This window comes from Lycorma delicatula, chromosome 4, assembly GCF_047948215.1.
Source record: "Lycorma delicatula isolate Av1 chromosome 4, ASM4794821v1, whole genome shotgun sequence".
Taxonomy (NCBI): Eukaryota; Metazoa; Arthropoda; class Insecta; order Hemiptera; family Fulgoridae; genus Lycorma; species Lycorma delicatula.
Window position 1 is genome coordinate 15,780,204 of NC_134458.1, and position 243,793 is coordinate 16,023,996.

At 31.6% G+C, this 243,793-nt stretch overlaps 2 protein-coding genes across 15 annotated transcripts in view; one reads left to right on the forward strand and one right to left on the reverse strand.

Moving 5' to 3' along the window:
- Positions 1 to 73,759, forward strand: part of LOC142323135 (ELAV-like protein 3) — a 257,843-nt gene extending 184,084 nt beyond the window's left edge. For 4 of the 12 annotated variants that reach the window (XM_075362385.1, XM_075362379.1, XM_075362383.1 and 1 more), the window contains 4 exons: positions 6,613 to 6,651; positions 18,947 to 19,178; positions 57,840 to 57,881; positions 72,506 to 73,759. In XM_075362385.1, coding sequence (XP_075218500.1) covers positions 6,613 to 6,651; positions 18,947 to 19,178; positions 57,840 to 57,881; positions 72,506 to 72,830 — 638 coding nt within the window. In that variant the 3' untranslated portion in view covers positions 72,831 to 73,759. Of the gene's footprint in view, positions 1 to 6,612; positions 6,652 to 18,946; positions 19,179 to 42,487; positions 42,627 to 57,839; positions 57,882 to 72,505 lie in introns of those variants that run through there. The other 8 variants (XM_075362380.1, XM_075362387.1, XM_075362382.1 and 5 more) reach the window with 5 other exon arrangements.
- Positions 73,760 to 119,799: 46,040 nt separating this feature from the next.
- LOC142323137 (TAF5-like RNA polymerase II p300/CBP-associated factor-associated factor 65 kDa subunit 5L) lies at positions 119,800 to 238,453 on the reverse strand. Of its 3 annotated transcripts, none has more exons than XM_075362393.1 (12): positions 238,255 to 238,453; positions 219,557 to 219,717; positions 215,258 to 215,509; positions 192,914 to 193,004; positions 192,035 to 192,121; positions 183,379 to 183,527; positions 174,077 to 174,238; positions 171,495 to 171,644; positions 152,539 to 152,686; positions 139,114 to 139,282; positions 133,148 to 133,328; positions 119,800 to 121,965 (listed from the first exon to the last, which is right to left on the reverse strand). In XM_075362393.1, exons 1-12 carry the CDS (start codon positions 238,345 to 238,347, stop codon positions 121,890 to 121,892), a joined length of 1,719 nt encoding a protein of 572 aa, XP_075218508.1. In that variant the 5' UTR covers positions 238,348 to 238,453; the 3' UTR covers positions 119,800 to 121,889. The 3 variants fall into 3 exon arrangements, with proteins under 3 accessions (XP_075218508.1, XP_075218507.1, XP_075218509.1); XM_075362392.1 differs by lacking the exon at positions 119,800 to 121,965 and adding an exon at positions 125,250 to 125,638; XM_075362394.1 differs by lacking the exons at positions 119,800 to 121,965; positions 215,258 to 215,509 and adding an exon at positions 125,250 to 125,638.
- Between the last annotated feature and the right edge of the window lie 5,340 nt (positions 238,454 to 243,793).

The window sequence follows — 243,793 nt, forward strand, 5'->3', positions numbered from 1 at the left end:
TTACTGCAAGATTATGTTATAAAATGGTAAGTGTCTTGAAGACATCAAAAGAACAGAGCAAAATTAGCTATTTTGACAGGTGGTTTTTTTCTACGATGAGGGATACAAAAATTGGTATGCTATTATTGCAGATTGCTGTGTAACTTTGGAAGTTAAATTTATGAAAAATATATTTTAAGATAACACTGAACAGATGATTTATTTTAAATAAATTAAAAAAAAAAATGTAGTAGTAATTATTTTTCAAATATGCCTTTTAATGTTATTATAGACAATTAACAGTTTTAAGGCAGTTCCTCTTTAACTAATTTAGTTTCATTTATTTATTTATCAGCTTATTTCGTACCCGTTATAGATTTGAAATTTAGTGAAACTTATTACCATTAGTAGTAGTGCCTACTGAAATATCTGTTTATGTAGGATAGCACTGACAAGAGATAAATGCATTTTCTACATACATACTTTCTTCTTTTAACTAAAAATATGGCAGGCATGTTATTGTAGAATCAAATTAAATATTTTGAATTCGTAATTCAGAGGGTGTTTGTGTGATAATTTGATGTGATACAGAAGTCAGGTTCTACTTGCATAACAATAAAAAAATATTGTTGATGAAAGAAAAATAAAGCTAAGTACAGATATGTTTAAAAACAAAGTTTATGCTTTTTGATAAAAATTGAATGAATGAAACTACCCAACATATAGAATACATAAAACCACTGTTCTACTAGTCCACTATAATAGACTACTATTTTAGTATACTACTACATTGCTGTAGCTGTATTTGAAAAATGTAAAAAATGAATATTTTGTTGTCTTATTTTTTTTAAAATCTTATTTATTCTTTAATTCATTTGGTGAGAATAATTTTAAATACTTTTATTAACAACTCTCTTATGTTATAACATTGTCTGAAGTCAGCTCAGAAGCGTTAAAAGGATTATGTTGTGTAAATTAATGTGTGCAATAAAAGAATATATATTAATTTTTTTTATTTATATAATTGATTCTATTGTAATTTTTACTACATTTAAAAATTATTTTCTTTATATTGTTTTATAAAGAAATTTTAGTGCATTTGGAATGTGGAATACAGAATTAGCTAGTGGAGTTACATCAGTTCATTAATATTTAATTTTTCTGAAAATTTTCATCATTTTAAATTCTGTCACCAGTTGTATCAAGTCTTTTTTTTTAGTTTTGAGATTCATAACTTTTTTGGTTCATCAACTCCTTCTATTTACTGTTGTATCAAATCATAAGTGAAACATTTAATGATAAATTGTTATTTCAATTTCTATCTTCTGAACATTAGGAAACTTATTTTGTTTTTTATCGTGTGTAATGTTAATATTCTTTATTTTTTGTTGATGTCCATTCTTTAAAATCTTTTTCATATTTCTTTAAAAGATATTCAGAAATTTAAAAAAAATGCATGAACTTTCACACCTGAACTTTATATTTATTGTATTCCTGGTTCTACGAGTACATTTCTGAAGCGAGTTTGTTGTAGTTTATTCTATTGTAAACAAAGACATGATATTCTTTAAATATTTTTTTTTTTTAATGTTTTAAATTATAATATATAACTATTTTAATCAGTATTTTTTTGCTACAAAATTTAATTATGTTGAATGAAATTTATTCATTTTTTTTTATGTTTAAAAAATTCATAGTTGCTATTGGCGAAAATTGCTATTCACAGCAAAACCTTGAAATTTGATCTGGACCGCATATTATTTTTAGGAACATTTTCTTATAGTTCTCTTATGTCTGAGAGTGTATAAGAGCAGGTTCTGGCATTTAATCTTTCCAACTGAATGAATTTCATCGAGTTTTACGATAACTTTTTTATTGAACTATAGTGTATGTATATTTGAAGTACTGTTATTTAATGGTAAACCAGTAAAACAAAGAAATATTATATATTTACGCTTGTTTATCTAATAATGCCTATTTTATTTTCACAATATCTTTCCGCTGTAAAGATTTGCTATAAATACATAGTAAAAATAATTTTGAAATAAAAAATGTTTCTTGACTTAATTTTCACGAGTGCAAAATACTTATGTTCAGCTTAAAAAAAGAAGTATACAAAATAAAGATAGGTTACAACATATTTTTGATTAGTAACGTTCCCAAAGTTGGTCTGTTGTAGGGTAAAAATTGGAAATGCATTTTATGCAACATAAAAAAAACTTACAAACCCAATTAATTAACCAAATTGATTTGATTTTTTGAAGTAAAAATATGTAGAAAAAAATAGAAATCAAGGAATGAATTAAATTTCTTTTTGATTACCTTTAATGAACAAAATCATACAGTTGAGCAAAAGAGTGAGCAAAGATGCTGAATCGATGGATCTTTACGCTTGACAGTGTATTTAAAAAATGTAATTGAACATTTTTTTTACTTCATAGTGAATTTGAAAAAAGATGTTCTTTGTTGTGCTCTAGTTGTAGTAAAGTATTATTTTTATTGTTAGCAATTATTAGATTCACTTACCTAAAAGAAAAATCAATTTGTGATTAGAATACATTAAAAAAAAAAATATATATATATATATATATCTATATATAATCATTGTGGCTCAAGAAGAGATACATAGAGATACAGCTTTACAATATGAAAATTTATATTTTTATTGCATAATTTTTTTTTTACATTGTTAAAATAATATGGTATTCTTGCCTACGGTTTAATATTTAACTGCTTTTTAACATTAGTTTGTAATTTTACAGTGTTATTCATTATTTTGTTTTTGTAAAAAATTATATTTTAACCCATGCTTTTTTCACTGATGATAAACATTGATAATTAAATAACCTTTTCAAAGTTTCTTTGCTGAGAAGTGTCAATTTATTATAACAATTCATTATATTTGCTTAATTTTGTTATATAAAAATGGTCTCTGTTATTTTGTTAGAAGTAGGTTTATTCCATGTCTATTTCTTTAGCCATAACTTTTGACTGACTGATTGGAATTTGTTAAAACTGCAGGTTTCCAATGAATCTTTGAAGGATGTAGTTTCATTGTAATAGAATATTTGCTAAATCTTTATCCCTATTTCATTATTTCATTTTGTACCCTTGAAACCATTTCAAGGTATTTTTTCGCAAACATTTCTGTAGATATCTGCTTATCATCAAAAGTTATCTTATTTAATCAAAGGTAATTCAAACCGTTGCTTCAACAGTCAAATTTATCATGTACTCTGAACTCAATAGAACTTTAGTACCAATGGAAGATATGTTTTTTTTAATTTTTATACTACACTATTATGTTAGCAAAATAGTTCTGCCACTGCTAGAAATTTAGAATTTTAGTTTTGTTAGGGATCATATATAAGCATCTTCATACAGTTTACATTAGTCAAATTTATGTACAATTTTTTCAAAGACTGTTAAAAATCAAGCTTGAAATGTTAAAGACCCAAAATTTCATAAAAATTAAATTTTGACCTATTGAAGTTAATCTTTTTTTCAGAAAGGTAAAATTTTCTGTTTGTAGGCTTATAGTAAATGAGAAATTATATTTCAAGTAAAATATATAAGTTCATTTACCTGGAAACTTTACTTATCTTCTTTACTATTATAACTGTTGACGATTCTTTAAAGCATGCAACAAAGGAAGCTTGCACGATAGAAATTATTAGTGTCTGAAAAATTGAATTGCAATCGTAATTATCTGCAGAAACTAGAACATGGCAGAAATAGTCTGTGAGTGTCTTAAGTTTCCAGGGACTCTGAACATTATTAATAGATGACTGTCAAGGAAGTAACTTCTATTATATTCCCACATGCCTTCCCATATATCTTTTATATATATATATATATATATATATATATAATATAATTATATAATTTAATTAAATATAAATTAATTAATTATAATTTATTAATATAATTATATATTTAATTTTTTTTGTGAACAAGGCGTTCGTTCAAAATGAAATCAAAAAATGAGTTTATCTAAAACCAATGTAACATTAAGCATTTAATAGTGTACTGAGTAAGATATGCTGTATAGTACTAGGAGAGTGGTATCGAAAACCAAATTTAAGCTTAGAGGTGAAAAAAAAGTATATAAAAAAGAGTTTATATGTTACTGCTTAGAGACAGAGTGGAAGTGATGAGTGGCAGGAGTGAAGGAAAGACTACATCTTTGGTTGATACACTAACCTCCACTGCCATTTATTTCCTTTATTCCTGTCTAGAAAGATAGCAGCTGTTAATTCTAAACAAAAATTTTATGAAAAATTTTGTCATGTATATCGTTCCTCCTAATCACGAGGAACCATATTATAAAATTTCATAAAAATGAGTAGCAAGTTGCAGAGACAAACTGCCAAATGATTGAACTGAGACAGAACAAAAAATTATAGTATTAAAGTTAGAATGGTACTGACAGTTGAACTGATGAATTGCTCCACCTTACACAAATTAATAGCAACCTTAAAATCTGTAAGCACTGTTCTTTGTAATCAACATTGTGTCTAGATATTTATGTTATTATAAAAAATGTATAAGATAAATGTGTGATGTGTTACCACAGTGTTAATTACCTGTATAATTCTACATAATTTATCTATTAATATTATGTTTTTTAGTACATTTTAAGATTATCCTTGAGATTTTGTTCATTATTGTTAATTCTATTATAGTTTTCCGGATTTTTTATTTGTTTTATATAACTGTTTACTTACCTTTCTATTACTTATAATACATTAGCAGATAACTGTAATTATTTATCAGTTTTTTTAAAAATATGTTCTATGTTTCATAGTTCTTAGTTACCATCTAATCTCTGTTGTCAATGACATTTTTATTTTAATGATATAGGAGTTGCCAGGCCTTGAAATACAAGTGTAAAATCCAATAATTATTATTTTCTTTAAATCCTCTATTTCTGCTTGTAAAAATGTACTGGTTTTTTCGGAATTGTTTAATGTTTAGAATACTAAAGAGATGAAGTAAAATTGTTTGTACTTAGTCCTGTAGTAAATGAGAGACTCTTTTTTAAACAAAAATTAAATTATAAATTATTTAGGGTATTTATATATATATATATTTTAATTGGGTTACTGAAACTTCTTTGAGGTTCAATATTTTGATGAACTGACAATCTTACCGTTAATCTCTATCATTAGTCTATAAAATTAAAAAAGATTTTTTAGCCAGTAAAATATGTTACTACATATAAAATAAATTTTCATTTTTCAATTTTGAGGAGAAAGTAACATGCCGGTCACATTAAACAGCAGGAGCTTTACATGTCAGATCATTGATTTCTTCAAAGATTATTGTTAACATTATCGTTACGTATTCTCAAATTTTAATGTGGTAAATTTGCTGCTCAAATATTGTATTCACAAGCAACAGTTATGGTACGTGAGTGATAACATTCTTGATGTATTCTTTTTATTGAACATTTTAATTTATAATAGTGATTTTTTTTTAAGATTCTTTGCTTGCCGATTGCTGTTCAGGTTATCCTGTTCATTCAATGATTGTTTCTTTACTAGTGGATATAGATCAGCACTAATTGAATTTTTTTTCATTTGTTACCACAATTTATAATTTATAAGATATTTATTTAAATGTTTTTATTTCAATTATTGTGATAATATCAGAAATTAACTTCTTTTTCATAAAAACAGTTTACCTTTAATAGAAAAATGAGGTCAAGTAGTTTGGTTCTATGAGATAAGCTTGCATCAGATTCAGTGTATTGTCTTGCAGTAGTAAGTTATGTCAGTCTCCGGTAGTCGGTAAGGTTTTACTGACACAGCTACTTATGTTTATATTTTTATAATAATTGTTTAATTAATAATAAGTACATTTTGGTGTAATATATTAGGTATGAATACTGTCATTAATTGTTTACATATAATTGTTTACAACTATCATAATTGTTTACATATATGTCTGCTTTTGTAAATACTGATTGCAGGGTGCCAATCCTCTTTTCATAACTGGGTTCCAGGGAATCATACGGTAGTACGTAATTTTGCAAGTGCTAGATGGTAAACGGTTATTAATTTTTCTGTATTTCTTTCAAGATGCTCTATTATTCTTCTCAGCTCCACTTTTATTTAATTGTTATGTTTTTATTGTTTTTTTATTCAAGCGATATTTTGGTTTCAGTTTTTTTTTATTTTTCTTTATTTTTTTTTTTAGTGATGTGATATTATCAACAATTATGCTGTACCGGCAAATTATAATTTATTTATATAGGGTGTTTTTTTTTTATTTACAATTTTTTTATAATGAAACACATACACATATATTAAAAAAAATCTTATTTTGCTGTTAACTTTTTCTTAATAATTTTGAATAGGAATAAATAAATCTCAAAAGTTCTTTGTGCTCTAAAAAAAGAATTTATATATTTTCTTTTGGTGCATTATTCTTGGATGTTAATCAACAATTAATTTTATAGTTATTTTCGGCATAGCCCTCGTATTCACATTTAGGTTTAATTATTATATTGGGATATGATTTTTGTTATATATTTTCTGTTATGTGTTTTGTTTTGTTGTTGTGGAAAAATTATTACTTAGCTTATTATGAAAAATATTATATTTGTTTTTTTTCTTTCTTTGTTTGCAGTTCGCCAATTCGTCGCGGGGACTGGCGACAATGTGCCATGTACGTGAGAGTTTCCTGTTATTTTTACAATTTAAGGACACACATACAACATTTACATACAAATAAATAATGCACAGCATATAATAAAAATAATACTAATTAAATAATAATTTAAACTACACAGTATGCATCTCACGTGTACATAGATTCTTTTTTAGCATCATTCCACTTCTTTATTTTTATGAAAGTTTTTGAGGTTTTTTAATCTTTTTTTTTTGAAAACTTTGTATTTATTTAGCAAGTGATAAGAATCTAATAAATGTAATAAGTTAGGGTAAAAATTAACACATAATCCATTGACTAAATTGTAGTTTTAATCCATCGTAATTTGATGATTACTAAACTACTATCTATAAAAAATAATAAACTAAATAAAATATTTTTAGTATAATCCATAATTTTTTATGAAATATATAAATTGTCCTTACACAAATACTGAACTCTCAAAAGATAAATATTGCCGGTCGCGCGTATCATTTTATTTCCTTTTGTTTGGTTTTTGATTTTATTTTAATTTCTGAACTGAATTGTGTTTTAAAAATTTTCTTCATTTATATATTATTATTTTGTTTTTAGAAATTAAATATATTATGTTATAAAGTTAGCAAATGTATTACTTAAGATTTTCAGAATCATTTTTATTTTTGAAGGTACTGTAAGAAATTGCATGTAGGTATATAGCACATTTCGTTCAGATGAACAGTTTTCCAAAAAAATATGAGTAAAATGAAGTACATTTTATTGTTTATTTTACCTTATTTTCACGCATTATAGAGCCCCTTCGTTCTTTATTTTTATGTGTACTGTGTAGGTTTATTAGTTCCTTTTTTTTATGTATTTCAATTAATTATTTACTAGCTCTAAATTTGTAATCAGATAACAGTTTAACTACGTATTACAGATTTTTTTAAATATTGTATATGTACTATATACAATGTTATTGTACTTTGTTGTATTTGTGTTAAGGTATGAGATTTTTTTATCAGGCACCCATCTTAGAGTTTATTTCTTTAATAGACTTTTTTTTGTTATTTTGATTTATTATTTTTATTTTCAGTTGTTTATTTTTTTCTTATTTTTAGTAACCATCGGTTTGTTATTTAAGCATGATTCTCTTTCCGTTTTATTTGTATATCTTTTTTTATATTTTTGTCAAACTATTTTTCTTGTTAAATTTGTAAAGTACATGTTTTACCTCATTGCTTATCCCCAGTCACCAGACTAAAATTCAAATAATTGAACGTTAACGTGATTTTATGTGTAGGTTGAGATACATTTTCATTATTGCACATATTCTAACTGTGTGTATGTGTGTAGGGGGGGGGTATGTGTGCGCACGTGTGTGCGGGGATTTATATATATATATATATATATATATATATATATATATATATATATATATAGACATATACAAGCATACTTATAACTAATTTAAACCAGTGGTGTTACTAATACTGTACAGTACTTTTATTTTATTTATTTTTGCTTTTTTAACATAATTTATTATTTGTTTGTTTGCTTATTTATTTATATATACATTTTCTTTTTATTGTTTTATTTTTTTCCAAAATTTGTGTTTTGTTTCTTTTAAATATATTTCTTTGGACTTTCTTCTTTTCTCTCTTGTTCTGTTTCCTTTATTTTACCTTTACTTTATGTTTTTCCCTTATATTAGTCCCCTATATCTTGGCTTTCATGATTATTTCAGTGGTCATTATTGTTTTAACTAAGGTTACATGGAACTGTTTGCACATTACTGTGCCTCTCTCTAACTTGCTGAACTCTCTTAATTGTGACTTCAGCATACTGGAAAATTTTATGTTTCCATGGTAGTAGTTATGAGCACACAACTAACTTTTGTTAAGAATAATGTTCTTTAAGTTTGAGTGTCCAGTTGTAATTGCTGTATATTTCTTTGTTCTCTTGTACAAAAATTACCTACTTGTAATCATCCATCATTTCGTGTACATTGTAAAATCATAGACAAATTCAACGATGGGAGAAGGGAAATTATTTTGCCGACTGACAACTTTTATATGTGTATGAGCAAACTTATTATATCTTATTGAGATTATTTGACAACAAAAAACTTTTAAAACTTTAAAACTTTAATTTGACAATAAAAAAACTTTTTTTATTTGACAACTGAAAATACTTTAACATTACTTGAGATTACTTAATGCCACCTGTGTTCCAAGGTTAGTGGTTGCAATAACCAAGGTAAGTGTGGCTATACATAATCACACTTACCTATAAAATATGGATGTAGATAACAGTCATCAGAAATTCTGTGATGCAAAACAGCTCTGTGTAACTCTGGCTTTAAGTAGAAATCTGCTTCTTTCTTTTATGTGGTTAAATGATTTCAAAAATATAATGCTGATAGAGCTTGTGTTTCAATAAATCTTCCCGTTTCAGTTACATTATTTGTATGAACTTTACATTCAAAGCTTGTATTCAAGTTCAGTTCTGTATATTTGTGTGTTATTACTAATTCAGCAACTTGTTTGTCAAGTAGTGCAGTATACATAGTGTAATTATTTGTTTTTTATTTCAGATAATTTTATCTTGATTTAAGAGTTTTTCTTTTGCAGTATGGTTCTGTAATATGTAATTACTTGATCGCATATAACTTGGGAGTAACCTTCAGTTTAAAATATCTATTCTTCTCTTTTTTACAGTTCCATTTCATTTCATAGTTAATCCATTTTATTCTTTCAGGCCCAGCTAAAGTGAATGTATAATTATCATTCGAGACATTAAGTACTAGCATCTGTTCTGCTGAATTTATGAGATATTTTTACATTAATTGCAATAATGTTGCTGTAAAATTTGTAATTTTTAGGATTGTATCTGTTAAATTCCATTTTATTGGAATTTTTCCAGTGTAATTAATTTTTCTTTATTTCTGTCACAATACAGGAGTTCTTATATTTTTGAATTATGTATGTTTTTGAAAGTTCTGGTTTTTACGTCTTATTATATATTGTTGTACTTGTCATTGAATAATTTCATACTTATTTATTTAATGAATATTATCTGTTAACGTTTTATATATTTATATATATATATATTTTTTTTTTTAATTTTGTGTAATACGAGGGCTGTGCGTGTTAATGTTTGTTAAATTTGACAGTTGATATCTGTTGCATGTAGTGTATCCTTCATTAAAAGACTTTTTTCTTCCATGTGCATAGTTTCAGATTTATTCAGTAATTTCATGTAATTCCTTTTATTTACATGTTTGTTCATCACAATTTACATCCACACTTTTACACCCACTAACACATACACACACACACACACACACATATATATATATATATACAAATACATATACATACAAACATGTTATTATTTTAAAATTGAATGCTTTTCTGTGCTTTATTATTTTCTGTTCATGGTTCTTTTGTCATGATCCTATGCAGTGAATAAATATATTCTTATAAAATGGGTCGTGAATTATTAATATTTAAAAACATAAAATATTATAAGTTAAATCTATATTATGCATATTTTATTTAATTCCATCTTTCCCTCATTGAGTGTTATAATTTGCAAGGTATACAATACACTATTTCATTGATTTCTTCTGTATGTTGGTCTGTTATAAGGTAATTATTAAGCATTATTTCATTGTATTTAATGTGAAGTTTATGCTTGTTTCATGAGGTAAATCTTGATAGTATTGGATTTTGAATTGTCTGAAAAGCTTTTTTGTGCCTGATTCTGATCAGCATTATTTCCGTATTGTGTATTCTGATATTGAAAGTATTGAAATGTTTGATTTAAACTGCATTAATGTTTACATTTCAGTTATAAATATGGTAATACTTAGTGTTTAATTTTTTAATCATTATTTTATTAAAGTTTGTCCACATTTTTTTATTTTTCTTAAATTTTTAAAAATATCAATATCAAATTTTGTTGGTGTATTTGATAATAAATTTTTATAGTACTTTTTATATTGATGTAAGAATTATTTTTTCTTATTTAACGTTCTAAATAACTTGGATATCATAATGCATTTATATTATATCTATATTTAAGAACAATAACCATTTTTCGTATAAAAAAATGTTAATGAATAATGAAAAAATAAATTTTTTACTTAACATTGCAATATTTTAGTTCAAAATTCTTAATGTTCAATTGATTTCAACTAAAGTTACAAATAAATATTTTTCCTATTTTTTAAAATCATATTTTATAGAATTTCTATCCGTTATAGTACAAGAAAGATAAGATTTCTTGTGTAGTAAATACGGAAAGGTACTGTTAATGATTATTATAAAAAGGGAACATTAAAATGATAAACATAACGTTAAAAACTTTTTCATTATTGTCTTGTGGATCTCCTTGCACAGCAGGCTCATAGTTGAACTCTTGTATTACCACTGAGAGAGATGCCTACTGGTGTCATTTGAGGTAAAGAAAGCGTTGAAAACGAAAGGTGGGTTTTCACAAAAGGTGGATTTTTCTTGCACTAATCATATTTTTCTTCTTTCATTAGTAGAAGGATGTGAACTAAGGATTAATATTAATGGTGTCAAAGACTTGATCGATAGACTGGATGTTTTCCTATTGCTCAATGAAATTAACAGACTATAAATGTAGTTTTCCTTCGGTTGAATTAAAAATCATGCTTTTGTTTGGTAAATAATGAATGCTGAAGTTTATGGAGTTTAATAGTGACAAAAAAATGAAGAGAAGTATTTTTGTAATGGTTTTATTAGAATTTTTTGTGCCTTGTGTTACCTTCTTTGGTAGTTGGGTAATTAAAAATGTAAGAATATATGTTTATAACTAAATTATAAAATTCTCTGATAGTATTACATCAATTACTTAATGACACTAGGCATATAGTTGTTTTACTTTAATACAGTAAATTTGCCTATAACCCACCGGATTGGTCTAGTGGTGAACGCGTCTTCGCAAATCAGCTGATTTGGAAGTCGAGAGTTCCAGCGTTCAAGTCCTAGTAAAGTCAGTTGTTTTTACACGGATTTGAGTATTAGATCGTGGATACCGGTGTTCCTTGGTGGTTGGGTTTCAATTAACCACACATCTCAGGAATGGTCGAACTGAGACTATACAAGTCTAGACTTCATTTACACTCATACATATCATCCTCATTCATCCTGAACGGTAATTACCAGAGCCTAAACAGGAAAAAGAAAGAAAATATATTTGCCTATTTGCTCCAGTAGTCTTGTTATGTTGGCATTATTATTTAGTTTGATTGTCAATATTCTCAATATGTTCTGAGTGAAAAAATATTTCTCATTCTCTTGAGTTTAGATGTTGTAAATTATATTTAGTATAATGATCAGATTCAGTAAAAATTATATTATTTAATGCTCTGATTTGGTAGTTTGAACAAAGTATTTGTTGTTTGATGAGAATTTTTTTATTTTATGATAAGCTGGATACTTTTAATTTTTATGGGTTATTTATCAAAAAAACTTTTACCTTTAAAAAAAAAAAACTGTAATTCTTGTTTTCTCCTTATTTAAAGTAGGTAATATTTGTATCTGTTTGGTGATATGTAAGTTTTGTTTTTTCCATTTATATGGCATTTAAAATCTGTTCGTATATATTCTTTGTAGCTCTTATATTTGTTTATTTTTGTACTACCTGTTAACAAGCATTCATATATTTTTCTTAAATAATACTCTGTTATTATTAGAACTTTCAGATATTGTAAAACTTTATTAGCTCATCACATTGCTAATGTGACTTCAAATTTACTGATTTTCTTTTTTTTTTAGTAATTGTAATTATTAGAACATGATGACGGTACAGAAATATTAAGTGTTATCGGTATGATATCTAAATCGGTGTATTGTTTGTTTCCCTTTAGTTAAAGTTTCATTCATTCTTACATGAATCTATGAAGAATGTAAGCATGTGAATAGTTGCTTTTTTACTAATTTGGTGATAATCATTGAACATAAAAAAAAGATGTAGGTGAGGTATGATGTATGATAAGTTCTTAAACATATTTCAATTTGAAGATTTGTACTCATGTTTATTATTGGCAGTTCTGATGTGACATCATTTAATTATTCTCTACTATGAGGTGCAGTAAGTGTATTGTTCATGTATTACTGTGATGTATAAGTACTAAACATTACGTGAATTCATGTGATTTTTGCTCATTTAAATACTAAATCATGTTTTGGATGTCGTAATATCCCAAACAGGACATACTATGTATCTCTTACAACATGTAGACAGTGTATATCTACAGTTCATGTGACAGCATAGTTCTGTTATAATTAATAGGATTGAATGAATGTGTGCATTTTTTGCCATGAGATATATTAATTTTGTAATTATGATTGACTAAATCTGCACCCTTTTATAAGACATACTTAGTGACATTGAATGTAAATTGAATGATAGGATTGGTTTCAGATTTAAAAGGGAAATTTAGAACTCTCTTGATAATAAATCATAGTGTAAGAGTGTAGTTGTTTTAACATTGTGTAACAAGTCGTGTAATTGTATTTTACTTCCAGATATATATTTTTATATCTATAATCAATATGCACTCTTGATAATAGGATATTATTCTGAAAGTGACCAATATACTTAATACATTCAAATAAATAGTATTTCAAAATAGTTTTGGGCTGTTATTTCTCTCCTATAAAAGTAATTGCTGCTATAATTAAGGGTAAATTCTAACACTGTATTTAAAAGCACAATAGTTAGCGACAATTTTTTTTCTTCAAATTGTTGTTTTTTTAACCAATCAAAGTTAGGGGTTGGCAGAGCAGCTATCAACACTACTGCTCTACTGACTTCCTTGACAGACCAGTGTATATCCCTTTTTTCCTGGGTTCTGAATTTGAATTTCAGTCAGGTTTGGCATTTTTTAGGCAGCACAAAGTTGAATACTTATTTGTAAAAAAAAATGTAGCTGATGGCTGTAATTGAGTTTAATTTTATAATGTCTAAATTAACTATATTTCAGTTGGTATCACTTATTATGCCTAAGAAATAATTAGTAAATTCATTTCACATAATAAATCGGAAAAAGATTTAAATGAATCAACATTAGTTGGAATATTTTATTATCATTCTAGAAAGCAGTTTAAAAAAATAATAAGAATTTTTGTGTGAATCATTTGAAACATCTCTACAGTTTAATGATTTATGTTAGATATTATAAAAAGAGTACTGAATGTAAATAAAAATAACTTTACAGAGCAGGAGAATGAAATGAGAATAAGTATTGATAACAACGCGTGTAAATTATCTGATACAGAAACTGGGTGACCACTATAACCCACCTTTAAAACTCATAAGCCCTAAAACATATAATTGCATTTATTATAAATCACTGTCAGACATTTCATTTTTTCAGCATTACATCATCAAAAAGATTTTAGCATGTGACATTATTATGACAAGATGAGGACTTATTTTTATTAGTGAGAGCTGTAAAATAAATCACAAGTTTTTTGTTATATATAAATTTTTTTTTTTATGAGATAACAAACCATATTAAAAAGATTGTTTAGTGAAAACAATTTAAATATTCTATAATGAAATTTTAAAAATGTATAAATTCAAGTATTTTTTAGTGTTTGATGCCTATTATGTATTTATATTGTATCATTACAAAATAGTAATATTATAGGTTTAAAATTCTCATAGTATTAAGATAAACATCAAGGTTTCTAAATTAGTTTAATTTTTTAGACTATAATAATTAGAGACCGGATTATATGCATTTGCATATTAAACCAATCCTCACCAGTTATTGCATATTTTCTTTAAAAATCTAGTGATGATGCATATTTTCGCTATATTTACAATATTTTTCGGTAGGGTACCTAGTTAATAAATGAAATCTTACGTTGTAGCCGGCCAAACTTATTAGCCACATGGCTCTTAGAGCACACTTAGCAGCTGCATGTCTATTGTTTTGGTAGGATGATATTATTATGAGGTCAAGTAAAACAAAGACTCATGTGAGACAAGGACGAACAAGAGCATTCTTGCGTCATGCACACCTACTGCAGCACCCACTAGGCAATTAAATTATGCATGTCATTGTTGATGCGCTCAATGCATCAGTTTAGTTTTTTATTTATTTGTGCAAAGTTTAATATGTACCATGCCTCCTGAAAAAAGTGTCTCTTCGTGGATAGCTGATGACTCTCTTGGAACATTTACATACGACGAAAATGTTTTATATTGTTGAGTTTGTGAGAAAAATATTTTGTGCACAAAAACGTTTCAAATAGACCAGCATGTCAAGACAAGTCTTCATATTGCAAGATTGCAAAAGAAAGGCCCACGACAACAACTTATAACAGCGACAAGTAGCAGTGATTTCACTTCCAAAGGTAAACAAAGAAACCACTTTAGCACATGGATTTAAGTGAAGCATTGCTTACAAGTAATATTCCTCTTCACAAACTTACAAATCCTACCTTCAAAGATTTTCTGCAAAAATATTTAAATAAAATGATTTCATCAAAGAAAGTGTTTCTTAAGGCACCTGCTCACAATAAGGCCTATAAATAAAAACTGCCAAATGTGCCTTTATCTCCCGAACCAGTGGTAACTCGATGGGAGACATGGATTGAAGCTGTACTGTTTTACAATGAACATTTTAAGGCCATCAAAGGTGTTAGTAAACGACTTTGATAGTGCAGAGGCTATGGCAGTTTGTCAGTCCAAGGAAGCATTTAACGATTCTAGTATAAAAAAACATAGTTGTGATTAGCACTGATTTTTCTCACATACCTGCAAGTATTAAAAAAGCTTGAAACTCAAGGTTTGGAGTTGACCGAATCTATTCAGTTAATGAGTAAAATCCGCCAGATGAACTCCGCATTGCCAGAGGTATTCCCGTGTAATCTTAAAGAAAAATTTGAAAACATTTTGAACAATAACCCAGGATTTGAACCTTTGTGTCAAATTGATAGTTTTATTAATGGATGGGTGAACTTTTACCAAAAACAATAAGTGCTAACCTAGCACCCAAATTCAAATACTGTCCAGTTACCTCAGTGGATGTAGAAGGATCCTTTTCCACTTGTACGAAGGCACAGTCTTAACTACTCAACATTTGGTCAGTACCTAGTTGTTTACATTTACAAAAATAACAAAATGTTAAATAATTGTTAATTATCAAATTTATTGATATGTTATTCAACTACTTAATAATTGTATGCTGATTTTGAAATAAAAAACTAAAAATTACTATTATTTTTATTTAAGTTGCATATTTTGACACTTTTCATGCATATTTTAAGCATTTTTCATGCATATTTCAAGCTTTTTATGTTGCATACAATCCGGTCTCTAGTAATGATTGAGAATTAGATTTTTGTTGTTTACTTATTAGAAATGGAATTAAACTATTTTGCTGGGCATTTTTTATGTGTTTCCTTGAATTCATGTTGTTGAAGTTGCGCAGGACTTGTTTATCACGTCAGTGGATGAGAGTGTAATATAAATTTTGAAGTATTACTGTAAATGCACAATAATTTTAATTATTAAAACATGATTTTACTCATTAAAAAACTAGAATGTTCATTTATTCTATGTTAATTTATTGTTGACTTTTGTCATATTCAATTATTGGTAGAATATTTTTAAAAATGTTAAAATGTTTTTGCCCATTTACAGTTATAGCATTTATATAAACTGTGCATTTGTTAGATCTTTGCCATAATAATTACATAGTACTCATATTTTCTTCATTTCTGGATTAATCTCAATAGTATTAGTGCTTGTTATTAATCTCTAAAATTTTAAATGAATTAACATACTTAACTGTAATAAAATTTGTTTAGTTACATGAGTTAGGCCAATCTTCTGCCTAAAGAGCATGACCGATTCAGTTCAGGAAAAATGACTTGTTTCACAACTATCATAGAATTCATTCCAGCTTATTCCTTCCATTAGTAATGAATCTTCTGGCGAGAATTAAATTTTTTTTTACCTGGACAATAACACAAGAAGATACTATTGTAATGAAATTTAAAATTTTTCAACTTGCATTTTAAAAATTAGCCTGTTATTGAAAATTTTTTCACTCCAAACTTTGCAATGATAAAATCATCTGAACCATTTTTCTGACATAAATATAATATGTTTACAAATAAATGAAACACTCATACATTCTACGATGATCTAAAGTTATAAATTATGTTTATTTCAAAATTAAATGTACAATTTTTTTATATTGTATATTAAATGTTTGTAATTATTATAGAGAAAGATGATTTTCACATAGAAATTGAGTTTCTCATCTGTTAGTCTATTTTTAAAACCAAATAAAATTAATTTAAATAAAATGTAGCCCATCATATTTTCACTTCCGCTCATTATTAAGGATTCTTGTAAAAGCAGTCCTCATTATTTTTTAATTATTTCTGAGTAATGTATCTTATTGTTAGTAGTCATAATTTGTACATTCTTAATTTTTTGTGTTAGATCCAGTTATTTTTGGCATGAGCTTACTGTTTTTTGTACCGCATAAGAAGTCTATTATTTTCCTATAATTTTTTGATTGACATTTTAATAGTAGTAGTACTCATCTGTTTCTGCTGTTTTTTAACAAGTACATATACATTCTTTCACACATCTTTGTTGTCGTATCAGTTGATTTCAGTAACATAATTTTTTTTAAATTATGCTTCTTACTTATATAACCAATTCAGGATGAATTTACTTATTTTAAGAAATAAATTAATCATGTAGATGTCGTTTTATTATCGCTTGTAACTTTTTCTTAATCAAACTACACCTGTTAAACAAGATTGAGATAAGTCTAAAAGAAAACTTCAAGAATTGTTATTTTTTGATGTTTGAAAAATCTATTATTCTCTGTATCATGAATCAATTATTAAGTCACCAGAAACTATTTTTCTGTTACTTGAACATATCTAGAAAATATTATTAAGTATCTTGAAACATGATGTAGTTGAGTACATACCAGTCAAATGTTTACAGACTGGTTATTGAGTTGTTATAGGCAAGCATTAACAAGATATAAATAAAATCTTGGTTGACAATAAGCCTGACTGTTTGTATTGCGTTGTATCATGTGAGAGTTGAATAAGTATTCTTCATAGAATTTATTGTTGTTCCATTTGTTATAAATCGGTTAACTAAGAACCATTTTTGGTTACAGAATATGCTTAGCATCATTTTCTATGTTCTCAGAATTTTCTTGACTTTCTACAGTTTTAAAGGAGTTCCTGAAATGATGCCACTCATTCTGTTGATTAGAATTTACTTTCAGTATTTTTATAACAGATCTGTTTCATCACCAGCAACTATATGATTAAGAAGTATACAGTGCTTATTATCCATTATTGCTTCTGTTTGTTTTTACTGAATTACAACTGATTGTTAGCATTGCAAATATTACAACTAATTTTTTTGTGTAATTTTTCTATTGTAAAAGGAATTCTTACATTATCATTTTCATAGTGAACATTTCATTTTCCGTTATTGAACATGATGCACTATTTTCTTATACTATTCATAATTAAATGCATGGCATACACTTCCCTTATTTTCCTATAAATTTCTTATGATGTGGTTTTATTTTTTACTTAAAAACTGGATTGCACTTTGAATTTCATACTCAGTGAGATATTTTTCATACATTTTAAGTGCTCAGGAAAACAATATATTTACCATCACAGTACTTGGCTCAGACATAGCTAATATAACTGGAAACTTACTGACTTAACATCATTTGAGGAGGTCATCTGTCTGAGCTCTGTACACTATGTATTTTTTATTTTGTGGATGGACCTCTTCTTATAACTTTTCTACGAAAAATATATAATCATATAATGTTTGTCTACATTTCTTAAAAGTGATTGAATAAATAAATAAATAAATATATATATATATATATATATATAAATGAACTGTCTGTAAATTTATGTAGACCTTCAGTATCATAAATTGCTTTTCTTCATCATATAAATAAATATTTATTTATTTTTGTGAGTTTTTCTGCATTGCTATATATTTTTCAGTTTATATTTATTTAAATTAAATTTACAAAGGAAGTTTGATGTTTATAGCAGTTAACATAAATCTTTCAAAGCAGGATGTTGAATAAACTAATGTAGCACATTTGTACATACTGAAAGTTGATAATATTTGTATGTGTTTTTCACATATTGGAAAATAATAGTAATGGAAATATGAATATTAGTCAACAATATATTTGTTGTTTTATTTTTTCTTACTTTATTTCATTGTGGATCTTTTATTTGTAATAAATTGTTTCATTTTGTTTCAGGTCTATCTAAAGGTGTGGGTTTTATTAGATTTGATCAACGAATTGAGGCTGAACGTGCAATCCAAGAGCTGAATGGGACCATACCAAAAGGATCTACTGAACCAATTACAGTGAAGTTTGCCAACAATCCAAGTAACAATAATAAGGCAATCCCACCACTAGCTGCTTACTTGGCTCCACAAGCAGCACGTCGATTTGGTGGCCCTATTCATCACCCCACGGGGCGCTTCAGGTACATTCCTCTGACACCATTCTCAAGGTAGGGCCTACTAAATATACATCAGTGCTGACTTAAGATGAGGTGATATGATGAAACCTGGTTATTAGCTGACAGTTACACATCTTTGCCTTTGTTCATTATTTGTAGCTTGTACCTCTTGAAAGCCAAATTGTTATAAATCTTGTTAGTTTATAAAAATGGCTTTATCATCTGTACCTTACTCTTTCTAATCTTTGTGTGTAAAGTGTTACGGTTACTCTATTAATTGTTAGTATTTTACCCTTATTTTAGATCCCTGTTATTCATAATTTGCTGTTCCCAAGGAATTTCTAGCTCTAGTGGAACCATAGAATTGCTTGTTGTTTACTCTCTTGACCAGGATACATATTCTGTTTCACTCATTACATTTTTTAATTTGTATTTTTGAACTGTGATCAGATATTTCTTGTGATTTGACACTACATGTCTTCTATCCCCTGTGTTTCCTGCATTGTATACAGGACAGGCATGTCAGTCAGGGCGTGGATCATATAGCAGGTTCTCTTTGTATTTGCTATTGTTCACTGCACAATCATTCATTTATCGTAGTCCTGTTTAAAATTGATTTTTTTTAGATTAAGTATGCTTAAATTTAATTACGAGGGGACTCAAAAGGTTATCTACCTAGGGTTGTTCCAAGTTACATATTGAGATGTGTTTGATACCTATATGTAGTCCATAATATGTGTGTGCTATGACTTAATTGTGATTGAATTTCTTTTACATGTGTTGATGCAGTAGTCCTCCGAAATTAGTCACCCGACTATAGCAATGGATATGCAGAAATTAGAGCATAGATCAGTCGTAAAGTTTCTCACCAGAGAAGGGAAATGTCCAAAGGGCATCCATAGTAAGATGGTGACTAGCCCAGCGGGCTGGTCTAGTGGTTAACTCATCATCACAAATCAGCTGATTTTGAAGTCCAGAGTTCTAAGGTTCAAATCCTAGTAAAAATAGTTACTTTTATTTGGATTTAAATACTAGATCGTGGATACTGGTGTTCTTTGGAGGTTAAGTTTCAATTAACCTCACTTCTCAGAAATGGTCGACATAAGACTGTACAAGACTACGCTTCATTCTCATTCATACATTTCATCCTCACTCATCCTCTGAAGTAATACCTTACAGTGGTTCCAGAGGCTAATCAGAAACAAAATGAGTAGGATGGTGATAATGCACCTTCACAATACCTAGTGAAATTCTGGTCCAAACAATTTAAGCGGGGCAGGGAATCCATCGAAGATGATCCTTGCAGCAGAAGACCTGTGGAAGCAATCACACCCAACATCTGCCAGAAAATGGACAGACTGGTTATGGAAGATAGGCGTGTTAGGGTTGCAATTCTTGCTGCAGAAGGTGGGCTGTCCGAAGGAACCATTATAACAATACTTCTTGACCATTTACACATTACAAAACTCAGTTCCCAATGGGTCCCACGAAACCTCACACCACATCAGAAGCAATTTTGTGCGCAGTTGAGTGCAGAGAAATTTGCAGCTCTATGAAAGGAACCTTACAGATTTTTTCAGCAGGTTGATGACTGGTGATGAAACATGGGTTCATTACTGGGATCCTGATACCAAATAAGAATCCACACAAGGAAACACAAAGGATCCTCAACACCCAAAAAAATTCATGACCCAGCCATCGCCTGGGAAGATCATGGCCACAATTTTTTGGGATAGCGAGGGAATTCTGTTGATTGAATACATGGAGCTCAAGCAGACTATCATTGGTAATGTCTACGTGGAGTATCTTCAGAAGCTACAGACAGCAATAAAGGAAAAACCTTGAGGTAAGGTGTTAACCAAAGGTGTCTTGCTTTTGCGTGACAATGCTCCAGTTTACTCATCACACGTTGCAAAGCAAACTTTGAGGGAGTGTGGATTTCAAGAACTTCCTCACCCTCCCTACAGTCTGAACCTGGCCCAGGAATTTTTTCCTGTTCACAAACCTCAAGAAAAACCTTTGTGGTAGACTTTTTCACGATGACGATGAATTCAAAGCAGCTGTTTCAGGGTATTTTGAGAAGCAAGATAAAAGTTTTTTTATTTTGGCATAACCTCTGTGCAGACTAAATGAAGCAAGTGTATGGAAGTGCAAGGGACCTATATTGAAAAATAAAAATGACACTACCTCTCCACCACCACTCTTTGTAAGGTAGGTAGATAACATTTTGAGTGCCCCTCATAAGAAGTAATTATCAAAAAAAGTTCATATATCAACTATATACCTCTAATGGATGTACTGCAGTATTACTGCTGAAAAATTGTACATTTTAGGTTACAATTATTTAGCAGTCGTGCTCATTTATCATTCTTACATCCATATATCTTTGATGTCAACTGTATTTTCTTTAATTCCTATCTTAAACTTCATAATTCTTGTTAAGGAAGTAATTTTATAAATAAGTTGGCTTTATAAATTTAAAAAAAATTAATTTGCTCTATTATAACTATAACATCATAATTTTATATATCCTTTCTATTTATTTATTGGTGCTCATGCACCTTTCTGTAAAGTGATGTGCTGATAGAGCCTTTTCTCTTTCTTCTTAAACTATGATCACTTTATTCTTGCCAAAATTTATCTTTTACCTTTGTCCAAACTCCTTTTTTTATGCTTATGAAACCTTCCATCATACAGAGTGAAAAATAATCCCGTATCATGCACAGTGAAAAAAGTCTTTGTTTGGGTTATACAGAAAATTGTAGCATATATAAAAGCTCAGAAACTATTTAATGTAATCTTATGTGCAGTTGTCAGTTTGTCCTCCCCAATCTCCTTTACAGCTGTTACCATTTGCAGTAGCATCGGAATAATGTCTAAAATAGATTGTTATTTGATTCCCAATTAGTTAACACACTCACAAAGATGAGCTAGTTAAAGTTGCTCAGAGATTTTCATTTCAGTCATGGATCATAGGATTTTCTACTGTATCCTGCAGACTAGACTCGTAATATTCTTCTATATTAAAACCAGGTGAACAAACATTATACCAGCTTCCATCACATCTTTAAACTCATTGCCATGAATCCAATAAATATACTAATGTATGTTGCTATCATTTACTAAGGTAAATTGTTCAGTATAAATCCTTAGTATCAGTATTTAACATGACCATTATATAGAATATTCTTAAAGTCAACTTATGTGTAACAATGAGTTTATTAACAGAGACTGATTTGATTATGTAATTAAATAAACTAAACAGGCAACAATTTAAAATTTAAGAAAATTTTTCACTTAAAGATTTTTCACTTTGGCATCTCACAAATGCCAAAAATATCCATTTTGAACATTAATGAAGATAACATCAGCTCATTTCTTCATGTTTGATGCAGCTTTCCATCAAATATTTGCACTGATACTGGATGGAGATGCTTTCTTCAATATATTTTTTCCTGTTTATTGTACTTAAAACTACTGTCTTTCAGACCCCTACAAATAATAAATATTTGGGAATGAGAAGTGTGAGGAAAGTGGAGAGTGCAGCCCATGAGAAATCATATTAGTCAAAAAAATATCATGCAAAAGCATCACTGTTAAATTGTCAGTTTGGCATGTGATGATCTTGTAAACAGAACATTCTTGTTCATAAGTTTTTAACAATGTTTCAAAATCATAATTTACATTGTAGCATCTTGGTGAAAAAAATTATTTTGAATATTCTTTATTGAGAAATTGCATACTAAGACACTGATTTTTCAGTGCAAATATTTTTTATGCAAATATGGGGATTTAAGGAGAATGTAACAACTGTGAAGTGTCATCATGTAAGACTAAAGGACAACCACTATATTTATGAGGGTCATTCAGTAATTAAACAGACAAATTTTTAGTGAAGGAAACGCTTAATGCAGGCAATTGAAACTTTTGTGAGTGTTAGTTGGCAACCTTGCGAAGTGTTAGTCAGCTGTGCAATTAATATTTACATAAACATAACTTCTAAAATCTTAGTTACGATGGTGTGTCTGCTAAAAGAAAGTACTTTTGAAGAACAGCGTTCTGTGATCCAAATTTTTACTTTTGGAAAGTGTACAACTGTCAGAAATATTCTCTCAGATGAGCAATATGGTAGTAGTTGCATGAACTGTGCAAGTTTTTAACACGTGGGTGGAAAAATTTAATAGTGGCCACAAAAGCGTGACTGACAAGCACGGCTCTGGGCATTTGATAACAGTATCGACCTCAGCATTAGATTCTCGTATTGATTCACTCATTGAAGATGACCAGTAATTTACAGTTGAACAAATTGCTGTAAAATATTGAATAAGTGTTGGCACAACTCATTCCATCATTCAAAACAAACTGAACTACTGTAAGATTTGTGGAAGGTGGGTTCCTAAAGAGCTTGCCATTCATCACAAAGCTGAGAGATTTCGCATTTGCACCGAACTCAAAAATTGTTTCAATAATGAAGGTGATGCATTTTTGACAGAATTTTTACCTATTTTGAAACTTGGATATATCATTTTGAGCTGCAGTCCAAGCATTAAAGCATGCAGTGGAAACACCCTGAATCGCCTGTTCGTAAGAAATTCAAAATACAACCATTGGTTAGTAAGGTCATGTTAACCATCTTTTAGAGTGCTCATGGTCTGATTTTCTGTGATTATTTAGAGCAGCAATGCACTATCGACAGCCTATATGATTTTTAGCCACGATTGAGAACAAAGTCAAGCCCACATTGAAGAGAAAATGTCTGGGGTGGTAGAGGAAAGGCATGCTTTTTCTCTATCAGAACACTCAACCTCATATGGCACAACTGGTGCTGGAAACTATTGTTAAGTGGGTTAGGAGCTCCTACCTCATCCTCCTTACAATCCTGACCTTACCCATTTGGATTTTTATCTGTTTGGTCTGATGAAAGAAGCTTTGCATGGCATCAAACTCATATGTCTGTTTAATTATTGATGACCTCAAGAATTATAATACTTTATTTTAATGTATTTGCCAGTATAATCAGAAAAGATAGCCTAAAAAAATCATTCTGGCATTCAGAATGTGAATGAACTGTCAAATAATATTATATTCTCTGATTGTAAATGTAACATTCTTAGTATAACACCATAAGAATACTAATTTGGAAGGAGTGATGATGTATCACATGATCGATATGATTAGACTTTCACTTGAACTATCGTAAACCTATCTTTGACTATAACCATGTTGCAAATGCATGACGAGTGTAAGTTTGGTGTTAGCTTTGCGTCACATGACTTCAAAATATTGTATAAATATTGCTTAAGATTGAGGATGTAGGCCCTATAGTAAATTATTGCTTTCTACTCTGTACGTGAATCTGTATACATATGTGTATAATATATAATTTTAAATATAAATATAAAATCAAGTATTTAAAAACATCTGTATACCGTATTTAAATAAAAATTTAACTTATACTATGATAAATATAAGTGAGTGCATTTACAAAAATATGCATTTAAAATATTTAGATATAAAAAATAATTTGTATGAAATAGTTTTCAGAATATATAAAAATTGTTTTAGATGTTTGATTGTATTTGGTGTTATTTGCTGTTCTGGTATCGTGTAATAGATTACTACATTTAAAATTATATACATGTATGTAAAGATGGTGGATTCAGTTTGTTTAATAATTTTACATATATAAGACAATTGCGTAAAACATTAATAAATGGTTTACTGTCTTATCCAGTTGAAAGCAGATATTTCTTACAGTACCTATTAAAACATAAAATTAAAAAAATTAACATGATTTCAGAATGCTTTTAAGATGGTGACTTGAAAGTTGTAATTAACTCGAATGAAATTTTACCTTTACAAGTTGTAGTTATTTTTTACATTTCTTATATCAGATATATTTCCATGAATATTTTATTTCTTTGATATTTAATTCATTAACTTTTCTCATTACACATAAATCAGTCATCCACTTCGGTATGTTTATTTTTATTTTCATTTGAATAGTTAAAAAATTGTTCCATCCATCCTACATTATTTCCTTTATTAACAATGTCTAAAGACACTCCACCTACAGCTGACCCATGGTCATTGAATTTTATGTTGAACTCCTGAAACCTTTCTCGTTAGATCTTCATAAACTTTAAATTGTTCTGTATTGTATCTCATATAGCTGCTTCATTCCTACCCATTCCATACTGACTTAATATTTTATTTTATCACTTTTTTTGGCCTTCATGAAATTGATTGCAAAAATATATTATTTTTTTTTTTTTTAAATACTACATTTATTCTGAAAGTTTTATTTGTTATACTAAAACAATATATACTATTGATCAAGTACTCTGTAAAGCTTTAAATTTTTAATATGATTATGATTGTAATGAAAGTTCTAGTTCTATTCCTAGCGGTTTTGAAATTGAATGTGAAGGGATGGGCCAAAATGATGCACTCCTATTAGGTGATTAGAAACATCCTAAACTATTTTGATGACATAGTCAAAGAATCAAATGCATTAAATTTTTTATAATTATTATTAAAGAACAGGACTTTTTTCATTATTTTTTATCAATATAAAAAGCAAACAATGGAAGAAGGAATGCAGAAATAGGAATAAGAAGTACAAATTGATATTTTTAAATTCCATACATTTTATGCACGAGAAAACATGTATAGTAACAATAAAATGGATTTTTAACATAATTTTGAGTATTTGCTGATAAAACATTAAGTAATTGTATTGATGTATGAGATTACCTGTAAATACTGAAAACTGTTATTGGTAGTAATAATTTAAATTATTCTATTTACTGCAGGCATAGAAATTAGTTGAAATTTATGTTCATTTAATTTTAATTACATACCTGTTGATTAATTTATAACCTGAAGGTAACTTTTTTTTATCTTATTGATTCATAAATAAATGCTAATGTTAAAGGAATTCTTTAAGTTTTCTGAGACATAATTCATATGTTTTTTAAGTTACAAATTTTCAACATTTCTCTCCTCTAAATTTTAAATATTTTTATAGTATCTAAATCTGTAATAATACTTCTGTAGTATAGTTTCTCAGACTGAAAGACAGTATTCAGCTAGATATGGAAGGTAGAATTATAGTTAAAATTTCAATTGATGGTAATGGATATTTTTTTATATTTGGATATTTATTTGGGGGAGGGTAGTAGTGTAGAGCAGGGTCATGATTTTCTCTGGCAGGGGGATTTTTTTGATGAATACTGTTTGAAAAAAAATTATTTTAATGAGAGATTGCAACACGCAAGTGGCAGCTGAGTACCATATTCCCAAGGAATTATATCAGAATAGTAATGTCAGTAATCTCTTTGAGTTAAGATCCTCAAAAGACAAAGTTATTGCCAAGGGGAGATCTGTGTTAAATTTATTTGTCCCTATTTACAATTATCTATTTATAATTAATGGGCAAATAAAGGGTAATGAAAAGGGTAAATTTACTTACATAGGACCTAAAGGATTCTCTGTTCTTGATTATTGTTGGTTTTCTTTGGAAGGTGTAAATTTAATAAAATTGTTTCAAGTTGGAATACAGATATTTTCTGATCACATGCCATTAGGTGAAGTTTGTGTGGCAGACTGCAAACAATTTATCTTGCCTACATTGAAGTGGAGTCATAGTTGGGAGACAGAATTCCAAGTAAAGTTACACAATAAAAGTGTAAATATTGATTTTCCTTTGGAGATAAACCATGCAAGTGCTTTTACTTAAGAACTTAATATATAATGCAGTAGGGTATAATGATAAATTAAGACACATTAATAAAACTTATAATAGTGTTTAATGGTGTTCCATGGTGATTAAGCTTGTTACTTTCAACTCCGTGCTAGTGTTTGTTTTTATGTTCTTTCAGTTTACTGTGCTTGTTTTTGTTTGTTATTGTTTTTTGTTGGATTGGTTTGAGTTCTGTTTTACGCTTTTGTTCCCTGTTTTTATTGTTTTATTAATTTAATTAAACTTTATTTACATCTGACTTGTTTACCATAGCAACGTAGTTTAACAGCGACTATTTCTGTTCTGTTTTTACCTCTTTATATTTTGTTGCGTTGGGTGTCATTTATTATTTGTTTATATTTATATTCATTATAGATTATATTATTCATATTTATATACATTTTGTAGTGTTTTAAGTCTACTTTACTTGGTAAAACTCTGTATTTACATAGTTCGTTTACAAAAACTGTTTGTTATTTCTTTACTGTTGGCGTTGGAAGATTATGCTCTTCGTTTCTTCTGATGTCCGATTTCGAAGATCCGAAAAGTGAAGAGGACTGCCGTTCGGTCTCGAGGGTAGCGGGAAGGCCGTTGCGGGGTTGTAGACCTCGCAAATGTTCGTCTGGTGACCCTGAGTCTGGTCTCCCAATGCGAGGCACTAGTTTACCTTCTAGGAAGGGTCACCGCTCGAGCCCGTTGAAGGTGGTATCGGAGGATACCAGTCGGATGACGCATTTTAAGTGGAAGGAAGATAGAATTGCTCAGTTGGAAACCCGCCGGATTCCCGTAGCGGAGAACGCTGGTTCAGACTCTTCTTCGGGAATGGCAGTCCCGATCTCACGGATCATTGTGTGGTTGAAATGTTAGAGTGTTTTGTGGTGGGAGGCAAATGTAGCCTTAAGCGACAGAAATTGCCGTCTCCGCCGACAACGTCCTCGTCTGCCATCAAGCGGAGATCGTGTACAGAGATGATAGTTCTATGACTTTGACTGCTGAGTCCGGTGGTGATTCTGGTCCTGATCTCCAGAACTGTAGGACTCAGGAGACGTGCCCGGAGCTGCTGACCACGGGATTTGCAACTGTCCTGGAAGATTGAAGAACTGTCCTATGTTCCTGAGCTGAGCTGTTGGATTCTCTCGTCAAACTGTGTTCTGAGGTTAAGCAGGATGTTAAGTTCACATCTGCAGCCCTGGTTGGCTTGGTGCAGTGAGTTAAGCCGATTATTTCAACTGGTTGGCTGGATGAACTACCTCGAAAGACCGAAGCGACCTCACAGACAGAGGGAGAATCAGATGTTATGTAGCGTTTGTAGAGTGGGAATAAGGCCAGGGTTTGATAAAGCCACTCAGACACTCAAAAAGATCGGAGCTGACGATATAATCAGGGAATTGGAGGAGGGCATTGATGACGAAGAGGTTCCTATAATTGTTGCCAAGCACTGGAGTGAGGAAATTTTCAAGATGATGAAAATGGCTGATACTTCATTCACAGACAAGGAAGGACGAGACGTTGTGTTAATACATGATTTGCGACCTACTGCAGCTAAACAGACGAGTAGGGCTTATCGGATGGCGCCAAGTGTCAGGAGATTGGAGGACAAGTCTGAGATTAAGAGAGGACTATTATTGGTTGACAGTCGTGGGGCCAAGGATGTATTTGGCGGTGAGGAAATTTGTGGTGGGAGGCAAATCTAGTCTTAAGCGACAGAAATCGCTGTCTCTTATGGCTATATTTCAACTGAGGTGATTTCAACTGATGTGGGAGCTACTATTTATACGATAGTAGTGAACTCAGAGGATGTATACGGGATGATAGCCGACTGCTTCAGGAGCATCAGGAAACTAGGAGATATGGGAGTGGACGCTCCTTTTGTGTTCCCGGCTGGTAGAGCTGGAGCCATCTTGAAAAGATTACTAAAGTGTGGTGATAGACGGGCTGGTAAAGAGCGGATGTTATACATTGATGAGTCTACTGGAGAGCGGAAGGCTACTTGACAGGGTTAGCCGTCACGTACAACGTCGATCAGAGCTGAGGGGCGGAGCTTCGCTGAACTGTTCAAATGTGTAAAGGAAGGAGTGGACAATAGCGTGGCTGAAGTGCTATCAGTTAAGAAAGGGAACGCCGACGAAGTACAAATACGTGTCAAGGCAAAGCAAGCGAGTCTGTTAGAGCAGTCCATCAAGCAAAATGTTGAGGGGGTTGTGGTCAAAGAGGCGGTTGACGAACTCGCCCTGTATACTATTATATAAAAGATTTAGAGCATGACGCGACAGCTGCTGAGGTGGTCAAGTCGGTGGCGGCATATGCTGGCTGCATGGAGGCGAATTTGAGAGTTAAATCCTTGCGGCCGGTTTACGGAGGATCGCAGAATGGCATGATAATGGTGCCTGAGTTTGTGGCGCGTAGGTTACCCGAAGTTAAAAGGATACAGATAAGCCGGATTAATTAGAGACCCTTGGAGCATTATGTATAGAGCCCTTGGACATAAGCGCAAGAAAGATGTCCTCCTGTCAGCTTTGTCAACCCGCGAGGGTATGGTAATTGATAAAGACCGTGTCCTTAATATTTTGCTGAATTATTTGCTCCCGGATGACACTATGGTGAGTGAGGTTTCATAACACCGGCGTGTCAGGCGGGAATTTGCGATTTTCGAGACCGACATACAATCTTCTGAGATCACTGAGGCAGAAGTGCGCCAGGTAATCTGTAGCATGGCACGGCACAAGGCCCCCGGATATGATTGTATCACAGTGGAGCTCCTCGTCCGAGCGCTTCCAGTGGTCCTTAGTCCTCTAACTAGAATATATAATAGGTTGCTTTTCGCCGGCCACTTTCCGGCGTGTTGGAAGCGTGGAGACTTGTTGTTGTTCAAAGGTGACGATATAGATGCTGCTGTTAGTTCTTCTTACCGTCCACTAACGCTCTTGCCCGTGATTGGCAAGATTTTTAGAAGGTCCTATATTTGCGTATTAATATTAGATTGGCCACTGATCATTTGCTAATGGACAACCAGTGTGGTTTCCGACCGGGCAAGAGCACTGAGGATGCCATACTAAAGGTGATAGATATAGCTTCCTCTAGTCCATGTAAATATGTATTAGGGGTTTTTTCTGGAAAAATCCGGAGCATTTAACAACTTATAGTGGTCCTCTGCCCTGTTTCAGATGCAGAAACGTAACTGTACACGAAATGAATGAGAAGTGCTCTCAAGTTATTTCAGCCATCGGGCCGTTTCCCTGCGCGATGGCGGCTCGGAGGTTCGTAAGACCTTAACTAAAGGATACCCTCAGGGCAGTGTTCTGAGTCCCCTTCTTTGGATCATAGAATTCGATTCGATGTTGCGTTTAAGGTTGCCATGTGGTTGTCGTGTCATCGCTTATGCTGACGACGCGCTGCTACTGATAAAAGGGGATTCGCTTAAGGAGGTAGAATTTCGAGCTGCTCGTGCTTGTGAGTCACTCCGACTGTGGAGTCTCCAATATAAGATGATTTTCTTAGATGTTGCTTAAGGGCCGATTGGCTGCTTCCCGATGAATCCGGGTTCGGATGGCTGGTCTCCCCCATTCGGTACGTTTCGACTCAAAAATACCTGAGTGTTATCCTTGATGAGAATTTTCGGTCCAAGAACATCTACGGTATGTAGCAAAAAAGGCCGCTGATGCTTTTTATGGAATCCGTAGAGTCATTCATCCCGATTGGGGGTTGAATTAGCGTACCATGTGTATCCTTTACAAAGTTGTCAGCGAAGCTATTATGCTGTATGCTGCGCCTGTCTGAGCTCACCGCATGGCTTTTAGAAATTGCGCGGACATTTTGCTGCGGGCCCAGCGACTCCTCTTGCTGGCTGTTATAGGCGGTTACAGAAGTCTTGCGGGAGGCAGTCTGTCTTATAGCCGGAGTCAGACCAATAGATATCTTGGCTAATGAGCGTAAGGAACGCTACATTTTCTAGGTAAATAACCTATTGACGTCAGAACGAAAGCAGGAGATTGAAGACCGGGGCAGGTCTTAGCAGGTCAGGTGGGATGAATCCCCCACAGGTCGCTCGGTACACGCATGGTATATTTCCTATAGTGTCTAATTTAGGTACGATTAGATGGGTCTCCCCCAATCGGTATATCACACAGTTTCTCTCCGGGCATGGTGCCTTTTGGGCGAGTTTGGCTAGGTTTTGTTTGGTGGATTCAAGTCAATGTCCGGATTGCAGGGCTGATGATACAGTAGACAACGTCCTCTACGTCTGTCCCCGATACGAGGTTGAACATTCACGAGCTGTTAGGGAACTTGAGAAACTTCATTTCTTTCTGGATCTCCGTACCAACTGGATGATCCGCGAGGAATGGTCTATAGTTGCGGGTTTTCTTAGCGCCCTTGCGATGTGTAGGTCTGCAGAGGGAGTTTGATCGAGGTACTCGGTCGTGGTAGGATCCCGGGTGGCTAGGGTTCCGGCTTAGGCACTGGATTGGTTGGAGGTAGGCGCATTGGCATCGTGCCACGGTTATATTGGTATTTTTTGTGATTGGATTTGGGGCTCCCGCTGGTATGGGTGGCTGCGTTGCCGGGGTATGGTAGCCCGTCGACCGGTGGCGTGAAGTCCCTCCACCGGTGACGGTTCTGATCGTGACTTGGTAATGCCACGCAAGACACCATGAAGTGACAGGGTGGTGGTGCGGGGTTTGTCTCCGGCTCCTACGCGGACCGGAATGAGGTTGCGTTCCCTCTGTTAGGTGACCTAAACTGGTCGTCTTATTTGGGCGTAGGTCTGAATTTCTACGTTGCGTAAAACACAATTTTGACTGGTATGAGTGTAGCACTGATTTAACTTTAAACTTATTCGTTTTCTGAGGCATTCATAATCACGAACAGTGTTGTCAAATCTATACTAGGCACGGGGTTCGCGCTTCCGCGGTTTCGGTTACTTAATTTGAGGGAATCATGTTAGGTTGGATGTGAAGATGTCCGTTTGAGGCCTACGTGAAGGCGGAATTTAATATGTATTTACTGATCCAAATGTCTGCCGAAGCATTTACATCGGTGGCATCCCGACCGAGGCCTGGCTGATGACTGTGAGATGTAATCAGTTAGAGGGTCTGAAGACGACCTCCGGTAAAGCCCCTCAGGACTTGAAACGGAGGGGGTGGTGTGGCGACCGGTAAGTCACAAGGTGGCTGTCTTCCCCCTACAGGGTTGGGATGAGGCTGGATTAATTGCCGAGTGTACCGGAGGGAGGAAACATTGAGGTGTTTCAGGTGCGGGGAGAATGGCCATATGGCTGCGAATTGCGGAGGGCCAGACCGGTCTAGATTATGTTTTAGATGTAATGGAGAGGGCTATAAGAGCAGTGGATGTCAACAGCGGCCAGTTAATTCAGAGATCAAAGGGAAACCACGTGTCGGAGGGGCTGGTGAGGGCTGCAGTGATGGGAAATCCGCATGCGAACAGAAGTAGCAGAGCTATGGAAGCCTGCTGGGAAATAGCTGTCCAACGGTGTTCTGAGATTATATTACTGATTGAGCCGGATCGAAGAACAATCGCCGATGATAGATGGGTAATGTTGGCTGATTCCGGCGCGGCTTTACTACTGTGGTACAGCAGCAGTACATAATAGGGCGCAGGGCCCGGCTATGTATGGGTGGAACTGGCGAGGGTAGTGATGTTTAGTGTGTATCTGTCGCCTAACACCGACGTTTTAGTTTATGCGGATATGGTTGATTTGGTAGAGGAAATTTCCAGCTAGAGGTCGAAAATCTTCGTGGTGGGCGGAGATTTCAACGTTAATGCAAGGAATTGGCAATCAGCCATCGATGATCGAAGAGACAGACTTCTTGAGGACGCTATGGCTTCAGTAGACCTTCAGTGCGTCAATCAAAGAGGCGAATGACGTTCGAGAGAGGAGGAGTGGGGTTCTCCGTCTCGGATCTAACATTTGTGAGCATGAGAGGCTTGCAGAGGTTGATGGTATGGGAGGTGTTGGTGGAGGAAATAGTGGCGGTGCCTGGTGTGGTATTGCGTGCAATGAATATGATGTTGGAGATGGAATGGATATCTGAACGGTGGAGGGGTACAAGGTTAGTGATGCTAAGGAAAAAATACTGGTCCTACGGGAGCACAGATATCGTTTTTACCACTTTGTTTATTGAATTGCTTTGCGAAGTTATTTGAAAGAATTGTTCTTCAAAGATTAAACGACGGTGTAGAGACGGCAGGAGGACTTCATGAGGACCAATTTGGTTTTCGGCCCGGACGCTCGGCGATTCATGCGATCGAGCGAGTGATGAATATAATTCGATCAGAGCTACGCAGGGAACACGGAGGACGACATAGATAGGAGCGGTCATGCTGTTATATATACGCAATGCGTTTAATGAGTTCCCATGGGAAGTTATATTTCGTGAACTAGAAATTTCCGGTAGAGAGGGGTATCCCTCAGGGTTCGGTGCTGGTTCCGGCCCTTTGGAGCATTGCTTTCGATAATGTTCTAAGGTAGTATTACCCGACAGGAGTCACCCCTGTGGCGTTTGCCGATGATTTGGCACTTGTGATTGTGCGCAAAACAGAAGAGGAACTGATGGCGGCCGGTGAAGAAGCGGCTGACGACATGGTTAGGAAGTGGCTAATAGCTCATGGTCTACGGCTCGCTGTAGACAGTTGGTTTGCTTGGTATTACTCTCGCCACCAACCCATTCGGTCGCCCTAAAGCATACGACCAAACGTCTGTGCCACAAACTACTACTGAGCCTCGAAACTGGTTAGCGACCAGTATCCTAAATAGCTCCTAGAGCTTGCCTAACAGCGTGAGCCGGCTAAGCGCGGTGCCATGCACCACCGACTTACGTGTCCTAACCTCTCACTTGTCATATATTTGCTAAAATGGGTAGGCGCACCCCGTCAACTACTAAAAATATATATGACATCCATAAATTAAAATTTACTTTGTCAAGACAACAATTCGCTGCCACGCGTAGGTCGCTGAATGCCAACAAGTATCTGTCCACCATATTAAAGCGTTTGGATTCCTAATTGGCTGGTGGTCAGTCATATATCTCAAGGTTAGCTTTCCGCAGCAGTGCGTTAGGAGTCTTTCCCTTAAGTAAACTACTGATGTCGGTTGAACATAGTAACCGCATCAAGAAACTCCCACACGGTCCGACAGTGCGGCTCTCGCCACATTGACTCGCCACTTGTGAGTGGCCAATTTTCCCCTTGACCTCTAAGTTTCAGGGTGGCCCGGTCTCTGGCCTACCAAGAGCAGGACAGTCAAACATCAGATGTACATTTGACTGGACTTCCGCACAGCTCATCAGCTGCCAGGCGTAACCGAAACAGATATTGATTTAAATTAACACGGTTGGTGAGCACCTGGGCACCCGTTGCCCTTAAATTCCTGTTATAAATTGTCCTGTATAAATTTATACAAGGATCTTCCCTTAGTCGTGGTGTGCCATTCCAGCTGCCATGCATCCATCGCGAGGCTCTACAGCCTCTTCCGCAGGCGAGAGATGGGCAACTGAACGAAATTTAGATCCGGTACATTGTGATCGCCGTTCCGCTTCGGTACTGGCCCGGCTCGAAACCGCATCCCAAATGTCTCGGCCTCCCGACCTCTTCGCAATTTCCGCATGGCTGCCTGAACTTTCACTACTAAATTGATTGGGAAAGCCTTTCCCAATACGGTGGTATCCCTGTAGGAGGCTCTTTTAAAAACACCAGTGCATACAATTAAAGTTCTACGCTGGGCACTCCTTAAATTTTGAACAAGTGCTCTATTCATATCCAACCTATGCGCCCAAACGGGCGCCGCGTAAGAATTCATGCTTTCAAAGACACCACGGTATACCATGTACATTTGACGACCCGACAACCCATAGTCGGGTCGTCAAATGTACATGGTGTACCGTGGTGTCTTTGAAAGCGTAGGAGGATTCTGAGCAATCCTCCTACGTTTGTGCATCACTGAGACGGCGTCCACCACTACTTGCTTAATTTGGTTGCTAAAAAGCAACTTCTCATCAAACAAAACACCTAGATACTTATGAACTTTAAGTTGACTGATTACACAGCCTTTATACTTAATGTGGAGGTTACGATTGTACGATAATTTGTCTGCACCCTTGAGAAGCACGTACTTCGTCTTAGGCACAGAAATCCTTAAATTTTGCATGTCCATCCAGCTCTCTGCGGTTGACAAAGCCGCCTGCGCTCAATATTCTAGCTGACGTCGTGAGTTACCGCGAACGAATAGGAATCATTCATCAGCGGAAGCCGGAGCTATGACTCCTTCTGGGAATGTCAGTCCCAGAAATCCGTCAAAGACCAGGTTCCACAGCAAGGGACCGAGAACGGAACCCTGCGGGCTTCCCTGGTGACGGATTTTTCCGCAACTAGGTGAGCATATTTAAACAGATCCGAGCAGTTAGACAAGTAGTCACGAACTACGGCCTGTAGGGCTACGGGAACATTGCGGCGGTCCAATTCACAGAGGACAGAACTCCAACACAAGGAAGGAAATGCTGCCTCTATGTCAATAAAAATTGTCAAAACATATTTACAGTCGGCGCTTTCCACCTCGGCAAGAGCATTTAAGATGCAATCCTCGGTGCCAACCACTTTCATGAAGTGAATGGCCTCGATTTAGAAAACAGTTCATATCAATGTCCTCCCAGAGCCGTTCCACAACCAGCCTTTCCAGCAACTTACCGATAACCGGCAAGAAGCTGATGGGTCGATAACTACTGACGTCACTAGGATTCTTTCCTGATTTTAAGAGCACCCTCACCAAAGCCATTTTCCAGCAAGCCGGAAAGCATCTCCCGCTTAGACACCCCAAGAACAGTTTGTCAAGCGGCTCTCTTATGACAGGCAGCAGATGATAGAAAATATCCGTTATATTCCGAGGAAAATATTCCTCGTTGAAGACAAAGTAGAAGTGATTGTTATGGCTGGGAGATGCAGATTACATCATCCATTAAATTTTAGAGTAAGACACACGGTAGTCCACCCTGGCCCAGCTGCGAAGTATTTAGGCGTGTGGTTGGACAAGCATCGCTCCTTTGCTATACATGTTGAGGAGGCGGCGAGAAAGGCCGAAAATGTGGTGCAGGCGCTCAGCAAAATCATGAAGAATAAGGGCGATCCTCAGACGGGGAAAAGGAAACTGTTGGCCGATGTGCACCCTTCGGTGGTATTATATGGAGTTCCTGTATGGCTGGGAGTGTTGTCGAGGGCCAGGAACGTGAGGCGTTGGGTTATGAAACATCGTAAGCTAAATATACGTATCATCACAGAGTATCGTACGATCAGCCCCGAGGCGGCATCGGTTATAGCTGGGGTACCGCCCATATACTTACAAGCGCACATGAGAGCTTTAATAGTGGCCGGATGGGACAGAAAAGAAGCAATTGACGTTTTCTACATGGCTTGGCGTGACAGATGGCGGGATTCGGACAAAGGAAGGTGGACCTATAAGCGACATCAGGAACTGGGTGGAGCAAAAGCATGGTAACACAGGCTACAAATTCACCCAGTTCCTGTCTGGACATGGATGTTTTCAGGACTATCTGTACAGGATGTGCAGATGCCATACAAGTCACTGCCATGATTGTGGCGGACTGGATACACCAGAGCATGTGGTGTTTTTTTTTGTTCTAAATGGTGCGACTTAAGAGTAGTGCTCGAGGATCTGGGTGTGGAGGGAGCCAGCAATATAATCGAGGTGATTCTCAGCAATATTGACAAATGGGAATGTACCTCAACTATGATCACTTCAATGATAGGAGAGAAGACCAGTGAAGAGAGGTGACGACAGGCTGAGCAGATGTGAGTCAATAGAGACATGGAGTTCGATGATGGGTGATCAAGATGAGCCAGCTTCTGGGGGTGAGCGGCAGGGGCTCCTCGAAGTCGTCGCTCATCAATCACCCCCTGGGAACACCTTCCGGTCATCCTGATTCGGATAGTAGAATGCCTGGGTGATCATGTTGGGGCTGTAATGGCTTAGATCCAGCCCCTGCATGATAAGAGGGGAGGTTCTTTAGAGAGTGAGAGCCTGACGGCAGCTGGCAGAGCTTTCTCCTCCCCATACGGAAACAAAAAAAAAATATATATATAATAGATAAAGCTGTAAGCAGATGTGGTCTGATGGTGATGTGATTTAGTCTGGTCCAAACTGTTTAAATTGCTAAATGTGTATAAAAGGAATGGAATTGTTATGAATATTTGTATGCACTTTGTTATAATAAAATATTATGTATAAAAAAAAGAAAGAATACTTTTATTAGGTAGTCAACAAATTTAAGAACATAGGGATACAAAAGAATTTTGGGAGTGTACTCACATTTTTAAAAATAATAAGATTAAATGTGATCCAAAAATAGAAATACAACAGCTGGGCTATTTTCTAAGTTTGCTTAATGTAAATATAGACCATGAAACAACATTCTATGCAGCCCCTTACTATGCTGATTGTCCGTTGGATGGTGATATACATCTTAGTGAACTAAAAGAGGTTTTAAAAAAGGGAAAGTAATGAAGCCCCAGGACTAAATCTAATTCCATAACAGTTTTATAGAGCAACATCTAGGGCCTTAATTTAATTGTTGGATTTTTTAATAGTGTTTATAATTGTAGAAAGGTACCAGAATCCTTATAGAATTTGTTTATATTTCCTTTAATAAAAAAGATTATGTTTTGGTGATAAGGAATTATAGGGATATTTCGTGTATGGATGGGATCACAAAATTATTTACAGGATTTTTATTAAGCAGATTAGAACAGTGTATATCTTTTAACAATATTTTTAATTTAGTAAGTATTTTTTGATTTGAACTTAAAAAATAAAGATAAAACGCATACTGTTTTTTTTGTAAATTTTATGACCACATTTGATAGTATATGTGGGAAGTATATGTGATAGTATTAGTTGTATAATTAGGATTATTGTTTAAGTTTATTATTATGTTAATGCATCTGTACAAAAGTACAATATCCCAGTTACGGGGTAATAAGGGTCTCGTCAGAATTTGAAACACGTAATAGAGTCAAACAAGGCCGTTTGGCATCTTCTTTGCTTTCTGCTCTATTTATTAATGGTATCCATGAGGAATTACGGGGTGGTTTGGAGATAAACCAGTTACTGCTTTGGGTGTTGCTGTATGCAAATGACACTGTGTTTTTAGTATCTAGTCTGGAAGCTTTGCAATGTACGATCAATAATTTGAATCAGTATTGTGATAAGTGGGAATTAAGGTTGAATTTAAACAAAATCATTGTATTTAGAAATTGTGGGAAATTAGGAAAAAATGAACTAAGGAAATGACTAATAAATGCATAGAATTAGTTAATAGATATAAATATTTAGGTATAACTATGACACCATTGTTGTTCTTCAGAACTCATGCAATGGATAGAGTTTCAACAGTTAAAATGGTATTACACAATGTTTGGTGTAATTTTTTGTCAAAAATAAGATTATGGTGTCTGCTAAGTGAGCAGTGTATAGTGCTGTCTGTAGATAAGTAATGGTATACAGGGTTTTTTGAATATAGAATTTAAAGTGTTCCTGAGATTTGCCATTAAAAAATCCTAGGGATGCCTTTTAGTTTTTCCTAATTATTATATCTTGTATCCGATATATGTCTTGGAACCAATGTGAATTTGTTGTCACAATTTTTTTTTTAAATTTACATATTAACTATATTGAAAATTTTTGAACTACCACTTCACAGATTGCCAAAAAAATTAGCTGAACTTACTGTAATGAAGGAAACGAGTTGGTTTAAGCAGTGGTAAGAATTGGCAAATAAATATGATTATCAGTTATTTAATAATAAAAAGGAATCAGCTGAATTTTGTAGAGGGAAAGATTATGAAGGACTTAAGGAGTAAGCAGATTGAAAGTGCACAACAAGCTGAATATAATGTCTTGTATAAAAATCTGATTTGAAATTTAGGGGATTAGTCATATATTTATTACAGATGCGAATACTAGGTCATTTATAAATGTAATATTTGGAGTTAGATGCGGCAACCTAGTTTAAACAACTGGCTGCATAGGGAAGAAGGGTGCTTGTGTTCAATAGGTAACCTACAGGAACTTGAATCTACAGTTAATTTTTTGGAAACTTGTCCAATTTTAAGAGATATTAGAAGAAAGCAGTTTGTTGTAAACGTGTTGGATATGAATGAGTTTATTAATTATTTGAATGATAAAGATTCGGAAGTATTAGTTAGGTATATTTTTAAAACAAGGAACTATAGAGGATGGGTACTTGTGGAATATAATTATTAGTTGTTTTTTTTTTTTTTGGAAGAAAAGAGAAAAGGGAAGGGTGGAGAAGAGAGGGAAAAAGGAAAAGAAAGGGGAAGGTGAGGGAAAAAAAAGGAAAAAAGAAAAAAATCTGTGTAAAATATTATGTGTAAGATGACGTAGTATGGACGTTAGCGCTCACTCAGACTACTGTGATCAGACGAAATTGAAAGTTTGGCTCTTGGAAGATTAGGACATCTGATAAAATCATTACATTACATTTTACATACAGAACAGGGATGAGGATATGTAAATAAATAATTAGCGGTTAAATAAATGATAAATAGATTGTTTAAAAATAATTTGAATAAATTAAATTAAAATTTTTATAATTAATTATCTATAATAAGCTTAAAATAAATAAGCAGATGGTTGAGGTGATAATTAATTTAAATTGGTAACTGTTGGAAGTTTTTTTACATTTATTGCATCATGTGTTTTGGAAAGGTTTTGTAATGAAGGAGTTAAATGGTAATAGGAAAATAAGGTACTGAATATTGCAGTGTGAAAAGATTATGTAATTGAACAATTTTTAAAACTAAAATGATGAGTGGAATAAGATTGTTAAATGTAAATCTTGTTATATTGCTGTTTTTAATAAATGTTGATTAGTTATGGATATGTTGAATTAATGCCGCTTCTGTTACTTTATTTCCTAAATAATTAATTTTTTTGTAATTATTTTATTAGTGATAAGATTCATTTAGGCCCAATTATTTTATTGTAATGATAAGGTACAAGTCTATAATTACAGTTTTTATTGTACCAAATGCTTCCGTACTGATAAGGGACCGGCACTTAATAATATCTATGATTAATGTATAAATGTTTTTAATAAAAATTATTAAAAAAACTTATTTTTGTTTGTATTTCAATTTTTATTTTTTTGGGAGGGGGGTTAAATATATTACTTTTTCTTTTTGAATTATTTGGAGTCACCAGTAACCAGAAAAATTTTATTTTTAAGAATCTGGCAGACAGCTTCGTGTGCTGAGGGTAGCCAATTTATGTGTGTAATTATGTATTTCTTGGTCTGATTTTTTTATTGTTATTATTGTATTATTTTCTTTTAGCATACTTTTATGTAAAATTTAGTTTTTTAATATATTTATTAAATTCTTTATATTATTGCCTAATCAAGTACACTTTATTATTATTAATTATTATTAATAGTAGTAGTTCCTCATATTATGATAGCATAAGTTAATAATCAACTGTTTTAATGTCTCTAATGTGGCCCAATTCCTTCAAAAATTAAATGACTTTGTTTAATTTAGGTTGTATTTACACACACTATCCATTTTAATGAATCTTGTAATTTATGCCCAAAGATAGCTTACTATTAGTTATTAGTATATTACCAATAATACTATTATTGGTGGTAATGCTGCAGGGGTTGTGAAAGAACTATTTTTTGTTTGGTTCTAGTATAATTCTTTTTTTTAAATAAGTTTTATATACAAGGGCTGTTCAAAAAGTAATGATAACAGTGACCCTGAAGGGAAAATGTGTTGCGAATGGTGACAGTACTGCATACCATCGTGTAGCCCATTCTTTTAACCATCTATAACAATTAGTTTCAAGTTGATTGGTGCAGTGAATATGTGACAGATCGCGTAACGTGTGTCAGATATTCGTCTACCAAGTCCAGCATGGATAAAAAGTTGATAATGGGAAATTTTTAATTAAACTCCAGAAGAACCGAAAAGAAGCGTATGAATTGTTAACTACAGTATGGTGTACTGTACAGTATGGTGAAGATATTATGAACCAGGTGACCTTCTACAAGTGGTATAAAGCGTTCGAGGAGGGTAGAGAGAGCATCACCGACAAGCCGAGCCGTGCAAGGGGCGCCCTTCATCATCTTGCACCGAGGTTGTAAAGAATATAGCTGCCACTATCATCTGCGGAGAACAACGAATTAACGTTAGGGAGCTCATCGCATGTCTAAACATTTCAGTTGGCAGTGCATTTTCAATTTTGCACGATGATTTGACCATGCTACACGTGTCTTGCAGATGAGTACCGCGCCTGCTCACACTGGAATAAATGCAGCATCGTCTCTCCGTGTGTCAAGGCCTATTTTCACAGTTTGGTCGGGAAGCAAACAAAGAAATGAATCTAATCATAACCGTAGATGAATTTTGGACATATCACTACAATCCAGAACTGAAACAACAAAGTTCTCAATGGAAAAGAGTGCAGTCGCCATCTCTGGAAAAAACAAAAATGAGTCGCAGCACTGGTAAGGTTATGATGATAATCTTCTTCAATTCTGAGCGTTTTTTGTACCAACATGCTATCCCTCAGGGCCAGACAGTCATGGCAGATTATTACAAATCGGTTTTGATCACGATGTTGTGTCACTTTAAGAAAAAATAGCTGCAGAATAACATTAACAAAATTTTACTGCATCATGACAATGTGCGGCCCCACGTTACTCACACTGTAGTTGATTTCTTGAATTCTCGCGGCTTTGCAATCGTACCCTACCCACTGTACAGACCAGATTCAGCCCCTTGCAACATCTGGCTGTTCCCCGTGGTCAAGTCTTTGCTCAGGGGACAGAAATTCAAGACTAATCACAGGCTCATCAAAGCTGTGGAGGCGCACTGCAAGGAGCTCGAGAAAGGTGATCTGGTTTTTGTGTTTAAAAAGTAGCAGGAACAGTGGGAAAAGTGTATTAGAACCATGGGGGTTACTTTGAAAAAAAGCATTAGATTTGGAAGACTGAATAAACATTTTTTTCTGTAGTGTTTTTATCATTAATTTTTGAACAGCCCCCATGCATATATATATATATTGGAAAATTTATAAAGAATACCAACCAAGATGCAATCAAAAATATGAGTTCACATACCAGCATTCATTAGTGTTTATGTAGATTTTCTAAATCATTAGTCCAACATTAAAATTTATGTGTAATTCATTTTAATTTTTATCAATATACTCTGTTGTTTTTACTGGATCTTGGTTTATTTATTTATCCTGATACAGTGGTGGTGTATTGCATTTTACTTTATAAATTTAATTATACAATCATACATAAAAGATACATAAATTTTATTATAAAATTCATAAATGCTTGCAAATTCATTTTACATTTATAGCTGTTAAAATACTTATAAGAATTTCTTACAAATACATATGATGTAAAATAAATATCAGCTTTTTCTAAACTTATTTAATTTTCAAAATATTTTAGTTGACTCAAACATTTCAAAAAACCAACTTTAATCATATCTGTGCATTGTAAAGATTATTTTCTTGTGTATGTTTCTGAAGGAAGAAGAAAATTAGCCGATATCCTGTAGTATTTGGTGTAGTTTACCTCATTAGAGCTGCGTAAGCTTTATATAATTGCTGGTAGTAATTGACAAGGATTAAAACAGCTTTGTGGTTAATAATTTGTGTAATTTTTTAATGCTCTTATAACTGAATTAAAATTTTAATTTATCAATTTCACATTTTATCTTTGATCACAAACAGTTTTAAGTTTCTTATTGTTTTTCACTATCTTACATTTTGATTTTTACTTTTTCTATCTTTTCTGTAACAGCTACATATAAAAGGTTTCATCATATGTATTAATGGTCTTTGTTATTACTGTAACCTACCCTACATCCTTTGTTTTAATATCATTTATTGTCCTACCTGAGATATTTCTGTGATCTATTCTCTTACAAATTTACGTCATATACTATAGATTCATGTGATTTATGAATTATATCCTTCTTTAGCGAACATTAATTCTAATCTGTTTTTTTTTCTAGCTGGATCTTGTGTTTTATCATTTATTTTAAATAACGTCCGTTTGCTTTAAGATGTTAATAAATAAATTTTTCAAATATTCTGATCGGTACATAATATTAAATTATATAGATCGTATCAGGAAAAAGTAGGTATTCCAATCCACAGATAAAAAAGGAACTTACCAAGCATTTGCTGGTTGGATCAAGAGAAACTGATAAAAACTTGATCAATGCATTTTACAAAACACATATTTAATTTCAAAACATAAAGTTAATTATATAAACTGAATTACAAGCGGTTGAAGTCTATACTATTAATTAAAAATATAAATAAATAAAATAATATCGATTTGAATTCATGAAGAAACTAATATATAAAATAACTGCAAAATAAATCCCAATTCGGTATGCATTAATAAAAATAATTTGTCTACATATTACGTGGAGGTTAAGTGAATTTCCAGAATTTCAATTTTTGTATTTAATTAATATTATTTTAAGAGTCAACCGAGTAATATCATTTCTGTTAAACAAAACTATTTTAAAATTGTCCAATCTTATTTTAGATAAATTTGAAAAAAAGTTTTTAAATGGTTCAGTAGTTTATTAAATATGACTACAGAAGCACAATAAAGTCCTTTCTTGTAAGCTGAAATATTTTGTTACATAAAAACAGTACTGTTGTCTGGTTTGATAGAGATGGATATTATTATTTTTTTAGGAATAAGTGATTATTCTTTTCTATGAAAGTTGCACATTCACAAGTATAAATGTTAATGTATTAAGCTAATGCTTTTAATTAACGAAATATTAGTCTGTGCAATTCATATTTATGAGCACAAAAAAATGATCTGACAGCCCGCTTTTTTCTTGAAAACTTGTTCTGACTTTAGTGGAGCCCAAGAGATGAAATTATAATTCAGACAGGAATATGTAAGAATAATAAATATTTAATAATAATGATAACCTTAGCATTTTATTATTAAGACACTTTAGAGTATGAGTGTAGTTTTATTTTGTTACAGAACGATATTAATTTGATTATCTCAAGAGAATTTATTTGTCATCGAATCAAATACCCAGAAATTTGTCACTGTGTGGAACAGAAATACTATCTTTATTATTAATTGGAACTCTATCCATGTGATTAGCATCTGTTTTATCTACATAAAAAAGCACAGCGCAGTAGTTTTATCCATATCTAAATGGTTATAATCCATCCAGCGAATAATTTTTTGAACTTTAACAGAATTTGCAAGCCCTTTTACATAACTGTTTTGCGGGTAGGGATAGTCGTCTCATCTGTGAAAACAATGAATGGTTTAGGATTTTGAGGCAGATCATTCTTAAACATTAAGAAGAAGACCAAGGAAAGACGCTTCCTGCAACACTTCACATTCTACATCTTGAAATAAGGAGCTGCATTTTATTTGTAGATTCTTATCAAAAGATTAAATTCAACTGGCTGTTTACGATCGGTAAGGTGTGACTTTAATCAATCGATACCAAGAGGTGTTCTTCTGATACCATAATAACTAAGTTTTTCATCAGTAAGAAATGTGGAACATTTATATTGAAAAAATAAAAAAGTGGAATCTTTTGGGAAACTGGGAAATGCCTGTGTCGATAGACAATTATGGTGAAAATACATGCTTTTCAATCTGTTATCATAGTAGGTAGACTGTATATAATATGAATTTAAGAATTATGGACTTATTTTTATAATAATTATGTACTTTGTGTACAAAACAAGTTTTGATCGAATGTTAGTTAGTATCAAGTCGGATACACCATAAAGTCATAGATTCTTTTTGCAGAAAAAAAGAATTCTCAAAGGGCTTTTTTGTGTTATCTTTCTACAATTACAGATGAAATTTTTTTCTATAAGCCAATGTTTTTTTATGCGTTGTCTGAAAATATTTCCCGATCGTTCAAAGTTATTTTAATCTTTACGTATAAATAATTACATATTTTATAACCATTAGTAGATTAAATTTTAACTAAATTACATTCCTTAATTGCTGTCTCAATTATTGAACTGTTTTTATAAAAGGCGGACAGGATATATATAATTTTTTTTGATAGTTCACATTTTATTTGATTTTTTTGCAAGGGTGGAGGGAAAAATACTTTTTATCATTAAATAATTTTTATCGTATATTTTAATATTATTGTACCTCATTTGTGGGCTGTGAATATCAAAGCATTTTATCTTCTCATCAATATCAAGCACACTCAATCATTCCTGGTTTGATAGTTACAATTTCTTTAAAAAAAAGAAGAAGAAGAAATTCTATCAGAGGTCGGAGCACATCTTATGACAGTGTAATTTTTTTTAAATATAAAAAAAATTTAGCCGTACAAGTTCTAGATATTATGAAAATTTAAGACATAGTCACCTTCAATTATATACACTTATTTTGAAACAGATGATGAGTTGAGAATTGAGAATGCATTGCTATTTGAAAAATTATTTGCTCATCTTTTTGTCTTTTCTGTTTTAAGTAATAAAAATTTTGGCTATGCAAATCAGTCTTGGGTCAGCCCATTTGAAGTGACTCAAGGGTGGTTGCTTGACCAATTCAAAAAAAATTGAAACTTACCCACTTGTTTCCTACATGTTTCAGGACCTTAATACTATTTTTTTTTTATGTAGTAGAATTTTTTATTTATGCAGTTTACCTGTGTTGGCCATTTTTGTTATGGTGCACACACCTATTTTTGTGATTGTAAGGGTTTATGGAAAAATAAAAAAATATTGGTTCTGGAAGGATGAAACAAAAAGCAATTTAATCATATTTTCTCAGGGTAAAAGATCAGTCTAGTGGTTTATTTACCTATTTCTCTTCTTTCTATGAGAAAATTACCAATAAAGTTGAACATGATAAACGGTGAAAATTCACTTTTGGTAATTTTTTCAAGAGGCAGGCATGGCATGCATAGTTTGAATTTTTTTTTATATGTAGGTATATGTTAATAGTTTTACCATAAATAATATTATTGGTGATATATGTACCCATAGTTTTTTATATATTTTTGAAAACTAATTTTTTTTTAAAAATTCAAATTTTGGCTTCAAATAACTCTGATGAGGCTGATGATAAAAATCTCAAATTTGCACAACTTGCAGTGTTTTAGATTTTTATGGAAAATATAAAAGTTTCTTGTGTATTTCACTAATAAAAAAGTTATAACCTCTCAAAAATCATGAAAAACCTGTTAATAGCGATACCATTTTGACTCTATAAATAACTGCTCCAAGGGGGTTTGTTGTCTTCTTGGCACTTTAATATTTTTATACTTATTACTATAGTTGAAATGGATTTGTCTGAACCATTCAACTGCAGAATTCATGTTATAACAAGCGCTTCAAGTCATTTCCAGTCATCAAGAAAATTCATGTTGCAACGTGCTCATTTATGCTTGTTGCATCATTTAGCTTTGCAGTTACAGACTGGTCAGTCTGACATTACTCAGTGACCTGTTCACATCTTTACCAAGTGTCTCAAGTCTCATCCTGTGTTTGGAAATGTTTATTAAATAAATATGTTTTACTTAATAATATTATATTTTCAAATTTTAAAATTAGTTAAATTTTTACATTTTTTCAAGTAATTTCACATAAAACAATGGAAGAACAATGTCCCATAGGAATTTATGTGAATGAAAAGTGTCATAAAATAGTGTATGGTACAGTACCAAAAGAACTCATTAAAAGTTGTGAATTTAGTGATGAAAACCAACAACTTATTTTTTTTTTTGTGTGTTAATTCAGATGTCACTGGTATTTGTAAATATGAAAAAACGTTTTTACAAAATTCAGTCACCTGTATGGACAGTTCTGTTGTGACCCTTTGAGAACTCATAAAAAACAGTTAAGAAAAACCTAAGACAAATAACATTAGAGCAAGATCTTAAAGAACACGTTTTTCCAAATTTACACATCACATTATTGAACAATTGGGTGCTACTTGTAGCATTTTGGATGTATCATTTCCAAAACAGTGACAGGTTGTTCTCACACAATTTCAAGAAAATTATCAGAAGAGATATCACAGCTGTTGGTTAACCACACTAAATAATTAACATTCATTGCCAAAAAGCGGCTATTTCATTGAAGAATAATTAAAATTTTGTCTCAATTTATTTTCTCTTCGATAGTGTTTACAAAAGTAAACCAATACAAAAATAAAAATAAATTCTTGAAAAAAGATGTAGGCTACTCATTGAAATCTCAGTTTGGGTACATTTTACAAGCATTTTTGAATCAAAATTGTATTAGATTACTGGTATTGGTTAAGTTATTAAATTACAACCTATCATTAATAGTTTAAAAAAACTATTTTAAAAATATTGAAAACTTCAACTTCAACTTCAACAACATAGGGGCTGAATATAAAAACTTTTAAGTGCAAAGAAGACAAGAAATCCCTTTGGAGCACTTATTTAGTGAGTCAAAATGGTATCGTTTTTAACAGGTTTTTCATGATTTTTGAGAGGTTATAACAATTTTATTAGCAAAATACACAAGAAACTTTTTTATTTGCCATAAACATTTACAAAAACACTGCAAGTTGTGAAAATTTGAGATTTTATCACCAGCCCGATCAGAGTTATTGAAGTCAAAATTTGAATTTTTAAAAAAAAAATTAGTTTTAAAAAATTCATAAAAGTTTAGGAATAAGTATGTCACCAATAATATTATTTATGGTAAAACTACTAACATATACCTACATACAAAACAATAATTCAAACTGTGTGTGCCATCCCTGCCTCTTAAAACAATTACCAAAAGTGAATTTTCACCATTTTTCATGTTCAACTTTATTGGTAATTTTCTCATAGAATGAAGAGAGATAAGTAAATAAACCACTGGACCAATCTTTTACCTTGAGAAGATGTGATTTAGTTGCTTTTTGTTTCATCCTTCCTGGACCAATAGTGTTTTAGTTATTTTTTCCGTAAACCCTTACAATCACAAAAATTAGGTGTGCACACTGTAAAAAAATGGCCAGCACAGGTAAACTGCTTAAACAAGGAATTAAAAAAAATAGTTTAAGGTCCTGAAACAAGTGGGTAAGTTTCAATTTTTTTTTGAATTGGTCAAGCAACCAGCTTATGTTTTTTTGTTACACTTCAAATGGATTGACCCTCCTATAATATTATAATACAAGTTGTCCTGTATATCTTATTCGAGAATTTATTTGGCTATTACTTACTAATTGGAAAATTTTGTAGCCATCGCGTCGATCAATGAATTTATTTTATACATTAGGTCATTTAGTTATTACCTAATCGTATTACTGACTTCTCTACCTAGTAGAAATGTTCAATTTCATTGATTTATTTAATATAAAAAGAAAAAATATTGTAAATAAATTATCTTCTGTTTTAATTTCCTGCCTAATCTGTAGTTTATATGCGTGTAATCATATGATCATTTTATCATAAAAATTACAAAAATTGTTCAGTTGTTTACTGAGCAGTCTTGTACGCTTTTTACAGCCTTGAATTTTGGTAATGAAAATTATATAAAACTATAAACCAATCCTTATTTTATAAATTTAATACTTTTGATAATTTAATTCAGATCATTTTAATTTGCTCTTGTAGACATCTTTGGTGATTAGTGCTGCTATTTTCACTCAGCAGACGACCGCTCATTAACAAACTCCTACATAAAAAAAATAAAAGCATAGATAAAAACAAAACAAAAAATACATTGCATTACCATAAATAAAGAATCTGAGAAAATGGCTTAAAATTAAAAAAAACTCGACCTTTAGAATAACAAATAAAGCAAATCATGCGTGAAACGCAGACACAGTACTCCTTTTCTTTCTTTTCCTGTTTAGCCTCCGGTAACTACCATTTAGATAATTCTTCAGAGGATGAATGAGGATGATATGTATGAGTGTAGTCTTGTACATTCTCAGTTCGACCATTCCTGAGATGTGTGGTTAATTGAAACCCAACCGCCAAAGAACACCGGTATCCACGATCTAGTATTCAAATCTGTGTAAAAATAACTGGCTTTACTAGGACTTGAATGCTGGAACTCTCGACTTCCAAATCAGCTGATTTGGGAAGACGCGTTCACCACTAGACCAACCCGGTGGGTTAAAAACAGTACTCCTGGAATACTTAAACTAAACTGTTCCAACTGTACAGTGTTATCTGTTGGTAAAATGAGATGCAACTTTAAAGATAGAACAAACATTTAAAAGCCCTCTATAACGACAGAGTCAATATTATTAGGCATCTCATCTTATCGATGCAGATTATAAAAATCTACCAACTTAATACAGCCTTGACATTCTACAGATACACAAAAAGATAGCGTTGTAATACATACGATAATTGTAAAACAAAAAATACAGGACAACAGTATAGTACATGAACAGACATAATTCAATCCAACACGCTTTTCAACCATATTTTAATACATGTCTGCTAAGAAAAAATAAAAACACCATCGATAACATCCCCTTAACATCAGGGTGAGTACTCATTGAAGGCAGTCACTAGAGTAGCTGAAAATGTTTTGAAGTAAGTTGTTTAAAATGTTGCATTTATAAAATTTGGTTAGGTTTATTTCAAAAGTATATTCTTTTAAATACTTATACTTTCCGTATAACTCTTCCATAACTCTTCTCTTCCTTCTGTAACTCTTGAATTTTATATCCACTTTTCATTAATTTTTTATCTTAAACAAATAAGTATATGAAATTTATTATTAGTTTCCCTTGTGTAACTTTTATTTTTTTAATATTTTGTAATAGCTTTCAAATATTTGTTATATTAATGTTAGTAGCTCACTTTATTTAATGTAACTGATGAGAAGAGTTATTTTTTTTTTTAGTTATTTAATTTTTACTGTAAACATCAGTAAGAATAATGAATTTTGCTACTTTTTTGTACTAAGTATTACTAAAAATCTAAAAATTTGTGTTTGAAAACGACCAATAATTTTATTATTCACAGTTTTTATTCATTTTGCATAAGCTGTTTGACATAGTGGCTTATAATTTACTATGATTTTTTTTTTTTTAAGTATGCCTGACTTACTTTTCAGCAGGTTATATTTTTTGTGACTGCAAATTTACTTATGTGTAACAAAAAAGAAGGAAATTGACTTGCAGTAAATAGAAAAAGATAATAAAAATCATAAATTTTTGTCTAAATTGTGTTTCAGAATCCTACACTGTTTAATAAAATTATGAAGTGTTATTAAATATTCATTTACCTATCTTAAAAATATTTAAAAAAGAAAGATCTCTTTTGAAATATATTTCTCCTATTAAAAAAAAATATGTTTCTGTATAATGCTTGCTGAACATTTTTAGTGAATTATGTAAAAGAAATTAATAAGTCATTTATGGAATATGTGTTTTATTAAATTAAAAATTATTTACGTCATATTCACATAACTTTATTTCTGTGGTTTTCATTATTAAAATATTGATTTTATAGCTTTGTGTTTTTTTCTGTTTAGCATGGCTTTAAACCGAGCTTTTCATCAATGCTTAATATTAACTCAATCTTTGCTTCAACTTATTTTTTAATTTCTATAAGTCAATAAACCTTAATTCGTTTTATACCACTAAGGCAGTCAGTTTTAAGTTTAAATTAAAAATTAGATGTTAGCATTGCCTTGACTCATAATAAATATTATGTTTGGTTTTTATGGTAATGGAGATATCTGGAAAGCTGGTTCGATAACCTTAACATTTTCCGATTTAAAAACAACATACTAAGCCGATTATACTTATTTTTTTAAATTTTATTTATTTAATATATCACAGAACCCTAAAGGCTTGTATTGAAGTATTACGATACAGATTGCACTGTTGTTGTACAAGGAACTATAACAGTCCTGGCATCCTCAGCATGAAGAACATATTAAGGTCAGACAGCACCTTCTGAACCAATAATGGAGAAGGTTTTTAAATATAGGAGGAAAAAAATAATTTGTGGTGAAAAAGAATGAGCTCTACCCATCTGGGTAGTTTGGGATTGTTTGACTCTGATATAAATTTCCTCAGTAAGTAAACCTATTTACAGTATACCAGTCGATGCTGATGATATTTTTTACCAAGAAAGTGGTACCACTTCATTTTTTGTTGATGGTGTTGCAAAATATGAATTATGGTAGTCTGTTGATGAGAGCTTTTTGCTGAGTACAAACAGAAACAGCTAGATGTAGTGGTAATCACATCCTACAAACTCTATACATCTGGAGATTTATTTATGGGGATAAAGCAAGAAAATTATAAAACATTGAATCATTAAAAATTCTCTCAACAGTTGAAATAGTGAATTGCAAATGCTGTTGATATAATCATTGCTGATATTCTTGGTTATGCATAGGAGTTACTGTACTAACCAGATGTTTACAGCGCTACCAACACAAAGTGCATTAAATTTCAGTGATTGAAAAGTAAAGAAAAACATGTTCTTTACTTCGATATTTCTATAAGGTTTTCCCAGTTTGGCTTGAAACTCATCTGAGGATTGTTTATTTTAGTACTTGTGTAATGTTCCATGAGGAATTGCTATTAGGTAACATCTATAACTATTATCTTTTTATGTCCTATTAAATAATAAAATAATGTTTTCCTGATTTATGATTTCCAACAGTTTAGTTCCCCATTAAAGTATGTTTGATTTTAATCCCTATATTTGCACATAAAACTGTATGTTGGGAATAATTCATTCAACTTGTAACATAATTTTAAACATTATTGCCCGTTAAAGTTTTTTACATCATATTATTCCTTTTTTTATATGAATTATTTATTTCATTACATATAACTTAATTTGAATAGTTAATTTCAACTGCCTTTTTTCAAGTGTAGATGTTTTTATGGTTTATATAAAATTTTATATTTTGTTTTAGAATATATATTCATTTATGTATATTTTATTCCATATTTTTCACTTTAAAATTTTTAATGGGCATTCTATTTGTATAGTTCAGGATATATCATTTGTCTTATCATCGTGATTATAACTAAACTGTGTGAATTTTAACCAATAATCATAATATTTATGTACAGCAAAACATAAATTTTATGTGTAATTTCAGATTTTATGCACTGCAGCCGTGTTGAATTATCAGAAAGGAAAATTTTATTTTTGGTAGTATCAGATAAAACAACTAATACTACAATGATACACACACACACACACACACACACACACACACACACACACATACACAGAGAGAGAGAGAGAGAGAGAGAGAATGACACACACATACATACATACTATTTACTGTGTCTTATGATGAGTTTTATGATTTTAATTGGCAGTAAGTGTTTTTATTTATTGACCAATTCTACTGAAATTTCAATCAGTCATCAGAACAAGCCACAAAAATTAAAACATATAATATCAGCTTTTTTTTTTTGTTGTATATAATCAAATGGCAACCTTTCAAAATTAAACTCCAGTTTTCTATAGTTAAGGAAATTTATTTACAGCAGAACAGTTACTTGCTGAAATTACAATAAACTGAAATTTTCGTATAATTGTAAAAAAAGATCACGGTAAGAAAACTGAAACAAAGTCCGTTTTCAGATATACATTGTTAATGCCTAAAAAATTATGTTTAATAGCCTGAAAAAAAATTATTGTGGTAGGAAGACCTTCTTTACCAGATTTCTTTAAATTTTGATCAATATTGTTGGACTACTTATGTTTATACAGCCACCCCCAAAATAAAATAAAACTGCCATTTGAATCAAGCAATTTTGTCGGCTGATACAAAAGTTCACTATTCCAATTGATCTAATGACAAGTTATTTTACAGTGATAGCAGTTTTACAATGTTTACATAATGAACTGAAGCTCATTTTTTAGAAAATATAGAATTCATCTCTAGATCATTAAGGCATAAAATAACATGATGATTTAACATATATAACTTACTTATTATTAGCCATTGTGGTTTTGTTGAATACATCATATAAAAAAATACTGTAAGTAGTATAACAGCAGTTAAAATTCTAAACCCTTTTGATTTAAGAATTTACTGCTTTGTGAGGATCTATAGCATTATAATAATGAGAGTTACGATTACTTTATTGTTTGATAAAAAATGACAATTCTGAAAACAAAACACGTGCCATACCGGGTTGGGCTCATTAGCTGATCATTAACTCAAGAACAAAAATCTGTTCATCTATCCAGATCCCTCTTCAAGAAGGTTGTAGATCACATACCTCTTGTAAAGGTTGATTTTGTGTTTACTAAAATCCTCGTATAGTAGAGTTTGATACACCAGTATTAAGGGATATTCTCTTAATGTATTTGATTTATCTGAAGATTGCAGCAAAGAAGTTCTCATAATTTATTTTTTTCCAAATCAAAAGTCCAGCTGTAATTTTTAAAACTGCTGATTTTTTACAGCAGTCTTCCATTTTTGTAGTTGATGTTTTCGATGAAGGATCAGTATCCCTGTAAGGTAATTATAGAACATCTTATTTCCTCTTGAAATACCTTCAAGTGTTATCACCAGAGGATTACACCTCACCTTTTGCTTAGATGGCAGCCATATTTTTTTTTTGAAAATAATATTATATAAGTTAATGAAATTGTAGATTGTTAGGCTTTACTTTTTTGGAAGCATAGAACAATTGTTCAATAAGCTGGATAGCTATAACCTGGATCATATATGGCATCCCATTAAAAACGGATATAATCTTACAGAAAAAAAATTTTTTTTTTTGGCAACTGAAAGAGGTTTATGTTTTTTGTAAGTTGTTTTTGGCCAGCTTACCAGCTTTAGCTGGTATGAAGCTTTATTCCAACTTCATAATGAGTATACTTTTAAAGAAGTACACATACTAGTGTGTACACATACTGTGTATACTGTACTCTCTGGTTCACATACGCATTCTATCTCTCTTATGTTCCTCTAGTACAGTATTTCTCAACCTGGGGGTTACGAAATTAACCTACAAACTTTACAATAATCATGAAATCATTTTATGAGAAAAAAAATCATTTGTTATAAACATTTTATTTACATTTTCAAGTATACATGTGAAGAAAATAAATAAATGAGATGGTTGCATTTGTTCTTTATTTAAAATTTTCTCCATACGTGGATCTGTATTAGAAACACATAAAAGCAAATTATTTTCAAGTAAAAAAAAGAGATGATTCCTATATTTAATTTTTAGTGCAACTATAGAAGAAAAATCCTTTTCACAGAGGTAAGACATGGCAAAAAGGATTAATATTTTCAATGGTTCTGTGACTAAATTTCCATATTCACTTTGACAAGCAAGCCAAAATGTATCTCAATCTTCAGATGTGAATTGTAGTTGTAACGTTTTATTGGCAAACATTTCGATGAGCTGGTTGTAAATCTCAGCCAGCTGCAACAATGTTTTCACTATATGGATTCAGTATCCACCTCTTCAAGAAATCATTTTTATCTTCTAGGAAATACTCTGCCGACTCAATTTTAGCTCACGCAAATGAATCTTCATCCTACCCAAACTTTGGTTAATGTAGTGTTTTCTTCATCCAAATTTTTCTCAGTATAATCGGAAACATTTCAAAATTTTTGCTTTGAAGGCGAATAATCCAGATATCAAGCTTCTTAATGGAAGCATGAACTTTGTCATTTGTAAAATGTTTATATCACATCCTTGTAAATTCACATTCAAGTCGTTTAAATGCAAAAATAAAATATATTAGCTAAGTAAACTAACAGCAACATATACTCATTATTCTGTAAAAACATTGAAAATGGCATTTGTTTATCCTGGAAAGATATTAATTTATCCCGCAATCCCAATAATCAGGTTAACACTTTCCTCTGCAGTAACCATCTGACTTCTATGAAGAAAAGAAGAGATTTTCACTTTTCACCCACTTCATCGCTTAGTTTAGTTAACGGCCTATTTTGTAATGGTCTACTTTTAATAAAATTAATCATTTTTACAGCTTTACAAAGAGTTTGTTAGACATTTTCCAACATATTTTTTTACAGTAGGAGCACGTTTGTGAAGGAAACAGCATCTATTGTGACCTTGGTTTAAGACAATCTTTTAATATTTTCAGAAATCCATTGTTCTTTGCAGTTATTGCCTTTGCACCATCAAAACATACTGCAATATATTTTGTCCAATCTATGTTATAGTTTTTAGTAGCTTTGTAGAGAACATCAAAAAGACTGTCATGTTGCATGACCAGGTATTGATTTGCAAAACAACATATTTTCTTTGATTGATCTGTCTCTACCGCATTCATATCTCACAAAACATAAAAACTGAGAAATTTTTCCCACATCTGTTGATTTATCAAATTGAATACTAAAAAATTCACTTTACCCGCTTGTTGAATTATCTGATCGTGAACATTGGCAGCCATGTCATTGATACATCTTGATACTTTGTTGTTAGAAAATGGAATTTTTTTCAATTTTTTTGCTTCATCCATGCTTATTAAAGCACTGTCCATATCAATTGCAGCAGGCAATATGTGGCTTTCTGCGATTATATGGAGTTTGGACATCTTGCTACTCTTAATGCTACGAAATAAGATGCTTCAAGTGTACTTTTACCAGTATGGCTTGATTTACAAATAGAAGATTGTTGATTTCTTAAAGTACATAATTTTCTTTCAAAATATTCCAAGGATTTGCTTTTACAATCTGGATGTTTAGTTTCAAAGTGTCAAATTAATTCTGATGGCTTTATACTTTCATCAGAGAGGACTTGAAAGAAAATAATGCACTGTGGCTATCCACCCAGTGAGGTAAAACCGTAATTTAAATTACTTTCATTGTACAATTTTTTTTTTTACCAGTTGGTTCACTGGTTGTAGATTGCTTACTTTGTTTTTCACAAATTTATCCATTTTGCATAAGAATGTAATTGAAAAAAAAGTTACATTGTTTGACTGCACACTAAAAAACCAAAACCTCAATTATTATTATTATTATTATTATTATTATTTTCAATGAAGCTACGCTTTTAAAAACTTAAATAAAGGCACCAGATGCTCGCTTCACATCTGAAACTAAACTGACATTCTGCAGGCTCTTATGCTTCTTTTATACTGCTGAGAGCACTGACTGAGTGTTCTTTCCTACTGCTGAGTATTCTTAGTTTTCAAATGTATCATATGCATGTTCGAACATGACACTCTCATAGCAAACATTATGCAAGCAGACCAAATTACAAGGAGTACATAAGTGGTAACCTGTAAATTGCTCATGTGTGTACACTTCATACATCCATGTTCATACCCATCGCTATCAATGCAGCTAAACAGTTTTAAATAGGTTTCATTGGGTTGGGTTGGGTTGGGGAGAGGTCACAAAACATTAATTTTATACTTTTTTTTACTTTTTTGGGGGTTATGGAGCTAAAAAGGTTGAGAATCACTGCTCTAGTATGTACTGCTTAAGTGCTTATATGTATTTTCTTTTATTAAGTCATAAAAAAAGGCTGACAGTAATACTTGATATCTTTTCTTTTTTATTCACGAGTAAAAGTTTTGGTTGAAAATTTTACAAAAAAATAGCAACGTTTTTCAACTTTTGTGTATTAACTCTGTGAGAAGGTTTCATATTAATAAATTTGCAGTTTCCTAGAGTTTATACTTTGTGGAAACTCTTCTTTCAAATTGTCTGTATTTTGTACCAACATTATATTATTGGACATGACCTGGGTGTACTTATATCATTTTATTTCATTTTTAGGATGCTTTCATGTATAATGTATATCAATTTCAGATTACAGCACACAGTGCACGTGTATTCACAATGTCACTCATAAAATAGTATATGAAGACACTTTTTCTAAAGTAATTGTCTGGAATAACATCTTCATTTTTTTTTGTTACCTTATTTTTCTTTCTGCAGCATCATTTTTATGTTTAAGAATAAGAAATATAAAGACTAGCATTACTTCAAGCTGTTATTTAGACATCAGTGTGTTTCAAAATAATATGGTTTAGCCTTAAAGACCTCAACTCATGTATTCTTTAATTTTTTTCTTGCTATTTTCACTGACTATCATCTTATTTTCAACTATTTTACTATCGGTAACTGTTTTATTTTTCATGTGAATCTGACCATTTCCTTTTTTTCAGTTGAGTTTTTACTTTCTATATTAAATTAGATATTTCAGTAATGATTTTTCCTTAGAAATTTATAATAACAGCTTTGATTTGCATATGATCTCATTTACTTAAGATTTGAACTATTAATTTTCTATACATTGTACAGATGATTTGTCAGCAAACGAAGAATAACCAGCAAGATCCAGTCCTAGTTATAAATAGTCATGTCCTTTTTTTAAAGCTATATTTTTTAACTTATTGACAAATATTGATATTTTAGATATATTTCCTATTTGAAATATGATTATAATATTTTAAGAAAATAAAACTTTGATTGATGACTATTCTGATTACTGAGACAGTACTAAGTTTAAAAGTTTGAAAATATTGAATTTATGTACACTGTAATGTATATGATATCTTCTGTATATGTATTTATTTTTTTTTGTATACTTGGAAATAATTTTGAATTTTGCTTACTTTATTACTAAGATATAAATAAACACTTAGTGTAACAATTGTTTATAACTTATTATTATATGTTGGTTTTTTTTTGAGGGGTGCTTACTATGAACCATTTTGTGACTGCTTGTTTGTTTATTCTTATACATAGTCAACTTTTGTACTTATGGATGTTTTTTCTTCAGCAATAAATAAATAATATCTTCTGATAATAAAATTACAGTTATGATAGTTTCTTACTTTTAGATTGGTTAATCTTTTCTGGTTGTACTGTTCTGTTTTTTTATTTTATCATTCTATTTAATTTTCTTATGTTTCTTTTTTGTACTTTGTTCTAGCACGGGCAAGACCTTGCTAGCCATAAACAAAGGCTTACAGAGGTCAGTATTTAAGGTTTTAGTGCATTTGTGTGTGTCATTAGCATGTTTTTTTTAATATTAAAAAACTATTGTTTGCCTTTTTTTTTATTATTTGTGTATGTGAGGAACTGAGTTTATTTTTGTCTAAAACAATTTTTAGAAGTATTTTTTTTACAGCTGTTGTTTCTTTTAAAATGTTTTTATTCTTTATATTTACTATGGAAAGTGTAGAGTTCATTTGAGTGAAAATGAAAAAACATAATACTGCATGTTATAATTATAATCTCAATTGGGTATGTCATTTTATTTTTTTTTGTGTGTTCTGTTATATTTTGAATTCCTTGAGAAAAGGGTTTTTTGTCACTATACTAATTTTTACACTACTTTCTTGTCCAGTCTGAAATATTATATATAAAAAAGTTGAAAGTGTCTGGTACCAAATGAATAAAAGTTATGTGATAACATTTTTTACTTTAAGTTTGTAAAGTTAGCTTGAATGTTTTCTGGAAGCATAATTCCCAGTATTTCGAAAGCAAGATTTCTTATATTTTAAGATTAAAAAAAAATCAAAAAATCTCTAAATCACTTGTTTTTAAAAGACTATGTTTTATAATATTGTTGGACACTTAAATAATCACTGTCATCTTTTATTTCTTTATTTTATTATTTCTCTAAATAATGTTTATTTCCCTTACATTATTGTCTCTATTTCTTCTCAATTGTATTGTACACTATTTTTATGGATATTTTTTCTTTATATTTTCATAAAACTGTCAAAGTTGCTTTAAATGTCATCATTGGTATTCAGTATCCAGGCTAATTATTTTGAAATATATGACAGTTACTAACATTGAAAATGTAGTTTACTCTTATAAACTTTTTTTCTTAAAGTGATATAATAGAACAGGAAAGTAATATTTTTTACTATTTAATTATGTTTGCTACTATAACTGAAAAGTTGGTGATTTTACATGAAACCAATTTCTTCCCAAAAATGCATAGCTACACCTTGAGGCATTCTGTGTCTAGCTTACCAATAAAGGTGAGGATTGAAGTGATTTCCTATAGCCATCTTCTTGGAGCCCTGTAAACCCTGCAGGTAGCAGCCATCGTGCTCTATTTGCAACTGGAGCTGACTGCATTATGAACACTATTTCTCTCAAAGGTAGTTAATGCCTCTTATCCCTGAGGTTCTGTACATGTGTCACAGCTGTATGGATTGTATATAAATGTTAACAAATCCCTTTCTGTTCTGAAGCAATATACACAATGTACAAAAAAGAAAATTAGGGTATTAACTTGTTATAAATCTCTTTGATATAGTGTAGAGTGTTGATTTAAGGCTATATTGACAGTGTTGATTTATTCAAAGAACAGTTTTAGGTGCATGCTTGGCTATAGATTGATCCCTATCGTTCTGCTTGATAGTGCCACTACTAAAGATGGCGACTCCTGAACAGAAAGCCTTCTGAAAACAGTTTGCTAAATGGGAATCTGTAGTTCTAGTTCAACTTGTGTTCTGTAGGAAGTTTAATTGTGATCCTCCGATTAACGATAGCATTCATTGACAGCATAATTAGTTTGAAACAACCAGATGTCTTCGTAAAGGGAAGAGTATGGGATGATCAAGGGTGTCTGAAGACAATGATGAACATGTCAGGAAGTCTTTGCTGCATAATCCTAAAACCTTATTAGGAAGGCCAGGTGCGAACTAACAATGCAGCTGACAACAGTGTGAAATATTTTAAAGAAATGCTTATTTATGCGTCCATATGATTTACAGCTGTAAAAACTGTACATCCCATCTGTGAAATGTAACCATACCATCAGTTTTGAAGCGTGCTGACTTCATGATTGAAATGTTGCAGCATGAAGACAGCAACTTCATTGATCATTTTGCATCTAGTGATGAGTTAACATTTCATCTTATTGGAAAAGTTATCCACTAAAAGTCATAACGTCCATATCTGAGGGGTTTAAATCCCTTTCATATTGTAAGAGATAACTCTTACAATATGAAAGGGATTCCCCAAAAATTACATTTTTCTGTGCAGTATCCCAACAGCAGAGTTTTACAAGCCATTTTTTTTTTTTTTTGAAATGAGTATATTAGGAGTTACTTATTTGGATATGCTTTCCCCAGTGTATGAATATAAATGTTCGAATAATGTTTTCCCCAACTGTTGAATCAATCAGCATGGACCCAGTAACACAGTTTGTTTTTGTGGCTCCAGGGTCATCCGGTCTGACCCCAAGTGATTTTATTCCTTTAGGATTTTATAAAAGATGTGTATATGCCTCTTGGGTAACCTTCTCGAGAAGGCATAGGATTGAAGCAGCTGTCGCTCCTGTTATTCCTGATATACTGGTTAAAGTATAAGATGAACTCTCCTATAATTGGATTTATGCCACTTGATGAAAATGTGCTCAATTGAACTTGTAGGGAAAAACTATAACTCTTCATTTTATTTGGCATTCATAAGTTAAAGTAAAAGTAAAATTAAGTCAATGTTAGAAGTTATTAAATAGCTTTAAAACTATGATATTATTTTTTTATACTTTGTTTTTTTATTTACTGCCCTCTACTGTGTAAGAACATTTTTTTATACTTAAAAAAGTAACATTTCATACATTAATTGATTTCAGTTATTCATATTGTTTATTTTATTTTTCTGTGTTTTAATTTCTGATGATTTGGTTAAAATTCATTTACAGTTATTTATATAATCGTGCTTTAGTTTTAAAATAACACTGAGTCTTCCTGTTAGCATCTTTATTTCTCTTGGATTTTAGAGAAATTTTCAGATTAATCTCTGCATTAAAGTTAACAATCTTAAAGAAAATTCCTTCCTTCAAAATCAATTGTTATATTATGGCTGTTTCTTTTTCAAAGTATTACTGAACCATTTTTATTAAGTTAAAATTTTTAAGAAAAAAATAATAAGGAAAAATTCTAAACCATATCTATTTAATCTTATTAAAATTTTTATTATAATTATATATTTTCCTTTTTTCCTCATTTCCAGTACTGTTTTTAAATTAATTTTATTTATTGTACGTAATGATACATTAACGTGAACACTGTATAATTTTTGGACTTCTAACACTTCACTGTAGATCATTGTGTGGTCAGTGTGTACCTTGCACATTATTTGACTGAACATGGGACTTTACTTCTTGGTGAATCTGAAGGATGGTAGTCACATATTTTTTTATTTTTATGTAACCTTATTGTAAGGTTTATAAAAGGTATAAGCTTATAGTTTTAGGGTTACTAAGGTTTATAAGATTATAGCTTATGTTATATACGTACAACAGTTGGCTTATGAAATTTCATATTTCCTCTACCACTCAGATTAAATAAAATAATAGTTTTGATCAGTGTTTTGAGTACTAGTGAAATCTTTGAAACACATTTTTACTTGTACCCCCTCAACAAAACTTTTATCTGCTGAATATTTTTATTCTTATTCTGATACTAAAATACACATGTCATTAATTTTCTAAAGGCCTTTTTGTGAAACAGTTTCCATAAACAAAAGCATAACAGGGATTGTATACAGTAAAAATTGTATTTTCAGTTATTTTTTCTTGTGCGCATGCAGAATGTATGTTTTTTTTTCTTGAGTCAGTGTAAATGTCTTGGTGTTTTATAGGAATTTTTTATTCTTTTGTGTTTGTATGAACTTTGTGTTAATTTTGTAACTCTCTATCTCCCCCTTCTCTCCTCTCTCTCTCTCACTCTCTCTATGTGCTACAGATACTCATATTAAAAACAAAACTGAAAATTCTTTTAATTCCAGAATTAATAAAAGTAATTTTTTCAGTATTATTTTTTCTTTGAAAAGAAATTTATTTATTTTATTTTTTAGTGTAATAAAGTTAAACATACAATAGTATTGTTAAGGAAATGGTAGAAATTAAAATTTATAAAAAAAGAATGAAATCTTATTGAATTTTTTATTTTTTCATATAAGATCTGATTAACACTTGCAGCATTCAAAAGTAAGGTTTTTGTTGCAAAACTCAAATTAGCCTCATAAAATAAACAATATCAATGTATAATGAAAAAAGATGGGAATACAGTAGACTAGAATATAGTTATTCTGTCATTTTGAATTCATTTGTTGAATTAAATACATTTCACTATTCTAGGTTTTTTTTCATTAAATGAACTCTCTGTTGCCCTCTCTCATAATTCATGAGGTTACCACTATTATTATAGTTTTTATAAGTAATATTTTACAAGGTCTTTAGTATAAAACAGCATATGATAGTTTGTTTCTAGAAGTTATGTTACTTATAGTGTCTAAATGAAAGAGAAAACCTACCTTTGAAATCACATATATTATCAGTGATTATTTAAAATAATTGGATTTTATGGCACTAGGCCAATTTCCAGTTATTAATTAAAATAAAAGTACACATTTTTAATACATTTTCACTTCTATAAGTATTAAGTATATACTTATATAAGTATATAAGTATTAAGTATTTTCACTTCTATAAGTGTAGTATCTTCTGTGACACTACATAGTTTGTGCAGCATACAACAAAAAAATTCTCCTTTGGACCAGATATTCATGCATATGTTATTAGCATGTCACAAAGTTTCAGCCCTGTTTTGCTGAATACTTGGGGTTTGGTCATTTTTAACAAAAGCTGAATTTTTTGTTCCCAAGGAAGTAACAAGGTTATTCTCTATTATTCATATGTTAATAAAGAAAAGCTGTACACAATTTTAATGTGTTCAAAGTTTTTTCTGTAAATGAGCATGGATTATTGAGAAAAGTGACAGATTTAATTCTTTTTATGTTATAAGATGCAGAATGTATCAATAGAAAAGACCAGAATATGTTTCCAAATTCAATTTTAAAAAATGTAGATTAAAATGTTGATGTTTAGATTTATCTAATGTTTTTCATATTTTAAAGATATTCTGCTTGGAAAATAGCAGTTGTTCAACATTAAAAGTCTTAAGTAATTTTTATTTTCGTTTCTTCAGTTAGTAGTTGACATTTAAATTTTAGGGAATATCTGATCCTCTATCACCTTAGTTTTTAAATATCTAATGAACTTAATTGTAATATATATATATATATATTATTATTATTATTATTATTATTGTTATATCACAGTAATTTTTACTGGTAACTAGACCCACTGGCCTCAAGGAAGCAAGACAAGGGGTTAAAACTATTGCGTAACTAAGTAAAATCAACATATCATTATGGGTTCTTCTGTGGCAACCACAACTTGGCACACATCAGAGCTCCATGTTCATTATCCACCAAGTTCGGAGGTTATATACTTCCTCATCAATGCGCACGTATCTAAAATCACTGTTTTCTGCATTAGTAGGAAGAGGCGAGGTTGAATGCCAATGGCTCTGAGTGACCTGCAAACCAAGTGTGGAATCTCTCCAAGTGCACCGATGACAATGGGCACTATTATAACCTCTCGCTGGCTCCAGACCTCCCTGACCTGAATCACCAAATCCTTGTACTTTGACAGCTTCTCAGCATATTTCTTCTGAATGTTGGAGGCCAGTGGTATTGTCACATCGATGATCCAGGTGATGTTTTCCTGTTTTTTAATCACAACAATATCTGGACGATTCTGGGCCACTGGCTTATTCATGAGGACTGTGCGATTGTAATAAATCCTATAGCAGTCATTTTCCAACACGGATAGAGGAGCCTACTTGTAGTAAGGAACAGACACATCAAGAAGTCCCGGGTCCAGGGCCAGCCTGTGATGGAGAATGTGAGCCACATTATTGTGTCAAGATGTGTATTCTTTTTGGGCCAGAATCTGGCAGCTACCAATCACATGCTCCACTGACTCACTTGTACCCCCACACACAACGGCAATTATCCATGACCACAGCAGGATCCTTGACTATGTGCTTCCAATAATTGAGTGTGCTGACTACCGAATCCTAGATTTCAAATGCAAATTCTTCAGCCATGCAAAGGAGGCAGCAAAGTCAACCCTCTCACCCAGCATGGAGGCGGCAAATCTCCCATGAAGCTCACCCACGCGCCATGCATCCATCTTCTGTCTCTCATCAGGAACCACGTTCAGAGGGGCATAGTTATTGTCGCTAAAGTGGAGTGTGGGACCTTCATCTCTTCTTACCACCTCCCAATGAAGCACGCTGGATTCTCTTTGCCCTTGAAAATAGTTTCTGAGGTTCTACAGTTGTTTTGCATGAACCTCAAGGAAAACTGCGACACCACTTCCACCCCTGTTTCTGGACAGATGGAAGCGAGCTGTAGAACTGCACGGGTGATGCGCTTTTAGCCCAGTAAATTTATCGACTTCTAAGCAGCCAATTAAGCCCCTCAGGCTTCGTTCTCATCCATATCAGAACTTTGAAATTGTAGGCAATCAGCGGCATAGCGTAGGTATTGATGCTCTTCACTTTATTGTCCCCACTCAGTTGCGACTTCATGACAGCACGCACACAAGCCTTGAGGCCAGATTTAAGGGCCTCCTTCACGTGGCTGTGGCTGATTTCCACATCTTGAATGAAGCCAAGATACTGGTAGTTTTCCCATGCTGCGTAGCTATCATCACCAAAGGGGATCCATGAACGGTACACTACAATCATCCATCTGCGACCAAACTCCTTTTCTCATGACATTAACCCTGCACTTCTCTAAGCTAAACCTCATACGTATGTCAGCACTGAATCTCGACCAGCTTAACAAGCTGCTGGACACCCTTCTTGGTGTCAGAAAGAGGTTTTATATCATCCATGTACATGAGGTGGCTATAAGAGTATAGACCAATTGCAAACCCCTCATTGGCCAATTTTAGGATGTTTGACAGAGAGTTCAGCATCATACAAAACCAGAGCGCACTCAGAGCATCATCCTGAAATATGCCTTAGTGATTCACCACCTCACCATTGGTTGCGGGCTCTTTCTCAGGGATGATCAGGTGCACCATTTATCCATTGTGCTTTGCAGGAACTACACGATGGAGTCAACCTTATTCAAAACAAGCACCTCCACGAGCCAGGAATGCAGCACAGAGTCGAAGGCTTTTCTATAATCTATATAAGCTGTATATAGATTGCACAAACTCTTTTTAGCTGAGGCAGAGAGTCCACCACCAACTGCTCCTTGCAATCTCTGCTGTTCTTTCAACAACCCTTCTACTCATTCACAACAGTCTGGTGTCTACTCATTCACAACAGTCTGGTGTCGGTCTAGATGGTCAGAAATTTAGGCACACAAGATGGATGTAAAAATCTTATAAATTGTTGGGAGGCAAGTAATAGGTCGGTATTTTTCAGGGTCAGCCGCAGTTGGATTAATCTTGGAAATCTGGTAGATCACTCCCTGGGTGAAAAATCTTAGCATAAGACTTGCATCCTGCAACAATGCCGAGTAAAACTCAGCAAGTCACCCATGTACAGCTGAGAAGCGCTTGAACCAAAAGTTCTGTTCTCCATCAATCCTGGGTGCCTTCCAGTTGTGTGTTCGAGCAACAGACCCAATCACATCATCCAAAGTCACAATATGGTCAACCATAGATGGCACCCGATTCACTCTCCTCTTCTCATCACAAATCCACTCAGCTCCATCACGATGCCATGACAAGCTCAACCAAATTGCAGTTCAGTAATCCAAAACTTAGTGTTGGAAGGAGCTGCCGAAACCTGGAATTGCTGCACAGCTGGTGTTTGCAACCTCTTACAGAACTCACGCTGGTTGGTACTGAACAAATAGTTCTGTTCACGCTGCATATTACTTATTTTGTAAAAGCACATCCTACAGGATAGCACCGTGAGGCGATGTTTCAATAAATCCAGTACTTTGGCAACCAAGTTGTTTTCTGGGTTCATATGGATGCTGACAGTGGTCTCTGCAGCAGCTCGCACTTTGTGACTGGGGTTCTGGGCTTTCACACATAGACAACCAATCTCTCTTCGCAGCTTGTTAACTTTCCTAGTCAGACGAAACTCCCAAGCTGGCATCCCAGGTCTATCTTGCTTCACAACTCCTCCAACTCGCTGGCCATTGGCGACCATCACCATGAGAGCAGCGACGTAAACCAACTCATGAAGGCCCTGGATTGTTGTCACATGTGAAACTTTATTAACTAAAAACTGATTGACGTGATCAATTATGTTTTTGTGCCACTTTTTGCCCACCACTTAGGAATCCTGGATATCAATGTTGGATCCATTCCACCGTATCACAGCACATTCTCCACAAACAGATCAGCCATAGGATTGGGAGGAACAGGTGCTTCATCCACCGCATCATCATCAGAAGATGGGTTGGACAGTAAATCGAGCTCCCTTGAAACCTCCAACCTGATCACCATGACAATATCCACAGGCATCCTGTGCTATGTAAAAAGGGGTCTGCGTTCTCAAGGATGTTTTGGACCATCTTACCTTGCAGCTCAGGGAAGCGTTCAACCATGATGCGGTGCAGTTCAACACTGTATGGTCTCATATCTTTCCATTTTTGTTATTTGAAGGTAGGAGCGGTAAAGGAAGGTGTTTATTTCCATTATCCATTTAAACAGCTTTCTGCCTCGGGATGTAAAGACAGGCACCTGAGGTTCAGGTACAATGTCAACATTGAACGGTTCAGGTTGCTGCTTGCCAAGCGACTTAGGAGAGAGGCAGCTATTCTCTTCCCCAGAAGGAGTCTGTCGTCTTAGTGTGCCAGTTGCAGATTCATTAACTGACACAACCAAGACTTTGCTTTTAGTGACTGGAGCAAGTTGTACACAGCAGGTGAGTTGCTGACATACTTGCCGGTTACCTGTTTTGGTCTGCGGCTGGTATTTTATTTCCCACCTACCCGGCACATATGCCAAGCATCCCCCCATCTGTCACCTGGTGACACGCCTGATGGAGGACAGGCAACCCTGCACGGGTTATTATTATTACTAATCTTTATGTGATATTGTTCATAATAGTAAAACATTCATGTTTTATGAATGCACAAAATGCCTTCAAATATTATTTTTTTAACTATTAAAATTAATGAGCATGTTTTATAGAATGATGAGTAAGAAAAAGATTTAACCCATCCATTTTTATTGTTTTCTTCTTTTTAGATTAATTCAGTTATTCTATTTTGTAGTTGCATGATTTATTTATTTTTTTTCAAATTGGCTGGTAAGGAATTAACTTTCCCTTTTTTAATTGTAGTGCAGATTTTTTTTAATGTTGTGTATGCTTTTCAGTGAATGTAATTGTATTTTGTAGATTATTTACTTACTGTTTGCGTTGGTGAATGTGTGTATTCTGCTGCCTTAAACATATATGTTTTTTCAATCGTAGTAACTTAATTTTTCTGTTTTTTGGGTTTTTTTTATTAATTATTATTAGTATATTAAACTGCCAGTTTCTTCTAGTTTTGTTAAAATATTTTGTATAGTAGAAAGTATAACATTTATCTTAAAATATTAGGCTTGTTTTCTTATTTATTGTTCCTTATTCTTTTCTGTTATTTTAATTTATGAATAGTTCTTCAGACTTAGATCACAATTGTATTTATAAGGTGACAACAAAAGTTTCTGAAATTTGCAGAAGATACAAAATTCAGAATTATTTTATGAAAAGAATATAGGTAACTATAGCGTAAGTCATCTCTTTAACTGTTCTCTGTACTTTTAGTTACATACTCATAATTAATAACAAGTATATTTCTGTTATCATTTTGTTAAATGTTCTCTTTTTATCTATGTTTTTTTTTTAATTTTCCAATTTTTATGTTAGTATGCTTTCTAGTTTACAGTAGCATCTTACTTTTCTTTTTTAATGATATGTTCATAATATCCTGTTACTTAATACATTTTTGGCAAAGTTGTGTCAGAATGGCATTCTGCCATCCATTGTATTTTTCAAAATTTCCTCTCAACTCTCAAGATTTATGACCTTTTAAATTAAAATTTTAGCTTTATTAATAACAAAATGTCCAGAAGCATATTTAAAAATTAAGACGTATGGGGAATTGCATGTTTATTTAAAAATGTCTTTACTTTGTGTGATCCAGTTATGGTAGTATATTTGTAATCAGAAATTTTGTAGCAACCTTGCATCTGTTTTTATAATCATCTAACTACATAAACACACTAAAACAGCAACTGACTTTTATGGTAATTTCAGAAAAACCATGTGTATCCAATAATATTAACTATAGTACCATGGCTCTTGACCTCAGTTGCTACTGAAGAAAAAGTAAGGAAGATGATACTTCTTGAACAGACATCGGTCACACTATCATTCTCTTCTTCATCTTCCTGACAGTTCTTTACCATTTCTTTTACATATATGTCAAACAGATACATGAATAAACTAATGACCTCCTTGCCCAAAAAAATGTGACATTAAAAATTTATACTGTTAGATAACTGTTAGACTGAGAGTGGATAAGTATTGATTTTTTTTTTTTAGTCTACTGTATTCATTTTTTATTAAATTTATAGCAGAATAAGATTTCACTGTAGAAAAGGATAAGTATTTTTTTTTACTTGTGTTTGTGGAATTCAGCTCACGAATTTATGTGAACCAGTTAATATCTATCGAAACCTCTATATTAATTTCTAAGCGATACGTTACAGGAATTAATTCATAAATTAATTTTGGTTCTTTTTGAAGAGAGAAATTAAAAAATAGTATGTATATCAATCTTAACAACAGCAAGTAATATATTCATTAAGACTCGACCAGACTTTGTTGTTGTAAATCCTATCATATATTTATTAACATACGAAAATTTCCAGTTTGCCTCTTAAAATATTTATTTTATTCTGAACCATTGCTTTTGTTCTATTCTCTAATTTTATCTGGAAACACTGGTAATTTTCCCTGTGTGCTTCCAGTAGTTGTGTTCCAGTTTATTATTTACGTTCCATGTCTGTTTGTAATATGCCAATTTTATTTGTTTTAAAGCTAGGATATCATATTTGAAGTCTGTCATATTTGATATACATAATTCTACAATTTTATATTTATAACTTTCAGTGCGATTACAGAGTTCTTCAGCTTATCAAACATTTTTTTTTTTTGGGGGGATGAACAAACATAAATGTTATACAGAACTCATACAAAAGAAATGGATTTCACACAAGTATCTTTTATCATACTGATGAATATCATTTGACTTAATCTCAGAAGTCAAGATTGAAAAATAACTACATGTACAACTGTTACTAATATTTATTAACTTTTACTGTATCTGTTTTATAACTGAAACCTGTTAACATTGAACAGTTTTCTGATGTAAAAAAATGAGGTTAAAACACTGCCATATACGGTACTGTACTTCATTTTTCATATTACGTTGTTTTATTACAATAGAAAATCCTAATTTAATTAATGTAGCTGTAAAATTCAAATTGACATAGAATAAGGTTTGCATCTTATATTCCTAAACACTACTTAAAACAATTACAATTTGCTTTTTCTAAATGATCTAAGCAAGCCAGTGTAGAACTAATATAAAGAGAAACCTATAAATATAGAAGATCGGAGCTCAAAGTAAAGGGAATTTGACCAATAAAAGTGATACAGAAAGAAGGAAAAGAATTTTACCTGTTGTTTAAGCTTCAGTTATTTGTGATGTGATTTCCCCTGTGTGGTAATCGTGGAAAAACTATTTACAGCTTTAAGAAACTTATTGAATTATGAAAATTATTAAAATAAAACAGAATGTTCAGTTATTACCTATTTGTTTAATTTTTTTGTCTTTGATCTATGTCTTCTTGAATTAAAAATTTTGAGAAAATATATTCATTAGAAAATAGTCTTTTCTTATAATTATACAATTTCATATACATAACCTCTTGCAGTACTATCCTTGCACGGATAAAAAAAATACACTGATGCTTATTTATGTTATTTTTTTACCTCATTCATGTTATGTTTTAATAATGATTTTTACTACCGACTCTTCTAGTTATACTTACTAATTTTATATAAATGTAGAAAATCTTTGTACTCTAGATATACATTAATGGAAAGCCGAAGTAACCCCAAAAAATATTTAAATTATTAAATACAAATTTGGTACTGGTACAAATAAAAATAAAAATCAAATTAAAAAGAGCATGGCGAAATTCATTTATTTATATGCTACAAGCATTGTATACATATAATCATTTTTTGTCTGTGATCAGTTATTAGTTTAAGATTTTTTCCATTCCTCTCTCTTCTGTGGTAATAATTTAACCTTAGAATATTTACTATATTCTTTGTCCTCCATTATCTGTTTTATGTACTTAGATGTAAGTCTTCCTCTATAGTTTATGATGTCTACACGTTCGTTATTACACAATATACTAGACCCAGATGTCTTAATATGTCAGCCGACATAGTCAATTTCTTTAGTAGATCTGTTACAAATCTGCCTTCTTTTTTTATTCATCTTAGACCTCTTCATGTTGCACATTATTGACCCATCTAACTTTAAAATCCATCCTTTAAAACAATTTTTAAAGGCAACTACTCTTTTCCTTTCTGCTTTTCACTACCTTAAAGCAGTATACTCCCAATAAATTTTTTTCAGAAAATCTTTGTAATTCTTAGATCCATATTTGATACTAGATTATTTCTTCTTTTTTTGTGTAAAACTATGAAGTAAAAATGTCTTGTAATTTTTTACACTAATATTTTCACAAAATATAAAACTTATGTACTTTTATTACAGATGATCTTTAATTTATTTAAATCTCAAGATTTCTTGTGTTCTTTTTTTATTTTCTCTTTTACCTGCTGTAGGCACTTATATTAGTCAGGTGGCATTTATTTTGACCTCCCACTTATCTGAAAACTGTTTCATTCTTTCCTTACCTGATAATACATATCAAATTTTAAAAAATTAATGGTTAAAATTTAAATTAATGAATGGATGCTATTTTCATATCTATACATTGAATAAATTTTGGGGAACCAAAATAGCATTTGTGAGCTAAGAAATTTTGAGCAAAACGCCTGATTGTAATAAACTATACCAGAGTTGTAGATGTTAGTAGGTGAAGTTACTGAGCTACTTAGATATTAAAATCATAATAAATGGACCCACCGACTTGTACATTATTGCCATTTCCCTGTGTTTTGATTATTCCTTCTGTAATCTGTAATACTTTATTAACAAAACAGTAGTCGCATACTTAGTTACATTACTCTTAGCAAATTGTGCATTAATAGAGATACACTTCAGTCAGGTACAACTATTGTTTTTATGTGAGACAGCTGAAAATGCTTTAAAAGATTAAGACAAATACTTCCTAGCCAATAAGTTTACTTGCTCTTTGTTATGTTACTAATTTTTTTTTCTTAAGTCAGTTAACTGGAATTCTTTAATACTTTCAGTACTTCTCTAATTTTCTGACTTCAATATAATTACCATATATCTACTATTTTCATATATGTATATTCCAATCCTTGTTTCCACTACAGTTTTTATATTTTTCACATCCTCCCTCTATTACTTAATTATTCCTGGATGTCTTAGTATGTATGGCCTACCGACTAGTTCATTTCTTAAAATGAATCGGTTGCAAATTTCTCTCCTCATACAGGCAGAGAGATAATACTGTTAACATGCAGACAGTCATGACTATATACATATTTTAACTTTTGACTTAATTATAATATTTTAACGCCTGATGATGGTTTGAAAAACCGAAAGATCTCGAGTACTTAACACTTATTTACTGGTAAGGTGGATATATCACTTATGTACAAAGCCCATCTTGCATTTATAAATTTAATAACGGTGGACTATTCAAGTCTATTTGATCATTTAAAAGTAAATTAGAATTTTTAAGTTTATTAAATTCCAATGACTAAAAGGGTTCATTTTCAAACATTTTTTCTCGACCTAAAGTACTTAGAAATTACTATTAAATACGTGATTTGCATCAATTAAATGACAGTTAGGTGTGATGTTTAAATAAATTTTGTGAAAATCAAAAAACCTATTTTGTTTTCATCTTCTTTTTGTTATGATGGATTTTCTTCAAGTAAATTCTTCATCCATCGATTTTATTGGATTATTCTCTTTCAGTCTGACTGTATTCCATTTCATATTTTTATTCTTTAGATTCTTTAACTTCAACTTACATTTCATCACAACTAAATAGTAATCAAAATTAATGTTCCTCCTGAATACATTTTACAGTCCTTAATTGCTTTTTAAATTTCTTCTAATCATTAATTTTTCTGTTTGTTTTATAAATTACAGCATTTCTTGATCTCACACTTGTGTATTTCCTATTATGATTTTTAAAAAAGATGTTTCCCATAACTACTCACAAAATTTTGTCATTTATACTCTGTACCAAATACTGTAGGACTATTTTTCTTTTGTACTGAATGAAATACGTGGTTTTTTTTTTCTTGTATTTTCCAGATGTTTGATAGATAAGGGTTTGGTAATACATCAAATTAGATGCTGTTCCTTTTGTTAACTTATTACCTGGTGTAATTGAAGTATTACATCTACTGGTCTCATCCAATCTTATTTAACTTCTCTGATCTAACATGGATTAGTTAATTATCAGTATTTAAGAAGAATAAGGACTATGATAATACAGAAAAATGATATTAATTTTTTTTTTAACTGTGTAGTCGTACTTTATGATTTTTAAATTTGTTGTTACAGGTACTCTCCACTTGCTGGGGATCTTTTGGCAAATTCAATGCTCCCAGGTAATGCAATGAATGGTTCAGGCTGGTGCATTTTTGTATATAACCTTGCTCCTGAGACAGAGGAGAATGTCTTGTGGCAATTGTTTGGGCCTTTTGGTGCTGTTCAAAGTGTGAAAGTCATAAGAGACCTTCAAACCAATAAGTGCAAAGGCTTCGGCTTCGTAACAATGACAAACTACGATGAGGCAGTTGTAGCGATCCAATCGCTAAATGGCTATACTTTGGGAAATCGAGTCTTGCAGGTCTCTTTCAAGACAAATAAAAGCAAAACAACATAAATTGAATGGGCAAATTAGTTGCCTCAATTGTCTGTCCGTACTAGTCGTATTCACTGAAGTCTCTTAAGGCTGCATACATCCTGTTCTGATCTCATTATTATTATTATTATTATTATTATTATTATTATTATTATTATTATTATTATTATTATTATTATTATTATTAATATCCATTTTATTGGCTACAAGCTGATTGTAGGATGCATACAGCCTTGATGCGAAACCAGGTATTATTATATTTATTAATATTATTATTATTTAATATTTCAATGTATTTTCACGATGCAGCCAAAACTATAAAACTAGTCAACACTAGTGCAAGAAGTGTTTCCTAAAGAAACTAGTAATAATTTTTACAGTGCCACTATTTTTGACTAGGGACTCCCATCCCCCTATATAATTATTATTATTATTATTATTATTATTATTATTATTATTATTATTATTATTGTTGGTAGTCTAGTAGTTTTGAAATGGTAATTGTAGTATTATAAGTATCCATGTTGTATTAGAGTTTTTTTTATTGTTATTATTATTGTGACTAATGAAATTAATGGTTACTTTTATTGTCCTTTCAGTGTGAATATTTATCTGCATTGATCATATAATGCAGCAAAGTTTTTTCAGTTTTTTCTTAAATTTTAGTTTTATTTTATTATTTTCTCTTTTCTTTCTTTAGTAAAAATGCTTCTTAATTTGCACACAGACTTAGGTCAATTATGATTATTTTGTTTTATTTTATTTTTTATTACATGTTTTGAACAAACAGCTGCTGTTTAATGTTTACTTTTTATATGTGTACTAGATTTATGTAATTAAAAAAATACTTTTTCCAGATATTAATTATCATTACTGATAATAATTATTGTTATTATCATTATTTATCATTATTATCCATATTATTATTGGAATTATCAAAATATTTTTCTCTTTATCCATAAGTAATTAAACTCACATTTTTTTGCATTGGAACAGGTTTAATTACTGTACGTAATTTTTGTACGTAACATAGTTTTAGGATTATAATTATCTTAATTGGTTACTTTTTATTAGCATTAATTATTTTTCTTTCTTTTATTTTATTATTAAATATTTTTGTGTAGTTATAAACCTATGAGATATTATAGGTAGTTTGATGTTTGCTTTTTGTTGTTTTTTTTTTTTTATTTCTTTTAAGTTATTTTATGTGCATATATTTGAACTTTCTATAGTATTATTGTGTAGCTTAGTCGAATGAACTAAGAAGAGGTTTGATTTGTGTTGGTGTCGTTGAAGCAGTAGCCACTTGCAAACAGCTGACATATGGCACCATTTATTAGTTTGATTGTTTGTTCGTTCATTTGTTCTTTCTTCAGTTCTCATGTTCATATATATATATATATATATATATATATGTTTGTTCAGTTTTCATTTAATATTTAATGTGTGCTTTTTATGTTTATTTATAGTGCAAATTGTAAGTTAAAGTTATTAAAAATGAGATAATTCAGTTATCAGTGTCACAAGCAGATCACAAGCAATCGTAGCTGAGGGAGCTACGTGCGCATATTTGCTTATTAGGTATATACAATTATAAATAAGGTTTACTATAAATAAACAAAATGCCCAAAATCAAATGTCTCCTTACATGATAAATTTATTTTTATATTTTCTAAAAATAAATGCATTCCTAATGGGCAAGCAGATAAACAGAAATTACGCTTTTAATTATATATGAGTGACTTTATTTCAAAGCACATCTCCATTTGATGGCCTATATGTTTGCAAACAATTACTCAACTACTTAGTTTATAGAATAATTCAATGAGTATTTTATCATACATCATAACTATATTAATATTGTCAGGGCAGTGGATGGCTGACTGGGGTCGTTCACCGTATGCAAGGCCTATAGAAAAAGATATGTATTTATATATATATATATTTATGATATATATAATAAATATATATGTATATGTGTGTGTGTGTGTGTGTGTGTGTGTGTGTGTGTGTAAAAAACTTAGAAAAGTTGTCGGGTGGTCTATGTCAAATTCAAAATGCTGTGATATTGATATTTTCATCAGTTTTACTAATTTTTTTTTTACATTATGTTACTGATTATTATTATTTCTGTTCTAACGTAAATGTTATTTCAGTGGGGCTACCCGACTGGCCAGCTCTCCACTGCTTGCCCATGTTGTACGAATCACTAGTGTAAGATTTGGAGATAATAACTGTATATGTACATACATAAATACTTATATATTATATATATATATATATTAAATGTATGAATTTGCCTGAAACTAGAAAAATATAGACATCATTTTATACTAGAATCACAATTTGTGATATACACTATGTTATAAAATAAGTCCGGCTATTCTATAATCTATAGGGTTTTACTACCTGTGTCTGCACATTCAAGTACAATTATTATTAAAATAAATTTACTATTTGATTTCTATTGTAATTTACCTTATCTGTTTTTATATATACACATATTTATACAAAAAAATAATAATAAAGTAATAAAATATATAAATTTACATAAATTACGTTAATCCAGTTTATATTGAATTGAAATATTTGAAAGTTATTTGATATAATTGCGTGTAATATATATAATGATATCTAGATAGAATTATCATGTAAGAGGCGATTTTTTTAAAAATATTAAATTCATGATAAAATGAGTGACAAATAATTTTAAAGTAAATAATAGCTTAATTGTTTTATATATAAATAAATATATGTTCATTTTTCTTCAATAATTTATGAGGTTATAATTGTATAAATTATCTTTATGACTTTAAATGGTTGTGGAAGAAAGTATTACTTTATTTTATGTAGTTTATTGTAATGAAAGATTTTCAAAATTTTACTGATTTTCTTGTGTAGAGGACATTTGTTTGCATACTGCAAGATGTTATTAATTAATAATGGATACTGCTACATTAGAAGTAAAATTGTTTCCAAATCAAATTGGAAAGTTTAGTCTTTTTTGAAAAATGTTATATTGCTTCTTGTCCAAATATGTGTCAAAAGGATTTCTGTCATCATCTGTACTGGCCTATACATTAACAATGCACTCTTTTTGTCATGTGATCAAAGTGTTTGCAACAGTTATACTTTTTGCATTTAAAATTCATTTTCTGAGCTACTGTTGTCATGATTTCTGAAATTTATTATTGCCCCCTTGACTATTACTGTATCTTCCCCCGTGTGTAAGTACATTGCATTGTACTTGTCATTGGTGATTTTTCCTCATGATAATGGAGCAGTTTTATCTTGCAGGGAGAAAAAATTCCATATATAAACAAATATAAAGCAGTTTTTGTATTACAGTTATTGGGTTCGGTGATCATCATTAATGCAGTTTCCAAAGTAAAAATAGTAATCACTGGATTTTACATAGAATTTTGTTATACACAGTAATTAGTAAAACATATATTAGTAGATGTATAAATACTCACTGGAAGTGTAAACACTTAACGCACATGTTCATTGTTTTTGTGTTCAGTTGGCCACTCCTCATCAGGCATAGCTTGCGACAAGTTTAGGGAATTTGTTACAGTCATTTACAGTGGATCATATAGTTATTCTCTTTACAAGTATTTTTAAAATTCCTTTTGACTCCAAAACTTTATGTCGGTTTGTCACTCAGGAAATGCAAAGTGTGTTCATTTAAGGAGTATTCATTTTCAGTAATTTATTATGTTATTTATTGCTAGGAACACTCATCAAACCTGCATGCAAAAAACCAATTATAATCTTCACTATTTATTTTATACCAGTCACTTAAGCTCATGAAGATAATTTATTGACTTGCTCGGTATTTATTTTAAAAAAAATTAATTTCAAATAAATTAGTCTTTTAAAAACAAAATGTGTTTGTTTTTATATATATATTTATATATGTATGTATCACCTAGAACGTATACGGTAACGTACGTTTATTTTAATGTAGAAATGAAAAATGCATATACAACCTTTTTTTAAAATTTAATGCATATAAACCAGACTGGACATAAGGATAGTAATAGTGTTCAATTATAATAACCTTGTGGATAGAGCACATCATATGTGATAACATTTATTTCTCTCTCTCTCTCTCTCTTTCTCTCTCTCTCTCTCTCTCTCTCGCTCTCTCTCTCTCTCTCTTTTCATTTGTTCTTTGTTTCAAACTATTAAAAAAAATACCAAATGCTGCAATGCAAATTAATATTAAAGGTTTTGTGATTTATTAAAAATTGTTATGTGATTATTAATTAATTATTGATTATTCAAGATCAACATAATTTTTGAATAGTTGATCTTCATTAAATGCATTTAGTTAACTTAATTGTAATGATATATGTAAAGTAGATAATAATATTATGACTATGAAATTTTGTAGTACTAATGTACTGACGTGTTCTAAAACATCTCCCGACTAGTGCAATAATAAATATAAAATAATACCATTTTCCTTTGTTATTATTACCTTTTTTTTTACTTATGATAAACCTGGTAAAATTCATTTTTTTAAATAAAATTATTATTTGTCCTTTTGTTTAATTTTTCAACATTTTATTTTGTACTGACTAAAATTTCATTTAATTTATTTGGTATACTAATATTTAAATGGTAAATTTTGTTAAAATAATGTACAATTAAATAATTTTAAAAAATAAAAAAACTCTTACAATCATTATAGGCCTAAAATTAAGTTACTGGAATTTTGATTTTGATACATCGTATAAATGAAACGTTCATTCGGGGGGATTGTTAGACGTTAAAATTTATTGTAAGTAATCAGACAATATGCAGTGATTTACATTCCATGATAACTCAATTATAATATTATGATAATAATTTATATAAAGTAAATAAAACATAAACATTAAGCTGTGTCCATAATGTGAATTAATTTTGTGAAGTGCTTTTACATACCAAGATAGTATGGGTTGCAGTTCAGGTTATTAATTTACTGAAAATGATATCATTGAAAAAAGTCTGTTGGAAAAGAATTTCATGTTATATTGCATCTATACTCAGGTGTCTTGTTCAAATGATGTAATCGAGTAACACTGTCTTGTCGATGGGTCAAGAACACTTCGGTAACAGACTGATAACTAAGAAAAATTATTTAGTATTGTCACTTTAGTCAGTGGAATATCAGCTGTTGACAAAGTCACATGTTTTTTTGTTTTTTTATATTTGTCAATGGACATAGGCAGCATTCCATCAATGAGAACAAACAATGATCAGTGACTGCTAACTACCCAGGATATATCAGTCGACATTATGTCTACATTATCATATAAAGTTGGGCTATTTGATTGTTCACCGGTTTCAAATGACCATGTCATTCCTGTCTAGATGCATCTACATCATTTTATTTATGAATGTGTAATCTTTTATAATACTGAACTAATAAATTTTTATAAAGTATTCAAGACTATTTTGAAATTTTTACATTTATTTAGCAAACGGTAAACTTAAAAATTTAATTACAAACTTTTTTTTTGTAATTTTACATATTTATCTATATAGAACCTTTTTTTTGTTTATCGAGTACCCTGATATTTTCTTTTACTTGAAAAGAAATATTTTGTCTGGTGACAAAAATTTGATTAATTTTATTGCCTAATTACATAATTTATTTATTATATAGTTTTACCAACCTCATATTATTAAGTAGGTATATTAATATGTTCAACTATATGAATAAATAATTTTCAAAATTAAATATTTTTTTTATACTCAGAAATGCCAGCTTTTTAATTTTTTATGTTTAATGATCCAGTTTGTTGGTTTATTTATCGATGTCACACATGTAATATATATGCATGCATCTAAACACGATCGATTGCATACACTCAGATTCACATTCATAAAAAATAATTCATAAAACTGTTTAAATGATATTCAGAGTTAGTGTAACAGTTTTTTTTTTTTTAATAGTTTTCATAATGATCTTTGTTCTTTATTACCTGTTGGATAGTTGTAATAACCGTTTATTACTGATACCTCTTCCATAATAAATTATAATTAAATATTTATTAGTAACGACAAATAAATAAAATCTGTAAAGTATTATATTTATAAATATAATTGAACCATATCATTAAAATTAATTTTAAAGAACGCAAGTAATTGTTGTGTCTTAGAATTATAATGTATAATTATACTTGGTATTTAAGAAATAAAAAAAAGATGTATAAAATGAGAAGGTTTAGTATCATTTAATTATTCTTTATTTCCTTATTATTTCTATTTTCTGCTTTTCATGAGTTATTGCTTATTTTCATTGATAGTTTATTTATTTTATTTTTCATTAGTTTTCATTCTATTCATAAAAATGATAATAAATGTGATGATTACTGAATCGGATATTACTTCCATTAAATGTAATTAAAATTTTGTTTCGAAATCAACTGATTTTTTACTATAATAATAGTTAACATTCTGCTCATTATTATCTTGCTGATATGTCATAATATATTTCCATTGTTCATTATGATATTATTAAATTTAAAAGATGTTTAAAATACTTGAAGATTAAATTAAAATAATTTGAATAATAATTTGTTTGTGTAATATGTATATAGTAAACCTTAAAGGTATTATTATTATTATAACTATTATTATATTATTATTATTATTATTACTACTATATTATTATTATTGATACTGTTTGTTTTGGCACTATTATTTCATATTATATTGTATAGGGTAGTAAACTTGATGAATGTTATTAGGTGAAAGAGAAGAATCGGTTGAAACAAAGAATCGGTTCAACAACATGTTGATGAATATTGAGTTTTTTAATATAAGCTATGAACTTTTATTGATGTTAACCGATAACAGATAAGGTTTTATAAATGGATTTCTGATATTTTTGAAGAATTAGACGAGGAAGCATGTATACAATAAAGTTATACATTATATAACTAACTGTTGTGTTTCCTACAGAGGTTGTGGATCGTTCATAAGCAGCATTTCATATATTATAACAGTATATATATATATAATATATATATATATATATATATATATATATGTGTATTTATATATATATATATTACAATTTTTGAGGCTTTATATTATGATATTATTTATTTAGCAAATACAATTTGCTAAAATCATTTTATCGAAGACGGTTAGATTCTTTAAACTTCTTGGCTCTGTGGTTTTGCTTTATTGTGTCATACATCTGTAGAGTTAGTTGTATATTTTAAAAGTGAAAAAAAAAATTGTTAAATGACTTTATTTAGTGTGTACTTATACAAAACTGATCGTTTATTACGAAAAAAAAAAAAAATATATATATATATATATAAATATATATATATATATCAGCTTTCATCCTTGTTCCCAGAAAAACTAATAGTTTGTTTAGATGTCCGTGATATATTTTTTTCTTACTGCAGAGATGATTAGAAGATGAGTTGACGATTTAAATGTTTGATATTTAAATATGTTATTAAAAAAAATCAATATTATATAAAATTATAAAAAAGGCCACTGTGAATTTACCTCACACTGTCCGAGAACTTTCTCTATATGTATTATAAATGACGTTACTGAATAAATAAATTAAATACCTATTTAATTAATAAAATAAAATACAAAAGCGCAATATATTTATATAGATGTTCAAAGTACAGTAATTCATTTTTAATCCAAATTAGATGTAATAATTATTTATTATAGTGTGTGTTTATTAATATTACTGTTGTGTTTATTTTGACTCAGCGATGGAGTGTTCTGCATTCCTTAAACAGAGCATATGTATATATATATATATATATATATATATATATATATTTATAATGTAAACATATATTTATAATTTATATTTATAGTACAGTACCTCTACTTTGTAATTATGCAATAATTGGTATTATTAATCGATTATGGTAGTTAAGAAATGTTTTATTGGCGACATCCAATAATTATGTGTTCCATCGCCATGGTGATGATAGTGACCGAGTGATTAAACATACGCTACAGTAGTACGGTAGTGTTAAGTGTGAGTGACTGAAGGACTGGTGGTTATGATTCTTTAAGAGTGAGTATTATAACAAATTATGATCATAAGCGGGTATTTGCTAATATGAACCGCAGATATTCGATAAAGCGAGTAAACTGTTCGATGAATGAATTAGCTTTAAGTAATTCCTATGCTGCAATACAACTAATGTTAAACAGTGAAACTGGTTAGATGGTTAGTAAAATATACGTTTTATTGTTCAAAACACCAAAATAAAATTAGAAAATATGTTTTTTTTCTTTTGTAAAAAAATGTTTTTCATTCACGTTGAGGGTACATATTTACAAGAAAAAAAAAACAATTATTTTTGAAAATTTAACAATGATATTATGTAAAAGTCTGGCTCAGGTATTTGATCTTATATAATTCAATAATTATAATTGATTTTATATAACTCATGATATATATTATATAGGGTAATATACCTCACACGTCGGATCGTTTAAAGGTAATATATATGTTGGTTAAAGCAATGAAAAGTCACAATCAAAAACGAGTAGCATAGTGACATTAGCGCAAGCTTTAACCTTGTACTTAGATGTGTGTTTTGGCTGCACTTCTTCATTGATGATGTTTAAATTTTTTTTATAATGTCAAAAGTAGTTTACAGTGGCAGCTAAAATAACTGTATATTTTTCAGATTTCTAAGTTATCGGATTTTCTTATAATGAGATGTGCATACAATCAAATTCTGTATGTATGTTAGAATACATAATTTATTATTGCAAACATAAATATGTGTATATTATGCACACATTCAAAATTGTATGTACACATTCACACATACATGCATATATATATATATATATATATATATATAGTTTACTGCTGGTTTTTCAACTTTTTTAAAAAAATTTTTTACCAGTGTTATACAAAATTAGAAATATATACCTCAAGTTATATGCTGTGTATGTACGTAGCTGTGTATGTATTAGAGGTTTGTTATTGTCGATGATGTTTATAATATTTTTTGTTACTGTGCGATGTTAAGTGACTATTTTTTAACAATATTGGGTCTTACCTGGATCGTAGTATTTATAATTTGATAAATTGCTCTAAATAATCATAATACAGTCAGTAAGCAAACATTTACAATAGCTTCTTCCAAGGCTTTTCTTATTTGAAAAGCAATAGTTTTTTAAATTATAAAGCACAGTTCTTTTTATAAACAAATTAATGTAAAAGTTATGTCGCTATCAATATCTTGTCACAAATTGATAATAGTGTTCAAATATAGAATTTACGTACCTACATACACACAGCAGCTGTCATATTGTCAGTTTTGTGTAAATGCGAGTATGTAAGAGCCACATAGCTTTAATCATTTAATTTGTGGCAATAAGTGCATTTCCAGTTTTTATAATAATTAAATCTACAACTAACAACAGATTGACTGATACGTGATATCCTTCTTGTTGATGTGTATATATAAATAATATATATGTATACATACATATATATATATATATATATATATATATATATATATAGACACACACACACACACACACACACACATACACACATATGATAAAACCAAAATTTTTAAAAAACCTCATGTCGTATTCAGTGCATACCTTAATTTTAGAGCATCTCTAAATGTCAGTATATGTATAGTTAAGTTAGTGTTCTTCATTCTATCCCCTGCCCTAACAAGTTACCGTAATACTAGTTTAGATTCATCCTGAATCGCTATAAGTACTTGTGCTCGCTTCCAAGTACAAATTACAGCTTTCAGCACAAAGTAATATATGATTATTATTATAGTATTATTATTATTATTATTATAATAGTCTGGTAGTGTTACTTAATTACCTTTATAATTTTTATATTTTAGAGTTTGCTATTATCTTATATATATATATATTTTTTTCTGTCTAGTGTCACGTAACTTAACATTTATTGCGTGTATGAATTATTATTATTATTATTATGGATCAGTGATTTCTTTATGTATTTATTTATTTAACTGAAATATATAATAACATTATTATTATTATTATTATTATTATTATTATTATTATTATTGCTTTGTAATCTCTATGGATATTCCCTTCTAGTGATGCTTTCTGTGGGAATTACGGGCTTCATTCTTATTATAGTTTTGCTTATCTTAATGACTTATATATTGTATAACACTTGTAACTGCTTTATGTATCTTATTTGTCTTATATTGTTAGTATTCTATACTAGTTATATATAAATGTTTGGCTTCCTTCCATAATTTATTTCTATTAATAATAGTTTGCAAGTAGATGATTAAATTAGTTAAATGCCCATTCTTATATTTCTTCTCATTATCGATCAGTAATTGATCTAAGCTGTGTTGTATGACACTCGATGAGCCATTTACTTATACAGAGATTAAGGTTTAAGCTTTTCATACATTGTTACCATAAAATAGAATGTTGGACATTGTCATCAGACATGCTGTGTTAAACTTCAAAATGTTTATTATTTCACTTTTTTTATTACTGAACGTTAATGACAGCATGTCTGAAATCAGAACGAGGTTTTTACTTTGACTGCAAAGTAACTTTCCATAACCAACTTTGTTGTAATTGCAATATTTGTACTTTTCCATGTTGAAAACTCACAATAAATTATTTAAAAATTGTGCGGTTATATAATTTATACAAAACCTTTATATTATTTGATGGCATATGTATGCAAGCAACACATTGTACAATGGCAATATGTACTTGTAATTTCATACAGATAATTAGCTACTAAAACTAGTGCTATTTTATAATGTATTTATTTTTTTGTTACTTGATCATAACATTTATATTGTGTGTGTATGTGTATGTATGTATGTATGTATGTGTGTGTGTGTGTGTGTGTGTGTGTGTGGTAAATTTTATTCAGATTTAGTAGACCTAAACTGATGGCTGACACTTGCAATGTTAATGAGGAAGATGAAATGGGTGAGAAAGTGCCATATCCTTGCCTAGGATTGAACCTGAGACCAGCTGATTTAGAAATCACCATACTGGCCACAATATTAGCTATAGTGTTAATATACGTTTTCACTACTATGGACTCACAGTAATTCCTCCCTACTGTGCTGTGTACTCTGTTATAGCATATGCTTGATACTCTATACACTATTGGTGATTTGTGAAATTTCCATTGGTTTTTACTAATACTGGAGAAATAAAATTTTCTTTTTGTTTTTTTAATTGTGTGGTAGTAATTTTTATACGTAATTATTTTTTATCTCATACACTTAAATTTGTGTCAATTAAACATCACCTAAATTAAAAAAAAGTTTAGTCTGAAAAAAAAATTTTAGTCAACCAATCATTTAAATCTTTTTTATAAAATATTATAAAGATGGAACTGTATGCTGTAACAATGATTTACATAAAAAAATCTATCATGTTTAAATTTGAAAAAAGTACATTGGTAAATGTTTAACATGAAAATACAAAATATCAACCGGGTTCTGTCCGTAATACTCAAGAAAAGAAAAACGTGTCTTTAAAGAGTTATATCATATAAACCAGTTGATGGAAAAACTTGAGTTTTATGTCTTATTAAAAACTTTTCTTTGTACATTTTCTCATGATCTGCTATTTAGTTGAAGAAAAACTTAAGAAATACAGAAAATTATCCATAAAACTTCTCCAGTTTTACCTATTTTCCTGGTACTGTAATTTCAGTATTTTCTCAACTTCATTAAGGAATTATGTAAAAAAATTTAATGTTTCAATTAACACAAATGTTTTTAATTTTATTTGTTATTTATTAAAAATCTTTCCAATTTTTCAGTTTTAGTGTAGTGGCCACTTTTTTAATAATTGCAGTTTTGGTTCTCGGTAATGATAGGAAATTTTTTCTCTGAACTGTGTGTATCAATGGTATTATTAGGATTTGTACACATCATATAATTTAGGATTAATAACAGGATGGAAAAGGGTTTGGAGAAAAGAAGAATTTTGAGTAAAAGTGATGGGAATCTTGACCATCTGTTGGAATACAGTTGCTTTACAGTGAAAGTTGTACAGACAAGTAGGAAACATTTACTATATTCTATCTTAGGTGAACCAACTTTAATCTTTGTTAACAGATGGCTGAAATTCCCAGCAGAATTAAGTGAAATTATTCATTTCCTTTGCAACCATTTTCCTATTCTGCTATTTTTTAACACTAAAACTATTTTTATACACTTAATTTTGTTATGAAAACATAATTCAGTGCACAAAAAAAAGTGGTTTTAAAATCTTTATCAAGAGCCAGAATAGCAATTTTTAAGAAACTTTTGCCATATTAAAGCTGACCATCAGAAAATGTTTTAAATAAGTACTTATTATATAATCTATTAATGAGGTACAGATTGCTGAATTTTTCTTCGTGGAAAAACACAAAAAATGGGGAATTTTAGAATTAATTCTTATAGGTTTTGTTTAGTTAAATATCCTGTAAGTAGATTAGAGCTCAAAATAATAATACAGAAAAGAATTTTTTTTAATACAGTATAAAACTTTTTTTCTGTAGAGTGATTTGTGAGATACAACACCTTGAAGACAAGGATTTTCTTTCATGATTTGTATTAAGATTCTAAACTGCATGCATGAAGGCTATGCAGTACATCAAAACAATAGCATTTGCTAATAACATTTTTGTCATACAAAACATGTTTAATTGTCTTAATCCTTATTTATCCAGGAAATTTTTTTTTAAGAATTCATTCTATCATTTAATCCTTGTGTCTCAGTACCAGTTATCTGACAAGTGAATTGATGACGTAACCTGCATCTGTTTACATCAGCTGCATAGACTTCTGGTATGCAGAATAATACTTTATAAAAGTTCTTTTATTTGTGTTTCTATCTGGTTTTATATGAAGAGAAAATCTCAGTTACAACAATAAATCAGTGCTACAATAACAAAAATTTTTTTTATTTAAAATAAATACTAGTTGGTCGGGGCTCACTTCGCTTGCCTGACTATTTAGCCAGGGGGCTCTGCCTCCTGGACTCTTGATGCATTTGTTACCCTCATGGTTGTGAGAAATTTTCGCATTTATATGCTTATTCAGCTTCCAGGTGCTGATCTCTCCTGTTTGGATTCTTATTCTCGTGAAACCCGGGTGCAGTCAGTGGTACTTAATGATTATCCTAGAGAGTGTTATGAAAAAAAAAGATATGTGGAAAGAAGGAAAAACTAAATTACAAAATTCAAAATAGTAGTGTGACTGTTAAATATTTTACATATATTCATTATAGAAAAATTAATTAAATAATTTTATTTCATTGTATTTCTATTACCATGTGACAAATATAATGGAGAAAAAGGATTAATTTTTGTTTCTTTAATGAATATCTTTAATTCACAACTTCATCCTCAAGGTGGATAGGCCTGATCTATGACTTAAAACCTTCTCTGGAATAACATGAATTTATCCTGAAAATTTGAAAGCAATCATCGGTTGGTTCTCACATGATCCTGTTGCAAACAAGCAAATAATCACATTTAGATTACTTGAAATTTTAAGCAAATTACATCAATTTTTGTAAATTGGTGAGAAAGTCATTAATATGTACTAGATAACTGTCTTTGTCAGGATGTTAAGTTAAAAACTGACATTTTTATTGTGCTGACATAACATATACAAATCAGTTATATAATTGATTCTTAATAAACTGTATCTATAATGTCTAATGACCATTATGTATAGTAGGCCTGCAGTAGCTGCCATTGACATATACATTTCTTCTAGTGTCTATATTTGATACTGCATTGTGCATTTACACAGAAATATTTGACAATATTTCATGTTTTCACTTTTTTTGTACTAGTTTTTTCCTCCTCCTTCATTTCTGCACTAACAAAGATGATGAGACAACAGCAAATAGATTTTTCAAGAAGAGTAAAATTAAATATACTTGAATAATTACTGACTGTGTTACTGAAAATTAAAATATTATGATAGCATCTTAATTAAGGTATAGCAACATTATTAGGTTGATTTGATGCAAGAATTACAAAGACCTTGGTGACAGCAGTAATGAAAATCATTTTCCACTTAGTTTGATAACCTTTTGTTACAGATGGATTGATATTTTAAAACAGACTGTTTAAAAGTCTCTATTAATTGAGTTGTTTGATTGAAAAATAACATTCAAAAGAAAATTACAAAATTTTTCAAGTAAAGTTAATTAAATGTGATTAAATTTTATAGATCAGCACTGACATTATTCCATTTACATAACCTAACAAACTATTGTACTTGTTAATTCAAAATTTTGATAACATGAAGTTTAAATCCCAGTCATTTTACGTTAAGTATATACTGTATTTATTCACCATCAACTGGCAGTAATAAAGGATGTAACAGATTGATGTGTTTTTTCACAAAAAAAAGTTTACAAATGTTTATTTGCTGACAGGACTAGCTGGGCACGATAGTATAGTATTTTTTCTCACATTAATTCAGTTTTTAATTTCTTACTGACATTTCAAAAGAGAAGGATGGATGCCTTCACATTTTTACTAGTTTTGAGGTCAGCATTTTTTTTTTCAGAATTTGAATTTATAGTTCATTAAGGTATTATATAATTAAAAAGAAAAATTATAGTTGAAAACACCTAAAAAAATATTGCATATGTTACAAACATGTTATGGTGAAAATATTAAGAGGAATTGTTTGTACCAGACTTTAAATTCACATTTAGTCAGTATTTAATATATTTCACTATATTTTTCTCTCATAATACAGTTTTATCCACTTTTTTACTTTCCCGCCTATTGCTATAGCTATAGAAGGTAAAATATGGTAATTGGTCCAACTTGGGCATATGCGGTTTTCACTGGATACAATTCACTGTCACCTAAGGAACCCAAAAGGATGGAAATTTTCCGGATCTTCATAAGTACTTTGTGTGTGTGTGTGTGTGTTTGGGGTGTTGGCCTCTAAATCACCTTATATCTCAACAACTATTTGACAAATTATGACCAAACTTGGTCAGATTAATTCTATATGTGGGGCATTGATGCCATTAAAAGTTTCAACTTAAAAGGTCAAGAGGGTGTGACTGCACAGCAAGGTCACCTTCAATATCTTGCGATTTCATCTTTTTAAGGTCTTTTTTTTCTTAGGCGTATTTTTTAACAATTAAATAATATTTCCAAAAAACAGTTTGCAAAATTGCACTCCTACTCCAAAAAATGCTCTAAATAAACTAGTGGGTACAGTATGTCATTAGCACTCCCTCTCGCCATAAGGAGTGCTAGTGTAGCACTGGTGTACATCTGCTATAATCGTCTTTATTTTTTTTCTGTTTAGCCTCCAGCAACAGCTGTGTTGTAACATCACAGGTAAGCAGTAGAATTAGGTAAATTAATAATGTTTTAAGTGTAAAAAAGTATTTAAAGTGGCTGCTAGTATCGCCACACCCACGCAAATGAAATACGGTATCCATGCACACTTTAATTAGAATCATTGAATTAAATTAACAAAAAATATTATATTTAAATAAAATGATAAATATTTTTAATTAATTTTTGTGTGTGTATAAGAAAAAGCCGTGTGGCAGGAAAGTCCTACAACTGTGTTGTTAGATTTATTTGATATATATCAAGTTTTTAATGAACTGTTATAATGCTATAAAATAAAGAGTAGGTGTGCAGTAGAAATGTTTTTCAACTGTTTTTGAAAGGGAACTTATGTTAAAATGGTTCACAACTGCAGGATTCTCAAGTCTTGTTCTATACTTATTAAGCCCAGAGTTGAAGCAATAATTATAATAAAAACACTTAAAAAGATTTCTCTTAAAATTAGTCAAGTCATCAGTTTAAATGTTATAATTAATTTTTTTTAATGTCCCATTTTCATTATATACTAATCCTCTACAGAAAGTTGTTTCTCAGTGCACCATCATTCTGTTTCATCTATTTGATTAATATTTATTTTTCTATTGTTTACCAAAACTAAGAAAGCATCAGTTAGATTCAAGTTTACTCTAAAGAGCAATTATTAGAAAATTGATGATCAGAAGACAAATGATAAATCTGTAATTTCTTTAACTAATACTACTAGATAAATAGTGTAGCAAGTATGTGATCTCTAACAAAAACTTTGTTAGCGACATGATAATTTGAGGGAATCGCCAAACATTGTCTATGGGCTGGTAATTTTTAGGGTGTGAATATGTATATAATATAAACTAGTAATTTCTTCAGTAAAAATTGTTATAAAAGATTTTCAACCAATCGTAACTAAAACTAATATAGAATATTTATTAGGAAGCTTAAACAATTGCTGATGACATTTTACATAGAAATTATTCAAATTTTACCTTCATCATAGACATTTTGTTTATTTATTTCAATTCTGTTTGACAATTCCAGTCAATGGTACATGATCCTTGATATATCCCTAAATAAAGTAATCATAAGATATAATGAATGAATAATTACTGGGAAGTTGGGCCAATCACCAAAAATCGAGTGACCAGAAGGAAATTTACTGTCAAGTGTTTGGTATTAAGTTAGCCTATGAGGTGGAGCACCATCTTGGAGAAAAAAAAATTTTATTAAATTCTGGCTGTGGATAATTTTCAAACATAAAGGTAATTCAGCCATAATAATTGGTTTTTGAAACAAAAAGGGTCCAGTTACAAAGTTGTGAATTAAACTGCACCACACATAGATTTTTGGTTGTTTTACACTGTTTTCTGGTAAATGTTCTACTCTTGGGTAAATACACAGCTTACTGACTAGGATATACTTGAAGCATTGCTTATCTGAGAAAAAAACTTAAAATATATAAACTTTAGCACATAGATAACAAATTGTATGGATTACTTTATCACCTTCTGTAATCTTATGCAAATTTTACATCGTATTAGGATACAGACACTAAAGTTACATAACTTTTTGTGAACTTTAACAATAAGAATATTCAACCAAAGTTCAGCAGATCAAATGAACTTGCATGGGCTTTGTAAATAAGCCTCTACTGTTTACACTCATCATCATTTGAGATTTTAAGCCCACAAGTTGCTTTCTTCTGATAGATATTCCATGGTAATTTAAACCTTTTAATTGATTCACAAATAGTATGGGAAAATATATTGTCCATATTTAATACAAAACTAAGGTGTTCTTGAATGTTAGCTTTTGATTTGATAAATAATTCTAATATATTGTGTTGAAATTGTGGATTCATAGTGGTTGACAACTAGAGAATTCATGAGATGGCTGCACATAACATATATAGCATACAGATAGGTACCAAATAAAACTGAATTTCTTACTCAAAGAGATTTTCAGTAAATTATGAACTGTTGTTATATACTTTTGTACTCAATGAAATTTTGTAGTATATATATATATATATATATATATATATATATCCAATAGTTTAAAAAAGTATCAAAAAACATTTGGTTCAAAAAATAAATTGTTGTAATTTATAATTATTTTTTATTAAAAATAAGTTTTGCTGTAAGCAAGTATAATCGCATATTTTTTTCTATAATTTCATGGCTTAATATTCAATATGCATTGAATATTTAATTGTCTAAGAGTGGTATTCTAATGTTCTCTTTCTTTGTGTATTTTGTTCCTAGTTGTAGTTTAATTTTATTCATAAACCTAGTGTCAAAATAATTTGCTGCCTTGGTGTAATACCTCAGTTGGATTAAAATTATTCTAAGAATTATTTTATTCGCTGGTTCATTGAAATAAATAAGTTTTTATTTTGATGAGTCTCTGATGGCTATTCTAGTGGGATCCAGCATAAAGTAAAGCTTTGCTTTTAGCATGGAGGGAGCCGAGTGCAGCCATCCAGGACTTTAAAAATTTAAAAGTCCTTTAAATAAAATTTAAAGTTCCTCATTAATAAAATTTAAAATTCTTCCTTTTAATAAAATTTAAAGAAAATGAAATGAGACCTGAATCTTAACACCTAGTTCACACTTGATTTAATTTGGGTTGAAACTTAGCTGTTTTATGAAGTATTATAAATTTAAAAAAATATATTGCATATATTTTTCATTTCTGAAACTACTTAACTGTGTTATTTTTTAATGTGAAAACAAGCAGATAGCATTAATTACCATTTAGTTCACTTGTGAATAGCTACTTCATGTTGTCTTTGTACTTCTTCAGAACATGGATTTTAATTTTGTAAGTTACAATAATAAAAATAAGGAAATGGAGAAAGAATAATAGATGAAGTAAATTTCAATTGAGCATGATCTGTGCTACAATTGTTGTTATAATTTATCTATTTATTGTATTCTAATTGAGCAGCACAGTAAGCTGAAGGATTGGCTTTTCCTTGCTTTAATTAGTAGCATGCAATTAAATAAGACACTGATATTTTTATTACCATTACTGTATTCTTTTTTCTTACTCTAGTGAGTGTGACATCATCACAGTTCAAAATATTTGCCATTGAACAGTGTACAAATGTAAAATCTTGTGTTATTATCAAAAAATTACTCTCTGTGACTTTAACATTGTCTGAGACTCTATGGAGCAGATGTTTTTAAGAATATATCCCAAGAATATTTTCAAGACTTATGGTCATTAGCAAAACTGTGCAACTGCAGAAGAAAATATAATGTAAAATTTTTTAATGTACATAATTTTTGGAAATAAATATATTCCACAAACAGTTTGTCGTGTAAATATTAATATACTAATATAAACTTAAAACAAAAAATAATTCCTATTTTCATACTCCAGAGAACCTTAATCCAGTCATACAATTTTGTTTTTACTGAGATGCAAGTTTCTTGCCTTAAGTGTTTTTATGAAACGGCTTTTTATGGGCTTTATTGTTTGATTAAATTATCCCATTTGTTAAAATATTTGAGCATCAGAAGTTCATTCTAGTAGTAAAGTGAAACAATGGATATAATGAAAAGTATCTGTGTTTACATAACAATTAGCATAGCTCAGGGAATAGAATTCTGTTAATTGAAGCGTATTAAATCAGAATGAACTATTGGGTGCAGTTCGTTGAATTCTGCTGTCACTATCATCTGTGACCATCTGGTGTATACACATAAAAAAATATTAGAGCAAACTATAACAGACTAAATAGGGAAGTTATTAGGCCTCATTTTGTCATACATTATTGAAATTTTTTTTTGGTTTTCACATGCTGTAATTCAAAATAAATTTAGAATTCAGAGAATTAGATTTATGATTATTATGAAACAAAAAGAATTGTGACGTGCATTTTTGTAACATTAGGTTTTCACAACAAAGTGATTTTTCATGTCACTTCATTACATGCATCTATCAAATTTGTTTATCTTTTCTCCAAGATACATTGAAAAATCAAAGTTTTCATAAAACAGTACAAATTTTGAAGTTTCCACCACTGTGCATATGATAAGTAATAATTATTCCAGTGTTTTTTTGAGCTTAAATTTCAATATACATGACAGGCCATGTTTTAAAAATTGAACATTTTTTTAAAGAACTATAGCACACTTTAGTTTTATAAATTATTGAACCGAATACTTTATTTGATGTAAGGAGATTTACATGAATAATGAAAAGTGCAATTCTGTACAGTATTTGAAGAGACTAAAATTTGTAAAAAGATCGCCTATCTAAAAATTAACACCATGCAGATATTTCAATATAAAGGGGATTGTTAATCGGTTATTATTGTTTAATTTCACTGGAACTGAAATAAAGTCTAAATCAAAATACATCGTTATTAGTCAGCTTGCATATCATTAATTAATGCTATGTAAATTAGAAAAAGTGAGAAATATTCTGGTATGATATAAACATTGAATTATGAGGAAGAAGATTTTGAAGATCTGTATGAGAATTTTGAAGATGTAATAAAATCAGAAAAGGACTGCTGAGGTTAGAGAAGGTGAAGAAGGAAGTAAGGTAAGAAAATTTGGCTTAGGCATAAGGAATAGAAGGGAGAATAGATTAGTAAAATTTTGCCAAAAGAAAAAATTATAACATATTCGTTTCAAAAATCATAAAAGTAGGAAATATATTCCGGTATTCCCTAGAGACAAAGCTTGCTATGAGATAGACCATATCTTAGTAATTGAAAAGTATAGAAAGCCAGTGGATTACTGAGTACAGGTATCAGTAGTGATCATGTGTGTCTTACGATGGAAATGAGAATAGCATTAAAGAAGGTAGAAAGAGAAAGCAAAGGTAGTTAAGAAATGGAACTTAGAAAAGTTTAAGAAATTTAACAAGAAAATGGAAGAAAAACTAGATAAGATGAATAAAGAAAGCAAAAAGAATAGAATAATGAAGAGGGCTGACTAAGAATAAAAAATGCCATAAAAAACACACCAGTAGAAGTAGACGACGATGAGGGAAATAGATCCAAGAAACTGTGAACTGGATTGGGTTACAACAAACAATGCTACAGAAAACGGAAGGAAAAATGCAGTATAAGAGAGGATATTTCAGGAGAAAATGAAAGAGTGTTGTATCGCAAATTAAACTATGAGTTAAGGAGGGAAACACAAAAAGCTAGGGAAAGGTGGTTAAAGGAAGTATGCAATAACACTGAGGATCTAGGAAAAAAAGGCAGTACAATATAATGTGTAGGAAAGTGAAGAGCATTACATGGGATAAATGGAAAGGGAATGGTAAAATGATGAATTTTTCATAGCATTTTATAAATGCTTAAGGTGGAAAAGATATACAGTTTGGAAGAACAGCCTGAAGATTATGTGAAAACAGTAATGACACTGATTCCGAAGAAAACTGATATCAGAAAATATACAGTACACAGAATAATAAGTTTAATAGCCCGTGCCACTAAATATTGTTAAGAGTCCTATATCAAAGGTCAGTAAAAATAATGGAAGAGAATGCAGAAGAGGAACAGTTTAGCTTTAGGAAAGGGAAAGGAACAAGAGATCCCCATTAGGCTACTGGGGATGGTTGGAGATAGATACTTAGAGGAATGAGCCTACTTAATAAATTTAGAGAAGGCAATTGATAGAATCAAATTGGAGAAAATGATGGAGATTCTGAAAGAGAAAAAAGTAGAATGGAAAGACAGAATATTAATTAAAGAATTTTACATTGTAAACATTACAAATTTTGACTGAAATAGGTTATAGGGCTTAATTAAGTTGGTTACTTTGTATTATATACTTATTTTATAAATTTTGTATTACGTCGACTGACGATTTTAAAAATGTGAGGTGAAATGGATTTATTCATGGAAGACTGATATTCATTATAATGTATAATGGTGAATAACTTAGGGCTCTAGCTAAGTTTCAGCTTTATGTTAGAATTTTCATTATTATGTAATTTTATTTAAAAGGATAACTAAGCTATTAAATACAAATTTCTGATTTTAATTGAATGATGTAATTTTGAGACTCCTTTATACATATTTACACTAAATCTGACAGTAGGGTATTCCAATTAGATTTTAAAGAGAGCAATCTTAGGATATAAACTTATCAAGCACATAGTCTTAGTACATTTTTTGCAAATCCCAACATTAGTAAATTCATTTTTTTTAAAAAACAAATTCTTTAAAAATTACCTAGTATTTATTTTTGTAAAAATTATTATTTTTTTGGTGTAGTATAGAAGCTTACAACATAAGACAAACAGCAGCAATGAAAATAAGTAAGAATATAACAACTGAATGAGTGTATCTAAGTTGAGGTGTTATGCAAGGATCCTGACTCTCACCAACATTGTTCAACATTTACATTGAAGATACAATAAGGAATACTTAAGAATGAATAAGTACAGGAGAATTAAAAATAACTTGCATAAGCTTTGCTGATAATGTGGTAATTCTAGCTGATGGTACACACACACTTCAAAGAATGTTAACATCCTTGGAGGAAAGAATGAAAATAAATTCAGAAAAACTAAAGTAATGGAAGTAAACAACAAAGAGGATTTAGCAGTAAGTACAAATGAAGGAAGAATAGAAAAAGTACAGATAGTTGGGGCTATGTGACAGTGGACTGGAGAACATAATGGAAATAAAAGTATAGCAATGGCAAAGGAAGCCCTCAGCAAGAAGAGGAACTTACTCGTACTATGTAGTAAAAGTCTGGACTTTGAGTTAAGGAAGAGGTTAGCCATATGTTAACTATGGAGTATCCTACTGTATGAAAGCGAAGCATGGGCAGTGTGGAAGAGGAAAAAACTGGACTGAAGCTTTTGAGATATGGATATGAAAAGGATGAAAAAAATAAGATGGATGGATAAAGTGAGGAACAAGGAAGTAATGAACACGTAAACTGGGATCTTGACAACTGTATTAGAAGTTGAAAGAAGTGAGGAAGAAGGATGAAGTTAATAGATGAGGGGATGACTGGAAATTAAAGGGGATAAAGGAAAAGGTTTGGATCAGAAATGGATGAAGACAGTGTTGGAGTCGAGAACATGCAAATAGACAGAACACCAGATGATGTTAGCATATGATTAAAAACATTTAAAGCAAATCTGCTGAAGGCTTCCTTTGTACCTCTTAAGAAAAGTAAATTTCTCTTTGCCAGATTTCCTACAAAAAATTAATTTAAAAGAATCAAGAGTAATAATATATTATAAAAGAATAGCTGTGCATGATGTTAAAATAGTAACCATTTTTTCATAGTTAATAAATTGGCACCATATGTAAAACTGAGCAAAAATATAGCTCTAGTGGTAGCAAAACCTGTAGGAAATGATAAGTAAGGAACAAAATTAAACTTTTTCTTTGGCACAAGGAACAAAATATGTATCCTAATAGAACTTTTCATGCTAAATTTGAATATGTAAACAGATTTTCTCTATCGCCCATCACTATTTATATATATATATAAATTGTAAAAAAATTGTTTAAAATTAACCAAGTCAAAATGAAAATGTAATTATAACAAAGTGAAGTAGAAGAGTAAAAATAAAGTTAGGAGTGAAGTAAAATTATTGAAATGGCTAGCACTTGATTTTGCTTTGGTTACGTTTTTGTTTTTATTTAAAAGTTTTAATTTAATTATGTAATTTTCATCTTTGTTTTAATTACATGTTTACATTTTGACTTTGTTATTTTTAATTAATTGATCTTCGTAATTAAAAATTTTTTTTATATATGTATATGTTTAGCACAAAATTTGCTTAGCATTTTATATTAGCATATATATTAATTTTGTTTCACATCGCTCAAGTAGATATGTGATGTCAGTGAGAACGTGTCCAATCCGAAATCATGCACACATTGATTCGAATCAGACTTCATATATGTATATTTTTTTAAATTGAAATATATTGATTTATTAATAAATTATTAACTTCTAATTGTAAAAATTCTTGAATTAAAAAGAAAAGCACATAAAATTCTATTTCACTAACAACTTCTGATTTTTTTGTATTATTATTGAATTATTATTTATTGTTAATTTTTTTTACAATCGGAGGTAAATAATTATTAATAAATCAATATATTTAGATTTTTAAAAAAGTTTAAAAAAATATACTTATATATGAAGTCGGATTCGAACCGATGTGCCTTCCCCTTGTAAGATCCAAATATTTCATTAATTAACATTTTATTCGGCTATAACTCTGGAACTAATCAAGTACCACTTATGATGATGTATCGTTGAAATGCTCTCAGCTTTTCAACAATACATCATAAGTACATACGATTCAGGGATGGTCAAAATGGATATTTCCGTTGAAATCTGAAAACCAGAATTTTTTACGATTACAATACCTTTACTTCGTACAAGGAAGTAATAATGTCGAACGAATGCTAGCTTCACGAATTATGGAGGAACTCAAACAGGGCGTCAATATCCACGAAAACCAATTTGAGTTTTGGCCTGGTCGTTCCACAATGCAGGCAGTTAGTAAGGTGGTGAACTAAGCCTCATCTGAGAGGAGTGGGACATGGACAACACGTGGTGCCAGTACTCTTTCTTTTACACGTGAAGAATGCCTTCGGGACATTAGCATGAAACCTGATAATGGCTTCAGTAACAAGGGTATCAGCCCATATTTAAGAAGGCAGGTGAGAAAATATCTTAGTGAAAGGTGGGCGGCTACAGGCACGGAGAGAGGTCCACTCTGCTTTCAAATATATGTTGGTTTTATGCCCAGAATGGGCATCTGAAAGACGTCAAGCTGGTATTGAGGGTCTCAGGCCTAAGGACGTAATCGCATATATGTTGGAATCGGAGTTCAACTGGAGAAGTGTAGATAAGTTTATATTCACAGTTCTTGATGGGATGGGAATTGAGGGTAGAATAAGAAGTTATTAGATTAGGGTTTGATGGACAGCCTCACCCGTGAGGGCCGGCATGCTCAGGTGTGCCGGTTTCGATGATCGGGTGGGGACTCCGGGGAAAAGTAGGAGAGGGAATTGAAAAGACTGAGACCCGGCCGTCGGATGGGGGTTTGGGAACGACGTAGTCGGACCTGAACTCCTTCCGTGGCGGTTAGAGACTGGTAATGCAAAAGAGCGAGACCCGGTTCCTAGACGGGGGCCCGGAACCGACATAGACTGGCCCGGTTACCCCTTTCTGGGGATTTGAGGCAGGCGTAAAAGATCCAACTATGGGAGCTAAACTGCCGTGCCGGATTTACAGCCGATCGGTGGGGAGGCTCCCTTTGATTTTAAGAACACTCCTGGGCCGAGTTTTACTTGATTGTATGTCCGGCCCAGAGGAGTAGGGAAAAAATCTTTCTTAGAAATATATGTAAACCTTGTTACCTTGGGACAACAAGGCTAGCCTTGTTGCTGTTCAGTACTATATGTTATTTATTATATATTTCTTATGATATATTTTTGTACTGTCTCGTTTTCTTCTTTTTGACAACTGTATATCTAGTTAGCATAAATACAGTTGATGTTAATGTATAAATTTATTAATATTACTGTATTTTTCACTCTCGTTCATAACTTGACACAAACATGTTCATCTCATCTCATTTATTATAAAATACTACACAACAGTGTAAATAATATAAAAATATAATATAACCAAATATGCAACAGTAAACAAAGAAACGTTAAATAATCATTTGAACAAGTGAATCAGTGAATTTTATTTAACGTTAAGTTATTCTATGGATTACAGTATTTAGAATAGTGGATATATTAGCGGACACTATTCAACTCACATTTTGGTTCTCCTCCGCGGGTATGAAGATTTTGAAGGTTTTTATTTGTGATAGTGCAGATTTAAATATGTGTTCTTCAAATTATAATTACACTTAGTCTTCAATTGGATTCAGAGTAATGCATAAAAAAGTATTTGATTAACTTGCCGTCTTATACTGGAATTGAGGTTACACTTATCTATCCAGTATTTACGTAATATTATTTTATTTATTTTTTTACTTAATTTATATTATTAAGAACTTCATTATAATGGATAAAGAACAATTATTAAAACAGAAATGGACTGTTATATCTGCCGTTACACGAATTAATATATTCATTGATAATTTCGATTTCATAATGGATGATACTTACGCCCTTCAAATCAAAGTAGAAATCTTCTTGATTTACAGAATAAATATAGAATTATACAATCTCGCCTTGAAATAGAATTTGATGACGACGATGATCTCTCATCATTCAGTATTCAGATTGAAGATAATCTTTGTTCCATTGAAAAAAGCGATTTGAAAATAAGTATATAATCCCTTTCATATTAATTCATTGTAATTCAATTCTTAAGTACAAAATTAGATCACGACACTTCTAAAAAATGGAAAGAGAAACTATTAACTCAACAATTTCCCACCTTTCAAGATTTCCTAGCATTTCTCGATTCAAGGCGTCAAATTCTTGAAAATACCCACCCAAGTACGTCAATTCAACAAGATAATATAACAAATATTGTCGCTAAAGGACAACATTATAATAATCCAACTAAATCCGTTAATAAAGGATTCACTTCAAATATTAATAAAAATATAATGGAAAAACTCTTAAATGTTATTCAAAATCTGATTATAAGAAATGTCTATTTTGTAATTATAATCATCGTTTGTATGCTTGTAAGGATTTTTTAAATTTATCCAATGATGATAGAGGAAAGTTTTTGAGACATAACCATTGTTGTCGTAAAGTACATTCGGTCACTAAATGCCATTCTTCTAATTTATGTAAACTCTGTTCTCAGAAACATAACACTCTTATTCATATAGATGAATTTATTGAGTCTTAATTTAATAAGTCTGATAATAACCATTCTTCATTTAAATTGCAATTAGACAAAAACATAATTTTGTCTACGGCAATATGTAATGCCAACGATGTTCATGGTGATATTCGAACATGTCGGGTCTTGTTAGATTCAGGAAGTCAAGTGAAATTCTGTACATATAAATTTGCCCAAAGGTTAAGGCTTCGGTTTGTAAAAATTAATCTTCCCATTACAGGAATTAATAATTCACTTTCTCATTCTCAATACAGCGTTATAATTACATTGCACTCTTTATATATGGATTTTTCATTTAAGGTGCACTGTCAAACATAAACGATCGTCTTTCACCATATACCTTTGACATTTCGCATCTTAGTTTACCCAATAACTTATTTCTGGCAGATCCTAATTTTAATGTAACGAGTAATGTTGATGTGCTTGTCGGAGCTCAATTTACCTTAGTCTTATTCTCCCTGGGAAATTTATTTTAAATTCTAAATATCCTATTATAGAAGAAACCAAGCTAGGATACTTCCTTAACGGTTGTCTTCCTGTTATTGGTAAAGACAATAATTCTATTATATCATTCTTTTCTCGTAAAGATTTTACAAATCTTTCAAATATAATTGAAAACTTTTTGGAAGATCGAAGAGATCAATACTAACATTTCATTTTACGAAAATTCCACATGTGAAAAACATTTTTAATTTAATTTTTCACGAAATGAGCAAGGTCATAGTGCCGTTACCACGAAAATCTGATAACGTTCAATTGGATGACTCCTTTCTTAATGCTCGAAATAGATTCTTACAGTTAAAAAAAGACTAACTAATATCTCTAAGCTTAGGGTAAAGTAAAGAGATTACTGTACATTCATTCATAAGTATCTATGTTTGGAATATATGTCATCACTTAATTCCGACGACTTATTAATTAAACAATCCAATGTGTGCTATTTACTGCATCATCCGATATTCAAACCATCCAGGTTGACTACTACGTATTGTTTTTGATGGTTTGGCTAAAATCTCTAACGGTCTATCTCTTAATGATATTTTATTAGTTGGTCCCGTAGTCCATCAAGATCTACTTTCGAAAATGGTTAGATTTAGAGCATATAAATATGCCATTACTTCAGACATAGCAAAGATGTGTAGACAGGTTTTAGTTACACCTAATGGTTCAAATTTGCAGCGCATGTTATGGTGCAATTGTGCAATTCTCCAAATCAGGAAATAAAGCATTATGCTTTACGTACAGTAACTTATGGAACTGCTTGTGCACCAATTTTAGCCATACGATATTTAATATAAATAGCCGATGAAAATTAAATTAATTATCCACAAGCTTGCAAGGCTATTCGAAATGACTTCTTTGTCGATGATCTTATTACAGGTGCAGACAACTTAAAAGAGATCATTCAACTAAAAACTGATATCTCTAACTATTACGACAGTATAATTTTACATTTCACACATGGTTTTCTAATGGTACCATCAGTACTTCCATTGATCGTAACTCTTCTATTCCATCTCTTCAAGAACATTATATACGAACGTTAGGAATTCTTTGGAATAACACCTCAGACACGTTATTTTCCCAAACTACTCATTTTAATGATACTAACATCTGTACTAAAATACATATTTTATCTATAATAGCTGGTGTCTCTGATTCACTAGGACTTATTGGTCCTATTATATTTTCTTTCACGATGGCAAATTAAAATCAACTGGAATGAAACATTACCCAAAACATTATTATCTCAATGGCTCTCTTTACATAATCAGTTATCTTCAATTCATTCATGTAAGATAAATCGTTCTATAAGTCAATACAAGTACATGGCTTTTCTGATGCCTTTATAAAGGTTTATGGTTGTTGTATTTATATACGATTATTATTTTCCAACAATACAATCTCATCAAATTTACTATGCTCAAAATCAAGATTAGCCCCTCTTAAACAGATAGCTTTACCAAAATTGGAATTATGTGCTTGTTTTTACTTTCTCGTTTGTTAATAAAGGTAACTAATGCGTTACGGATAAATGTTGACGAGATATATCTATATACGGATTCAACAATTGCACTTTAAAGGATTCATGGGCAGCCATCCATCTGGAAGATATTTGTAAGCAACTGACTTTCTGAAATTAAACAAAGCACAGCAGTTGTTAATTGGCATTATGTCACGTTTTCAAACAATCCTTCTGACATATTATTAGAGGTTGTTTCCCAAATAAATTAATCAATATGTCGCTATGATCCGAGTTGGCTTTCACAATCTTCATTATCCTGGTCAAATAATTACAATTCTATTTTTAATAATAACTTGAATCCATAATGTTTACTGTGAAGACGTAAAACAATTTCAAAGTCTACTGTTTTGCATGATTATATCCAAAGGTTCTCGTCTCTACACGCATTACTCCGTACATTTAGTTTTTGCTTCCAGTTTATTCATAATGTTTAGTTGAACCGATCAGAACGAATTTTTGGTCCATTATCTACACAAGAACTAAATCATACTTTTACTTTTTTCTTGCTACAATCCCAGTCTATACACTTTGGTAATGAGTTAAACAGTCTTAAAAATAATCAAACTAAGTAAACTTATTTCTCTTGATCCATTTTTAGATTTTTAGATGCGAGGTCGGAGCGAATCGCTTCCCGAACCATCTAGATCTGCCGAGGATCTAGAAAAATTCTTTGGCCTCGCGAATCTATGAAATGGGAACACGATTTAACAAAGTTAAAATCCTTACTTAGCCGACAGTGGCACTACTGTAACACACTACGCGGCTGTGTAGCCCAAACTTCACAGCAGCGCTGGTTGACTGACGGCCACTGATCGTTGTCAGCCCCGACGATGTGAACGTAGGCACGCTATACTTGTAGAAAACAAATTATCGCTACCGGTAGCAGTAAACACAAGTTTTACAGCACGGGACGACGCATCAAGATAAGAGGCAGAGCGTCCCCTTGATGAGAGATCACAGAACTGTACCAGGTCACTCTCTGTATTGCCTAATTCCTCTAAATACCGCAGGTGCCTGTGCGCTTCATTCGGCCATTTCCTTGGAGTAATCCTGACCAGCTCCTCATCCTCCGCCTCTTCTTCGAGAATGTTATTTCAATATCTTCTCCTGACTGGCTGTCTGGGATGCCTGGGTTATTTGCGTAATCGGTGGCGAGGTATCCTTCAAGGTCTTGAATATTCTCGTCAACTCGCCCTCGTTTTCTCGCATATGTTTTGTTAACCCCGCGTCTAAGGACTGCTTGAGGCGCAAGATGCAGAATCCTAACTGCTTCGCGAGGTTCTGGATATTCCCTGAGGTCATTTCCTCCTCTTCCGAGGATATTTAGCGGGGCCTCTTCCCCGGCTTAATTCCTCTACTCCTGGTTCTGGGCGGGTTAGTTTGCATAGAAATACCCGGTTCCATACCAATGGAAGCGAATTACGCCTCTGCATCGTCGTGTATAGTTTTATACGTTCTGAATCTGTGTTGAGGGCCGAAAAAAAGCCCCCAGACTTTTTTTTTGGGGAGGGCCGGGTTTTTTTCGTGGGGGGAGAGTTAAAGTGTATGAAGTCAAAACCGAGGTCAAAAATTGTGGGGGGGAAGTAAGATTTGGGAAAGGTCCTGATACGTCTAGATACGGAAGGGTTTGGGTATAGGATGACGGGATATAAAGTTATGAATAAAAAGGAAAATCCCCTACAGAAACGCAGCAGGACTTAGAAAACTTTTGTCCTCCTGTCCACGAGTATACTGAGAAAATTTCTCTAAGTCTGTTTTACGGTTTTCTCCACGTCACTAACCTGACAATTCCTGCACAATAACTCAGAGTACTTCCGGTTAATTTATAGGTTATATACGTCCAATTACCAAGCCCTCTAATGAGCCACCTAACAGGCTCGCAGAAAAGACGCGATAACTCGACACTTGCACGATAGATAAAAAATTGTGCCCAAGCACACGCGCACTCCTAAAGCCTTACTCAATAAAATAGACACCACTAATACCACAAAAAACCACTGAACTGATAACTTCCGCGGGAGAACCGACAAGTGACTTTCTCAACCGAATTCGTGCATCTCCTCACACATGACTTCCTTGTACGCCTATTAAATTACATATACACATTTTTTGCTGCACTTCATTTAAAGTTATACTGGTTAAACTTTACTTAACCAGTATACAGGAGTTCACTAAATGGAATAGTTTAATTATTATTAACTTTTATTTATACGACACACCAAAAATCTGAAACTTTTTTTAATCAGCAACTCACGAAGTACGAATGATATTGATCTAGAATAATATATTACGTAACAAGTGTTGTAAAAAACATATTACGCACAAGGGAAAAAACGTTACGTATTTTTACGAGTGCGTAATATTTGTTACAAGTCAAGTTATTTACAATACGTTTTCTACGACCAGAATCACTTCCCCTAATAAAAATAAAAAGATGTCATTTGAAAGATACTTACATTTTTATTAAATAGAAATATAAATTTGAAGGATAGAGCCAGTATTTTGAAATTAATAATTTATAAATCATACATATTATAAATGAAAATATTTTTTCTAGTAAATACAAATATTTAAAAAAAAAACATTTGAATTCAAATGTCAACGGTTATTGACAAAATAATTCTCAACAATCACTTTAAATTAAACACAATTCAAAAATGTACAGTTAGTACCAACATAACATTGTATTTTATAGTTCTGTCAAATAATTAAATAAAATGATCTTTTTTAAATAAATATACAATGTTTTGAAGATTTTACTAAGAAAATCCACAAATAATACGATTCTAAATTATAATCTTCAATTAATATTAAATAATCAGATATTATACACATGGTTAATACCAACATAACATTCAATTATTCAAAATTTCGATCGCAAAGGATTGCAAAGGTATACTACTAAATGTTATAACAGTCCTGAGTACAAAATTTCAATATTCTATGACTAATTGTTTTTGAGAATGTGTAAAAGGTGAAACAGGATAAGGTTTGAAAATAAAATTATTCTAATATACTAAGATCATGCTTAATGTTAAAAAAAAATTGTTTTTCGTAAGCAAACTGTTTCTAATTCTGAAAGAAAATAACTGTAGTGACGTTCTTCAATAAAAAGTTAATATAAAGCACCTAATATCCATATTACTGTAGCTAACAAGGGGAACGCATGGGCTTCGGGACACTGATTTGAACCATATTGCGTGTGTGAATAGTACACTACGTATCTTCATCACAAAATACTAACACGCAATATTCAATCATACTCAAGAAAAATGGCCCTAAAAATTTCCTTAGCATTTTATATCAGTTTATATATTAATTTTGTTTCACGTCGCTCAAGTACATATGTGGTGTAAGTAAAAACGTGTCTGATCTGTACTATGCACACATCAGATCGAATCAGACTTCATATATATATATATATATATATATATATATTTGTTTTATTTTAACTTTTTTTTTCTTAATTTAAATATATTGATTTATTATAACATTTTTAAATTAAAATGAAAAGTACAAAATATTTTGTTTCACTAATAACTTCTAATTTTTTTCATTTTTTTTTTTTTGTTGTATTATTGAATTATTATTTACATTATATTATTAATAAATCAATATATATAAATTAAAAAAAAAAAAATATATATATATATATATGAAGTCGGATTCGAACCCCGGTGTGCCTTCCCCTTCTAAGACAAAATATTTAATTAATTAAAAATTTTATTTGGCTATAATTTATGACATATTGTTGAAAAGCTCCCAACGAGGGCATATTAATGCAGTTAAGAAAAAGTCCAAAATCCAAATGTTTTGGATTTTGGCCTAGTTAATTGCAATCAAAAGGGGAGGTGCACAACTAGATGTTACAACAGTCCTAAATACAAAATTTCAACAATCTATGGCTAATCGTTTTTAAGTTATGCGAGAACCATACGTACGTATGTACTGACGTCACGCCGAAACTAATCAAAATGGATATTTCCGTTGAAATCTGAAAACCGAAATTTTTCGAGATTACAATACTTCCTTTTCTCTGTACAAGGAAGTAAAAAATAGACTTTGAAATTATTTGTCATTACAAAAAAATGGTTACTCATTTTTTGAGTAATAACTCCTCAATTTAATTTTAGAAAAGTGTCGTGGTCCTCTGGGACATGATATAACTCTGAGTACAATCATTTTATTGTTTTGGCATTAACTAGATCACTTTTATCTTGTAACATGCTAAAAAATATTAAGTTAAATTATGTAGTGTTGTAAAATGAAAAATTAATCTGAATATAGTTCTTATTTATTTCCTAAAATTAAATTTAATTTAGATTAATTACTTTTTTAATACTTTTAAACCTTCCATACTTCAATAATGTAGAATTATTTGGAGAACATGAATATTCAGTAGTTCAAGAGGAAATAAGAGAACTGATCTTTTTTTGCCAAGAAAAATTTAAATACTTTACAGTTATGCACCAACATATAAGATCAGCACAACCTTAGTGAGAACATTAAGCGCTGAATTTCTGATAAAGCAAGCTGAAAAACCCAACTTAGAATAGCAATCTAAAGGTTGTTTTTTAGCAATGTTAAAAAAGATTTTTTGATTCCTTACTTAACCTATTCACTGCCATGCTGTAACTGGAAGTTTTTCAGTAAATGCCACATTTTATTCCCCCCAATAATTTTTTAACTATTTTTTCTATTATCAATACGTTCATATAAATGCTAATGTGAACATAAAAAGCGGTTTTATGTATAATGTCTTACTGGTGATATGGTGGCATTCTCCGAAGTGTTATGCAACCTACAATACAACCAATGTTTTGATTAAAATTCATTAAACTTTGAATTTTTGTTTGATTTTTCTCATTGTTTTTAAGCAGTTTTAACAATAAAAGATTAAATAAATAAATAAATATTAACTACAATATTCATTTATTGCATTTTAATTATTCAAGGCCATAATTTTTATAATTTTGTAAGCATTTTTATATAAGAAAATTTTGAAAGCAATCTGGGCAAAGTCCAGGCTCATCTGCACATTTGGGACAGAAATAAGTCGTCAGTTGTTTTTTCCAAGCTTGCTGCACATTCTACAACTTAGTCTAGCTACTCTTCCATCTTTTGCTTTTTTTCAATTTTTTTTGGCATGGATCAGTCACACATGCACGTTTTGGATAATATACTTATTTCATTGTCCTTTATTTTCTATTAAGCCTTTAATTATTTTAAGAATAAAATCATGACAATTCAATTTCTCACTTCCATATCTATTGTAAAGCAAATAACTATTTAGCAGAAGTAATTGAAACACATGGATAGCAACTTTTTTATACCAACTAATTGTTTTGCGTCACATGTATATATGCTAACATCTGATCAATGCCTCTCATGTAGTTGTTATACTGTGCAATTTCTAAAGGCTTCTGCACTTGCCATCCATATCGGTTTGTGACCGTCATCATAATACCTTCAAATTCTAAAAAAAATCAGCGTCACGTCTCTTTTATCCTTCAATTCAAAATTGATACCCCACTGTTATACATCACTTTCATTTCACCCTTCTTTAGTTTGCTTAATAACATGTCACGTCAGTTTCCAGATCTGCTGATCCTAATAGTACCAGTTAACCATGTTTTTCTTTGCAGAATTTCTTTGGCTACAGCTACACTTATGTAAAAGTTCTCTACATACAAACTGTATCCACAGTCTATAAAAGGTTCTATAAGTTTTAAAACAACTTTCTTGGAATGATCCACACCCCCGACTTCTTTGTCGCCCGCTCCAGTATATACTAGAAGATTAGAATGGGTCCACCACTTTGTAATCAAGTAAACCTCCACACCATATTCATGTATTTTATTTTTAATATATTGGTGGAAAAGTAAACGTCCACGCCATAGTATTAATGATTCATTTAATGATAATTGTTGCATAGGACAATAAATTTCAGACATTTTATTATTAAAGTACTAACCTTTTCTAATTTGTCAGTCATTTCATGTGCATGCAAATCATTTGCCGAATTGAAATGAAGTGTTCTCAATATTAGCAAAAATTTATTTCTTGACTTTTTTTACAAATTGGAATTTGAAACAATGGATCTGTCCTCCAGTTTTTTTATTTTAATAATTCCCATGTGAAATAACAAGCCCAAAAATATGTTTAACTCATCTTTAGTTATATCTGTCTATTTTGCAATACATGAATGTTCTGTCATTCTAGAAGAAAGAAAAACAGTCTTAACATGCAGATTTGTTTCTCTTATAATTAAGTCGTAAAATCTATTATCAAACAGAATAATGAAAAAATCCAAGGCAGTTTTACTTTCTAAATCACAAAGTAAACTACTATTTCCAGTAAATATAATAGACTGGATTGAAGACTGATCTGACCATAAATCACATGTGAAACTAGTTTGAACTTGGACTGACATATCTTGTGGTTGCAACTGACAAATATCATGCAAATCACACGTGTTTTGACCATTAGAGTAAGATGTCTCTAAATCATCATCGCTAGATAAATTATAAGAAGGATTCACAAGTTCATTGTCAGTTAATTAATTTTCAGAAAATTCACTTTCGGATAACAAATCATTAAGAAGCTTTACAATTTTGTTCTCGGTATTATTTTGCGTGAACAACTTGGCTGATTGTCCATTTTGAGTAAGAATATATAACAGATAAAAGAATTACTTACATCAATGAATCTTCAAAACTAATAAAAACACAACTAATGAACGTAATAAAATAAATATAAAAAACTAATAAAATATATATAAAAAAAATGAAAATCTAACACAAAGATAAAACAAGTTCACAATACCACACCCATCTGTCTCACCAGTGAGACTTCAATTAGCCTTAGACCAAAACCACACGTCTATTGAGAAAAGACATAAACACATGCAATTATAATGAATTTAGTAGCATTAGGTGCCAATAGATTGAGTAAAGTAACTTAGAAACAAGAGAATTGAGTCTCACCAGTGAGATGGAAGCAGTTTTGAAGAATCAGCAACCGTCTCACAGGTGGGACAGTGACAGCCAATGGGTTAAGATTAAATATTATGCGTGGACATTGTACGTTCAGATCTCATTTGAGAAGTATGTAAAAAAATTATGGAATTATAAAAAATATGTATATATAATGTAAGTATAAAGAACAGAAGGCAAGGATAGCAAGAGAAATACACTATTAATTGCAGAAGCTGTACAACAGTGCTTTGCTGCTGGGCTTTTCTTATTATATATTAGCTTTGTTTTTTGACAAAATTGTGCATTACATTCCGATCCTTACAGATCAAATTGAAAATTGTTACTTTGGCTGACCTAAGGAAACTAGCAAGTATTTGAGTTTTTCTCCCAACACAATTCTCTTTAGACTTTCCACTGAAGGCCTACTAGTGCTAGCACCTTCAGTCTAGCAGGAATGAACATGATGAAACCCAGGTTGTTAGAGTTTGCAATGCAATCCCTTCACCGGAGAAAGTTGCATATGCTACCAACAGGTCTAAATTGTAACCCAGCGGGTTGAGAATGTACAAGACTACATTTCATTCACACTCATACATATCATCCTCATTCATCCTCTGAAGTATTATCTAAACGGTAGTTACCGGAGGCTAACCAGGAAAAAAAAAAGGTCTAAATTGTAAGGTAGAAAAAGAAGGATTAAGGTTTCATAAACTCTTCTTCACTCTCACCATCTTCTTTGTTGTGCTGAATAAAACGTATGGAATATGAGAAATATGTAGATTATGTCAGTTCTCCTATTAGTCTGCTAAATTATTCCTACAATATAATATTAACACAAGAGAAATATTTAGCTGAACTCGAGATAAATAGGAAACAGAAAAAGCTACTTGGGCTAACAATCTCCTTTACTTTACTTTGTGCTTATATTATTGATTTAAGGAAATAATTTTTTGTAGTTCAATACATTTCTACTGTTCTTTTTATCATTACACATAGTTATTTTATAGAATTGATATCAGAAAAGTTGCATGTCTAATTTACCTTTTTTGGTTATGCGACGGCAGCAAATTTTGTTGAGAGGCATGGGCTATATCCAATAGACATCTCGGGTGCTAATATAAACTCCCAGACAGATAACACAATCCTTGGAGAGTTCCCAATAAAGAAGTGGCTCCTCCTGGACAATAAAGGTTTCCAGGATGGTGAAGACCCATTTCTACAGTATTTATCCAAGGAAAAAGAAATAAGCAGTTAAGGAAACAAGTGGCAATATGAAGCAAATCATCAACTCAGAAAATTCTGACCAAAACAATTTAGAATTTTAACTCTTATTGTGAAAAAAGGATTAATACAGATAATCAGGAATTCTAAACTAATGGGTTTTTTATATTCGTTAATTGTAATTTTATAATTAAATTAATCATTAAGATTTACTACTTAAAACAACAGATGATCTGTGCACCAATTTCAACTCCAGCTCCTACAATAAAAATGTTCACTTTGTTCAGCGTGTTTCTACCGAACATATGGTTCGCGTCTTGCTGGTTAGTTAGTACTATTCTCTGCTGCGGGATGTGCTCGCATCAGTCCGCTACTCGAACGATAGGCGTTCGGATTTATGTAGCTGTGTATTAGCAATGTAATAAGTTCTGTATTATTTATTAAGATTTAACTATATCATTTCATATGTTTATGGTAATAAGAAGAACTTTAATTTAAAAACAAAAGAAAATCATCTTTTGAATTGTTGTATTGTTTTCTTTAAAGATATTAAAACCATGTTTTATTAGTTCACCTCAATCTAATGTTTAAGACATTACAAAATGTAAACTCTTTCTCTATAATTGCTTGTTAAAAATTTAATATGTTTCAATTAATGCATCTAATATCTTATGTTATGTTTTAATATGTGAATCTAAGGTAATATAAAAATTCTTTAAATATTATGTTTTGATTTTCTTCTTATAATCTTATGCTTCATAAATCAAGAGAATTCATGTCGACATTTAAAATTCACGATCGTAAGATTACAGTTCTGCGTAAGTTAACATTAAGCTATTAATGGTTTTCAATGAACAACAATAATAAAATTTTGGGCAATTCCGCACATCATTTATTATCCACCCGACGGATGAATCGCTCTTGGAAATACAGTCCACTAAATGAATATTTTTAGGTTTTAGAAACAACACACTTAACTGCCATTTTATTTTGCTTTACTGTATTATATTATTTAAATATAAATATACATTGTATTGTTGATTCCATAACTTAAAAGTTATTGTATGTGATCTGTCATGAAATGCATTGTAATCATTACTAGATAATTTAATTAAATTTTTTTTTGTTTACATGGGAACATATTAACAAAAACTACTTTGTTTCTAGAACAACTAGAAACATTATTATCGACTGAATAAAATATATAACACTGTCGTAGTACTGATTTACTAAAAAATTACATAACATTTTTATCAAAACCAAAAAAGGTAACTGTGAAGTACTTTACAGTAATCTTTTGGCACTGAATTTACAAAGGTAAAAACCAGCAAATTATATATAAAACTGTTGTTAAAGGACTGCTCAAAAAATGGAAAATACTAAACCAGGATGAATGTAAAACTTTATATTGGAAAATCTCTAAGAAAGAGATAAATGTAGTATATTGAGAAACAAAAACTGGATTATAGATTAGACAGATCTATAAGGTTCGGGAGATGAATACAAAATTAATATTTTTATTTTCAATAAAAGGAACTCAGACCAATGCCACTAGTAGCTCACATATTTTACATGTGTCAGCAATAACATAGATTGAGACAGATGGGTATTACAAAGCAATTATTTTATACTAATATTTCCAGACTGCAGGAAAAATATAGGCTATTTTATGTAACAAATCTTATTAAAAAGAATACGTTTATAATTTGTATTTTTTTGTAACCATCAATCTGTTTTATATAACAATTCATAAATTTAATCAATAATAATATTAGAATTTTTTATTTTCTATTCCTAACGTGTATGTTGCAATCTGTTTAAATTTTGTAAGAAGCAACCCCATGACCTAATGAAATGACATATATCATGTAAATGAGACGTAGTCTTGTACAGACTCAGGTTTATTCCTGAGATGTGTGGTTAACTGAACCTCAAACATTAAAGTATACTGGCATATACTGTCTAATTATTGAAATCCATTACCAGAATTTAACCTCAGAACCTTCAAATTTGATTGCAACAACAATTTAACCCCCCAACGGGGAGTTTTATTCTTTAAGACTTTGGGGGTTGGCATCCCCATGGGCCTAGCCTCTGCAGCTTTTCTTCCCACTACACACTGAGCTGCAGAACACTTTATACTATACACATGTACTACACCAAGAACACTATGCCAATTACAACATAATAGTAATTCGCCCATACACAACTACATCCGACACTGATTTTTCTTACATTTACACTCAGTGGTGTTGCGACATCTTACGAAAAGGAACCATAACCCAAGGTGGGAACTATCATGCCGATGGGTGAATGGCTCTGCATAGTGAGTCTCGAATGATGTCCTCTGGGCACCATGGTGTATTTAGCTCTAGCTCCAGTACGCATGCGCTGGAGTGGTCCGTTTTATCGCCGGTACTTGTGGAACCAAAATGTCAGTTCCAAATCAAAATACTATGATGGTAGGTGGTCCATCTGAAAAAACCACCAATTTTAATCTTGTGAAGAGACGCCATTCAGGCTTATCTGACGAGGATAATAGCCTGGTAGAAGAAAGTTCATTAAATGTTAAATATAAAAACACATGTTTCGTTGTTCTCCACAATAATCAGGAAGGTGGCTCCCTTCAAAAGGTCTCGCCTTTCTTAATAAACAAGGTTATAACAACCTCAAGCAGTTCCCCGAAAAACATTAGAAAGTTATGAGACGGGTCGATTCTGATTGAAACTTTTAATGACGAACAGAGTCAATCTATCTTATGTCTCCGTAATATGGGTGGTTTAAATATCAGTGCAGAATGCCACAAAACCCTAAATATGAGCGGGAGTAATTTTTTGTCGAGACCTTTTAGATATGGATATCACTGAAATAGTTGATGAGCTTTGTCCCCAAGATGTTGTAGAAGTAAAGCATATAATGAAACGTCAGAGCGGAACAGAAGAACCAACACTGTCTCTTATACTGACATTCAATCTCCCTGTTCCATCAGAGAAGATTAAAGTGGGTTACCTCTCGGTTCGGGTGTGACCATTCATAGCCAATCCACGGCGATATTTCAGATGCCAAGGATATGGTCACACTACAACATCTTGCTCGAAAACGGAGAGCTCAATATGCTAAAGAAGGTCACAATGACACTAACTGTGAAGAAGATGAAAAATGTGTGAACTGCAGTGGTTCACATACAGCCCACTCGCGAGACTGCCCAACTTTTAAAGAAGAAAAGGCAATTCCCAAAATCTGTACTGAGCAGAAGCTATCTTTTCCAGCTGCACACAAAGATTATAAAAAGATAATTAACTCACGGAACCTGGTTAAACCAGATGTACCTTTTACAACCACTACATCAAAACAAGCTCCTACAAATGTTGGTTATTATCAGCAGTGCGGATCCTGCAACATATTTAAAAAACTTGTTCAGATACTTTTTGACCAAGTTGCTTCACTTACAGCCACTACTTCAGAGCTGACAAAAATGAACAGAAAGTCATTAGCTGCAGGTAGTGAAACCAACAGCGGGATCCCTCTGAAAGCTCCTGTCCCCAAAGTTTTACCTATACGGGCAGGAGTAAACACAATTAGCGGTAAGTCATCTAATAAGCTCCCTGTAAAGGGAGCCCACATAACCACCCTTTCTGGGATGTCATCTACAAGTCCCCATCCTTCAAAATCTCCACCTCCACCTCATTTACTGCAGGATATGGTTGAGGAACCACCTGACCCCCAGAACAGTGGCGTTCTTTAAACTCAAGAACACGAAAAAGAAAAACCGGATCACTTATAACTAATTTTGTCATATATTTACTTGTAATACTGCATCTAAGTACCTTTATTTATGAGCATTATTCAGTGGAATGTTAGAGGTCCTCTAACCGAGTGTTGATGCGTTCACATGAACCATTAATAATGTGCTTCCAAGAAATGCATCTACTACAGCAAGATATGATAACACTCAGAGGCTATGTCTGTGAGAGATACGACTGTCTTGTAGATAGTAGGGAGAGTTATAGTACGGATTATTTCCGTTTGGTGTCCCGTACCTCATCATACAATAATGAATTTCAGAGGCACAAGTTGCAGATGGAAGCACTATCGTTAAACATTGGTGATTCAGTCGGTGAATTAGACACTCCATTTTCATTCAACGAGTTGTCACATGTACTTAAGAACTCACGTGACACCTCCCCTGGACCTGATAACATTAGTCTCAGTATGCTATCACACCTTCCTAATTCGGCGCTACAACACCTTATATGAGGTGCGACAATAAAGTAATGAGACTGATTTTTCTTTGGAAGATGTGGCAACCCTGCAGATTGCGTAGGCACACCATCTTTGACCTTGGTCTATAAGCTACATTGATGCAAAGTCCAAGCGACACATTGATGCAACTGCTCAGTCGTGAGTTGTGCTGTAACAAGTGTTTGTGCCTCTAGTCACAGAAATGAAACCGCAAAATATTGCGCAACGGTGTGCCATTTCTTTTTGCGTTAAATTGAGTGAAAACGCGACAACTTATGGTAAGCTTCAGAAGGCTTTTGGAGAGGAGGTTATGTCAAGAGCTCAAGTTTTTCGGTGGCATAAAATTTTTAGTGAAGGCAGAATGAATGTTGAAGGTGAAGACCACAGTGGACGACCATCAATCTCACGGACAGATGTCAACTTGACCAGGGTGCGTGAAATCGTACGATCTGATCGAAGATTATCCGTGAAAATGATTGCAGAAGAACTCAACATCAATCGAGAAACGGTTCGTCTAATACTCGCATTAACTGAAGATCTTGGTATGAGAAAGATTTGTGCAAAAATGGTCCCCAAAAATCTCACACAACAACAGCGAGAAACACGGAAAAATGTGGCAGCCGATCTGTTAGAGCAAACGGAGATCAATCCAGATTTGTTGAGCCGTGTTATCACTGGTGATGAAGGTTGGTTTTTTCAATATGATCCAGAGACAAAACGCCAAAGTTTGCAATGGTGCTCAAAGGGATCACCCAGACCAAAAAAAGCTCGCATGTCAAAGTCAAAAGTGAAATGCATGCTTGTGTGCTTCTTCGATTCCAAGGGAATTGTTCATAAAGAGTGGGTGCCCCCTGGAAAAACAGTTAACTGATATTTCTACAAAGAAATTTTAGAAAGACTTCGTAAACGAGTTCTTCGTGTCCGTGCCAACATTGCTGATAATTGGATTCTGCATCACGATAATGCGCCATCCCATACTGCTCTGTCAGTACAGCAATTTTTAACCTCAAAACAAATTTCAGTACTACCACAGCCACCTAATTCACCAGATATCTGTCAGTACAGCAATTTTTAACCTCAAAACAAATTTCAGTACTACCACAGCCACCTAATTCACCAGATATCGCTCCGTGCGACTTTTTTCTATTTCCAAGAGTCAAAATGGCGGTCAAGGGACACCATTTTCAAACAACACAAGATGTCCAAAAAGCTGTGACGAGGGTCTTGGAGGATATTACAGAAGATGAGTTCCAGAAATGTTACCATCAATGGCAGAAGCGCTGGAATAAGTGTGTGCAATCAGACGGGAACTACTTTGAAGGAGACAACACTAAACATGACTAAAACGGTAAGCAACATTTTTTTTCACATCAATCTCATTACTTTATTGTCGCACCTTGTATTTATGATAGAATATTCTCCTCACAAGTGTTCCCTTTGGTCTGGTCAGAATCCATTGTCGTACCAATACTTAAACCTGGTAAAGAGAAAGCAAACCCCTCAAGCTACCGCCCTATCTCTTTAACAAGCATTTTATATAAAGTGATGGAAAGAATGGTAAACCGTAGGCTCACGTGGTACCTAGAAAGTCATGGCCTTCTATGTCTAGAACAATGTAGTTTCCACCAAGGACGTTCTTCCATTGACCATTTAGTGTTACTGGAAGCAGCCATCCAAAAAGCTTTTTTATTTTGCCAGCGCCTCGTTGCTGTTTTCTTTGATAACAAGAAGGCTTATGACACAGCCTGGCGACGTGGTATTCTTAACACCCTTAAAAAATGGGGAGTCAAGGGCTGCATGCTTGCATTTATCAAGGGGTTCCTAAATGACCAATCTTTCAGTGTTCGTATTGGAGATTCCTTATCAGGTAGCATCACTTTGGAAAATGGAGTCCCTCAGGGAAGTGTATTAACTACCACCTTGTTCGCTGTAGCCATCAACAGTATTACTGCATGTGTGCAACCGCCTGTTTAATTTTCGTTATTTTTTTGATAATTTTGCCATCTGTATCACATCCCCGTTCAACAGCCACAGCAGAAAGACTATTGCAGAACACAATATCCCGTCTTGAAGCTTGGTCTAAGGTTACCGGCTTCACCTTTTCACCTAAAAAAACAAAATGTGCATAGACTTTTCTCGCTTGCAGGAACCTTTCATACCACAAATCTTTCTGAATGAAGAAGAAATTGCATCTCTAATGGTATTAAGGTTTTAGGCTTGTTTTTTGACAACCGTCTTACATGGGTAAATCACATCAAACAATTAAAAACAAAATGTTCCAAACTGCTAGATATGCTGCAAGTTCTTAGCAACACCAACTGGGGAACTGAGAGGTCTTGTATGTTGCGATTCTATTATTCCTTAGTTCATTCTCGCTTAGATTATGGTTATATCGCCTACTCTTCAGAGTGTAATACCGCGCTGAAGATGTTAGATGCTATATACCATGCTCTTCTCCATCTTGCTACCGGTACTTTTGGATCAAGCCCTGTCACTGGCATACTTGTGGAGTGTGGTGAACCATCTCTTTGGGATATACGTGACCAACTTCTAGCATCTTACTTTGATAGTCTTAAAGGGCAACCAAATCACCCAGCTTTTACCGCAGTTCTTGCAAATCCTAGTTTACAAAGCTACGAAGACCATCCATGTGATACTGCACCTATGGGTGTACATACGCGGCAGTTACTACAACTTTTAAACGTGGACATACCTTCTATTTTTCCAATGTATCAATGTATTTCCAATGTTCATATCCTCTGTGGAGAATCGGCCATATAAATTTTATTTTTGATCTTACCACATACAAGAAACAAGTAACACCACCTATCGTTTTTCAGCAAAGTTTTCACCATATTCTCTCCAAAATAAACCCAGAGGCAATAGTATACACAGATGGTTCGAAATAAAATGGTACCGTTGGAAGCACATTTATTCTTAATAGCAGAATCTACATGTTTGGTCTGCCTAATATTACAGGTATATTTACTGCTAAACTGTACACTATTTATAAGACATTGAATATTGTTAACCCAAAATACCATCATATTCCTATTTGTAGCGACTTGTGTAGTGCACACCAAGCTTTATACGATTTTTACTTTAGACATCCGTAAGACATTCAGTTGGTCACTGAAATCTATAATGCAATCGCTGACAGGTTTAATCATCGCAACACACAAGTGACCTTCTGTTGGATTCCTAGCCAAATGGGAATTAGGTAATGAAAGTGCAGATTCCGTTGCTACGGAAGCTTGTAATCAACCTCCCTTCACCACTTGTGTTGCTACTTCAGACTTAATTATATAAAACAGTCTCTTTGAGCAAAGTGGCAAGGTGATTGGACAGCCATCATTGATAACACACTCCGGCACATTAAAAATTCTGTGTTGTCTTGGGACTCCTCATGCAGAAAAATTTGTCGTGAGAAAGTGGTCATCTGTCGATTGTGATTAGGCCATACTAGAGTCATACACGAGTACCTGATGTCAGCAGGACACGCACCACTATCCGCATGATGCAACTGTCGCATGACCGTGCACCACAATCTTGTGGATTGCATTTGTTATGCGGCTTTGTAGTAAATTTAAATTGGCCGGAAATATCCGTCAATTTTTGGGCAATGATAACAAAGTTTTAGACCGGATGTTTCTGTTTTTGCATTGTGCTGGTCTTATATCTAAAATTTGATATTGTGGTGTATCGTTTTTGTTTTTGATAAAGTTTTTTAGTATGTCTGATTTATTTTTAATTTTTATGTTTCTGTGGTCGTTTTTACCCCTGCTTGGAGTTTGTAAAGTTTTACTTTTGTTGAATTTGTTATAATGTGTTATTATAAACATTTTTGTGTAATATCCATAATTTTTTTTTTTGGAGGGTGAAAAACACTTTTGTGTTATCATCTCCCAGATCAGCCATACTGGATCACACATGAATGTAAATAGATTTAAATAATGCATACAAGTTACTTTAAATGTAAGATTAATGATCTTCACTAAAGTTTTTTTTTTTTAAAAACTAAAATAGGTTAAGAAAACTGAAGATTAATGAAAAAAGATTGACAATACAACACCAGCTAAAATTATTTTCATTAGAATTATAAAATTTTATTTATCTACTCTTGGCATTAATGGCCAACACCCTAATACAGTTACTAATATTTGTTTAAATAATGAAAAGAAAAAACTTGCATTATATGAAAAAAATTCCAAGCCTGACCAAGATCTGAACCAATAATTTTCAAGCAGAAAAGCATCGGTAGAATATCATTTGCTAAAGAAATTGGTGGTTTTAGGATATTTAGTGTAAGAATTCAAGCTGAGATGAATTAAATTATTCAAAAATTTAATGCTACACCTTACCTTATTTAGGAAATAAACTAAATAAAGTTAATTTAGAAGCAGGCACTAGTCTAAACTGATCAGCCCTTACCATTTTTCTTAGTTCTTGTTTTGTTTTTTGGTGTATGAATAATTCACTACATAAGGTTGAACCTTGCTCAGCATAGGAAATATGGAATGAACATTTTATAAAATACTAAATGCCACACCTGACCTAGTACAACCTTCCGGTTGAAAGGGTAAAACAATATTCCCTGCAACAAACTTTGGAATTATTCACAAATAATGTTTGAATATAATAGTCAAACAGTCTATTGTTTTTTTTACTTTAAAAACAACTGGATAGGTGAACTTTTTTCCTCTGTGTAGGAGGGTAAATTTGTGACAGACACAACCTGCCTGTACAGGTTGTATTGCTGGGTTGCACTGGCTAAAAACCCCTCCTCATCTGAAACATGATGCTGGAACCACCAAAACTGACAAAATTCAGCATTATGTCTCGTTGGATCTCTAACCAGATATAACGTACTATGTCTCATTGGAGTCCTGCAAGCATCAATATCACCTCTGCAAGAAGCGCCTACTGTTTAGCCTTGCAAACTGTCCCATCCTTGTTCTTCATCTTCTGTCTTCTTCCTTATTATGATTGTCGCCATTTTCTTCACAGCTGACCAATTCTCCTGGGATGGGTGAACTGGTCAGATGTATCATGATCAAAAAAATAAGACACTTAGGACAAAAAAATAAATGCAATTTTAATATAATTTTTAAACAAATGTAATAGATCTAAAAAAAAAAAAAAAAAAAAAAAATTTTATTAGTTAAGACTCTATTTGTATTTGAAAAACTATAAATCCATTAAATAGAAAAAAAATAGTATGAAGATAAGTAGGCAAAATGAAAGTACCTATATTACAGAATTCTCTAAAAAAAAGAAGAAAATCACGTGTAGTAAGAAATTGTCTTAAATTTTGTAAAGTGAATGCTAGTAGGGTTCTAAAACGTTTGCTATGTGAACTCAAAAAAAAAATAAAAATTTCATGTCATGCACCTTTTGAAGCAATATGGAAAGAAGAGATAAATTTTTTAACACTATAATACACTGTGATAAATATCCATACATTTTTTCACTCCAGGGTTAAAATAAGCAAGCTACTGGATCAAAGGCAGATACAGCTGCAAATCATGGAAGTAATAGAAAAGTGAGATAAAATAATCTAAGACACTCTATTACCTCTGCAATCTGACCCAATAACTGGTTGAAGAGAAGTGACGATGATTATATACGTATATACTTTCTTTTTTTTTGATGATATTACCACACAAGCTTCAAGCTTGTGCTTGGGATATAGAAATGGAATTTTGTAGCATACGACGAATGCCATGCCCGACTGGGATTCAAATCTGGGATCTTCGAATGAAAGTTCAATCCACCACAGATATCGACAAAATTATGAATATTATATTACATTAAAGAGAGATATTAATAATATTATATTAAAGAGATCACCAATCTGCCAACCTCCATGGCAGTATGGTAACATTTCAATCTTTCATCCAAAGGTTCTGGGTTTCAATCCCAATCAAGCTTAAAATTGTATATGTTATAAAATTCAGGTTTCATCATTATCTTATATAATTGTAACTGGGTCTCCACCTATTGGTACTTTGTATGGTAATAATAATGATAATAATATTATTATAAAAATAAATTAAACAAACCTAAGAAGCCATTCTGAAGCACTGAGTTATTTTTTTATATCTTTCTAATTTTTTGGAACTCAATTCTGAGTCAAGATTCATGATATAACACATATATTTAATTTTTATAAAATATATTTACTTACAATTTAAAAAAACATTCATTTTTAAATTAAAAAAAAAATAACTTATATCTCTATTAAAACAAAAATAAATAATTTTAATTGTATTTGTTAAACATAATTATAAAAATACATTTTTATATTGAATTAATTTTTTTTAACAATTTTTTTCTAAAAAATTATAAGCAGATTAAACAATTTATAAAATAAATTATATTTGTCACATAAAATTCTATAGTGATAAATTCAATTAGTTAAAATTGACAAAGTTTTATAATCAATTTCACATCTGATTATATACATCAATTTCAAGAAAAAATTTGATTAGTTAAAGTAAAAGGAATGATGTACATATTACAAAAATCACTTCATGAATCAAAGGAAACAATACAGAGGCTAACTGTGAAAGTAAAAATATTCCTGACCACATTAAACCAATCTGTTTTAATGTGATTTGATTCAAGCAGTTAACTAAAAGAAAAGATTCCTCTCATCTGGTGAGACACCTGCACTGAAGTAGTTAACTGCATGATCCATCTCTGCACTAAAATTTAAAAAAATCTTTTTCTTGAATGGTTACTAAAATGAAATTAAACAGTTACATTCACCATTAGATTATTCTAACTTAAAAAAATTGATGTAATTCTGCAATTCATTCTCCTCTGTATTAATTTTTTAATTATTCTCATTGTAAGTAATAAGCAAGTTGATTTCAGTGTTATTTTATGCCCTTCGTAGCATTGTAACTCGTAACATTTGTAAATGAGAATGGAGGTACTCCAAAACAATGTCAACTACAAATGTTAAGAGTGACAATGCTAGTAAGGTCAGAAAATAATACTCAAATCATTTATCAAACCCTTAGCAGAAATATAAAATATTGTGACAATTTTAAATATACCATTTACATACTCTGGTTTTTTTTTTACTTTTACCTTTCACAATGGTCATATGAAAATATTAACCAAAATAATTTTCTTTCTGCAAGACCAAAACACAACGAAAAAATACTGTCAGGTAATAATAATAAACATTCAACTGTAATTTAGTTAATCAGAATCATTCAATATAACTAAGTAGTATAAAATAATAATTATATTAATTACTGATGAAAAAATTACAATAATTTTTCTTTAAATAAATTTTTCAATTAGTATCAACTGCTGTGGTTATTACAACTAACTGCTAGCAGATGGAATGAAATTGACCAAAATATTGTTTACACTTAGGAGATTACCTAAGTGTAAACAATACAGGAATCACTTTAAGTAAGGCTTCAGCGGTTGGCTTATTCTTACTTCACATCCTTCATTTTATGGAATGCTGTTCCCTGAGATTCCAGATGTAAAAATATTAGGCTGTAAGGAATGTAGTTTTAACAGTTTTACTCAGGGTCCAAAATATTGGAATTAAGAAATTTACAACTTCAGTACACACTCACAAATCCCTGATCCCTGGTACTGCATAGTATGTTTAGGGATTTAACTTCCTACACTATTTAGAAGGAATTATAAAATTATAAAGTATACTTAAAAAAATAATAAGTTCACAAAACAAAATTTATTACTTTTTATAGATAAAAATGTATGCTCTTATTATACAAAAGACTAGAAAAATAAACCTTTTCACTGCCATAACAGAATTTGTACCTATATTTTTTGCTTTACCTAACTGATTACATAAATATAAAAGTAAAAAGATGGATTAATAAAATAATACAATTTATCTTATAATAAATTCTAACGTAAACTCCACAAGCTTGTACTTATTTATTGCATTACAAGTTCTTTCACTTTAGGCATGACGATATGAAAAATAAAGTATTTATTAGTAAACAAAAACCATTCTATTTCATATCTGATCTTTTAAATATAAATGAGTCCATATTGCTAAACAGAAAACAATTTTTGTCATTTTTTTTTAAACTGAGTGCTGGACTGAAACCAATAATTAAAAAGCTAATTTTAAATTATTGATGAGTAACAATTAATAATCTTTGCATATAAATCTGTCAATCGATTGTATGTAAAGGTAGTTCTTAAATGATTTACAATTCATTGCAGCACTAACATTTAGTATTATTTCACACATTTACTGCTGATTATACGGTAAGAACCTTAATAGATTATAAACACCGTACACCTCTAACAAAGAATAAACTTCATTTGTACATAACAGTGGTTCCGTGCTATATCAGTAAGTACTTCTGAAACAGTAGTCTTGTAAGGTCTACACTACATACCGATTAATTTTTTCCAGTTCAATTTTTAATTATGCTGTCCACTTTTTGCAGTATAACACTGGACATTTTTTAACTTCATGTAGCACCGACTGCTATCATCACTAAAAGAAAAAACAAAACTATCTTAAATACTAACCTTCCAACCACATAAAAGCAACCCAATACCCATATAACCCAGTATCTATTTTTCTATCATTTTAAAGGTAACTCTACTAATTTTAAATCCATGTCCCCAATTTTCACTGTTTAGTATAAAAAACAACTGAAAAATTTTCTTCATTCTTTTCATTACCAATTTAAACAACAGAAGCCAACAAATACTCTCATTCATGTCATTTATTTGTGTCAGGAATAATAAAAATCACAAAAAAAAATTGTAACAATATCTTTTTATAATTTAACATTTGTTAGAATCAGTTTGACAGAAAACACTGTGGATAACATTTTTATATAACTTCTGATCAAGGGCATTATAACCATCTTCCACCATCATTTTACTTGCATTCTATTAGAATTCTAGCTCTTTACCTATTTGATATACAAAAAATAAAATAAAATAATTAATTAATTAAAAAATATATATCACTCAAATTTAAAAATGCACTGTCCCTAAAAAAACATCTTTTTTAAATTTTTTATAGAATGTTTCAAACAGAAGTAGGTAAAATGGGTAGTTCTTAAATTGATGAAAGGGCTATTATGGGTGCTATTAAAAGACGGTTATCATCATTGAGACAGAAAAATCTCCACCATACAATTTTTACCCAGCAACTTGATGAAGGTCACATTCAATAGATCCAGAGTCTTCTTTAAAACAAACTTATGGACCTGAAAAGCAGGTATGATGAATTCAAAATATGAAACAATTACAAAGAATGTTGGAAGGACTATGAGGAAAATCTCATTTCTGATGAAGATTGACCAGGGAAGATGAAAAGAGATTGGAAAATGGAGGGGATATAGAACCTTATCACCCTCAATCATTCCTGACAAGCACATTTCAGATTAAGAAATTCCCAATATTACCCAGGGGGTCTTCTAAACGAATTGAATGGTGATAGCAAATATCAGATGTCAGTCCCTTAACAATCTGGACTGGCACTTACTTCCTGGAAGTGAACCAATAGACTAATGAGAGAACTAATTGATATGACACTGACAAAAAAAAACAAATTTGGAATACTATTACAAGCCTTCAGTACTGCTATAAGAGCAATCATGAAACAGTGAGATTAGACAAGTCTCTTACATGGCTGGACCTTCTTTTACACAGTAAACCATTAAACTAGATCTATTTCTGATTAGTAGAGAATGGACATACTTTTTAAAATTTCAATTTTTTGTTGTATAAGCTGAGATACAGTCTTCAATATTTTGCAAGTTTTACATTTTACAGAGAACTATGAAACTAACAGGTCACAACCATACAACCAACTCGGTAGACAGGAATAAATAGTAAATATTAAAAAAAAGAAGTTAAATATGCTTTTACAATAACTACATAATCATTACTTAGATATGGGAAACAACTAAAACAAGGTGTTCTGGAACATCCTTTAGTCTCCATGACTAAATATTTTTCATGATGACAAGATGTTCAGGAATATCAAGCCATATTCACACAGGTGGAGGTTGCACCAGGATGTCCACACCAGAAAAATAGTGAAAACCAACAATTTTTGCTGGTATCACGAAATGATTTATGCAACCATACTGAAAGTGTTAAATCATGAGAGTTTTACAAGAAAACTTTATTTCTAGATATAGAGCTTTCATTTATTCCAAAATGTATTAATTTTGGTCAATGTGTCGCCATTCCAGACAGGTAAAATGATTTTGCCAATTTGCAGACCTCAAACTGTTACATCAGAAAATGTGCAAGCAGAAAAAGCATCCATTGAGCATTCTCCAATGTGTTCTCTATGTAAACAAGCAATTCCACTTGGGATTTCTGATTGGGGTGTACAAAGAATTCTCCACAGGGAACTTAAAATGCATCCCTGTAAAATGGAAGTCATGCAAGAATTAAGAGAGAGGGACTACATCGATTGTAATAATTTGTTTAACAAATTTTGGCAGCAGATCCCCCTGCAGTTGTGCTGTTTAGCAATGAAGCACATTTTTATCTCTCTGGCAGTGTAAAAAACAAAACCTTTTGTTAGTAAGCCAAGACAAACCCTCATGAACTCTACTAAAATCAACTGCACAGTCCTCACATTACTGTCTGATCTGCCACAGGACAAATTAGCATATGAGGCCCCTCTTTTTTTGAAGACAACAATGTCACAGTTACTGTGACCTCAGATTGATACGTATAAATGCTATGGAGCTTTTTGTGGCCTAGATTAGATGAACCTGAAGATTCAGCAGTTTTTTGCTTCCAACAGGATGGAGCCACAGCTCATACTTCTTGATGTTTGCTTGCAGTTTTAAGAGATATGTTTCCTGGTCATCTAATCTCTTTACAAGGCGACATTGGATGGCCCATATGGTCACCAGATCTGACCTCTTGTGATTTCTTTATTTGGAGATACTTACAAAAAAGTTTTTAAACATCATCCTCAAAGTATGGATCACTTAAAAGATGCAATACAGTAAGATATCACCACCATTCCTCTTGAGATGTGCAGACAAATACTGAATAACTTCCAAGAAAGGCTTTGACAATGTATCATCAATGACAGTCAACATTTGAGTGACATAGTTTTTTTGAAAACTTAGTTAAAAAAAATTGTATTACATGCATTTTGTGATAATAAAAAGATCTTTTTTTTAACTCATTTAGTTTTTTAAATTAACTTTTGAAATGTGGAAGTTACTTCTGCCATACCTGTATACAAATGTGTGTGTATCATAAATCTGAAATGCCTAGAGAAATTTCAACCAAACTTGGTACATATATGACTTACTATCTGGGAAAAAATATTATGGGAATAAAACACCCCTAGAATACATATGGGTATGGGTGGGAAGAGGATGACGTAAAAATAATAAAAAAAACAACTAATATTAGTGTCAAATCAATAGTTTTCAGAAGGGGGACCCTGAAAACTATGAAACAGGCCAATTGGTGACAGCCCTGATGAGATTTAAGTTCAAATTTAGTTGAATCGAATGAGCAGAACTTTCTGGAAAGTTTTAGAAATGAATAAAACTCTGTAGAACATTATTTATGTTGCTTATTTAAGGGTGGGTTCACCCAAGAATTTATTTATTCTTGCTCCTGGAAGGGAAACTAAAAATGCTTATAATCAATTTTTGTGTTAAATTAATATTGTAGTGAATTTGTGAAAGATTTTACTTTATAATTTCTATACTGTACTTATACTTTTAAAACCTGTAAATAAAATTACTTTGATTTTTCACTATAATAATAATAATAATAATAATAATAATAATAATTTTAATAATAATAATAATAATAATAATAATAATAATAATAATAATAATAATAATAATAATAACAGATTTGATTATTATTCCTGTCTAATAGAAGACTGGGATAAATAAATAACCATGTAATCAGCTAGTTCACAATAAAAATAAAATTGTTCAGTTATGGCTATATTTGGTAATGGCACTTGAACAATAAACTTTAACAAAGTCTTAATACAGCAGTGAAAGGCATTAAACATTTTTGTAAAGAATAAGGCACAAGTTCAATATCACTTAATTCCAACAACAATACACGTATTTCTTCGGGAGTACTCTAATGTTAGAGCAGATGAGAACCCTGATATGAATCGAAAAGGTTGTTCCAGAGCTAGTGTTTCACTAAAAAAAAAAAAACCATATATATTAAAACAATTATAAAGTACATATAAAAATACATTCACAAAGGATCCTGTATTCATGTTAAGTAACAAATCTTGTCTCCTAAATGTCATTTGTAGATAACATAATAATTTACAGATTCTTTTTATAATGAGATGTTGTTATTATCGGCAATTATCTATCAGCAATTAAGAAATGCTATAAACAGGAAGTGCAAATGGCGAAAGAAGAGTGGATTAAAGAAAAGTGTTCAGAAGTGGAAAGAGAAATGAACATTGGTAAAATAGACGGAGCATACAGGAAAGTTAATGAAAATTTTGGGGTACATAAATTAAAATCTAATAATGTGTTAAACAAAGATGGTACACCAATATATAATACGAAAGGTAAAGTCGATAGATGGGTGGAATATATTGAAGAGTTATACGGAGGAAATGAATTAGAAAATGGTGTTATAGAGGAAGAAGAGGAAGTTAAGGAGGATGAAATGGGAGAAACAATACTGAGATCTGGATTTAAGAGAGCATTAAAAGATTTAAATGGCAGAAAGGCCCCTGGAATAGACGGAATACCTGTAGAATTACTGCGCAGTGCAGGTGAGGAAGCGATTGATAGATTATACAAACTTGTGTGTAATATTTATGAAAAAGGGGAATTTCCGTCAGACTTCAAAAAAAGTGTTATAGTAATGATACCAAAGAAAGCAGGGGCAGATAAATGTGAAGAATACAGAACAATTAGTTTAACTAGTCATGCATCAAAAATCTTAACTAGAATTCTATACAGAAGAATTGAGAGGAGATTGGAGGAAGTGTTAGGAGAAGACCAATTTGGTTTCAGGAAAAGTATACGGACAAGGGAAGCAATTTTAGGCCTCAGATTAATAGTAGAAGGAAGATTAAAGAAAAACAAACCAACATACTTGGCGTTTATAGACCTAGAAAAGGCATTCGATAATGTAGACTGGAATAAAATGTTCAGCATTTTAAAAAAATTAGGGTTTAAATACAGAGATAGAAGAACAATTGCTAACATGTACAGAAACCAAACAGCAACAGTAACAATTGAAGAACATAAGAAAGAAGCCGTAATAAGAAAGGGAGTCTGACAAGGATATTCCCTATCTCCGTTACTTTTTAATCTTTACATGGAACTAGCAGTTAATGATGTTAAAGAACAATTTAGATTCGGAGTAACAGTACAAGGTGAAAAGATAAAGATGCTACGATTTGCTGATGATATAGTAATTCTAGCCGAGAATAAAAAGGATTTAGAAGAAACAATGAACGGCATAGATGAAGTCCTATGCAAGAACTATCGCATGAAAATAAACAAGAACAAAACAAAAGTAATGAAATGTAGTAGAAATAACAAAGATGGACCACTGAATGTGAAAATAGGAGGAGAAAAGATTATGGAGGTAGAAGAATTTTGTTATTTGGGAAGTAGAATTACTAAAGATGGACGAAGCAGGAGCGATATAAAATGCCGAATAGCACAAGCAAAACGAGCCTTCAGTCAGAAATATAATTTGTTTTCATCAAAAATTAATTTAAATGTCAGGAAAAAATTTTTGAAAGTATATGTTTGTAGTGTCGCTTTATATGGAAGTGAAACTTGATCAATCGGAGTATCTGAGAAGAAAAGATTAGAAACTTTTGAAATGCGGTGATATAGGAGAATGTTAAAAATCAGATGGGTGGATAAAGTGACAAATGAAGAGGTATTGCGGCAAATAGATGAAGAAAGAAGCATTTGGAAAAATATAGTTAAAAGAAGAGACAGACTTATAGGCCAAATACTAAGGCATCCTGGAATAGTCGCTTTAATATTGGAAGGACAGGTAGAAGGAAAAAATTGTGTAGGCAGGCCACATTTGGAATATGTAAAACAAATTGTTAGGGATGTAGGATGTAGAGGGTATACTGAAATGAAACGACTAGCACTAGATAGGGAATCTTGGAGAGCTGCATCAAACCAGTCAAATGACTGAAGACAAAAAAAAAGTTGTTATTATAAGACTACAAACATTTTATATATAAATTAATTTACAGTTAAACAACTAAATTCAGCCCACCTTCTAAACTGACAACATAATGCTACATAAAAAGTTATACAATTAGATAAGAAATGATCATGAAAACAACTAGACAGATAGACACACACATAGAAATTCTGTAGTTAACATATCTTTTGGGTTCACATTAAGTGTTTCTGAAAATTTATATGTAGAATGTACTGACAAATCACAAGATTGCAACCAAAAAATACATCAGGTAATTGGTAGGATAACACAATAAGAGTGTCAAACTGCACACAATAATAGAAATTAAGAAAATGTAACATATGATATTTTAAGATTGGAAGAAATAACACAAACTTAGCCAGTTTTGTGCTCATCTGGTAACTTAATCTCAACGTCCATGACTAAAGGATGAGTATACAGATTTGCACTGTTTCTCATTATACCTATTTTTACAATAGAAAAAAAAAAAAAAAAAAACTATGGTCTTAAAACTCAGCTATGTTATGTTTCATTTAATGAAGGAAAGAATTTGAAATATATTATACAGCAATCCTTGATTAGGTTTACAAACAGAAGATATTTAGTTTTAAAAAACTGTAATGAATGTTGTTAATTCAGAATTTAAAATAAATAAATAAATAAATATATATATATATATATATATATATATATATATATATATTTGTTAATTTAATATGTTCATATTAGCTTCAAACCTTTCTTTTATTTGACAAAATTGTCATAATTTATATAATAATTATTTCAAAGCAGATGATGTCAATTGGTTGGTAGTTGTAAAAGCTAATATAAACAAATTAAAAACACATATTAATGTAAGGGCATATCCAAAAAATTATATATACTTATTATTTTAAACCTTTATATAAGGTTTTTAAGCCATAAAAGAAAGCTATTAGACATTAGGTAAGAATACGGAAATACAAAAATTGATCTTTTAGAAATCTATAATTACATAGTGACAGTTCTTTCATTATTTATCTATGAAACAATAATTAGCCGTAAATAGACAGATTAAAAAAATACACTCGTTATGACAACAAAAGTAGGCTTTTACGCCATTATTTAAATGTATGCCATCTTATAGGGCCAAAGTTTATTGAGAAATTATTATATGATATTTGTCCATATGAGAATAGAATAATTTTTTAAAAGGATACAGCAGTTTAATTTAGAGTAAACTGTTTTTACTCAAGTAAAGAATTCTTCAAATGTAAACCTAGTCAAGCATTGCTGTATAACATAATTCAAATCTTTTCCTTCATTAAATGAAACATATAACAACATAGTTAAGTTTTCTAAGATCATAGTTTTTTTTTTTGTAAAAGTAGCTATAATGAGAGACAGTGCAAATCTGTAATTACTCATCCTTCAGTCATGAAAGTTAAGATTAACTTACTGGCTGAGCAGAGAACATGTTAATTTTGTGTTATTTCTTGCAAACTTAAGATATCATCTGTTAAGTTTTTTAATTTTTATTGTGTGGAATTTGACAGATTTATTGTATTATCCTACCAATTACCTGATGTATTTTTGCAATCTTGTGATTTGCCAGTACATTGTACCTATAAATTTTCAGAAACACTTTATGTGTATCCAAAGAAGATATAATACAGAAGCTGTAGGTTTAGGATTGGATTTAAGTTTAACTAATAAATCATTCTATACTAAGTACTGTGTCGCCAAGGATTGTTATTGAAAAATAAATCATGAGAGAAAACTATTGCCCCTTCCAAAGTAGCCATCCCTTGATAGCAGACAATATCATTTTTATTTAAATATATTTACAACTTAATGACTACATAAACCAAGATCATATGACTTTTTAACACTCTATTTAGAAATAATAAGAATTATTCAAATATGAATAAAAATCTTACTATATCTGTTCTAGAAAATCAAATTCAAAAAATAAATTTTCAGTTATACAGGATGATTCAAAGAAAAGGGAAATTTTAAAAATTAAATAACGTTAATGAAAAATTTTTTTTAGAAAATGAATTATATTTCATGTAATTGTACAAATGTTGTCATTTTAGGATACATACATTTTAGTTTATTTTTTAAAGATGACTTCTTGCAGATGACCTCCTCTTCTACGTAAACACTCACGAAGTCTCTTCGTTAAATTGTTCATGGTTTGACGTAACATCTCAACTGGAATTTCCGCAATCGCTTCTCGGATCTTTACCTTCAGTTCTTCCGTTGTAGCAGGTCTACTGTGGAACACTTTGCTTTTAAAGTGACCCCACAAAAAGCTGAGAGATGAAGCGATCTGGGAGGCCATCTAATGTCACCATTTCATGAAATGACATGTGTTCAAACAATTGGCGTACAGCTGCCATCAATATTCGTGCAGTATGTGACGCTGCTTCGTCTTGTTGAAACCAGGCTATGTTAAGAATCGGTGGAAATCTCTTTTGTTGTTCCACAACAAAGGTTTCAAGCATGGCTACGTAATGAGCCGACGTCACTGTAATCACAAGACCGTTGTCATCCTCAAAAAAATAAGGGCCTATAACACCGTAAGATGACATAGCACACCACACGGTCACTTTCTGGCTGTGCAACGGATGCTGGTGTAGCTGCGTAGGATTTTCTTGTGCCCAGTATCTGAAATTTTGCTTGTTAACAAATCCACTGAGGTGGAAATGCGCTTCGTCTGACATCCACAGTTCGCGAACAAACTCTTCGTTATCATTTATCTTCTGAAGCATTACATTACAGAATTGTGCTCGCACAACTGCATCGTTCGGTTTCAGTTCCTGGACGATCTACAACTTGTATGGATGGAATTGCAAGTCCTTCACCAACATTCTTCGAACACTTGAACTATGCGATTGTAAAGATGCTGAGAGACGACGGATTGACTGACGTGGACTTCGTGTGACAGCATCTTGTAAAGTTTGAACATTCTGTGGTGTACGGACGGTTTGCTCATGGCCTGGAGGTTTCTTTTTCATTGCCGAACCGGTTTCCTCAAAATTAGATATCCGTGTTTTAATTGCATGTGCTGATGGAACACGGTCGTGCCGTTCCAGATTAAAATGACGGCGAAATTCTCTACGTGCTCCCTCCACACTGTCATTGTTTTTGTAAAACGCTTTGATAGCAAATGCATGTTGTGCACCACTCCAAGGATCCACGACAACTAAATGGCAGGTTAGGTTAGAGAGGCTGGCGCCACTTATCAAGTGGTACCAATTGCCCACGGCTACCAACACAACTTTCAAAATTTCCCGTTTCTTTGAATCACCTGTACTTTAAATTGCAAAAAAAAATGGCTAAATACAACAATATGCTAAAATAACATAAAAATCTAATGTATTTTTAAAAAAACATAAATTGGCAAGTTAATATTCATTTGCATATGCGATGTAAAGTAAAGAACAATTTACATTAAGTACTCTTACTGGAACATGTAAAATTTTATGGAAAAAAAAATACGAGACAGACCAAAAATAAGATATATTCAAAACAATTTATAAAAGATGTAATTGTAAAAAGTTGAAACAGAAGAGAAAATTAGTAATTGAACAAATTAGGTAGTTGTGACTAACCAGTAAAAATACTGAAGGCAAAAATTTTATCATAAAAAACTGAAATAAATATTTCAACATGAAAGTATCAGCACTGATCATCAACTTCAAAAGACATCCAAACATCTTTGACAAAATACTCTAACAATCTTCCAAAGTCTCATTTTCTGTACAATATAAGGAAAGAGTAAAAAAAATGGTATTGGTTATGATAATTATATTAAAAGGTAAAATATACTGAATTTTAACATGTTCAATGCCCAATCACACTGTACTAGTATCATCAGTATCTAGTCATTCGAAACCTACATATTGCTCCTGATTAAGTCACTCATTCATTTCTATATCTTATATGTACTGGTGGACAATACTTATCAGTTGGTTAATATGTATGTGTCAGGTATCAAAATATAATAGGTTGTAAGTGACCTGACATGATATACAAATAAATTCCTAAATCAGCATATCTATTCTTAAGATTACAAGTATTCCCTTGCCAGGAAATTGAAAAATGAAGTGGCATCCTGCAGCTTTCTTTAGTAAGACAAACATCCTTTCCTTTCTTTTTCCTGTTTAGCCGTAGTATCTGTTTCTTTTAGTATCTACCGTTTAGATAATTCTTCAGAGGATGATATGTATGAGTGTAAATGAAATGTAGTCTTGTACATTCTCAGTTCGACCATTCCTGAGATGTGTGGTTAATTGAAACCCAACCACCAAAGAACACCGGTATCCACGATTTAGTATTCAAATCCGTGTAAAAATAACTGGCTTTACTAGGACTTGAACGCTGTAACTCTCGACTTCCAAATCAGCTGATTTGGGAAGGCCACTAGACCAACCCGGTGGGTCTAGTAAGACAAACATACTGTTGCATATCAGCACTCTAAGCCCAATAAATTCACACCTTGACTTCTTGAAAAGAAGTTCAACTCTACAAGTAACACCTTCACAGGAACTGGCAGTACACTGAACATCATTATGTTTAAGAGAGACCAACTGTGGCTGGTACCTCTTGTACCTCAGGTTCTTTAGAAGTATCACATCTACATCACTGGACAAGCAATTTATTAATCATCATCATCAGTGTAAAGCAACTTATTAATGTGCCCCTTATATTGAAAAATAATGAATTATATACACTTCTACTCAGCAGGGGAAGTCAATGATGTATAGGCCTTTATTCAGAACCTACTTGTAATGTAGTAGATATGATTTCTAGATTTAACACACTATCTATATGGACTCAAATACACAGTTAACAATCAATCCAAGTAACTGTAACTTAATAAGTATTTTTTCAATTTCATTGCAAGACTTTACTTATAATTTACAATAAAAAATACAGTACAACTACTCTACAAAGAAATATTACTATGTTATTCTGTTATGTAATATTATAATGTATTCATGTTAACAATAAAAAAATCAATTTTCAGCATACTAATAAATTAAAATAACCTTTTAAAAATACTGATTATATTATAGTTTACCTGTTTGCTAAAAAATAAATACCAAATAATTACATATCAAAAATACAAATTTGTAAATAAAAAAAAAATAAAAAGGAAAATGCTAATCCCTCAGTTTTTTCATATAAGCAGAGCTGCATACCTGGAACCAGGATCACCACATGCTGTCAGTATTGTATGATCTTTTTCATTATAAATTCCAGCATAAATAAATAGTAAAGCAAAAGAAAAACAAGTTCCTGGAGGTAAAATTTATAAAGCTGAAGGGTAATAAATGTATTAAAACACACTACACTGAAAAAAGTTATCCTAATTTTATGATTATTACTTTTAATCTATGTTTGTATCAAATATTAAAAATAAATTCTGCTATATCATTTTAACAAAAAAAATTGATTAGAAAGTCAATACAATAAAAACAATTCATACTTAAGAAACTAAAATTAAGATTTACCTAAGATCTGGGTTAACATTATGAGCCTTCCACAACAAGACTGATCCATCAGAGGCTGCAGAAGCCACAGTAGAACCATCTTTGCTCCAATCAAGTGCCACAACTCTGCTTGTATGACCTTTAAGATCTGCAAGTAATTTCCCTCCAGCTATATCCCAGATTTTCACTCTGCCACCATCACCTAATGTAAACGCATTTATTATTTTTAGCATTATTAAAATTATTCATAAAAAATTTAATTAGAACTATGCAAGTTTTTTTTACTTCTTTTTACAAATTTACACATACTAATGTTTGAAAAAATCCTACTTTATATTATTACATTATAGTAAAATTTATTCACCTACATTTGCATATCTCTCTAAACTAATATAAAGAAAAAGATTTTTAACAGATACTACTCCGTCAATCATCATCATCATCATCACCACCACCACCATGCACGCACACACAAACACAACCACTGATTCAGCTGCCACAACAAATAACTGATCTTTAACTGCATTTTATCAATCCAACAAATCAACACAAATATTTAGGTACGAGATGCTTTAATGTAATAAGTTCTCTTTTGAAAAATTATCCTTTACCAGTAACAATTTTATTTATTAATCTCTTAACCAACATCTACCTAATAATCCCTTTCCAACAGAATGATTATTCATATACACTTCAAACTGAAAATAATCAATAAAGATCTGATTAGATTAAGTGTAACTTGTCAAGTTTGTAACCCAAAAATAAAAAAAAGTACAGTGAATTTATGAGTGAGTATAACATAAGCAATAAACTAGAATGGTTGATTTTTCTGAATAAAAAAATTATTCTCAAAAATGTTTAATAAAAAAATTGGTAAAAGAACCCATGTTCTACAAAATTCTTACAGATTTCTTAAGTCAGAATAAAGAAGCTTTTTAGTGTACAATTTTATTTATCTGCAGGTTCAGTTCTGTTTTCATACATATGCTACAGTACACTTACCATAAATCTTAGCATATAAACTGAAATTTCTGATTCAGAAATATGCTCTTAAGTAAACTTAAAACCTAAGTGTGTAAAATGAAATGTTCTAATTTTTCTAGTTAAGTAAACTAAAATATAAATTACATTCTAAATATATAAAAAAAAAGGTTAATAATCGACCAGTATATTTTTATATAATTATTTATATTACATTTTATTACTAATATTTTTGTTATTTGTTAATATTTTTGTAACAAATTTCTTGAATTGTTGAGATTATTTCTCACATTTCTCTATGAACGTTCAAATTTTGTACTGGTAACAATACAGCATCTCCCTCTGTTATACTGAAGAACAATGACTTTGTTACATAGTCACTATTTACTGAACCTCATGTATTTTTTAACAATGATTCTGAATATGAAGTCAGAATTTTCCTATAGGCTTCAGATTTTTTGTAATTGCTCTTCCCATTTTCCAGCAAGTACATGTGCATGAACAATACAAGTACAATATAGTATTTATTTATTTTATTCATTGCAGCAGTTAAAAGTTGCTAAATAAAATATAATTTATTTGAGTTGATAAGTAGTCATAAATATAAGTATTATTACTATTTACACAGTAATTAAAACGATTGCAAATGATATACATATTATTCATTTCATATTCTTTTCTTAATATAATTATGTCACACATTGTACAGTGTATATGAATTTTGATTTGGTGACTCAGTGCTGGGTAATACTGTAAACAATAAATAAAGTATCATGCTGGCTAAGAAAAATCTCAACTACATCTGTCATGTATGTAACATTTAGTGGTACAGCTTCTTTTCCCACCAATTTGTGATTTTATTTTTACCTGTAGTCAGTGTATTTACTACATTAATGTGTGTATAAAGTGTTTAAAGTTTTGTAATACATGATTGTGAGTGTATTGCAATGAAAGTTTTAATAAAAACTCTGTGTAGTTGTATTAACCATCCAGACAGTTTCTGTTTTATTTGTGGTGGGGTAGCATTAAAAATAAAGTAGAAATATAACTCCACTGATAAAAAATCATATGAACTATATTTTGGATGTTAAGTAGGTAACCAGGACAGGCTCCACATATTTGCTGCAATTCATGTGCAATGCTATTGACTGGTTGATTGAATGGATCTTATCACATGACATTCATTTGGTCACACGACACTCCAATGGCTTGGAGAGAATTTAAGGATCACTTCACGGACTACTATTTTTATATAATGAAAATATCAGAGATAAAAGCTAAGACTAGAAATACTGTTAAATTTTCTAATATTCCCTCTGCTATAAAACCAGCACCTCATAGTCTACAGTTTCCAATTGCAGTACCACCACACATGGAATTAGGCAAAGATGATATTGTTGATATTGAAGACTGTGCATATCTATCAGATGATGATCAAAGGAGAGATCCAGATTTTCTAGAAAATACAAATACTGAACCACACTTAATAAGTCAGAATTAAATGATCTCATTCGTAATCTAAATTTATCCAAGAATCAAGCAAAAATTGCATCACAACTGAAAGGATGGAATCTTTTACAACACAATATTCAAATAAATGCTTTCTGTGACAAGCAGTGCGAATTTGAACATTCCTCTTCCACTATAAGGGTTTAATGTAATGATGTGAAATCTTTACTAGAAGCTTCGGGATATATGCACCATCCTCATGAATGGTATCTTTTAGACTCTTCAAAGCGTAGTTTAAAAGCAGTCCTTCATGATGGAAATAATATCCTATCAATTCCTTCAGCTCATTCAGCTCACACAAAGGAATCATATGAAATATGAAACTTGTATTGGATATGATTAAGTATGAGAAACATTTGTGACATATCTGTAGAGATCTGAAAGTGACAGCACTGTTTTTTGGCTTGCAAGTTGGGTAAAATAAATTTGTTGCTTCTTGTGCAAATGAGACAGCAAAGTTAAGAAGTATCACTGTATTAAAAAGTGGCCAAAAAGAGAAACATTTTACACTGACTGTAAGAGAGAACGTTGAGAATCCAACATATTAAGTTAGGTTTAATGAAAGATTTCATTAATGCAATGAATCGTGATGGGACTGGATCACTTTCTAAAAAAAAGTTCCCTAATATAAATGATGCTGTGATAAAGGAAGGTCTATTTGCTGGACTACAAATAAGAAAACTAATGAATGATATTGAATTTGAAGACAGTTTGAATGGCTAAGCTTGCTGCATGGAGATCTTTCAAAAAGGTGTTAACAACTTTCTTGGAAATCATAAGATAGATAACTACAAAGACCTTATAGCTGAGGCTTCTTAAAAACTATAAGCATTTGAATGTAACATACAGAGTGGTGCAAAAGTCACTTGACACTTGTTTATAAGTACTGAATTTATTTTATTTTATATATTATAGACATATTATATTTTATGTTCGAAATGTTTTCCACCTTCATTAATACATTTTTGGAGTCTTTTGGTAACACCATTACACACTCTATGGCAAAGTTCTCTATCACTGTCCAAATCATTGATTGCATCGTAAATGTAACCTTTCAGTTCATCAATAGTATGTGGCTTTCTAGAATAAACAGACTCCTTGACAACACCCACATGAAAAATACATTGGTGTAACATCTGGTGAATGTGGAAGCATGTCAATATCTGCCCATCAACAAATCACTCTTCTGCCAAACCTTTCATTCAAATAATCACAGACTGCAGTGGCGTAATGTGGGTGGAGCGCCATCATGTAAATTTCTAGAATGTTTTCAGCATATGTCATGAGTCCTGGTACCATGTAATTTTTAAGGTTGTTCAAGTATTTATCTCCTGTCACTGTTCCTTCAAACAATTACAGTCCAAGAATGCCAAAAGATGACATTGCCCCCCAAACACTCACACCTGGTCGACTGAGTTGTTCTAATAACAGACGTTGGTTTTCAGTATGCCAGTAAGTGCAGTTATGGCTATTAACTTGTCCACCTAACTTAAAATTGGCCTCATCAGACCGCACAATTTCAATGAAAAATTCCGGATCTTGTTTCTGTTCATTAAGCATCGATTCACAAAACTGAAGACATCAACCAGGGTCATATTCAAGTAGCTCATGAAGTAAATGTGGAATGTAGACTTTAAATTTATGTTTGTGTAACATTCTTTGTACGGACCTTCGTGATAACTCCAGCTCAGAGGCTAATTGTCTTGTTGATTTTTGTGGACTTTGCGTCACTGCTAAACATATGTGCAGTTCATTTTTCTCTGTTGCAACTGTTATTGGGTGGCCAGATCTTGGTACATCCATAACAGATCCATGTTGTTCAAATTTATCTCATATGTCGTACGCTGTTTGTCTAGAGGGAGGGTTTGATGTAAAAAGTCTACCCCACTAATTAATAACTGCAGTAGCACCCTTTTATAAAAATTTTTTAAAGCGAAAATCCTTTCTTCTTTCGTTAACATTGTTACAACTACTTAACAAGAAAACCAAATCAGACGCTACAGCTCACTTCAATACAATGAGATACAGATCTAGGCATTTGTGTTTGTCATTGTATTGTCAACTTGACATGGCTTAATTATCAACATTTTGTAATATCAACATCATGGACTAAAATTATTGTATACTACATTTTCCTACTGTTATAATTTTTTTTTTTTTTTTTTTTTTGCTATTCATAATTATTTTTTACCTAGTGTCAAGTGACTTTAGCACCACCCTGTATAGTGACATAACGAATGAGAGAATCTAAGATCAACTTCTTAGATTCTCATCTGTTTTTTCTGTACCAATCTTGGAGCTATGAGTAACGATCATGGAGAATGGTTTCACCAGGAAATATCCACCATGGAAACACACTACCAGGGAAAATGGAACCAAAGAATGCTGGCCGACTACTGCTAGAATCTCAAGACTGATATACTTACAGCAAGCTACACCAAAAAATCCAGAAGAAACAGATTTCAGGCACATAATAATTATGTATAATATTGTAATACTACCATCACAATGTTTTATCTCACAATAAAAAATGATAATTAAAAAAACAGCTATGCCTGATAGAAAGACCACTTACATATTTGAAATCAGTGTCAAAAATATTATAAGATTCAGCTATTAACATTCTTCTAACAACAAAAAATGAAATTTTATTATCCAGTGTAATTCATGTACCCATTTTTTTTTAATGAAATTCAGGTTACCGAGTTCTGCTAATCAGCTTGTACATTTGGATAAGGCAAGTTTTTTAAATAATGTCTTCAATTTTTCTGCCAAATATGAAGTACTTCTTATCAACACTCCTTAAGTTCACTGCGTTACCGAGCAAATGCTTAAAATCTACAATCTTTAACTTAAATAAAGAATAGTATTTTATATGTTTTACAACTGTTATTCTTCAACATACTGAACATCCAATTATAAAAACAAAATAGGCTATTTAAGGAATAAATAATAATAATAATTTTTTGTTAAGTTAACATAACAATACTATCAGTCTATAAATTTAGATACCAGTGACAAATACATTCTCTCTCAGAGATATATATCAAAACTGACTGTTAAGAGTTCACTGCTGCTATTGTCAGTTATGAAATAAGTGATAAGTATGATATTTACCAAATAATTGTAACATTAATTTAAACCTGACTTACATGGCTGCAGATAGATCTCTGTCTAATCGTTCAAAATATTCTCTAATAAATTTTGTATTTATAGTAAAGCAAAAAGGATAATAATAAGAAAGATGATGGTAAAATGGTAAATATTGCTACAATTTGTTATACTTCAGTCTAAATAGTGTCGCACGTATGCATAAGCAATTCCTCAAACTTGGTAAATTAACAACAAACCAGAAGCAATCTCCAGTAGGTGAATTTACTACATCTCAAACATGCCTGATTAAAAAAAAAAATTTAAATCAAAAGCAATAAATATAAATATTTATCAAAAACCTATTATCTATATATTATAAAAATACTATCAAAAAATTACTCTACCTCCAGAAGCCAGTAATGAGCCATTTGGTGAAAATGCTAAAGCCTGCACACTTCCTGTATGCCCGACAAAAAGACGAACTACTCTGCCATCAGAAACATGCCACATTCTAACTGTCTTGTCTTGTGATGATGATGCCATGTAACAACCGTTTGGATGAAATTTAACACACTGCAAATGATTTAAACAGATAAAAGAGATATTAAAAAATGCTAAGAAAAATAAGATTTTTAAGAAAGGGTAACAAGATGTGGTTATAAAATGCCTAAATGTAATATTTTTCACAAAAGAAAAATTCAAGCCAAAAATGTACAATAAAAAAATTAGTAAATACACATTTAACAATTTATCTTAATATTTCAATATGAAAATTAAACATCATTTATTTTGTGTTGGAAACACTGTTTAAATAACAGCACTCAAAATCTAATGGGATCATCTAAATAAAGATATAAAGATTATTAGAAACCTATTTTTAAGAAGTTTAAGCAGTTTTAACTTCATAAATGTATTAATCTCAGATAATACATTTTGAATTTCACAACTACTGTAAAAATCTTACATACACAATAAACAAATGTTTATAATCTAAACAGAAATAACTTTTAATACTCTGGACATACAATATCCTCAAGTAGAAGATGGCATTCAATGATATTAATATAATTACTGCTCTTCAAACTATTTTTCTGCAAAGAGACATAATTACATTTTGGAGGAGGAATTAGAAAGACTATAATGGAAATGTGCACTTACAAAGCAGAAGAGGTTTTGTAAATAAACATAAAATATGTACCCTCAGCTTCCATATTCATGAGTAATTGTAAAAATAATAGAACAAATAAATGAAAACACTGTAATAATAAATCTAAATTAGCATTTGGATAAATCTATATATCTGAATAAGCTTTATGTAACATTTTATTCAAACTAAAATAAAAGGTACATGATGGCACACAAAATGATCCAACATTTGGTTTCGTTAAAAACATTTATTTGATTCACAATACAGAAAAGTAAAATACAACGTGTTTACTGTATACCTGGAAATTATATTCTTATCACGTGTACAATATGACCACAATCACGTCTAGCAACTTCTTCAACATGTACTCCTATATTGTTAATAACTCGACACATATCCTCAGTTATCTTGTTGCATGCCTCAATGATTAGCTCTCGCAGTTCATTCACTGTATGAGGATGTTTATAGAAAATCCTTTCCTTTAGAAATCCCCAAAGAAAATAATCTCACAGATTCAAATCAGGTCTGTTCGGGGACCATTTCTATCCAAGTGCAAAATGATTAAGACATTGGTTTGAAATGACATGTGTTAAAATTTTCATGCAGAAAGTCTAAAACATTAACTGTGTGCGGTCAAGCTCCATGATATATGAACCACTCGTTTTCTAATCAAAACCCTTTTGCAAGAAGCTGAGGAACAAAATTATTATGCAGCATGTTTAGATAACCTTCACTGCTCACTGTCCAAAAAATAATGGCCCTATTACCCCATGACTTCAGATAGTGGCTTATTTTGTAATTCTTGGAGCGTGATGCACCTTTTCATGAAGCACGTGTGGATTTTCAAAGCCCAAAAATGCACATTTTGTTTATTAACAGCCTCGTCTAGGTGAAAATGTACTTCATCTGAAAACCAAACAGTGTTCAGCAATATGTCTTGGTACACAGCCCGTTCAGCGAATTCTTTGATGTTTGTTGTCAATCATTAATTTAGGCAAAACTGTTATTTTTTACAGATATAAATGCAAATCAGTTTTTAAAATTTGCTGCACAGGTCACCTAGAAATCCCAAGTCATACTGCTGTTTTTTTTCTAGATTTGCCTGGTCTCCTCAGCAACTCTGCTCTGACAGCTTTGCCGACATTCTTTGGAGAACGAACATCAGCAGGCCTGCTTATTCTGAAATACTAAACCATCACTATTACATTTTTTGTAAAGTCTAAGTGTTGTTTTAAATGAGTTCCCCTTTTCCTACCTTCAAGTAGGAAAAGAGGAACGAAACCACCTTTGTGTAAGCACCACATTTTTTATTTCATTTAAAACCAACACAGTCTTTACACGCTATTCAACAGTCAGTCTTCTTTTGTTAGCCATCTTGGAACGATACACAAACAGCACATGCAGAAAGAGAAGAAACTAATATTCATGAACTGCTGTCACTTCTGCCAACCTAAAACACATTAATAATTTATTAACCTAAATAGTTATTGCCAAAATAAATATTGGATCATTTCGTGCGGCACCCTATATAATATGAACTATTTTATCATTTTAATAATATGAATGAACATTGCATTATATTTGTATTTATAAATACATATCAACTTTTATGTTTATACTTTATAAATTATGTTGTAAGTTTTTAAAGTTTGTGAATGATGAATAATTTCAGCTTAATACAATAAAAGAATAATAATATGCTTAGTCCCCATGAGTTGGTACACAACATTCCCTATTATAACCTCGTGGTATAAAACACCTTGTACATATCAGGGAATAAAATCTTGAAAATATAAAGATATAAAGTATATATAAAATGCCAATGGTAGAAGCTATATTAATTACCTACAGTTTCTATAGATCTCTAAAGTTATGAGGTAACTTAACATGTACAGGCGTATATAAGAGGTGTACTATCCCTGCAATCTGTTGGCATTTATTAATGGTTAATGACCACAGCAGACAACACCATGTACAAACAAGAAATAAAAGACAAACAACAGAGGACTATTCAAAATTTTATTAAAACACAGCCAGGATGGGCCAGGGACTCTGCCCATGGACCATTGACACGGTTGTTATCCTCATAGTTATGAGAGTATTTAATATTTTACAGAAATTCATCATAGAAAAAAGAATTAATCCTTTTACTTCATTATTACATTCTGCAACAGAAATATAATGAAGTAGTAAAATGGGTAATCTTTTTTCTTTTTTGAATATCTGTAAAATATTTAATATTCTTACAAGATTTAATTTTTTTCTTTTTCCTTTAATGTCTTAACCCACAAGAGGGCTAGGGTGTCAACCTATGGCTTAAGACCTTCCCTGGGATAACACAAATGTATCCTGAAAATTTGAAAGTAATTGGTCGATTGGTTCTTGCATGATGCTGTTGCAAACAGACAGACACACAAACTTTCACATACATATATATATATATATATATATATATATTAATTTATTTGAATTAAATTTTTTTTTGTAGTCCATATATCCTCTGTATGTAAATTCAAGCTAATTACAAAATGTAAACTTATTTAGCCACTCCATAAGTACAGAAATAAAGGACACTCTTATCTTACTTTTCTCTTTCCTTCTAAGCCCATCTTCAGTAATGTTTTTTTTTTAATTAATCTTTTTTTCTTTCTTTTCACATCTACATTTTTGATAAGTTAAATTTTTAGAACAAATATTTGTTCAGTCAGTAAAAAGTTTTTTTAAAAATTTTAAAATGTTAATACTTAAAATTTCTTTAATATTTTATCCAATGTCACAGTACTGTACTGATTATCTGATTTATTTCTTTAAAATTTCTTATCTATCTATTATCAACTTAAATAATATTTATAAGAATGTCCCAATCAAATTTTGTCTGCAGATTCATTAGGCTATATTATATATATATATTAGGCTACATTATATAGGTTTATATTTATATATACATAAAATCTTTCTAAAATTTATAATTTTTTATTATTACTTTCGTGTTCAATGTTTACTTTTTCAATTATTTCTAAATTATTTTCCAACTAGTTACATTATGTTTCTTAATTATTAAATGGTCTGCAACATTTGAGAAACCTATTTTTTATTTTTAAATGACCTCAAATGTTTATTAAATCTATCTTTAAATGATCTATTTGTTTTTCGAATATATATTTTTTCACAATTATTGAATTTTATTTTATAAATACTAGAAGAATCATATTTATTTTTTACTATTTTATTATTATAATATTTTAAATATTTTATTATATGATTATCAGGTTTATAAGCAGATTTATATTTTTTATAATTACAAGCATTAAGTAAGTTTTCTATAATTTTATTTGTGAAGAAATAGTTTATATAAATATTTTCATTGTTTATATTTTCATTTATGGGTTTTAATGTAGTGATGTTTGTATTATTTAAGTATTTTTAATTAACCGACCGGTTGGTCTAGTGGTTAAAGCATCTTCCCAAATCAGCTGATTTGGAAGTCAAGAGTTACAGCGTTCAAGTCCTAGTAAAGCCAGTTATTTTTACATGGATTTGAATACTAGATCGTGGATACCGGTGTTCTTTGGTGGTTGGGTTTCAATTAACCACACATCTCAGGAACGGTCGAACTGAGAATGTACAAGACTACATTTCATTTACACTCATACATATCATCCTCATTCATCCTCTGAAGAATTATCTAAACGGTAGTTACCGGAGGCTAAACAGGAAAAAGAAAGAAAGAAAGAAGTATTTTTAATTAGTTGAGGAAGAGACTTGGTACAAGTAGGACATGTGTCAAATTGCTTTGTGTTTTTTGACTTTTTGATTGGGTTTTTTGGTATATTTTTTTGGTACGTGCATAGGTAATTATATGTAAAATCTTTCTAAAATTTCTAATTTTTTATTATTACTTTCCTGTTCAGCGTTTACTTTTTTTTTAATTATTTCTAAATTATTTTCCAAACTAGTTATATTACGTTTCTTAATTATTAAATGGTCTGAAATGTTCATTAAATCTATCTTTAAATGATCTATTTGTTTTTCCAATATATATTTTTTTCACAATTATTGCATTTTATTTTATAAATACCAGAAGAATCGTATTTATTTTTTCCTATTTTATTATTATAATACTTTAAATGTTTTATTATAAATGATTATCAGGTTTATAAGCAGGTTTATATTTTTTATTATTATAAGCATTAATTAAATTTTCTATAATTTTATTTGTGTAGGAGTTGTTTATATAAATATTTTTGTTGTTTACATTTTCATTTAAGGGTTTTAATGTAGTGATGTTAATTTTATTGAAATATTTGGAATTATATATTTTTATATATATTATTAATCAATGAGGTATCATATTCATTTTTTACAGATATATTCTTTATATTATTTATTTCATTATACAATTCTTGTTTATCGTTTGTGTATTTTATCGCTCTATTTATCATGTTTTTAAAAATATTAATTTTCTGAAACCAAGGATGGTCGAAATTTTTATTTATAACCATTTCGTTTGAGATAGGTTTTTATATACTCCAGTTATTATTTGATTATTTTCATTTATTTTAATATTTATCTATAAATATTTTATTTGTCTGTTATGTTCTATTCCATATGTAAATTTCAGTGTTTCAAGAAAAAAATTTAATTTATTTAAAAGTATTTTTTTTTTTTTTGTCTTCAGTCATTTGACTGGTTTGATGCAGCTCTCCAAGATTCCCTATCTAGTGCTAGTCGTTTCATTTCAGTATACCCTCTACATCCTACATCCCTAACAATTTGTTTTACATATTCCAAACGCGGCCTGCCTACACAATTTTTCCCTTCTACCTGTCCTTCCAATATTAAAGCGACTATTCCAGGATGCCTTAGTATGTGGCCTATAAGTCTGTCTCTTCTTTTAACTATATTTTTCCAAATGCATCTTTCTTCATCAATTTGCTGCAACATCTCTTCATTTGTCACTTTATCTGCCCAACTGATTTTTAACATTCTCCTATAGCACTGCATTTCAAAAGCTTCTAATCTTTTCTTCTTAGATACCCCAATTGTCCAAGTTTCACTTCCATATAAAGCAACGCCCCAAACATATACTTTCAAAAATCTTTTCCTGACATTTAAATTAATTTTTGATGTAAACAAATTATATTTCTGACTGAAGGCTCGTTTAGTTTGTGCTATTCGGCATTTTATATCGCTCCTGCTTCGTCCATCTTTAGTAATTCTACTTCCCAAATAAAAAAATTCTTCTACCTCCATAATCTTTTCTCCTCCTATTTTCACATTCAGTGGTACAGCTTTGTTATTTCTATTACATTATATTACTTTTGTTTTGTTCTTGTTTATTTTCATGCGATAGTTCTTGCGTAGGACTTCATCTATGCTGTTAATTGTTTCTTCTAAATCCTTTTTACTGTCGGCTAGAATTACTATATCATCAGCAAATCGTAGCATCTTTATCTTTTCACCTTGTACTGTTACTCCGAATCTAAATTGTTCTTTAACATCATTAACTGCTAGTTCAATGTAAAGATTAAAAAGTAACGGAGATAGGGAACATCCTTGTCGGACTCTCTTTCTTATTACGGCTTCTTTCGTATGTTCTTCAATTGTTACTGTTGCTGTTTGGTTCCTGTACATGTTAGCAATTGTTCTTCTATCTCTGTATTTGAACCCTAATTTTTTTAAAATGCTGAACATTTTATTCCAGTCTATGTTATCGAATGCCTTTTCTAGGTCTATAAACGCCAAGTATGTTGGTTTGTTTTTCTTTAATGTTCCTTCTACTATTAATCTGAGGCCTAAAATTGCTTCCCTTGTCCCTATACTTTTCCTGAAACCAAATTGGTCTTCTCCTAACACTTCCTCCACTCTCCTCTCAATTCTTCAGTATAGAATTTTAGTTATGATTTTTGATGCATGACTAGTTAAACTAATTGTTCTGTATTCTTCACATTTATCTGCCCCTGCTTTCTTTGGTATCATTACTATAACACTTTTTTTGAAGTCTGACGGAAATTCCCCTTTTTCATAAATATTACACACCAGTTTGTATAATCTATCAATCGCTTCCTCACCTGCACTGCGCAGTAATTCTACAGGTATTCCGTCTATTCCAGGAGCCTTTCTGCCATTTAAATCTTTTAATGCTCTCTTAAATTCAGATCTCAGTATTGTTTCTCCCATTTCATCCTCCTCAACTTCCTCTTCTTCCTCTATAACACCATTCTCTAATTCATTTCCTCCGTATAACTCTTCAATATATTCCACCTATCTATCGACTTTACCTTTCGTATTATATATTGGTGTACCATCTTTGTTTAACACATTATTAGATTTTAATTTATGTACCCCAAAATTTTCCTTAACTTTCCTGTATGCTCCATCTATTTTACCAATGTTCATTTCTCTTTCCACTTCTGAACACTTTTCTTTAATCCACTCTTCTTTCGCCAGTTTGCACTTCCTGTTTATAGCATTTCTTAATTGCCGATAGTTCCTTTTACTTTCTTCATCACTAGCATTCTTATATTTTCTACGTTCATCCATCAGCTGCAATATATCGTCTGAAACCCAAGGTTTTCTACCAGTTCTCTTTATTCCGCCTAAGTTTGCTTCTGCTGATTTAAGAATTTCCTTTTTAACATTCTCCCATTCTTCTTCTACATTTTCTACCTTATCTTTTTTACTCAGACCTCTTGCGATGTCCTCCTCAAAAATCTTCTTTACCTCCTCTTCCTCAAGCTTCTCTAAATTCCACCGATTCATCTGACACCTTTTCTTCAGGTTTTTAAACCCCAATCTACATTTCATTATCACCAAATTATGGTCGCTATCAATGTCTGCTCCGGGGTACGTTTTGCAGTCAACGAGTTGATTTCTAAATCTTTGCTTAACCATGATATAATCTATCTGATACCTTGCAGTATCGCCTGGCTTTTTCCAAGTGTATATTCTTCTATTATGATTTTTAAATTGAGTGTTGGCAATTACTAAATAATACTTCGTGCAAAACTCTATAAGTCGGTCCCCTCTTTCATTCCTTTTGCCCAGCCCGTATTCACCCACTATATTTCCTTCCTTGCCTTTTCCAATGCTTGCATTCCAATCTCCAACTATTATTCAATTTTCATCTCCTTTTACATGCTTAATTGCTTCATCAATCTCTTCGTATACACATTCTATCTCATCATCATCATGGGCGCTTGTAGGCATATAGACGTTAACAATCGTTGTCGGTTTAGGTTTTGATTTTATCCTTATTACAATGACTCTATCGCTATGCGTCTTGAAATACTCCACTCTCCTCCCTATCTTCTTGTTCATCACGAAACCTACTCCTGCCTGCCCATTATTTGACGCTGAGTTAATTACTCTAAAGTCACCTGTCCAAAAGTCGCCTTCCTCTTCCCACCGAACCTCACTAATTCCTACTATATCCACGTTTACCCTATCCATTTCCCTTTTTAAATTTTCTAGCCTACCAACCTTTTTTAAGCTTCTAACATTCCACGCTCCGACTCGTAGAATGTTATTTTTTACTTTTCTGGTGACCCCTTCCTTAGTAGTCCCCACCTGGAGATCCGAACGGGGGACTATTTTACCAAGGAAGGCGCCTCCATTATTGCTTTTGAAAATGCAGAGAGCCACATTTTCTTGGAAAAAAAGAAAACAGCTGTAGTTTTCCATTGCTTTCAGCTGCGCAGTACTCAGAGGACTGAGTGATGTTGATATGGCCGTTTAAGTCATTGTGACTCACGCCCCTAACAACTACTGAAAGAGCTGCTGCCCTCTTTCAGGAATCATTCCTTAGTCTGGCTCTCAACAGATACCTCTCCGATATGGTTGCACCTTCGGTCCAGCTACTCTGTATCCCTGAGCACTCAAGCCCCCTCACCAACGACAAGGTCTCATGATTCATAGAGGAGGAAAAAAAAAAGTATTTTGTGTTCATTATTTATACTTGGTTCATATATAACTAAAAGATCATCTACGTATCTGACCCATAATAAAATTTTATGCATATGATTTATACCACAGACAATTTTACTTTCAAACTCTTGTAGATAAATTTCTGACATTACTGCAAATAAGGGGAAACCCACAGGTAAGGTGTTTTCTTGTGCATAACATGTACCATTAAATTCAATATAATTTTATTTACAAATGTTTCTAATTATTATTATAATATTACTTATAAATATTTGGTCTTCACCTGTATTTATTAATTTGTTTTTTTATTAATGAAATCGTATAATCAATGGGAATCCTGGGGTACATGACATTTATATCAAAGCTTATCATTTTTTTTTTATTACTTATATTTAATTTATAAATTAACTCATACCTGTTTTTTATATTATATTTATATTCTAATTTAATTTTTGATCTAATTATTTTATCAATTATTTTGGTAATTATATAACTAGGAGAGGTTTTAAAATTGATTAATATTCTCATTGGGATACCTTCTCAATGTAATTTAGGCAGACTGGTAAGTTTTGGGGCATAAGGTTTATATGGGTATAATCTGCTATGGCATTTTAATTTATTACTATAATTAAATATTTCTTTGTATTTAACTATAAATTCTTTTGTAATTCTTAGAAATTTTTCAATTGGGTCACTGATTTTTTTTAAAAACTGTTTTCGTTTATATATTTATTTATTGAATCATATTTATCAATAGAAATAATAGTAACGGGAGTTCCTGCTTTAACAGATTTTATTACTATACATTTATTTTATTTTAATTTATTTTTTAGTTTATATATTTTGATTTTATTTATTATTGATTTTTCATATTGAATAAATTTTTTATCAACTTTGTTTTTAAATTTATTGATTTTATTGCTTATATCACATTTTTTATTTTATCTTTTTCTTCATTAGTACAATTAATTTTACCAATATTACAATCTGATTCTATTACCGTGCTTTTAATAACTTTACCTACATTATCATCTGGTAAGCTGAATTTAAATGAATTTGGAATTACTAATTTTTCTTCATCTTGAAAAACAACTTTTGTTAAATTTACTAAATTGTCATTTATATTAAATTTATCTGATTTATCTTGTACATTATCAACATCTGTGTAAGTTTAATTAACTCTAGTTATTCTGTTATTTATTATTTGATTTGTATTATAATTGTTATCATTATTATATATTGCAACATTACTACTGTTTTTCATTTTTATCAAATTATTTATTTTTTTTATAATTTGTTTTCATTATTTACTTTTTGTATGTATTAATGTTAATTTTTATATAATCATAGATATATTTGAATATGATGTTACCCAAACCTTTTAATAAAAGGTTTAAATATAAATTCAAATGCATAATGTATAATTCAATATTTATACAGTTTCTCCTACAGTAAGCATAATTTATCTCCTGCTTTATCCTGAAATTCTGTACAAACGTTTTAGTTTTATATATAATATTATTATGTTGAAAAACTTTAATATTTATTTCTGCATACTTAGTTATCAGTTTTAATTAAAAAAATTTTTTTATTAAAATTTATAGAACAAACTTGCACAGTGTTTATTATTAAGTGATTTAAATTAAATTTTTTGTAGTCCATACTTCCTCTGTACATAAATTCTAGCTAATTACAAAATATAAACTTATTCAGCCACTCCACAAATAAAATTAAAATGTTTAAAAACAATATAAATATAGCAATAAAATAGTTGTAAAAAATGGATAAATTACCTCAATAAAATTAACATCACTACATTAAAACCCATAATGAAAATATTTATATAAATTTCTTCTACACAAATAAAATTATAGAATACTTAATTAATGCTTATAATGATAAAAAATATAAACCTGATAATCATATAATAAAACCTTTAAAATATTATAATAATAAAATAGCAAATAATAAATACAATTCTTCTGGTATTTATAAAATAAAATGCAATAATTGTGAAAAAAATATATATTGGAAAAACAAATAGATCATTTAAAGATAGATTTAATGAACATTTCAGTCCGTTTAATAATTAAGAAACATAATATAACTAGTTTGGAAAATAATTTAGAAGTAATTAAAAAAAAAGTAAACACTGAACAGGAAAGTAATAATAAAAAATTAGAAATTTTAGAAAGATTTTACATATACAAATATAAACCTACATAAGACAGCCAAATATATATACACATATATTAAATATAGCCTAATGAATCCGGACAAAATCTGATTGGAACATTCTTATAAATATTATTTAAATTGGTAATACACTGAAAATAAATTTTAAATAAATAAATCAGATAATCAGTACGGTACTGTATTAACATTAGATAAAATGTTAAAGAAATTTTAAGTATTAACATTTAAACATTTAAAAAAAAACGTTTTACTGACTGAACAAATATTTATTCTAAAAATTTAACTTATCAAAAATGTAAATGTGAAGAGAGAAAAAATACATTAATTTTTAAAAAAACAACATTACTGAAGATGGGCTTAGACCCGAAAGCACTTTGATGGAAAGAGAAAAGTAAGGCAAGAGTGTTCTTTATTTCTGTACTTCTGGAGTGGCTGAATAAGTTTATACTTTGTAATTAACTAATATATCACACGTATCACATGTATATATATCACACACATCAGAATTTACCACTGGATAATCTTCTCCCTACAATGTTCTTTCTAATCAATGTAATCAGTCTTTATCAGTACATTCACTAGAAATAAATATTTACAGAAGTGAATTTATACAAAAAAAATAATAATTCAAATAAACTCAAAATAAGCAGTGTAAAATTTATTCTATTTGACCTTTGACCTCAATTATTTGAAAATTATCAAGTTTGATGCAAAGTGCCAACTGGTGTCATCAGTTCATTTTTGGTCCTCTATTATGGTTATGAACGATCTCGCCTGAAGACCGTTAACACATTGTGGTAGATTTTAGAGCGAGGTTGGATTTTATGTTCATAGCTGATAAATGAAAACAACACCTTGTTGCTAATAATGGTTTAATAAATTGTCGTCTTGACAGTTAACGAAATGAATTGTAACATAATGTATAACTTGATATATAAAAATAAAAAAAATATAAAATTAAATACAACATTAAATCTAACGTTCATCCGAACAAAGAATAGAGTCCATCCAGACTAAGAGTATGATGTGACCGCCTTGGATGACCACACCCTGCGGCATTATGACGTCAGACATGGCATGATCAAATCATCTGACAAAGTTTGTCGTGGAGACTCTAGCCCTCGCTAGGTAGTAGCACCCAATGGCAAAGTGGAACGTAACAATTATATAACAATTGTTTTGGTTGATTTCCTATTAAAATTATGCATTCGCACACGTGCGTGCACGCACACACACACTCAATTTTTTAATAGTATCGATTATGAACAATCTATTAATTATGGAAGTAGCGTGTAGACAAATTTAATATTGTAACAGATGCATGCATACCATTAATACATTGAACTAGATTAAACAGATTCACAAATTCTTATTCAATGCTCAATACAGTCCACCATGAAGTAAGTTACTATATAATTTTCTATGGAAGGTTCTCATAATGCAAGACACAGATAAATTTTAAACTCTATTGGTTGCAGAAGCTTAATTCTACAGTACTTTCTGTCAAAATACATTTTCTTTCATATGTATGCAAAAATGCTACTTCTTTTTCTTATGTAAAATTTTACTCTTATTGCTTTATTATTTTGTTACTGAAGAAGGATTTAGTTTTTTATTTTTATGACAATAGTTGTTTCATGTTTTGGATTTTATCATAAAGTCACGTCACACCAGACTGCTTTTACTAAACATGGACATAACATAAATATAAGAAATTTCTCATAGCTCTCTTGAAAAAAATGAACCACCATGATCTACCTTGGAATCAAAGTACAAAATTAGAATTTTTTAAAAAAAATAAGGTTGAGAGAAATGTATTTAATAGCCAAATGCAGAACTAAACACTACTTTTTTAATAGTAGTATTTATCTTTTTATCAAATGCAACACTTTTTTAGCAACAACACTAAAAAGACACCTAAATAATAATCATTATCTTAATTTTGTAATATTGGAAAAATTTTCTCTGCATCAAAATATACCATAAAGAAATGATATAATTATTGAAAATTAAAGCAAAAAAAAAACACAATTTCTACCCTTTATAATTCCTAATTAGAAATGTCCATTCTATTCTACTGGTGTTGGTAACAAGGAGGAAACTATGTGAATTTTTCAAATTTTTTTGTTACAGAAGTGGATAAATAAAAGATGGATAACATAATTTTTTTTTATTATGTTTTTTTTTGTAACAGCTGTCCAAAAAATGGTGTGACAACATAATGTAAATATATATAATACACAACTCATAAAATTATGTGTTAACTAAAATACCTTTATTTGATACTGCACTCAAAATTAATATACGTTAATATAAAAATTAAAATTACAAAATTAGCACATCGGTTTATCTTTTAAATAAAAAAACTTTTAAACTGTAACATTTTTCCTGTGTAGACACCAAATATATTATATAAAATATAGTCTTGTTAATTTTAATATCTTATAATAATATATAAAAATCTTATATCTTATTATAATTTAAATATTTTAAAAATACAGCAGGATACTATAATAATAATTTACAATGAAAAACCTAAATGTGTAATGAATTTACTTACATTAATGTCCTGTGTGTGAGCTGACATAATTCGAAGAGGATATGTCCTATCTAAATTCCAAACCCGTACAGTACGATCTTGTGATCCAGTGGCAATATGTAGTCCTAACAGCCCAACATCTACACACCAAACTGGATATGTGTGGCCTCTGTAAAGAGAAAACTCTTACAATACGAGTAAAATAAACTAATTGTAATAAAAAAAAACTACTAAAAGGTCTCATTCCACATGCAGGTTATATAATAACAAGAAGAATTAGTCAAACATGTAAGTTATTTGAATGTAATATTACAAAAATGTTTAAAAACTTGCTTTACACTTTTTAGTCATACTTCAATCAAATTGTTACAATACATTGCACGAGTTTAAATAGTAGGTTAATTTGGATTTCAAGAGATAACATCATATATTGAAATTTTTTTAATATATTTATAAAATATCAAACAAATTTTCAATCAAACATTTACTATACAAAGTAACAAAATAGTGAAATTTTTGATTATTGAAATACAATTGTAAATTAACAAAACTTTTTTTTGCCGCTTACATACATTTTATAAATTTACCCCAGTACGGGGGATGTTTGCAAAAGTAATGGTGGAATATTGTATTGTCACCCGACCTTAATAACTGTGCAAAATTTCATCAATCCGCAATGTCAGGAAGTATGTTAAATTAAGGATGCAAGATTTGAGGACAAAGATGAAGAAAAACTGAAAAAAAAATTAAAAAAAAAACATTGAGAATTAAAATAAAGCAAGTAAAAATATAACATGCTGCATGTCAGGCCATGATCGAGCAGTAAGGTTGAAGAAAAATGAATACTTTGTAATTTGTGAGGAGACTGGCGTACTTTCTATTGTCAATTTTATCTTTTTTGGGTGCTGATCTTATTAAACAAAAATAATTCTCAAGAGTAAATTTCTTTTGTTACTTTTAGTGTACAGTATCTCTATAAATTTAATTAACTAAATTAATTGAAAATATTTGTTGTAAACAGTTTTAAGTAGATTATTAATATTTATAATACACTCATGTTTATATGTATATTTATATAAATGAATGCATGTATATAGCTGAATACACTTTCTTAAGACTATCAGACCACTAGAATGATTAAACCACATTTAATTAAAACAAAAGACTACAGCAACATGAGAAATATTAGTAAATCCAATTAGCTTAATGTACTACCTGTTGCACCTCTAAGATGTAGGATTTAGGCAAGCAAATTGAAACTACAAGTACAGTTGTAGTAACTAATTATACACAAAAACTTTACCAAAACCCTCAAATGAGGTAGTGTTGATTATGTTTTCATTTCTCCCTTATCAGCTACCACATTTCTCCTGAAGAGTTCAATGGAACTCTGCTATAACTAGCACACTCATGTACTCCAAAATAGATATTCATGAAAACCTATTGGAAAACTATAAAATATTTCACACCTAAAACCTGAAGATTACTAAATAATTTGTTGTAATCAATCTGTACTATACTCAAATAAAACTCACACCTATAAAAAGAAAAAAAAATATTTACAGCCACAATGTCAAGCTTGGCATCACAATTTAAATAAATAGAACTTAACAAATCTATTTAAAATAACAATAGTTATGAAATTTATTTAATAATTACAGTAATATAATTCTCAATTTTCTCATAAATAAAAAAATCTTCAAAAGACAAATCAATGTAAAAATCACTTGTTTTCAAAATGAACACTAACAAGAACACAATATTATGCTCAGTAACTGAAACTCTAAAAAACAAGAATTAAATTAATAAACATATAAAAAGCGTTAATTCATTCAAATATGAAATAATCCTAACCTACTTATTGAAAAATAAAGTATTATAAACTGTTACCACATATATGCCTAATTTAATAATAGCAGATGGAAATGGTAGCAGCTCAGATGTCAGCAGGAGTGTAGTACACATACCCGCTGTTACAAGCGTCACTCCTGCCGCGCAGTTCTCACACCATAGCGGCGCTGCGGCCCCACCACTCTCAGGCTCCAATAAAAGAGCGTGCACGAGAGTGAATTTCTAATTCATCATCAACCACCACCTGGAGAAGACCAAGAAGAAGAAGAAGAAAACAGAAGTTCCCTGGCCACCTCAACATGGGACCTCCCGGCAGATGCCAACATCCCCACCAGAGTGGCAGGCCTGGCTGGCACACTAAGGGAGCCACTGGACATGAATGCTACCTTTCTACTCCAGCTCTCTGGGCTTCAATCGCCCTGGCCGGCGGACTCAGCAGCAGGAGCTGGCACAGTGCAGGATAGCTCAGGAAGAACTGTCTCGGCTGCACCGGCGAAAGACAACCAACACTGCAGGGCTCTGGGGGCCACCACTGCCATGCTGTAGTGGGGACCCAACTGCTGCTGAGCGGAAGCCCAGACTGATTTCAATGGACGAATCACAACTCCCTGAATATAGCCAAGTCAACTTCACTGGAGACCAGCTTCCAGATCCAACAGTTCTTCAGAGCTAACAAAAATGGTCGTTTTCAAGGCTACCACAAGGTTATAAATTACAACACGCTGTCGAAGCCAATCAACAACAACAACAGCCCTTCTCAGGGCTACTACTACAAGGTTTTAAAGCGCCATGTGCTGTCAAAGCCATTCGGCGACAATACATATATATATATACACACATACACACAGGATGTCCCACGAAAAAATTGAGAAACTTCTAGGACAAGTTCTATTTGTGAAAATAGTGAAAAAAGATCACATAAACATAGGTCTGGAAATGATCTGTTTTCAAGTTATGGCTAGTGAAAGATTTCGTCTGGATTTTGGCTCTTCTAATAAAAAGAAACCCTACTGAAATTTTTGAGACCCAAATTAAGGAGTAAAGTTGGTGGTTTCTTATGTAATTTGAGCTGGGAAATAAATTAAAACAGTTCTCAGAACTGTAACTTTTAAAATGCTGTTCCCAGAACAGCAGTTTTTAAAATATCTGACATAAAACACAAAATTTGATGTCAAAAAAGAAGTTATTTTTAGGTTTGTAGTACAACAGCTTTGTTAAATGACTAATAAATACAGAAGATATTATATACTTTACAAAACTTGTAAAGAATTTAATTCTGAGAAAATTAATGTAAATACAGCCATCAAAAAGTAAATAAAAACTTTTAAAAATTAGTTTTTCATTAAAGAAAAACACACAGAAAATCATATTATTCTGTATTTAATAAATATTATTCTTAATACAGTAAAACAAAAAAGTAGAATACATAAAATGATAAATGTTAACAGAATAACAAACCTTAGTTGCAGAAATTGTTTGAAATTCTCTTTTTCACAGTGTACAGCACTCTGCCCAATGTAAATTATTTCCAGTGGCTTTCCGTATCATCTCAGAATCGTTTCGCAAAAATTCAATAGCATTTTGTATTTTAATGAGTAACTCTTTTTTAGTACTAACCTTTTATTGGTATACTATAGTTTTCATATGGCCCCAAATGAAGTAATCTAGTGACTTTAAGTCAGGTGATCATGGTGGCTAACTGATTGGTCTACTGCATCCAATCCAGTTTAAGAAAGAAATTAGCATTCAACTGATTTCTAGCTACTAAATAAAAATGTGGTGTTGCACCATCATGCTGGAAAATCATTTGCAATCTAGTTTGTAAAGGTACATCCTCCAAAAGCGTTGACAAATTATTTTTCAAGAAATGAACATAGGCATCTCCCGTACGGTTTCCATTAAAAACAAATGCTCCCAGGATTTTGTCATAAATAATGCCACATCAAACAATTACGTGAAATCTGTTGAAAACTAGTTTCCACAGTACAAAGTGGATTATCTTGGCTCCATAAATGACTATTTTTTTCATGTAATAGTGGCTTCATCAAGCCACTAGATCTCAAGCCACTAGATGTGTTGTCTAGATCTCAATGGCAGAAGTTTAACCACTGGGGGTAATCTGTTGGCCACAAATTTTGAACCTTCTGCAGGCAGAAAGAATAAAGACTTTCTTTCCACAGGATGTGCCACACTTCGTTTTTTGACAAACCAGTGCAACATGAAATTCACCTTGCACTAGTGCCTGGACTACACTGAATATGCTGAATCACACAATGTTCGTCACTGTTATTGTTTTGTCTTCAGCCATATGACTGGTTTGATGCAGCTTTCCAAGGTAATTGTTTCATTTCGGTATACCACCTACACACACTACATCTCTAAAAATTTGTTTTCCATATTCCAAATATTGCCTGCCTGCACAATTTTTTTCATCTACCTGTCCCCCCAATATCAAAACGACTATTCCAGGATGCCGTAAGATGTGGCCTATAAGTCTGTCTCTTCTTTTAGCTAGATTTTTCCAAATGCATCTTTCTTCATCAATTTGCTGCAACATCTCTTCATTTGTCACTTTATCTGCGCATCTGATTTTTATCATTCTTCTATAGCACCACATTTTAAAAGCTTCTAACTTTTTCTTCTCAGGTACTCTGATTGTCCAAGTCTCACTTCCATATAATGCTAACAAACATATACTTTCAAAAACGTTTTCCTGACTTTTAAATTAAATTTTGATGCAAGCAAATTATATTTCTGATTGAAAGCTCATTTCATCTGTGTTATTCAGTATTTTATATCACTCCTGCTTTATCCATCTTTAGTAATTCTACTTCCCAAATAACAAAATTTTTCTACCTCCACAGTCTTTTCTCATTCTATTTTTATATTCAGTGATCCATTTACTTTATTTTTAGTACATTTCATTACTTTCATTTTGTTCTGGTTTACTTTCATGTGGTAGTTAATGCGTAGGACTTCATCCATGTCATTCATTGTTTCTTCTAATTGTTTTTTACTCTCAGCTAGAGTTACTACATCAGCAAATCGTAGCAGCTTTATCTTTTCATCTTGCACTGTTAATCCAGATCTAAATTTTTCTTTTACCTCATTAACTGCTAGTTCTATGGAAAGATTAGAAAGTAATGGGGACAGGGAATATCCTTCCTGATTCCTTTGTTTATTACTGCTTCTTTCTTACGCTCTTCGATTATTAGCATTGCAGTTTGGTTCCTGTAAATATTAGCAATCGTTCTATAACACTTCTTCCTAAATTTCTCCTAACACTTCTTCCATTCTCATCTCAATTCTTCTGCACAGGATTCTAGTTAAAATTTTTTATGCATGAGTAGTTAAGCTAATTGTTCTGTATTCTTCACATTTATCTTCTCCTGCTTTCTTTGGTATCATGACAATAACATTTTTTTTAAGTCTGACAGAACTTCCCCTCTTTTTTGTAAATATTACACACCAGTTTGTATAATCTATCACTTCTTCACCTGCACTGCATAGTAATTCTGCAGGTATACCGTCTATCCTCAGAGCCTTTAGGCTATTCAAATCTTTTAATGCTCTATTAAATTCAGATCTCAGTATTGCATCTTCCTGTTCATCCTCTTCGACTTCCTCTCCTCCTTTATAACACCATTCTCTAATTCATTTCCTCCATATAACTCTTCAATATATTCCACCCACCTATCAACCTTTTCTTATTAGATTTCTTATCAACAGATTATTAGATTTTAATCTATGTACCACAAAATTCTCCTTAACTTTCCTGTATACTCCGTCTATTTTACCAATCATCATTTCTCTTTTCACTTCTGAACACTTTTCTTTAATCTCCTCTTCTTACGCTAATTTGCACTTCCTATATATAGTATTTCTTACCTGTAGATAGATCCTTATACCTTCTTCATCACTAGCACTCTTATAATTTCTACACTCATCCATCAGCTGCAATATGTGTTCTGTTATCCATGGTTTTCTAACAGTTCTCTTTGTTTCGCCTAAGTTTGCTTCTGCTAACCCACCAGGTTGGTCTAGTGGTGAACAGGTCTTCCCAAATCAGCTGATCTGGAAGTAAAGAGTTCCAGCATTCAGGTCCTAGTAAAGGCAGTTACTTTCATACGGATTTGAATACTAGATCATGGATACCGGTGTTTTTTGGTGTTGGGTTTCAATTAACCATACATCTCAGGAATGGTCAAACTGAGACTGCACTCATACACATCATTCTCGTTAACCCTCTGAAGTAATACCTGAACAGTAATTCCTAGAGGTTAAACAGGAAAAAAGTTTGCTTCTGCTGATTTAAGAATTTCCTTTTTAACATTCTCCCATTCTTCTTCTACATTTTCTACCTTATCTTTTTTACTCAGTCATTTGACACCTTTTCTTCAGGTTTTTAAACCCCAATCTACACTTCATTATCACTAAATTATGGTTGCTATAAATGTCTGCTCCTGGATATGCTTTGCAGTCAACAAGTTGATTTCTATAAATTTTTGTTTAACCATGATATAATTTATCTGATACCTTGCAGTATCTGCCCGGCTTTATCCATGTATATATTCTTCTATTACGATTTTTAAACTGGGCATTGGCAATTACTTAATTATACCTTGTGCAAAACTGAAGAAGTTGGTCCCCTCTTTCATTCCTTTTGGCCAGCCAGTATTCACCCACAATATTTCCTTCCTCGCCTTTTGCAATGCTTGCATTCCAATCTTCAATTATTATTAAATTTTTTTTCCTTTTTATGTGTTTAACTGCTTTGTCAATTTCTTCATATACAGACTCTACCTCATCGTTATCATGGGCAGTTGTAGACCATATAGATGTTAACAACCATTGTCAGCTTAGATTTTGATTTTATCTTGATTACAATGATTCTATCACTAAGCTTTTTGAGATACTCTACTCTCTGCTCTATCTTCTTGTTCATTACAAAACCTACTAGTGCCTGCCCTTTATTTGCCTCAGAGTTAATTATACTAAAATCACCTGACCAGAAGTTGTTTTCCTCTTCCCACTGAACCTCACTAACTGCTACTACATCTAAATTTAACCTACCCATTAGCCTCTCACTAGAAGAGCTGAAAACAAGGTGAAATCTTTTTCTAGCCATAACTAGATAACAAAGCATTTCCAGACCTATATTTATATGACTTTTTTTCATTATTTTCACCAGTAAAAGATGTCCTATAAGTTTCTTCATTTCTTTGTAGGACACCTGTGTATGTATGTATGTATGTATATATATATATATATATATATATATATACAATACAAAGACATATTTTACTTAAAAATATTACCTTTATTAACTTCTTGGGTTAACTATACAAACTTATAAATTAAATACACAATGTTTCACTTAGAATTCTCTAAGCTTCCTCAGGTGACAATACACATTCATACACACATCATATGCAGATATCAGAAAATATTAAAAAATTGCTACAAAAGGATTTCGCATTGTCCATCAAAATTACAACAATCTGAATAGTATGTATTCTAAATTAAAATCACCAATAGAAAAAATCAACAAGCCACGTACGAGGTGTGATAAAAAAATACGGTGAATAATTTTTTATTAAGAAAAGTAATAAGGTTACATAGAATTCGATTTAATCTCCTTCAAAATACTGTCCTTGGCTAGCAATGCACTTATCCCAACGTTGACTCCATGACTGGAGGCATTTCTGGAAGGCGTCTTTCGGAAGGGCTTTCAGCTGCTCGGTCGTGGCCCTCTTAATGTCACCAATGGAGTCAAAACGTTTTCCTTTAAGCACAGTTTTAATTTTTGGGAAGAGCCAAAAGTCGCATGGTGCTAAATCTGGTGAGTATGGCGGATGTGGACAGACAGGAATATTTTTTTCGGCCAAAAATTTGCGAATGAGAAGCGAGGTGTGACTGGGCACGTTGTCGTGGTGAAGAAGGAAGCCATTGGTCCATTTTTCTGGTCGCTTTCTTCGTACGTCGTTTCGCAAACGTTGCAGTACACCCTTATAAAATTCAGAGTTTACAGTTGTTCCCCTTGGAACGAACTCTGATCGCACTATGCCCTCACTATTGAAAAAAAAAACGAGCATGACCTTGATGTTGGATTTTGACTGACGTGCCTTTTTAGGGCGAGGAGATGAACTGGTTTTCTATTGGGAACTCTGCATTTTGGTCTCAGGGTCATAGCCATAGACCCAAATTTCATCTCCAGTTACAATTTTGGCCATGAAATCTGGATCTGCATGAAGACGCCCTTTCAACTCCATGCAAATTGACACACGATTTTCCTTCTTGTTCGTCACTCAAAAGTCTGGGAACAAATTTTGTACTCACTCATCTCATTTGCAATTCATTAGTTAAAATGCTTTGAACGGATCCGTATGAGATGTTAAGGTCTTCCGATAGCTCTCAAATAGTCATTCGCCTGTTTGAACGAACCATTGTTTCCACTTTTTGCACATTTTCAACTGTTTTTGAGGTTACTGGACGTCCCGCATGCTGCTCGTCTTCAACAGACTCATTTCCGTTTTTAAATCGGTCATACCACTTGTACACAGTCTTCAAAGTTACCACATTATCGCCGTACACCGATTCTAACATTTCGTGAGCTTCTTTGGCACTCTTTTGCAACTTAAAACAAAACTTAATGTTAATGCGTTGTTCAAAATCCATGTTGCGCGACAGACACGATAAACATAACCTCACTCAAGCGGCTCTGGCAGCTGACTGGTAAGCTTGAACGTGTTACAACTTGTCCCTGCCTGTCTCAGTTGATCACGCTATTGGACAAATTGCAGCATATGGATGTAGCGTCGGCAGTTGCCGCTATAAAAATTCATTCATCGTATTTTTTGATCACACTCGTACTATACAGCATTCCATGTAAAGATTTTAACGCATTGTACACTGGACAAACATCTCAATACCTTAAAAATAGAATAGAAGCTCATAAATATAGAAAAAAAGGAAGTGAGAGCACTCACAAAACATACAATAGAACATAAACACTTTTTTAATTTCAACAACACCAAAATATTACACAAAGAACAAAGTACATATAAAAGGACCACTCTAGAAATGATATACATCAAGAAAAATGCAAATGCTGTCAACAATAGAATGGACACAGCCAGATTAAGCAACATACATGTTAATTTAATTTAAAAAAATCATATTTATATTGTAAATTTAGTTTTAAGGAAAATAATATTTAATGTTTGTCATTTTTGAGAAAAATATGTGCATTGTAAGACACAGGTATGTGCAATACACAGGGAATAGCAATGAAGTTATATAAAGATAAGATGAGTCAGGTATGAGTAGGGGCATCTATTACAACAAGGGTGGGGATAAAATATTGTTATTACCTAGGATGGGTAGACCAGTTAATTTCTTAGTATGTAAGAGAATTTTGTATGATGTGTATATGAATGTGTATTGTCACCTGAGGAAGCTTAGAGAATTCTAAGTGAAACATTGTATACTTAATTTATAAGTTTGTACAGTTGATTGTTTAACCCAGAAATTAATAAAGATAATATTTTTAAGTAAAATACATACAAATCAAGAAGAAAATAAACTTAAATTACATTTACATTTATATATATATATATATATATATATATATAGGGATCCAAAAAAATCTACTCACTTTTTTTGTAATTAAATAATATCTAAACAGAAAAAATTACACTCACTAATCTAATGTGTAGTGTAGTGTAAGTTATTAAATTTGTTGTGGTAGATAGAGCTGGCAATTTACACTGTGCATGCACAGGTGGTTGGTGGTAGAAAAAGCCAGTCATAGTCATGCCAGCCAGGCAGTGCAGCAGAAGACAGTCGAGTAGCAACAATGGCTGAGTTTCGCTTATCATATCTTGAACGTATGGCTGTACTAAAGTGATATTGGAGGTATGGGAACATTAATGAGGTACAATGGCAATTCCGGAATTCATAAGGTACAATGGCAATGGCAGAGAGAGTCTGGAACAAGGAAAGATCTGGCCGACCACGAACAGCTACAAGTTCAGCGTCCAGTGCTGCGGTGTTGCAACATTTCACCCGATCATCACAAAAATCAGTGAATCAGGAAGTGTACAAAAGTAGGGCAAGCCATTCAAGTGTAATATGCATTCTGACAAGTGCAAAGTAGAAAATGGACATTCCAAAACTGCTACACCTGATGAACGAGGATGACCCAGATCGAAGGATGGGTACTGTGAATGGTTTCAGAACATGGTTGGCGAGGATGAGGAATTTACAGCGAAGTTTGTGTGGACTGACGAGACGCAATTCAAACTTAATGGTACTGTGAATTGTCACAATTATGTCAAATGAGCTCCTGAAAATCCTCACGCTCATGTGGACAGGGCAGTGAATCTACCAGGGGTTGCTGTATAATGTGGTCTATCAGTGCATGGTTTGATTGGTGCTTTCTTCAAGGGTAACATAACTGGTGAGACATATCTTGATATGCTTCAGAGAAGAATTTTGCCTGCCATCCAACACTGGTGCTGTCAAGTAGCCACCTCGGTCTCCAGATTTGACACCTCTGGGAGACCATCAAGAATGATGTGTACCGATATGAAAAGATCATACAGTTATGTGCTGCCATTATGCCAAATACACTAACAGCCATAGTTCGGTATCATGGGTGTTGTATAGAAGCTGCTGATAGGCATTTTGAACACATACCATAACTCTCTCTCTCAGTGCCAGAAATTGTCACATCAAGTCAAATTTGTCATGAGATATGGACTAGCAGACAGTGATTACTTTTTTTTTGGACCCCCTCTTATATATATACTAGCCGGTCTGTCTAGCCAAAACCTGGACCCTCGAAGCTCAAGTTAGCCCAGGTGAATCCCTTAGCCAACTCAGGGACTACTCAGGACTAAGGGAACTACCCCATTGCCACAGAGTTTGCTTCACTCAACATTCCCAATTTTCCAGGTGGACTGGCACCCATTATTATAAAACAGAATTTTTTTTAAATCTATTTAATATTATTTTATTTATGGTAAATTTAATCCTTCTCTGTTATTCCAGGAAACATGGGTAAAAATTTGGTTGCGATTGATCAAGTACTTTTTTTTGTTTATCCCGAACAAACAAAATCCCTCTACCTCTTTATGTAATAGTACTAGCTTTCCGTCACAGCTTCACCTGCACTATATGGCTACTTGCATTTCCCATAGCATTTAATCTTTTTATTTTATGTTTTTTAGTCAAGTAACTAAAGACAGGTGCAGCCTGGGTGCATATACAGTAATGGTGGCACTGACTGAGTTGGTTGAGTCACAGCGCCTGCACACCCCTTTAAAAAACTGTAATTAAAAAAAACCCGAAAATCTTTTTAAATATTTATCTGAAGAGTATTTGCAAGCCCAGATCTACTAAACATGTCGTTTAGTATAATCAGTATTGGAAAAATTTGCAATCATTGTTAAAAATTATTACCTTTCTTCACTCCCTTTCAAATTTCAAAAATCTAGAACTTGGTATATTTACATGAAGATTATATCCACAAAAATCAGATTGATTTCTTCACTTGTTGCTGAGAAATTAAAAAAATAGCAAAGTTTCTAAAAAATTCAAAAATCCATTTTATTCTTTGAAACTCGGAATTTCAAAAAATGTAGAAATTGGTTTTTAGATATTCACAAGAAGATTGCACACATACAAAAATCAAGCTGATATCTTCATTTGTTACCATGGAATTAAATAATAATACATTTCATTGTTACTCCATTTTACACCTTTACCCCATTTTACCCCTTTAAACTGGGAATTTCAAAAAATCCTTTTTTGTGTGCAGTTGCACGGCAAGAACACGTATACAAATTTTCATCAATTTATCTTCAGTAGTTTTTGCTTGGTGTTGATTATGAATTGCTCAAGATATGTTGTCTTCTATTTCAATAAGACCTCTATTGGAAATATTTCTACTGAAAAATATCTTGGAAGCGGTGCACTGTAAGAGAGGAGCAAGGAACAAGAGAATTTAGCAGCTCGCCACCTAGCGGCCTGCATAAGAATTGTAGCACCACGACAGATTATTTATTATTTACACATTTTAATAAATGTTTCATGTTTAGATAACATTTCCGAATAACTGTGATCTGTTAGATTGAGAGTGTACTTGATGAATGCAAAAGTTAGCCTTCAACTAGTAACAAATACCCACTTTGAATTTTGAAAATTGGACGATTGTTTACAGAGATATTATAAGAGCACCCCATTTGTAACCACCAGTTGCTGGTAATGATTGATCCAGCCTCCCATGAGTTGCTTGCATACCACACTACTCTAGCCTCAAACACAGTCCACAGGAAGTAATCCAGTAAATCAATTGAAGTAATTCAATAAATATTATTTATTATATATCTGAGTCATAAATTATAATCCTTCCTGAAGATGGCAGAATATCCAAAAAAAGCACTTCCACATATTTTTCTAGATATTATATTATATTATATTTTTTCTTTCTATGTGAAAGCACATATTTTTCTTGAACATTATAAAATTACAAAAATAATAAATTAGGTTTATCTAATATGGTAGACCATCTAATAAACAACAAACATTCTATTTCTGATATTAACATGAATTTTGAAATATTAAAAATTAATAAAGTTGACATAAAATTTAATATATTAGAAAAATATTACATATAAAAATACAAACAAAATTTCAATTTTATAAACCATCAGGCATTGTTTGAGGAAGACTTGTCATATAAAATGTGCAACAAATAGCAGTACTCGAATAAATTAATAAGCACTTTTCATTACTTTTATTTTTAAATTTGTATTATGCAATAATGGAATTATTTCAAATCATGACTAAGGATGAAGGACCCTGTGAAAGCACTTTCATGAAAAATTAAGTTGAGATATGTGTTATCTCAATATCCTGTACTGAGTGGTTTATTTAGTAGAATATATATATATATATATATATATATATTTCTTCTCTCTCTTTATAAAAAATTAATTAATGATCGGTTAAAAAAATAAATAATACGCAAGCTGCTGTTGAGTAGTTAACATATTCTGTAAATAAGCTTCAATTCAACTTACATTTGTCATTTTAATTCTTTACTTCAACAATGTCTACTTACTTCCTCAACTGTTTCTGTTGATTATCCAGTGAAGGTTCTTCAATCCCTGATGTCTATCACCATTTAAACATAGAAAGAAAGGAGCAAGGCAGAGCTTATTTTTTACAAAAGTAATGACCAAAATAGTGTAGGCTTTAAGTAATCATTGACCTATATTTTTTTTTAGCATAAAATCTTTGTTATCCAACCAATAAGAATAATAATATGACAAATATTAAAGGATTCCCTCCCATCACCATATGAGTACAATATTAAACTTAAGTAGAGGATCACACTTCCTTCAAAATGCAGAAAATCTACAGACCAGACATCTTTTGTAGGAACTACCATAATTATTCATCACATCCCACAAACAGAGGGTTACAAGCAAGAGTTTATAATCTAAAGTGTACTATCTAATATAAAGAACAAACACAATTATCTAAGATAAATATAGCCCACTCATATTACGACTAATGCAAGTAACAAATATTCATTTTTTAATAACAGTAGAAAATTTTTAAAGTAATATTTTATCTTGGACCATGAGGAACTGAGAAATCATGGAGTCAATCTGAAAGCACCATTACTTGTCTTTCAGGCTGAATTTCAGAGTACATAATCTAATGCAAGAAAATTATTATAAAGAAACCTTAGGAGTAAAAATACTTGTAGTTAAACAGATGTCTAACCACATTTGGAATCTGCGGGTTATGTCAAAACTGATTTAGGAATTTTTTTATGGCTCCTATTGAATAGAATAACTACAGTACACTTCATTGGATGTAGAAACCGTAACACAAACATGTATATGGAAATTAAATGGTGGCTTGTGCCACTACAGCTGTCTGGTTAGTCTAGAATATTACCAATTCAGCCATATCTACCAATTCATTGAATAGAATTCTATCAACCCATTTAGAATAAGTATCATTCAGCCGTAGTAAGAAGTTACTGAATTAGTAAAGAGAAAGGAAATCTTCAATGTAGGATAGTTCAATATCCTGAGCTAAATATATACATATATATTTAATAAATGGATTTAAAGGATTAACCCATGTAGACTGCCTTGATTTAGATTAAGGGAAACTTCAGATGTGCCTGCAGTTCTAGTATGCAAAAATAAATTTTTATTTAAATAGATAATCTATATATCTGCATACATCAATTATCATACTAAATTTCTTTGTATTAAAACTGCTCCCTGATTCATTGAAGTAAATGACAAATAAAACAGGATCTAAAATTGACTTTTGCAGTACAGATGCACAATTCCAATTACGAAACCAAAATCTGTGTCCCAGTTTTACCTTAATATAATGTCCCCTGCTGTTTATTAAGACTTGATCCACTTAATTGGAGTATCTATAGCTCCAAACGGTTTTGTCGGGTCACTCTGTTATATCAACAAGGCCCACAACCTGACCAACTGGGATTTTCATGAAATTTGGTATGAATTACTGCTGACACAGTTAATGAGAAATGTTGATAAGAGTGTTGAAATCTGAATCTCAGATCTCTATATATGTTTTGTTTTTAGAGCCCTTCAAATTTGGTGGAAAATGGCAAATTGTGACTTGCAGCATTAGTATTAGCCCAACATAACTTTGTTATTTATTAAGGTAGAATGATAAACTTACTCATTTAAAATGCTTATTTGATGCTCTTTCACATGATATACAACAAATCTATGTTTACATAAATTTTAATTTCAAGGTGACCTTGAATTAGGAAAAACCTTTTACCTTTGACCTTGAATTTCCATAAAAATTAATTTTCTTTTTTTTACGAAAAATTCATGTTATTTTTCATTATACTACGAAACAGTAGAAAAATTTTGACACTGGGACTGCTTTGAAATCAGGGAATAAAAAATAAAGTGTGTATCAATATTTTAGCAAAATTTACTTTTTTTTAAATTTCTAATTAGTTTTATAACTGCAATGAATATTAAATAAGTCAAAATGAGGTTGAAAATCATTACATTTTATGCTTAAGAGTGAAATTAAATTAATAATTTTAAGTAAAACAATAAATCTCATACATTTTTAAATGATCTAAAAAAACTCAAGTGCAAGACATAATTATGTATAAAATATAGTTCTCAACTTACTTCTCCTAATACAAGAAGCTACAATAGAAATAATAATTGTAGGACTAATAATTAAAATATAATAATGGATATCTTTAAAATAATAATTACAGTTATGATGTTTATGATTTCGGCATTTTGGCCATCTTAAAATCTTACACAACATACAAAAAGGCAAATCAATAAAAAATTCAAATTAAAGTTTTATGCATTCTTAAATTAACTGTTTCATTCCAGTAGCTGTTATTTTAAATAAATATTTTAATTTGTATTAATTTTAACAAAGTCTGATAAAATACATCAACAACACTTATGTATTGATTAATTTTTGTATTGACTTAATGTACTGCTTAATTTTTCAAAGCAATGTTTCTTAATAAAAATAGTTTTAATAATAATGATTTAATAAATGTAATCTGATATCTTCATTGGCTTTCAATTATTGCTACTTAAAAATTATACCAATAACATTAGTATTAAGTTAAATTTTAAAAGATTGTTTATTTGCTTATTTGAAATACGTGAATATTTCACTATCAGTTTTTCATTTGCCTGAGTAGTTTCCTTTTCAGATAATGTATATGTACATCCAGTAGCAGTTTTTGGATTAACTTTCATTAGTACTTCCAGTTAAGGTAATATTAGAATATCACTATGTGCTAGAAAAACATAAGACGGGATGGACCTTGAGAGTGAAGAAAACTTACTTCCACTTCTGTTGATTCATGTGTAGATAATACACAAGCCAACCATCAACCACCATTATAAATGCAGTTGACAAAACCTTTTCTACCAGAAATTTCAGGAAAACCAACTTTTGTTTCGTGCAAAACTTTATGTTATTCATATTCTTCATTTTCAGAAATAATTTTTGTTTTAAGATATCCTTTCCCAACTGGTAAAAAAGAACACAACTTTTGAGTGCCTGGGATCACCACCACTTTTGCTAAACGAGGTGCAAATACTTTTCTTTTTTCTGATAATTTTCATTTGAAACAAATATGAAATTCATATTTTTAATATTTGATCAAGCCCAATCATAAAGCTGAGTGACTGTTATTTGATCTTGGTATAGGCATTGTAAATTTGCTTTTGATGCTAATCTTTTAAGAGTGTCATCAAGACCATCTCATGCACCCTTGCCATGTGATGTGGCAAAGAAGTGCCATTCAGCCTCGGCAACAAAATCTTCCTTAAGATACATTAAATTCACAAAATTTTTACTGTTTTCATATTGTGCTGCTAAGCCATCTAAGAAGTAAATTGGTCACAATATACTTTCTAAAGAAAAGTATAAGTGTATACTTATACTTTTCTTTTAAAAACTGAATTATTTTTTTCTGAAAAAAATGAACTGATATTGTGTCATGCTTAAGACAGTCAGACACAACAACTAAATTATCATTTAAAGAGTCTAAAAATTCTTGGCTTTTAAAATAAATAGCAAAAGGATGAATTGTAGCCTGTTGACTGTTACAGTGAAACCCTTGGGCTTCATCTTGTAGCACAAATAAATAATTTTCAGCAAAGCCACATAATGTGATAAAGATTTCAGGTTCAATTACAGTTTTTACATTTTTTAAGAAGTTTGACTGCTGAGATGCAACGAATGGATGGTGAATGAGAATAGATAATTTTTCAATAAATGTCTCAATAAAATTTTCTGTGTTCATCTTTACTGTTTCTAAACTTGAACAATCAGTTGATATTCAGTGTTTAAAAGTTAATTTGCGCACAGAATTTTCAACAAATACTACATCTAAAATGTTTTTAAAATTGTCAGAATCTGGACAAGTTTTATACTCACCAAGAAGTAACAAATTTCTTGAGATGAATTACAAATAATTTGTGCCATACAGTGTTTATAAGAAGCAAAATTATTGCTACACTCTTTTGTTAAAGAATCTAATTTACATCCTTCACACATTAATTTCACATTCTGATGTGAAACACACACAAATATACTATGAGTTCCACTACCACCAGCTAAAACATAATTTTTAGGATATAAAGCAGCAAATGTAGAAAACCCAATTTTAATACCAGTATGAGTTTCTTTAAACTGTTTATGTCTCTTTCAGATTAGTAAGTACTAGTCTTTTTTGAACTTGAATGTTTCCACAAGGTGATTTAATTGTGACACAGTCTTTTTTGCTTGGCATTACACAACTTATGTCATTTGATTTATAATACACAACTTACGGCATTTGATTTATAAAACGTCTGAACACATCCAACTATATTTTGATCCATACACTTTCCAGGTTTAGGGTTCGGTGATGACAGAATCCCTTGTTCTTTAAGTAGTTGTTTTGCCTGTCTAATGTATAATTCGTTTCATTGTAGAGGGCTTCTTTCACCATCATCTGCTTCTTCTTCTGCTGAAGCCTTATTAATAATTGAGGCAAGTTTTTTCTGACCCTTATCACAAATTTTCCAATCACTTTCTAAACTTGGATTTTATTGTCATTCATGGTAACACTTTTCTTAAATTTTTAGTAACATTATTATGATCTACTTCTTGAAATCGATTACAACATTTATTACTGTAAAAAGTTGCCATATTTCAAAAGATACCTTACTTTTACTAAAAGCAACTACACCAACACTTAGCAAATAATAAACCAACAATGAATATCTTGACTTCATGGCAGGCATATTTATGCAGTGCTCATGCTTTCTTACATCATGTTATTCCACAAATAAATTATTTAAGTAAATCAAATACTATAGGTCACAGTTAATATTGTTTACACTAAACATTGGACACACACTACACAAAGAAAGTGATGATATAGTAAGCTTCAATACATTTAGTCTTTCACTTTATATTAATTAGACTGAGTCATCGCATTACATCATCATTGGTCATTTGATTGAGTTGAGATATACTATTTCTTATTACTAGACAAAACAAATGAGCAACATATTACCTCATTACTTTTAGTTTCTTTTTGCAAGACATTTTATTTGATTTTGCAAGTTCAGCCAACAAAAATTTAAGTATTTACCACCTCAAAACCCCACAAAAAAGATTTTTTTGTTAAAACATTTATACACATTTTATTTCTTTTCTTTTTTGATTCCAATACGGCTCCAGTTTCAAATTTACACAGCTGTTTTATAATATAATGATGACTAGAGCATAATTTTCATAAAAAAATTCAAGACGTTTTTTCTAAAATTCAAGGTCAAATGTCAAAGACCTTGAAATAAAGATTTATGTAAACATAGACATTTATATCATATGAAAGAGCATAAAATAAGCTTTAAAATAAGTCCAAGTTTATCATTCTAACTTAATAAATAACAAAGTTATGTTGACCTAACATTATTGCCGCAAGTCAAATTTTGCAATTTTCCAGCAAATCTGAAGCGCTCTGAAAACAAAATGGATAATGAATGATAAGAGATCTGAAATTCAGTATTTTTTCATAACTCTATCAACAGTTAATTCAAACCAAATTTCATAAAAATCCCAGTCGGTTGGGTTGTGAATGGCTATCCACCTTGTTGATTTGACACAGAATGACTCTCATGAATTCCATCACCAAATGCTTTTGTAAGATTAAAAAATACAGAATTCTTTTCATCACTGTAAACACGTAACTAACTTTTCTTCAAAGAAAACTAAGTAACTAGCTGTCTTTGTAGATTTTCCTTTTTCCGAGACCACATCTCTATTTAGCAAACATGTTGTCTACTTAGCATGACATAATAAGCCATCAAACATCTTTTTCAAAAGTTTGACATAACAATGACACAATCTGTAATAACAGACTTCAAACTTTTAAATGCTTTTATATCTATCAAACTTCTGATAATTTTATTTTTTTTTATGAAATATAAATTAAAATTATATTGATTACAAAATATATAAATATAATTAAAAGTGTGAAAATGCTGCTATTAATAAAACAATCATACTTATAAACTGCAGCACATGAGTAGTCACCAAGCTTCCATGCTCTCATATCTGTATCGTGAGAAACAGACAAAACAACATCTGCCTCAGTAAGGAATGCTGTATCATAAACTGGACCGCAATGACCTCTTAGGATGCAATAACGACTTTCTCTAAAAAAATTAAAAACAATTTAAAAAAATAATAAATTAACTTAAAATTTCAATCTGGCAGTATAATATATAAAAATTTAATTCTTCCATGTATTTTTATTTCTAACCGAAACATAAAAAGATTGTGAAAATCAACATATAAGATGCTACATTGTACAATTATGAATACAAAAGAACTGAATTAAATTATAAAGAACCTTTTAATTTATTTTCCTTCATCTATGCTTAATATAAACTGATGGTAACTAAGAACAGACAGGTTGCATAATTTGTGTAAAAATCAACAGGTGGTATTAACCATATAACCAAGGATCTAATAACTGCTTCATGTGCAGTACTGGGAGAAAGAGATGTGAAATCAGTGCATGACAATACTTAAATTCTATTCATAGAGGATTATGGGCATCAGAATAAACAGAAGAGAAAGTGAATCTCTTTTTAACTTCATATTTTCTGTTCATATTAGGACACTTTTTTGTCTTTTAATACAATAGTTATAACAGATAATATCTGTCAAATAAATACTCAAACAATTTCTGTTTCTTATAAATTAACTAATTACAACCTGTAAAATAGAAGATGTAATCTAGCAATAAACCGCATACCTCATATATACCTAGTTTATGCCAAGCCAAATGATATTTCGCTTGTTTTAAAGCTTGTTCTTTTCTGAATTTATTTATATACAATTGTCTTTATAAAACTCTTTTGTTTTGGGACTTGGACAAAAAATGTACCTGACATTGAATCCACTTTTCAGATGTAATACGGTCTCTAAAGGGACTGTATAGCAAGTGGACCATGTAAACTGTGGAAGTATCTAAGCTTTTTAATGCAGTGGATTTTGAAATTATAGAAGGTAAAAAAAATCATTATTTTAATTTTTAAGATGTTTAGACTGTTTTAATCACTATCATCTTTTTTTAAATCTTTTTAATTAGTTTTAATTACATGAACTCAGAGGTTTTTCAGTAACATTAACTTTTATTTAGAATTAATTTAACTATTTAATTATAATTTCTTCTTTTAATATTATCATCAATTAACACCAACTAATAAATCTTTTAATCATACAAAATAATATGAAATAATAAAAGAATATTTTCATAGGTTTTATGAAAATTCTTTCAAACTGAAAATACCCACAGTTTAAGTAAACATTCATTTTCTAACCACACTGTGGTTAGAAAAACAATTGAGTTATACATCAGAGAAAAGGCAACATTAACTCTTATAATTTTCTAACCACAGACATTTTTTGTAACAACTACCAAAAAATCTTACAAAATATTATTCACTTCAAAAAAGGTTTTATTTAATGGAAAGAACCAAAAATTCATAAAACAAAACAAATATGTTACAAACAGACAAAGCCAATATGTATATCTACCATCATCCTTCTTGATATTATCACTGTAACAAATACATGGCACTATAAATTCAAGAAATAAATTAAAGGAAACTTTAGAATTAGTTTTTTAAAATAATATAAATTACACCTAAACTGACAAACTGGCTAATTCAAGATTTGATATTTGTAATTCTTGACAAAACAAACATGCCAATTTAGAAAGCAGGCTATACATTGCTGACTGAAATTAACAGCCACCAGTTTTAGGATTAAAATTCTTACAATATTTTTTTACAAGTTATAATTTTTCTAAATTTATCACTGTAGCTTATATTAATGTTACTTTAGAATGACAAATAATACTGCCAATTAAATACTGTAAAAACCAGGAAAAGCCTCAGATTCTTCTTATTATCACAACTGTATTAAGTACAATCTTTTACCATTATAGTACAGTGATATTATCTTAACACAAATAAAAATTAAAAACAATACAGCATATGCAGTAGCATTAATAGGGTGATAACGTTTCTTTTTTCCTGTTTAGCCTCTGGAACCACCATAAGGTATTACTTCAGAGGATAAATGAGGATGACATATATGAATGTAAATGAATTGTAGTCTTGTACAGTCTCAAGTCGACCATTCCTGAGATGTGTGGTTAATTGAAACCCAACCACCTAAGAACACTGCTATCCATGATGTAGTATTCATATCTTATAAAAGTACCTAACTACCTTTACTAGGATTTGAACCTTAGAACTCTGACTTCAAAATCAGCTGATTTGCAATGACAAGTTCACCACTAGACCAACCCGGTTGGTAAGCAGAAGCAAACTTATGCAGAACAAAGAGAACTGGTAGAAAACCTTGGATAACGGAAGATATATTGCAGCTAATGGATGAATATATTATTTATCCATTAATATTAATAAAGTACACTGTATGAATATATTATTTTAAAATAAAAATGATTTATTTATGATCTATCATTCACTTTTGTTTATTTTTATCCCATAAAATTCAACACAAATGCTAATTTATAATGGGCAAAAAATATATAAATATATATCATACTAACTGTTGTTGATAAATTATAGGTTGAGTATCACAGCCAAGAGGAACATTTGAGACTAAACAAGGAGGTAGTTTTGTTTCTTGCAGATTCCATAATCTCAGTTCACTATTAAGAGTTCCAGTAGCTAAAAGCTTAAAAGTTCGAGAAACACTTGCACAGCACACTCTGGAAAAAGTAGAGGAAAACAAAATTGGAAATTAATAATATTATGAAAATCTTTAAGTATATATTAACTTATTAATCAGCAGTTTTTATTGTACGGTATATAATTATATATTTTATTTTTTACTAAACATGTATAATTTTTATTATCGTCTTACCATATATTTGTCATAGGAATATTTTCTCCTACATGTTTTGCCACATCAATGTATCAGCATCATCAGGGAATGAAAATTATCCACATCATGTTTTGTAGTCTTGCACACAAAAAAAATGCATCACATCACAATATTACATATTAAAGTATATATTTACAAAAAGCATGCAAAATTGCCATGTTATCCAATCTAATTTTAGACCTGAACTGATTAAAATTCTACTAGTCTAAAATCTAGAATTTTAAAATTCTACTAATCTTTTATTGCCAGAGCAGAAACATGTTATCAGATTCTAATTTATTTGATCATTTGTGTTTTTAACTGAATCATTTTTAGTTTTTATATATTTGTAAACTTTCCCATGCATTCATATTATAACCTTTTTTTTTTTTTTACTTTTAAGGCCGCAAAGGACCACTTTAGTCAGAATAATTCAAGTCTTTTTTGCTGATCTTTTGGCCTGTAAGTCCTTAGCTTTCACTTTCTCCCAATATTTAGTCATTCTTAATGATCTTGCTTTATGATCCTCTTCAGAATAAACCCTTTTTGTATAATTAAAAATTCTTACTTTAAAGTTGGTATTCGGATCTTTAATAACAAATTTTAATTTTTCGGATTTATTAAGTAAATCTTTGTAAGTCAAATTTAATTCTTGCATGTCTTCTTTGATTTCTTTGATCCATAATGGCGGATTTTTTAAAGACCAAAATTGATCGATAATTCTCTTAGTAATCCTATCCTGCGGTAATCTTAACAAGTGTGCACAGAAAGAAATTCGCTTCTTTTTCATAGTATCAATTAAGGATTCCAAGTTTTCGTACAGAATCTGTACTGATTTTCATGTTTATATTTTTTGTTTATGCAGGTTCTATTATAAGAACCTGTTTATTACAACCTTTATTAAACGCTTTTATTATTTTCATTGTTTTACCAATTACATTATATTCATGACCTGGGGTTAATGTTCAGTGTGTTAAAGAGGGAAAACCACCTTGGTTAACACCTCTGCCTGTTCTGTTATCAGTACAGCCATAACTGAGCAAGAGGTTCCGTCATCTGTTGCACAATGTATAATCATAAAGTTTTTAATGAAGGCATTAAACCTGCAGGAATTTTAACTCATTTAAAGGTACAATTTGGGGATGCTACACTGTTCCAGAACCAAGTGTATATGTGGGCCAGACAATTTCAGGGCAGGCGAGAAAGTGTAGAAAAGGAAAGTCATGTTCAACACCTATGGTCAAGTCTCACAGCTGACAACAATCGTGACATTCAAGAGCTTACTGAAGGTGATCGCCAGTTCACTATTGAAGAAATGGCATCAGAAGTGGGTATCGGCTATGGGAGTGTTCAATCTATTATCATTGATCATCTTGGCTTTAGAAAAATTAGTGCTCGATGGGTTCCGAGGTTGTTGACCGAAAATCAAAAACAGGTAGGTTGGAGTTCTGTGAGAGACTTCTGAATTGATTTTGGCAAGAAGGGGACAATTTTTTGAGGAGCATCATCACACGTGATGAGACATGGGTCCATCATTACACACTAGAGTCAAAAACTGCAAGTAAGGAGTGGCGAAAAAAAGATGAGGGCTGCCCAGTGAAGGCCAAAATCTGTCTGTCAACTGGAAAAGTTTTTCAATGATTTTTTTTACTCAATGGGAGTTTTACACATTGATTTTATCCACAATCAAGGAACGGAGAATGCAGCTTACTATTGCCAACCAATACAGTCAACAAAAGCCGCCTAAAGAAACAAAGGACGTGGTATGCCCATCAGACATGTCATCCTTCTTCATGATAATACCAGGCTGCACAACGCGATTTTGACAAAGGATAAATTGGAAAAAATGCACTGGAAAACCCTCGACCACCCTCCCTAGAGTCCAGACTTGTCCCCGGTGACTATTTTTTGTTTGCCACCCTTGAAAGAATCACTTTGAGGAAAATTATTCAAAAACAATGAAGACACTGAGAAGTGCGTGCCCAATTGGTTGACGACTCATCCTTAAACGTTTTACGAACAAGGAATATTCAAGCTTCCAAATCATTGGCAAAAGTGTGTAGATTGGGTAGGAGACTATATAGAGAATTGATGAAGGTATAAATTGTGTATATTATTAATCAATAAATTTATTAAGAAAAGTTACAGTTTATATTTGTATGATTCATCCTCGATACATAAAGCAAGTTGCAATGTTTAATAGTTATCATGCATGCATGGCAGACAAACTATGCATAAAAATAAAATTGAATAATCAATTATGTATAGATAAATATACACTTTTTGTTTATTATATTGTATGTGTGTTGTATATTATAAGTTATGTTGTGTTTATATTTAATGTATTGTATATTTCACTTTCTATACATTATTCCTTTTCTACTTTCAGTGGTATTTAAGTAATATTGTTTTACATGTAAATTGTGATTCTGATAAGATTTTTGTTTGATTACTCTTATGATGTTTATCATTACTCTTGCTCTTGGCTCAAGTATTTATTTTTGAAAGCAGGCTTGATATGTATTATTAAAAATGATGTATTGTATTTTTACTTGTAGCTCTTTATTATATGTGTATTATCAGATTGTATAATATTGTATGTATTCAAATAAATTTAAATAAATAAATATATACAATTAAGTTCGCACAATAGTAATATAAGGGATGAAAAATATATGCTATTTAATTAGAGCCTGAAACTTATAAAAATACATAACTATTCAAAAAAGAAATTGGTACACAAATAGCATATAAAACTAGTAATAATTTAGAAATGAAAATCATATTGATCAAACAGAAAAGTACAATGGCTCTGATATATACAAAATGACTTGTGAATCATGTCATAGTAGATACACTGGACAAACAATAAATTTTAAAAATATGAATGAACAAGATATAGCTAATGTAAGTTTGAATTAGCCAGAAAAATCAAATTATGCACACCACATATCTCGAATACAGGACATGAATATTATGTAACCGATAAAACAATGAAAATAATAAAAGCTTATAATAAAGGTATTACAATAACAAATTAGAATATTACAATAAAGGTATGCAATATGAATGCGTGGGAGAGTTTACAAATAATAAAAACAAAATCACTCAGTTCAAAACTCATAAATGAACAAATAAATTTTAAATCTGATAATATTATTTAATCTGATAATTTCTGCATTGGCAATAAAAGATAAAGATTAGTAGAATTTTAATCATTTCAGGCCTAAAATTAAACTGGACAACATGGCAATTTGTGTGATTTTTATAAATATATACTTTAATATGTAATACTGTAATGTGATTGTTTACCCCTGTGCGTAAAGTAGCTTTAATCCAATAAATTCAAGGTCTTCTCATAGTGTCAAGTTCACTGTAATTTTCTATTTTGTCTGCTGTGGTCGTAATGATTCATAAAAACAATTTCTATTTAGCCAAATTAGTCATAACTGTTTTGTTATCTCCAATTTTAATATTATCAAAGTTCCTAGAAGTTTAATTTTCTTTGTCTGCGATGATGTCATTCCTCAACTTGCTCGTATTCAGAAATTATCTTATCAGTCTTACATAATTCTTTTAATGGTCTGCTTGTTTATAAAAAATTAATCACTGTTATGTTTATCGTTCCTGAATTCCCCACGTTTCTCTAATCGTTCCCAAACTTCCCGTTATGCTGTTTCTTTCCCGCACTAACACTTGCACACTACCTGTTGTCGTCAACACACACACTCTTCTGTCTACGGCCTAGTTTGCTTCCCCTTCTTCTCATCACCTTGACCTTTCTTCAGTGCAGGTCAGACTTCTACTGGGTGCGGATGTTCTGCCTGCGACTCGTTCACGTTTTCTTTCTCTCTTATTACATTTCTCTCATTGTGTCCATTTTATTCATAATTATACAAGTTGTTACATATTGATTTGAAGTGGAGTGAATAATAATTTATAAAATGTTGTTCATAAATAATTAATATTGTTTAATGTTATGTACCATTAAAAGGTAAAGTAAGTGTGCTTTATTAATTGCTACGATGCTGAAATATTTTATGTATTATTTAAAAATTAGTGTTTGAGTTAAAGACTGTAATTTATTAATGTTGGTATACTTCAGTAAAAATATGAACAGTTATTGTTAACAATTATTCACTACTATTATTATTTACTGAAAGAAATATAATGTGGTTCATAGTCCAGTTAATACGTAATGTGTTAGTAATTAACTAACAAATCAAATGCATCTTTGGTACTGAAAATCATATTGTTCTGTAAACAATATGCACATACATAATCGCATTCTAATCCCAAAGATTGGGTATATTTCATTAATTTTTACCAAGATTTTGTTTTTAGTGGTTTTCAAAGATTACTGATGTTACTTCTATTTTGAAGCATAATTTTTCACAAAAATACATGGAAAATGGGTATGTTTAATGAACATTTATGTAATGCGTCAAAAACATTTTCATAAGAAAATAATATACTGTCTTAATACTGTCTATCTAAATCAAGTTCCACATCATTACATGATGTGTATTTAATACTGTGTTTTATACAGGGTGATTCAAAGAAACAGGAAATTTTGAAAGTTGTATTGGTAGCCGTGGGCGATTGGTACCACTTGATAAGTGGCACCAGCCTCTCTAACCTAACCTGCCATTTAGTTGTCATGGACCCTTGGAGTGGTGCGTAACGTGCATTTGCTATCAAAGCATTTTACAAAAACAAGGACGGTGTGGAGAGAGCGTGTAGAGAATTTCGCCGTCATTTTAATCTGGGACGGCACGACCGTGTTCCATCAGCACATGCAATTAAAACATGGATATCTAATTTTGAGGAAACTGGTTCGGCAATGAAAAAGAAACCTCCAGGCCGTGAGCAAACCGTCCGTACACCACAGAATGTTCAAGCTTTACAAGATGCTGTCACACAAAGTCCACATCGGTCTATCTGTCGTCTCTCAGCATCTTTACAATTGCATAGTTCAAGTGTTCGAAGAATGTTAGTGAAAGACTTGCAATTCCATCCATACAAGTTGCAGATCGTCCAGGAACTGAAACCGAATGATGCAGTTGTGCGAGCACAATTCTGTAATGTAATGCTTCAGAAGATATATGATAATGAAAAGTTTGTTCACGAACTGTGGATGTCAGACGAAGCGCATTTCCACCTCAGTGGATTTGTTAACAAGCAAAATTTCAGATACTGGGCACAAGAAAATCCTACGCAGCTACACCAGCGTCCGTTGCACAGCCAGAAAGTGACAGTGTGGTGTGCTATGTCATCTTACGGTGTTATAGGCCCTTATTTTTTGAGGATGACAACGGTCTTGCGATTACAGTGACGTCGGCTCATTACATAGCCGTGCTTGAAACCTTTGTTGTGGAACAACAAAAGAGATTTCGACCAATTCTTAACACAGCCTGGTTTCAACAAGACGGAGCAACGTCACATACTGCACGAATATCGGTGGCAGCTGTACGCCGATTGTTTGAACAACGTGTCATTTCACGAAATGGTGACATTAGATGGCCTCCCAGATTGCCTGATCTCACAGCTTGCGATTACTTTTTGTGGGGTCATCTTAAAAGCAAAGTCTTCCACAGTAGACCTGCTACAACGGAAGAACTGAAGGCAAAGATCCGAGAAGCAATTGCGGAAATTCCAGTTGGGATGTTACGTCAAACCATGAACAATTTAACGAAGAGACTTCGTGAGTGTTTATATAGAAGAGGAGGTCACCTGCAAGTCATCTTTAAAAAATAAACTAAAATGTATGTATCCTAAAATGGCAAAATTTGTCCAATTACATGAAATAAAATTCATTTTCTAAAAAAAAATTTTCATTATTGTTATTTAATTTTTTAAATTTCCCGTTTCTTTGAATCAACCTGTATATTCAGATTTAGTTTTTAAATAATCTAAATCAGTTTCATTCAAAGCTTTGTCAATCTTGTCAATTTTATAGATTTCATTAAGAACTGTATTAGCTTTGTTTTTTATATATCTTAATTGCGAAATATGTAGTGATAAATTCAGTGTACTAATATTATGATTTCATGTTTTTAAAATCATTATAACATGATGAATTGGATTATGTTACAATATTATTATGTTATTGTATTATATTATAACATTATGTTGCGTGATATTGAATTTTCTTTAATCAATGTAAGGTTACTAATCTATAAGTTTTGAAGAGAAACCAAAAATTCATTTAAGTGATAAATTAAGGTCCAATACTTTGGCAAACGAGTTATGTTTAATTTTTGTAAGTTACCAAGCAGTGATGTTATGTGTTTTTTGAGTATAAGACTACAAAATGTGGAAAATTTTCATACTTTGATGATGCTGATGCATTGATGTGAGAAAACACATAGGAAAAAATATTCCTATGACAAACATATGGTAAGATGATAATGAAAATTATATAAGTTTTTTTAGTAAGAAACAAAAAAAATTAATAAAATAAAGAAATCTTTATATATATATTTCTTGTGTGCGTGTGTATGTCACTGAACTCCTCCTAAACGGCTTGGCCGATTTTGATGAAATTTTTTGTGTGTGTTCAAGGGGATTCTAGAATGGTTTAGATTCACAATTTGATCTGATAGAAAATGTTTTTTTTTTTTTTAATTTATTTTTTTATGTGTTGTTGATCTTGAGATGGTAAGGTTCACAATTGGATCCAGTACGATTGGATGCACGTATTGAGAAATATTATATTATATTATTATTTATTGAAATAACGTTTTAAAGTGTAATTAAAAAATATACATAGTGAAAATTTGTAAGGTGCAGTATTGAAGTGAAAATGTTTTTTTAATTTATTTATGTGTTGTTGATCTTGGGATGGTTAAGGTTCACAATTGGGTCCGATAGGCAGCGCTGCGATCGCATTTTAGAAGTTTTTTTTTTTTTAATTTTTGGCTTATAAGTCAAACCCGGTAGTTGGTGCTGCGATTGGATTCTAGGAATTTTTTTTATTTTGTTGCTTTTTCGCATATCAGTTACTTGCGTCGTAGCTTAGTATTGTTATTACATTAAAATTTGTATTTTTAACAGACTACTGTGTTTAGAGAGTAGTTTGAATTAAATTCGATAAGTAGTGCTGTTCTGACAATTGGATTAATTTACTTTGTGACTTTTATAAAGTTAAAGGTTAAATTTTACGAAGTTCCGTAATATTTTGTAAATTTCTTAATGTTCAGAATTAATTGTAATGATTTTGCAGCCACAACACTTTTTGTTAAAAAATTATTTTCTACCGAATACTGTGATTAGAGAGTGGTGTGAATTAAATCCGATAGGTAGTGCTGTTGTTTTGCCATTTGGATTTATTTACATTCTGACTTTTATAAAGTGAAAGGTTAAATTTTGTTAAATTGCTAATGTTCAGTTTTTTAAGGTTTTATGAAACTTTCAATTGTTGTCATTTAATCTGTATGTATACTTCAGATCTAGCAATAGCGAAGGATTGCCGAGTTTGCTAGAATAGCGCGCTTATTGAGAATATTATATTATATTATTATTTATTGAAATAACGTTTTAAAGTTTAATTAAAAAATGTACATTGTGCAAATTTGTAAGGTGCAGTATTGAAGTGAGTATATTACATGATTTTTCATAAATTTTAATGATGTATACATGTGCATTCAATAACAATCACTTAACCTACAAATTTAAATTGTCAGTTCTCATTTGATTCTATGCAACTTATAAAGTATTGAACGCCTCTTTGAAAATAAAAATTTAAGTTTGTAAAATAAATTACAACATTTATAAAATTAAAATATAAGTTACTTATAATATAGTTTAAAGTATATTTAAAAAATTCAATTTATAATATTTTTGCTGATTAATTTTATAAAAAGTTTTCTACAATTGTTTTTAATTTACAATTATCTAAAATTTGGTAAAATACATGTTAAAATAAAGAATGAGAAAAATGATAAAAATTTCTACTACAATTTTAACTACGTTGCTTTTTTACAGTGCTTTAATTTTTTTATTAATTGATTAATTAAGCTGTTACATGGTTATGAAACATCAAAATTATTAAATAAAAAAAAATATGTAGGAGGTACTTTTTTAGAATGATGTTAAGTGAAAATTAGCAGTAATGTGGATGGAAATTTATTAATTACACTAATTATTAATTTTACGACGTTTCGATTTTTTAATTCAATTTTCACCGGACATCTCAACATTTAGTGAAAATAAATATTAACCATACTACACATAATTAATCAATAAACCCATTACAATAATACAACAATCACAAACTGATAATATCATACTAATAGTCATTTTAATGAAATTTCAAACAGATTCCTGCTAATTTTAACTTAATTAAGTTACTTATATTAAGTTATTTATGTGTGTGCATTTATTACAGAATAATGCCGCGTCAGGACATCTGTCGGGTCCGCTAGTAAATATATATATATACATATATATATATATATATAGAGAGAGAGAGAGAGAGAAATTCAAAATAAAATGTTTAAATAAAAACAGTTATAATTTGATTTTTACAGGCATCTTTTTCCTACATATCACTTATGTTATCACAGAAAAACAAAGAATATTTAATGTCAGTAAACGCATTTACAGGTAATAAATCAAATTAATTCTAGGAAAACAAATTACAATAATAATGCATCCAACAATAAATTTTATGAGTGAAAGATATATATTACCAATTTTTTTTTTTTTAATCAATATTTATTTTAAATTCCAATCATGTATGGTTTAATTATAACAACTGTTGTTATAATGCTGTGGAGTAGTTTAAACTCTATAACTTATTAACTGTATAATTTAAAATCCACAATCAGAATAAACTGACTAAAGAAATTTAGAACACATATTAAAAAATCAGAATCATCTAACACCTTCAGATTAACCAAAGTAAAAAAATACAATTATTAAACCTTAATAAGTTTAACAATCATAATTAATTACTCCCATATAAATATATTATAAACATACTTTTCTGTATTGTTAATTGTGTAAGTAAGTATAGGTGAAGGAATAGCTGGAGTTTCTCTTATCACTCTAATAGCTTCATGTAACTGTCTTAATTCTTTTTCTTCTCCTCCACTTTGCTTTCTGCTTGATGTCACCATTTTTTCATAATCCTGAAATCAAATTGTAAAAATACAGTTTTGAAATCTTTTTAAAACCTTTTAAAGGCTAATCTCATTACAATTATACTGTCTTTATATAAATAACCAGCTTAGGTATCATATTTAAAAGATTCCAACGACAAAGGTAACAAAATTATTACTGTTTACAATTTTAATCTGAATTACCAATTTTACTCTGCTTTGTTTTGCTTTGTTACTAACTGTTAGTCATATTAATTTAATATTTTTTTAACTTATTTTCAGTTTATTTAATATAATATAAACTAAACCCACTAACATATTGACTGCAGTAGGTTTTTTCTCAGATTTTCCACAGTATAGTATATAAGTCCCTGTGATCCTGTATCAGCCATCTTTGAAATCTAGTACAAGACAGAGATCTTATATTGCAAGTTTGATTTCAGCACTGTATATTTGCAACATTGGTATTATTTAACTATTACTCACAGCTATCTACAGTACTGGTATAGAGTGTAATTACATTTAAACTGTGCAAGTCTCCTACATCCCATATCACACACTAACAGGATAAATCTTACATATTGCCAGACCTATACTGCACAAAAATACGGCTATTATTTATTTAAAAATGTTTTACCAGTCACAATGATGGTTACAACTGAAAAAAGAAAAGAAATATGTCTTATTTTATTTTTACTGACATTCCATTCAAAATAGACAATTAAGATTATATTTTTACATTTTTACTTCCACTACAATGTTCAATAACAACAATGTAAGTTTTTTTGGTAATATTTCAAAGTTTATATCCATAAAAAAAAAACAATGACCAAATAATAATTTTCTTTCAATATTATTAATATAGTAAGATTTAAAATAAAAATACAATACAAAAAATGAATATAAAAATGCAACACATTATGTCAAAATATTGTAAAAATGCAAGGTAAATATTTCATATTTATGATAAATTACACATTTTTTTTACGGTTATTACTACCTTACAATTATAAATTTGTAATTTTACATAAAATAGGGTAATCAGTAGTTATTGAACAGTCTTTACGAATTCCTGAGTATAATTTTTATATAGCAAGTAATACTCTGAAGTGATAAAGAAGTGAATACTAGAACTGATAAAAGAACACTAAATATTCATTTTGTCATTGAATTAAATAAAAAAGATTATTAAAATTGTGTTTTTTCATTAATTTTAAATATGGGTGCAATAATGACAGTCACTAACATCTTTTTATAGTCAAACCCAAACAATATTCAAACCCTAGAATCTTAATGACTGGCGCTGTACATATTACATAATAAATAATAATTCTATTACATTACTTTATTAATCATTTGTATTCATTATATACATATATATATATTTTTTTTATTTTCACATGTTGAAAATAAAAATATATTGTGCAGCATTGCTGTTAAATAGTTATTTATGTACTCGCTAAATACAATTATATCACTCAGTCTTCTCCAGACTACCAGCTCCAATTTATTACATTAATGTGTTACAAAACTAAGCAATGCTGTACAGATTTGTAGGATACCACAATACTGAGTTCTGAAATAAATATTATGCTGCACAGGATGCCAGGAATCTGTATGTTTGTTACACTTCAAAGACAATAATTGAAACTAGAAATGCACATTTATATAACTCAAACATTTATTAAATCTACATCCTGAAAATACTTGTAATTTACCACAGTAAAGTTCACTTCAAGATAACCAGCACCACAAAACTTCTGTATAGAGTCTGGGAGACATGTACCACAGTCAACATGTTAAAGAACAATTTCATATAATTAGGCAACATAATTTGATATATGGATAATATTAAAATACGACTTCACACCAGGTACATTTGGTTATAGATATCTGAAATGAAACTACACCAATTCATTTGTTTAATTTTAGTCTACTTGAGTTATAAAAAAGAAATCATAAATATCTAATAATACAGGGTAAGCAAGTTACACAACTGATATGGAAAAAACATGCATGAAAAACATTTTATTAAATTTTAAGAAAGGAAGAAATATTAAATAATTTCATAACTTACAGTAATTCTCTAATAATAAATGTTTAAAATTTCTTCAATTTTTAACTAAAAAGACATATTTCTTTATTATTATTATTATTATTTCTTCAGCAGCCACATTTTTAATGGTTGCAACACTAACAAATGGGATATTTCGATTTCAATGTTCCGTTTGAGTCAATCGATTGTGAGAGGATTATTTTTGAATAGTTTTTCTTTTAACACATTCAATGCTGATGTCACCACAGCAGCATCATAGATGGGGATTTTTCTATGCACATGACAAAATTATATTAAACTGAATTTATTTAAAAAATGGAACTTGATATTTTAGCATATTAAAAATGCTTATAATTTTGTAATATTAATTTGCAACTTTTTCCTTTTTTTTTCATTTTTATTTGTTCAGAAAGAAATTGCAGTCATCCAATTTTGGAACCAGCAGCTCATTAAAAAAAAAACTAGACAAAATTGAATCTGATGAAGAACAACTGGCACGTATATTAGATTAACAACTACTTCTTTCAACTACACTTTTAACAACTATTTCTTTGAAAATGTTATACATAATAATTTAAATAGTAATATGTGATCATTTCTTAGAATTTAAGTATTTTAAAATAATAGTCTTTTAAAAATCGATTAATAAAGGCTATATTTTTTGACAACTTGAAAAATAATTATTAGAATATAGTAATTTTTTTTTTTGTCTTCAGTCATTTGACTGGTTTGATGCAGCTCTCCAAGATTCCCTATCTAGTGCTAGTCGTTTCATTTCAGTATACCCTCTACATCCTACATCCCTAACAATTTGTTTTACACTTAGAATAGAGTAAATTCATTTATTTCATATATGATAAATATTGGACTCTTTTTGAAAAGTTATGCACCATACTTTGGTGTTTTCTAATTTAGATTTGTGGTAAACATGAGGATTCTCTGCAGTTATTGGTTGTTTACATAGCTATTTAAATGGAACCATGCTTCGTCACTAAAAACTAAAGAAAAAGTTATCAAACATCTGAGTATTGCTGCCAACAAGCAATATTGCATAAATCATTTGCAATAATTGAGTCTTTTACCTTGATCTGGTCTTCAAACTTCCCACATGATGTGAATATGGTACAGATATAGACATAATTTCAATTTCTTTGGGGGGACAACTGAATGATATTCCAATCTATTGAGTTACCTCTCTTACTGACTTTTGAGGTGATGTACAGACAAATTCTAGAGATTTATCATTTAAAACAGTTGGTTAATCAGATCGTTTTCGTTTATCTACACTACTGGTTTCTCTAAAATGAGAGAATACATGTGAAATTGTAGACTTATTGGGTACTGTCGATTGAGGAAAAACTACAGTAAAGTCTTCCAGAGAAAAAGATTAACCCAATGAGATTCAACTATGTAATATCTCTATTGCAGTGCAATAGCAACAAAAAAATCCACATCAAAACAATATTGTATCAATGCATTCTCATTATACTTTTCACTTATTTTATAAAACTCTTTCTAGTTATCACCATAAAGCAATTACATAGACTTATGCAATTATTATTGACTATTTTTTTAGTAACATTTTTATACTATTTATCATGTATGTCTATACTGCTTATTCAAACCTAATCTTATTGAAAACAGACATAAATAATTTTGGGTGCTTAGTTTTATAAGAATGAAACTTACTCTGGTATTTCACAAAGATTCTAGTTAAAATAAAACAATTACATTATTTTATAATTCACACTTAATTATATTCCAAGGATCTGGATTTGCATATGTAATATAGCAAGCCACTGGATTAGTTAATGTTATAGAAGAAAAGAAGCTTTTGACTCATCATAGCTGACTTATTAAAAAAAGTTTTAAATCACATTTTCTTACATTGTTAAGACGCCTATTTACTTCTATAATTTGTTTTAAATTTTATCTTAAAATGATCATTTAAATTTTATAATGATTCATTGCTTTTATATACAGTACGTTTATTATTTATAACTACTGATATTTCTTTTCAGCAGTTGTGGTTTGGAACAACAAACAAACCTGTATAACTTAAAATCATCACTAATATCATCATATAACCACAATATCATTCCTATCAGTATCAATAATAGAAATAAAACAATTAATAAAAGTAATAAATACCATCATGTTCCTATTAAATGAAATACTACCACCTTTTATTTTAATTTAATTAGAGTTACTTATGAACAGTACACATGCCGTAAGTGAATATAAAAAATTTAAAAAAAATACTAAATAAAATTATTTTGGTTATACACAATTGTTACGCAAAATACAACAAACTCTTAGCAGTACTTCTAAATTAAACTAAAACACTAACTTGGCTTACTTCTGAAAATAATGAACTGTAATTACATGACTCGACTTGAAAATATGTAAACTTAAATAAAGAAATATGATTGTTTAATAAACATTCTCTATTCAAAGATAATGAAATGTATTCATAAGTTGTTATATGACACCTTCCCTCTTCTTTACTAATGCGTTGTCATTTTCATCACCTAATAAAATGAATTTCATCTCTCTAATATTAACAATCTAAACTAATATATTAATTTATAAATTACTTTAATTTATATAGGAAAAGTATAAGGAGGTGGAAATCCTTTCACACCTCATTTTCCAAAATAAGCCTGACATGGGATTTATTGTTTTTGATGGTTGTGTCATTTCTGGGAGCAACTCAAGTCAGATATCATTACCTTTGAGACACTTAACGTACATACAATGATACTACAAAATTAATCAATTATTCATATAACCTTTGAAAATTGTTAGAGTTCATCACTGAACCCTTCCACTAATTTCTAAAAATTTAAATTTATAACATTAATAAAAAACAATTATATATGAAAATCATTCAAAAAGTAAATACACAAATGCATGTGGAAAGGGAATAAGTTTGTTTAGTCAACAGACACGGAGGTTAACATTAGTGTGAACCTGTTTCACAATACATAGTTGGCGATCAACTATGTAAACATACATGGATTGCAGTAATCCATGTACGTTTTGCATACTTTCAATACCTGTGTAAGTATGGACATATCACTGTCAGATTTTACCTTAGAAGAACAGCGTGTAGTTATTAATATTTTGCTATCTGAAAGTGTAAAATCTTGCTGATATTTTTTGCTAACTGAATGTTCAATGTGATGTAGATAAGGCAAGTTTTTTTTACTTATGGAAAGACATTTAAAAGTGCACAAAAAATCATTATAGATGAAGTATGTTTCAGACAGCTGGTAGAGCTGTCAACAAAGTTTTAAAAAAATGTCAAACAAACATTATCTTTTTTTTTTGTCTTCAGTCATTTGACTGGTTTGATCCAGCTCTCCAAGATTCCCTATCTAGTGCTAGTCGTTTCATTTTGATATACCCCCTACATCCTACATCCCCAACAATTTATTTTACATATTCCAAACATGCCTATTTTGTGCCTACACAATTTTTTGCTTCTACCTGTCCTTCCAATATTAAAGCGATTATTCCAGGATGCCTTAGTATGTGGCCTATAAGTCTGTCTCTTCTTTTAGCTAGATTTTTCCAAATGCATCTTTCTTCATCAATTTGCTGCAACATCTCTTCATTTGTCACTTTATCTGCCCAACTGATTTTTAACATTCTCCTATAGCACTGCATTTCAAAAGCTTCTAATCTTTTCTTCTTAGATACTCCAATTGTCCAAGTTTCACTTCCATATAAAGCAACGCCCCAAACATATACTTTCAAAAATCTTTTCCTGACATTTAAATTAATTTTTGATGTAAACAAATTATATTTCTGACTGAAGGCTCGTTTCACCTGTGCTATTCAGCATTTTATATCGCTCCTGCTTCGTCCATCTTTAGTAATTCTACGTCCCAAATAACAAAATTCTTCTACCTCTATAATCTTTTCTCCTCCTATTTTCACATTCAGTGGTCCATCTTTGTTATTTCTACTACATTTCATTACTTTTGTTTTGTTCTTGTTTATTTTCATGCGATAATTCTTATGTAGGACTTCATCTATGGCATTAATTGTTTCTTCTAAATCCTTTTTACTCTCAGCTAGAATTACTATATCATCAGCAAATCATAGCATCTCTATCTTTTCACCTTGTACTGTTACTCCGAATCTAAATTGTTCTTTAACATCATTAACTGCTAGTTCCATGTAAAGATTAAAATGGAACGGGGATAGAGAACATCCTTGTCGGACTCCCTTTCTTATTACGGCATTTTTGATGCATGACTAGTTAAACTAATTGTTCTGTATTCTTCACATTTATCTGCCCCTGCTTTCTTTGGTATGATAACTATAACACTTTTTTTGAAGTCTGACGGAAATTCCCCTTTTTCATAAATATTACACACCAGTTTGTATAATCTATCAATCGCTTCTTCACCTGCACTGTGCAGTAATTCTACAGGAGGTATTCTGTCTATTCCAGGAGCCTTTCTGCGATTCAAATCTTTTAATGCTCTCTTAAATTCAGATCTCAGTATTGTTTCTCCCATTTCATCCTCCTTAACTTCCTCTTCTTCCTCTATAACACCATTTTCTAATTCATTTCCTCCGTATAACTCTTCAATATATTCCACCCACCTATCGACTTTACCTTTCGTATTATAAATCGATGTACCATCTTTGTTTAACACATTATTAGATTTTAATTTATGTACCCCAAAATTTTCCTTAACTTTCCTGTATGCTCCATCTATTTTACCAATGTTCATTTCTCTTTCCACTTCTGAACACTTTTCTTTAATCCACTCTTCTTTCACTAGTTTGTACTTCCTGTTTATAGTATTTCTTAATTGTCGATAGTTCCTTTTACTTTCTTCATCACTAGCATTCTTATATTTTCTACGTTCATCCATCAGCTGCAATATATTGTCTGTAACCCAAGGTTTTTTACCAGTTCTCTTTGTTCCACCTAAGTTCGCTTCTGTTGATTTAAGAATTTCCTTTTTAACATTCTCCCATTTTTCTACATTTTCTAGGTCATCTTTTTTACTCAGACCTCTTGCGATACCCTCCTCAAAAATCTTCTTTACCCCCTCTTCCTCAAGCTTCTCTAAATTCCACCGATTCATCTGACACCTTTTCTTCAGGTTTTTAAACCCCAATCTACATTTCATTATCACTAAATTATGGTCGCTATCAATGTCTGCACCAGGGTAAGTTTTGCAGTCAATGAGTTGATTTCTAAATCTTTGCTTAACCATGATATAATCTACCTGATACCTTGCAGTATCGCCTGGCTTTTTCCAAGTGTATATTCTTCTATTATGATTTTTAAATTGGGTGTTGGTAATTACTAAATTATACTTCGTGCAAAACTCTATAAGTCGGTACCCTCTTTCATCCTTTTGCCCACTATATTTCCTTCCATGCCTTTTCCAATGCTTGCATTCCAATCTCCAACTATTATTAAATTTTCATCTCCTTTTACGTGTTTAATTGCTTTATCAATTTCTTCGTATACACACTCTACCTCATCATCATCATGGGCGCTTGTAGGCATATAGACATTAACAATCGTTGTTGGTTTAGTTTTTGATTTTATCCTAATTACAATGATTCTATCGCTATGCATTTTGAAATACTCTACTCTCTTCCCTATCTTCTTGATCATTACGAATCCTACTCCTGCCTGCCCATTATTTGAAGCTGAGTTAATTATTCTAAAATCACCTGACCAAAAATCACCTTCCTCTTCCCACCAAACCTCACTAATTCCTACTACATCTACATTTATCCTATCCATTTCCGTTTTTAAATTTTCTAACCTACCAACCTTTTTTAAACTTCTAACATTCAACGCTCCGACTCGTAGAATGTCATTTTTTAATTTTCTAGTGACCCCTTCCTTAGTAGTCCCCACCCAGAGATCCGAACAGGAAACTAGTTTTCCTCCGGAATATTTTACCAAGGAAGGCACCTCCATCATTGCTATATGAAAATGCAGAGAGCTACATTTTCTTGGAAAAGAAGCAGCTGTAGTTTTCCATTGCTTTCAGCTCCACAGTACTCAGAGGACTGAGTGATGTTGATATGGCCGTTTAAGTCGTCCTGACTTACACCCTTAACAACTACTGAAAGAGCTGCTGCCCTCTTTCAGGAATCATTCCTTAGTTTGGCTATCAACAGATACCTCCCCAATATGGTTGCACCTTATTGTAACAGTAGCAGTGATACAGCTACTCTGTATCACTGACCACTCAAGCCCTCTCACCAACAACAAGGTCTCATGATGCACAGAGGAGGATAAACATTATCAACAATCATCAATTTACTGTGAAAGAAATAGCAGAGAAATACAGTGTTTATAAGGTAAAAACACAAAATAATCTATGGAAATATACAGTACCCAACTAGACAGCAGATAAGAGCAGGCATAGAAGCAAATATAATAAAGCACAACTTATCAATACTTCTAAAATATTTATAAATATTCATTTACCTCTGAGTAAGAATTTAAGGCTCCTTCATCCTCCTGAAGAGAACTACTATCAACAAGAACTTCTAATTCAAACCATTTCTGTAAAACCTGAAGCAATTAAAAAAGAAGAAAATGAATATTTAACCTCTTCCTGTAATTTTATGAAACAAAAATATAATAATTTTACATCAATATAAACAAATTAGACATAAATATAACAAGACTGATACCAAACTTATGAAACACAGTTGCAGACAAACAAATCCTGCGATCAAACTTTCTAATTCTGTCACAGAATGATAAAGTTCAATTTAATTTTCTTTTCAGCCGTTTCAGTAAAAGCACATCTGCATAATTACGTGTCATGATACTAAACAAAAAATTTTCATCAATAGGCTTATTAAGATAGAGATTTCAATCACAAGTAGATTTATGCCACAAGTTTCCTTCTAAACTGGTTTGGCTGTTTATATGTAAATCGGACAGACAAATACAAATCAAAAACAGGCTAACAGAATAAAGGGTTTTTACTTCTGTTTTCCATAAGATAAAAAAGACAATAAAACAGTTTATTCAGTACAATATATAAAATATAGCAAATAAAAAAAAATTAATGAATCCCTGATATCTCTGTATGAATAGCCAAAATTTAATAAGTGAAAAACCATTAGAACATTCAGACTATCTTCTAAATTTTATATCTACATCACTATATACCAATTGTTTGCAAATTTATAGAATATGATTTAATCATGTACTGTATGTAAGGCCTGCAACTCTGTGTAAACAGCCAAACTAAGCTGAACAGTCAAAATTTTACTTTCAGATATTGTCAATAAAAATATTCTTTTTCTGTACAGCAGAAAGTAGAATCATATAACTAAAAATTATGATACAAACCTCTAATAACACAATGTAACGATTAGTTTCTAGGTACTTTTTTAACATAGCCATAGACTTGGAAGACAACTTCACATGAAATTTTGATGATCTGAAACAGTGATTAATTAATTAAATAAAAATATCACTTAGGTTAAATAAAAATTAAATGAGGACTATTAGACCTGGTTTTAACCCAGAAAACACCATAGCCACTAGTTTAGCTTTTTGTGCAATCTCCGGATAGAGTCCTTGAACAGTCCCACAGACACAAAAAAAAGCTCATCACCCTACAGAGCCTAAAAAATATCAGACAGCCTGACAGTCACTAGAAGGTATGAAGGTGTCAACATGATGGCATAAATAGAACCAGATAGCACAGATAGATGGTGGTTCAATTCCAACTGCAATCATTTAAGGAAGAAAGATAAAAAAGGGAGGGGGCAATCAACTCACAGAACAAGTGGCTCTTATCAGGATAGTCAGAAAATTTGCTGACGACCCAAAAAGTAATACTTAAGTCAGATGAAACCTATAAAAAAATGCTGTTATAATTAAATTAGGTAATAACAATGCAGATCAGCATATAGATTACATACTTTCATTTTGTCAGTTACCTACATGTAATATTATATATAATATTATATACAAATATTACCGTATTACACAATACACATACATAAAATTACGTACAGATATAACGTATACTACTATGATTCATTACATCCAATATAAGTGTGTTATTTTATTCTGAACACTATATTTTTTACATTATTAGGTTTTACAGTCTGATATAATATCATTTACAAAGTACATAATTATTTACTTAAAGAACAGTATGTCAACTCAATGTAAATACACATGGGCAAATTAATGTAAACTTGGATTTTGTATTAGATTAAATCAAAATCCAAATAACGGTTAACTTAAAATATTACTCAAAAAAGATAATGAAATTATAAAATTAAAATAAATAATTCAAAATTCATCTTGATCTCTTTCCTACTAACTTTGATCTTAAAGTACAGATTGTATTTGAAAGGTAAAATACTAACCCTTAAAGAAATTTATTATTCTATTTAAATGCTGACTGCCACTTCGAATACTGTGACATTTCAGAATACGATAATTCCTTAGGATGTCATCCACAGATTGTGCCAAAAACCCAGAGTACCAATAGGCAGTTCTGTTGTTTTTTTTCCTGCTGTATTTTTTCTATATACTGCTTAGCGAACATAGTTAACATAATTTTTACTTTACTCAATAGTTAAATTTTTAAGACTTATAATGTCCTAGCACTTAATAATAACAACTGTAATCATTTAGAAGACAAATAAATTAAAATAATCATTTACCTACCACTTGCTAAACTTATTTACAAAAATATATTTGAATTCAGCTGTACAAAAATTCCCATTAGAGTATTTGAACATTTTGTTTAATAAGAAAATTTCTAGTTTAGAGAAAAAAATTTGTCAAAAGAGAAGTACTTATTTCTTTAAATTTTTGATTTTACAACTCTAACGTATAAAAATACATACCATCTATGAAAATATAATTATTTTATATTAAACTTTTACATGATTCATATTTTTTTTTTAGGTTTTAAAAAATTAAGTAAATGCTTTACCATATCTTGGTTTATAAATATATTTTAAATCATTTTTATTAGTGATGTCATAAATATATAATCTTTTAGATTATCTTTTTTCTGTTTATAAACTGTTTATATTATTTATATATATTTTTTATGACCACAGGATCATTTTAGTTAGTCCATTATCCAAGACTCTTCAAAATGACTGTTTGGGCCTTGCAGTCCTCCCAGTACTTTTTTATACATTCTGATCTTTATACCCTTTCATGTTGAAAATGTCTATATTATGAGTTTTTTCTTGTGAGTGTGAAGCGAGTGTTTTTGTTCCTGATTTCTTGTTTAATTTTATCTTATTTGTGGGGTCTTCTGGTGTAGGGCCAATTTTCTTCAGATCCTCTCTTATTTCCCTGATCCATCTGCATCATATCTAGATGATTTTTGAGTCGAGATTATACTGTACTAGCCATTGCAGAAGTCTTAAATCTTGCATCCTCATGATATGTTCAAAGAATGCTAGTCTCCTCTTATGCATGGTATCAGTGATGGGTTCTAACTTTGTTGGACACAATCCACCACTGCCCATCTTTCTGATACTTCTTACTGATGCAGGTCCTTCCAATTCTTCTTTCAATTTTCTGGAGTCTATCTGTTTTTGATTGTTTGTTCAGGTGGAAAAGTGTTTCTGCTGCTTAAGTGACTTCTGGTTTTATAATGGTGTTATAGTGTCTTATTTTTGCGTTTATTCATAGGCATTTTTAATGTAAGTGTACCAGGTTAATTTCTGAGCTTTAGCTAGTTTATTTCTTCTTATTTGGATTGAGGTTTTTTCATTTACATTGTTTGTTATTATTTCTCTGAGGTTTTAAATTGGGTTACTATTTTGATTTAATTATAGTTTACGTTTACTTCTTTTAATTATGTTGGTTTCTGGGGCATAATTTCTATCTTTTCAAAAGATACTTTGAGCCAATTTTATCTGCATGTTTTGAAGTTCTAATATCTGTGATTTACCTTCGGTCAATGTCATCTGCTAGCAGCACCAAGTCATCAGCGAAACCAAGACAGGTTTTTTATTTTTCGGCTTATTTTTACTTTTAGGGGGCATTTTTTGAGCCATTTCCTCATTTCCATTTGTAGGGTGCAGTTGAATAATAGTGGCAAGAACCCATCGTCTTGGCACAGTTCTGTTTTGGTATCAAATGGTTCCAAGAGCTCACCTCTGAATTTTACCTTCAACTTAGTGTTTGTAGGCATCAATTTTATCATGTTTATTAATTTGGTACGTAGTTCAAGGTGTCTTAGAATTTTTAGTAGGGATTTTCTGTGGATGCAGTCATAAGCTTTCTTAAATCTACAAATGTTATCACCATGTCTCTGTTTCTTTTTCTGTTGTAATCAATTATTAGCTTGAGACTCATGATTTGGTCTGGACAGCTTCTCCAGGGTCTGAAAACTCCCTGTATTCTCCTAGTTCTTTCTCGAGTTGTGAAGCGATCCTGTTGAGGATGATTCTTGAAAGAATTTTGTATGCTGTGTCTAGGAAGTGAGATTCCCGTGTAATTTAAGGGTCTGTTTTGCCCCCTTTTTTGATTAGCGGATGGATGAGGGCTGCTGTCCACTGTTCCGATAGTTCTTCATTGATCCAGATGTTGACAAGGTGTTTGGTTATATATATAAATATATATTATAAACATTTTTTTTTTCAGCTGATCCAGCAAGTCCACAATTAAAGAAACATTCTTTACCTTTTTGTCCCCCCTTTACATTAGAGCACTTTTGGGCATAAGCCCATCCTCAGTATTTTTTTTTCTGATTTATCTTCATTTACACTTACATATATAACTACCATCCAACATCTTTACACTTTGGTTACTTTTTACAACTTTGGTTATTGAGTAAAATATAAGAAATTTTAAACATTTACAGAACATACATTTGTTCAGTCAAACATTTTTTTAAAATTTAAAAACATCTATTAAAAATTACAATTAAATTTTTTTTTATTCAAATTTACCAAAATTTATTTAAAATTTCTTTCAAAATATTGTTTTATATAATTTTATAATACAGTAATACAAACAATAATTTAAGTTTATTTAAAATCTTATCAAATGTATTACCAACTTTAAATAATTTTCAAACATTTTTCAACTTTCAAAAATTGCATAAATTCTTATAAAATCTGCATACATCTGTCTGCAGATTCATGAGGCTAAATTCACATTTATATTTGTATACATAAAATTTTTCAAAAATTTCTAATTTTTTATTATTATTTTCGTATTCAATATTTACTTTTTCAATTAATTCTAAATTACTTTCCAAACTAGTTATATTCTGTTTATTGATTATTAAATGGTCAGCTACATTTGAAAGAGCTATTTTTTTATTTTTAAATGATCTAAAATGTTCATTAAAAATATCCTTAAAAGACCTATTTGTTTTTCCAATATAAATATTTTCATAATTATTGCATTTTATTTTGTAAATACCAGAAGAATCATATTTATTTTTTATTATTATAATATTCTAAATGTTTATTACACAGTTTCGGGTTTATAAGCAGGTTTATATTTTTTATCATTATATGCATTAATTAAGTTACATAATTTTATTAGTGTAGGAGTAATTTATATAAATATTTTCCTTGCATTTGTTTTCATTTATGGGTTTTAATGTAGTGATGTTTGTATTATTCAAGTATTTTGAATCAGTTGAGGAAGAGACTTCGTATAAGTTGGACATGTGTCAAATTGCTTCGTGTTTTTTGATAGGGTTTTTTGGTACGTGCATAGGTAATTGTTGGTTAAAGTGTAGTGGATGTGTTTTCAAAGAATTAACAATTTTGGTTGACGGACATACTTTTTATTACGTTTTTTTTGGAGAAAGTCCTTATTGCTGTAAATAATAGGGACTATAGTCACTTGTTTTCAAGCTGTACGAGTTCAAACAAGACTGCAAGTTGTTTACTACACAGTGACGTTTGTAAGATTATGAAAATTTTCTGCAATTCACAGTAAGTGAAAATGTTCTAGTCAAATGTCTTATAAGGGCAAATCTTTTTTCTCGCATATCTTCCTAACCCCACCAACTCCTTCAATCATTCGTCAAGCACGTTTCTGGCATTGGTAAGACGATAGGAGTTACCATTTTTAAATGGAGAGAAGAAGATCACTACCACAAAGCCTTCCAAAACCGGAAATACCATGCAGCAGGAGGACCAAAGACCAGGAAGGGCCCAGAAAAAAGGTTAAGACAAGTTTCTTCGGAAGACCCTCAGACAGGGTCAATTTCCAAGTTGACATACCAATTAGGACTACTAGTCTTTAGCTTGAAGCAAAACATGGGGCCTGGGCTAACAAAGTATGTACAGCACCATGAAAAAGAGTTGACAAAGATTTATAAAGGCTTTAACACACTTAATCAAATGTCTCCGCCACTTTCCAAAGTGACTCAAGCTAGCCAAACTGACAGGATGTCCAGTAAACACTCGATACAGGGCCAGCTGCAGATGGAAATGTCTGATGAAGAACTGCTGGTGCTAGTGGCAATGGCCAGGTGAAATAGTGTCAAGGGTTCCCAAAGTTAGTGGCCCGTCACATGAAGTTGACATAGTGTACTTCTGTGACCTCTCAAGTAGACTAGACTTGCGAGATTATTCAGTAAGAAATACCGCTGGAATTGCATCAGGGGACATAGTGAGAAATGAGTCGACCATAATGGAGGAGGACTTGATGCAAAAAAGAACATAAATGATTTACTATGAAATGACAAAAGGAGAAGAGAATACTATGATGATAATATTGAATGCGATCAAAAAGATTTTTGAACAATGGGTTCCTCGACTTTTGTGAAGAAGCAGGCAAGGTCCTCTTGATGAGAAATAGAGTAAATAACGAACTATGTATTAGGGTGAAAGGCATAGACAGCTGAAAATTTCACGTTACTACGTAACAAGGCTGTAAAATTGACAATAGAACCCAGGGTGGAAGAAGAACTGTAGTCCACCTCAAAGATTTAGACTATGATACAGAACAAGAGATAATGGACGCTATAGTCCAAGTTATTGGTGATCTTGACGACATTCAAGTGTCTTCAGTTGGGGTTGCATATGCAGAGACCAAAGATGCAACTATAATAACAACATGTAGAGCAGTAATGAAGTTAGTTGAATCCCATGTATGAGTTTGTTGGGTGCACTGCTGGGTGTATATCCAGGTGCCAGAACAAAAATGCTATCAACGCTGGGGCTCAGGCCATGTGCCCACCGATTGCAATGGCATAGATAGAACACGCCTCTGTTTCAATTGTGGGAAACAGAGGGATAGGAGTGCACAATGTACAAACACTACTGCATGTGAGATTTGTGGGATGGAGGGGTAATGGACAGTAACAAGCACAGCCACAAAATGAAGGTCTTGCAACTAAATACCAATTGCAGCTGCAGGGCTCATGACCTATGTTGGGAAGTTGCTATGAAAATCAAAGCTGACGTGACTGTCATAGCAGAGCCAAACATAGTGATCACCAGCAACCCAGTATGGATAACAGATGCGACAGGGGTGGTAGTGATAGGTTTTCCTACAATGGGAACCCTAATCGGGAAATGTGGAGCTGGTCACGGATTTGTATGGGCGAACCTGGGAGATGTAGTGATCTTTGTGGTGTATCATTCTCCAAGCACTGACATTGGAGACTTTGTTGAATTTCTTGAAAAACTAGGTGAGTAAGTAGTTCTCACCTAGAAAGTTGAGAAAGTAGTTTTAAAGGCAAGAAAATTCTTCTCTTGGGTGACTTTATGCAAAATGACCTGAATCTGCAGGGACTGCTAAAAATATAAGAGGCCAATATTTGGCTAATTAAGTTAATGCCTGGGGACTAACATGTATAAATATAAAAGAGCCTACTTTTTGGTGAAGAGAAGCGAGTTCTGCAATAGACCTGACGGTAATTTCAGAAGAACATTTTGCAATGTTTCATAACTGGCATATACTGGATGAGGAAACTCTATTGCATCATTTCCTAATAGGTTATGAAATAATGACAAGACCGTACTATAATAAACTGGAAAAAATAGTGACCTCCAAAAGAGGGTGTATTAGGTTTGCAAAACAGTAGAGGAGAGGCTAGCAAATGTCACCAATCCTGAAGAGTTAGTAGAATTCATTAAAGAAGAGTGCATAAGAGTGAAAGTAATGGTAACGGTGCCAGATAAACATCACACATACTGGTGGGACACAGACTTGGAAATCCTAAGGAAAAAAGCATGATCGGCAAGAAGGAACTGTTAATAAGTAGATACTGCTAGACAAGGTTATGTGGCGGCCAAAGCGGTATATACTGCGGCGATTAAGAAAGCAAAAATAAATGCTGGAATGAGCTCTGTAATGACATAGATAATGACCCCTGGAGAAGGGGTGGGTTATAAATTAGTTACTGGGAAACTGGGATGATGTTTACCAGTGATTGACAATGACACAGTACAAGAGCAAGTGGCATTGTTATTTCCAGTGAGAGAAGACCCAGCCAGAGAAGAAATAATGGTAGAAGATATATGGTTATTCACAGTGCAGGAAGTAATAGAGGCCGGAAAAAGGATGAAGTTGAGAAAGAGTCCAAGGTCTGATAATCTGCCTGTAGAGATAATTAGAACACTAATAAAAAAGTCCCCATTACTTTACTTGATGTTTTTAATGACATGCTGATGGGCGATTATACACCCAAGACACTGACCTCAGAGGAGCTGATCGTGAACAGTTCATGGAAGCAAGGAACCTCTACTTGATTAACGATGCAGAACAACCACCAACTTTCTCTTCCAAACTGGGAGAAAGTTACATCGACATCACTTTGGTGATGGGTGACTTGCTGCGAAGTATAAGTAGTTGGACTGTCCAGCCTGAGGTCAGTGTGAGCAATCATAACCTTATTAATTATTTATAAGATGCTTATAACCTATGAGATCATTTACAGAGGCGATCTAACAGCTACAGATTCAGATCACTATAAGTTAAGGGGCCTGGATGAGCACAGGCTGCGGTGCGAGTGCGCAGATACTTTACAGGGGTTAGATTGGCACATGGAGCACAGAGAGGAGGTAGAATTGATGGCTGAACAATTCGGCTGGGCCATCAAGACTAGCTGCGATAGGGTCACACGACAGCCTCGGCCAATGGAGAGACTTTTAGGAAGTGGCTAATCCGCTGATCGGAGAGGGCCTGGAGCCATCATGATCATTGCTTCTGGGGAACTGACTATTAAACGCAGGCAGAAACCAGAGAAAAAGTGGTGAACCTCTGACTTTAGCGTGCTGTGTGCAAGAGTTAGGTCCACTAGGAGAAGATACCAGCCTCGCCCCCTAAAAAGGATTATCACTGATGATGCACGCACTGAGCATCTGTGGATCTACCAGCGCGCCCATAATGAGTATCTTCATGCCATCAAAGAAGCCAGACTTAAGTTATGGCAAGACTCCATGCGCAAACTGCAGTGCAGTCCCTAGCAGCTCACAAACTCATGTTACCAGCCAAAGGCATTGCACGTGCTGTCCAGTGTTTGATGCGGGTTTGGTGGTCATGACCACACATTAACATCTGTGGCGACTTACCAGGCGTTCCTGGATACTCTGGAGGGTGAAGCAGAGATCAGCGTTATGGCAGGGACTATGCCCTTTCCTGGCATACGGCCTGTGGATCCTGTAGATATAGACCGAATGGTTTCTCGAATGGTACTGAAAAAGGCACCATGGGTTCCGCGCAGGGTTCCGTTCTCGGTCTCCTGCTGTGGAACCTAGTATATGATGGGTTTCTGGGATTTACATTACCAGAAGGGATCATGGCCCAGGCTTTCGCTGATGACTGTCTCCTTTTAGTTTGTGGTAATTCATGTCTGCAGCTGGAAGATTGAGTGCAAGCGACCTTGTCAACCCCAGAGGGCTGGATAGGCAATCAAAATTTAAGATTTCTGTGCCCAAGACAAAGTTTATGCTTCTCAAGGTTGCAGATAAATTATCATACAGTCGAAACCCCATGTTAAGTATAAAGGCTGTGTAATCAGCTGTGTGAGAGTTCATAAGTACCTAGGTGTTTTGTTTGATGAGAAGTTACTGTTTAGCAATCACATTAGGCAAGTAGCGGCAAATGCTGTCTCAGTGATGCACAAACTTAGGAGGATTGCCTGGAAGGACTATGGGTTGTCTGACCGTCAAATGTACAAGGTATACCGAGGTGTCTTCAAAAGCATGACCTCTTGCACAGTGTCTGTTTGGGCATATAGGTTGAATATGAATAGAGCACTTCTTCAAAATTTAAGGAGTACCCAGCACAGAGCTTTAATTGTATGCACTGGTGTGTTTAAAACAACCTCCTACAGGGGTACCATCGTATTGGGAAAGGCTCTCCCAATCGATTTAGTGGTGAAAGTTCGGACAGCCATGTGAAGACTGCGAAGAGGCCGGGAGGCCAAGGTATCTGGGATGCGGTTTTGGGCTGGGCCAGTATCAGAACAGAAAGATTTTCACAATACACTGAATCTAAATTTCTTTCACTTGCCCATCTTCAACCTGTGGAAGAGGTTGCAGAGCCTCACAATGGAAGCACGGCAGCTGGAATGAGACACCATGACTAAGGGAAGATCCTGTACAAGTTTATACAGGATCTGGAAGGATGGTATGCCTCAAGTTCATTTTTAAGGGCAACGGGAGCCCAAGTGCCCACCATCCATGTTAATTTGAACCAATATCTGTTTCGATTCCACCTGACAGCTGATAAGCTGTGCGGCTGCGGGGAGGTCCAGTCAAATGAACAAGTGATGTTTGACTGCCCTGCTCTTGGGGGGGGGGGGCAGAGACCAGGCTACCCTGGAATTTAGAGGTCAAGGGAAAATTGGCCACTCACAAGCAACAAATCAATTTGGTGAGAGCCGCATTGTCGGACCGTGTGGGAGTTCCTTGATGCGGCTGCTTTGTTCAACCAATATCAGTAGTTTACTTGTAGTTTACTACAATTAAGACTCCAAGCACTTTAATGTGGTGGACAGGTACTTGCTACCATTCAACGACATAGGTGTGGCAGCAAATTGCTGTCTATACTAAGTAAATTTTCATTTATGAATGTCATATATATTTTTAGTAGTTGACGAGGTGCGCCTACACATTTTAGTAAATATGAAAAGTGAGCCATTGGGACACATAAGCCGGTGGTGTATGTCCCCGCACTTAGTCTACTCACACTGTTAGGTAAGCTTTAGAAGCTATTAGGAAACTGGTCACTAAACTGTTTTGAGGCTCAGTAGCCGTTTGTGGCACAGATATTTGGTCCTATGCTTTAGGGTGACCAAATGGGGTGGTGGAGGAAGAAATGCCAAGCAAACCAATACCCAAGACATGTAAGACCTCCAGGTTGGCGTTGATAAAGAAACTGGGGACATTGAAAAATCCACCCTCCTACAGAATTATTTATTTATTGATAAATAATTTATGTGAATTATTTGAGAGACTGTTAGCGGTGAGACTAAAAGAATATATCAATGAAAAAGTAGGGTTCAGCCACAGAGAATATGGGTTCCGACCTGGCAGATCAAATGCTGATGCCGCCAACGAGGTCATGAGACTGGTCGAAAACGCTGCAAAGGGTACTTGGAGAATGCATAGTATACCGGTAGTCAGTTTAGTTGACATAAAGAACGCATTTAACTTTCTTACTTGGGGAGTGATTTTGATGCGCTAAAACATGAAGTTCCAGACTATGTACAATATATGATACAGCGGTATTTACAGGAGAGAGAGAGCTGATTTATAAGACAAGTGGTGGTGACTTAAGATTCAGTCTTTAGTGGGGTGCCCCAGGAGTACTAGGCCCCATCCTTTGGAACCTCGTCGAAGAAGAAGTTCTCAATTTGTCATAACCAAAAGAAGTTAGGCCTACAGCATTTGCTGACGGCTTGGCACTCATGGTTATGGCGAGAAAAGCAGAGGAAGTGGCAATGTCACCAAACACCATGCTTAGGATTGTGTGTGACTGGATGGGCACAAAAGGGTTATGATTATCATATAATAAGAAATTAATGATACTGATGATGGGTAGACGAAGAATAGAGACTATCCCTGTCCGAACAGTTTAGGGGCTCATCCAGTCGATCAAACATATCAAGTAATTAGAAATGCGGCTTGACCACAGGTGGTCTTTTACGTACCATGTACGACAGATCAGAACCAAGGCAGAACAAACTGTTTAAAGGTTAAATGTGTTGATGAAGAATGCATCCAGTCCTAGAGCTTTTATAAGAAGACTATATGCACATGCAATTAATTCTCTGTTATTATATGGAGTGACTGTACTTATTGTATATGAGCGACAGAACACTGGAAGTGGGTAGAAATAGAAGACAACTAGAAAGTGTCCAATGAAGACTGGCTTTACAAATTACATCTGCATATTCCTCGGTGGTCCACTAAGGCTATCCTGATGGTCACCAGGGTTCTGCCAATCCAACAGCCAGCCAGAGTCAGACGAAAGACAGCTGGTGAGCTGACCAAAGAAGATGCCAACCCAGAAATGTTAGATGAATGATAAGACAGGTGGAGTGACTTGAGTAAAGATCAATGGACAAGAAGGCTGATAGGCGAGATCAGTCTGTGGCTTGGGAGGGGGTTTGATGAACTGAGTTTTTGGCTCACCCAATTCCTGACCAGTCACGGGTCTTTCAGAGCTTACCTCCATCCGATAAATAGAGCTGACAGCACTAAATATGTGTACTGTAATGAACAAGATACTACAGAACACGTCTTCCAAGTGCTGTAGGTGGGATAACGAGCACAGGGAATGCAAGGCAGTTAAGAGTGAGCTTAGTGTGGATAACATGGTGCTAGTGATGCCAATGGAAGCAGACAAATTTAACATCATTGCTAATTATGTGACCTAGGTGTTGAAGAAAAAAGAAGTTAGGGGGTGAAAAACAGCCACTTGTGGAGTCCAGTTTGTTCGTGTTCACATGTATGGGCTGTGATGCTGAAGCAGAGGGACTCCAGTAACCCGTGAGCTCGCAACGCAAGACACCAGTGCTCCAAGACAAAGAGTTGGCAATATATGTAATAAGTGAGTATAATTCAAGGTAAGTAGTCAATCTTTTAGTTGTCTACTTTGTTGGTTAAAATACACAGTTAATCAGTGAATTAGAAGATAAAATAGTCTGAGAATAATTCAGTGAAGTAAGTCAACTGTTGGTTGGGGGGGGGGGGGGACAGCCCTCAGTGATGTCGTCATCAGTCCATGCTTGTGTGGGCAGTGAGGAAGCTGTGAGACTCCGAAGCCTCCCTGCTCTGACACCCCTGGGGTTGTGTTATACTTAAATGCAAAACCGGCTCCGGGTGGAGAGGAACGGGAAAGTAGGAGTTTTAGTTGGTAGGGTGCGGGCACACATAGGTTCTTAACAACATCTAGTCAAACCCGTGCAAGTTAGACACTCCCCCACTTAGGGGGGGGGGGGGTACATAAATGGTATTTCCCCACAACATCAATAACAAAAAAAAAGTATTCTGAATTATATTTTTTATATATATTATCTATCAATGATGTATCACATCCATTTTTATAGCAAAATTCTTTATACTATTTTGTTATGCAATTCCTTTTTATCATTTGTGTATTTTATTGCTGTATTTATCACGTTTTTAAAAATATTAATTTTTTGAGACCAAGGATGGTTAGAATTTTTTATGTAATTTTGTTTGAGGTAGGTATTTTATTCACTGTAGTTATTATCTGATTGTTCTCATTTATTTTAATGTTTACATCTAAAAAGTTTATTTTTCTATTATGTTCTATTTCATGTGTAAATCCTTAGGAAAAATGGCAATTTCTCCTTTCTTCTCCCCCTGTCAACCAATTTGTTATTTTTATATAAAAATTTATATCTCAAGTTTGGATAGACAAATCGCATTAATATTTGGTAAGCATCTTGGTAATAATGTTTTAAAATTAGCAAAAAATCAGGACTTAAATACCTTTGCAAATTACAAAATGGGAGCCATGTTTATTTTTCAATCAGTTATATCTTCGTAAATATTAGTTTTATCAAAATTTATGTATTCTGCTAAAATATTAAGCCTTTTATTTTGAACAAAATGACATTTTATTTTGTAAAATCAGTTAATAAATAGCCGAGTTATGGCAGAAAATTGATGTTATAATTTTGTGTCTGTTTTCATGTCCTCCACTTTATGTTCAATTCGATTAAACATGAGGGTTATTTTTTTTCAAGGTCCGATTGGTCGCAAAATAAAAACCCGTGCAAAAATCGGATGAACCTTTGCACAAATGTATTGCACAACGTCTCTAGTATGGCCTCAATCATGCCGCGTCACTTCGTTTAGTTCTGAACACACAGCTAGCACGTAAACATGTCTACAACAATAGCATCTCCCGCCAAGTATGAAGTGCGTGCGGTAATTCGATTTCTTCAGGCTGAGGGGTGTAATGCAGCTGAAATTCATCGATGAATAAGTAATGTGTATGGTGAAACTTCAATGAGTGACAGCAAAGTGCACAATGGTGCAGGAATTTTAAATCAAGACGTACAGATGTTCATGATGCAGGAGGTCAGGGAAGGAAGCGAGTGTCAACTGATGATCTCGTTGAGCGAGTGGATGAGGCAATTCGAGAAAATCGTTGGTTCACAATTTCTGTATTGAGTGATTCGTTTCCTGAAATTTCAAGGTCAGCTCTCTACACCATTATGAGTGAGAGACTTCAGTACCGCAAACTGTGTGCGAGATGGGTTCCCAAGATGCTGTCCGACCATCACAAAACAATGAGAATGGACGCCTCCCTAGCGTTTCTCCAACGCTACCACAATGAAAGAGAAGATTTTTTGAACAAAATTTTCATAGGGGATGAGACATGGGTCCATTTCGAAACTGAAGAAACAAAAGAACAATCCAAACAGTGGATGCAATCTCATTCTCACAGTAAACCAAAGAAGTTCAAGCGAACCTTCTCCAACATAAAGTGTGTGGCTGTTGTGTTCTAGGACCGGAATGGAGTTCTTTTGGTGGAATTCATGGAACGTGGCACGACCATCACTGCAGCCTCATACTGCGTGACTCTTCAACATCTACGAAGGGCAATTAAGAATAAGCGGAGAGGAATGTTGTCATCAGGCATTGTCTTTCTTCATGACAATGCTCGGCCGCACACTGCAGTTGTAACAAAGAAGCTCCTGCAGCGTTTTCGTTGGGAAGTGTTTGATCACCCACCATACAGCCCGGACTTGGTTCCATCCGATTTTCACCTCTTTGCTCACATGAAACGCTGGCTAGGAGGACAACATTTTGGCACAGACATCGAGCTGCAGACCAGCGTAGAAACATGGCTGAAAACACAGGCGGCTCTGTTCTATGACAAGGGTATTGGAAAGTTGGTACCATGCAACGACAAATGTCTAAATCGGAGTGGCGACTATGTAGAGAAATAGAGTAACTATGTAAGTACTTGTTACAAATAAAAAATTTGTTATTTTCACTGTGGTTTTAATTTTGTGACCGATCAGACCTTAAAAAAAAATAACCCTCGTATTAGTTTTGAACAGTTAAGACAATCTCTCAGAAAAAGACTGTAGACTTGTTAATTTCTAATGGTATACACTTTGAACATCTCTGATAACTTTTCACAATTGTTAACTGTTTAAGTACACCTAATGTTCTACAATAATTAAAGTAAGATTATCACAAGTAGTTGTTTTATTTTTTTAATTATTAGGTCTATTATTGTGAAAAATTATTATTTAATCTGATTCTAATTTACAATACTAGAATTAAAAATAAATAAAAACAGTTAATATTTAATAAAATTGAACGTAAAGTGGAGGACATGAAGACACAAAATTACAACAATCTTCTGTGATAATCAGCTATTTGTTAACCTATTTTAAAAAATAACATGTCCCTTTGTTCAAAATAAAAGGCTTAATATTTTAGCATATAACATAAATTTTGAAAAACTAATATTTACGGAGATAAAAAGGATTCAAAAATAAACATAGCCACCATTTTGTAATTTGCAAAGGTAATTTAAGTCTTGCTTTTTTGCTAATTTTAAAACTTTATTACCAAGATGCTTACCAAATATTAATGTGATTCTTCTATCTGAAATTGAAAGTCAAGGGGAAAACAAAGGAGAAATTGCCATTTTTCCTAAGGATACTTTTTGTTTAATTTTACAAGTAGAATCCGAAAAAATATAGCCCACCATTTTAGAAACACTCTGTATATGAACCAATTATAAATAATGAACATGAAATAATTTTATATAAATTTAATTCTTATCATGAAGTATTAAAATTTAAATATGAAATAGAACATAAGAGAAAAATAAACTTTTTAGATGTAAATATGAAAATAAATGGAAAAAATCAGATAATAACTACAACATATAAAAAACCTACCTCAAACAAAATTATTATAAATAAAAATTCTAACCATCCCTGGTCACAAAAATTAATACTTTTAAAAGCATAAATACAGCAAAAAAATTCACAAATGATACAAATTAATTGGATAACAAAATAAATAGTATAAAGTATAAGCTATAAAAAATGGATCTGATACCTCATTGATTGATAATATAGATAAAAAAAATAATTCAAAAATTTAAATACAAACACCACTACATTAAAACCCATAAATGAAAACAAATGCAACAAAAATATTTATACAAAGATAAATCAAAAATAAACAGGATTCTATTTTTTTTTTTAAATTATTTATTGAAGAATATATTTGGTTTGTTTGGCATTTTTTCAGCCACCACACCATTCGGTCACCCTAAAACATAAGACAAAATTTCTATGCCACAAATGGCTACTGAGCCTTGAAACAGTTTAGCGACCATTATCCTAAATAGCTCCTAGAGCTTACCTAACAGTGAGAGCAGATTAAGTGTGGTGACATACACCACCGGCTTACGTGTCCCAATCGCTCACTTGTCATACATTTACTAAAATGGGTAGGCACACCCCTTCGAACTACTAAAAATATATATGACATCCATAAATTAAAATTTATTTTGTCTAGACAGCAATTTGCTGCCACACCTAGGTCGTTGAATGGTAGCAAGTACCTGTCCACCACATTAAAGTGCTTGGAGCCTTAACTGGCCGGTGGTCAGCCATATACATCTAGGTTAGCTTCTGACTGCAGTGCGGTAGTAGTCTTTCCCTTAAGTAAACTACTGATGTTGGTTGAACAAAGCAGCCGCATCAAGGAACTCCCACTCTGTCCGACAATGCGGCTCTCACCAAATTGATTTGCTGCTTGTGAGTGGCCAATTTTCCCTTGACCTCTAAATTCCAGGGTAGCCTGGTCTCTGCCCCCCCCCACACACAGAGCAGGGCAGTAAAACATCAGGTGTTCATTTGACTGGACCTGCCCACAGAAGCACAGCTCATCAGCTGCCAGGCGGAACCAAAACAGTATTGGTTCAAATTAACAAGGATGGGCACCCGTTGCCCTTAAAAACGAACTCAAGGCATACCTTCCCTCCAGATCCCGTACAAACTTGTACAGGATCTTCCCTTAATTGTGGTGTCCCATTCCAGCTGCCATGTTTCCATCATGAGGCTCTGCAGCCTCCTCCGCAGGCAGGAGATGGGCAGCTGAATAAAATTTGGATTCGGTGCATTATGATCACCATTCCATTCTGGTACTGGCCTGGCCTAAAACTGCAACCCAAATACCTCCACCTCCCGGCCTCTTCACAATCTCCACATGACTGCCTGAACTTTTACCACTAAATCAATTGGGAGAGCCTTTCCCAATACAGTAGTAGCCTCATGGGAGGTTATTTTAAAAACACCAGTGCATACAATTAAGACTCTGCGCTGGACACTCCTTAAATTTTGAACAAGTGCTCTATTCATATCTAACCTATGTACCCAAATGGTTGCCACGTAAGAGGTAATGCTTTCAAAGACACCTCGGTACATCATGTACATTTGACAGCCAGACAACCCATAGTCCTTCTGAGCAATCGTCCTAAGTTTGTGCATCACTAAGACAGCGTAAGCTACTACTTGCCTAATGTGGTTGCTAAACAGCAACTTCTCATCAAACAAAACACCTACGTACTTATGAACTCTCTCTCGGCTGATTACACAGTCTTTATACTTACTTAATGTGATGGTTTTGACTGTGTACAATAATTTGTCTGCACCCTTGAGAAGCCAATCACCAAAGTGATGTCGATGTAATTTTCTTCCAGTTCAGAAGAGAAAGTTGGCAAATTGTTCAGCATCATTAATCATGTAGAGATTCCTGGCTTCCATGAACTGTGCAAGACCAGTGACTCTGGGGTCAGTGAATGGTGAGCCCCAGGCGGGAGACTTGGCATTAGTGTCCAGAACAACCAGCACTCCAGTGTCCAGGAGACCATTCAGAATCCTGCCCAACTTCACCAGCAAATCATCAATACTCTATCCAAGCTGGAAGTATCCCAACACTAGTACGACATCGAGCATACCCGTCGTGACTCGCACAACAGTGAATTGCTAATCTGACCATTGGGGCATCCAAAAGACACCCAATGAATCTGAGCCAACCACGACCGTGGAGAGCGGCCTCCCCCACGAGAATGAATAACATCTACCCTGTGAAAGCCGACCTCCTGCCCACGACCACGTTTGGCTCCTAGACCAAGAGGAGCTCGAGATAGACTCCTCAAGGAGCCTCATGGTTTTACTGGTGGCCGCCCAGGCATGATGCAGATTCAACTGCCCCAGGCACAAACGTTCAACATAGTGCAGTCTATCCTCAAGGGCTTCCCCCAATTCAGGCGTCACCATAAGCTGTGTTTTTTACAGCTCTCGCCCATGCAATATCATACGCCCTGCACTGTGCAATGCCTACCCCCGACCTAGAGTCCAGCATCGCTGTCTTTCATCAAGATAGAGGCGGTGCAGACCTGCCAGGCAATTGGCTGCCCTGTGCCCCGGAAGAGGACAGTGACCACACATCTCCCACTGCACTCTGCAGCGGAGAGAGATGTGATCAAAGCCCTAACACTTAAAGCATCGGGCGACCTCTATATGGTCAGTGACCCTACAAGTCCAACCAAAAAACAAATGTCCACTGGCCAGCAAGACCTGCCTCATCTTCGGCGAGGTCTCCAACACCCAGTGACTCTTGGGGGCTTCCTTCCTCCCCAGCTGCCTGACTACCTTGGTTTCTTGAAGGAAATCCTTGACAGACATATCCAATGTAGGATTTTGAGCTCCTCCACCCTCGTAGCCCTTTGCATATTGTATACCAATATCTGCAGCCTCTGCTCAGCCAGCAACTGAGCCTTCGCCTCTTCCTTGTCAGAACATCAGCCTCCAGCAGCTGCTTTGCCTGCCACTCACTTATGACTTCCAAGATGACACTGTGGTCCCTTGTTTTAGTGACCCGGGAGACTTGGATCTTTTCCCTTCGTGGGTCCAGGACCTTCTTCAGGGTGAGCTTCATTGCTAATGACAAAGCCCTGGACCAGATTTTAGTGAAATCACCTTAACCTTAAATCATAATATGTAATCACCTTAATTTTAGCTGCTGGCATCTGAACTGGCAGTGGTGGACTAATCCACTTAGGTACGAGCACAGCAGTTAATGCAGCAAAGGAGACAGGCTTTTTAACCTTCTCCTCCACCTGTTTTATAGACTTGTCAAGTTCACCCAGGACCTCACCTGTCACTAGCTTGAAGCCCTGACCCCCTCCACAACCTGGTCCACCTTGTCGGACAGTCGTGAAATGACCGAGTCCAAAGCAAGATCTCTCACATTTGGAGTCCATCACAGTTTAATGCCAGATCTGAGACCAACAACACACATTGACTCAAATAGTAGTTGGCAAGCTGTTGAATCTCCAAAGACACTCGACTTCTTTTTACAGGAGATTTTGGTCCACTATGACTGCAACCCCTCAATCCGCCCTAAACTTTCAGACCTGGAATTCACCTGCTTCTCAGCAGGATTACCTCCCAAGACCTCCCGCCTAGGGCCAATAACTACACCGCCATCCTCCACTTCCCCTGAATTCATGGGAAGCCACCCTTTGGCCTTGGTTCGCCCCTCCTTGCCATGCACTCCTTGTGCGGTTATGGTCGCAGCCTTTTCCGCACAATTCGTGAGAGGTTTCAGCCAGATTTTTTGTGCAATCTGCTTCATGAGGGGACAGCACCTTCCCTACGGAAACCTTCAAGACCTCCTTTGCGGAGAACCGGAACTTCTGCAGAGACCTGCCGATTGACCTCATCTGAAAGGGGTCAATGGCCACCAAGTCCTCCAAGCAATCTCCCCCTGGATTGCTCCATTGCAGCGTAAGCAAGAAGCACCGACTGGGACACCAGGCACTACATCCACAGCCTGAAAGAAACTAACAACTAACTCAAGGCAAGGTGAGCATTTAACAATTTCTTTTCCAAGCAAGGCAATCTGTTCTCACGTAACCCAGCTCGAAACGTCAAAAGCTAAAAACTCCTACATCAGACCACCGGCGAGGTCAGAGCAAAATCGCTTCCCAAACCTGCCAGAGGATCCAGAAAGTTTACTGGCCTCACAAACTACAAATTGGGGACACTGACACACAAAGAAAATGTCCTTATTTAGTTGATGGTGGCCCTCCTGCAACACACTATTCTGCTGTTCTGTGAAACACGTCACAGCAACACAGGTTGACTAACTGTCACCGATTGTTATACAGCACTGACAACGTGTACGTAGAACACTGTCCTTGCAGAAAATCGCTACCGGTAATCCAAATTGCAAGTTTACAGAACGGGGCCAGAGGCCAAGAAGGAATTATTGAAGAATGAAAGGCAAATATAATTTTTATTTTTCTATATAGTTTCCTGCTTTAGAAATACATTTTTCCCAGTGAGAAGGAAGGTTTTTTATCGCAGCATCATAGAATGAAGCTGGCTGCATCAGAAGCCAATTGCACATGAATCTCTCTACACCCTCATCATCTTCAAATCGTTGCCCTCCTAGAGCTTCTTTACGCGCCCCAAACAAATGAAAATCGTAGGTCAATAGGACTGGACTGTAGGGAGGATAATCAAGTTGAGTCCAGTGCATTTTTTCTAGTTTTGAGACCGTTAGAGCTGCAGTATGGGGTCTGGCATTGTTGTAGAGGAGAATGGCCTCTTGAATCAGTTGGTCTCGTCTTTTGTGGCGATATGCACCCTCACCTCATTCAACAACTTGCAGTAGTAAGCAGCATTGATTGTGCGTTGCTCATGCAAAAAATCAATGAGCAAAATGCCTCGGCAGTCGAAAAAAACTGTTGAAAAAACCTTGCCAGCTGAGTCAAGTCTTGGCTTTCACTGAGGCTGCCTCCCCTTCCATACTGGCTTCTTTTGATTGGAAAGTGTAGTGGTGGACCCACGTTTCATCACAGGTGACAATCCGACTCAAAAATGCCTCACCTTCTTTCACAAACCTTGCTGTACGTCTTTGACAGACCTCCAAACATCTCACTTCTGATCTGCGGTCAAAAGGCGAAGGACCCATCTGGCACACACTTTACAGAACTGTAGGTTGTTTGTGATGATCACCTGACATCTCCCATAACTTATTCTGACCTGTTCTGCAATTTTGGATACCCACACCCACCAATCACCTTCAAGAATGTCTCAAACCACGTGAATGTTTTGTCTGTAATGCTGGTCCAAGGACAGCGATTGTGTTCCTGATCTTCCACTTGTTCTCATCCTGCCTTGAACTCTTTATGCCAAGCAAACACATGAGTCCTTGACAATGTTTGATCCCCAAACTGTGCAGTCAATCTTCGGAAAATTTCTGTTGCATGAACTCGTTCATGAGCAAGAAATTTTATAACTATGTATTGTGTAGTAGAGGGGTTCATTTGTTGCTCTGACATCATGAGCATTACTGACAACCTGGTTGGAAGTGTGGAATGGTCAGCCCTCCCCACTCCTAATGACCCCACCCAAGCATACTAGAAACGTGGGCCCAGTCCTACCAACCATACACACTCTGGTACAAAATCCCATTTATATTTGATTCACCCTCATATAAATTACTCCTACACTAATAAAATGATAGAAAACTTAATTAATGCATATAATGATAAAAAATATAAACCTGCTTATAAACCCGATAACTATGTAATAAAACATTAAAAATATTATAATAAAAAAATAAATATGATTTTTCTGGTATTTACAAAGTAAAATGCAATATTTGTGAAAAAAATATATATTGGAAAAACAAATAGGTCTTTTAAGGATAGGTTTAATGAACATTTTAGATTGTTTAAAAATAAAAAAATAAGTCTTTCAAATGTGGCTGACCATTTAATAATCAAAAACATAATAATAATTTAGAAAATAATTATTTGTTTAAATAATTATTAATTTAGAAATAATTGAAAAAGTAAATATTGAACACGAAAATAACAATAAAAATTAGAAATCTTTGTAAAATTTTATATATACAATGAATTTAGCCTCATGAATCTGGAGAGAGAATTTGTTGGAGGCATTCTTATAAAAATTATTTAAGTTGGTAATACGTTTGATAAGATTTTAAATAAAATTAATAATTGTCTGCAGTGCTGTATTAACATTATATAAAACAACAGATTGAAAGAAATTTTAAATAAATTTTAGTCAAAATTATTTTTAATTGTAATATTTAGTAAATTTTTGTGGATGTTTTTAAAATTTTTTAAAAAATTTGGGATGAACAAATGTATGTTCTGTAAATGTTTAAAACAGAGAATTGAATTTTGAATCTTTTTTGTTTATTCTTATCCCTGTTATTAGTGGAAATCAATGAATAATTTTTCTTATGGGCTTATGCCCAAAAGCACTCTAATGTAAAGGAAACAAAAAAAAGGTAAGAATGTTTCTTTAATTCTATACTTGGTGGATTGTCTGAAAAAATATATAGTTAAAATTTAACATACTACGACTATAAAAAGATTAATTTAAATAAATTATATATATATATATCCCAAGAAATTCCTAAAAATTATTACCTCAAAATTTTATTTTAGACTTTTAAAAAATACTAATTTAAATCAAACAAAAGTCTGAATGTTAAATCTCCACATGATTTTCTTGCAATCCCTTCCTCATCACGTCCATCATGTAATAAATTTTTTTTTTCAATTTAATACAAATCTTCTTTATCAATGCAATATTAATATTTTAACACTGAATTCAAAATAAACCATATCTCTGATACCACTGTAAGCTGTTACAAACACACATCACATCTATAAAAAGCATATTACATCTCATAAAAAGCATACAAAATGGAGAAATTGGTGCATTTAACTTTTCTATATACAAAAAACTATGATTAATAATGCTTAAATATTTAAAGAATTTGGTTATAAATTTCAGAAGTTATCATCAACAAGAATAAAACTTTTAGAATTTCGGCAACAAAAGCAGCCTCTTTTTTTAACTTATCTATAAAAATCTTCCTAACGGTATTTGAAAATTTTTAATGGCAATGAACAAATTAAACACTATCGGGCTAATTTTTTAATAATATGGAAATCTAACAAGTCTAATTCAGAAATAATTATTCTCAAACTCAATCACACATAACGTTAAATTTAATATCTTATAAATTACAAGTAACACAGAACTAGTATTCAGCAATGATGAAAACTAATGTTAGTTTATCAAATATTTATAATTTTCAGAAACCAAATGGTGGTAATATTAAGAGCAATGATTAAGAATCAGCATAGCAAAAATCATACCTAAATGCTTTTAAAATTGGTACATTATCAACATCATAAGGAGATGTAATTTTTGCCAATAATGAAACAAGCTGACTGGCTTCTTCATTAGAATGGTAATTAAGAAATTCTTCTGTAATTGTAGGAGATATTTTTAAATGCTGACCACGTCGAAGCATATCTAAATATAGGTGGCTGAATAATGGTAACAACATTACAGACATTTCTAATTTACATGAGGTGTCTTCAATTTCTGTTATCCAAGACCAAAGCCTAGAAAAGATAACACAGAAAGATTAAACATAGAGATTTTCTAAAGACAACAATAAAAAAATAATAAAGAAAATAAAAATTATCCCGTGTGGAATTTTTCTGATGATCTCCCATTGGGCACCGCCCTAAGTGGCAGATAAGAAAATGCTCTCCAGATATGGAGGATACGAAGGAAATAAAATACTCAGAGCAGACCAAAATCACAGCTGCTGCCTTGCAGATAGGAGCTGGCTCTCCAAAAGCTACAGGGAAAAAACCTCAAAAGCAAATCACCAGGTCCTTTAAGTTGCAGGGGTTAGTCTGTGGACCACCAACTCAAAACTGAAAAAGAAAGTCTTATTCAAAAGTACAAGATTAGCCTAAGAATTGGACTGAAATAGGGAAATAAAAAAACAACAGGGGACAACCCTTGAATTTTGGGACATAGAACACTAGACCATTATACAGACCAGATTTAGCAAAAATACTGAAGATGAACTCCAGAGGATGAGTATAGAAATATTAGCAATTTAAGAAATATGGTGCCCAGACCAGGGAACACGAATAGTGGAAGACTATGTGTACTTTTACTAACAAAGTGAAGATAGAACAAACCAGTTTGGAACAGACATTGTCATACACAGGGACTACCAAGAATTTGTTGAAAATTTGAAAGTGTCTCCCCCGAGGCTCTCCTTAATTAAAATTCGAATGAAGCATAAGAATTTAACCCTAGTTAACTGCCACACCCTGATGGAAAAAAACGAGGATGTGAAGGATGAATTCTACACTCCTGCAAGGCAATATCTCAAAAATTAATAAAATCCATATCAAAATTGTATTTGATGACTTTAATGCCAAAATTGGGAAGGAAAAAGAACTTTATCCAACACCTGATTTCAACCTGCTGCACCAAGAAATGAACGACAATAGCTTGTAACTAACAACTCTTGCTATGAATAAGAAAATGGAAATCCAAGGGTCGAGATTTCAGCACAGATATATATAAAGGTACCTGGGTCTACCCAGACGGAAAAACCGACCAATCAAACCGACTGTATTATCATAAAATGGAAGTACAGAACCATAATTCAAGATGTTAAAGCCATGAGGAGACCTGAAGTTGGGTTGGACTGTGAACTTGTAAAGGGGGTATTTCATTATAAGAGTCCAAGACTGAAGAAAAACTTTCAGAGAATAAAGTATCAAAAGGTTTGATACTTCAAAACTGTGTGAAGTAGAAACACAAAATAGATTTGAGATTTTAATTGCCCAGAACCTGATCGAAGAAGTATGACATTGAAAAGAAATGAAACAATATCACAGCCTCAATTCATATAGCGGCAGAACAGGTAATCCTAAAGCCAAGGAGGAAGAGAAGAAAATGGTTTAATGATATTTATGAACAAGAAATTTGGGATAGGAGAAACAAAAGGTTGGTTTGGCTAAAGAGTGGCAATGATGAGGACCGTCTCCAATGCTATCAAGAGGAAAGGAGAAAAGCATCAAAAATAAGAAAACAAAACCATATTTACCTTAGGATTGTTATGGAGGAGGCTGAAGGTAGGCAAAATAATACCACTCTAAGCAATTGTTTTCCAAATTGAATTAGTTTAGGAAAAAATATAATGCACATGAACAATTTGTGAGGGATGAAAATGGAAATGTGATTACAGATGAAGATAAAATACAAAAGCAATGGAATAGCTCTACTTTGCAGAACTATTGAACTGTAAGCCACCAAATGAGACGATTGAAAAGATACAAACTGGTGATGAAATAATCAGTGAAGGTGTAGAACCAACTTTAAATGAAATCTGAAAACACATTCAAAAACAATAAATCTAAAGGACAACTCAATTACCACAAAAATGAATAAATTTGACGTTAGTGAACTGCACCAGGAAATTCATAAACTGATCCAAACAATTTGGCAAACAAAACAGATTTCAAAGGAATGGAAAACTATGGTGATCTGTCCTATCTATATGAAGAAAGAAAAATAGAATTGCTCTACTGAGTACAACAAACAAAAGTTTTTCCTTTAACGTCCTAGAAAGAATTAAACAAATGTCAAAGGGGAAATTTAGTGAATATCAGAGTGGATTTAAAAGGAATCAATCAATAAAAGGTCAGTTTTCCTCATTCAGAAAGTGTTTTAAAAGGTGTGGGAATATCAGCTAGAAGTACAAATGCTGTTTATTGATCTCAGAAAAGTATATGACAGCATCGGAGAAAATCTCATGGAAGTTCTGAATGAATTCTGAATTGTTTTGATGAAAACACAGAAATATTAATTATGGAATGTTTGACACATTTTCCACAGTTAAAGTAAATGGCAAATTCTCAGCGGAATTTGAAATTGTGACAAGCTTGTGAAAGGGTGTGGCATTTTACCTGTCTTTTAATTTAGTATTGGAAAAGATATTAAAGAAGTTTTGTAAGGAAAATATTGGGGGATACCAAATTGAAAACCTCCAGTTACTGATTTTAGCATTTGCTGATTATATTCTACTTTTGGCAAACTCAAAGGAAGAACTGGAACAAATGACTAAAAATTGGCTGATCTGGCAATAAAAATTGATCTGCATCAACCAAGAGAAAACTAAAAATTTGCATCTTTCTTGAGAAAACCACAAAAGCAGAAGGACATCAGAATGCCTGGAGACAAGTGTGAAAAGATTTGAGAGAGTTCCAAACTTTAAATATTTTGGCTTAATTATAAACAACAAAGGAACTTTGGATTATAAAATTGAAGACAAAATCATTGCCACAAATAAAGCCAAGGCGGCCATGTATAATATTCCATCCTCAAAATGCCTATCCAGGAAAACAAAAATAGGATTGTACAAATCCATACTCCTACCAATATTACTTTATGGAAGTGAAACATGGATTCTGTGATTGAAGGAGGCCTATGCTGGAAACAACAGAGCAAAGGATTTTAAGACAGATATCTGGTCCAGTTTATGATGGGGAACACAGGGAGTGGCAGAGACAAAAAAATAATCATCTGCCAATAGAAGAGAATGTTACAAGACTTTTCAAACGGAAATGCCTGCAGAGGCTTGAACACACACACACAGGATGACAACTGACCAATTCCCAAAACAACTCATGGAAGTGCACGCAATGCTAAAGAACCAATAGAAAGACTGAAAGAGAGATGTTTCATTCAAGTAAGGAATCATCTGATCCATATGAATGTCTCAAACTGGTAAACCATTGCAGAGGACAGGAAAAAATGGCAAGAATTACTGTAAACACTGAGTGATCTTCTTGGGTCTACAACATGAAAAGAAGAATAAAAATTATGCTATAATTTACAAAACAGTAATCAATAAAACAGTATTGCATTTTAACTACATAGAGTCCTGACTAATACATTAAACTGCATACCAACAATTACCTATCAGTATGGGAACTACACTCTTTTAAACCATTGTTCTTAGTGATCTATGGGAACCATCTTATTAAAATTGGCTTCATCCATCAGCATTCCATCCTTATTAGTCATTTTCCAAGATGTAACTTCCCGAGATGCTCCAGGTAGTGTAAAACCATAATGTTTTAGATGATCTCAATTATTATTGCTGTGAGATTAATCTCAGCTTGGCGATGATAATGATATAATCTGTTGTGGATTGATATTTGTCACATCAACACTATTTAGAAATCATTATCTAAAAATATTTAGAAAATTTTTCTAGGCTGTAGGAGAAAACCTTAATGGCAATAATATGGAAATATTAAATCAATATGCAATCCTTAAAGAACTACAATTAAAACTTGAAACAATAAACAACTACAGGATATTGATAGGTTTAAAAATAAATTTACACTCATTATAACAACACAAAAAATGTACAAAAAGATTTATGGATAACCATAGAACTATATTATTTAATTGAACTACATTAAAATATATATGTATATGTATAGACAGATAGGTAGTTAGATATGTACAGACTCTAAAAATCTTTCAAACAATTAGGCCATATATGCTTCTTCAAACATCCAAATATTTTTAATTTTAATTGTATCATGAAAATAATTATATTAACTAACTTTATTAATTGTTGTTCAACTTGCTGTATGTCACTGTTTGGACTACTGTACAAAACTAAATTAAGACAAGACACATCTTTTTGTATAGCTGCATCAACAGCCATTTCCAGACTTGACTGTTTAGTAACCAATTCTGACATTCTGAAGCTATCGGTGGAATCCTGAAAAAATAATTAACCAATATAAAATAAAGTATACACATAAGCATTATAACAACAACAAACAGAAAAATTAATTCTACAGTTCAATATGGAAAAATTAAAATCATACCTCAATACATGCAATCACTTAAAATACACCATACCATCTGGTTAAGTTTATGAAAAATGATGTAAAATTTCTCATAATGAGGCGTCATTTAGTTCAAAATAAAATGCTTAGTAAATTTTGTAATAAGTAAAATTTTGATCAAACAAATAATTACAAAGATATTGAAGATTAAAAATTAAGATAAACGCCATTTTGAGATTTTTGAGGATGACGTTTTCAAAATTTTTTATTTTGTAGAATAAGACACTAATCTTAGATTTGCCAAATTTAATTCAAGTATGTTTAACCTTCCTGAGAAATATTTTTTTTTGTTGAAAATCAAAAAATGGCATCCAGAAGGAAATCAAAGCAAAATAGGATTTATATGGACTTTTTTGCTCATTTTGGTGTCCTGAATCAGTACCTGAAGTTCAGCGAATAAGTCCTGAAACACCTGATATATATACAGATGTTTCAAAATAATGTATACACACTTTGAGCTGTCATAGAAAATTTATTTTCCTACCAACAAGGTTAAATTTCTGAGAAAAGTAAGGTTACAGTCCAATTTGAAAAATAAGTGTACTTTCTGGTCAAACTGAATGTCCCAAATGGTGGTTTAAGGAAATGTTCAAAATGGTGACCTTCACACATCTACAAGACACATTTGAGGTCCATGGAACAGTATATGATGTGCAGAAAGGCCAATCAGGGTGAAATTGCATGCCTACAAGTGATGAATTCTCAGATGTGGTGCTAGAACTGTTTCAGCATTCACCAAAAAAAATCTGTAAGGCAAGGTTAAATGAGAGTAAGTGCTAGTAAGTGTGCGACACATTCTGAAGAAAGGCAAGCTGCATGTGTACATTCCAAGGTTGGTGCAACAACTAAGTGATGATGACCCAGATCACAGGGTACAATTTTATGATTGGATTCAGGGAATGGTTACACACAAACCAGAATTTTACAGGTAGCACCGTTTGTTTGGATGAAGCACAATTCAAACTTAATGGTACTTTCAACAGACATAATTGTATATACTGGGCTAAAGACAATCCCCACATTACTGCTGAAAAGACTGTGAATTTGCCTGGTTTGAATGTGTGGTGCAGTCTGTCTCCTAAGGGACTCATCGGGTCTTTCCATTTTGAAGGTACAGTAACTGGAGTAAAGTACCTAACAATGCTTGCTGATTTCATTTCCCCTTCCATTCATGCAATATACGGTAATGGCAGGTATTATTACCAACAAGAATGTACCCTGCTGCACTATCATAGGATGTGCAAGCATATCTGAATCAAAATGTACCAGACCAGTGGATAGGATACAGGAGACCAATCAAGTTTCCTGCATGCTCTCGGCCTTAAGCCACTCAATGTTTTTTTATGGGGCACAGTAAAAGACAGAGTGTACCACTGTAAACCAAATAGCCTGGACACACTTTGGGATGAGACTGAAGCAGTGTGCACAGAAATCCCATTGGACACTTTGGTGCAAGCTACGGAATCAGTCATGACTGGTACTTAGAAATTTACCAATGCTGATGGCCACCATTTTGAATATTTACTTTAACAACCATTTTTAACATTCAGTTTGTCCAGTAAGTACACTTATTTTTTAAATTGGACTATAGCGTTACTTTTCTCAGAAATTTAACCTTATAAGTAGGAAAATAAATTTTCTATGACAGTTCAAAGTGTGGATACTTTTTTTTGAAAAGTATAAATTACAAAGTAAAAGCATACGCGCGCGCGCGCGTGTGCGTGCGTGTGTGTTATGTTAATACACAATGAAGTTCTGTTTTTTAAAAAACTTTATGTATTTTACATTTAAATAATTCTAATTAATAATCATTTAATTTAATAATTATTAGTTGTTTATTTATTTAATGTAGATTTTAATAAATTTTAATAAGATGAGAACCATACATGGACTAAATAAAAATATATTACAAAGAAACAAAGACTGAAGCTGCAACATTCCTATGCGTAATGATTTTTCCTGTAAATACCTGATGTCCAGGCGCTTGTGGCAATTGTCATACATGTGTCAGCTATCTACTGTATTATAACTCCTCCATCCCCAAATAAAACATCCGGGGATGCTGATTAACAATTTTGGGTGTTCCCCTTTTAAATATTTTAAAATCTAATTAAGATTTCATTAATTTCTAATGATACATAATTACAATTATTAATACACTATTTTTAACAATACTCTTTTCACAATCTACTTCTTGATGTGATACCAATTCAAATGAACAAAAATATATATTATACACATTATTACTACATTCATTATTTAATCCAATAAATTTTGATTTTTCTGATTCCAATAAATATTTCACTTTAGGTATAATTGTTATGTACTTTAAGTCTTTAATATGGGGGATACAGTTATTAATTTATAAAAGGTATAATTCGTTGGTTCCACAGTAGGCAATTTAAGAAAATATATAATATTAATATTACTAATTTTACAATTAACTTTTAACATACTTTCAAATTCTTTAATATTACTTATCTTCTAGTAGCATAGTACTTGAATATTTTCTCAATTTCACTAAACAATTCCCTAGTCAATATAATAAAAGGTTGTAACGTATTTAATTAACAAAATGTCAAACTATTTTCAATATCTTGTACTAAACTTAAAATAATGTTATATTCATCAGATTTAAGAATTCTCTTAACTTTTCTAATTTTATGAAACTATTTACATTTTCATTCATAATTAGTATTCTATTTCTTAATTCATTAAAATTGCCTTCAATTACTGTTACTGTTCTATTAAATTCATCTATAATATTTATATTAACAGAATATTGATTATATTAGATCAATAATATCATTTTGTTTATATTTCACTTTATTTAATAAATAACTCTTTATCAATGGCATCTAAATTACCTGTAATTGACTTTATAATTGAACTTAATCCATTAATAATTCCTTTTTTATTTCTTAACTTATTTCTCAATAATATTATTTTTAATTTTTCTTCAGTTATCATTTTTGTATGATTAATAAATTTTACATAATTATTTACATCTCCATATGTATTACTATTATCTATAACAAAATCTTCTCTGCTACTTATGTTATACAATTCTTTGTTATTAATATTATGTAACACATTTGTATAAATATTCAAGTGTGATACATGCTTTCAAACTTAGCTACACCAAAATTAATTGATACAATTTCAGAATTTATTGTAATAGTTTTAATTTCAACTGCTGCCATAGTTATTCTTCGGTATCCAAGATGGCAGTTATTTAGGAACAGTAAGTACCTAGAACAGGATTTAAATAAGGTTTAATATTTGTACCCTTCTTCTTTTTTTGTTTTGCAAGGTCATTCAGTATTGGGCAAATGTATTCTGTTTTTCATATTATAATGTCTTCCTTGTATTTCTGTTTTCTATCTTTATTTATTGAAGTAATTTTCTCCTTATTGAATTAATTTTTTGTTTTGCTTTGTTTTTAGACTGCTTTAATGTAGACTTCTTGTGGAATTTCAGGTAATTCTTCTTTATCAATATTTATTTTTTCTTGAACCTTTTGTTTAGTTTTTTATTTATTATTTAATATGTTCATATAATTTTTTAACCTTTTTTTTTTATGTGTATTAACATAATCGTTCATTACTTGTTACTGTATATTTATTTCTAATAATGAATTGGTATTAAGATGTCCATATAATACTTCATACAGGGTTAGTTTATTAACTGAATGGATACTACTATTGTATGCGATGACTGCATATTTTATTCTAGTTTCTATATTTTCATTTTTAAATTCTTCTGTATTATTAAATATTCTTATACGTTCCTTTAATGTGGAGTGGAATTTTTCACATACACTGTTTGCCTGTGGCTGCTGTGTACTTGTAAAATGTATTTTAATTTTATGTCATTTCATTAAATCTTTAATTATATTATTAAATTCTGCACCATGTTAGAAATAATTATTTCAGATATTCCAGGGTGAGAAAAATAGTTTAATGACTTATCTGATACTTTGGTTGCTTGTGGCCCTACAATTAAATAGATTGAGCATATATGGAAAAACTATCAACTATTGACAAAAATTTTTAATTTTCAATTGGAACACAATCGATATGTAATATTTGTAGTGGTTTATTGGGCGTTGGGAAATAAATTCATTTCTAAATTTAAAGAAATTTTTCATACGTAGTTTTTAAACATTTTCATGAAAAATAGTTTAATGACTTATCTGATACTTTGGTTGCTTGTGGCCCTACAATTAAATAGATTGAGCATATATGGAAAAACTATCAACTATTGACAAAAATTTTTAATTTTCAATTGGAACACAATCGATATGTAATATTTGTAGTGGTTTATTGGGCGTTGGGAAATAAATTCATTTCTAAATTTAAAGAAATTTTTCATATGTAGTTTTTAAACATTTTCACATTTATTAATGTAATTTTGTATGTGTTTTTAAATTTGATGCATAATATTTTCTTTTAATTTGTTGGTATGTTCCTTCTATTCCATGATGATTTGTTTTACCAATATGATAATAATTGTTAAGTCTTTAGAGCTAGGACGGACTGTATTAATTGTTGGATGAATGAATGAAACAATATTCTTTTAGGATAGTTGAATTTGATTTGTAAAAGATACTAAATAACATACTAGATAACTAAATGGCTCGCAGGCCAGTGCTAATAGAAACTAGAAAGCAGCACTAGCTGGCTCAAACTAGGAGTGGAACATACCGCCCACCAATTATAATTCTAAAACACAAAAGTAATATGCAAAATGAAAAAGTAATATATGAAAATAATCAACATAAAAATCTTGAAAGTACATAAGAATTTGAAGCTACGTTAAGCATAAATTCCAGTATTGCCAAAGCAAAAAACTACAAAAACAAATAAAATTAAAAAATAAACAAATACATGAAAATAGAAGTTAAAGGAATTTCATTCATTACAGTCAGCATCACTTAGGTTATTACAAACATCTGAATTTGGAAGAATTATTAATCTATTAACAGCTCTTTTAACAATTGTATTGTTAGTTTTTACATCAGCTACTCTAATTAGTCCATCATCACCTGGATATACCTAACAATTATTCCCAATTTCCAAATTAGTGGAAGGAGATTACTTTCTTTCACTATAACTACATTGCCAACACAAATGTTATTATTGGAGATCTTACATTTATTCCTCTGCTGCAAGGAATGTAATAGTCATTTGACCATGTTTTCCAAAAGTCTTTCAATATTTTTTGTATAAGCTGCCACCTAGTAAGACTATTTATATTAACGCCTGAGAAATAAGGATCAGGTAAAGTTAACGGAACAAAGGTTAAAAAATGTCCAGGAGTAAGTGGAGCTGGATCAGAGGAATCGGTTGATGGTAAGTATAATGGTCTGGAGTTTATAGCATGCTTCTATCTGAATTAATAAATTGGATAACTCTTTGTAATTTAAAACAGAATTTCCCATGACTCTTCGTAGGAGAAATTTCATGCTCTTCACAGCAGCTTCCCACAAACAACCCCAACTAGGAGATTACGGAGGAATGAAAGACCACCTTATGCTGTTTGAGGTACAGAAAGATTTAATTTTGGAATTAGCATTATCGGTTTTAAGAAAGTCATACATTTCTTGAAGATAACGATTTGCACCGCAGAAGTTTTTTCCAATAACCGAAAGAATAGCAGAAGGCAATCCTCAGCATCCTACAAATCTTTGTAGGGCAGCTATAAAATTTCCTGTAGATAAATCAGTTACAAGTTCAAGGTTAGAATCATTGTAATAAGGATAAAATCAAAACCTAAACCGACAACGATTGTTAATGTCTATATGCCTACAAGCGCCCATGATGATGATGAGGTAGAGTGTACATACAAAGAGATTGATGAAGCAATTAAACACGTAAAAGGAGATGAAAATTTAAAAATAGTTGGAGATTGAAATGAAAAGCATTGGAAAAGGCAAGGAAGGAAATATAGTGGGTGAATACGGGCTGGGCAAAAGGAATGAAAGAGGGGACCGACTTATAGAGTTTTGCACAAAGTATAATTTAGTAATTGCCAACACCCAATTTAAAAATCATAATAGAAGAATATACACTTGGAAAAAGCCAGGCGATACTGCAAGGTATCAGATAGATTATATAATGGTTAAGCAAAGATTTAGAAATCGACTTGTTGACTGCAAAACTTACCCTGGAGCAGACATTGATAGCGACCATAATTTGGTGATAATGAAATGTAGATTTGGGTTTAAAAACTGAAGAAAAGGTGTCAGATGAATCGGTGAAATTTAGAGAAGCTTGAGGAAGAGGAGGTAAAGAAGATTTTTGAGGAGGACATCGCAAGAGGTCTGAGTAAAAAAGATCAGGTAGAAAATGTAGAAGAAGAATGGGAGAATGTTAAAAAGGAAATTCTTAAATCAGCAGAACCAAACTTAGGCGGAATAAAGAGAACTGGTAGAAAACCTTGGGTTTCAGACGATATATTGCAGCTGATGGATGAACGTAGAAAATATAAGAATGCTAGTGATGAAGAAAGTAAAAGGAACTATCGGTAATTAAGAAATGCTATAAACAGGAAGTGCAAACTGTGCAAAAGAAGAGTGGATTAAAGAAAAGTGTTCAGAAGTGGAAAGAGAAATGAACATTGGTAAAATAGACGGAGCATACAGGAAAGTTAATGAAAATTTTGGGGTACATAAATTAAAATCTAATAATGTGTTAAACAAAGATGGTACACCAATATATAATACGAAAGGTAAAGTCGATAGATGGGTGGCATATATTGAAGAGTTATACGGAGGAAATGAATTAGAAAATGGTGTTATAGAGGAAGAAGAGGAAGTTAAGGAGGATGAAATGGGAGAAACAATATTGAGATCTGAATTTAAGAGAGCATTAAAAGATTTAAATGGCAGAAAGGCCCCTGGAATAGACGGAATACCTGTAGAATTACTGCGCAGTGCAGGTGAGGAAGCGATTGATAGATTATACAAACTGGTGTGTAATATTTATGAAAAAGGGGAATTTCCGTCAGACTTCAAAAAAAGTGTTATAGTAATGATACCAAAGAAAGCAGGGGCAGATAAATGTGAAGAATACAGAACAATTAGTTTAACTAGTCATTCATCAAAAATCTTAACTAGAATTCTATACAGAAGAATTGAGAGGAGAGTGGAGGAAGTGTTAGGAGAAGACCAATTTGGTTTCAGGAAAAGTATAGGGACAAGGGAAGCAATTTTAAGCCTCAGATTAATAGTAGAAGGAAGATTAAAGAAAAACAAACCAACATACTTGGCATTTATAGACCTAGAAAAGGCATTCGATAACGTAGACTGGAATAAAATGTTCAGCATTTTAAAAAAATTAGGGTTCAAATACAGAGATAGAAGAACAATTGCTAACATGTACAGGAACCAAACAGCAACAGTGACAATTGAAGAACATAAGAAAGAAGCCGTAATAAGAAAGGGAGTCCGACAAGGATGTTCCCTATCTCCGTTACTTTTTAATCTTTACATGGAACTAGCAGTTAATGATGTTAACGAACAATTTAGATTTGGAGTAACAGTACAAGGTGAAAAGATAAAGATGCTACGATTTGCTGATGATATAGTAATTCTAGCCGAGAGTAAAAAGGATTTAGAAGAAACAATGAACGGCATAGATGAAGTCCTACGCAAGAACTATCGCATGAAAATAATCAAGAACAAAACAAAAGTAATGAAATGTAGTAGAAATAACAAAGATGGACCACTGAATGTGAAAATAGGAGGAGAAAAGATTATGGAGGTAGAAGAATTTTGTTATTTGGGAAGTAGAATTACTAAAGATGGACGAAGCAGGAGCGATATAAAATGCAGAATAGCACAAGCTAAACGAGCCTTCAGTAAGAAATATAATTTGTTTACATCAAAAATTAATTTAAATGTCAGGAAAAAATTTTTGAAAGTGTATGTTTGGAGTGTCGCTTTATATGGAAGTGAAACTTGGACAATCGGAGTATCTGAGAAGAAAAGATTAGAAGCTTTTGAAATGTGGTGCTATAGGAGAATGTTAAGAATCAGATGGGTGGATAAAGTGACAAATGAAGAGGTATTGCGGCAAATAGATGAAAATGAAGCATTTGGAAAAATATAGTTAAAAGAAGAGACAGACTTATAGGCCACATACTAAGGCATCCTGGAATAGTCGCTTTGATATTGGAAGGACAGGTAGAAGGAAAAAATTGTGTAGGCAGGCCACGTTTGGAATATGTAAAACAAATTGTTAGGGATGTAGGATGTAGAGGGTATACTGAAATGAAACGACTAGCACTAGATAGGGAATCTTGGAGAGCTGCATCAAACCAGTCAATTGACTGAAGACAAAAAAAAAAAAGTTCAAGGTGTATTGCCTTCATGCTGAGACATACAAACATGCAATGTAAGCTTTAATAGTCGCATGATTAGTAGATCGAGTATGCCGCCCACCATGACGGATAAGTATCGGACCCGCACAGTCAACACCAGTTGACTGGAATGGTCTGGAAATTGTGACTCTTTCTTTTGGCAGTTGTCCAAATAACTGACTCTGAGGCTGAGCTCTAAAATGAAAACATGTCAGACACTTATCAATGACAGAACGAATTATGATTTTAGAATTGACAATCTAATATTTCTGCCTAAGTGACGAATGAATTAATTGTAATCCTCCATGAGATAATCATAAATGTTCCTGCAAAATAATCAATCGAGTAAGATGACTATGAGGACTTAAAATTACAGGATGTTTAGCATTTAAAGACAAATTTGAAAAATTTAAACGATCTCCAACGCAAACAATACCATTTTGATCTAAAAATGAGTTAAGAGAAACTAATTTGGTTTTCTTTGATACAGTCGTATGTTTCTTTAAATTGCTCAATTCCTTAGCAAAATACGATTCTTGAGTTTGACGATTAAGAAGTTCTAACGTGGATTTGATTTCTTCCAGTGAAAGATCTGACAAGAAACGATTATTTTTATTTTTTAAATTGTAAATGAAACGACGACAATATTAAAATATGTTTAATGTTCAAATGAACATTACAAATGAAGAAAATGGTTTTGAAAGTTCTGTTGTTTTACGAGCAGCTGAAAACATATGGTTTTGCTAGTCTCCTCTCTTTCTTGAGCGAAACTGGCCGGATCATAGAAACGATAGGATGATTGGATGGCCAGGCATTCTCATACGAATCTCCTAAAGTACAGTTTTCCTTACGAGGAAGAGATACAACAAATCTACCTTGGTCATCACGGAAGGTATTTGCAACAAAATGTTTTTTTCAGACAGATTCCTCCTTAGTCGGTAAACGATCTTCCATCCCTTCAGATCTCCAGAATGACTCTACTTGAGAGGAAAGCTGTTCATTACTAACAAAAAGTGCTATTGAATCTGAATTATTTGTCCGTTTAATAGGTTTAGGGATTTCACCAGAGACTATGAAACCAAGACGAGTTTGTTGAAGTATAATATGATTAGAATTATGAATTATCTGGACAGGCTTAAGCAAAGAAAGATAATATTGAGCTCCTAGAAGAAAATCCACTTGCCCAGGGACATTAAAATTAGGATCGGCAAGAAAAAGGTGAAAAGGAATTTCCGAGTCGGTTACGTCTATAAAATCATTCGGTAACAAACCTTTAATCGATGGCAGTATATGACATTTCAAGTTAAAATTTTCATACCTAGAATTAATATTTAAATTAACACTCAACTTAGACCGAGTAACAACATTATTAATACCTGATATCGGCATTAAGACAAGTTCGGTGTAAGACAGGTTCAGATAGGTTTTGCAGCAAACACTTCAGTACAAAATGAAATGATCGAAGTAGAATCAAGTAAAACCCTGGCTTGAATGAAATTACCTTGTTTATCCTTGACATTAACTACAGCTGTTGCAAGTAAAACAGATTTGTTAGGTTCTGATTTTAAGGTACAAGATGAACTATTAATCTTCCAAGCTTGATTTGGCTTGGAAGATTTATTTGCTGCCTCTTGCAGCGTTTTATCTAACAGTGTATGATGCTTTCATGAGCATTTTTTACATTTAAGATTGCTTGGGCAATCTTTTATGATATCTTGTTTACTTTAACAATTAAGACATAATTTTTCCTGAAATACAATTTTTTTTCTTTCATTAATATCATATTTTAAAAATTGATCACACTGTTGTTAACTATTTTATTTGAGTCAATTACAACTGACTTTTTGAAACGATTTTCTAGTTTTTTATGTTTTAATTTAAGTTTATCAAAAATATTATCGTATAAGTCCCTATCCTCCAAGTCTTTATCTGTTGTATCTTTGTGCAATTCCATTTAAGACTGAACTTCAAAAAAGGTTTTTTCGTATTCTAACAGCTTATTAAATTTGATAGTGAACAGATCATAATCGTCTGATTCGAAATTTAAATTATCAATGAAGGTTCTTAATTTTGCTGAACAGTTTTTCATAATACCGTTTCATAATTAGATCTTTGAATTCCATTTTGACTTAAACTATGGTATTGATGAGATAATACTAAATAAATTGATAAGAAATTAAATTAAATAAACTGATATTTAAATTGATAATTATTAAATTGTTTTAGATGATCGGAAGTTAAGTTGATAAGAATGCGTGTTGATTATGTTCTGGGTAGGCTTGTTGATGAAGTTGTTCTAATGTATACTCGATAGGAACGGAACAATAATCAATTATTTCTTGTAATTCATCATTATTAACAATATCTAATAATTTATTGTTACATTTAACTAATTGTAGTTGACTACTTTTAAAACATTGAGCTATAAGTTGTAAATCTTTCATAAAAATTACCTTCAAGGTGCAAGCTATATTTTATATTAGGAAATAAATATTCTTTAACAAAATTAACTATACCATTAACAAATTTATTTAATATACATTTAAATACATTTTAATAAGACATTAACTTGATGTTGAACAAATGAGAATCATACATGGAATAAATAAAAATATGTTACAAAAAAGCAAAGCTGCAGCTGCAAGATAATCCTAAGTGTAATGATTTCCAGGAAATACCTGATATCCAGGTGCTCATGGCAATTATCATATACGTCAGCTATGAGTATTTACTGTATTATAACTTATAACTTTATATATATATATATATATATATATTATATTTCAACTTCCCAACTTGCTTCTGATCTGAAACATTTTTTCTAAACCATACAGGTTTTTAAATTAGCATACAAAAATTCCATTATTTTAATCTCAACCCACTTGTATCATAATAAGAACAATTCATAGTAAATACACCTTTATTCTGACACCTTTTTTCCAATGCCATTTAAACATTTTTTTAAGCATACTGGTTGGGGCATTAAGTAGAAAACCGAAATATACAGAGATTTCCAATATATTATTGGGGTAAAAGACTACGAAATAAATAACTAATTTTATAGTAACCATGGCTTTCATGTCACCAGAATAATCAATTAGCCTAATCATTTTTTTCATTGAAATCACAATTGTAGAAAACCCCTTATAAGGAGCTTGGGACATTTAAGTAAGAAAACAGTAACAAAATACATTAACATTTTTCAAATTTCATGGTAATGAATCTATTATTAGCTTATAAGTACCAAAAACCTTGAAATACTTTTGACAAAGATAAAATAGAAAAGTACAAAAATAAAATGTATTTCTAATCTCAATGTAAAGAATATTGTAGATATACTTGACAACACAAATTATAGTGTGGATTCAGAGACTTGATAAAGTAATCTCATGACTTTCCTACAATTTTTTGATAATTGTTAAGATACATTATAGTGGAATATTGATAATCTGAATATCAGAAAAATGGACAAACAGTACAATATAACCATAAGTAAATTTTTACATGACTTTTAGGTTTAAACTGGATAAAAGGAAATGACCATATTTTACTAAGCCATACATCTGTAAAAAAAAAATGCATACTAATATTAATTCAGTCTAGATAATAAGTAGACAATTAATAAAAGTTCTAAAGGAATTGATTAATATGCCAGTCTGTAACCTTGTACATTCCTTGAACAGTCTAGAGCAATGATTCTCAACCTTTTTAGCTCCACAACCCCCTAAAGTAAAATCAATATATAATAAATATTTCACAACCCCTCCCCCTTAACTTTGAGAGATCATCAACTTGATGATCTCTCACCACTCTCATAGTCACTCTGTAATTCAAGCCATACTGATAAAAGTACACTTGAAGCATCTTATCTCATAGCATTAAGAGTAGTTAAAAAGTCCAAACCCCATACAATCGCAGAAAACCTCATATTGCCTGCTTCAATTAATATGGTCAGTGTTTTAATAGACATTGAGGAAACAAAAAAATTGAAAAAATCCACTTCCTAACGACACTATCAAGGTGAATCGATGACATGGATCAAAGAAAATACGTTGTTTTGCAAATCAATACCTGATCATGCAACAGGACAGTGTATTTTTGATGTTTTTTATGAAGTTACTAAAAACTATAACATAGACTGGACAAATTGTACTGCAGTATGTAGTGATGGTGCAAAGGAAAGTAGGTGCAAAGAAAAGCAAGATGGTGCAAGGGAAATTGGTGCAGTGATGGTGATAACAGGAAAGAAAAATGAATTTTTGAAAAAATTAAAAGATTGTCTTACACCAAGGGTGGAATTAACACAATGTTTCCTTCAGACACATGTTCTTACCACAAAAAATATGAAGGAAAATCTCAAACACATTCTTTGTAAAACTGTAAAAATGGTTAATTTTATTAAAAGTCAACCGCTACAGAATAGGCTGTTTACTAAACTATGCAATGAAATGAAAAATCTCTTCTTTTCTATACAGAAATCAGATGGCTATTGCAAAGGAAAGTGTTAACCTGGTTACTGAATTGTGAGATGAATTAGGGTCATTCTATGTCAAATCAACAAGCCTCACAACTTGACCATCACCATTTTCAACAAAATTCACAGGACTGATTTTATCTATAAAGTGTTGCAAAAAAATATTTTTTTGAGATTTTCCAGTCACTCAATTTTTTGTGTAGGACTGTAAAAAAGTGAAAAAATTGCAAAAAGCAAGGTTCAGATAATTACAAAAAATTAATTTTCTTAGCTCCTATAAGAGCTAGACATTTCAATTTAATGTAATTTTAAAGCTCTTGGAATGAGCTTTCATGTAATATATCACTTGGCAAGAATTTGTGACATAGTTCAAGGTAACCAAAAAATTTATTCGACCAAAAAAGTATATTTTTTAAAGATTTGAAAAAAATATTTTGTTTTTGCTTCCTAATGTGTTGTACATGTGGTAAACATTTCATAATGGGATTACAATGTGATTATGGTGAAATATGATAATGAACTTCTACCTACTTACCACTTAACTGCAATTTGTATAACTTCCAAAGATATTTACAGAAGAATTACACAGTATACACTTATTTTTACAATTTCTAATTAGCATTGTCCACTTCTTGCTTTGAGAGGTTATAAACTCTTCCTATTGGATTTACCCTGGGATCTACTTTTGAAATAACATCACTCCTATGTACATTAAGAGCATCCTCAAAGTCTGGGTAGCTGAAGGAAGGTCCATGTGGATGTAAGAACTTCATCTTCACTGTTTGATTTTTCTCATTTAAGTCTAGAACACACCCTAACCACCAGTGTCCATCATATCTGCAGATCAAAAACCTAACCATTTCTGTGAATTCAAGATTATTCTCAACATTTGTTGTGCCTGCTACTGTTGAGTTGTTAGAAAATGAAAACATCCTCACTTGCAGCTGATTCTTGTTCAGTGGTACAAAAGAGTGGAGTTTCTGAGCACCCGATATAGTTCTTGCTGTCATTGTCCTACTCTTCAAAGCCTCTTCTTCTCCTTTGTGCTTTTTAATTATGCTGTAATTGAAATGTATCAACTCAATCTGCCCATTTGCCCAGTCATACAACTGCTGTGGAGTCATGATCTGGTAATGTGTTTGAAGACTTGCTCTAGCTGCAAGCCTTTTAACAGTCCCCCCCCAGACCATCACATGTACTTTTTCCATGAAATGTGGCAAAAAAATTGCACTCTGCTTACATCCCAAAGTCTTATTCATGGTAACACAGGTTGAGAAAATTGAGCCTGTTTTTGTACTGAGAGGCAGGACCAGTAGTAATAGATCAGGCTTGGTTTTGTGATAAAATGAGACTGCAAGAAACCAATTAAATATTTCTGAAAAAGGTGCACTGCTATTGTGTAATTTGTGAGACAGCAATTATGACAAGAGATATATGTATCAATGTTTTTGTTGTTGGATCTTCGAAATAAATTGTAACGGGGTGAAATGTTGCCTGTGCATTATTCCAGTGGAAACCTTGGGCTGCATCCAGGAGAATGAATGAATAGTTTTCAGTGTAGTCACAAATTACAAGATATTCAACTTTTTTTAGAGGTTACTTCAGATGGGTAAGGTAACTGGGCTGTTGAATAGCAAGAAATAAGTGTTGAAAAAGTTTTGGAATTTTTTTAAAAAGTATACTGATGAATTCTTAAATAGGTTTAATTAATGTCTTGAGAGATGTTCTTTTTTTCAACTTGTATCCATTGTTTATACGTGATGTTTTCAATGCAGTTTAGCTTGAAAGCTTCCTCAATTCTTCCCTAGACTTCTCCAAACCGAGGACAATTTTTGCAATTTCCAAAGTAGCAAGCTTCAGTTGGATTAGCACACACTACATACGTCATAATATCTTTGTACACTTAATTGGTCTACCACCTTCCAACAGTTTTTTCATTCTACAATGCATAACCATAGGTTTTGTGTTTTGGAGCATTGTACATACACAAACACTGTGGGTTCCACTTAAACCTGCAAGAACACAGTACTTAGGCCTGAATTCACAGAACTTTGAAAAATCCTATTTTCAGCAATAGATACCTCTGTTTAAACAATGCAAAAGCTTCATGGAGATTACACAGAATTAATTTTTTTTTGAACATGCTCTTGTCTAACAAATATCTTAAGAGAAATAAAATCTTTTTTCTGGACATCATTCAACTTATTTCTTCACTCTCATATAGATGTTACTTTTTCTGCTGTTTCAAAATCTAAAGTTCTACCAAGTTTAGGATAAGGACATGACATGACACCTGTTTCTTTAACCACACTTTTAGCTTTCTTTGCAGTGTAGTCTGATAATACTCTAAATTCATCTTGAATGTCTTTTAAAGTTCAGCTTTTTGGAAGCATTGTTAACATTTGCCTCCTGATGCTTTTATCATCTGTAATATTAAATTTTTCCTTCAAATGGTTGATAATTTCATGATCAGAAGAGAGAGGAATAGCATCTTGTTCAGAATCTGAATCCATGTTTTATTTTGTTTTTAAACACTGCTGGCTTTCTTAAGCTTTTCCTGAGGGTATTTACTCTCACATAGTCGTTTTTTCTGAATGGGTGATTCATTTAAAACAATCAAACTTTTGTTCAGAGCATTTACAGCTTCATCTTTTTCTGGGGAACACAAAGGATTTAATTGTTGTTATTCTTCATTAGAGGTAAGATTCTTCAACATTATTTTTAGTAGATGCTTCTAACTGTTTGTGGGAAGTATCACAAATTTTGTAACCTTGTTTAAGAAAAGTAATTGTTTGCAGTAAGTTTTTGCTTACACTTCTCAGGTTTTTCTTACAGGAATTATAATTTGACTTTTCATATGGATTGCAACAGTTCCTTTTACTTGAAGCTATAGAAGTTGATGGTTCCATGCTGGTCACTATTCTGGTCCAAGGTTATGATGAATTACTTATAAAACTCCAAATTCGTATCGAAAGGCAAGCTCAGTTAACAAAGAAGGACTGAAAAATCTGAAAAAATATTTTTTGTATTACTTTATAGATATGATCAATCCTCTTGGGGAGTACACCACTGAGCCTTCTGTTCCAAGAGATGATCCAGATTAAATATTACTTTACTTGTCTCAACAGGATGAAAAATGTATTCTTTTGCTGGCACTAGGAGTGCGTGTCATGACATGCTACTCTTCTGCCTCAACAAGTGACCCAAGTATGGAAGACTAGAAGGGGTTCATGATTGAATCTCAATTAGCAATTCCCACATAGGGGGAACAACTGGAATATTCTCCTGTACCTAATAATTACAAAATTATTTTTTAACATGATCCCATTGCAACCTCATTATGGAATGTTTACCACATGTACAACATATTAGGAAGCAAAATATATTTTTCAAATTTAAAAAAATACACTTTTGGATATATTCAAGGTCAAATAATGGTTTTGGTGACCTTGAACTATTAATATCACAAAACCTTGCCAAGTGACATTCATATGAAAGCCCCATTCCAAGAGCTTTAAAATTATACCAAATTGAGCTCTCTATCTCTTATAGGAGCTGAGAAATTTATTCTTTTGCAATTACACAAACCTTGATTTTTTACTTTTTACATGATTCTACACAAAAAACTAAGTGACTGAAAAATCTGAAAAAAAAAAAATTTTTCTTCACTTCATGGATAGAGCCAAACCTGTAAATTTTATTTTAATTACTGAACATGAATCTGAGAAGTGCATTTATTTTTGTTGATTTGATGTGGAATGACCATTAATAACATTTTTCCCGGATAAACAAACGCCATTCTCAGTATTTTTACAGAATAACGAGTTAATGTTTCTGATGGCTTAATTATCTGATGTATTTTCACATTTAAATGACTTGAATGTGGATTTACAAGGATGTGATAAAAACATTTTATTAATGATAGACGAAGTTCATACTTTCATTAAGAAGCTTGTTATCTACATTATTCACCTTCAAAGCAAAAATTTTTTATGTGTTTCCACCTACTTCCAATTATATTAAGAAAAATCTGGATGAAGAAGACACTATTCTTCACTGTTTGGATAGCATGAAGATGCATCTGTGTGAGCCAAAAATTAAGTTGGCAGAGTATTTCCCAGAAGATAGAAATAATTTCTTGAAGAAATGGGTACTGAATCCATTTAGTAACAACACTGTTGCAGCTGCTAAATTACCAGTTTAGATTCATGTCCAGCTCATCAAAATGTCTGCCAATAAAATGTTACTACTACAATTCACATCTGAAAATTTTGATACATTTGGCTTGCTTGCTGAAGTGAATATGGAAATTTAGTCACAGAAACATCAAAAATATTAATCCCTTTCACCACATCTTACCTCTGTAAAAAGGGTTTTTCATGTATGGTTGTGCTAAAAACTAAATATAGGAATTGTCTTTTACTACTTGAAAACAATTTGCTTTTGTGTGCTTCTAACATAGATCCCCATGTAGAAAAACTTTTAAATGAAAAACAAATGCAGCCATCTCATTAATTTATTTTCTTACATTAGTACTTATAAATCTACGTAAAATGTTTAAAATAAATTATCTTTTTCTCATAAAATGGTTTCATTATTGTTTGCATGTAATGTTATAGACTAACTTCGCGACTCCCAGGTTGTTCTCTAGATCAGCATTTCTCATGCTGGTCTAGAGGGAAAACATCCTACATAAAATTTTGTTTTAAATTGTAAGCATATATCTTATACTAGGTACTATTTCTGACAATGTAACAGTTTAGTTTCTCTACAGTACTAAGAATGGTTTGTTCATAATGACTCTTAAAAAATAAAACTGATTAAAGACTATAATACATTTATTCAAATTCTATTCCCTTAAAAAATTAAAAAATAAAACTGAATAAAGAACTATAATATTCAACGCAAACAATGAGCCAAGAGAATGAAGTCAGATTTATTTTTAATGAGAATGGCCTTGCCAAAAACGACTTTACACAAATATTTTATGAATGTAAAATGTCATCCATCATCAATAAACAAAATGAAAATGTGCATAAAAAAACTGCTACATGCCTTAACAAAACATTAGTATTCAGAAATGTGAATAACATAACCAAAATCAGCTTACATCACTAATACATCAAACTTATTTCCTTAGTGGCTAATAAATTAAAATCACAGTACTGTACAGTGGAAAACACAGGATAAGAAAGTTATATGTTTAAATATTATTTAAACATTAAATTACATTTTTGGGGAGCCAAATTACTAATTATCAGAGTTTATAAATTTTAATTTTTAAGAGTCGGCAAGCCGACGAGGAGCAACCAGAATACGGGGTTAACAACTGTGTGTGACATATAAATGGGAAGAAAGATTAAAGAAGTCAGAAGTTTTGAATATTTTTTTATCTAATTTCGCCAACGACTAAATTTGGAGTATAATTAACTAAAACTCATAATTTAAATCAAATAAATATGTAGAGTAATAAGACTGGATGTATTAACATCACCATTGTAATTCAAGATATTACATTTTTTAAAACAGAACATAATCTTAACCTAAACCATGACAACAATTAACTTACAATATAATGTCGGCGTCTCAGGTAAGAACCAACGGTAGCTTTAATATCTCTTCCTGATCTTTTTGTATTTCTCATGGTCTTCGACATTTTCATACATACGAATAATAACAATTAAAATATTAACTACACAAAATGCAACATTTTCTCACACATTTCTTACATCGGTTAAAATTAATTTGTAAACGTTTGGAACTACGACGATGTATCGATCAGCACTCATATTTAAAACCAATCGATACAATGATTCTCCAAAAGACGGAAAAATTCGAAACCAACGACTCGGCATTTTCTCTAGTTTTGCTGGCCTATATAAAATAATGAAGCAAAAGTGTACCACGTATTTTATATACAAATAAAATAAAAGCGTCAAAATACCTCATTGTTAGAAAACTGTTTTTTAATCCAAGGCTAAATATTTGAATCCAGTTTTATTTCATTAACATTTGAAATCTACTAGATGACCTGATTTCTTGATTAAAATGTTCCCCTCATCTTCACTGAAGGGTTAAAATAAAATCATAAACATACCAGTGTACACCATATCTTCAATTTGTAAAATTATCTTTCCTTTAGCTTTAAATTCTTTTTAATGATGATTTCCTCCAGTACTTAAAGCAGTAAACATAATATGCTAGTTCATTTGTTATTGTAGGCTGGACATTTAACTTCAGTGCATACTTACCAGGGATTTGCTTTAAATGGGTAAACAGTGTTAGCTTTTAATTTTTTTTAAGTAGCACATATACCGGCCTCTGTGGAGTGAGCAGTAGCATCTCAGACTTTCATCCAGAGGTCCCAGGTTCAAATCCCAGTCAGGCATGGCATTTTCACACACTACTTATCATTCATCTCATCCTCTGAAGCAATAGCTAATGGTGGTCCCAGAGGTTGAAAAAAAAAGAAAAAAGTAGCACATAATTGTTTCAGTAATTATATATATGTAGTCTTTTTTTTATCATTAAATTATTGTCTTTTCATATTGACATCCATCTTGATGGTACAACATGGTACGGTACTGCTTGATTAGTAGTGAGTCATTTCTGCATACATTTCAAGGAATGTAAACAACCAAATACCTTCTCTGGGAAGAATTTACTTTGAATCCTCCAAATGAAAACATAATTTATTTTTAAATATATCATGTTAATCTTCCAAATGATAGCGTAATTTATTTTTAAGTGATTTTACTTTGCTAATATCCTTGAAAATCGTTTTATTAGTTCTATTGAACAAATAGTAAACAGTCTTCATCTGATTTAATTAAATATTTATTTGTTTTTTTTTATTTCTCTATAGAAGGAATAACTTCTGGGTAGAATTAATTACATTACTCAGTGAAAAACATGTAGTTCACACATTATAGGTTGTATTCAGTTTGAGAAATGAACATAATTCTATTCAGAATAATTTTCATCATTTGTTAATTTTCAGGCATACCCATTTGCCATTAAATCTCGAAAATGAAATGCATCTAAAACACAATATTTTTTGCAGTAATTTTTTTCACCATATTTCACATGCAGATTTTTCTGAAATCATTCTCTAATGATTTTTTTTTTTAATAAAAAATATCTTTCTGAATGATATCTGAACCAATCCAACAACTATCCATGACTATAACTTATTTATCAACTTGTATATTAGATAAAAATCTATTCAGTAATTTACAACATCAATACCAAAGCTAATACACTCATTGTTCATGCATATTTTTATCAAACCAGTAGATGATTGGTCTTTATGTCTGACTCCTTACTTATAAAGTCTTTCCCAAAAACATTCACACCAAATAGAAAACACTAATGGCGTTATAATATACATAGTATGATCTCTGTCAACATTAATTCGTATTTATAGCATATAGACAGATGTCACTGTGTTGGTCAATGAACAATTTGTTTCTACTTGTCTACTTCAGTTTTTAGCATTGCAATAAATAAATTGCATTTTAACTTTCATTTAAGTATTTTTATTTAAACATATGTAAATATTTTTTGTACCAAATATTAAAATTAATGCTGTCTTCATTGAATAGTTTTTTTATAGAGCATTTTATTCCAGGACATATCCAGCTTATTTCATCACTGACAGAAATTAACTACTAGGTCTTCTGTCTTAATAGATAATTTTTTACTACTTTGGGAAAGTTATCTTGGGAATTAATTCTGTGTTCTACAATGTCGTAAGATTGTTTTGCAGAGTATGCACTACACCCAACTCTTCTATTACTTTTTAATTGACTAGTTATGCAGAACAGCAATAATTAGTATAATTTTTTTCAGGATTTAGAAGACAAATCTTCAATCTTTGTTTAATATTCTGGATTAAATACTTACTATCTTCTATAGAATCTTAATATTCATTGTTATTATCTTCCTCATTAGTCTTACATTCTATGTTAAATGAATCTGAAAGTTTATTTTAATTTGTCACAGAGAATTTTTTCATGCTTTGTAACCTCCAAATATTTTTTTTTCATTATTCTAATAATTTGAAATATATCCAGCATTATTGAAGGAATCTTTAACTATTTCTAGTCGAATAAAAGAAATTTCTTCTGCTTCTTCATCCAAGTTTAGACTTAAGTTGATACATAAAAATATTTTTGGTGGAAAAAACAACTAAAAGAATTTCCTGGTATTAAAGAGTGAAAAACTCTCTCTTTTCAATTATCTGTAGAAATTTCTATTAATGCTTTCCTAATTACTTTTTTAAATTTAAAAAAATATCACAGCATACTGTACCAAATAAATGTTTCTATTTAATTACATCTTTTTGATAATGGTATGTGCACAAAATTATTAAAAATCATGTCGCATTTAACTCTTTTTCTTATCAGTTTAAGATCACAGTCTTTATAATTTTTTTTTACAGATTAGAGCTTTGAAATTCGATATTAATTGTAATACCAAGACATTTCCAAAAAAGAATTCATAGAACAATTATAAAGAATATTTATAATTTTATGAAACAGTAAGAAAAAAAAAGGAGTTAATAAAAATTAAAAGAACACATTCAAAATTAATAAAAAGTATGTTATAAAAGATAATTGAAAGATAAACAAAATTGTCACATCAACATTGTTTTTATAACTATTTTGTGGAATAAAAAAAAAACCAATAAAAGCAGATGTGTCTAACATGTATGTACCATCACTAGGATGAATTTGTCGAGTGGCAATAACTCATTTAAACAATCTTTTATACATGAATAATGGATGCATAAGAAAACTTTTACATGCTAATTTCACTATAGACCCACTGAGTTAGTCTACTGGTAAAATCATAGTGGAAAATCAGCTGTTTAACAGTGGATTTTCAAAGTTGAAGATTTTGAGGTTCAAATCCTCAGTAAATATAAATTACTTTTTTATGGATTTGATTACTAGACAGTTGATACAAGTGTACTTCGGTGGTTGGGGTTCAATTAACCACACATCTCAGGAATGGTTAGCCTGAGTCTGTACAAAACTACATCTCATTTACGTGCCACACATATCATTCACATCTCACTCGGCTATGTGATTACTTATTGTTCACAAGTTGAACAGATTACAATGTGCACATTAGGAATAAAAAAAATTCACTATAAAATGCAGGTTGTTTCATAAAAAAATAATATTTTGAACTATTTCAGTATGATATAAACTTGTAATTGATAAATGAATAATGTATAGGCAATAAATAATAAGATTGATCAGAATAACAAGATTAAAATATAAAAATAGATAATGTGCAGTTAATACTGTTGGACAGTGGTTTATAGAAAGTTTATTACATGTTCACAATTGCAAGTCATGTGAATTAGAGCAAAACAGAATTACATGCATGATGCCATTTTCAATCCTTTTATATTTGTTAAATGCTTTTAATGGCGAGAGAAAATTAAGCCTCCTCAATATGTACTTGAATAGTCTTTTTTTTGCATTAAATGGTTCTGTGTAGTTTAATTAAATAGTAATTTTACCAATGAACTTAAACCTTTTCTTCAGACTGGATTTAGATGCATGTTTAAAATTACCTTTAAACTAAGATGTTTTTCTTATTCAGTTATTCATATAAACTAGTTTTATCACCGAAAGATATCAGCTTAACATCAGAATACATACTGTAGTCTTGTTGCATGGCCACTAATTTACAACTAAAAAAAATGTAGTCACCCATTTTTTATTCTGAAATAGATACTTCTATAATTCTGACAAATTTGTTTGTACTAAGCGAGTTAAGAATTATGTTTTATAATCAGTTTCCAAAGATGAGTTACGATAAGGTGCTAAATGGTAGTACAATATTCAGTCAATGTGGAGAATGGTGCATTTTCTGACTACCCAGCTTATATATGAAGTACGGAAATCAATTTTATTTTTGAAAAGTGAACAGGTATCTTTTGTGAGCACCATGCTTTCCACTATAGGGAAATTTCATTGCATAGTCGTTTAATTTTTAAATTGATTTTCTCATATTCATAGTTTTTTTACAGATTCATGCTATACTTCAAGAGATAGAATTATATCAAAAAACAAAAAGATCTTGAGGCATCGGGGAGCTTAATTTAAAATTTCATTTAGAACAGTTATAAAAAAATAGACAGTTGAGTTATATGGACACCAGCCTTGAGTTTCAAGCAAAATCATTAAAGGAATACATTTCTGTAAGTGTTTTACTGTTAGAACAGAAAGGAATGCACCTAATTTGGAATGAGTGCTATTTTGAACAGTTTACCAAAACGATGTATTTTATCTGAGCTTTTCTAATGTACGGAACCCTTTCCCCTGAACATAAAAGTGTGACTCATCAGAAAACATAACATATTTCCAGTCCTCTTTGTCCAGTTAGCATTTGCTTTGGCCAACAAGAGCCTTTTTTTGCACATTGCTGGTGTTAAAAGCCGCTTTTAAGCTGGTTGATGAGCTTTCTGTCCTGCTCAAGAAATTGGTGTCTAACAATTATCATATGAATCTATTCCACTGGCTGATAATTTTCAATTTAAGTCCACAGCAGATAATTTTGGATGAAGTTTACTTTTTCTCACAATCCTGTATTGCAGTAACTTTTCTTTTACAGCCACATTTGCCTTTCCTTTGAGACAAAAAGGAACCAGTTTTTTTTTAAATTATTTTAAAATAGCATTCACTGTTCCTAGACCACCACCATACAGAAGCTATTTGTCATTGTTTCATACTGGTGTGCTCAGAAAGAGAAACTATTCTTGAACGCTTTCTTGGAGTCATGTCCATTATTATACATTCAAGACACACAGAACAAAACATGCAAAGTATGATTTTGTAATAAAAAATTAAATAAACTTTCACAAAACATTAGTTATAACATGCAAATTACTAAATAACCAAAGAAAAATAACCACTCATTACACAAACAACTTAAGCAATGGATGTGGTCAAACATTGTAACCACAACATAGAAATAAACAAAAAGTTTCCAGCGTCTGAATTAATTTGCAAGCTACTGTAAGTAACTTTGTCTTCAATTTTAAGAACAATAGATAAAGTTCACCAATTCTTTACTACGAAAAAAGAGTG

Coding starts and splice junctions, on each gene's coding strand:
- LOC142323137 (XM_075362392.1), bottom strand. CDS start 238,347: ATGAAAATGTCGAAGACCATGAGAAATACAAAAAGATCAGGAAGAGAT. Junction 183,528..192,034: donor CCTTAAATTCTTACTCAGAG/GTAAATGAATAT, acceptor ATTTGATTTCAG/GATTATGAAAAAATGGTGAC. Junction 133,329..139,113: donor CTCATTACTGGCTTCTGGAG/GTAGAGTAATTT, acceptor CGTTTACATTAG/GTGATGGTGGCAGAGTGAAA.